The sequence below is a fragment of the Cyprinus carpio genome, chromosome A12 (assembly GCF_018340385.1).
Source record: "Cyprinus carpio isolate SPL01 chromosome A12, ASM1834038v1, whole genome shotgun sequence".
NCBI lineage: Eukaryota > Metazoa > Chordata > Actinopteri > Cypriniformes > Cyprinidae > Cyprinus > Cyprinus carpio.
The window spans coordinates 17,753,802-18,042,159 of record NC_056583.1 but is presented as its reverse complement, the minus strand read 5'-3'; the positions used below and the strand labels follow the sequence as shown (position 1 = coordinate 18,042,159).

Below are 288,358 nucleotides of genomic sequence, written 5' to 3'. Positions count from 1 at the left end.
CACAGCTGATCTGATCAGACCCCGTGCGGTCAGTCGAGTCCGGGATTTTAGATCTACAGGCTGTTAGACACTTACCATGTGGAGCTGATGTCAAAGCTGCTATCACCTGATGATCAAAACAGACGCTGAAAACGTTTCTAGGTTTCACAGTTGTATCGAAACGTCATGTGTTGGATGAGGAAGCCCGTGACGTCATGAGTCTTCCCTCCTCCTCCTTATCGCTCGAGCTGCCATTAGTACACGTAACTTACGTGCGCGCAGACAGACGAACACACACTCAGTTGGTAACCTGAGAATATTGCATACTACGTTGCTGTGGCCATTTAAATCACATATTATTTTGACTAGCAGTAAAGTTTGGAACATGATTAAGGCGGAGTCGCATGAATGCATTATTCCGAAGCAAGCTGATTATGGGCACGTGTTCTTATTTTATGGACATGTGAGAAACTAAAGCTTAGGCCATAGTACAGAGGTCTATTTAAACCAAACCAAATTATATTTAAATGATATTGTATATTGATAAATGATCGTTCTCATATGCATTATTAATTACAATCAAACAGTACGAATTTAGCATAGTCTTCAGTTTGTATTGTTGTGTAGCCTACATATAAGTACATATATTTTAAAGCCTTAACCTTACACTATTTGGGATTTTAATGGGAAACCTCTTACAGTTATTCGATAAAAAAATCCATAAAAATTAAGGGAAAAAAATACTTTTCATAGAACAAGATATCTACAATGTACAGTATTTGCAATGTATGTATTATTCCACAATATTTAAAATTATATGCCATTGCAAAATGTAAACATTTGAAACAATTCCAAAACAGCACAAAATGTTTACAAATATAGCAATTGTAGCAATAGCAATTGTTAATTAGATATACTGGGTACAGTTTTAACATTAAACAACTTGTCATTTATGGGAAAATACCTAATTATAACTTTTTGTGTCTTTTTTTTTATCCAATATATTTAGCACTTATAAGATGATATTATTTTGGAGGACAGAAAAAAATTATTTAAGAGAGAAAAAAATACTGTTAGAAAAACAAGCAATGACTTGTTATATAGTTACTGAAATACAGCTCTTATGACTTCCCGCCTCCCATGTGACAACTAGCCTCGGCGTGCCCTACATGTTGAATTTTTAATACTAACCTCTAGGTGGCAACCAATACAAATGAAGCGACTGAATCCGAGTCACAATGGTCGCATATTTAACCCTCCATCCCCGACGAACGCACAAGTCCGTTGGATTCTCAAAACAACAACAACAACACTTTAATAAATCTAAAATGCTGTAAACCAATGCTTTAGAGAAGTGACATTGGGACAGATAGTAGAGGAGGCGTGGTCGCTTATGAATATTAGCCAGAGAGGCGTGGCTTGGCTTTACCTGAGACTGCTCTGAGGAGCGTGCAGCATGCAGCGCAGTACACAATCAGATCTCTGAAGCAGAGACATCATTAGCGGCACAACAGGGGATCATATGGAAACACAGGGTGACTGATGCTCACTTTTTTCTGAAACAGCCAGGTAATGTAACTACAGAGTTTATGATATATCTTTGACATTTTGCATGTGCTTTTTATAACATCTGTGTAGTTAGGCTATTAGTAGGTAGCCTATCTTTGCGCATAATCTGTAGTAATATAAACGGAGCCTGCTGGGATCTCTACACGCAGGTGAAGGTGACTGGGAATGAGTGCCAGAAGTGTCCTTTAAAAATACCGCAGTGGTGTGCAATCTTATCTTAGACCACACGCAGGCACAACTAAAACACTTTTATCTATCTATCTATCTATCTATCTATCTATCTATCTATCTATCTATCTATCTATCTATCTATCTATCTATCTAATAGACTATATTTGTTTAAATCTGATGCTATGAGACCTGATTTGTATGAAGTGAAGGGTCCTGAGTGATTAATCAGAGATGTCAGTATAGAGCTTCTTTTTTTATAGAGTTGATCAGGGGTTGAGAAATGCATATGTAAAATTAGAAATTTGGTTCATTGTAGCATTTATAAATGTAAGACGTAATTAATACAACCCTGCTAAATTAATATTAATTATTAATACAATTTAAACTTAATAAATTGGTAGCATGTATTTTATATGTGCAGTCTTTAGTTGGATCAGAGGTTGTATTAACACTGTTCATGTCCTCGGTTTATTTCCTGTGCTGGATTAAGTTATTATTTTTAATATCTTTTCTATACAAGTAAAATTGCATCACTATGACAGAGAACGACAGATGGAGCAGGTAACATTTAGGTCTACTAATGTGACTAAAAGACGCATTTAGAAATTCAGACAGCAAATCAGTCTAGAATCATTTATTAAAAAAAAAAAAAATTCTAGTGCATTCTTGAATGGTTCAGTTCCCATTACATCAAATAAAACATTATTTATTTTACATATCTCACCCTGAATGAGAACTGGTTATAATGTATGATGGAATGGACGCATGAACTATTTTGACATGCATAATTATGAGTAGCATTTCAGGATGCAGTAATCAGTATTGAAAGTTCTCATTTCTTCAGAATCTCTCATGACTCTTTCAGCGCAGCTAAACTAGATTAAGTGCAGATGGAGAATTAGTGAGATATGCCATAAAATCTCACATTTGGGCGATTGGAGGTACTTCTTCACCATCTGCAGAAATGTCAGACTGGAAATATAGTATTTATATTGTTCAACTGACAGATGGCTATATCAGAAATGATTCCTTATTTTATAACTCTCTATGCTTAATGCTTCTGTATGTACTAAGTACAGTATATAGAGTATTATATGCAGGCTGGCAAATTTACTTTTGTAATGTGATGTGTTTAGATTGGCGTGTCTCTTGTCCGTACTACCCTGAGCAGGGTGCTTAATGTAACAGGAGAAGTGTTAATGCTTATGTGTTTATGGTACAGTATATGTCTGAATAGATGGAGTGATATGCATTAACCCAGCAGCTTTCCAGTAAGAAATTGGAGCAAAGCAAAGCCATTTATATTCACTTCAATATGATATATAGTGGCTGCATCCATTGTATCTGTATCCACTGCATCCATATCTATTTCACCATCACAAAATGCTGTTTCTAGACAACAAACACATTTAAACGATACCTCATAATATACAAAGAATTTCTGTGACACTAAGTGTTTTGAAATAAAGTTTACTCACTATAAAGTGAATCAAAAGCTACAAAATCTGCTTTTGAGGCAGTTCTCCAGAGCCAAAAATTGTGCATCCTCCACAATTGTACATCATGCCAGAAAAAGATGAAAATTTGCTGAAAATGTACTCACCCTTGGACCATCCAAGATGTAGATGAGTTTGTTTCTTTGTCAGAATAGATTTGGAGAAATTTAGCATTACATCACTTGCTCACTCTCAGAAAAAAAGGTACAAAAGCTGTCACTGGGGCGGTACCTTTTCAAAAGGTACACTTTTGTACATTTTAGGTACTATATGTAAACTTTAGGTACTAATATGTACCTTTAAGGTACCAGTATGTACTCTCCAGGTACTAAGGTAGGCCTTTTGAAAAGGTACCGCCCCAGTGACAACTTTTGTACCCTTTTTTCTGACAGTGTACAGTGAATGGGTGCCGTCAGAATGAGAGTTCAAACAGCTGATAAAAACAGAGGGTGAGTGGATTTTCAGTCATTTTTCATTTTTTGGTCGAACAGTTCATTTAAAATGACTGACTGGACTTCAGCATGACCAAGTAAAATCTTTGTATTGTTTTGTTCAAAGGTGTCCCTTCAATATGAGCCATTTATTGTCATCTTATATGCATCATGTGCTTGGAAAGTGAAGAAAATGGGTTTGTTGCTTTGAGGAAACCTCATGGAAATGTTGCAGTTGGTGCATTTTTATCCAAATTTGTAAGTATTTTATTAGTTTGTGTGTTTCCTGAGAAACAAGCACCATGATGTACCAGCTACAGGAACGTTAATTGTTTTGCACATTTTCATGCAATGTGGTTTGATAATAGCATTTGATACAGTAGACATGCATTGCACTATGAGATGTTTAGTGAATGCACTTGTGTATGACGTGTTTTCTCATCAAGCCATCTGCTCTCGATATGTGTCTCGGGAAGGCAGAGACTTACTCATTTTTTCTTGCCAATGCAGTGGGAAACCTTTGACAGAGCAAGGATGAGTTAGCAGCCCATGACTGCACTGCTGGAAGTGGGAGCTTGTTCTAGTGAATCAGCATCCATTACACAACAACATCATCTTCAGCAAAGTACTGCTGGAGGAACCTGCCTGGATCTTAGCAGAACCTCAGTATATCCTGTTGATCATGCGGCAGACCAAACAGCCCAACTTCATGCTGATGGTGTTTGGATACCTAATACCTATAATTTGGGGTTTTCCATTTGGACCAGTTCTTGATATGGATGTCACCCCCAGGACAACTGTAAATGTCAGTGGTAAGGCTCTTTACATGTAATTCAGTGTTGTGTGCTAGTCAGAACTGAATTGTAAATGCCTTTTGAAGCTCATTTCGATTCCTGAATTTGAACTGAGTTTGAATTGAGGTAACAAAGAGGTTGCAAAATTCAGATCTTAATGTTTAATTGAAATGCAAAGAATTTCATATGAATGAATGTTCGTCTTTATTGAATTAACACTTTTGAAAGACTGAAATTCATAATTTTAAACTTAAAGCTTGATGTTTTTTAGATTCTTATTACATTTGATTTTCTTGTTAAATAAGATTTGTTTAAATATTATACCTCGAATTACACATCATGCATTAACTTTGGTGTTTACGTAGTTTCCATAGTCAATAAAAGTATCAGGTGTGTCTCTCTTCATTTAAAGGGCTGTGCTGATTGTGTTTGACACTGTTTTGCCTGCAGTGCTGGAGGCTATGGCAGTTCTCTGGATATTATTAAACAGCCCTTCTCACTTGTCCTGGCCCAGTTCACGAGATTCACACAGCAGATGCTGTGAGAATATAAAGTGAGGTTAGGCCACACTCACTCCTGTGAGGTTAGCCTGGACTAACACATGGGCTCTCAGTGTGTGATGGATTTGAAACATATCCATGATAGTGTATCATGTAGTGTTTCTTTTTTTTTTTTTGAAAGAAATTAATACTTTTATTCAGCATTAAATTGATCAAAAGTGACAGTAGATATTTACAATGTTACAAAAGCATTCTATTTCACATAAATGCTCTTCTTTCATCAAAAAATCACACTAACACCATCGTTTAAGCCAGTTGTGCTGTTTCTGGCTGGTCAGGATGCTCCAACAAATAGAGCGATGTTTTGATAGCCCCATAGAGCCAGTGTTCACATTTTTAAGTGGAATCAGCCAATGAATGACGAGAATATGAGATACGAAAGCATTTTAACATCATTAAAATGATATACATCACCTTTTTACTTCATTGCATGTAAGATAATTGACATACTTGTAAAATGATTGAGAATGTTATGACATCTTCTGTACATCTTTACCCACTCAGGTGCTTAAACTTAAGTGTTGCTAAAGTTTGCTGCTGCATAATGGCTCATACAATCCATTCGTGCCGATGATTTGTGCTCAGACACTGCAGATCTTGTTCGTGTAATTTTGTCTTCATTATTGTATTTTATTCCTTGCCCTGGTTGACTCAAGTCCTTGACCTATATTTTGGCTCTCTTGAGATGAGAGGGAGAGCTAGAGCATACAGAGAGAGAAGGGAGAGTGTACAGACATGCATGTAAGAGCGTTGAATCTCTGCTAAATCACGCTTGTGTCTTACAATATGTCTATTCGGAGAGAGTGTTAAAATGTTGAATTCAAGAAAAGATCATTTTGTGGGTGTAACGAAAGGTGCTAACTTGCTTTAATACTTTGCTGTAGTGGGTTTGAGTACATGGAGTGTTTTCTTTTTATCTGCAGGTCGTTGGGTTCATGGCTGTCTGGTTTTCATAGTGCTTAGCAGACCTGAAATAATGCTGAAATGAAATATGTATACATGTGTAATTCGTCTGGGGTAGCGGGGTGAGGAGAAAAGTGCATCTGGGGTCTTAAGAGACGTCTGCATGTATCTCTTGATTTTTTCTGTGTCTGTCTATTGAATATCTAAGACCTTGAGTAATTTTAGTATTTTTATTAATTAATTAAATTATTTATTTATTCTATTACTGTTAAAATAGAAAAGTTATGTTAAATTGCAATAACTCATTGGTCAAATGGTGTGGGTAGTTTCTGTTGAACGTTTGATAAATAAAATCACAGTATGAGAGTTATCGTGTAAGGTCAGGAGACATTTCAGTCGAGGCAAACTGCTGCGGAGAAAAAGCTAGATCTATATTTACTGTTTGAGCAGAAAGGTAAGATTTCCTGAAAACACTAAGGATCACAGAAAAGACACTTAAAATGCATGCCTCACGTTCACTGTTTGTTTTAAACATGCTTTAAGAAAAATAGCTCTCCTCCGGGACTCATAAAAAGGTAGGCTTGATAAACCAAAACCACAGAATCCAGCCCTCTGATGGAGGGGGTTTTATCTGCGTGGGGGTTGCTGTTGTCTTGGTGACAGGATTTAAGTGGTGCCATCTACTTCCTTCTTTTTGTACAGAAATAACATCAATAATAAACATACATTTGTGGTTGCTTACATTGGCATCATGGTACAGATTATATTTATATTATGCAAAAAGGGTTTAGTGTGTCTGAAATTTATTTTATTGTTCTGGAATTACTTTTTTTTGTATTTTCTCTGCATAAATGCTTTTTCAAAACCAGTTTTGATTTCTTCTCCAAAAAAAAACAAAAAACAAAAAAAAAAACAACGAATTTCCCTGATGTGAAACAATTTTTAAAATGTATGACTCTTTTCAAGTTCTTTTTGTATTGTTTTACCAATTTTTGTCTTAATTTTTTTTTTTTTTTTTTTACTATTAATTAGCATGCTAATGCCAAATGTTGCACTTTTAAGACTAGCAGTGTCTGAAATCGCATATTAGTAAGTACAATTTTTGGATTGAAACTTTGTGATCGTTAAAAAATAGACGTACATCCGCCATGTTATTAATGTCACATGACATACAAGTGTCAGTTGTGTCACTTCACTGCCATTCACAAATTCTCTCGTGGCTTTATGGGATAGTAAAGTGTCCACTGAATGTGCACTAACGAATGTTAGTGGAAGTAGTGGGTCATCCAGGTGCATTTCATCTACTGTTTAGACGAAATGAATACTATGAATTCGGACATAATGCTCTTTTCACATTCTGTTTTTCACCTATAGTATAGTATGGAAGTAGGCATATTCATATGCAGCAACTGTATCAAATTAAAAAATGTCTAGCATTCTGTTAGTATTATTCATATTTATTTTTGTGTCATCTCTGAAATCTCATTCGTCTAGAATTCCAGATTACCTGTGATTAGCAGCATTTTCACTATTGTGGACAGACAAATTACTAATCATCGGGAGCTTGGTTTACACTTGATTTGGACTTTGCCACAATGTTAACGACCAGTTCACTGCCAAGAATTGGAACCAATCAATGACCATTATTGCTTTTTGGACAAGGTGTTTATCAAAAGGTGGCTGAAGCAGATCTGTAGTTAGCTCACTTTAAATTATTTGAAATGAAAAGCATATATTAAATGTCAAGTCATTTAATCAAGTATGTATAAAAAAAATCTGGGCTCATATTACTTTATTTTGGTACACAATACAATACAGAGCTCTGTTTGTGTTAGTATGTGTTGTGGTACTGTGAGATGTAAGATTATTAAGATTAAGTATATTTATGTGTAATGTTGATCACGTCTGAAGCTGACTGTTCTCACCCAGTGTCAGTATTTATTTAGTCAGTGCTTGCCCCCTAGCAAACACGATTCCGATTGGACATACGAGCAACGCGTCTGCCTGGCCAGGTTTGTTTGGACCAGGGTTGGAGTGAGTCAACAGTCAAGTCTCAAAAACACACACAGATGCTACAAAGATGCATGGGTTTGTAGCATGAGGTGAGAGCTACAATTCTTAGCCCTTGTAGTGTGTCCTTGAGCCATAACACAGCCTCCCACACACTGTCATATTTTCATATGTCATGCATTTATAGCCACATATACTGTAATATTAGAAGAATACAAGTTCATACATATAAACTGAATGCAAAATTTGTATATTACCAGCTTGGCACCAAGGTTGTGTGGTTGAAACTTGGTTCCAGTGTTCATTCTAGGGAACAGTAAACAAACCACACACTGCTAGAACACAACAGGAGGCCTTGGGCGCTGTGTTGACTCTGCTCATGGATTTGTTCCCTCACTGATGGACAGAGTCAGTCTGTTTTTATAAGCTGGTGCGGTAGGGCAGTTTGTGCACTAGCAGGCCAGAGGCTATTTTTCGTGAGACCCGAGACCCTTGTTTGCCGTTATGTTATGAATAACAGCAGTTCCGAAAGAAAGTGTTTTTTAAAAATTGTGATCATGGAGTGCTGCAAATAATTAGATGAAAACTGATTCATTGACACACAGTGTGCATGTCATACTGGTGTAATTTTGTTTTTTTAAGCCTATACACCTATGCAGAAATTCCATAGAAGAAACATTTTCTGTGAACAGTTCTTAAAAGAGGCATTTTTTAGTGTGAAGAATTTTTTAATTATCTATGTAAAGGAACTTTTGTGCAGTGGAAAGGTTCCATGGATGTCAGATGTTCTTCATGGACCCATATATGCCAGTAAAGAACCTTTATTTATAAGAGTGCAACGTAGGAACCCTCTTGTTGGTCCCCTAATTTTAAACAGAAATAAATGCAAATAGCCTAAAATAAATAACATAAATATATTCTTTATTGAAGATTTCCATGTACATTTACAGTTTAAAAAAATCATAAGTAAATTTCTTAACACAAAATAATGACAGCATTTTTAAAAACCATAACATTTTAATCTGCATATGAACATTTTCAGTGAAAGCATGCAACAGGGAGCAGTAGTATTCTATAACTGTCCTGGTATTCCTATACATTGCAAGCTGATTAACTGAAATATCTTGTATTTTCATGTTTTAATTTTTAGCTTTAAATTGGGACTAGAGCTTCTGGCCATATACATATATATATTTTTTTATAAATCAAATTTATATAGCACCTTTCATACAAGAAATGCAGCTCAAAATGCTTTCAAATAAAACAAGCACTACAATAAGAATCAATTACTTTGTATGAAAACAAGTAAAAATACCATAATTAATAAAACAATAATTAATATAATATTTATAATGATAAAAAAGGATGAAATTAGTATACATAAAATGCATTAATGTTAAATGATTGTTTAATATTGATTGTTATGAATTGTAATGCATTTTGAAAATGTGTATTGTGAAAAGCGCTATACAAATAAATTTGAATTGAATTGAATACAAAATGCTTCAGAAAAATAATTTGCTGGTTAAAGTAAAAAAAAAGTTTTTTAATCTTCTTACTATCTATTGGTAATGTGACAAAGACTGCATCCCCAATATTCTTTTAAGTGTTGCTGGAAAGTTTTTTTTTAACAGTTTTATAGTCATCATATATATATATATATATATATATATATATATATATATATATATATATATATATATATATAGTAATTAGTAACTAGTCATTTTGAGTCTCAGGATGGTGGTAATGAGATATTTTAACTTGCATTGATATGAAAAAAGTGAGACACAAATGAGACAATATAGCAGCAGCGGTATGTTGCCATAGACAGTGCCCAGATATAGAGTTTAGCAGTCATTATATGAAAATATTTGACCACTCAGTGCCATGATTGACTAATTAAAATCAAGTATTCCAGAGACAAACATGTCAGATGTTTATAATATGGGACTCTCTTATAATTTCTAGCAACGTACATCCAAATTTCTGTATTCTCCCTTTTCTTAAATCCTGATATGTGATTATAAAAAGTAATAGTGGTGTGGATGTGTGTGTATGAGTGGCTGTGTGCACACATAGTCCAAGGACACACAAGCTTTGGGCTTTTGTGTGATCTCTCAGTTTATCGTCAGCACTGAACTCATCACTGTGTGTGTGTTACAGTCCCCGTCTTTCTCTATCTACACAATGAGACACAAGGATCAACAACACAAACAGAATGTCGTCACTTTGCCTGAGGTCTTGAATCGTGTTTGCATGACTTAATATTTTCTTTCCTGTTATGAGTAATTTTAGCCCTTGGCCCTCCCACTCGCACAGCAACCCCCAGGTCTGTTGCGACCTTTCTTTGATTGACAGTTTAGATCCTCATGGCCTTGACTTTTTGGTTTATACTGTCACTCATTTTCACGCTAGCTCAAACAACACTAGACCTGCACTGCTTTGTTTTAGTGTTGATATTTGTAAAATATTACTGTCAGAGCTCATAATGTGTATCTTTATGCAATGTCATATAAATAACCAGTCTGTAACCCCTCTGAATTAAATCTCAGTAAGCTGTAAGCTGTATGTATTTGATTCTTTAAAAAGAACCAGCTCATTATAATAATTCGTTAAGGAACCAGACTGCACTTTGTATGGTTTTGTATGGTTTTGATTCACCCAAAAAATTTGGTTGCGCTGTATGCCTTAGGATTCATAAAAAAAAGCCAGAGTCATTGGTTGCACTGTAAGCTTTTGGTTCACTAAAAAGAACCGACTCACAGTCAGGATTTAGACTACACTGGTTTTACCTTATGTTTTTGACTCACCAAAAAGAACCAGCACACAAGAGTCATTAATTCAGAAATCGGACTGCTACACTGTTTTCTCTATATGCTTTTGATTCACTAAAAAGAACTGGCTCATAAGAGTCATTCGTTTTGGAATTAGACTACACTGGTTGTGCTGTATGCTTTTGGTTCACAAAAAAGAATCGGCTTATAAGAGGCATTCGTTAGGGAATAGGAAAACTCTGGTTGCTGCTCTGAATTAAAGACTTTATATATGCAATACAGACACAGTGCACTCGTATGGCGGAAAAAGTGCCACCTTACAAAAAAAAAAAAAGAGCCAATCATAGTCATGGTGTCACTGCAGCTGCAGTTAGAGACTTTGGTTGTCATAGAAACAGTCAGTGTCCTGAGATGTGCTTATGGCTGCACAAGCACATTCGCTGGACCAAACTGAAAACCAAACTGCTTTTGTAATGCTATTTGAGCATAAGAAAAAACATTTAAGGGACAATTTATGTCAGACTTTGTTGATAATTGGAAATGTGAGTGTGGCAGGCAGTTTTTGAGATTTCAGGATTTCTCCATTCAAGTAGAAGGCGTTCAGAGGTGCGGCGAATATGGCCAATAAGTGAACAGACTTTACTTGAAAGGGACTGTCTGTATGCTTTTGATTTACCAAAATGAGCTGACTAATTAGTGTTATTCATTCTGTAATTGGAATACAATGGCCATACTATTTGTTTCTCTCTCTGAGAGTATTTTAGTACACTACTCAGAAAGAGGATGGAAAATATGATCACTTTTCAATTCTGATTCCAAATCTTTTGTGTTCCAAGCTCACATACTGGATTTATTGTATATTGTTGCTGATGTAGACTTTAGCACCGTGTTTGGGGGATGGGTGTTTTGAGAGTTAGGGGAAGGGCATTTGAGGGGTACCATGGTTGATATGTGGCCTAATACTGCCAAGTCTCATCAGCATAGCCCACCCGTCTCTTAGTATGGGGCAGGCAATCTCAGCATGCAGTGTTGTAGATGGGCGAGTCCTTAACCTTCAGAATTTGCCTGGGTTTACTTTATGCCCTTAATTTGAGGAAGCAGACCACTCAAATACGTCAATATTTCAGAAAGACACTTTATCATTGTACATAAAAACAGGAAGTGTTAAATCCAGTACTTTTTTACAGCACCTCACATTTTTTTCCCTCTTTCTTTTTATTATGCCAGCCTTTGTTTTTTTACAGTGACGTTAGATCTTAGTTTGTGGTGAAGCTATGTCACATTAATGCAATTCATTCCATAACTTCTCATGCTGCTGAATGGAGCTTTGCTTTATTATTATGTTTTCATGGTCATGTTTTCTTTGTTGCCATTTGATACGGATTCAGCTCTCCATCTGTTAATCTCAGTTTAAATATTTCCAATAATAGACCAAACAGTGTAGAGCTATGAGTGGATCTCTATGTTGTTGACATGATTTAGTAATGTTTGTCTCTGTTTTTTTTTTACTGGGTCTCTCTCGCTGTTCACAGGGCTGCTGGGTTGTAATCGTTTCCATGGAGCTGCAGTGAACTATAGCTCTCTGTTACTGGAGGATGGACCAGGGTTGTTGTATGTTGGGGCCAGAGAAGCCATTTACAAACTGGACACCACTAACATCTCTGACACAGATATCTCTCTATCTGTGAGTTCTGCCTTTGTCACAATAAGGTTCAGTTTTTTTATTTCTCTACCTAATGGAGTTGGGCTGATCATAGCTGTTGTCCACATCTATATAACAGCTGGAATGGGCAGCGTCTGCTGAACAGAAGAGGCAGTGCCTGAGCAAAGGAAAGAACAATCAGGTATTGCCATTCTTGATGTGTAGGATATCCTTCCCTAAATCTTGCAGCTCAATTGAATGTCATGTCATTGATTGATAAGTTCTGGTAAAATGAATAGCCTGAATTCACTTTAAGTTGCTTTAGGTAAAAGTTTCTTTTAAATGGATCTATAAATGGAAAACCACATCTGAAGTGCTGTATAGTGCTATATATGATGTATAGACAACCGTACAGGAAACCATATATCACTTGCTCAAAAGATTCTTGTGCACAGTTGACATAAAACAAGATGAACATTGATTTTCCTGACAAAGGCAAAATTGATGGTGGTTTTGATGTAAAGAAGTGAGAGTGAGAACAAAATATAATCCATATATATATCGATTTTCTTCAGTTAACATTTATTTTATTTCAAGTAACAATTTTTTAAATGGGTTTAGTTAACAATAAGAACCTTGATTCACACTCTTAAACAATAATAAAACATTTTTGACTATTGGCAGTTGTCTCCACAGCACCCCCTAAAGTCTGCATATGGTACTGCATAATGTATCTATTTATTTTTATTTATTTTATAATATGTGTTCTAGAATAATTTCTTGCTTGTTTCATCACAGACTGAATGCTACAATCATGTGCGGTTCCTGGACAGATACAATGACACTCACCTATACACCTGCGGGACACATGCCTTCAGACCACGCTGTGCTTACATAGTGAGACGTTTACTCTCTCATTCTATACATCAAAGTGCAAAGGAATTGCAGTCATGAATGTTTTATATAGTACTATAAGATAGAGCATGGTGCTTTGAAATCTCCTTGTTTTGGTCAGGATGTGGCACGCTTTACCTTTGTGCGTTTTGAGGAGGGAAAGGAGAAATGTCCTTATGACCCTACAAAGGGCTACACTGGATTTATAATAGGTAAAGATTCATAACCTTATTTCATAACTTGCATGTTTCTTCTAGTGTGACCTATAAGATTTGCTGTTACAGATGGTGAGATGTACTCTGCCTCCCAGTATGAGTTTCGCAGCATCCCTGATATACGACGTAACTTTCCCTTCCCCAACTTGCGGACAGATGATTCCCCAACACGATGGCTTCTGGGTTAGTTGACCATTATTTGAAAAAGTAGAATGTAAATGGTGTTTTCCTGTGCAACCGTAAAGTTTGAGTATTGTAAGTAGTTTCTAGGGCATTGCTAAGGTGCTCTGACTGTTTTTTTTTTTTTGCATGTTTCTTTTTAGTTGCTATGGTATTCTGAATGGTTACTTGCTAAGGCTTAGGTCCGTCTGTTAATGTTCTATTTGTACTTGCTGTCTCATCTGCCAAACAAGAATCAAATAGTCTGATTGTTTAGAAAAGTAATAGCACAGATATAACATTAAAAGGAACAGAAGATCCCAAAAGAGTCACTATATTTTAATCGATAAACAATGTTCTTTGAAACTTCCCAGACACACATGAAGATCTGTAAGGCTCATAATTGGTCCATTGTGGTGTGGGCAGCAGTTAATGCTGATGTTCTTTCTCGTAGAGTCAGATTTTGTTGGCTCAGCGTTACTCAGAGAGAGCATCAACAGCTCCATTGGGGATGATGACAAACTCTACTTCTTCTTCACGGAGAGGAACACAGAACCAACAGCTTACTCCAGTCAGACCAAAGTGGCCAGGGTGGCCCGTGTGTGTAAGGTAAAGTTCAGGATATATCTTGAGTTGAGCACATGAAGAAAAACCGTTGTATGTTGTTCTGTGTTTTTTAAATCTGGTGTTCAAATTTACATTATCGCTCCTAAGTACAATTCAAATGAGTTAAAATTAATCCAAGCTCCATGACAGCGCCAGCCTGACCTCATGTGCCACACATTCCTGGAGGTTCAATGGTTTGCCATTGTTGCCGGGCAGATAAAGCCCCACTACCCGAACTATCACTCTCGCTCTTTTTCCTTCTCCCACACATGCTCTCCCACCTGCATTACTCTCATCTCATTTAGTGTCTTCATTGTGCTCGGATAAACCACGCAACATTTTCCCCTCACCATTATATCTTCATTTATATCAAGCCTGCATTCACTCTGCAGCTAACACTTCACAGCTCTGGGAAGCAGGTCAGGTCCCTTACTGTTTGACTTACTGAGTTAGGAGGGAAAGAAGCTCCAGTCCAAAGTAGGCCACACACATCCATGTGCCTGATTACACACATGTACACATCCACGCGTACACACTACTCTTCAAAAGGTTGGGTTGGTAAGATTTGTAATGTTTTTTGAGAGAAGCCTCTTATGCTCACCAAGAACATACCATAAAATTGCGATTTTTTTTTTTGTTTGTTTGTTTGTTTTTTGTTTTCTGTTTTAATATATTTTAAAATGTAATTTATTCCTGTGATTGCAAATCTGAATTTTCAGCAGCCATTACTGCGGCTTACAGTGTCACATCAGTGTCACATTTATTTGAAATAGCATAACATTATGGAAAGAAAGGACATGACGTACTTGGACTTTGTGTGTAAGTTAAAAACACCAGTCTTACCCCAACAAACAAGTTTTGGTGTAAGTTCAATCAGCTTCAAGAAGATGTTGAAGAACAGTTAGAAGATGTTTTAAATTAGTCCAATTTGTCTTCTAAATGTAGGCAACTCTTACTTACTATACTATAAATATCTTCTGTTGACTTGCACTGCGTTCAGTGACTGAGAAATTATTCTGACCAAGCAGGTTCACCGAGGATCACCCTAACAGTGAATAGTGCACAAAACAACAATAAAAGTTAAATAAATTGCTAATGAGTACTGCAACAAACTGTTAATACTAAGCAGTATCCCTATAAGTTACCATGTTTTAACCAAAAAAATTATAAATTAATTATCAGAAGCAAGAGATTATGGGTGTTTCATCAGCCACAAAGCACAGTATAATGCTTAGCCTAATTTCTGCTTTGCATTAGTTTAAGATTCCGTAGAAAATACACACACACACATACACACACACACACACACACACACACACACACAAAAAAAAAAAAAACTTAAAGAAAGATGTGTTGTCCACAATTAAGGTCCAAATAGCAATTTTACGTAGGGTACTCTAAAGTAAATATTGCTTTTCAGTGTTTACGCATCATAAATACATTTTATAGTAATTATGAAAATATTTCCTGTCAAAGTAAAAAAACATGCCATGCTGGGATAATGGCAATAATGAGCAGGAGGAAAATGATTATTGTATTGCCCCAGATGTCTTCATGAGCATATGTAACACTGTACATTCTCTGTAATTCTCATTTTTCCTCTCTAATCTGTTTCTCTACATTTCAACTATGATATAGTTTGCCTAACAGATTGGAAGTTTTTTCTACAGCCAAGTATACACAGTGTGCTTTTTTAGAAATAAAAAGAATGAAATTGCCATTTTCAGTGACACATATATCTGATACTTAGATCATGTGACAACATTGCTAATAACTTTTGTTATGGAGAAACTGTACAGAAGTATCTATTTCCTTTACTCTTATATTTAAACCATCCTCAGTTCTGGTCTTTCTTCTTCTTGACTGAATGTGAACTGACACCACAATTAGCCTGAAGGCCCTCATGTTACTACTAAAGTCAGAAGGAGTCTGTTTCTGAGCAGAATGCTGTTAGCACATTTAGGACAGCTTTTTGTGCCCACAACTGTGTCATCTGAAGCTGAATGTTTAATTCAGGAGAGTTTTACATACCAGTGCTTGGTGCATTTGGCTGTGAACTGCTCTCAAGGGTATATGTGAATTATGCAAAATGCCATGGGGTGGGTTGGTAGAAATTCCCACGGATAATACTTCTCAGTATACCTCTGTTTTGACAGTTGACAGGAATTTGCAGTGTGATGCAAAGCTACCTTATCATAATTTATCATTTAAACTCAATTATATCACATCCCTTTAGATTGTAAGATGGAGCGATATTGTGTTCATCATTTGTTAATATTTCTACAGCTAGTGTGACTCATGCCCCTGAGGAGACCGCTTTCAAAGAACTGCAGACTTCACATAATACATATGTATATCGTGTCGTTCCTACTGCTCTATTGAATTAATAAAAATAAGCCATATTTTTACATGTAATTTGCTTTGATTTTTATGTCAGATGCTTTTTGTTTGTCTTTCACAGGGTGACATTGGAGGGCAGAGGACTCTTCAGAGGAAGTGGACATCCTTTCTCAAGGCCAGATTGGTGTGTGCCATTCCTGATTATGAGCTTCATTTCAACGTCCTACGCAGCGTTTTTGTCGTCGAGGGAAGCAACGGACATGACAGTGCCTTTTATGGTGTTTTTGGACTTGAGTGGTGAGAAAATTCACTTGGACTGTGAACCTGGAAAAGGTTTTGTACCATTTAAAACAGAACTGGGAATGCCTTTTTAAATACCAGTTCAGTTCCTGGATTTGAATTATGGTACCAAACAGGATACAATTTAAAGTGAATTAATTTTGTCACCAATTATAATTTTTAATTTTGTCTAGGAAGGCAAGGGATGGATGGATGGATGGATGGATAGATAGATAGTAGTCAAAAAGTAGTAAAATTGGTAACTGTAGTCATGTTGTAACTGTGGCACCACACTGATTTTGCTTAAAATGTAAGGCTGCAGTTAAACCTAAGCCTTTAGTTTTAGTGGGTTGAATGTTTTACAGTGAGAGGAGTGCTGCAGTCAAATGTGATGTGAACAGAAGTAGCATTAATCTTCTAGCATGTGACCCTGTTATCTTCATTCTCTGAGTTTTTTTGACTATTTTAGCATGAAAGCTGATCTGTATATATTCCCATGTGCTTTCCTCACCATAGCAGGGACACTCACAATAGGACACAGGACACTGGCCCAGTATTTGAATTGGCAGAATAGAGAGAGAGAGAGAGAGTATGCAGAGTCATGCTACATTAAACTGCCCTTTAAATGTCTACAGACTAGTTGGGGACCAAATTCTCCTATCAAACCCATTTCCAGGTAGTAAACAGGACAGAGCATTGAGTGGCAAACCCATTTATCGGCCTGAAGGGAGTAATAACATTAGTATTTCATTTTGAGACTTCCTAGTGTTGTGTCCCACATGTGAAAAAAGTGCAATGGGTTTGTTTCTGTGCTTTATTAGCTTTGTCTTTCGCTATAAGGATACAGGTTCAGTCAGATTCACAGTCATTTGTAAGTTTAGAAAACACTCCTTAAGATATGACAGCTTGATTTCTTCTTCATCAATCACACACAAACGAATTAGTAAATAATTCACTAAATTTGCCCAACAACATGTAGACATTTGGTCTTTCAGCAATGTTTGCAATTCCACAATGGTGTCAATACCATAAAATTCTGTATTTATAACCTGGTTGAAGGAAAATCAAAAATGAATTACCCCATGATTAACTTACCCACAAGCCAGGTGTATATGACTTTCTTCTTTCAGACAAATACAATCGGAGTTATATTTAAAAACGTCCTAGCACTTCCGAGCTTTATAATGGCAGTGAATGGGTGACTCTCTCTCACACACACACACACACACACACACACACACACACTGGTTAGCAGAATCTAGATATTACGGTTTATAAAGTTTTAAATATGGATATTTTTCTTACAAAAACACATCAGTTCACTTCAGGAGGCCTTTATTAGCCCCCCGGAGCTGTGTGGAGCACTTTTTATGATGGATGGTTGCAGTTTATTGGACTTCTATTGGACTATTGAATATCATCCATTCACTGCCATTATAAAGCTTGGAAGTGCTAGGATGTTTTTAAATATAACTCTGATTGTATTCGTCTGAAAGAAGAAAGTCATATACACCTAGGATGGCTTGAGGGTGAGTAAATCATGGCGTATTTGGGTGAACTATCCCTTTAAGGAAACATTTTTATGCTTAAGTTTTATTAAATCAGGAAACTTCCTTTAATCTCTCCCCCTTTTTCATTCTCTTTCTTACTGCTAGGAGAAATGTTAAGATGTCTGCAGTGTGTCAGTATTCCCTCAGAGATGTCCAGATAGCTTTTGATGGGCCTTACATGGAGCTACAGGACACCAAATGGAGGGAGTACACTGGGAAAGTTCCAGGACCGAGGCCTGGTTCGGTGAGATGCAAAATAGTCTCATAAACTGTCACTCTCTAATATCTAATATCTGTTATAATATGACAGCTCTTTGGGACTCGTATTGGAGTCTTGCATTGTTTCTATTTTCACTCTTCTCGGGAATGTTACATAACAGTGGCCTTGTTTCTCTATAGTGTATAACTGATCAGCATCGTGCCCTGCTCATAAATTCCTCCCGGGATCTCCCTGACAACGTACTGAATTTCGCCCGGAGACATGCTTTAATGTCCAGACAGATCCAGCCAGTGGGAGGACGTCCTGTGTTGCTCCAGAGGAGCGCAAACTACACCAAGATCGCTGTAAAACAGGTTGTGGGTTTGGATGGACGTGTCTATGACATGCTCTTCATTGGAACAGGTAAAAGTCAATTTCCTTTGTTAGTTATTATTATGATATTGAGATTAAAAAGATCATTTTGATTGATTTTTGATTGTGATATTAAGATTATAACAGTTTGGTGTTAGTAAGATTTTTTTAATGTTAAGAAATAGTCTCTTATGCTCACCAAGGCTCTATTTGTTTGAATAAAAATACAATAAAAACAGTAATATTGTAAAAAATATTATTACAATGAAAATACAAATTTTCTGTTTTAATATATTGTAAAATGAAATTTATTCCTGTGATGCAAAACCTCACACCTGCCATTACACCAGTTTTCAGTGTTACATGATACTTGAGAAATCATTTTAATATGCTGACTTGCTGCTCCAGAAATATTTCTTATTATTATCAATGTTGAAAACAGTTAATATTTTTATGGAAACTGTATATTTGGGTTCATACCTTTCGTATGCCTCTCTCCAGATGAGGGGTGGTTACACAGGGCAATAAAGATCAGAGACCGTGTTCACATCATTGAGGAGCTTCAGCTGTTTAAGAAGAAACAACCAATCAATAACATGGTGATATCACATAAACAGGTACATGATACACCTAGCACCCATTAAAAACCAGCACAGAATCCAGGCATATAGTACAAATGCTTTTAGATGCGCCAAAAATCTTAGGATGTGCACTTTTGTTCAACAGAACAGTATATATGTGAGCGCTGCCACCGGAGTGGTGCAAGTACCCCTGTCATCCTGTGAGCGCTACACCTCCTGTTATGACTGTGTGTTTGCACGAGATCCGCTCTGCGGCTGGGATGGTAGAGTGTGTGCTGAAATAGCAGCTTATGCTAACAGGTAAGTGCAGGCATCTGGTGTTTTTAATAACAGTTTTCACATATGTACTGTGTATGTTACTATAGTCCAAAAGTAATTTTTGTGTCAATGAACTTTCAAAAAATTACTAGGGATGCACAATATAATATCACCATATCAGATACCAGTATTGACCTTTTATTGGCAGATATTGGATTTATGATCTCTGCTTATTTTGAGATTTTGATTCAAACAGTATATTTTTCTATAGCAGATTTTAAAAAAAAAACAATTATCTTTATTGGGTATATTTTATGCTATAATGTTGCGATGCCTAAATTAACTAGCATACAAATGTTTTATTTATGTTGTAGTTATGGTTTTAGTTATTGTTTTGCATGATTATTCTTGTGTGTAGTTCTTATTTAGTTAGTTAGAATTGTCAGAATTATAATATCTGGGAAATAAAAAAAAAAAAATGAAACTTTTTATACGATTTATATAAATATTTTTATTTTTGTAGTTTTTCATGATACAGTATATAATAAATATTTATTTTACATGAAACTGTATTTTGCATTATTTTTCAAAAAAAAAAAAAAGACAATGGATTTAGCTGTTTTTGTCTTGTATATTTGTGACCCTGGACCACAAAACTTAGATCTTAGGTGTCAATTTTTCAAAATTTAGATTTATAGAGCATATGAAAGCTGAATAAATAAACTTTCCATTGATGTGTGGTTTATTAGGATCTGACAATATTTGGCTGAGATACAACTATTTGAAAATCTGGAATCTGAGCGTGCAAAAAAATCAAAATAGTGAGAAAATCACCTTTAAGTTGTCCAAATGAATTCGTAGCAATGCATATTACTAATCAAAAATTAAGTTTTTATATATTTACGGTAGGAAATTTACTAATTATCTTCATGGAACATGATCTTTACTTAATATCCTAATGATTTTTGGCATAAAAGAAAAATTTATAATTTTGACCCATACAATGTTTTTTGGCTATTGCTACAAATATACCCCAGCGACTTAAGACTGGTTTTGTGGTCCAGGGTCACATTTATGATAAACAGTGGAGGTCATTGTGTCTCCACAATTATAAGCCTGCCTTGAATGGAAATACACAAATGAGGAATATTGAGAAATTAACAACTTTAGGCATCTTAAATAAACCTCTGATGGTAAACTTTCCAATGAGATAAAAGTTGCTAGAAGATGTGCATCAGTGAGAGTCAGATTATTGTTCTTGCAGTGTGATTTAAACCATGTAATGCCAGCTGGTGAGTAAAGTGACTCATTTTCTTGCTAAAGCCAATTTTTAGTTTCATTGGTCTCTTGTTTTTAATTTTCAGGCCCAGTGTCCGAAATACCTTCACAGTGTGTTCTGCATTCTTCGATTAATGACTTTAATAAGTGCAACTCTGTGTCTTGTAGATACAGTCTCGTCCAGGACGTCCAGATGGGAAGCAGAGGCTGTACTAATATTACAAGCGATGGTGTGTTTGCATGTGAATCATTTCTGAGCAGCCTAGTCAGGTGACTTTTAAGAGTAGACTAATAATGCCTTACATTACATCTTACAGGTTTTGTCATGCACCGGACACGTGCAGTGATGGCAGGAGATGATGTTCTGTTACAGTGTGAAATTCGTTCTAACCTGGCCACCCCTCACTGGACGCTGAACGGTCAGAAGCTGCTAGGTTATGGTGTAGACTTCGGCTACCGCACCGGCAATGATGGCCTCCTTATCATTGGAACTCAGAATCAGCAAAGTGGACACTACCGCTGTTACGCAGTAGAGAACGGTGTCTGGGTTCCCGTTCGCAGTTACTTGGTACAGGTCCAACCCGTTCCACCTCCTGCATCACATCCTTCAGGGAGCCCAACGGCTTTACCCGAAAGTTTATTCACCACCGCAACTGCGCCAACTCTGAGTCCTTCCAGCGGCCCTGTCGAGCAGCTTCTGTCGCCCCCACCGGGGCTGTTGCCTTCTGGACCGGAGCTCCAGAACTACAGACACATGGAGGCTATGTATATCTCTCTGGTGGCTGTTCTCGGTGGGCTTTGTCTGGTTCTAACGGTGGTCCTCCTGTACGTTAGCTTCTGTGCACGCAGCTCTCCCAATGCCAGAAAGTACTCCCAGCAAGCTCTGTCTGTAAACACAGCAGCCGAAAGAAAGAGGAGCTCTCACTTTGAGCTTAAAACCATCTCCAGCCACTGCAATGGCAGAACGGAGGGGTGTAGCAGAGCGATGTCAAGAGACGGAGAGTTTCTACAGATCGTTCCAGTGGACATCCAGACCACGCCTAGCAAGGAACCTCCGCCCGCGCCGCCACTTCCTATGCCGCCGCCCCTGCCCGCATCGGAGTATACCAATGGTCTGTCAGCCACGTTGCCCAGTGTGCTAAGAAAGATGAACGGGAATAGCTACGTGCTCCTGAGGCAGACGGACACGGAAATGACGTCTCCGCTTTACCACTCCTTCACCGAGGAGCTCAACAAGATTCTAGAAAAGAGGAAACACACACAGCTGGACATCCAGCCAGATGAGAGCTCAGTGTAGCATGATCTCGCACCACTACTATATCGCCCCCTTGTGGTGTGGAGGCTTACATTTTGTATAAGAGCCAAGAGAAACATGTTTTGAAGTTCTTCATGGTTTCTCGATATACAACTTCAGCCTTTGAGAATCTCGTGAAAATTTTTCTGAGTTTGGTCAAATTTACTTTGAATTTCATAGACATCAAATGTAGCTAAAGACACTTAGATTGTGGACCTTGAAGTGTAAAAATCACAAGATGATCTTCAATCAAGTACACGCAAGACATAAGAGAAGTAAGGAGGAGGAGAAGTAAGAGACTTAAGAACACTGTCCAAAGACTTTCTCAGCAAAGAAATGCACATTTGTACATAGTCAATGTGGTGTTATTGCTCAAATGCAGACGTTTACAGATTTTTTGTTTTTGCTTAATTGCACCTGATTTAAAAAACAATCATTTTATTATCAAAGTACTAATAATCAGAGCATTTTCAAAACTTCCTTGCTAGTTCATTAATAATTCAAAAAGAGTTTGGGTTTCGAGCCTATTGGCAACATTTCATGAATGTGAGGGCACAGGTTTTTGGGCTTTGGACTTTTTACACAGTTTCACACTAGATTGGAGTCAGATTGCAGGAGCAGTGAGTGTAAGCACGTGCATCAGTGACATCTATACAGATACAGAGGTGGTCATTTTCAGAGCCACTCAGCTGTAGAATTCAACGCCTCCTTCAGGGATGAGTTGTGTTTCTCTTTGGCAGTGTGTCAGGAGTGAATAGATCTCAAATTGGAAGAAACACTCTCTCTGATGCATGATTACCCTGTCGAATGAGATGCTCACAAACGGAAGTAAAAGCCCAAATGCCAGGACGTTTGAAGTTTGATGAGTTTGCATTTAGTTTATTTTTTGCATTTTGAATGCATGACAGTGCACCTGGTTAATTGACTTTTAAACCTCAGACATAAATGTATTTCTATTAGTGCTGTCAGTTTATTATTGTAATTTACTAAAATGAATTTGTTAAACTCTGATGCACTAGAGTTCAAATGTTTGGGGTTAATGGGTTAAGTTTCTTCTTATGCTCACCAAGGCTGCATTTATTTGATGTAAATACAAAAACAGCAATATTGTGAAATACTATAACCATTTTTTTTAAATGTAATTTATTCCTGTGATGGCAAAGCTGAATTGTCAGCAGTCTTCAGTGTCACATGACCCTTCAGAATTCATTCTGATATGCCAATTTGGTATTCAGGAAACATTTCTTATTTTTACCAATGTTGAAGACAGTTGTTGTTGTTTATATTATTTTTTTGGAAATCGTAATACATTTTTTGCAGGATTCTTTGATGAACAGAAAGGTCAAAATGCATTTTTTTTAAATATATATTTTTTGTAACAATATATTTACAGTCACTGATCAATTTAATGTGTCCTTGTTCAATGAAGGTATTAATTTCTTTAATTATAAAAATTAAATAAATAAAATCTTGCTGTCCCCAAACTTTTGAACAGTAGTCTATATTAATGAAAAATTTTAACACATTTAATTATGCCGTCTGATCCCAACATTGTAGTTTCAACTACAAATATTGACTAAAATTAGTTTGATTCATTAATCAGCATATTGTAATTAATTTGATTACATTTCAACTGACAGTCCTAATATCTATACAGCTGTATGTCTTATTTCTGCTTTGTGTATTGTGTCTCTGGTTTTGTTCTGGTTTGTCAACAGTGTTACGCAGAGACGTGTTGAGTCAGCTCTAGTCGTTTCTCTCTAGTGGCTTTCCCAGCTTGTGCTGCTCTGTTTGTCAGTGTTGCTGACAGGAATAGCACTGCTTAGCAAGGACTCAATCAAGATGCAGAGAGAGATGTGGAGTCTTTTCTTACTGCAGAAAGAGTAGGGAGAGACATGATGTGCTTGTTTTGGCCAGTAAGTCATGAAGCTAACACAAGTGCCGTCACACGGACTTTTTTCACCTTCTCTCACGTTTTCCTTTCATTCAGGTGTTATTTTGCATCTGTGCGCTTCAACCACTTGTCTGATCTATATAACATTTTTGATCAGTCTTCCGGGAGACTTATTTCTAATTGCATATGGGTGTCAACATACTGTATGTTGATGTTATGTCAAAAATAAAATTCTGACTTTTTGGTTCACTGATATTAATACATTATACAAGTCAACATAAGACTAATTTTATTGGGTTTTTGGGTTTTACACTGCTGTTCAAATATTTAGGGGATCAGTTTTTAAAGAAATTAATACTTTTATTCTGCATTTTTGAGTTTTTAGTTGTTTTATTATGTTTCTGTAAATGTTGATCGTTAATGTTTTTTTTTCATAAAAAAAAAAAAAACAACAACAACATGATTTTTGGCAAATTATGACAATAATATGAAATGTTTCTTGTGCACCTAATCAGCAAATCAGATTAATTTCTGAATGATCATGTGACACTTTAGCTTTGCTGTCACAGGAATAAGTTACATTTTAAAATAAATTGCAATAGAAAACATTTATTTGAAATTGTAATAATATTTCTCAATATTCCTGTTTTTACAGTATTTTTGACCAAATAATGCATCCTTGATGAGCACAAGAGGCTGAAAAGTTGATTCAGTGGTGCAGAAAGTTATTATATTGTGATGAAACTTTTTTCTTTGGAATAGTGTGCAAGGATGAATTGTTCATAATATTAACACGTATTAAGAAAGTAAACAATTTTGATTTAATGTTGACTAAGTGCTGTACGCCTATGGTGTACTTCTAGTCATAAACTGTGATTCATCACGATTTAAATATTAGCGGTTTGCTGTCATTGTGTATCCACTGCCTTCCCTATAATCACACAGAAAGTTTTGCACTTAATATTTTCCCAAAGTTTTTGCTATGCTAACATGTCAGTCATGGTGTGTATTTGTGAACATATTGTTTCACTATTTTAGAGCTTATACGTACAAAATGATATCTGATGTTTACATCCTATTAAAGTATTTATTATCATTGCTACTGTCTCTATATCTTGTGAATCCCGAAGGTTAAAGATCATTTTGCATGCAGAAACAGAAACCTCTGGCTAACCTGAACCTAATTTACTGGCACAGTGGGAGATTTTAACCAGATCCCCATCTGTATCAGGCCTGTTGGTATGTCCCCCATGTATCCGTTACTTAGCAACACAGCTCTGAATTTAGAACTTTCTTTAATCCACATAATAGGTCAAGCTAGTTTTCACTGGGGGGGATAAATTGTGATCAGAACATTAGTCTCATCTGGTTGTAATAAATGGGACATAATAAATACGTCCCTCTGATTCATTAATACATGGCTTACATTGATTAGAAGCTCAACCTCAGGTTATCTTGCTAGGTTACTACCCAGCAACCAGTTCATCTCCGTGGAAACTCAGTTGCTGTATCTTCATGTTCGAGCGACAGCCAGAAGAAAACAACTAGCTTGAAAGAAGCCATACTGTGCACTCAGTGTCATTCATAGTGGTCAGTAACATTTTGTTCACAGAGTTTAGCTTGCTGTTTTTATTATATGAAGTGCCAAAACTGTTGATACTGATTACAGCCAACATATTCTAATGTTCCCACGCCCCCAACCTGATCAAGGGCTGTGGCGTATGTGTTTATTGCTTTTTTTGCCAGTAATGTGTGGGAGTGAGAAAAGCTTTTCTCGCGTGTCCTTAAGCTTTGTGTTGCTGTCACTAGATTAAATGCACACAATGCATGTCGGTTTCTCAGCAGCTGTAATCAACAGGACAGTAACCAACATAGATATTCTCCCCTAATATTCAGATTTATACTTAGTCGAAAAGTGGTTTTTAATGGTCTATTCTCAAATTATTACATTTGGTCTCCCATAAAACTATAAATATGTGGTTACAGCCTTGCAACAATATGATTTCCTGTGCTTCCTGACCCAACATTTCTGTTCTGTGCTATAACTGCAAGTTCTCAATTGTAATGATGACCCTGCCAAATCATTCAATAAATAGATTTTTTACAAAGATTAAATACCTTCAATGTTTTTTTTTTTTTAGTATCATTGAGGTATTATTAGTTTTTTTATTTTTATCATTTTATATTTTAATAAATTTGTGTTTTTGTCTTTTCTATTTATATGTCCATGTAGTTCTTTTTCATTTTTATTTCAGTTTTAGTTGCTTTTAGTACATGAAGTAAAACTAAAATAAAATGTTGGCAACATTTGCACTGCCCTAGCTAAAATAATTTATTTAATATATAATTTTATATAATATATATTTTATATAATATATATATAATGAATTTAAAAAATCATTAAAAAATCATAAATTTAAAAAATCATTTAATATTTCATTTAATTTTTTTTATTTATTTTTTTACTGTATATCAATTAAAAATCTTGCACCACAGTCATTTTTTTCAAGAGTTTTAATTTAGTATAATAACTGTACTATAGTAACTACTATAATTCCTTGACTTTTAGTTCAAATTTATTCTGTCAAGAATAGCTTTCTGAGATATTAGGAGTTATTAGTGCAGGGGTGTTTGGGTAATAACATCAAAACAAGTGAGTGATATAAGCATACAGAGTAATATTTTCAAAACTTTATTTCTCAGAGGAAATGTTATATTTCTTAGGGGATGGGCATTATACGAGGCCAACATAAATGTGAAAAACAATGAATCTTTTTTAAGCACAATTTCATTGTTATGTAAACTTTATCAAGCCACAAATGATCTGTCATAATCAAACAGAAAAGTATCATTTTAAAAGTCTAATAACAGCTGAAAACATGTTGAATGTGTGTTGATTTTGTTCAGAGCTCCTCCAATAGGTCAGAACATCAGTCAGAGAATAAATACTATGCAAAGTCCTTATTTTGCCTGTGGGCCAACTGGATCAATGCTGGGGGGTCGATTTGTGAAGGGGTGCCACTGGCCCTGGATACTAGGACTGTCTGTGTGGAAGGGTTTACGAATGCGGATGATGTCCAGTCCTGACTGGTTGGACAGCTTGGTTATAAGTTCTGCAATTTCCTGTGATGCTTTGTTGGTGACCGTCTCCTCCTTCACATTACCATTCACTGCACAGATCAAAAAACAACAGTGAGCGCACAGGTATTTTATACATTAAAATAACTTCAAATGGTAAACATTTAGTAAATACTGCAGGAAACGACAAGCTCAGACTTACAATATTCAGCTACTATTTTTGGAATTCTGCAGGACTGAGGGGAGATGTAAACCACAGTCCCTGGGTTATTCTTGGCAAAGTCGACCACACCTTCCTCAATGAAATCCCTGGAGGAATATATATAGCATTAGAATTTCATGATTGACAACGGAACAAATAATCAAATGCTCACACTGAAACATGGTACTCAAATTACCCCACACTATTTGTAACATAAACTGCATTAAGTACCATTCAAAACTCCTGCAAAACAAAAAGGGTTGACATTTTTCTCTTTGAAAAGTAATAGTTTTAAAAATAATAAATACATAGCAATACAAATATTTTAAAAATTCTCATATTTCACTATGATATTTTTAAAAAGGATTGCGTATCATATAATCTACTATTGTTACATTATATTCAATTATATTATATCGGGCATACTAACAAAATACTAATAAGATACAACAAATAATCATTGCTGGGTCTCCATACACAGTGAATATTCTAATGTTTTTTAACACCGTTGATGTAAACCCATACCTGACTCCTAAAGAGCCCTGGCCTTTCTTTGAGAAGATCAGAGATATTCGCTTCAGCTGACAGACATAGCGACCCACTCCATTGTGAAGAACGCTCTGTAAAAAACGACTCGGTGTTCCTCGAGCAGTCATGTTCACCTCTTCAGAGACCCTACATTCAGTTCAATTCACTCTTTGCTTGCTGTCAGTACTGGTTCGAGTATTATCACGCACTTTGAATGATTAGATGTAGAGGACAGCCGTCAGAAGACATGTGTAATGTCATGTACGTTACAAATTGTCGTCCGGGTAGAAATAAAAGCTGCGCATAAGGAGTGGTTGCAAAAGAGTTTGTAACAATCAGAAAGTTACCAACAACTTTATTACAGGAAATTTGAACATGAGGCATCTTAATTATTTGAAAAGATATGATTATTGCGTGTTGACAAGAGTTTCGTGTTTCACACGGAAGTATTTTGGAGTGCGGACCTCATGTTGAGTAGGACACATGATAACAGTTTGGCGCGATTCTTACAGAACAGTGAGTTTATGTATGTGTACAATATGTAATTTCAAATGTTTACTGTATATATGTTTCTTATATATGTTTTCTGACACAGTTTCTCTTTAGTAGTTTCATTAATTTTATTGATAGATGTGCATTATGGTTGAGTAGTAATGTAAAGGGTCATGCATAGACAATATACAGTTATTTTTTTTAATAACTTACATTAATGAATCCGTATCAAGCATTATAATACATCAGTAGTTCATGTAAATTCTTAAATGAAAATATATAAATGACATTTGCAACTCTTTGATCTACTAATTAGCTGTTATACATTATATAATCTGTTAATGATTGGTGACTCTGTTAATGATAGGCAAGTAATTTCTGTTATGCAGTACAATTCCATGTCCCCATCATTAATATCTTAATATATTGTAATTTACATTTTTTAAATATTGAAATCATATGTTTTTTTTTAAACCATAATATCACGGAAAATGTAACGGGTAAATAATTTTCAGTCACATTTTTAAACTGCATATTATAATTGTGCAAATTTTCTGTGATCATTGCAGATCTGATGTCCTGAATAAACGGTTAAATGTGGAGGAGCAGGTTTCTCAGGGGGGCAGGCTGTCTCTTGCAGGGGACGGGGTGTATTCCTTGTAAACCCTCTCATCTTCCACCCTGGAGATATCTATCATTTTACCAGCCCTGCCTCCATCCAGTCCTGCTGCGTTCTTTTAGGCCACCAACTTGCTATAGTATTGAAAACCATTTAAGACCTGCTGTTGTATTATATTTCTTCAGAACATTAAGAAGAGATGCAAAGTCAATCATTGATTTCCCTGCACAGCACCTCACAGTGACTGATATCAAGCAGTATCTTCGTTCCAAAGATATCCCTTTCCATGATGGCTACAGCTGCTTACATGCACCTAGTATTTTTATGGAACCTGCACCTGAAGGGTCTGGAAAAGAGAATTACGCTCTGTTCATCGATAAAACCACGGGACAGTTTCTGTGTAAGGAGACTTTAGTGGAGGGGAGCTGGGAGGACCTCCAGGATTGCATTGAGGTGATGTTGAATGAAAGCCAGACCTCCATCAGCCCTAACGTGCTGCTGGGGTTTCCTGAGAGCATGGAGGAGCAAGAAGAAAGAGAGATGGAGATGAAGGAGGTGCGAAGAATATGGAACAGCTGTATGCCATTTACCGACCTCGTGGATGAGGATGTGCAGCTCATTAAAACCATGTTTCAGATTGGTAAACTCACCAACGCCACACTGAAGAAATTTGGTGTAAGGTTCTTCAAGCCCACCAAGAGTTTGGTGTTCCCCTGGTTTAGTGGACGTGACTCGTGTCTCCGGGGTGTTAAATTGCTTTCTGCTGCCATGAAAGGTGACGGACGTGTGGTCTACACCGAAGCAACGATTCCAAAAATCTCCAACTACCACAACCTCTTCGGCCTGCCTTTGATAGGACAGAAGGACGGTGAGGTTGTGCTCACGGGACGTGAGGTAGACAGCATGGCGGTGAGTCAGGCTACCGGTCTTCCGTCTTTGGCCTTGCCACGGGGTGTAAGCTGTCTGCCTCCGATCCTCCTGCCTTATCTGGAGCAATTCAAGAAAGTCACACTGTGGCTGGGGGGAGATATGCGCTCCTGGGAAGCCTCAAAAATATTCTCCAGGAAACTTGGACTGAAACGCTGTTCTCTTATCCGGCCAGGGGACTTTCAGCCGTGCCCCAGTGAGGCACTGGCCCAGGGCAGGAACTTGGCACGAATTGTCAAGGCTTCAATCCCTGCTGCCCACAAGTCCATTGTGTCCTTCAAGCAGCTCAGGGAGGATGTATATGGGGAACTGGTTAATGTGGAGCAGGTGGCTGGGATACAGTGGTCTCGATTCCCTGAGCTTAATCGTATACTTAAAGGTCATCGCAAAGGGGAGCTGACAGTTTTTACAGGTACAGCCAACATAGACATATATATATGCATATTATTAATTAAATATATATATATATATATATATATATATATATATATATATATATATATATATATATATATATATATATATATATATATATATATATATATATATATAATAAAAGTAATTGAATAGTATTTGTATCATGTAACAGTATGTAGTATTATGCGAAATATAATAATATTTTTGTGCAATGTGTAAAATATAGTATGTGCATAAATATTAAACTAACAATAAATAATATAATGTAATATTTGTATTTCTTCTTGTGTGTGTATTTGTATGTAGGTCCAACAGGCAGTGGAAAGACCACCTTCATCAGCGAGTTTGCCTTAGATCTGTGCATACAGGGTGTCAACACATTATGGGGCAGCTTTGAAATCAACAATGTGCGCCTGGCCAAAATTATGCTGACCCAGTTTGCCAAGCAAAGGCTTGAGGAGAACCTGGATCAATATGATGTGTGGGCTGACAAGTTTGAGGACCTGCCACTCTATTTTATGACCTTCCATGGACAGCAGAACATCAAGTAAATTATTGCCATTTCTTTTATAAAAGCTAATACATTGTTTTATTGTAAATATATATTGTTTTGCCAGTCCTATGGCAATGTGAGTTTTTTTCTGTGTGAATTTTGTTTTGTTTTTTTCTGTGAATTATGTAAGGCTTTAAAAAAAAAAATCAAATGACTTTTATATTTGCACCCTGCACAGGACTGTTTTGGATACCATGCAGCATGCCGTTTACCTGTATGACATCAGTCATGTGGTCATTGATAACCTGCAGTTTATGATGGGCCAGGAGAACCTGTCTCTGGACAAGTAAGGCAACAATTTTAATATGCTCTTTATTTAAGAGTTTCTATGGTCTTGAAAAACCTAGAAGTATTGGGGAAATTCAAAACCATGATTTCCAGGCTTGGAAAAGTATAAAATTATAAAATCTTGAATGGTCATGGAAATAGTGTAGTCAGTAATAATTTTTCTAGTAATGCTCAGTTATTATTCTTTGTGAGTGAGATTTCTATAAAAGGATTTCTTAAAGTGCCCCTATTATGCCCTTTTTTGCCTCATTTTCCAGCGATTCTCAAAATATTTGTTTGAAGCAGTTCTAAGATGCTGTCTCTCTAAACTCCTCCTTTCCGTAAACCTACTCTGCTCTGATTGGTCAGTCGGCCCAGTCTGTTGTGATTGGTCTTCCGTGTTCAGCGTGTGTTGGTGAACGATACAACCATTGTCATAGTTCTTAATTTTGAACGTCTTTAGAAAATATAACCCTCAATTATTTATCATACTTACAGGTTGTGATTCAGTGGAGCCAGCTGGTCCAAATAAACTGGGTACTGAACCATCTTTCAAGAGCAAGCGATTTGTGAATCCCGCGTTAAACTTTCCGAGATTAGAGAAGCAGTCGTCAGTAAAACACACACACACAAAAAAGATTGGGGTTGTACTGCTGTGAATTTTAACAACTGATTCTTTGCAACCTCATTTTTGGAAGTGAATTAAAACAAATGTACTTTCACAGCATTGGACACAGGGTCTTCTCGACATGATGTTAACCACACTAACAAGCTACAGTGTTTGAGTGAACCAAATATGTTTTCCCGTGACGTGTAGGAATTACAGAAGTGGGATTCAAATTACTGACAACTTGTTTAGGCTTAGACAATAACTTTATTTATTGTGCACTTTCAGCTTTATAACTTTCCAGATCGTTTACATTCACATACAACTACATTACACACTGCGTGAAAGGCAATATTTGAAATGGCATAATAGGGGCAATTTAAAAAGTGATCTTATCTATATAGAGAGAGAAAGAGAGAACTGGATAACCAAATGTCTTTTTATTCCTCAGGTTTGCAGTACAAGACCACATCATTGGAGCCTTCAGGAAGTTTGCCACAAACAGCTGCTGTCATGTGACTTTAATTATCCACCCTCGGAAAGAAGAAGATGATAAAGAACTGCAGACAGCATCCATCTTTGGCACAGCCAAGGTTGGTAGATACAGACTGACTTCCTTAGGTGCAAACTTGAGATACAAATTTTTACATGTACATGTTTAGTCTCTATCTATAAGAAAATCTAATGTATCTATCTATAAGAAGTCTAATGTATCACTTCCCCAATATCAGGCCAGTCAGGAGGCAGATAATGTGTTCATCCTTCAGGAGAAGAAGTTGGTGACGTGTCCAGGCCGTAGGTCCCTTCAGGTGGCCAAGAACCGCTTTGATGGGGACGTGGGGCTCTTTCCTTTAGAATTTAATAAAACATCGCTTACCTTCTCTGCGCCTGTGAAGGGAAAACAGAAGCTTCGTAAGGTGAAAGTGGACAAGAATAACAGCACAGAGGAAACAGAGGAGACTGAACTCAAAGAAAAAAGTGAGAAAGCTCTCAAGCCTGCCAAAGCAAAGACCGCAAAGACAATTAAGGGGTCAGCAGCATTAACAGATTCCACAGAGGGAGAATGAAATGATCAGTAGCTCAAGGAATTCATTATTTGTATGAATTCAAATAAAATGATTAATACATGAAAATGTAATGCTGCATTTTTGCTACTGAGTAAATTAATGTTTAATGTTCATGTTAAGTGTTTTCTTCTTTTGGGGAGTAGTATGCAATGTTTTGTACATCCCCTTATGTTTTATATGCACTAAAAATGCAACAAATATGAACAAGTATTTGATGATTTAAAGTAGGTTTAAATACAGGGCTTTAAAGCTGCATTTAAAGAGATGCCATACATTTCATCAATGCAAATACATTTGATGGATCGTGTCCAAAAATGACATGTGATCTGTTTCCGTTTGATTGTCATTATTACTGTTGGAGAAAAGTGTCAAAAAAGCTGTTTAAATGAGGCTGTGAAAACTGTTAATAAAATGTTTTGTAGGATTTGTATCTTCTGCTTATTTTATGTTGTGTGTATTTTGATTTCTGACAGTTGAATTTATTTAGTTTTGAAACTATTGAAATTGTTTGCTTAAATATACTTGAATGAGTGGTAATTTAATACACTTCAACCCGGATCACACAGCATGGAAATTAAGTCAACAGATTCACACAATTTATTCTAGCACTTGCGATTTACACTGGGTTTGTATTTCCAACAGGATTGTTAGATGCAATTTAGCTACCCAAAATAGTTAAAAAGTGTGTGTGTGTGTGTGTGCGTGTACAGGAAAATACAGAAAATCAATTGACTAGAACTCAATAATTATCTAACAATAAAGACTTAATGTATAAGTATAGTATTTTAAGTGTTGTATGTATAGTAAATAAGTAATTTATGAATAAAATTTAGTGACAACACAATTGCCAAAGTTTAATCTGAAAGTGTAATACAATAAAACTAAAATGAAATGTTTTATTTCTAAATGCATGTTTTGAAAACATTAAAATGAAGCTTTCCTAATATATTAATGCTTTAAAATAACGCTCTCAGACAATGTACTTTTTCAGACAATGTTTTTTAATAAAATATAACCAAAAATCTTTTCTTTCATTTTTTTTCTTCTTTTTTTTTTAGTTGTATGTCTGTGAACTTTATTCTAATTCGATATGTAAAACGAGTTTTAATCACGTTTCATTGTGATTTGCCTTTTTGATAGTTACTAGGTTTGAGCAGGACGTGGACACACTGCAGCGTGATGAGAAACGTGTCATATGACTTCTTGCACCAATCAGGAACCTTGTACATGTAGGAAGTATCTGGTTTCTGTTCCTTGACAAAAACTCCGTGGATTAAAGCCAATTTATTCAACTTTTTTTCATTGATAGCTATACATTATTTGCTCGGTAATGTAAGCTGCACGGCCTCAGCTTTCGGAAATCTGACGAACACTTAAAATTACTTTTTTTTGGTGAAGTAACTGCGCCACAATGGCCAACATTTGTCCAGTTAAAAATGTTGCAGATTTAGTGTCTGAAGCTCGTCGTGTGTACCGGGAAACATTTGACGGGGATGATGCAAATGTTGCTGTTTGCGCTCCTGGACGTGTGAATTTAATCGGAGAACACACAGATTATAATGAAGGATTTGTTCTCCCAATGGTAATGACACTTTTATGACATTATTAAATCCCATTAGTCATCAGGTGTTGGTTAAGTTAAAAAAGTATAAATGTGTTGTAAAATATGTAATATATTTTTGTGTGTGTGTGTGCATATTCGAGACTCTTTTGACGTAAAGTAGCGAACGAATCAATCTTTTGAATCGAATCTTAGAAATGAATCAGTTGAACTTGAAACGATTCACAAAACAGTTCTAAAACACTGATTTATAATAGAGAGTGGTCTGAAAAAATGAAAAAGCTGGTTTTAACAAATAGTATTTTATTGAAATATGAACATAACACTATTTTCAGTCAAGAGACTGAATTAATAAGTAAATTAATTTTAGTATTCAATAGCGTAAAGGAAAATTTTAATTATGTCATAAACGATTTTATGAATCATGAAAGCAACAAACTGAACCCCCCCCCCAAACCCCCCCCCCCCCAAAAAAAAAAAAAAAAAAACGTACTTTGGGGCCAAATGTGTCACACATGCTTTATAATATATTTTGGAACTTCTGATGGAGTTATTACGTCATGATGATGATAATAATAATAATAATAATAATAAGCTGCATTATTATTATTATTATTAATTATTATTAATGATAGGAACAAACAGATTTTCTTCTCAAATCAAAACACACTGCAATTATGCACTGACAGTCTGTGTTATAATATTTGTTTGAATGATTGCAGGCCTTGCCAATGGTGACCGTTATAGTGGGCAGCAAAACTTCTGGCCAGAAGTGCTGTGTTGTAACTCTGACTGAAGCTGCTGATGAGCCCAGGGTGGTACACTTTGATCTCCCGAATGAACTGACCCCACTTTTAAGAGGGCAGCCAAACTGGGCCAATTATGTAAAGGGAGTTGTACAGCACTACAGAGGTAATCTTTTGCTATCATTTTTGTCTATCTGGCAAAAAAGGGAAGTAATGAGGAAGTGTACACTTAGTCTCTAGCCTGAAATGTGACCCTAGGGACCCATGCTGAGAACTTGTGTTTGGACTAACTTTTTTAATGCAGTGTTTCCAATGACCTTACATGCAACACAGACAGAATAGCTCCTGAGCACATGTTCACTGTCATCTAACTCTAAAAGTAAATATAGATTGAATATATACTTTGAATGGAGTACATATTAATCTCATGCATGTATTAGCTTTCACAAATGGCCAAACCTTCTGTTTCCACAGCACGGCCCATCCCTGGCTTCAGAGCTGTAATAGTCAGTAGTGTGCCACTAGGAGGTGGACTGTCCAGCTCAGCTTCACTTGAAGTGGCTGTGTACACCTTCCTGCAGAAGTTGTGTCCAGGTAGGAGCTGCTTCTGTCTGTCACACTCATTTTAAAGGGTCTTGGTCTTTTTTTGATATCCCTATCCACCTAATTTTTTACCATAGAGCGAGCACAGCCATTTGTAACTCGAATGTGCAAGGCTTCTGGTGTCGTTGACTTCCAGCTATTTTTAGCTGTCCAAAAAACCTGTTATGCTACTTGATATTGCAAACAGGTATTTCTTATAATAATAATTGAATGTATTGTCATAATAATAAACAAAGTGGTTTGTAGTGCAAATAGTTATACTGCACTTTGTTATTCTTTTAGTTATGTACCTATACCGGTCAATTAATCTGTAGTCTCACACATTCACAGAAAATAGCTTACTTTAAAAATAAAAGTCCAAAGTAAAAGTACTAATGGAACAGCAATAAAGAGTTCTTTAAATGCATAAACAAATACTCCATTTCTTACTTATTAAGTGATCTGTAAACAGTATGTTGTATACTTTTGCAATTTTTTTTTTTTTTTTTTATAATTTTTGTATTACTGTTTGTCTAATTTTTTATGTTATTCAGTTAAGCTTGACTTAAGATTTTTGTTTTAAGTGGGCTTTTTTTTTTTTTAGTTAGAGGAAATTAATACTTTTATTGAGCAAGAATGCACTGAATCGATGAAAAATGACAGTAAAAGCATCCAAAATAAAAGTTTTTGTTTACATAATATATGTGTGAATACTGTGTATATTTATTATGAATATATAAATACACGCACATGCATGTATATATTTTGAAAATATTTACATGTTATTCAGATAATTTATATTATTTATAAATATGTTTCATATATAAATATAACATATTTGTCTTAGATATATACATGCATGTGTCCATAATAAATATACACAGTACACACACATATTCTGTAAACAAAAACTTTTATTTTGAATGTGATTAGTCACGATTAATCGTTTGACAGCACTAAAAGGCATTTATAATGTTACAAAAGATGTAAATAAATAAAAGGTACAATATTTTTTTTTAATTCTCTATTAATCAAAGAATCTTTAAAAAAAAATGTATCACAGTTTCCACAAAAATATTAGCAGCAAAACAACACATTTTTCAACATTGTTAATAATAATAAATATTTCTTGAGCACCAAATCAGGATATTTAGAATGATTTCTGAAGAATCATGTGACACTGAAGATTATTGCAATGGCTTCTGAAAATTACATTTTAAAGTATATTAAAATGGAAAACAGTTCTTTAAAATTGTAATTTCATGTATAAAGATGTGTATAGTAGTTAATAGTTTCATGGACTTCAAAAGAAAATCCAAGATCTAACCTTCTAATGTTTTCTGGCCCTCCACAGATGATGGGGATCAGGTAGCGAAGGCAGTGGCCTGTCAGCAGGCTGAACACACTCATGCTGCTGTGCCCTGTGGCATCATGGACCAGTTTGTGTCCGTTTTGGGTAAAGAGGGCCACGCTTTGCTCATTGACTGCAGGTAAGTAGATTTGCCAATTCTTCTGTCACATTAGAATTAATCGATTATACTTAGTTACTAATTTGTATGATATCAAAAAATGTATTTATAAAATTAAATGTAATCTTTTTAGATCTTTGGAGGCCACTGCTGTCCCTTTGGCTGACCCTGGACTTGTAATCCTGATCACTAATTCCAACGTTAGACATTCGCTCACAGGAAGCGAGTATCCCACCAGACGAAAACAATGTGAGGAGGCAGCAGCCCTTTTGGGCAAGAAAAGTCTAAGAGAGGCTACTTTGCAAGATTTGGAGGGTAAGAAGAAAATAACGATTTTTTTTGGGTGTATTTATTTATGTCTTTATTTAATGTAGTTTATTTCTTTATAATATACTATATTTTTTTTTATATGTGAAGGATCGATTGGATGGTGTGACATACCGTCGGGCACGTCATGTGATCGAGGAGATTGAACGCACAGCGCAAGCTGCCGAGGCACTGAAGAGAGGGGATTACAAAGAGTTTGGGAGGCTGATGGTGGAGAGCCACAATTCTCTTAGGTAAACATCTATAATCAAAGCAAGATTTTCATGTTGGAAGACTTACAGAAATCAATTCCTTTTAAACATTCCAGGATTAGAAGTGTTTTTCGGTGTCTGAAATGTTGTTTGCTTAACCCATTAATTGAATAGGTGGGGTTAACTGTCAGTTTAATGGGTTTTAATTATGCATTCTTTGCCTGGGGTTAATATTGTTTGTCTTAGGGATAATTACGAGGTCAGCTGTCCAGAATTGGATGAGCTGGTGGCAGCAGCACTGGAGGTGGATGGTGTGTTCGGGAGTCGGATGACAGGGGGAGGGTTCGGTGGATGCACCGTTACTTTGCTTCAGGCTCATGCCACAGAGCGAGCAGTCAAACACATTCAGGTTTTTACAAGTTTTACATCCTCTGTGGATCTGTGTATGGCAATTCATCCAAAGATGTGTCTGAACTGACTGAGCATTCTGGATGTTTTAGAAATATGATTATTTCTTCAGAATTTGTAACTCAGTACTGCACTTGTATTAACATATATTAGACAGGAATTCAGGCCATGATATTAATACTTTTCTGTTTCCTTACAGAAAAAATATCATGGATCTCCAACCTTCTTCATAACTACCCCATCAGAAGGAGCTCATGCTCTCAGTCTATGATTTTTTTTTTAATCAGTGCTAAACCAGTGATTTTTTTTCCCCAAATTACTTGACATTTACTGTGATCTACATTTTTTATAACTAATCAGAATATATATATCTATATCTGTGCATTCTGGACAATCTTGCATTGAAAAGCCCGATTCCCACAATGATAAACATTCTCAATAAAAAAGGTTTATGTAACAAAGGAGTTGTTTGATTTTATTGACTTAATAATGCTAATGATGTTTACATACAATAAGCATAAGTATAGCGAACGCATAGCAAGTACATATATAAATAATGTTCTTATATATTAATATTAATAATGTGAAGATGAAGAGTGTTTTGTTTTGTTTATATACAATGTACAGTAAGCATAAGTATAGCATTCGAGCAATGACGTATGTGTACTTAATATAAATAATGAAATCCCCCCCCCCAAAAAAATGAAGGCTCAAAATGTTTTGCATTGTAAAATAATAATAATAAAAATAAATTTCTTTTAATATTATTTAAACTTTTTTTTGTATTTAACTTTATTCTCAGTGGTGATTGTCATTCTACTCTCGTGAATGAAATACATTATTTTATTTACATTTTTACATTGTTTTAAATTTATTTAAATCAGCAGAATTTTAAGACCGCATAACAAGTATGATGTGTAATATAGCGCTGTCTAATGAGTTGTAGAGTGTGTGCGCCCCCTGCTGGCCGCACGCTGAACTGTCCCGGAAGGCGTTTGTTCAGGGAGGAGCCAGAGCGCAAAACAGCAGTAAGCGCAGCAGGAAACACTTCACCGATAATCCTCAACCACTGTCCATACACAGACCTCGAAAGCGAGGTAAACTCAGTTCGAGCCTGCTCTTCTTCACCGCCTGCTGTGGTTTCTCTCCTCACCTCAGGATAATTGAGCAAACCCGCTTGAATCGTGGACAGTGCCGGGACATTGGGCCGCGGTGAATCAGGTGAGTCCTGCCCGGGCCCGTCGACTGCTGCCCGGCCACAGGTGTTTCCACTCACCGGCTCTATGGAAGTGTCTCAAAACGTACCGAGATGTCTATATAGCGAGCAAACGAGTATTCATATAATACCTACAGATGCTGTCTAGCTAGGAAGCTCATGAAGTGTTGAGGCACAACCAGTGAATTCTAACTTTCTGCTCTGTATGAACTTAACATATGTTTTTGTAATGGGGTAACTTACAAGCTGTCTGTTTGCAGATGAAGCTGTGGTTCAATCTTTTCTTTTGCATTTTGAGTGTTGTCCAGCTAACTTCTGAATAACGTTCAGTCTAAAACGAAACTAACACCTAGTTCTGACCTTGTTCTGCACTGTTGCCCGCACTATCATCAAACTACACCTTTCTGAATGAGAGAACAGAGAACGTATTGTTAGTTCTCTGGTTACTCCGATCAGCTGCTGTAAAGCAGATATCTGTCCAGTACTGTGAACATACTGTCTCATACTTTAAACTTGTGTTTCAATATTTCAGTGGCATTTACCTCTTTTATTTTGTTTGTTGCACTAAAAAAACTCTTATCCCACTGAGTCCAGATGGAGACTCAGATGTCAAAGTTAATCTACTAGCACTAAATATATCAGCCATTTTTATATATATATATATATATATAATATGATAACGATATGTCAAAAGAAAATCCCAAAATTCTAAAATTCTAGATCATTTTTAATAATTTTTCTGCAAAATCTTTTAATATTTAGAATACAAATTATTTTGTGTACAAGCTAAAAATATAGTTTATATACATATTCGTGCTGTCAAGCTATTAATCGCATCCTAAATAAGTTTTTGTTTACATGGTATATGTGTATGTACTGTGTATATTTATTAAGTAAATTATGCATGTATATCTTTAAGAAAAATGTTACATTTATAGATTAAATATATTTATATATAATATAAATTTTATGAATATAAATATGTACATGTAAATATTTTCGAAATATATGCTGTGTGCGTGTATTTATATATATATAATAAATATACACAGTACACACACACATTATTGAAAGAAAAACTTTTGTTTTGGATGCAATTAATCACGATTTATTGTTTGACAGCACTAATATATATATATATATACAGTACAGACCAAAAGTTTGGAAACATTACTATTTTTAATGTTTTTGAAAGAAGTTTCTTCTGCTCATCAAGCCTGCATTTATTTGATCAAAAATACAGAAAAAAATTTAATATTATGATATATTATTACAACTTAAAATAATTGTTTTTAAATTTATTATACTTTAAATTATCATTTATTTCTGTGATGCAAAGCTGAATTTTTAGGATCATTATCACATGATCCTTTAGAAATCATTCTAATATGATGATTCATTATCAAAGTTGGAAACAGTTCTGCTGCTTAATATTTTTTTCAGAACATGTGATACTTTTTAGGATACTTTGATGAATAAAAAGTAAAAAAAAATAAAAATAAAAAAAAGAAGCTATGTTTTTAAAATATAAATATTTTGTAATAACAATATACACTACTGGTCAATAATTTGGGGTCAGTAATTTTTTTTCTCTTTCTTTTTTTTAAATAAAATCAATACTTTTATTCAGCAAGGATGTGTTAAATTGATAAAAAGTGATAGTAAAGAAAATATTTTATTAGAATATATATTATTAGAATTTTTTTTTTATTTTGAATAAATGCAGTTCTTTTTAACCTTTTATTCATCAAATATATTAGACAGCAGAACTGTTTCCAACACTCATAATAAATCAGAATATTAGAATGATTTCTAAATGATCATGTGATAGACTGTATGTTACATGTGACACTGAAGGCTGGAGTAATGATGCTGAAAATTCAGCTTTGCATCACAGGCATAAATTATTTTTTTTAAGTATATTCAAATAGAAAACTATTATTTTAAGTTGTAATAATATTTCACAATTTTACTGTTTTTTCTGTATTTTTGATCAAATAAATGCAGGCTTGATGAGCAGAAGAAACTTCTTTCAAAAACATTGAAAATAGTAATGTTTCCAAACTTTTGGTCTGTACTGTGGTATATATATATATATATATATATATATATATATATATATATATATATATATATATATATATATATATAATATTACACACACACAGTTTCTAAATGCTCAAAAGATTATTTTAATTTCTGTCTTGGGCTCTGTCTTATTGTAAAACTAAATTACTTGACCTGTAAATCAGAGGTGGAAAGTAACGAATTACATTTACTCGCGTTACTGTAATTGAGTAGCTTTTTTGTGTACTTCTACTTTTTAAAGTAATTTTTAAAATCTGTAATTTTACTTTTACTTAAGTATATTTTGTTTGAAGTATTGTACTTCGCTACGTTTTAAAACACATTAATTACTGAGTAAAAAAAAAAAAAAAAAAAAAAAAAAAAAAATTCGCTCCCTGGAAACTACGTCAGTAAATAATGGACAGGAGGGCAAACTGGCGCTAAAATCACAAGAAAGATGCAGACGGACAAAACAGGCGTTAGTGGTGCAGACCCTTGGCAGCACCGCTAAAAACGAAACCCCGTAGTATTCTGAAGTTGAACTCAAAGGAAATAAAGTGAGCCCCTGGCCATATTTATGCTTTATTAAGCAGTGTAAGCTGTGCTTGCCTAGGGAGACCAGCTAATAAAATCTCGACAAGACATCAACCCTTCGCAAGCATGTAGAGGTAAGCTAAATAACTGCATCGCTGCATTGGTGGTTAAAGTGAAGCTTTGACATTTTAGCAGGAGGTTTTGCGCAAATTAGCCAAAAAGACTGGTGCGGAGTGTGCTATATATATCGTCTGCGATAATATCATAATTGTTTTAATGATGTGCGCGCGCATTTATAGTGCGTTCTTTTCACTGTGTGATTCAGCCTGCTAAAATGCATTTAGAATGATCACAAAACTGAATGTAATAAGGGGCAGAAAATGTACATATTTATATCATTTCATATAGTAAATCAAAATCACACAAAGAATGCCGTCTTTTCCTCCAAAAAATCATCATGATTACATATATCATTATATATGTAATCATATATAATGATATATGTAACACACACACATATATATATATATATATATATATATATATATATATATATATATATATATATATATATATATATATATATATATATATATTTACAACAGGTCAGTTAACAAGTTAATTAAGAGACTTGCGTTTTAGACACCATATTGCCTGTTTTTTTTGCTATATTTCTACAACAAAAAATAATTCCAAACATAGCCACCAAAGCACAGTTTTGCGTCTCTGAGCAACATGACAGTGTTTCGTTCCTGAATGAATCAACCGTTAAAATGATTCGGTTCAATCGCAATGACTCACTTATTAACAGTGATTTGCTGACACATACTGGCCATTTTAATTTCACATTTAAAGTATCTTTTGATTTTTTTAAATAATTAATTTCTTATAATTTCAAATGAGTATTCAACATTTTATGTCTCGTATATCAAAACATTATCCATGCATTTGTAACTGCAGGTTAAATGCATTCTTGTCCTGCACCAAACAGTGTGTAAATACATTTAAATGCCACTTTCAATGAAGCTTCTGCATTTCCTCTGCATTGAAAAGATGAGTTTGTTGATACTGATTTGCCTGGTAACAGCCCAAATGTCATAATATTCTAAATAACTGATTCCTTTATTTAAAAAACAACTAGTTTGAGATTAATAGGCCTTTCCCAGGGATGTCAAACTCAGTTCCTGCAGAGTTTATTTCTAACCCTGCTCCAGCACACATATCATGTAGTTTTCAAATAAGACTAAATGATTAAATTAGCTGGATCAGGTGTGTTTAATTAGGGTTATATCTAAACTGTGCAGGACTGTGGGCCTCCAGGAACTGAGTTCGACACCCTTGGCCTGTCCCATTTTTGCCCCCTTCCCACTGTTAAAATGTAACTAAGTAACTTTTACTCTGAGTAAATTTTAAATGAGCTACTCTTTACTTTTACTTGAGTAGATTTTTAGACTGGTACTTTTACTTGTACTTAAGTAAAATTTCGTTAATGTAATGGTACTTTTACTTGAGTAGAATATTTTTGTACTCTTTCCACCTCTGCTGTATGTTATTTTTTGTTGAGTAGAATATTTTTTTATTGTGAGTAGGTTTGATAATAAAGAACCGGTTAAGTTAAAAGGTGTGGATATTTGCTAGAATACATTGGTCAGCATAATTATTTTTCTGTTTAGATCAGAGAATAGTGTTGCACCTGTCTTCGAGTGTGAAGTTAAAGTGCTTTGGTAAGGACTGGGGAATTGGTTGTCCTTGGCATAGATTGGTGGAAGGCTGTCCCACCGGTCTGACAGGTTGAGAATCGAGAATGATAAAGCCTCCGCCTTTCAGACTCTCATGTTGCTTCACACTTAGCCATGTTCCTGATGTCAGTGTTTCTCTGGTTTTTCAAAGCAACTAAAGTTGAGTCATCAGCCTTCATGGTTAATTTGTGTATTAAACATATTGTTACCAACTTTGGCTAACAGTTGTGCCATAGACAACAGCGAGATTATGAATTGTTGATGTCGTCTGTAATTAATCTTGGGTCATTTCATTTTAGTAGCTGCCTGTAATGTATGGCCGGATTGAGCTTTGCTTGTAGAGAGTGATCTCGGATAACACATTTAAAATTGTGACAAACTAGACTTGGTTTCAAACTTTCAAACCCGTCATGCTTGTGTTGACACAAGGATTGACCTGAAATACTTGTCAGAGAAGGATGTTTTTTTGTAAAACACAATGTCCAAAAAGTCCACATTTTAGTCTACCAGGATGTCTTAAAATTGTTGCCAAAAAAAAAAACACGCTTCCATTCAAAACTTTGGGGTCAGTATGATTTTTTTTTAATACAAAAAGTTTATACATTTATTGAGCAGGGATGCATCCATTACAGGAATAAATTAGTCATTTTAAATTGAAATCATTTCACAATATTACAGTTTTACTGTGTTTTTGATCAAATAAATGCAGCCTTGATGAGCACGAGGCTTCATTCAAAAACGAAAAATTAACAGAGCCTGAATTTTTGAACATTAGCAAGTGTATGAATTGCCTTGTTTGACACCTGTTTACTTCGAAGTTAATGCAGCTAGGCTGCCCTATTTAGGCCACGGTTTTATAAGAATGTTATTGTTCTTGCTCATGCGCATGTCTGTTGTTTCATATTTTATGTTTCTTATAGTCCAGGGAAATTTAACTTTTTGCCATCAGTTAATGAAGACTTGCAGATAGATGATGACTGTTTACAGAAGACGTTTGTAAGTGTGGTGGCACTCCCCCTTAGTATTTACCTTTTACCGCACTTGACACTCAAGTGGCAAATGTCCCGTATCAATTGCAACTAGTTGGTTAACAAACTGATATATCACTTTGAGATGTTCGGGTATAAATGTGGTTTTTATGCTTCACTTCATGGCCGATCTTAGAGAAGACAGGAAAGGCTTGAGTCTGGGGACTGACATCCTGTGGCAGCAGGACACACCCCATAGCCATAGACAAGATCTTATTTTTACATTTTCTCAGAGAGGAAGAGAAGGTAAACAAGCTTCTCACTTCCACAGCAACAAACGGTCAGCGTGGGTGATAGCATGTAGGGAGAGATCAGCTTTACAATGACCATTAAGAATGAGAGGAAGTTCATCCCACAGTTCCTCATCCTGTCCAGCTGTTCTCTATTTAAGCACTATGAACTTTTGTCTGCTGGATGTCTGACTGGGATGGACAGTTTTGTTCAAACAAAAATGGCTGTCGTATATGATCTTACCGTAGGTTATGGACTTTGTTATATTAAGTACCTGCAATATCTTTTATGACAGACTTGACTTAATTACAATACACAGGCCTGTCGGTCCAGAGCTGTGTACTATGCATTTCACTTAGTTGATGATATAAATTAGTTTTTATGCCTTAACTTTTTTTGTTTCCTGTCATGCATTGGTTTTTAATATTGCATCATTTTAGAACTGGTATTCTGCTGCATAAATTCCAGCTATAATTGCAAAAAAATAAAATAAAGTTTTCAATTATGTGTTTGTTTTTATATATATATATATATATATATAAAATATTTTTTTATGCGTTTTGTAAATAAATGTTAACAGTAATTATAACAATTAAAAGCAAAAATATTTTTGACACTTCAGTTTAATTTTTTTTTTTTTTTATAATTTAATACTTTTATTAAGTCATTGGATGTTACATTTTATCAAAAGTGACAGTAAAAACATCCATAATGTTACAAAATATTATTTCTCTTACAAATAAATGTTGTTCTTTTGAACTTTTTTTTAATAAAAAAAGTGTTTCCACAAAAATATTATTAAACATTGATAATACTAAGAAATGTTTTTTAAAGTTCCCATATTATGTCATTTTGAATATTGCCTTTAAAAAAAGAGGATTCCCTTCAAAAATCCTAGCAACCCAATCTTTTGAACAGTAATGTGAATTTCAAAAGGTAAAAATGTGTTTTAAATAATATTGAAAAGTGCATATTTGAAACTTCTGCAGAAAAGCGATTCTTATTGTTTAGCCCCAATGCATGAGTGTCAGTGTTTATTTAAATGTAAGAACACGCTGACTTCTGGTATCCTAAAATAAAGATCTTTTCAGTATTATACTCGCTCGATCCGTGTCGTCAGCTTGTGGCGGTTGAACTGGTTTTCATTATGTTTGCACGGTGTTTTCTCCTTTAATCAGGGTGTAGCTGATGATTATTTTAGAGATTGACCTATTTGTATTTGACTGCCTTTGTCTTGACCTCAAATATCATTTAGTGAATTCTTTAGTGCCCTTTTACCCATATTGAGTCTAAAAATTGGATGTGCAATTCCTCGATTTCCCAGAAAGACCAACATGACATATTTAACGTGCCGTATGAAACCAGGTTATGCAGCTGAGGGAGAAAGTCTGTGGTGAGTTCACTGACAGTTCCACACTCATGTCAGGGCAGGTTCTCCACTCTTGCCTTCTCTTCTGATCTTTGTTTCCTGTGGGATGCTATGCTGAGAATGTAGTGATGTCACTAGTGATGCTTTAACAGGGACAGTTCGCTGTCAAACTGACTGTGTTTAGCCAAAACACTTAATTTGATGCCATTACAATTTAAAATAACTGTTGTCTATTCCTGTGATGGAAAAGCTTTTTATTTCTCCAGTACTTCAGAAAATATTCTAATAATAGGAAACATTTCTTATTGTCATCACAGTTGTGCTGCTTAAAGATTTTTTTTTCTTTGTTGGTTGTGCTGCATTTTTTCCGGATTCTTTGATACAATAGAAAGTTCAAAATAACTTTTTTTTTTTTATAATAACAAGTCTTTACTATTAGTTTTGATCAATTTAATGCATCCTTGCTGAATGAAGTATTCATTTCTTTTAAATAAGAAGAAAAAAAATCTAACTGAACTTTTGAAAGGTAGTTTGTCTAAACATTAATTTTTATTTTTGTATTTTTTTATTTTTTAGATGTCTTCATTTCCATTTCACTGTCTTTGAGTTTTGGCTTTAGGTGCAGTTCTGTCTTTGTGAGCTCTTGTTCTCATAGGCTATTGTTTTTTTTACCAGAGGCATCTTTGAAATCAAGGGAGAAGGGGAACATGCTCTACTGAAAATGGGCATCAGAAACTGAAGCTTTAACACCTGAAATTACATCTGAATTGTTGCTTCTCTTTTTTTAACGATTGCTTTGTGCAACCAGTAATAGAAGTAGGCTATAGGAGTAGCACATATAGTTGCCTCCCATAATAACAGTTGTCGAGTTGGGTGGGACGTTTTGGTTCTGGCAGCATGGCTCAGTTTGTGTTGTGCTGTGTCATGAAATGAGAGAGTGTTGTCGGTCTCGAATTTACTGTGGGCTTGCACAGGCTGTTTTTAAACTAAAGAGCAGTTGACCTCTCCTGACCATAGGGTGCTATTTTCTGGCTGCTGTCCTGAGGGTATCAGGCCTAGTCCTGGCTAGTAACACTTCAGTGAGTTAGTTGTCAAACATGTTGATGTGTTTATGATGTCACCCCTCACCATGACCTTTAACAGAGGAATCTCTAAGCATATTGATTCTTCAGCAGTATCACAGTATTACTGCAGGGTAGGGCTGGGAGAAATGGCCAAAAAGAAAAATAGAAAATCGTCACGATAAATTTCAAATCTTTATTTCTTTAAAGTTTAAAACAGATTTTTGCTCTTAAGTGTAAATTTTAGATAACAAACAATTAATTGTGGGTTTTAAATACTCTTTATGGTCAGAGCTTGACACACACTTTACACTTTTCCAGTCATTTTTTCCTTAACAAAATTAATAAATTAATAGAAAAAATGATTTCTTAATTTCTGCATGTTCTAATGAGTGATACTGTTTCAAATCATGAATAAATTTTGTGTTGCCTGACTTTGATGACGCGTATCTTCAGCTGTTTGAAGTGTGGGCTGCAATGTTAATAATATATATTTAAAAAAATTGTCTTTTAGAAATGCACATTTGACAGTAGCTTGAGTTGGCAGTAGCAGTAGCTTGAGGATGCAGATGTAAATTTATGTTCATTATTAAAAACAGTAACATCTGTAAAATTGATTTCATTGATTCAGCGTGACTAATGTTTATTACATTATTATTATCATTATTACTATTATTTACACGACTATGGCAATATATGGTTTATCTGAGTTCTTATTATTATAATTTTCATTATAATAAAGTATATCTGTAATGCAGTGCTAATCGACATAGCCTTTATCACTGCTCAGAATACTATGAAATTTGTTGTGTGCCTTATTCTGTTTAAGAAGTGACATCATCTCACAGAATGATTTATTTCAAACACTTGGCTGATATTATGAAGTGAGTTTGGAGTAAAAACATTTTATTAAATGTTGTATTTTCATGTGCTCTCAGATGGAGCAGCATTTACTACACAGACCTGTAGTTTACTGAGAAGCTACGCAAACAGCTGTCATTATCGCAAACAATTTTTTCGATTTCATAATCTTACGGTTATATCGTCGCAATTTTTATGCATAGCTTGTCAGTGAACTACGGCTCTGTGTAGTAAATGCTGCCCCATCTGAAAGCATGTGATGGAGATTTACTACTAATCGACTTTACTGACAAGATGTGCATGACAATCGCATTCGATTAATCGTGCAGCCCTAACTATAATTATATTCCATTATTCCTTTAATACATTTAAAACATGTCTACGTTAATGATATAATAACATTCGATATGAATATCCCTATTTCTGCCATAATACCATGGTGCAGTTAGTGTTACTACAGTAAATCCATGGTAAATGATGGCGATTTGTAGATTGAAAAGCTTCATGGCTGTCTCGTTGCTCACAGTGTTTCCTGTTTGTCAGCGCTGTTTAATCTGGCTTTAATCTTGTTTAAATCACAAAGTCATTTTGTATTCTTCACTGAATTCAAGCCTTTCACACTGGATCTCACAGTGCTGTTTAGTGGTCGTGTAACTGAGACTTATCAGTGCATCTTCTCTAGTGAGCTTGCCCTGCGCTGCACTTTGAGCCAAGCGGATAAATGCTCCGTGTGATGGCGTTCAAATGAGTAGTGCTGTTTCCATTCCACTTTTGGTGTATAATCATTGTATTGAACATTTATTGAACTCTCGTTAACGTTTTGAGGGAAAATTATATTGCAGTAATTATCGTTGTTGTTTTATCGCCCAGCCGTACTGCAGGGTTTTCATAATTTCCTCTTTAAAAAAAGCCAATCATACCTAAATTTAGTAAAAAATTTAGTTCTTTGTATGGTGTGTGGATACTTAAACAAACCTGTAACCCTACGTAAAGGACTGGGCATAACTTGTCCCACACTTTTTGGGCTGTTCTAATACTGAACTTAGAAAAATACAATTTCCTACTCTGTTATTTTCACCTGACAGATGATAAAACTGGTCCTTAAATTCTCTTGCACCTGCCATTGGTGAGATTTTCCTTAAATTGGTATTTATCAGTATGCAGTAACTACTGCTTGGTTTGAAACTAACTACCTTTTGGTGAAACAATATAATGTTTCCATTTATAATAATTTTTATATAAATAATTTAATAAAACAAAAATTTATTTTAATATTATTAGCAAAATAATAATAATAAGAAAATAAATTATTAATGGGAAGGTGTGCCGTTTCGAAAATGAAAAATCTGTATGTAAAAATCTAGATTTTACTACTTGATAATCATATACTTCTGCCATAATTTGGTGTTTTGGAGTTTAATCAATACTTCCTCTGCTAATGTACCATGTCATTTTAAATTCCACTGTCATGAATCTGTCATCTGTATGGTTGAACTGATTACGCCGAGCATTTCTTTGGCAGCTGCTTAGTTCCACATACCATTTCTCCTTAAAGTCTATGAATTTCTCCACACAGGCCTCCTACCTCTAATTTAGACAAGCTACAGCCACTACTCCCACATCAATGCCCTCACATGCACCTCCGCCATAATTCCTCCCAGCAGGATTCAAAAACAAAACAGAGTTTATTTTTTCTACCTCTAATTAACTTGGGATTTAATGGATGGAGTTGTAATATTGATCTTTGAGGACAAAATTCTCTGAAGCTGCTTTACGAAAGGCTCCCAATGATCAATGTGGTGTTCAGAGAGATTGTTTTGGACCCTCTGTCCTCTTTAGTTGTGAATGAATTGTGTCTTTTTCCCGCCTTCACTCCATTCCAGCTCTCCTGCCGAGAGTTTTCCCTCATAAAGCCAAGCTCACTCTTAAGTAGAAGACCTCCCACTTTACCATTGTCCCTTAAGCTAAGCTTTACAGACTCTCTCTTTTTTGTGTTTTAGTTTGTTGACTGGTTCCTTCAAGGTCCTGTAATCCTTGGATTTCTGATCCTAAAAATAAGGAAAATGGGAGCTCTTTTCCTTCTCTGGAAGCGTTTTGTAGAGACGCATGCTTGATGACTAAAAGTTCTTGGCTAATAATGGCGATAATCACAGAAGTATGTGTCTGAGCCGAGTGGGGGCAACTGAGTCACTGGGAAGATTATGCTTGGAAGGGATTGATTTGGGGCTGGGAAAAAGTTCTCTTTTCCTGTTGATATGCTGATGTGATCCGTCTTGGGAAAGTGTTATAATTTATGAGGGCATTCTTGTCTAGACACGCTCTCAGGGCAGTTCTAATGTGATGTGACGTTAATGTTACCTGGATATGTCAATCTGAATGCAGTTCTTATTGTCATTATTCAATGTCAAAGACTATGACTGAATGTTTGTTTTCTTGTTTTGCTTGCCTGCATCCTGGGAGCCTTATTTCCTGCAAAATTTCTCTTTGTTGCTGATACTGAAGCTACATCAACACAAAGCCAGAGCTTTTCTTATCCGGTCTTTTTTCCCTCTGGTCTCAAGAAATATCTGCGTCCACACGAAATCATGAAACTGACACAAAACGATGTAGTATACATGCCAACCCAAGTATGTGGCGCTGTAATTCTGCCACAGAGATGCACTAAAAATGGAGAAGACTTGGACTATGCATATTAACCTTGTGCGCGGTATACAAATGAACATGGAACAATACATTTATTAATCTGGGTTAATGTTAGTTAATAAAAAGACAATCGTTCAGTGTTTTGTTCATGTTTTGGTTGCTGTTACGTGATGTAGCGGTGTCTGACTAGGGGCTAGACATGGGCTGATGATGTTATCGTTTCAGAAAATATATGGATTCGCTGTCCACATGAAAACGCAAGGGTGACATATTCATATTTATCCACTCTGTGACCCGATTTTCAAAAAATATCGGTTTCACTCACCCAAAACGCCGGATCCTCATGGACGAAACACCTATGCAATACAAAATTTATACATATACAGCTAAACACGTTTCTGTGTGGATGGGTTGTATGTGTGTGTGTGTGTGTGTAATGTACACACATCTGCATGTAGAACGTTATGACTTTTTCTCCTTATTAACATATACCATGGTAACCATAATATCTGTAGTTAAGGAACTATAGTTAAAAACTTAGTTTTTTTTAAAAATTCTCTTATGCTCATGAAGACTGCATTTACAATAAAAGTACAATAAAAATGTAATATTGTGAAATATAATTAAAATTTAAAATCGTTTCTTTTTCAATATATTTTAATGTAATTCATTCTTATGATGGCACAGCTGAATTTTCAGCCGATTTGGTGCTCAAGAAAAGAGTTTATTATCAATGTTGAAGACAGTTTAATGTATAAGTGGAAACTTTTTTTTTTTGGGTTTTTTTGATGAATAGAAAAAAAGCATGTATTTGAAAAGAAAAAAAATGAATGAAAAACATTATGAATATCCTTAGTATCACTTTTGAATAAAAGTATTAATTCCTTTAAAAAATTTTTTTTTAAAATACAGACCCCAAAGTTTTGAATAGTAGTGTATTGTGCCATAAAATGGTGTGGGCCGAGTTATGTGCTGAAGTTTAATAATACAGTTTTGGGTAAGGGTTAGTTTCGAACAAACATGAGTTAAAATAATTATAACGCTTGCTTTGGTTACCGTGGGAAAATAGTTTTTAAGGAGCATTAAATGGAGCAAAATAGCCAATGATGATTTGCTTCCACCCACAACAAATCCAAATAGTTTCAAGCTTCAGGTGAGAGAAACTCCCATCCATTTACAGGTTATTGTGTATTGTTATAGTCTGAGTGGTCTCCTTAATGCAAAGCAGGGTAGGGACATTGACATTTTTGTCCATTTGAAAGAGGCTCTTTCTGATTTGGCTTCCCCAGAGCAACAGGTGTTTTCATCAAGGTGCTGTTTGCTCAGATGAGGGGAGGGACTGTAATAGTGTTCAGCTCCGAACAAAAGCTGCTTCAGTCAGGACGGCAGAGATCCACAATCTCCCTGTGGGGGCTGGGCAGAAAGAGCGAAAGAGAGGAATCAGGAGTGGTGAGGGGGTGTAGTTTCAGTCAAACAGCACACAACTCCTTCCTTGGAATTCCTGATCCTATCAGATCCGTTTTTTTCCTTTTTTTTTCTTCTTTTTTTTTCTTTTTAAGTGAATTACACACATAACCCTGTGCAAAGTCTCTTTAGGTTATGCACCCTTTACAGTGCTTCAGTTTGTGTCTTTTTAAAGGCATAGTTCACCCAAAAAATAAAAATGTATTTGTTGTGCAAAAAGCAATAGAAAAGCTGGATAATCCTCTTTTTCATACAGTGAGTATGAATGGTGACCACAGCTGTAAAGAGCAGTAAATTATGGGTGAACGATCGCTTTAAGTCTTGATTATTCCGTTTTGTTGTTGTGCGCTTATACATACGTGTAATGTTTTTACATTATACAGTTTTATTTTTGTCTGAAAAACCTCTGTACCCCTCCTCTCATGTCAGGTGGCTGAGGAGAAACGGTGAGAGAGGGTAGCGTGAGGTCCCTGTTCATCCAGGGACGATGAAGAGGTTCAGGCGTCATGGGCATGAGTCTCAGAGGGACAAGCACAAACAGGATCTCTATCAGTTCAACAAGGTGATCAAGCCCACATCTTCTGTTGGAAGTTTGTTTTGCTATTACACATACACAAGACTGGTTTTGTGCTATTTTTATAGGATCTCTCTTGCAGACCTTTTTTGATTTATAATTAGTAAACAAATTTTTAATAATCATTTTCTGGCATTTAATGTATTTTATGTAGATTATAATCAACATTTTTGAACAAACTCAGAGCAGAGTTCATGTGAAGCAGCATTTACTGTAATCAGAGATGCTCGAGACACTGAAAACGCTGGATCATGAGATGTATTTATTTTGATAATTAATGTATTTACTTTAACAGTTTAAATCAAAGCCTTTTAACCATAATGCAATTTTGATGTGATTTTGATTAATCATGCAGCCTTACAATTTGGATTGATTTCCGAGCTCTTTAGAATTGAATTGCCTTTCCTGTGAAGGATGCATGACATGCTGCCCTTATATTTTGCCCAAAAATGAGGCATCTTTAAAGGGCATACCCATAGTTTTATATGTTCCATTTTGGAACAGACTTTGAAACACTTGGAACAGTGAAAAACTATGATGTCTTTAAAATGTAAGCTGCCCGTTTGGTAAGTGTTTACCAGAGCCAATGTGTATAATACATATAATATAACATTTGATACTCTCATTTCTCCCCTCTCTGCTTTAGACTGTAGAACATGGCTTTCCCCATCAGCCCAGTGCTCTGGGATTCAGCCCCAGCCTGCAGCTCCTGGCCATCGGTACCCAGATTAGGAGCAATCAAACTGTATCCTTCAACAAACGTTGACATTTCCAACATTTTGGGTTATTTTATCTGTGTGTTTTAGCGTTACTCTTGACTAGAATTATCACATTCCATTCCCCTGTCTCTGAATCCTGAGGGCAGAGTGACTACAATGTGATATGATGATGATAATGTACTGAGATTTCCTGTAGCTCGTCTCGTGGTTGTCTAATGGCTCAATGGTACACACCCATCATGCAGGTATATTGAAAGGCGGAATAGTTTATATTAGTTCATAGCGCTGAGAATGCATGTCCATGTAAAAAATATTTCCCCATACTATTGCATCATTTTCTCTGTTAGTCATACACAGAAAAGAAAATAATAGAAATTAATAACTGGTATGTGGCCATCATTATGTGTCTGGTATTTAATCGTTTTTTGTTGTTGTTGTTTTTTTAATTTAATATATTTGATGTATTTTTGTTTTATTTAAAAATGCAAGTTGAATGTTTTATTTTTTTTAAAAACTTGCCACAAAAACAAGGTGCTGTGTGAATGGTTTGCCATGTGTTTCCTTAACCAGGTTTTCAGGTACGGAACTCCAGGTGTGGAGTTCATGGACTAGGGCACGACGAGAATGCGTGGCAGTTACACAGGTGCACTTCCTGCCAAAAACAGGTACGGCTTTGAACTTCAATCCTGATCCCTTTTGATCTCACCTGGAATCATATTTTTTTTCCATTGATCTTTGGTATTCAGTTTTTAGTAAATCATCAGTGGGTTTGGGTGAGGGTTGTTAAGAGGTTGGGTGAGGTTGTCTTTATATTTTCTTTTTATTTGGAAAAAAAGATGTTGGTTTTGATTTTGTCTTTTTTTTTTTTTGTAGGTGGAGATGGTAAACATTACTGGATGACAACAGTCTGCACATGTGGACGCTTCGGGCCCATAACGGCATATCCGAGTTGCTTGAGATAGGACGTTTTCACTCTCTCTGTGTCCACCTGGGTGAGTCAGGAAAGCACACCTCAATCTAATATTATCATGCTTGAAGATGTTTTTATGAACCTGCTGGTATGCTCCATGCACACACCCAATGAATGAGACAGGAGCATTGACTCACACTGAACCAGACTGCGGACTGATGCTCACTTGTGCTCTGAATCCATACATATAGATGTACGTCATAACCGTCAGCTGACTTACATGATTCAGAGTAGCTTTTTTGCAGCCTATGATGTCATATCCTATCCTCCCATGAATTATTATTTTTCCTAATACTTTTGTTATCCAGTAACAAGTGACAGGGCATCATGATCTCTCGGGCTGCATACCAAATTGCATACTCACTGAGTAGGTACTTATAGTATGAATGTAATGCAGATGTATACTATATTCATCATTGTATGTCATTGTCACATGACCTACCAGCGTCTGTTGCGTTGCTTCACTACCATTCACAAATCCTATCCTGTGACATCATGTGATAGAAAGGTTTCTATCAGATGCACACTTCCTGCGGGAAATAGTAGGCTTTCCAGGAACGTTTTGCCTTCTTTTATATGAATACAGTGAATTTGTACATATTGCCGTTCACATACTGTTTTTTTGTGCCTACTGATATAATATGGAAGTATGCAATTTCAGATGCAGTCTTGGATTTTTGTATCTGTTTTGTTATGCTGGGTAGCCCTGACCAAAAAGAAAACATCATTAGTCTTATCACCCACTTCACATAGCAGCATATTAAACATCAGATATTTTCTGATGGAGCCACATTTCGTATGAAATTTGTAATCATGATTTTTGTACATTACATTGTCTTTGTATTTATGCCTAAAAAGAGTATAATGTATTATAAGAATATAATTATAATAAAATATTATGTGCTTCAAGTTTTAGCATCTATTGGTATTGTAATTGGTTACGATTATATTATGAAAATACAAAAAGAAAAGATGCATTTTTATTATAAAAATATCTTTACATGCCTTATAAATGCATCGGGACAAATTTGATGATGCATTATATAAAAAAAATAAAAAAATAAAATAACAATGTAGATAACCTTAAAATAAGCCAGCATACAGTTTTCATCCAGTGTCTAATCTAAGCAAAACTGGGGGAGAAAAAAAAATCACTAGCGCTTTCATTTTGACCCCCTTGTGATGCCAAATATTGACAGAGCCCCTCCCCAGTGTGACGCGGGTCACTGCTGTCCCTGGCACACTCATCGGTGAGCTGCTGCTGCTTGGGCACGGAAGGAGGACACGTGTTTGTTGTGGAAGTGCCAGGCTTCAGAGAGCTGGAGGAGAACAACATCAGCGTGGAGAATGTACAGAACAGGTCAGACATGTTGATCTGAATTAGGAATTCATTTAAAGCCCTGAACACCTGTTACAAATTCTAGCAAAATGCATGTGCCATTCTTTCATTAATATGTAATATTCTTTATGGATAACACACAGCTGGCTTTAAATATTGGGTTTGTACATATTAAAGTATTAAAGTGCATATTATATGTCTCATCATAATATAAAATGTTAGAGACTTATATCTTCTGCAAAATAAGGTTATCATACAGTAAATAAATTTTTGGTCACTTTACATATGAACACTGTACTTTAAGGCGAGAGCGTAAAACTACCATATTTAATAGACTTAACTTTGATCTGTGACCCAATGTCCCTCAGTTCTAATCTCTCAATTAATTTTGCCTATATATACAGCGTACATTCTTTAAATAGTTTCAGTGGAATGGTATTATGCAACAGTTTCACATGCTTGAGACGACTGTAACAGTTACTCTTTGTGATCGCTGATCTCTGTTCACTGCAACTTTTCCCAGAATTCCAGAGGATTATGTTGGCCGCAGAAATCTGGAGTGGGTGGAGGATCTCTGCATGAGAACCCGCTCAACCCACGGCAGGTGCTGATTGGCTACAGCCGAGGGCCTGATGGTACTGTGGGATCTGGACAGGCAGCGTCCCATCCAGCACTTTCTCGGCACACCGGTACCGCGATACTGCAGTGACTTAAGCTCTGAACCTGAAAACTCTTATTGAGGATATTGTTTTAAGAAGAAGCTTGTAATTGTCTCTCTCTGTGTCCTGTACAGCAACTAGAGAGTGTTTGGTGGAATGGAGGATGGTGTGAACATACTCAGTTCCCCATAGTGATGGGAGCTACTGCCAATGGACAGTGACCGGCGAGGATCCGCAGACGGAGCCTGAGAATCAGAGAGATTCCGTATGGTGAGACCACATTACCGGAATGACTTGTGTTTTCTGTCGCAACTGGAAACATGTTCCAAAACTGTTTCCAAAACCTACGCTGTGCCTGTTTTCAAAAGAATGTAAAAAATCTCACTGAGACCTCAAACTTTTGAATGCAGTCTTGAATTTACTGGTTTACCATGTTTAAAATAAGAATAAATAGATACAGGTCCTTGAAAGTGCCTGAATTTATTTTGTGCAAGAAGTTTTCTGGGAAAAAATCCATATTATTCTCCTCCAGTCCGCCTTAATGTGGTTATTCGCCAACACTTCGTGGCCTGATGCACATTAGTTTTGCCTTGATTTATGTTATATTTACAAGTCGTTACGTTAAGTGTTTCCAACGTGATGTGGTACTTTGTTTTTGTAACATTGCCATGGACGTTCATGTGTGCACAAATCTTATTACAGTGGTACCCTCAACGTTTCAACTCATCACACACACACACACTGTTAAAACATTGCAAAAAATAGGCTGAAACCGCTTGAAACGTGATGCCTTGGGGAAAAAAAAAAAAAAAAAAAAAATGTGGCACAAAAAAAAAAAAAAAAAAAAAAAAACAGTTTTTTTTTCAAGATATTTGGCTCACCAAAAAAGATTACAAAGAATGGCTTGCCAGAGATGAAAACTGAATGCATCTTAAAATGTAACCTTGCTCTCACTTGAAAAATTTTTGGGTGTTCCCACATTAACAGGGTGGCCATGGGTTTTAAAAAAAGTCTTAAATGTCTTAAATTCCGATTCTAGTGTCTTAAATATTTTCAGTCCCAGTGTCGCAGGAAAATTCTCCAGTCTGAGGACCCAGTGACTTTTTAATGTCATGGACAGACAGAGCCATATCAGTGGTCCACGTATGGGGTTACATACCTTTTAGCCACAGTATTGACTGTTGTTCTGTTTTCATCAACCACTAAATAGTTCCAAACAAAGATCACAGCAGAAGTATATCGTAATCGCCAAGCACACGCAGCTGTGTTTTGACTGAATATTTCATTGATCGGTTAAATGAATGATTCACTCAGAACTCACGCATTAAGTACCTTTCCGGCCCACCCTACATGTTGGCTTATAATGTTTAAAAGCATGTACCCCCCCGCCTCTCGAACATTTCCATTTTGTATATTAAAACATCAAAGGTGTGTGGGAACCCTGTATGTATATCCTCAGGTAAAATGTGTTCATGTTGAACTATCTGTAAGTTTCCTCTTTCTTGGTGAACATTATCTCCACAGGTTGCCTGCCCCTTTAAGGCTACATCCAAAATTATACAGGTGCCATCAAAAACAAGGGTGAGTATATTCATTTCTTATCCAGTACTCGTGAGTGTTCACGTCTGTTGATGCTGAGACAGTTGTGTTTGCTTGTGGTGTCCATTAAACCCAGAGTGCTTCACTATGAACTCACGACTCCCGCCTTCTGGTTAATATTTAAACCGTTCCATAGACGACCTGCTCCACGGTAAGATCCTCCAATCTGACTTTTTCTTTTTACTGGCATCTCCAGCCGATTTTATCATACTGTCCCTCTTGATTTCCTCTCTTGCTTTATATTTGAAACCACTGATTTGAAAGTTCTAAAGGAGCCATGGGAAATTTGTCATTTAGTAAATACTTCCTTATCCAAAGTAATGTCTTTTATCCTCTCATCCCCAGTCCCCATTCCTCATCTTCAGCTGAGGGATGCCGAGGGCCAGTTACGGGACAGACACTGCATCTGGCCATCCACAGCAAAACCCACGAGGCGCTTGACTTCACCTCACGATTATCGGCCTCTCTTCTGGCTATTCACAGGGAGAGAACCACAGAGTGTAAGGAGAGATGCTTCCAAAAACACTCTTTGTTCCTTTACATGCTTTCCTTTACATCTTCTTAACATTTTATCTGAGCTATGAGAAAAGCGCTTTCCCTCTAAATGGTCTTACGTGTCTGTGTCGCAGGTGAGCCGAGCGCCTCGGGTTTTGGCAGGAGGAGCTGGCTGTGGTGGGATTTGCAGAGTGAGGTGGCCCGCCATCCAGACGCCTTACCTGGTGCCATTACACTGCTCAGCCATCACCTGCCTCGCACCACGTCTCTTCCATCCCGCTCAAACTGTGGGAGAGAGTGCAAGCTGCGGGAGCCCTGCAGAATACACACTACTCAGGAAGGTAGAAACCGTATGCACCCACTAAAACAGATCACATGTTGCCCAATAAAACCATTTACCAGAAAAAGAGAGTGCTCACTTCCAGCTGCCGCCATGGGTTAAATGTTAACTGTTGCTGCCTTCAGAACACTTCAACAACTATGTCAAGTGTTAAGCTGTGGGATGATTCTGCTCAAGGTTAAGTAATGAGACAACTTTAATCACTGACCTAGATTCTATTGAGCCATTCAATTCTTGTTTTTGTCAATTGTTTTTTGTAGCCTTGGCCTATAATTGGAGGCCAGAATCTTGCCCCAGACCCTCCCCAGAGAGACCTGCTCCTGACAGGGTGAGTAGACCTGTGTAAGCTAACGCTGTCGATCTTAGTGTGATATTGCACAGCCTTGAATTCACTGGTTTCCTTTTAAAGTGTCAGCTTGCAAAATATTGGGAGCTATTCTGTACCTAATTATAAGCGTGTGAAAATGAAGAACATACCAATGGGTTATAAATAGTGTTTTTTTTTAACAGACAGTATTGTCTTCCGCTTCGGATACTGTATTTTGTATTATTTTAAAAAATATTTTTTTTAAAAAAATGCCTTTTACTTTAAAAAAAAATTTTTGTGCTCACTAAGGCTGCTTTTTTTAATAAAAAAAAACAAAACAGAAAAAAAGGGTAATTTTGTTTTTATTATCATGATTTAACAATTTTAATTAATTTTTAAATGTAATTTTTTCCTGTTATAGCAAAGTGAATTTTCAGTCCTTTACTCAATTTTTCGTGTCACTGATCCCCAGAAACTTTCAAATTCTTTTGATGCTCTGAAAAAACTATTATTATTTTTTTATAAATGTTAAAAACAGCCGGCTGTCATATATTTTTGAAAAGTTTTTTTTTTTTTTTTTTTTTTTTTTTTACCAAAACGACGAAAAAAGAAATATGAAATGAAATTTTCAGTTGGATAATAGAGTTAAAGACACACTGTTGACTTTTTTTCAGGCTGTTTTGAGTTCCACATCATTGCGAAAATTAAAAACGGGAAAAGACAATTTCTTGTTATTTTGCTTATTAAATCATTGATTTTTTTGAAATTCCTAAAAACTGAGAAATGTTTTCAAAGCTTTGTTGTAATTTGAGAAGCACTTGTTTCTTAACCCATTTAGAATATTTTGCTCAATACATCTGGGTTTTTTCCCCCTTCCCCATGAAAACATGTGAATAACCAGGAAAAATTTTCTGTTGAGATGCGTAATGGTTTTTTACGTTAAGGAATGGGGAAACGATGGTTCAATGTACGTATAACGTTTCCCTTTAAAATTTTTTGTATCCTCTTCCTTTTAAAGGCATGAAGATGGCACTGTGCTTTCTTTGGGGACCCTCGGGGGTCTGTTTTCCCCTGTACAAGCTCAGCAAGGGGATCTTCCTCCGGACGCTGCCCCAAAAATGCAACATGAACCAGGGCATGAGGGAGGTGGCCCCTTTCCCCAAAGGGGTCGGTTTACTACACCGTAATTTAACTTCTTGTTAACCATTGTTTACTGTTTCATCGACAGTGATTGGGTTTTTTATTGTTTTTAAAAATATCGGGGGCTGCTTTGCCCATATAGCCACCCACGGTTTGGGCATTCAAAGATCCACCTGTGTAAATACAGGGGATATCCACAGTGGGGGGAATGCAGGAAAATGAGTGTGCCATGGGGGTTTAAGTGAAAAAATGTACACATCTTAAAAGCAAAAATTTAAAATGGTATCTTTTGTTCAGTTGTTACTTAAACTACTCATATTCCAAAAAAGCTACATCTATGTGAAAAAATTTCATTGTAAAATTATTACAATTGTTCGTTTAAAATAATTTTTGCATGAAATTTATTCCTGTTATAAAAAGCTGAGCGCATCTTACCCCAGTCTCAGTGTAATTGATCATTTTTTAAAAAAAAATCATTGTAATATTGATTTGCTAAAGAAGCTTTAATCAATTTTAAAACAGTTGTGCTGCATACTCCTTTTTGGGGAAACGGATTCAACAAAGATTTTTTTCAAAAGATTTGCATTTATTTTAAAATTGAAATCTTTTATAACATTCAAATATTTTTCAATCACTTTTGATCAATTGAAGCACCCTTCTTTTCAAAAACTTTGATTGTCGTCAGGGAGTAGTGGGGAATTTATTCATTGGGGTTTGTGTAGACTGATCCTCTTACCCCAGTTCCAATTTTTTGTGGTGTGATAAAAGCAGTGAGAGAATTTGACGAAACCGATTTGCAAATTTTTAACAGCCCTTCACCACGCCCTTTTGGAAAGGGTTTTGGTTTTGGGTGAAAGCCATCTTAGGATCAAAACCCCAGTTCACCTCAACTACTAAAAGGAAAAATTATGCTGTTTCGGGCAGAACAGTAAAAAAGCCTTAAGCATGGTGCATGCTATATAAATTTATGTTAAGGAAAAAACAAGTGTACTCTGTTTTACAGGTCTTGGGAGAAAATTTTGTACAGAAGTGAGATATACGGTTTTTTTTTTCATCTGTTTGGGGCAAAATGTTTAATAAATGAATTTCTCTCTGTTTTCCTCCCACCAGTTCTGTTTTGGAGCTAAGAGAGGTGCTGACAGATGGGAGGCTACAGTGGGGGACCTCTGCATGGGCAAGGGCTTTCCCTGGAAAGGCCAGGCGCGTCTGATTTGGGGGGAGGACCCGGTGTTCCCTCCGGTTCCAGCCCTTCGCTCTAGGGGTTTCCAGCCCCCGCTGTGGTCAAGGGGAACCCCTTGCACTCGAGTGGAAACTGGGGGCCTTTGGACCCGCCAGGCTTTGGTTTTTATACACCCCCAGAAGATAACCAATGGTCAAGTGGAAAAAAATCACATTTTCAATTTTATTAGTTTAAAAGGTTTATCTGCGTTAAAACAAGAACTGTTAAATCACAAATTAAAATGAACTAAAGCCTTAAATAAACCAAAGACGTTTTTTTTTTTTTTTTTAAGGGTTTTTTTTTAGTTTTCACTATAGTGATTTACTTTCTGATGTGTTCTCAGAAAATCTATTAAAGAAATTTCCCTTAAAAAGGGAAGTCTTTTTTTTAGCTACAGTGGTTTCCCTAGATGACTTTTATCAGATAAATGTGGTTAGAAGTGGAAAAAAATATTATTCATTTACTAGAAGACAGGTTTTCATTCAAATAATTATATTAAAAATGTTAAATATTTTACATTTATTTTCAAATAATTTTTTCCAATTTAAAAGAAAGGTCTAAAAAAATTTAAAAAATTATGTTTTGACCAAAAATTTTTGACCAAAATTTCACACCCTCAAGGTTTGATTCAGTAAGGTTGTTTAAAGTTTTCAAAGAATCCTAAAGCTCACCAGGGACATTTCGATCAAAACATAATTTTAAATTTAATTCATAATTTAAAATAAAATTTAAAAATTTAAAACCGTTTTCTCTTTTTAAAATTATTCCCAAAGTAATTTATTCCTGTATGCAAAACTGAAAGAGAATTTTCAGCTCCCTTACCCGCTTGGTCACATTCCTTTTTGAAAATTCTGATATCTGATTGATGCCAAAAAATATTTTTATTTTATCAGTAAAAAAATTTTTGCTGCTTTTTTTTCCCAGGTTCTTTTTGAATAAAAAAAGCAAAATGCAGGATTTTTTTGAAATAATTTCTTTAAGCATTTTGTCTGTCACTTTTTTCATTTGAATGATCAAAAAAAAATCTTACTGCGACATTTTGGGGGCCAAATTGTGACCTTTTTTACGATATCCCCAATTTAAAAAAAAAAAAAGTGGGAAATTTTTCTTAATTTTTTCTGTTTTAGCTTTTTTAAAAAAATACCCAAATTTATATTGTCCATAAAGAAATTTTAAGCCTTTTGTTTCTGGCGCAAGGTTTAGATTAACGTTAGAAAGACGATGCATGCGTGATGTTTTTCTGTCCATTTGCAGGGGGACCCCAAACCCAAATGACCAAGCCATGGAGGGGGCCCCTCTCGGTGTTAATCCTAGAAGTCCCTGGCCCGTCCCTTTCCCCAGGATTCGCCGGCCGGGGGCCCCTGCGAAAAACCACACACCAAGCCCAACACACGCCTTTTTTTTTATGCTGCAGACACCCCCAGATACTAAACAAACAAACTAAACTGAGACAGACATTGTGCATGCAGTTTTTCAGCGCAGTTTTCCATTTCATCTTCAGGTTGGAAAGGGGGGACAGCTTTTAAGTATATCAGGAATTTTTGCAGCTGCAAGAAACAACGCCAGCTGGAGGCCGAAGCCACGGAGATGGGGCGGCACCTTAAAAAGAAAAACGAAGCCCCCTTTGTCTGACGACTCCCTTTACGGGCCTCCAGAACACCACCGAGATACTTTCATGGGTATGAGTACCCATGTTCTAATCAATAAATATAAGGTTATCATCATCTTTTCCCCTCAGATGGTAGTGTTTGACTAGCAGAAGACGCCCAAAAATTTTCTCTTTTTTAGGTTCTCACAGTACACCCTCACTGGGGCAGGGAAACCAAAGGTGGACTGTTTTTTTCATAGTCCCCTTCCCCTCACTGGAACGGGGCGAGGATCCGGGGTGGCTCATGGTAAAAAAAAAATGATTTAAATGCACAAAATTTTTTTTTTAAAAACCCAAAATATAGTCTACTGTTAAAATGTTTAGGGGGCAATATGTTTTTTTTTTTTTTTTTTTTTAAGATTTTTTTTTTTTTGACCTAAGATGGAATTTCGCTTTGCCATCACAGGAATAAATTTTTTTAAAATTATTTCATAAAAAAAAAATACTACTTTTCAAATTGTACAAAATATTTCTTTTTCCTTTGTTTTTGGTCAAATAAATTCAGCCTCGTGAGCATAAAATTTTTTAAAGATTAAAAAAATCTACTGAACCCAAACCTTGAGGGTCATGTAATTTTTGTCCGTACATAATGTATTATTTTTAATGACTTTTCTATTATTATACGTGGAAAATATTAATAATGTATGATTATGTATATTTGGCTTGTGTTGACTCCAAGGTTTTTAACAGTAGTGTACACAGAACCCATGATATAAAGCAGTCAAATGTTTACACAAACAGATCTTCTATAAAAAGTGCTTCTTCATCACCAGCTAAAGAGATTCAGTTGATGCATCGGTCGGCTCGGTTGTTGGTTTGTGGTCTTGGATGGCAAGGGTGCCCCTCTCCCTGAACCCCTGGAGGTGGCCCATGATTTGCGCGCAGTCCTGAAATGCACGGTTCTCACCATCTATTGGTTGTGTCCAGAGGAGCAATTTAAGGTGAGAATTTACACCACACAACTTATTTTTCCTCCATTGCCGACATAGATTGTGAGTCTCACCATATGTGTGTGTACACAGCTGTTTACACTGCCTAAAGTGAGCAGTAAGTCAAAGCTGAAGCTGACAGCGGTCGACGGCTCTCGTGTTCGACGTTGGGTGTGGCTGTGTGTTTGGCTCTCGGAGCCAGAGTGGTGGAAACCTGTTTATGAGGAGCGGCCTGGTTTGTTCCTGGTACGCTAAGTGCATGTATAGCTACGACGTCAATCTCCTGTGCCCACTCCATCGAAACATGCTGTGGTACCACAACTATCTTGATGTATCTAATCGTAACGGCTGCTATGGAGAAGAGAGAGCCGGGTTCAGTTGAAGGGATACCGCATCGTTGTGTCGTCATGCTGTCAAAGCTCGATGCCAATGTAGAAATCGGTGCAACCGTAGTCACCATTTACCACACTGGCAGTGGTTCGCTCAAGTTAAAACCGCATGGATCTTCTCTGAAACGTTTGATTCCGTGGTCGGACCTTTTAGGTTTTAACTTGGAGTCCCCATCTGCGTTTCGAACTGGTTTTTGCTCATCGCCACCGCTGGGGGTGGTGTATCCGCTCTGTCCGTTGAGGCTGCCCCTCCAGATGAGTCGTGTCTGTTGTTCAGTTTGGGCGGGCGCGTCAAGCAAGGTCCCGCCGGGAGGTGGGGGGGGCACTGGGGGGGAGGGGTGTGACCGGCAAGCCGTATGGAGTACCTACTGACCCAGTTGTTGTGTGTGGGTAGCTTTGGAACAGGTCATGACTCCGGTTAGTCCTGTCCGGTTGTCCATGATTGATAACAAAGGTGGTCTGCTTTTATGAGGTTTGTTTGGATTGGTTTCTGTTTGTTCTAGAAATTTCAGAAACAGGAGGGATGTGAAGGGATATGGGGAGAGGTCACGGGTGCTGTTTTCCAAATCTGGTGATTGTGCAAAACTAACAGCCAGTACCGAAAAATAGCAATGTCATTCTAAGTGCTTTGTGAATGACGTTCCCCATGGGTTATTCCCAGAAGGCCTCATGCAAAAGACTTACGACACAGCTACAATTCCGTTTTGATGAACGATGCCACATTATACTAAATTTTGCTAAAAGAAAAGTGTTTATTTAGAGTCATATGAAAGCACTAAAAACACATACTGATATATGTATTATGGCCTTTCAGTGCACTTAATTTTGTGACGCGTTGTGCGTGTGATTAGACAAACTGCAGCTGAACCAATCAATCTATGTATTAGAGTCGATTAAGGTGCACTGGAAGAACAGTGTTTTTTATTATATTATATTATAATAAGTTAATTTATATATGATTTGAGGCCACTTTGTTTTTAAAACAGTCTTGTGGCCAAGTGTTATTTTTATACTATAAAACTATTAAAAACTGTGTTTTTTTGTGGTGTTATTTGGAATAATTCTAAATAAATTCACAAAACGTAAACAAAAGAAGTAAAAAAAAGTTTCAGTTAGTAAATGACGGAAAATAAACACAATGGAATGATATACTATAAAAAAAGATGAAAAGCCATTTAAAAATCATATTTCAATTAAAATGAAGGGAATAACAATGAAAGCATAAATAAAAGCCAATTAAAAATATTAATGAATATTATTACAGTACGATAATACTTACATATAAAAAATAGAAATAAAAACAAATTAACTAAAAATTACTTTAAAATAAAATTTCAAATACAAAATTGAATCTCACTAAAGTACAATTACTAAAATAACTTGCACTGTTGTGGCGAAAACGCAGTTGCATCAATTCTGAATTGTATTTATTAAGCCTCCTCCTCCTCAAGCGTTTGGCAAGCTTTCGCCTGACTGTATCAAATGGTGCTTGTGTGTTTCCGAAATAGTCTGCTGCTAAACAAGTAGGAGCATGCTTTCGCTCAACGACCGCCTGAGTGAGGTACATGTAGATCAGCAGTTAGACCGAATAGTAAACCCACTGTCTTTAGTTTTAGATGCAAATCAACACTTAGAACCAGCGCCTCAGAGCAGTATCATATTGTGAGTTTGGTACTGACTCTGCTTGCTGTCGCTGATTTTTTGTGAGCATGCATGAATAATAGAAGCAAATGGGCTTAAAAAAAAAAAAATCACCAATAATCTGAAAATGCTGTATGTTTCCAGTTCCGAATCATGGCCCTGGTCTGGGTCAGTCAGTGTGCTTACGCATGATCTTTTAACATTCCACTTGGCCTGCTACAGTAATATTTTGTTATTAATACTGGGTATCTGTGGCAACCAGTTTTGATTTGTTATTTTATGAAACAAAAGAGCTAGCTTTTTGAGTTCTCTTTACATGGCATTTGCCAGTGAGGACGTGTTGTTTGCTGGAGGTAGTAGTATTTATAGTTGCTTTGGTGACCCTGGGGGCACCACAGTCTAGGTCTATATTGCTTGATTCATAGTCTTGTCTCTAAAACAGTGGAGTTGTACAGGAGCTTGCGCAGAAGTCTCTAGAAGGCGATCCAAAACGTACAGTGAGGCTTTAATTTAATGTAGGTCTTACTTACTTTCTTAATATGCATTAATGCCCATAGTGGTTTGCAATAATCTGCCAAGTGTTTGTTTTTACGGACTCTAGAGGCACCCCGCTAGAGAAGGCAATCCTGCCGGACTAAGCCAAACGGCAACCATGCTGAGGCAATGGAGGTGAGTTTTTTTTCTGTCGCTAATTAGGCATAAAGTTATTATGCATTGTAATAGTAATATTGTAAACTAGCCTGGGGGGGGGGGGTTTGTGGCAAGTATTTGATGAGAAATATGCTTTTAATGGTCACATGACGTCATAATTATTTATAACATATTTAATTGTCGGCGCAAATGGTCTAATTCAACGCATGATGTGTTTATAAAATATTATATACACTCGTTTGAGCTCCATGATTCATTCTTCTCGCTTTTTTTTGCTGTGTCACCACAGACTGAGCCTTTGATTCCGTCAGTGCCTGAATGATTCTGGATGCGCGTCTTACTTCATTCCAGAAGCTGTGCTTACGATGCTGAAACACTACTGCTGAGCATCACTACTGAGAGCTGAGAAAAGCCTTGGGGCACTGGGAGAGAAACCTCCCCCCCCGGAATAAAGCACACTTCAAAGAGGCTTCTAACACCCAGAGAGAGGAGAGAGCGAGGAACGGTCCTCACCCTCGTGCCTGCTAAGACCAAGCACTCGTCATTCTCCTAAATTGAATCCATTAACATGCTGACCAACCCGCTATTCCACCACCAGCATCTGCGTGAATGTCGATTCACTGCGCCGAACTCGGAGGGGGCAAACCATGTGCAGTGGAAAGACTGGCAATTTGAGTAGGCCCTTTGTTTGTTAACTTAATTTTCCCTGGCATGATTTGGTCTAATTTATAATCCATGATTGACGGACCTCTCAGAATTTGCGATAGAATGGTGTATCATACCTAGTAAAGACGCGCATTAGCTGTTGGTGCTGATTGATTTAGGGTAGGACAATACTAAGCACATTAGCACTAGATGCTAATATAAGCGGGTTGCAGACATACACTTCAAATCGCACATTTGCCACCCTCTTGGTCTCTACAAAAAGTCGTCTTGCCTTCCGTCCCCCCCTCCATGAGCCCGGTGGCTAGCTACCCCGGTCTTTCTAGTGTCCGTGGTGAAAAAGAGACGTAGACTGTGTAGTCCTATGCGTCGTAAGTTTCTCGGGTTGTACAGCTGTCTTGAGGGCTAGGTTGTATTTTGTTGTTGTTGTTGTTGTTTTTGTTCTGTAAAACATTTTGTTTATGCACTCATGCTGATTTCATTTAGGTTGTCATTTGAAATATTGTAGTAAATGTTTACTTGGGGTATATGCAATCCTCCTGTTGAGTAAGATGTGGGTTCTTTATGGGGGGATGTAATTTCTGCTTCGGCCATTGTGGGTACTGTCTCCTGACCGCATTTCGCGGCGCCATTTTCTTTTGGGGGGGGAGGTCTAGAATCTATTGTTGTAGTATGCTTAGTCGAGCACCTACGATATTTGCGTCACACTTCCAACTACCGTCTTCTCCGTACACACTTTTCACGCACAAAAGTACGGTATGTTCTTACATGCAGTTTGCACAGACTAATCTCATCGGTTTTCCTTTTTAAGAGTTCGAGAGGTACCTTGGTGGCCTTAGATTAGTGCAGTGAGAATAGGCAGGCCCTTTGCTCATTAGTGACCATCAACTCTTTGCGATCCCCTGAAAGACTTTGTCCACGGCCTAGTTGCCTATACATGGTTCAAAATTACACTGTCTTCTTACTGTTTTTGGCCAACTTAATCTAAATTTTGTAGACACCTCATTATACAGTTTTCCTCCCCATTGAATGCAAATGGCATTCCAGTCCACAACAAAGTTGTCTCGTATTTATTTTTTATGCAATAGTCCTGATCGACCTACTTGAATGTAAGGAGCCGCATTCTGCTTACAAGTCCTGCCCAATCTGCTGACATTGTTTTTATGTTTCCGATTGCATGGTTGGGGGTTGTAAAATAGGCCTTACAAGATTACTGGAGCATACTGTATTGGGCAATTGTTATGCCACACTTTCACGAACTATGTCAACTCTGAGTAATCATATTAATAATAAAACGTTTAATTCTTATATTTGGATGGCTTTAAGTTGGTTTAGTGTTCAGGTCCACTTCAAATTCTTTTTTTATTTTGTTAATGCAGATTCATCTCTTTCCAAGGTGTGAAGGGGCAAAAAGCATTATGCACGTGAACATCCAGTAATCGTATGCAATGGACTCTTTATCGCTTTTTTTTTAAGTGAACCCCTAGCTATGTCTGTCTAGTAGTCAGTTTATGGCTGCTGAGAAGAGGGTTGTAGTCCTTTAAACAAAAAATTGGAAAGAAAACTCCCTTTGGGTCAGATCCAGTTGTCATACACACTCAGCCAAGAGTTTTGATCATCTATTATTGAGAGATGCTTTGTTCCCTAATCGCAGTAGCTCAAATGTTTGCCTGATATTGGACACCCATCTCTTAAAGAATCCTAGAGAATAGCCGTTTCCACAAGTGTGTCACACAGCACAAGCAAGAGAATGTAAAATAAATTAATTAATTACATTAAATTAAATAATAGAGTTTGTATAATTAGCATGGGCTAGTAGTCGCTTCTAAATATGTATGAGAGATTCAATTGATTAAAAACAACTGCTAGGTAATACTTGTGTATATAGTTCTCGATTATGGCAAACAATATTAGTAAACTCACGGACCAAATTGATTTACGGACTAGCACATTTATTTATTTTTGTGGACTGATTTTTATTTTTAACATATTTTGAAAATAAAATAAATAAATAATAGAGCGACCACTGTTAAGTAATTTTACTTAATTTGAAACCTTAAATATAAAAAATGATAACTTACTATAAATAATTGCATGACTGGATCAATTTAATAACTATAACTATATATATTTTTTGTCCCTTTTTTTGAATCTCAACATTCTAATATAGACCTTTTTGGGATGGAGAAAGAATACAATAGCAGACTAGTTTCTGAAAAGTTGGGGAAGGAATGTGCTACAGGAATTTCTTTGTAAGCATGTAAGCATCTATCCGTATCTTTCTCCTACTCTCTCATTGTATCAACACACCTTTTGTCACCCCGGCAGTGCAGCCTCTCACCTTTCCACCATCTGTACCCGCCAGCTGTCAATATGAATGGGTGCATAAACTATATATGGTATCCCGTCAAATAAATTATTTGCAACGAGCTCTAGAATGTCTTTGCATGCTGTGTGTTCTGTGTGTGTGTGTGTGTAGTGTGTGTTGTTTGGTTCTGTGTGTGTGTGTGTGTGTGTGGTGTGCTGTGTGTGTGTGGGTATGTGTCAGAGTGACTGTAATAGGTGTTTGAGGTCTGGTCCCCGGATCAATCAATGGAGTGCTTAGGACTAGCACGAACTCGGCTCAAGCGCTCAAGCGCCATATGTCCTGAGACGACGGGTTGAGGCATTCGTATACACTACTGCACGCAGGCCTTATTTTTTGTCTGTTTGACTTTGTTCTGAAAAAGACATGTTGACACTGAGATGGTATTTGCGTCCTTGTGTGTATTTATGTTACCCCTCTGCTAATGGTACACTGTATGGTGCTTTGAATCTGTTATATCTACTCTGCATCTCGGATCCACCGGGCATTTTGAGAGTGATGAGCTACTGCCTGCACCACCAGTCCTCAGACTGGTACCTCTTAGGTCAGGTACCCTTGCCCTAGTGAACCGACACGCCTCGCTTCTCCACCCCTGGTGGGTTAGGTCATTGCTGCGATCTGCAAATCAGTTTTCCCTGCCCGTTGCACAAAAGTTTCCAACCATATTTTCTCGCGGACTTACGGTTCTGAATCCTATATTTTTGTTTGACGTCGTGTAATCTTTTGACAATGTCTTTCTTCTTCTTAGGATCATCAACCGCACTGTTCTGCCCTTGAGGAACGGCAACAGCACCGAGAGTATGGACCGGAGAACAAACCGAGCTGTGACGGTACTTTTGGCGTACGGGCTCCTGCTCCCGCCACATCACCTTCCGCAAGGGCTCGAGGCGGCCCAACAGCCCGCAGGGGCCCGGCACAGACAAGAATAGGGGCGCAGCAACGAGCCGCGCACGGGCCACCGGTCCCCCCTCCACCCCCGGCGCACCGCCCTGACCAGCTTCCTCCCTCCATATGCACCCTACTCAAAGGAACACGTAGAGAGTACGGACCGGAAAAGGGTGGTAAATTTGTAAATGCAGGCGGCGCTCGCTTGGGCCCGGGCCGAACCCCCCCCAGAGGCGGAGCAGCAAACTGGCCAGGGTGCCCCACCCTGGCGCACGGGTGACGAGGGAAGCGGACTCGCGCCCTGTCTAGGCAGAGAGCCCCCAGCCAGGCCCGCCCCCCAATGGAACGGGTCTTACCTGCTCCGGAGAACTGATAGGCATCCAAAGGTCGCGGGAGAGCTGGGACCGCTGTCAAATCACACCCTGACACCCACCCACGAAAAAACCCAACCCCCAGCCCCCCCCTCCCTGCAACCGTTGCGGCGCCCGCTGATGCTCCATGTAGAGCAGGCAGCGGCCGAGTCCCGCGCGCGCGGGTGACCCGCCGAGCGCTCCGTGCCCAAGCGATGATGAAAGGCAAAGGACCCGGCTGCTCCGCAGGCCGGGGTCCCGCTTCCCGTGGGCGACCCCGCTGCGCACTCTTGAATGTATTCCGTGGTGACCGAGACCCCTTTCGGCTGTTCAGGCCACCACAACCGCCGGGGGCGGCCGGGCCGACGACGCGGTCGGCCCACCCCCCGAAGGGGCCTCGAAGACGCTGTCGGCAACAACCCCATGAAGGGCGGCAGACGTGATTCGGCCCCCAAAACAGAAGGGACAGAAGGACGAAGATCTCGGCCAAAACACAGGGAGAGGGGCGGACGAAGACGAGAGAAGATCTAGGCCCAAAAAAGACAGACGGGGAGAAGAACAGAAGAGACAAAGGTTGAGAGAGATGAGAGCAGAACCAATGACGAGAAGAACCCGAGAAGTACCCTGGTTAGCAGTGCAGAAGAAGTAGACTCTGAGGGAGTATTGAGCGATACAGGGAGATAGAGCACACAGTAGAGACAGCCCGTTCGTCAAAGAAACCAGACCAGCTTAAACCTAACATTCCCCTCAATGGCAGAAAAAGATGTTAAAATCTAGATACTATAGTGTACTACAAAAAAAGAAGGGCCTTCTAGATGGAAGAGGAGCCGGGAAAGTTGATTCTGTGCCTTCAAAAGGAGTCATATTAAAGGAATGGCTCTCCTCCCAAGGTGACGCCACTAAAGGTAAGTCTCCAATTCTACAGTTGGGCAAGTAAACAAGGCAATGAGCAAGACAGAGGACGTGGCGCAACCCCAACAAAAAGGCCCCCAAAGGTTTGTTGAAACAGACAGTCTTCGTAAATGCTGTTTTTCGATGAAGGCCAAAGGAAAAGAATGAGAATCAGCAAGAACGCCAAATGATTCAACCTCGCTAAGACCACCCCAAGATGACGTGTCGAAAGAGTCAATTCAAAGAATCCATGTGTAAAATAGTTGGCAGATCACAACTGAGACTGAGCCGTGACGAATTAGAAACTCAAAGTCAACAGAGCGTTTATTGGCCCGGAAAAGAGGCATGCACGACATTGCGACGTGTCTCAGTAGGGATTCAAAAGAGCATGCCAAAGAGCTCCCATGTTCCGAAGAAAATTATCAGCGGGGTCACCCAAGCTATCTGAGAGATCATCACAATGGCTACCCTGCCTTAGGTAGTTAAGAAGAGGACTAAGCAGCACCCAGGTAAAAGAAGAGTCTTAGCCGACACAAGATGGAATTGTGAAAATGGGCAAGTGGTGGAAAAACAAAGAAGGAAGTTATTCAACCTTCAAAGGAAAGTACAGATGATGAGACACTACACTGCTGATCCCCAGGGTTACGCTTCTGATGAATCCATGGGGTTCCTTCGTCCACAAGACGTATAGAGAAAAGGCGCAACTCAGGAGATGCTAAATATGCGATTGTGTCCCAAGGATGAACAAAATCGGCAAGGGTTAATGAAGCCCCCAACCGTTCCATCTACTAGCACCATCACAGGCAATGGAGTCACAACAGAACGTAAACCACTGCAAAGCCTGGTGCTCGTCTGGTTCTTCCAGTCAAGCCAGACCTTAGCCAGCTAAAGTCCATTAAGAAAAATGCTCAGGAGAGCAAAAGTGATAGAATGGCAGCCCAAACTCTCAAGTGACTGAGGGCAAGCCTGAGGTCAAAGCAGACAAAAAAGAACCAATATCAGGCATCAAGATGGTACAAGTATACTACAAGCCGCCAAGGGAAAACTTGGGGGGATCGCAAGTAAACATCACCAAGTTGTCTATGTCTAAACCTGTGCTTAATGGTATAAGTACGGGACAGAGCAAAAAGAAGTGGGAGAGAATCTAAGGAATTCAGATGTATCAGCAGAAGCCGAGACATGGATGAATGGAGTGATGCAACCTTCCTTATGAGGAGGATGCAGACAGAGAAGTGGCAGAACTGATGGGTGAGGGTCCTTTTGCCCTCCGTTATGGAGCGAACACTGGGCTCAGACTCAACAAATGTGTGGTGATCCTCAAGACTGGCTACTTTCAGAAAAACCTCATGCCCCCATCAACGGTGGAAAAGCTTACTAAATGGACGGTGTATCAAGATGATGAACATGCCCACATCATTCCAGTCCATAATGGCAGGGGCCCATGGGAATCTGAAAGATCCGACCCAAAATATGCTAGAGGAGAGACTTTACAGCACACAGTATGACATATGCAGAATATTTTACACAATTATTGGCGTTGAACTCATCTACAGTGTTTATTGTTTGATTCGAAACAAGAAGTCCTAGATGGGAAAAAGTGTAGGTGTTATCCACATGTCTGCCCACTAGGGGTTTTCAGTGACAGCTCTGTGCTCTGTTTCCTGTTACTTTGCGTCTCAGGTAATGATGCCAAAGGAAGCAGCCAAGCTGTGGAGGTGGATGAGGTGGAAGATTTGGCACAGCTGGAGTGAGTCATCGCAGCAATCAGCTGAAGTACACTTGCTTGTGTAGACTTTCTAAGCAAGAAAAGTCACACTAGTAAAAAGTGAATTATATGAACAAAACATTAATTTGCACATCAGATAGCGTATTAGGTTTGTTTGAATTGTTTCAAAACATGAAAACTTTAACCAACTGCACATCCTATTCCAGAGAGGTGCGTGAGAGTTCTGTTCTGCGGAATTTGAAGAAGCGGTTTTCATCTCGGATTCAATTTATGTATGCATTACCTTTTCCAGAAAATCAAATGTGTTCTTCTTCACATTCAGTTGTCTTTTTTAGCTTTATTAAAATTATTTATTAAAACCAACAGACAATATATTGGTGATATGCTGCTGTCCATCAACCCCTTCAAGCCTCTCAGCATCTACACTGAGGATCTGAGACAGCAGTACCAGGGTAAAGAAAAGCACAGTAATCCACCGTGAGTGTTTTCACTTATGATGACTCAAGTAGGTGTTTGGCTGTAGATGTGTTTATTTATTTTTATTTTTTTTTCTGAGAAGAGTTTAAAAGAGTTTAATTTTTATTGTCTCTGTAGTCATATATATCGCCATAGCAGATGCGGGCCTTTTACCAATCTCAGAATACCACCCAGGAGCACTGCATCATCATAAGGTGAGGAGGATTATGGGTATGATTAATATGTATATAGATTTACATATGCACACATTCAAAAATTGTACCTTTAGGGGTACAACCGCTTGTCACTGGGGCAGTAGCCTCAAAGGGACACCTTTGAAACTTCTTTACCCCTAAAGGGTTTGTAGAATACATAGATACCTTAAGTGTACATACTGTATTACTACTCTAAAGTAATAATATGCACCCTTTAGGAGCAAGAAAATGTACAATGGTGTCCCTTTGCGGGTACTGCCCCACTGACCAGCTATTGTTACCCTTACAGGTACAAATTTTTGCTGACAGTATGCATGCACATCTACACATTTTCATATTTTATTTAGACGCTATATAACATATCATTACATATATGTATATACATATTCCTACTGTATATTATAAATTTGAATGAATGTGAATGTATTAACAGTGGACAAAGTGGATCAGGCAAGACAGAGGCTGCAAAGCTCATTGTCCATTACCTGAGTTCCATGTATCAGGGAAGAAATGATAAATTACGCAGGTACTGTAAATCAATATATCGAGATATATATGGAAAATTATGGTTTTTGCTCTATTCAACTCAAAAAGATCATCTCCTTCTCATTAGCCAATGGATTTTTTTACCAGTTCTTGAGGAGCTTTGGTAATGCAAAGACCATACTGAACAACAACTCCAGCCGCTTTGGAAAGTACCTACACATCCACATACGCAAGTAAGTGTACTGCATGCTGTCTGTTCGATTTAAGGGGCAGAGAGCTTTAAATAGCATGATATGATGCCCCCTTTATTTTTTCAGTGGTGTGGTTGTCGGGACGTCTTTGTCAAAATATCTCCTTGAAAAATCAAGAATCGTCTTCCAGGTTAGATGTTTATTCATTAACCTGCCATGCACCTTATTATACCTGCAAGGGATTGACTGAAACTGTGTTCCTTAAGGCTAAGGAGGAGAGAAACTACCATGTGTTTTATGAACTGTTGGCCGGGATGAATGAGTGGGACAAGCAGGATCTTTACCTGCAAGGAGCTGAACGTACTTCTAGTGCCTCAACCAGGTAAAAGAAGAGCCCCATTAGTTTATGATATTTGTCTAATATTTCTATATTATTATATATATCTAGATATTATATAGATAATATTTCTTTAATATTTATCTTTTAAATGCTTTTAAGGGCAGGGATTGTGAACCTACAAGGGGAAGCATGACAAGCAAGACTTCCTGGCTTTTGGTCCACTGCTTGGAGACCATTGGGGTTTACATGCTGAATCAACTGGCAACCATTTGGGCCATTCTGTCATCGATCCTGCAGCTGGGCAACATTTGCTTCAGTTCCTATGCGGGTGTGGATAGCCTGGATTTACCCCTTTTAATGACAGTTTCTTAAGTCTTTAAGCCAAACTATGTTCATTTTTGTCCCCTCAAAAATTAGAGTGAATCGTTTGAGGTTGCCCGTATTTTTAGTGAAGCCGAAGCTCGGAGAGTGGGAAACCTCTTGCAGTGTCCGCCGAGGCCCTTACAGACGGTCATCACACACCCGGGTGACTGTGAGCAACTCTTTCACACTCTCAACCCAAATCACATGTTTTTTTTTCATTTCTTCCCATGATCTCGGGAACTAAATGAATAGTTTTTGGGTTCAGTATTAACGTAAACATTGATAATAAGAAATGTTTCTGGAGGGTGCACAAATCATTTGACGGCTGAAAATTTCTTTTGGCATCACAAAAATAAAAAAAAATCTTTGGCCCTCACAAGAATAATCTTAACAGAAATACTGTTTTTTACTGTATTTTTGATTAAATAAATGCATTTTTGGTGGAGCATAAAGAGACTTCTTTCAAAAACATGAAAAACCTTACCAACCTTAAAAATTTTTGAATGGTAGTGCTTTTGTAAATTTCTGCCACAAAATCTATTCACCCCCCAAATATTACTTTTAATACAACAGAAGTATCTCCTAAGAATACAAAGAGTTATTTTTTTCCGCACAGGAAACAACTTATGATAGGATCTACTGCCCTCTATCCGTGGAAAGTGCCATTGAATCCAGGTTAGACAATGAAATGTTACTGAAATTTTTAGGGGGGATTAATTTCATGTATTATATGCATTGACCCCTGAGGTAGCTGATGAATACTGACAGATTGCTCTTGATTCAGAGATGCCATTGCCAAGATGCTGTACTCTGTGCTGTTTGACTGGATTCTTGAACGCATCAATGAGTGGTTGATCCCCACAGTTAGATGGACAGCACTGTTGGGAATTGTGGATATATACGGCTTTGAGGTATCCTGTACTCTCATTATAGGCCCTTAAAGTGACAATTTTACTGTAAAAAATCTTTGATAGTCTTTTTTTTACATTTATATCTGAATCAAATCTGCAATAGTTGCAATGAATTTTCCCACCTGTTAAACCTCTAAAAAGTCAGTGAGAGAAAACTGAACAAAAATGCATTACAGGACCTGAGTGTGAACAGTTTTTGAGCAGCTGTGCATAAACTTTGCCAACGAGCAGCTGCAACAGTTTGTGAACAAAGCTCTGGTGGCCCAAGAGCAGGTCAGTGTGTGTCCTCAGCAATCATATCTAAAATGTATTCTCACATTTTCCTCATTTTTTTTTGCCTTGGAAATAATTAATACTTTAGGGGACTTAAATAAATAAATAAATAAATAAAACAAGTGGTTGGCTGTGTGTGTTTTTCTTAGGAGGAATACAGCACAGAGCAGATCCAGTGGTATCCAATCATTCTGGAAGACTCTAATGGCTGTCTGGATCTTATCTCGGCACGGCCGTTACGGAATCCTTCGGCATCCTGGGATGACCAGACTTGCCTTCCGCAAGTCACTTCACATTTTCAGCTTTCAATCCAGATATTTAGAGATCTTAAAGTCAATATTCATTTGACTAATCGTATACTACAACAATGGATTTAGAAGTTTTCTTCTTCTACATATATGTGTCTAACATGATGTTTAAATATCATAAAACTTGAATTTTCCATCAAAATGGCCTAGTGTTGATTCAAATGCAAATTATGTATACTACAATGGATTTATGGGGCCGCTTTGTTTTTTTTTTGCCTTTCTCTTTTCTTTGGGCTCTCTCCCACTTTTTTGTCCCAGGCTACAGACCCCACTGCGTTTCTTGCAGAAATGTCACTATCACCATGGCAACAGTCCCTACTACACCAAGCCCAAAATTCCTCTGCCAGTGTTCACAATATATCACTATGCAGGGGCTGTCACATACCAGGCAAGCCTGATCTCAGCGTTCACAAAATGTTTTATTCATGCAGAATGAATGTTCTGACAGTTTTTCCAAGAATCTTTTGATTTCCATGACTAAAATACTTTTTTTGGCAAAATGTTGGCTAAGATTTTTTTTTTTTTCTGCTCCCCAGTGGCACAACTTTCTAAATAAAAATCATGACCAGTTTCGCCCAGAAGTATTAGAGCTTTTGCCAGCGCAGATTCGTTTACAGGTAAATTCATCTAAGCTGTGTTCTTGGAAGCTCACTTCACACTGTCTTCAGTGATTTGTGATGTTGTCATGATTGCAAAGAAATACAATAACGTGTCCACTATTATATATTCACGAGACTGTCAACACACCCAGACAAAACAAAAGAGTTAGGAACAACCCATATCATTTATGCAAGCTTTAGGTCTCATTAAGTTTTAAAGGACCAATGTTTGGAAACAAAAACCTGTAACAAGTAATTGGAGTGTGTGTGTGTGTGTGTGTGTGTGTGTGTGTGTGTGTGTGTGTGTGTGTTGTGTTTTCTTGTCTGTGGTAGTATGGTGTCGGGTCTCTTCCGGAAAGTTCAAGAGCGTTACGTCCAACAGAAAGAACTGGGAAGAGCAAGAGGTTACCGGAACCAGGATGTCAACTGTAGCTGCTCATTTCCAGCAGTCACTTATATAGCTCACACATCTCGTTTGGAGAGGTCGACAGATGTCACAAATATTTATCAGCTTTTATTTTGTATAAATGGATGCTATGTATTTTATACACAGGGTATTTGGGTATTGCCATTTGGCTTATGTAGTTGTCCAATGTGAGTATATGTGTAGATAATTTAACATCATATTTATTCTCTGTTTAGTTGTAAAACTACATTTATACGATGTTTTAAGGCAACGACTATGTTAAGGTAATTTCAGCTGACACTGTATGTAATTTACATCTAATCTCTCTGTTTGTGAACCATTATGTTTAGAGTAAGCAAGCACAAATGGTGGATTGGTGGACCTCAGTTTGGTGCTTTTTGTGTTGGTTTCAGCTTTCCAGGCATATTTGATGTAGACTATATAACCACAACAGCTAGGTATGGAGGGATACCTGGAGACTATTCACATACGAAAAGAGAAGGATTTCCAATTTCGCATCCCTTTCGGCTCTGTTCATGGAGAGGTAATACACTATGGCAGAATCTAGGACATTCAAATACATTATTAGTGTTTTTAACAATCATAAATTGTTATCATACTTGTGTGTGTTTGTAATTGTATTTATTCCAGTGCCTGAAATAACATTTTTTACTTGTTTTATTGTCGTATTGGTTTTTATTATATATGTATATAACTGTATAATTATTGTATAATTTATTTATTTTTTAAGGTGTAAAATCTTTAAAAATCATGGAAAATTCATGTAATTGCATTGGTCAAAATGTGTGTGAACCCTGAGTATAGGTACATCACTCAGAATTGAGTAAGAAATTACGCAACACTACACTGTCTCTTCCTCCATAAAATCTCCACTAGGTGAGTTTCAACTACATTTTCTATGTCTAATTTTCAGATATGGTGTATTATTGGCCCAGAGACCTGCACACCAGTCTTGTAAAGAGCAAGTAGTGACTTTACTGGAGACTATAGGGAGCAGAGGAAGGCCAGTACCAACTAGGACTCACTAAAGTACAGTAACATAACTCTTTAGCTGATCCCTCAGCCTGGGTTATTCTGACTCATTCATTTACTACATTAACCCTAAAGATCCCACCTCTCAAATTACTTCCTTTAATGTGAAACACAGGGTTCACATTTATTAAGGAGAGTCTGTACCAGCGGGTGGAGGAGAAATGGAGTAACACTCAAACATGGGCGGCAGTCACCATCCAGAGGAACATTCGCGGATTCATCTGCCGAAAAAACTTCCGTTTCTTTAAACAGAAGGCTATCGTCATCCAGTCCCACATCAGGGGCCACCAGGCCCGGTATTTGTGCAGCGATTTCATATTTGATAAACTCATGATAAAAAACAGGAGTGATTCTAATGTGAAGCAGTGGCGCCATTTTTCTGTTACAGGAAGTACTACAAGAAATTGAAGCAGTCCTTCACTCAGTTTTGGGCAGCGGTGATGATTACAAGAGACACCATCAAGAAACGTCATTGGAGGGTGAGAGCTTTTATTATCTCTCCTTCTATCTGTCTCTAGCTCTTTCCATCCTTCTCCCCAATGTGTCTGTGGCTTCTTTCTTGGGCTTAATGTGCACATATACAAATGCACACACTTCACTATATCATCTATTTACTGCTATGGACCATTGCTAGGCAACCAAAACTACTTTATTAAGATGTGACAGCTAATACGATTCCAGCCTCACTCCTCCCATTCTAAATAATGGATTATTATATTAATCATTAAATTAATTAATGTCATTCGGTTTTATATTTTATTATCTAATGCAATGACAGTCGAATACATTTCCAAGATAGTCATATGAGTCTCAAGAGCCACTGCTGTTTCCTTTCATTACGTGTAAGGACAGAGTTGTAAAACTTTGTTCATCATAAGTTATGAGTCTTATAATATATTTAACTCTTTGAATGGACTTTGGACCCGTTTGTGTGCTGAGTGAATTTATGGGATTGTGAAATTCGGCCATCTTTAATCGTCAGCTCTTAAGTAGAAAGACACCATAGTTCCTGGATCCTACATGAAGTTTCACCTCCGCTATCGCTTACACAGCTTGTAGGAAAAGAATTACAATTTCATTTCATATTAAATAAAAAAAAAAAAGTGTGGTGCTTTACCAATTCATTTTCTTTATTAGTAATTTCATCTGTGTAAAAACAAACACAAAAAAAAAATACCTACACATTATAAAAAAAAAAAAAAAACTCCATTATTAATAGAGTTATGTTTATTTTGCTGATTCATGTAGCATGTTTTGATTTCTAGTGCGATCCATGGGCTAATTTAAGTAATAGTGTGTACACATGTAAGAAATGTCAGAGTTAGTTGAGGTGAGCTCCACCCGCCCGCCTGCCCTTTCATCTTTGATCCTAGAGCTCTCTCTCCTCTTTTTCCTCACTTTCTTTTCTCTTCATTCCTGCAAAAGTCCCACTTAAGCACCACTTCTCTTGTGTTCCGGCGGGGATTTTAACTAATTTCATCAGTTAAAGAGCACTTTACATGGGGTAGGGACGACTGCTTTTGTTTTAACATCATCCTAGGTAGGGAGTGTTTACATATTTAGCCCCATATTTCACAGGCTAATAGCAAACTAGAAAGATTAATGATGCAGAGAGAATTCAGGGCGGAAAAATTGATCTTATGTGTTGGATCTGTACCTCTGAAAGTGAAGTTTTTTTTTTCTTCTTCATGGAAATGAAAAAATACTTAATTTTTTTATGGTTTTTTTTTTACTTATAATGCATATACTTATTCTTATATGATTGCTATTTTCAATATTGTAGAATAATAGTACAGGTTTGGAAAACTATTGAAAAAACACAATGGATATATGGGAATTAAATGTTAAAAGATATTTTGAGATTCCTCAACAATCTAGATGACAACACTGTCACACTGCTCTCTCGGCTATCATGGGATGCTTTTACAATGGTCGCCCATGTGTGCTGGACACTTTTTGGCCGCTTTTTCTCTGAGGTCCAAATCATCTGTTGATTTGAAAGAATATGACTAAAAATGTTAGTTTTGGTAAAGTCATTCAAAATTTATATTTATATAAAAAAAAACTGATTTCAAGCATTTTAAGCAATTATCATGTTCATTCAGAAACGCATAAAGTCGGGTCCAAACCTTTGACTGGTACTGAGTTATTATTTAATGATCCAATAAGTTATATTAACCTGCTACTTTCAGTTGGGTTTTTCTTGTTACCCATCATTGTTTTATTCCAGTTTGGACTCTGTCCTCCTCAGCTGTCATGTACTCCTGCTGTCAAATCACTTGGTAGTAATTGTTATTCATTTGTGGTAAGACTGGTTTGTGACGTGAACCTCAATTTAGGTGGGTTAAGCAGCGTTTGTGTATATTTTGTATGAGTTATATTTTGCTTGTCCGAATAAAAGTTCATTTATTTTAGTATAAAAATGGAACAGGCAAAAAGTATCTGTTGGCAAACACTGCAGGATACTCCCAGATTTTGTTTCTACTTCGTCTGTAAAAATCAGTGGCCTTATTTCTGCACACGCTTTCTGGCAACAGTGATACACAAAACAGAAAAGGCCAGTCAAACACAATGATAATACTAAATGTTCAGATAAAAATGGATTTGATGCTCATATTTCATGTAATTCCCTTTTGTTTGGGGAGGAGCGAGTCGAGGAGGGGTCTTCCTACAGGATATAAAACGAAGGCGAGCTGCTGACAGAATAGTTTGCCTTTACCTTTGCATACAATGCCGTGCGGACAGGTAATAGAATAAAAGAGTGGGAATAGCTTTACAATATAAATTCCCATTGTTCAGGAATTCAAGAAGGATATAAAACACTACAATATGCAAATGGACAGAGGGTGGTTAATATTAAACCTATTGTTTTTATAAGTTAAGATTGTGTTTTTGATTGTATTTGATTGACCAGGAAACATACTGATAGAACCAGAGTGAAGGAAGCAGCAAACCTACAATCTTCCTCTTCAGAGATGGTGAGGACACTCTGAATCTTTTTAATTTTATAGATTTTCTTTATTTCTTTTGTTTTGACTTGTGTGCTGCAAGGTCTTTGAGCATCTGATTTGTATGGGACTTGGACATAATTTTAATACCGGTGGTCAATTAAGAGTTTAAAAGTTCATTTTGAACAACACAAAGTTGTTTTTTTCCTGAAGGATGATGGGAATATTGGAGATCCCGGCAGAACTGTCGGCGCCGATGACGCAGTGCAGCAGGTGAGATCCTTGATACTTGTTAACCCAATAAAAAAGTACTATACTTAAATTGAAGTATAGGTATTTGTCATTTTGTTTGCTCAATCAAAAAGTGAAAGTACTGTAAAAACATTTCCATATATATATTTATATAAGTGCCTAAAAGTACAAATGTGAATTCATTAAAGTAACTTTGATTGACAATTTTCCTAAAGCACCCTATATTCAATTTTCTCAGTGGTTTGACTTGTTTAACTTTAGTTGACACTCAAGATACTGAAAGGGAAGTTTCCTGAACTTTTTTTTTTTAATTCATCAACAGCTGATTTTGAATATATCTACAGTTTAAAAAAAGTCAGTAATGCTCACCAAAGCTAGCTTTTATTTGATTAAAAATACAGTTAAAACAGGAATATTGTGAAATATTATTGCAGTTTTAAAGTCAAGTCTAGAGGATTATTTGATGAATATAGGGCAGCTGCGCTTTTTTAGATAACATTATTAATGTCCTTACTGTCAATTTGGATTAAATTAATATGCATCCTGAGTAAAAAGTCTTTCCAGTTTTAGAGCTGAGTGACCTTGTTCACACTCAAATTGAGTTGAATTTGTGCTTAAGTAGTGGATATAATTAAACTGTTATTGCTTTAGGATAAACACTGTATTGTAGTGTAGGACTGATGATTGTCCCATCAACATAAGAAAACCATCGCGCACATGCAATAATATTTATATTCACATTTTACAATGATGGCTTTCAGACAGGATCGTCCTCAGGGATCTGGAGTACCAGAAGTAGCTCTGCCACACGGGTCAAAGCAGACCACAACCTCTCACTTGCCCGCCCCACAAGAACATTGACAGACACCCTTTCCGCCTCAATATGCCACGCACAGATCCAACTAGAAGGTAGATACACTGAAAAACATACAGCAAGAGTTTGGGTGGTCTTCAATTCATATACCAATTTTCATTGGCATGTTAGAATTTGTGTAGTGCTTCGAATGCAATTTATCGTTGAATATATCAGTTATATGCTTTTTGTCCTGCCGTAGGATGGATGGTGCGCAACCGCAAGGTTTCCCGGGCTTCAGAAGCCTTTGACTTTCTCTGGACTTGATGATCGCCGCGTTATACGAGGCTCTAGAAAATCCGACAAACTTGTCAGTAGTGTGTTTAAAAAGGGGATCTTTAAAAAAACGCACAAATGAAATCAACAAATATATCACACTTTAACGCGGAATATGGAAATGGCGGAATAATTAAATGAATCGCTTACGTGTCTAGGCGGTTCTTCTTTTACTAGATTCCTGCGTTTCACAGGTGACTGGTGATCTGACTACCATGGCAGAGCAGATGCACGAGAACCTACAATCCGTGGAGAACTCACGCCAATCACGTAGCGCAGCATCAAGAGATGATGATTCTAGGCTCACTGACGCTGGTTGTACCACAGATCTTGGGACGGGGGCAATAATGAGGGAGAGTGCCCTGCTTGGTGCTGGTTGCTCTCTGGGGCCCGCTGTCTGAGTGCATCTTCCAAAACCCTCTCCTCTCAAACTGGCCCTGGAGGAAACCCTCCTGCGAAGTACGTCTTCAGTTATATGGTTTACCAAAAGAGCAAAAAGCGGTGGTCGGCTTAGGAACAAGAAGTGATTATTAGTGTAAATTGTTATTGACTGATATACACATTCGCTCACTGACAATGATTTACACAATGACACATTTCTTTAGTGATCGATAGATAATAGATAATTGCAGATCAGAGGTCAGTCTTGTCTGTACAAGCATATGTGCTTCTGATCAGCAGAATTAAAAAGTAGTAATGTTATTAGATTGTCAGGGTAGTGTCTGAACCGAGGTCGGAGGGGGAGTTACTCTCGGCTTCATCTGTGTCACACACAAAATCGCCTCACATTCCACTTCCAGCTCCCCTCGACGTACATGCAGGCAGACAACACCCTCCAAGTCAACTCGAGTGGACAGGGCGGCAATCAGAGGAAAAGGAAAGATGGTGTGTGGAGGTTAACACTTTCAATGGTAAGGACTGTCGTTTTCTTAAACAAAATGAGCTGATGAGGCTGTATCTCTGATAACGGGCAATAATTATCAGCAACTAATATTGTATTCCCATTTGGGCCACTGTTCATTTCTACTTCAAGAGAATAAATTATATGTAGAAGATATTGGAGTTATGAATGCATTGTGAAAGTATTCCAGTGATTTTAATGTTTGAACTGTTTTATTTTTCAGAGGAAAGGTTAACTGTGGAGGTGCAAAGTCTTGGACCCCACAGGGGAACAACTGGGCCTCTTGGCTTCTTAGCTACAGGTTAGTAATAGATAAAAGATGTCTGTCTCAAAAAAAAACCTACTCCAACAGCTGTACCAGGGTTACGTATTTTTCCCATAACTTTTAACATAAAAAAATTTGTCAAATATTTTTAAGCGCCCTGCAAAAATGATTGTTTGCTCATGTGTAAAATAGGTGACATCGTCGGTGTGCATGAAGAATTAGGTATTGGTTTGGCCAATGCTATATATCGAAGACACTATAATGTTGGACTCCCAGAGTGAGTTCGTATACAGTAATGTAGCATGTATGTTATTGTACTTGTAATACTGTAGGGCCACTTCAATACCAAAGTTTCTTTCTTAGGGTTTTTATTGGTGTGGGACACATTTGAAACCGAAATCTAAAGACAAAAGTGACACGAGCGAAGTTGAATTCCTAGTAATCTACCTATTTACTAGTTAATCATTGAGAGAATAATGTATTGAATATGTACTTACTGTTGCCAAGCGATTTGGCCGTATTGGGTACGGACTGCTGTTAATGTGGTTTATATAAATCATTAAGTTGAATTAAATTCTTAGGTTGTTACTGGTTAAAAATGTGTTATACTACTAAACATTAGTAAAATAAATGGGCTAATATTATTGTTAAATATTTAATATTTTAATTATGTCATATTTATATTTACAAATTTATATACAGTTTATTTTAATTGCAATGTATATATAATATATCAATATATAAACGCAGAATGATTCATAAATATGTAATTATGTAATAGGTACTAGAATAAATCTATAAGGAAAATAGTTTTTTTTATATACCAGTATGAGTATTCACAATCCTTGTTTGTAATTATTAAGGAGTTACATAAAGCAACGCAACCAGTGTTTGCTAGATGTGAGTGGTTTTTTCCTTTTTTTTTTTATTTTTTTGTCTTTATGTAGTGTTACGTCGCCTGAGAGTTTCAGAATAATGATTTAAAGTCCATGATTCTCATTTCTCAGTCTAGGGGTGTTTACTGAAGCCTACAGGGGGTACACTGGTCTGTGTTCTCTCGCAGGGCTGGGGAGGTGTCGAGGTATACACGACGACCTGGCAGGCTGTGATCTAATTGTGAATGCGATCTTCTTGTCTGGAGATGGACGGCTTCGATATGATGTTCGCGCTTTAGGGCTTGGGGATAGTTTGGGGGTGTTAGGGAACGGGGGGGCCTGGGATCACGCCATCACCACTCATTTGCATAACCGCATTACCTACTTTAGGGCAGGCGAACAAGAAGACAAGGGTATCAATTCCGAGTGGAGACGGCTCAAGTGCGGGACAGTTAATATCAAACGGAACTGTCGGTCAAAGTAGCAGTGGAATTCCTTTTTAATGGTATTAAGTGGCTCTCTTGTACAGGAGGGCACCCTACAGGACCTGACTGACTTTATAACCCTCCTGGGCTCCCGGCCTATGACAAGCCTCTGGGATCCCACCGGCCTTGTGAACGCATCCCTCATGGGACATCACATATGAACCTCTCCTCAACATCGTTCCATAAGTGATGTTGTATCAGTCCATTAGATGTACTAGGAAACAGACCGGAGTTGGGCATTTCTGGAGTCATTGTTCTGATGAGCATAGATTTTGTACATAGACGAGAACAATGAAAAGGAGATCTAAAGTAGATAAAAAGCAGATCATGTATGAGGGCTTAGGGGAGAGGTAGGAATACATAATGAACTTTTATATCGTGATGACTAGGAACAAGGAACTGACAATCTCATATCCGTTTCGTCTTTCTGAGGATGCTCGGTGATGGTGCGAAGCAGATGGATTTCTTCACCGTTGATGACCCTTTTTGATCCTGTGTTTGATGGCAGGGTCCCTGGCGGTCAGTATCACCGTTCAACATAGCAATCACCGTTATGTACAGTTTATGCAGGCAATACGCGGGCACTAGCTTTGATTAAAGAAAAAAGTTATTAATTATAAATATAATTTTATACGAAACTGAGTCAATATCTGTTGGAATTTCTCATTTAATACCTATTTAAAACTTCCTTTTAGTGAACCTATCAAACTAAAAAAAGTGTTGAGTTGTGCTGTCTTTCTTATAAATAAAAGCACTGTATGATTTTTGATATTTATATATTTTTTAATAGATTGTTTTATAGGACAATTTATAGAGTTGGAAGCAAAGTCACGAATTATTAAACTCATGTCAAAGCCAGCAAAGATTACGTAGCTTTGGCACTTTATTGAACTCTAAGTTCTACTTGTATTGCATTTTATCTTTGAGGGCTGGCCTGAAGAGGTGCTTAGGTGGCAGTTTTTTTGGTAGGACTTTGAGACGGATGGCGCATGGCAGATCGTAGTAGAGAATGAGAGGAGGAGGAGGTATGATGCCCAGCATGTAGCGCCGGGAGCAGGAGGTACACGATTGTATATCTGTTTAGTGTGTAGTCATTGATTGATGGTGATACAGATATTTAGAGAGCAGTTAGGCCAATATAATGGGCTGATAAATATGTTACCATTTAAAGGTAACACAATAAGAAAACAGACAGGATATGCTGAAAGTTAAAACACTTTTTTTTATTTTACCATACTTTGATTACATTTATCCATTTTAGCAGACCGCATTTATCCAACAGCAACTGTACAAATGAGAAACTATCAGCAAGGCAATTTGCCATATAGCGGGCAACAATACCTGATCATAGTATAACAATGGCCAGTTATAATGTAGAACAATTTATAAATAAAAATAAAAAAGACAATATGAATATATATACCTATTACTATATATATAGTAGATATATATAGATATATGGATATATATATATAATATATAATAAGTTACATAGCAGTACGTAGATATGATGTTTACAAATAACGGCATTTTAATTGAGCGACTGTCATTTTTTATTTAATATAATTATAATGTATTTTTAATATTACTAATAATTTTTTAATATTAATTGTTTTTTATATTTAGTACTAATTTTTCAGACCTGACATGAGAATTTATTTTGTAAACTGGATCTGTTTACTCCTTGTTTATCATTTGGAATGCCAATGAATCTCCTGCCATGGCTGGCTATGCTGCCACACCGCAATGATGCCAACATTATGATGCGCGCTACATATGGCCCATGATGCAACAAAATGCAAGCCCATGGCAAAGTAAGCATCCCTACTGCTGATGTTGTGCATCTCTCTGGATAGGCTATAAGTGTTAAATGCTTACTCCTCTTCCTAATGATTGTTTTGGACGTAGCTATGATGATGACCAACTGCCATGCCACAAGCCGTACCTGCTGTCAACCTTACACAGCAAATGGCTGTCGCAGCAACAGGCCTTTATCAATCAACAGGCTCTGCTTCTGGTGAGTCCACCACTCAAAACACTATTTTAGAGTAGGTGAAATCATTTTTTTATATGATATTTTTTATAATATGTAAAAAAATTGTTTTTCCCTATAGGGCTCAGCAGATCGACCATGCAGGCGATGACACTGTCACAGAAGCAGCAGCAGGAAGAGATGCGCGAAAACGGGCGAGAGGAGAAGAGAGCCAGGAAAAGCGTCACAGGAGAACGAGTCACTTCAACCCCCCCCCCAACCGTCAGCGGCGCAGCGGACTCTCCTCCACGGCTGCACCGGTTCACCTCAGTCACGCCCCTCAGACTCACCCCTACACCCAGACCCCGAAGCCGCCCACAGGGTAGAAAGAAACATCCCTTCAGACCCCACAAAAAAGCCCCATCAGAGAGACTCTTCGCAAAGCTCAGCAGCCTAGGCCAGAGGTACAAGCACAATGATTGACCAGTGCCTGTGTTTCTTAACGTCATGTTTACGCTTCAGATTTTTACAGTGCTATTAATTGTGCACTACTTAAGGCACAGCCTGAGACAGACTTCCCGGAAGAGTTCAAGGGGGGTTTACCTTCAAAAGAAGAAGGGATTTTTTTTCAAAAGATTGGTGAGTGCACACTGTCAAAGAGCGAAAACTTTAAAATGGCAAAAAGTAAAATTGCATAAAAGTGCTAGATTTTTCACTATCTTTTTATGCATCACTATGTACGTCAGAAGCACCACCCAAAGCCGCGCACCAAAGGTCTCGCTAAGCCCACTGATACGCCGCTTCCACCGGTGACACAACGCCAAATCACCTCCACCAGTAAAGACTGAAGGTCAGAATCGTTTGTCACAACACCTAGAATAAGTTTTATAGTGGATAAACTTCTTTTAATTTAAACTCAAGCAGTTTAAAATGTCTTTTTGGAGATCTATAGTGTGTTAACTATTATAAAATCATATCCAAAATAATGTTTCTTGAAGTTAGATAAACTCTTCTTCACAGGCAGTGAAACCACTCCCAACAGTTGGCTCTTATTCAGAATAACCATCCCTCACACATGCCAAACCCCCACCAACTGAACCCAGAACCAGAATCTCACTCCAGAACCAACATCTCCGAAAAACCAGAAGTTCCTAATAGTAAAATTAGAGAGATCACTCAAGCCAGTACAGAGCCGGCCTCTCTCCAGAACCCTAGAGCCTTCGAGCATGTCAGGTGGGTAAAGCATTGACCTGAATTATTTTAAAGCAAGACATCTGCTCAACCTAGAGACCCCTCTTTTCATGATCCAGTGAATTCACAATGGATAAAATCAAGCCCTTGCCATTGTTTTTCTTGTGACGTGTCCTGTTTGGCCTTTAGATATTTTGTGGGCTAACGGAGTAAAATGGGTTGCTAGCTGTGATTTCACACATGACTTAATGGCTGCAGAGATCCCCATGCTGCAAACTGAAAGCTGGTTGCATGATATTATGTTGCTTTTTTGACCTTTTAACTTGGAGGGATTTTAGAGACTGTAAGAAGAGGAATAACTGTGGAACTTTGATCATCAGCATCAGGGTTCCGGGCCAAGGCACTTTCTAAAGAAAAAATGACCCCAAAGATGAGGCTCTAGACGCGCGATCTCAAATCTGCAGGGACCTGGCTAGTCACATCAATAGAGAAGAGTAGATGATGTACCCGGACTCTGAGTGAAAAAGCCATAATAAACTTTTTGAGGTCAAAGTTCAAAGTCAAGGATGCAGAAGTTGACCACATGAATCTTTTGTGTATTATTTGTGCTGCAGAAAACAGTGGGAAGAGAGCCTCCTTCACCTCTCACAGCAGCCCCTGCTGAGTCCCATGGGCTCATAGTGCCATTCTCTTAACGATATTGAAACAGCACCAGCAGGCGTTCACTAAGTAGCTGATCCTTTGTCGGGCTGCACAGCGTTCGCAATGCTCGCTGCCTCGAGCTCGTGAGGACCATCCTCCTCCACCCTCCCAGAATCTGCCCTCCCAGACCCAGATCCAGGTCTGATGTACATCCAACATGTGGACTAGTAAGTGATGTCTCACAATAATTTTTATGAGTCATGCTTCTACCATATATGCAGTACACATAGTACATCAAATAAGTCATAATGATATTCGGGTTAAATATTAAAAATATTACAAATCATATAACTTACCCTTTTTTTTATTATACCATAATTAGGGCACAATTAACTGTTCATGGGGTTGAAATGAAATAATCACAAATTTGTAAGGTTTGAGTGGATTTTGACATTATGCTATTGCATTAAAAATGAAAGACATGGACACAGTTGTTAACGAAATATTGTCAAGTGTTTTTTTTCTTTTTTCTCATTCTCTAATCAAAATATTCCCAGATGTTGAAAACTGATCAGTTTAGGAAGGATAATGATCAAAGAAATAAATTAGATGCTTTATTTTTTCTTCTTGGTAAATCAAAATATTCTAGATGTTGAAAAATAGGTATTTTATTAAAGTATAAGTATTTTTTATTTACTTTTTCATTTGTGTTTCCTTTCAGCAAATAAAATTTAAGTGGAAATCTTTTGTCATATTTTTTTTTGTTATTTAAGGTTTTGTCATCATACATATGGATTTCATGTACTATGTATATGTTTTTGAAACTAATAACATTTTTTATTGGTTTTTTTTTAGGTTTTGGGGTTATTTTTATGTTTTGAGATAATACATTAACAATTATGAGTAATTTTTTAATATAATTAAGGGAAATGTTTCTTACTTTTTTCCATGCTGCCTTCTTAGAAAAACTGTAAAATTATTAAGTAATTTTCCAAGTGTTTTTTTTTTTTTTTTACAAAACAAATTCAAGCAACTTCTTCACCTGTTCTGTTTGGATTATTTAGATCTATCAAAATACTTTAATTTGCAGCTACAGACATATTCATCTTTAGAAATTAAAGTAGACATATGCAAATTTTGTAAGCAAGCTGTGCAGCTTTCTATCTTCTAAATTTTCAAATATAAGGTAGACAGATGCACTTGCTATATGTAACTTTCACCCTTTGCTGTGTTTCTAAAGATCAGTTCAACAGGATGGAGAGAGGAGGAGGAGTGTTGCGCTCCCAGTTGCACAGATTCTCTGCCAGTGTTTACTTTTCTCACCACCAGTATGCCTGGCAAACATCGTTCCTGCGCCGAAGGAGGTAATTAACTAAGTCAATGAGAGCTTGATGTGACTTTGCATGACCCCCTACATAAGGTTTATCACCAGTTGCCTTCTGGGCTGTAAACTTATGTACAGGCATGTACTCACTGTATTGCTGTGCTTTCTTATACGCAGCTGTTTTGATCCCGGGAAACGATTCACCCAACCCATAACAAGTTCTTAATTTACTGCTGTGTGAGCGGGTCAGTAGCAAACATTGCATGGCATTTGTTCTGTATACAATGCAAAAATGAATATATTTGTATATACACCTCAAATTGTCTACTGTTTTTGTAAATTGCAGATTCATGCGCGACACACTTACTCGCAGATTCTTGTCTGAGGATTCCAGCGTGAAGAAAGGCGTAAAAGTGAAAGACCTTTTGGGTATGACAAATGATGGTTTTTTAATAATGTGAAAACCAGTATCTGTCTATTAATAATTCAGATAAACTATTAATGGACATTTCAGCTAGTTTTTTTTTATGGATTTTTTGTATAAAATTTTGTTTTTCTCTTACCAGCAAGAGCTTCCATATCAGAACCATATCAGTGTCACTAGATGATGAAAAAAATATGCTAGGAAAAAGACTTGTCATGGGCTTAAGCAAGAGATCATACTGGTCTGGGGCAATTACTTTTCACGTCTCTTTAATGTGAAGGGGAATAACTATGGTCTTCTTTCCATAATGCACAGAAAATGCATACAGAAATTTGTTAAGCACTCAGAAATGTTTTTGCATTGTTGTGACTTCACAGGTTGGGACCGGAGGAGGAGATGCTCGCAGAGTTCTGGGAGTGTCGCAATCGCGGAATCATTACTGTCTGATGGTTGCTAGAAGGGCTTGCGAAGGCCAATAAACCAAACTACACATCTACACTTACTGCAGATCAGCGCACAGGTTACAGTAACAATCTGTTTAGTGGATAGAAATGTTGTGGTTACCAACACATCGGGGCTGAACCTGGTTTTTTTTTGTTTTTTTTTTTTTTTTTTGTGATCAATCATTTAATTTGAGTTTTAATTTCGCTATATGGCTAATGTGTAAACATAGTTCAAAACTCTGTGCATGAACTACTTATACAAACAGCATGCCATGGTAATTAGGTCTGTAATCCACATAGTATTAACAGAAAACCTACGTGTATTCTTTTTTTCTCTATATAAAAAACTCACTTCATAAGTGTAAGCGAAGAATCACTGGCGTCATGTGAAAATGTACAGCATGGATATCCATTCTTACTGACTGAGTAAGACCATGGCAAAGATTGAAAGTCATAGTGAAAGTTATAAGGTTGAAATCTAACATTTGTTGCTTGTACTCTTTGTAATAGCTGTACTCTGAAACCCCAAACATTGGAAGAGTAGTAGTTATAAAAGTCGTCTCTAGTGTTGCTGGGAGTCTATAGAACTATTTATGCGTTTTTGCTGCCTTGGCAGTTTTTCCACAAAAAAAAAAAAAGGTTTTGTCAGTAGACAGCACGCAAGAGGGGGGCTGGAAATGTAGTGATCACTTTGAGTAATGAGGAGTTCGGAATCAATCTCACAGGCAGCCATGCTCCCCCCCCCCCGCTTGCTAGTGATTGCATCATTCTCTCCTCATGGAGTGCAGATATACGGATGCTCACAGAGTTTAATATCTTGTGCATTACTAACGCGTATACTACATGTAGCATTTATTTTTTCATTTTAAAGGGCCAAGCATACTATGACTATGCATTAAACAAGTAATCACAAGGTCTAGCCAACGGGGGGGGGTTTACTTTTTAAAAAGTTTGGGTTTGTGTAACTTTCTTTTATATTATATGGGGTCACTTCATGGTCATTATTAAGGAATGGTCAGTTCAGTACATTTTATTGCATAAGGAAGCAAAAAAAGTACATTTTTTTTTTCAATTTCTCAACAGCACTATTGCGTAGGTATGGGAGACAAAAGAGTCCTTCAGCTGCTGGTAATGTGCAGAGACCTCATTTTGCATCTAATCACAAACATATCCAGAGATGAATTAAATACCGTGCATTCTCATTTGTATATATAGTATATATTAAGTTCGAAAAAGAGAGGCCTGGAGTTGTTTCAGCGAGGCTGAGGTCCAAGTTGTATTGGTATATTTTCTTTAATTTCGCTATCTCTTTCAGCTACAATTACTAGAAGTAAAATGGTTGAGGCTGTCATGTTGTACTTTAACGCATGTAGTAAAGACGTTAACACTATTGTTCTGTAATCATGATCTTCAATTTCTTTATGGCGCCTTTTAGGTTACATTTGTGGATAGCTTGATCATCCGTTCTCAGTCTTATTCCCTAAATTGAACGTGCATTTTTCATGGGTGTGCAGAAAGATGAAAATTGTCTATTGTCAGCAAGGCAGCTAGAAGTTGCCTGTTCTACATCCAAGTGTTCTCGCTGATCGTGCACGTAATTTGAAAGAACAAGCATTGTAGGGTTGGAACCATTTGCAAATCGTTACTGGTCCTCATGTAAATTAACCGCAGCTTGGCGCGGTGGAGGGAGGAGTAAAGAACATTAAATTTCTTACATTTCAGCTCAAGTATCAAGGAAATTTGCTCCAAGGGCAATGATAAATGTGCATCTTAATTTTCTTTGCCAGAAAAAGAAAATTGACTGATTCTTTATTGCAGGCAACTCAGACTATTTGATCGCTGGAAGAGCTATGTGGGCAGATGACACAAGAGCTTGGCTGACCTTACAATCTAGAGGGAAGCGACGTCATCAAAATCCCTGAACATGGATGGCCTCTCAAGGAGTGACGGTGAGATGAGAACCTTAGAAAAACGGTTTCAGATTGTTTATCTCCATGATAAACTTTAAGTTAATGATGTCGTAATCTTCTACACCCTTTAGCGACGACAGAATAGAAAAAAAAAGCTTGGTTGGTGGTTGAGCCAATAATTTACATGTCTGACCATTAAAAACAGGCTTTCTAATTTGTTAATGCACTAAGGATATGTATTAGATTTTCATTTATTAGGCGCACAAGTGTTATTTCCCCTGGAACTCGTATTTTGTTAGTAAGGGAACATTTTAATCGCAACCGATATTGAGAAAAAAAAATCAATAGAAATAAGGGGTGAGCTTTTTATAACATTTAATACATCTTTTCAATATAAAACCGGATAAAGATGTTTACTATTGTGTTTTTATGCTTTTGTGGCGGATGATGATTGGTTCCCTAGGGCGGCCGTTCTGGACTCTCTTCACGTGGTGGTAGGACGTCATGTCAGCCTTAGTGGCCGCCACACGTTATCCAGAACTGACCACACAGGGCAGCACTCATGGAGCGGGCCAAGTGCTGTGAGCGGAAAAAGAGTATGAGAACTTCAGCCTGGACTGCGCTTCCGCAATGAATGTAGCCCACTGCCACTTGGTACACGTCAGCCATAGCACTAAAGACCTATGGCTCTGTCAATCGAGCCCTGGGGCCAGCATACCTGGCTAATGGCGATCCGTTTCGCAACACGCAGTCCTGTTTCCCGCTCAAAAAAAGTGTCTCTGGCAGGTGAATAAGTGTGGAATCAAGTGGGTCCATCAGCAGAGATCATGAATCGCAGAACGTGGCGAGAAGTATTTGATCATGGTTACTGGAGTTCAACGCGCAAGAATTTCTTCAGTCGGTATAGGCTATCAGCAGGTGTAAATCTTCGGGAAAGACAGATGAGTTTGACAACTTTCATACTTCACAAACGCCAACTAATGAGCAATATGATTTATTTCTCGTCGTTTTTATTGCAGAAACGAAACTAAAGACACAAAGTTCTCTCAATAGAGACTGGTGGAATATACTCCAGTATGTATGCATCTCTTTAGTCTCCCAGGCTCGATGGCACGTGCTGGGGCTTTATACGTTTATATTAACTCTAGTGTTTGTGTTGGCTGTTTTCTCTTTATTAAGGAAATCCCAATTCAGGAAATCACTTGATCATTTTCTCAGACGAATGATCTCAATCGTCTGGGTGTGCTGTGCAAAACTTCATGTGTAACAGTGAAACTAATAAAAACTAACAATATACATCACATGTAAACTCATTTCCTTATTATATACAACAGCATTAGCATTTTGGGTTATCGGGGCTTGCGATTAGTAGTAACCAGTCCAGTGGGACTCATGTGACAAATAAACATCAGGACCCCAAAATGACGAAGGCAAAGAAAGTTTGCAAAAATGAGAGAATAACTCTTCGGTCATTATCCCACTATGACATATACCGTAAATGCACAATTTACTCAACATTGATAAATACACATTAAATATATACGACAATAGTAAACTAGAAAATACATTTATATGTAAATTAAAAAACTGAGATTATGATTTGACTTTGTAATTCTAATAGAGCTTGAGTAATAGAAAAAAGCAGGAATAAAAAAGAGCGTTATAAGGTGATACTTCCCATTCCACGAATGACCTGCACTATATTGTCATTAAACACTTACCCCCCATGTCCGTTCACATGTACTCCTATTTTTACTTCCGTTAAAAGGCTGCTGTTTGTACTACTCGCGGAACGCAATAGTTAAGATATTTTGGATGAAAACACGCGGGACGGTGCCTGTGTCTGTTCCCATATTACTGCGCGGCAGTACAATACACAGTCAAGGTCTAGGTCCATAAAAGGTATGAAAGTCGTCATCGGAATCTCCATCTGCCATCAGATTACGTGCAATCTGGGTATATATGAAGCGAGCGGGGCAACACAGCTTTTGTAAGCGAAGAAACTAAACATAATGACTGTTATTTCAAATAAAGTCATGAGGTTGTCAACAGTCTCCTCTGTGTCTTCATTATCACTCTTATTTATTAATTGTGAATTGCTATTCTGTGTATCATCCTATTCTCGTCATCCATAGCAATCATGGATGCCTGTTTTATTTTTAAATGCATATGCTAAATAGCATCTTATGATAGAACACAGTAACAATATTCAAGCCTCCAAGTTTTCATATTCATCGCCAAATATCTTAATTGTGTTCACAGAATTGACAAAACGGCACGCACTTTAACGGGTTTGGAAACGAGAATGGGTAGGTGTAAGTGATCTAATGACAATAATCTTTTCATTTTTTGATGGATGGGACGATATCCCTTTAAAAAGAAGGGCAGTGCTATGGTACTTATACATAAAATTGGTTGGGCTGTGGGAAATAGTGGTCATTATATTCAGGCTTATATACCAACAATATTTGATCACAAGATGACCAATGAGAGAAGCAAGTATTTGACACAACATAGATCTCTTTGTAGTTTTGATGGGCAGTTTATGTTGGATGGGCAGGAGTCCGGCCTACTGAAGAAAAAATGCAGGGACAGTAGAGTGACTGTATTAACTCTCAAGTTTTGCAGGTAAGTGGTCAAGACCCCAATCCAAATCCCTACAGTTGTATGTGTTTTAAAGGTAATTATGAATTTATGAGTATACATACGGGCTGTAAGCATGACAACTTGATGTTTGGTTGCAACGATAGTGACTGGGAAAAGAGAAGGGAGTTCCTGCAAGTGGATGAGATTCTAGCTATCAACCTGTCAGCTCATCAAGCAGACTACAGCACAGAAAACCCCAGTCAAAGTGAGTAAATAATATGTTGTACACTAGCCATTCCAGAATAGATTTTTTTTTTTAGTAGTATACTTTGCAAAGGTACACATTGTAAATGGATAAAACCGCGAGACTGTAAAGAGTGGGGTGGTTACAGGGGGGGCGAAACAAATTGTTTTTTTTTTAAACAATGTTACAATTTTAATTTCCATCTCTTTTGAAGGCTTTGTAGTCATTAATGATTCATGAAATTTGACAGACTGACGGACGCGTAAACTTTTTGAAGGGTAGCATCATTGTTTGCGTGATTTTTCTAGGGAGGTTAATTGTAGGCGGTGCGCTGGGCTGCTCTTGTTTCAGTATCTGCGTGGATCTAGGATTCTCTCCGTTGTTCGCAAGGCACTCTCCTTGCCATATTGCGAGGCACGTCACCTTGGAGGCCATCTTTCAGGATGGCTAAAGCAACGACATCCCTCTTGCAAGGTACAGTATTCCCCTGATAGTCTTCTTATACTAGTGAATTTGTTAGTACAGCATAGCCTTGATCTCAATGACGACGCCACGACTCAATATGAGCCATAGATCTACAATCAGTATATTTGTTTTTTGTGTTGGCATAGGGTTTTGTGAATATAATGTTTGCGATATAGAACTGGCATAGTGTGTGCATGAAGGTAATCTCAAACCGGACACTCGTTTTTGGAGGACGCAGGTACCATTTGCCCGGAGTCACACTCAGAGATGGAGGCCATTTTGGTAAGTGAAGGATGCATTGATGAGAAAAAGAAAAATAGGTGAACAGAGAAAGATGAAAGCATGTGAATAGTTTTCTTTGCCTTGATACATCTGAAGCACATTGCAGGCTGGGAGGAACTCTCGGCGGCATGCCCATCATGCTGCCCTGGTGGGAAACCAATGTTTCTGCAAGATTCGCAGCTTTAGTGTAAGTTGAGGGCTGTTCCTTTCTATTTCATTCTATTTAGAAATGTGTGCTTACATGAAATGCTTTTCTCGTAGGTTGCATATTTGAAGGTGGTTACAAGACTTTTGCAAACTGAGATGGGCATCATAAATCCAGCAGAAGTGAAGGAATTTTCCATCCATGCCACTAAGAAAGGATTGGTGGTAAGATAGATTTAGTCACTCTTATGCTCAGAGAGAACCACATTGAATCACGTCAATCAGTTGCCTTTCATGACTGTTTGGTGTTTTTTTTGACCCACACTCTCTTTTAGGGGATGTGTGACCAACGTGCGACAATTCACTCTGGATTGGAGTATAGGTTTGAACTGCCTGCCCGGATGATGGCTCACACACATCCCCTCTCCTTTCATCGAATAATCTGGTGAACAGCCACGTCCAGTTTAACCCAATGAGCTTTATATGGAGTTCCACTACCCACGCTGGTACAACACAAAACACAGTCAACTTTGAATTCCATTTAGTCATAACACAAACTCTTGTTTTACATTAATTGACATATCAAGAGTTTCAAGATCTATTTCTGGAAATGTATACACTACTATTCAGAAAAGTTTGGTGTCTGTAAATTTTATAATGCTACAAAAGATGTTTAAAACACCCATTTAAATAAATGACCACTATTTATTCATCAGGTAATCCTGAAAAAAAATTGCATAGTTTCCAATTCCAACGAAAACAGCTATTAACTGTTTTCAGCATTGATAATAGTGAGCAAATGTTTTGACTGAGCACACAAATCAGCATATTACAAATGAGTCACTTGCCACTGAAGACGGGGAAAACAAAGGCTGGCAGAAAGAATTTCAGTTTGTTTCCATCAGAAAAAATAATTACATTTTTAAATATTTTAAAAATAAAAAAAGATATTTTAAATTGTAATAATATTTCACAATTATTATGGATCAAATAAATGCTGCCTTGGTGAGCATAAGAAACTTCTTTTCAAAAAAAATTGAAAAAATTATGTTTTATATATATCCTTTTATGTGATGGTATGCTGGATGCCATCTCTATGTTTTTTTTAGCTTGTGGCTCAATTATCTGAAAGAAACAGGGAAGCTGTTGCTGCCCGAACAGCAATACAAGCTACAAGCAGGTGGCATCTGTTGACCGCCTCTTCACCACCTTGCCCTTGGCGGGACTGCTTTACCCTACCAAAGTAATTTATATAAAGCCTATCTCAAACATTGTGTTTCGCCATCTCCCTAAACCTTCAAGTGAAACTTTGAATTGATATTCAAAGTCTTGCATGGTTTAAATATGACACTATGTACAACCATAATTTAAATATAGTAGTTTAGATTAATTTGTAATCAATTTTTTTTATCTTCAGCGCTGAGGTAAAAAGCAGTACCTCCCCGAAAGGAGGATCGGCTCAGTGATGAAAGACTTCTTGATACTATACGGGCACAGTTTTCTACCTTAGGCCCCTTGGGCCATCTTGATGCAAAGCTCGCTTTATCCAGTGAGTGAACAAACCTGTCTTAATGTTTCCAGACAGCTGTAAAACCATTTTCAGTAATTGCTTTCACATCCTTATGCATATAAACAAACTCTTCAACTTTCCAGGAGCTGTCAGTTGCTTGCCTTTCTTTGGATTTGATGTATTCACCTGCTCAGAAAGTAAGTAATCGCAAGCTAGCCCCTCTCCCTCCCTGGTCGCAGTCAACTATGAAGTGAAATCAAAATCTTGAGCCCAAATCACGAGGTATGACATCTTGTCAGTTACCATGATGTTTTGATCTTAATTTGTGTTTTTAAAACCATACCCGACCACAACTAAAGAATCACGAACTTTGCAGAAAGCATGTTTGACGAATGTCTCTGGAGGACGGCAGTCCTTGCTCTCAATCCGTCCCAAGAAAGACAAGCTGCCATCAGTTGAGATCAGCTTTAGTGGCCAAACTCAACCCAGACTGATTCAGCTTCAGTCTAAAGCAGGTTCGTATGGAGATTAATACAATCAGTATTCAAGAGCCGGGCTTAGTAATATTTTTGGTTTAATTAATGAGATTGCTCTATATGATTGGATCTGTTTGTGTACTCCGGCGACAAGAGCTGTGCCACGCCCATGCTGTGATTATGGAAGAGGTGGTGTGAAACCCCCCCTACAGCCAATTTGTCCAGTCGGGCCGGAACCCCACATTAAACAAACCAACATATGCAAAGCGCCTCACATAATAACCCATGACTTTACTCTAAAGTCAAGATGGCTCATGCCATGAAATATTAAGACGTTATATAAAAAAACAAAAAAAAAAAAAAGAAAGCTGTACAAAGAACGTTGATGTAAGATACAGGTACTGACTAAACCACAATGTTTATATTCATTATAGCCAGGGTTTCTTCAGGGGCATTAAAGATACTACGGACGAAGAGATGTATCAGGTACGATTTTCTATAAAAAACTATCATGACATTTCTGAACTGTTTGCGGGATGAACCTTAGTGATTTATTAAGCATTAATTGAATTAATCATTTTTTTTTTAAAAACAAATATAATCGGTGTGTTTGATTTTAGTAGCTTATGAATTTCTACACTAAATGGGGTGATTTGATTATATTTATTATAAGGCTGCATCTATTTGTATATGTGTTATAATTGTTTAATTATTTGCCTCCAAATAAAAAAAACTGATTAGTTTGTGTAGATGTTAAAATATTAAAGTGTTAAAGTATTAAAGTATAAATGTCTTCTGAAGTGTATTTTTCATTATTTTTCGATAAAAATCACTAGTAGCCTATCTCTCGTCCTTTCTCTGTCTGTTTTTGCATTTTGCGTGGGCAGCTACAATATTTAAAGAAGACGATATTTAAAATATTGCATTTATTATAAACCCATATGACATCAAAGGTTTCATTTGAGTGTTCGGGTAAAATACGCCTAAAACCATGAGCCAGACAACAGCAAGCTGAATACCCCTCCCTGTAGTACTGACAATCACAAACAGAAAACAAGGCAAATCCCGCCTTCGATATTCACTGAAACAATCAGATTCCACTACATCGTCCCCTAACACACAACACACCAAGCCCTTATCTTCACTAACATGAGGCCGTCATATACGAAGGGAGTCCAAGGATTTGGAGTACCAATATTACTTTGATTCTGCTTAAAACCGCTCTTGATGATGACCGATTGCCACTTGCGGGTTCGCGTAATGGTTGCAGCTCTATAACGTAAATGTACGTCGATTTAATGTTGATCTGAACAAAGCTTCCCCGTAGACAGTATCATTTAAACCCGGGCCACATCTGGTAACATGAACCCGCTGTGTTACATGTGTTTCTAGAATGGTGGTTTGTAATTACTATTTGTCTATTAAAATGATTGTAAACTTTGACAGCTTCATTTTCAACAAGTGGAGATACAGCAGGGGGTTTCTGATTTCAGGTTCGCAAGCTTTGATCAAAACGATAAACATGCCCAACAGGGGGAGCTGCCTTTCACGTTAACATAGGTGTAATAATAATCGGAAAACCTCTGGGATATTATATTTCATTAGGATGGGCTTAAATACATCTAAATGAAAAGCTGTTGCTGTAAATTGCCACCTGCTGATGTGATTGTTCCGATGCATCCTGCCTTGTCATTTCACTCTCTGTAGGGTTAAATATTAAAGTCGCCTCAGGAAATACGGTAAAAAAGTACTTATGTATGCTGTGGAATACTGTCAGCCCCTGATTCTCTGCTGAATATTCTGGATTCATGAGATAATGTAAGTGATGGTTCAGTCGCTGGTTAATGACAGTTACAGTGAGCCAGTTTTGATCTTCGGCTGAGTGCGGAGTAAGTTTCCTGGTGAGGTGTTGCTGGTCCTTCTCAAATAATAAGCCAAACTCTTAGTGATGTGTTGGCAAATGTCAGCCTCTTACCTAGAAGCCCACAGATTAATGATTAAATTGTCCTATGCATTTGTTTGAAGGTTGTAGTGCAAAAGCTGTTTTTGCAGATTGCTGGCACTCTTATCTTATTTCGCTTGTCTAATTTTAAGACTGTCATTGTCTCATTGATCTCCGTTTGGTACACAGTTTTTGTTTTTATCCAGCTGTGTTTACTCAGTGCAACTTATAACATCCCAAGTGAAAATACACACCACGATTTTCAGAAAAAAAAAAAAGCAGAATCACTGAGGTGGAAAAAGGATCAGCTGCTTGTGTTAGTATTTTGTTGAACCACCTTGTGCTTTAATGCCTTTAGTGTGTGGGATATGTCCTCTACTAAATTTTGCACATCTAGACTTTGCGATATTTGCCCGCTCTTCTTTGCAGAACTGCACAAGTTTAGTTAAATTTGATTGCTGAGCGTTAGTGGACTGCAGTCTTCAAGTCATTCCACAGATTTTCACTGGGGTTTAAGTCTGGGCTCCTGATTTGAGTTTACAAGTCATTTTTAGGTGGGGGAATTAGCCTTTTTTTTCACAGTCAGTGATTCTGTTTTATAATTTCAATTTTTATTTTCTGAGATGTTTGTGTTTAGGGCTGTGCGATCTGGACCAAAAAAAAAAAAAACCTACCACGATTTTTTTTAATCAATTTTGCGATCGATTTTAATCACGATTTTTGACACACACAGACATGCTTTTACCAGTCATAAATGCCTTCAGTATAAATTTGAAAATCATCTTTCCAAAAGAAAACCCAATGAGAGCTTTATCAAAAACTTGTAACATGCCTCTAGAACAGACATAAGTCAAAATAATCACTAAGTAAAAGATGTCAAACAAAATGTCTAGACCTACGCAATTCCAGGCTGCAAATTCCAGGTTGCAAAATCCCGTGTCCAGGGCTTTTTTTTTTTTTTGCCATGCATTGGTCATAGAGCTCATTGTAGCGGTGCCTCAGGTGCTGAAATATATTTATTGCCCAAGGTTCACACGTACTCCGTCTGCAGTGCGGATACAGTATGTGTATGCGGTGCAGAAGCTGCAGCGAGAGCGCGTTATTGTAACGCGAAAGCACATTAAAATAAGCGCGAGCAAGAATCTCTCCACTCGCACGAGATTTCTTTACTTTGTCACAAAACCAGACACACGTGCTCAGATACACGCTGCTCTCATCCGAGAGAGTGCGCACACTTAAAAACATGTCTCCTCTCACTCACTCACAACTCTCTCTATGCTCATGCGCTAGATATTTATTCTGTTTTCGCACCTTTCATTGTCTAACCTTTTCGGTTCACAGATCTTTTACCGCGTGCAGTTTGAACGTTTAATCCATTAACATGGGCTCGGATCACAGACAGTGTGTTGAACCTGGATATGCCCAGTCTTTCTCTGTTCTCGCGCTCCACTTAGGTGCGCTGTATTCTGATTGGATCGGATCGCATACTGCGGAAGGTCGGGCCCGCGGAAAATCCGTGCTATAAAGCGATTTAGAAATCGCGCACCCGGGGGCCTCAAATCGTGATTTTATTACGATTTCGATTAATCGCACAGCCCTATTGGTGTTATCTCTTTCACTTGGATGTTATAAGTTGGATAAATACAGCTGGATAAAAAAAAAAACTGTGTCCATTGTAGTATTTCAGGCTGCAAATCAACTAAATTTGATTATTGTAAAGGAGGGTGGGGGGGTGATTCTTTTCTATACCCACTGTATGTGCTTATTTTATAAAATAAGGTTTAATGAATTATTATAATTTTCCATCTTAGTGTTTTAACCCCACATTTGTTGCTTATTCTTTTCTAATTATATACATGCAGGTTTTTTAACCGTAGTTAATTGAGGGATATTTGTACTTTTGTCATACTGTTGGACCATTAAACTTTGCCATAACTTAACCTAAAATTAAAAAAAGAAACGTTGTGTGCCAACTACCCTTATTTACAGACATGCGCTTGCTCTTTATTGCACTCTTGTGTGCTGTGTGTCAGTGAAATTGAGGAAGTAGGCAAAAAGGCCAGTCTGATCATCGTCTGATACAGTCAAATAGTGGGAACATTGTTGTATTTATTTTGAATCCTGATTTACCATTTTGAATTCTGAATGATTTTGAATACTGCTACCATGAGTACATAAATTTTCCAATAACTACAGCATGTAAAACCTGACTTGGATAATGAATTGTTAATTGTAGTCATTGATTATATGTAATAACTCATTTTGTAACTCTCCTTCTGGCCTGATCAGATCCCTTTGAATGTAAGAAGAGAGAAGCTACACCCTCTTATTGATTCCAGTCCTGGGCTTCGACGACAGCCCCGACCATCCGTCCCTCAGACTGGCAGTGGCCGCAGGTGCGGTTGTCTTGGAGCTGGGGGCCACAGTTGCCTTCCTCTGCCAGAAGGGCTGGATCGAGACAAGTGTGGCCCGTAAATACCAGCTCTGGGTATCTCGACAGAGTAGGTGAGAGACAGCATCTGCAATGGAGCTACAGGATAAGAAACATGTAAAAGTCTCATGATCACACTAGTCTCATAATAATGTTTAATAAATAAATATTCTTACTGTTTTGTATGGGAGAATTTATTAATAATTCGTTATGGTCACATTTTTGAAACAACCATCCAGCCGCATGCATTAATTACTCTCATGTAACTCAAACTCATTGACCCTGGGCTTCAGCAATGCTGAGTCTGCATATTTATTATTTTTATCATCAATTGAAAACTCATGCAAACAACCTTGTGCATGGCCTTGAATGTCTAAATTTGCCTTTGTCTGAATTTATTTTTTAACATTGCTTGTGTTTGACAGCATCATTAAAGTCATTATATGTAATTGGCAGTGATGATGTTGCTGTGTTCCGGCTCTTAGTTCTTGGACTTACCTGTATGAGTTTGCTGAGTTGGGGAAGTGTGCTGGGATGGTTGTTTCTGTGGTCAGGAACAGGGGGGATCTGACTCAGACCCTGCAATCTGGAGTGCATTGCAAGGTCGTGAGGTTCAGTGAGGATGTGAAGTTTTGTTTAGGGTAATGAGTAATGATTCAAATGAAAGTACAGCTAATAGCATGACTAGTTTCGGGGGGTAAAGTGATATTTTGGGTGCTATGCTGCATTTCCAGAAGTTGAATATATTTTACTTTACAACACCATATATAAAACATTGAAAAACAGAATTATCTGTCAGGTACTCAAGGCAGTAGTATATTATATGTTTTACATAAAACAGTTTTATATCATATACGTTTTTTAAAAAAAGGTGATTTATTTATATTTTAATTTATGTATAATATACTACTTAATATAGGCTACTTATCATTTAGTGTGGATTAGATTACATTTGGAATATGGTAAAAAAAGAAATAGAAATTATATTTGTGCATAATATAAACCACATACACATCTTATATTTTTATGCTCAATTTTGTATATATATATATATATATATATATTTTAAATTTTTTTTTATATCACATCAATGTAGTATTTTATTTTTATAATTTTTGAGTATTTAATTAGATTTTATTTTTTTGCATAAAAAAATATTTGAAACAGACATTGTTCATTATCATTGCTGATCATTTTTGATCCATACTTTAGTAAGGTTGTGAAGTTCATTGAGGATGCTTTTCGTCCTGCTGTGCCCCATCACTGCTAGGATTGTAAATTGCTGTGTCAGCTGGAATGGATGAATGCCGGACCTGGACAGGGCGGCGAGGGGCACAACCATGCTTTTGCTTGTCTGTCAAGCCCCTCTCCCTCACCTTCATACTCCACTTCTTTCTCTCAAAAGCTCCTCAACCCTGATACATCCGCTCAGGCCCCTGTCAGTTTTTCAATTGTCATTTTACACCCTTTTTGCCTGTTTCTCTTCAGGCGTTGTGTCGCAGCTGCTTCTGCAGAGCTCTCAGCTTAATTAACACTACAATTCACAAAATCGCCTTTATTTTCTATTCATTCTTCTTAAGCTTAACTGTTTTCAGGAGACCTACACACTGTTATTGGTTGAAAAGAACGGTTGTGTGTTCATCTTTCTCTGGTCAGTTGTACTGGTTTTAGTTTTGCAAAGCTTTTTTAGCTGCGCAGACTACACCAGTGTGGCTGGGATGTGTCCTGAACGCGCAGAGGAAGAGGGACTGTGATGTCCAGTCTGTGCGATGGTGCTGAAACAGCAGCACTTACATTATCTCGTAGCACACCTTGGCACATCGTGTCCAACCCACACACACACACACCAGTCGTACATTAGTCTGTCTGCAGCAGAGGGAATATTCATAGCCATGATCCTGAAAAATGGGGCTGGTTCTGGACGATTAAAGTGAGTGGATTTGTGCACACTTATGGTAACAAACCCAGTTGTTTTGTGATCTGTCTGAATCCGACTGTCTGACATACAGTGTTTTCGGTCTCGTGTGTGAAAGGCTAACCATCTTGTTGTTTGTTTGTGTGTGATTAATCTTGAGTACTGCTGTGTGAACAGGTGAGAGTGCCATGGCCAGGTGCATGTGCACTCTTCTTTGCGTCTCTGTGGGTGTAAAATGTTCCATGACCATTTTTCAAGGGCTTGAGTGGTTTATCCGTAATGTGTCCATGTGCTACCTAGTAAATCCCTGCTTTTTCATGTGTGAGAGATGCTCGTGCAGGGATTTAGTGCCTCTCTGGCTGTGGGAACGTGGAGTGTTTATTTATAGCGCTTGAGGCCTTCACTTTTGCTACTACAGGACCCCGGCCGTCCCAGAAGTCTACTGGTAGGGATAGCAAAGAATTCATCAGTGAGAGAGACTTTTCTTTTGTGACCATACTAGGCACTGTTGAACGATGGAAAGTTTCTGCCTAAATAAATAGGTTTGTGTAACTGCGTCTGCTTTCCCTCAATGTTTTGGTCAGTAGTTGAACAACTGGTGAATAAAGCTAATAAAAAAACAACAACTGGTGGTTATTTACTAACAATGTCATGATGAAACGTTACAGATTAAAGGGATACTCCGCGCAAAATGGAAATTTTGTCATAATCACCCATGTCGTTCCAAACACGTAAAAGCTTTGTTCGTCTTCGAAAAACACAATTTAAGTTATTTTGGATGTAAAACCGGTAGGCTTGAGACTGTCCCATAGACTGCCCAAGTAAATAACAGTGTCAAGGTCCAGGAAAGTATAAAAAGCATCGTCAGAATACTCCATCTGCCTCAGTGATTCAACTGTAATGTTATGAAGCGACGAGAATACTTTTTGTACAAAGAGGAGAAAACAAAAATAACGACTTTATTCAACAATTCCTCTCCTCTGTGTCTCTCTAAAACTCAGGGTAATGCCATTTGGGCAAATTCTGAGCAGTACGCAGGTGGCATACACTCTTAGATTTAAAGGATCTTTTAAAGAGTTGTATATACAAAATTGTTTACTCTTTTTAATTCTAAGTTGAATTTTATAAAATACTATTATATTGTTTGAATGTTTGAATAGCCTGTGAAGCTGATACGGCAATAAATTTAAATACAACCAACCCAACAGTGCACAAAAAATATATATTTTTACAGTTATATGTATATGTTATAATTGTTAGAAATGCTATGACAATACAAGTGTCACATTTCTGCTTTTTAAACTCTCTTACACTTGTAAGGGCATTAGTAAAACACGATTTGTGTGTGTTTTGTTTTATAATCTGTAGTAAAGGAGCTATTGTCTATAACAGGACGGCACTCTTAAGTTATGGTCACAGTAGTAAATTTTGGCCAAATTTCATTGGCAAAACAAGTCCGTTGTCTATAGAAAATAATGTAGCGATGTATGAAGCACACCTCTTCACTTTCAAGCAAAGCAGAGTTCTGTCGGTCATCGCCGACAATTTGTGTGGCCAACTTGAACTTACTGTGACATCCGGTTGTGCTGTAGGAGGAGGAGGCGACTCCACTGGGACTGAAGTCCAAGGCTCAGGCTTCTCTGCACCCTACGGGACAATGAGCTGTCCAACTTATGGGGGCAACACCAGAAATCCAGCAGGCGTAAATCTACCATACAGGTCTGTTCCTGAATGCAATGTTATCAACATAGTTATGGTATATTACTTTTGTCCTGATTTTTGTTTTCCCTCTTTGTTTTACAGGAGCAATGGGCTAAGAGCTTCCTTCACCATGAACAACCGGCATTCATGCTTCCATTGGCCGGGAGCTGTTCTCACTCTGGTTGTGGTTGTTGGGTTTGTGTGCTGTCATGGCAGCCAGCCGGTGGGCAGGTGGGCCTTAGTGCAAAAAACATCACATAGTCGAGTTTAGCTATCAGATATTTTTTATGTAAGTCTCTTTCTTTTGTTGTCTCAGTCAAGGCATAGAGTTAGTGAATGCGGGTGCAATTTTCCTCCTTCTGCTGTTGAAACCTCTTCTCATTGGGCGGCAGCAGAGGTTACGGATGAGTGAGATGGTGCGGAGGCTCAAGTCCATCATTTCACAGCTGAATGGTGAGAGAACAGCGAGTGTATGAACGTCTAAAGGAATTAGTCATGCTTCAGGAAATAATAATGATGGTCATGCTGTGGTTTATCCATTCGTTTGCATTATATTTCCATGCAATGCTAAATACACTTTGATATAACTGGAATTATGATAAAGTTCACCGGAAAAATTAAAATTCTGTCATTATTCACTCTTATGTCGTTCCATGTTGCTAGACTTGTTGCTCCAAGTCTAAAAAGTAAATGTTCACTTGTTAACTCTCACGTTTGTTTGCCAGATTATTTGGAGAGAAGTGCAGGACATCCAATCAGATGGGCCCCCTCTCTGTGTCCTGACCGCTACACCCCCACTTCCCCTTCCTGGTCACTGCACTGGACATTCAGAGACGAGCAGCTGGTTAATTTACCTGTCAGTCTCCTGGTGGAAGGTGATGTCATCGCTCTTAGACCAGGCCAGGAAGCCTTTGCATCTCTCAGAGGCATCAAGGTAATGTCAGATTTAAGTTTCTTTTTTGTGTCAGATATAGATATTTTACAATATACATAACAATTAGCATGTTAACAATATTATTTTAGTATTTTCTGTAATAAAAAAAAAAAAAATAATTACAGCATTTGTTAATATTTAAAAAAAAAAAAAGGTATATTTTCAGTTCAGTTTTCATTTTAGTTGTTCTTTTGTCATTTTTATTAGTTTGTGGTGTCTTGCTTAATTTTTTTTTAGTTTTAGTAATTTTAGTACTTAAGCTTATTTCAGTTAGTTGCCAACATTTTAATTCTTTAAAGTTTTTAAGTTTAAGTTTTTCATCTAATAAAATTTTAAAATGTTAAAAATTTTAGTTAACAATAACAATACTGCATGGTAACTAAAGTAACAGTGACTACTGTACATATATGGTTACTACTTTAGTGGTGTGACCCAAACACAGCCAATCAGGAAGTATTTGATATTTAATGTGCAATTCTATTAAAGGAATGAGATTTTGAACCAATTAGCTTTCAGTGGGTTTTCAGTGGGCTACATAGCGATGCCTTAGAAATAAAAACAAAGCATAACACAATATCCTCTCACTCATCGTGGCTGATTAGGAAATGGTTTTACACTTTTTAATAGAGATCCACTATCAAGTTACTGTGATTTTCCTGAACTACATACTGGCATTCTGTGCTAGAATCTGAAACAGTACAAAAGAAAACCTTGGAGAACTCGTGCTGTTTTTTAATGAGTGTTCCTCTCACCGTGTTTTTTTTTTAATCACTGTATGTTCTGTTACCAGGACGACGAACACATCGTGCTGGAGCCAGGAGATCTTTTTCCGCCGTTCTCTTCCCCTCCTCCTTCCCCCCGCGGGAATGAGCGGAGGGGCCCCCACAGTCCTCAGCAGTACCGCCTCTTCAGGGTGGTGCGCACACCTATACTCGACAGTGTCAGGTTAATACCTCCGAGCCAAACAAACTTGCTATGAAAGCTGAAATATTTTTGGTTTGATTAATTTAAGGAAATGATAACTATAAATTTTTTCATTCCGTTTTATCTTTGTGATATGTGACCATTTTTGTGTTCTCACAGCAGCTAATAGTAACTAAGCACCTTTTTCTGGCTAATAGGAACAGTCTTGACCTGGCTCTCCTCCCGTCCAATCACAGCCCTTGATAATGAACGGTTCACAGCGCGTCCATCATTGCCAAATTTGCCTGTCCAGCTGTATTGGTATGACAAAACTGAACGCATACACACTTTAAGTTTTTCAAAATGGTTTGTTTCACACATATTGCGCCTGCAAACAACATCCTTTTTGACACCCACATTAACAGTTTTGCTGTATTCGTACGGCATAGTATGTACTGTATGTAGATTCTTATTATTGAGCCCGCTGAACTCAGCAGAGCTGTCGGTGTGAAAGCTGTCATGATGCTCACATGCCCCAGATGCAACATGTGTGATAACAGTTAAAAAAAATTTGTGTGAAAATGTGTGTCTATTTACTGATGATGATCTTTGGTCAAATTTTCGTTTATAGGTGGCCTTTTTCTCTATTAACACGATCCGGTACTTTTGTGACACTCCCGGTCTCACCCCTGGACCCTTCAACTTCCTTCAGTTGCAGGTTAATAATACTTAATCACAAGTCAAAATTTTCTTTCAGTTTTCAGTTTTTTTAAATTTAGAGCTGCTTTCACACTCTGAGAATAGTAAGTATTAGGGTTAAAGTCATCATAGCATTTTTCTTTTTCATTTAATAGTTTTTTTTTTATTTAGATTATTAACCATTAGAGTGATTAGGCAAGTTTCAAATCACATTGTTGCACCCTTGCAAGGGAAGTGCAGGAATGGAACGATACTTTCATAATCGTTCCAAATAAAAGCAAGCAGCTAAATTTCTGATATGGGGGACTTTCCTCAAAACTGTTTGTGAAATCTACATACAATGGTCACTGTAATGAAGCAGTTTTTGTTGTAATGAATCTGAGATCCTGGGTAGCCGTGTCCTTGCAATATGCTAGGAAACCTGAGATTATTTATTTAATGTTTTTTTTAAAAGCCATCACTATAACACAGTGGTTCTCAATCAGGGGAGCTCAGCAAAATTCCAAGAGGGTGACAAGGTGACTTAAAATGATTTGAAATAAGCCAAAAACAAGCATTCAAATGAACTAAAAGTCAAGTTATATCTCCACTTCTCCCATATCAGGTGTGATTTAAAATATGAGATGATTTATACATCTGGAAAAGAGATGAAAAGACTGGGCATTTTTATAATATACAGATTTCTAGTTATGCCAATTTTTTTAATTGTGTTAAAAATCCTTGTTAAACTTTATATACAGTAAATCACGAAAAACTGTAGAAGTCATGGAATGAAAAAGTTTGAGAGCCAGTGTTGTAATGCTTTAAATGACTACTATTGGCAAACATTATTTCAATATTTACATGTTTGTTTTTATTAAACCTGCACTGAGATACAAAATAAATTTGAATTAGAGACACAAAGAGGTGCAAACATTTTATTTGCCCCAACAATGCTGCTATTTAATGTGTGTCCTTTTCCCTCTCTTGCTGCTGTCTCTGATGAATAGATGATGGGGTGGTGTATTGCCGATTTTACCTCTACTGTTTCCTGTGATGTGGATTCTGGTCAATGCGTACGGAGAGGCCCGCGTGTTAGCCGAGTCCAGCCGTAACTCTCACCACTGGCCTGGTAAGACAAACAGAACACAGCACATTCATGTACTTGTTCGTGAATTGTTCGTTAACAATTCACACTCGTACATATGCAGACGCAAAACATGCACAACTCGCAGAACTTCCCAAATCCCACACCAGCGGATATTGCTGCTAAATTGTAAACTCGCTCTGTCTGAGATTACTGTGTGTATTAACTTTGATTTGCAGCCTTAACACTGCATGAGGAAGTAAAGCTCATTGGCCCAGCTCACACTAGTAGTAGAGAGGCTTAGGGAGGGATTGCAGAGCCGAGGTGAAGCGATAAGGCTAGAGTTGAAACGGAGGGCTGACCAGGTGTTTAATCAGACTTTTCTCTCATCCCAGCTTGCTAAGTTCTCTGAGGACACTCTAAGCAGCTACACGGAAGTGGTGTCCTCCCAGGTATATCCTCTGTATTCCTCCTCCTCCTCTCCCACCCGTTCACCACACGCTTCTTGTGATCCTTCTCCCTTGCTCTGGGCCCTTCCACAACCGTCATCTTTTTCTTCATCTTTTTGTTCTGATAATTACTCATTTCAACTTCTTTATCAGAGGATCACTATGAAAAGAGCCTGTTTTTTTATTGCGTCACTTTTTTTTTTTTTGCAGATTTTTCTCATTTTTTTCTTTTAAAAAAACACGTCACTTCATCTCACTTGTTCGATCAAGTTTGCAAAATCAGCCAATACACCCGTGGTCTTTTTTATTTATTTACACCTTTTTGGCTTCTTGTGCTGCCGGTTAGTTTGGCACCGCACACGCTGACCTGTGACCCCTCGGCCTTTGCCTGCCCACCTTCTGTCTGCCTGAGGTTTGCATGATAGAGTATACACTCTTTCTATAGTGGTGGTGCGTGTCTAAACTACATTTATCTGAGTTAATGTACATTTTGAGAACTACTGCATGATCGAGCCTCTGTTTTTTCCTTTTAAAATTTTCCAAAGTGTGGTAAGTATTTGTCTGCATGGATAGATCAGATACATGAACAGGCTGAAAGTGTTCTACTGTGTGTTCTGCTCTTTAAGGTTTTATTTTTAAAGACTTTGTAATACAAAAAAAGAAAGGTTTTAATATGATCTTCATAAACTTTCTCAGGGGTTTATTTAACATTTGTGCACAGTTAAAGTCTGAGTGTGTGTGTGTGTGTGTGTTTGTTTTCGATGATGTGTCTTTAAAGACCCAGTGAAATCAAAATGAGACTTTTGTGGCTTTTTGTCGAGTTTCCATGTCTGTTAGATTCAAGGCCGCCTATATCCTAGTATAGTCCTAACAGTTGACTTTTAAAAGATATATTTAAAGAGATAATTTATAAATGCACTAAGGTTAAAAAGTTTGGGATCAGTGACTTTTTTTAATGTTTCTTAAAAAAGTGCTTACAAAATTTATAAAAACAGTAAAATTGTGAAATACTATTATCATTTTAAAATAACTGTTTATTATATTGTTGTTATGTTGTGAATTATTATTTTGATGTAAATTATTATTTTATTGTTAGTAGTTTTATTGTGATTTATTATTAGGAATAATATGCTGAAAGTCAATTGATAGGCAGAATAAGTCATTATGCTTTGAACGGCAACCAGTTTTTCTTTACATGTACTGATAAATCATTCACAATGGGAACAGGAACATGTATTAAGAAAGTAAATTAGTTCAGTTTTGATCTCGTCTTGACTTTGACATCTGATGTGTGTCAGATAGATTCACCTGCAACTAACAGCTTTCAGTTCTTCAGTTCAGTGCTGCTCTCCTGTAGCTGCTGCCTCAAGCTTTCAGTTGTTTGCTTAAGTTTGAAATCTTCTGTCATTCACGTCAATTCAATTTCTCTCCTTTTTTCCTGCTGCATTTATCGTTTTATGAAACAATCCTAAAATCTCTGAATGCACCAGGACAAAACCCAAGACTGGACATGCTACTGCTGCTTTTCTTCCTGCCTAACTCTCCCAGGCTTTGTCTTACAGAGATTCTCTTTAAGTGTGTGTGTGTGTGTGTGTGTGTGTGTTTTGTCTGAGGATGACATCCAGAACTAGGTTTCAGGTTTTCATAAATCCTGACACTTTTGCAGAGCCATTCACAACCTAGAGGTGCTGATGCATGGTTTTGAGTTTCAGTCAGGGGAGAAGATGACACTCACTCCATATTTGTTTGCGTGTGTGTGTACGTGCTTGTGTGTAGGAGATGCTACGCGTGTGTGTGGCGACACCTGGTCAGTGTGTTGAAGGGAGAGTCCCAGACCCTCTGTTATACCTCCAGTCTGCTCCACTCCTTGGGTTCAGTCACTGTAAGTGCTCCCCCTGCTGTCATATTGGAAATGTTACACTTGCTTGCAATTTTGAAAAAATGTTGAGTTTAAAAATGAATACAAATTAAAGGAGCGTTCTGGGTTATTTTTCAACCTAATTATCAATTACAGCAGGGCTGTACCTGATATAGACATTCAGGAGACATTCTGCTCAAATATTTAAATTAGTGCTTCATTAATATGTCTCTTTAATAGCAGAACCATTCTAAGAACTTGATCCTGTCCACATTCTTTAATGTTTGTTTACATCCTTGGGACATACTGCATCTGTATCATGCTGGTAATTACCACAAACAATAATTACAACACATCCCTCAGTATGTAAAAACAAATTTGCATTATTTGGTGAAAACAATAGACATTTGCTTGAAAATGATTCCATTAGTATTGCTTTAAATTCAGAGAATCTTAAGCTTTATTGTGTTAACATATTTCCTGACCCGCTCGTAGGTGCTGTGCTGTGTGGATAAGCAAGGTATTCTATCCTGGCCCAACCCTAGTCCCGAGACTGTGCTGTTCTTCAGCGGACGAGTGGAACCTCCTCATGACAGCCAGGATGACCTCAGAGATGACCTGTTATGGTGGTTTAGTTCAACTCCCTCTGCAGGACAGAGGGCGAGGAGGAACGAGACGAGGTACTGCTGATAGCTAGACTGGAGTATCATACAATTTCTTTTAATCATGATGATTTGAATAAGGTTTCTGCAAAAATACAGCATGTGTTTGTACCTGATTAAGGCTGGACTTGAGGAAGTTGTTATTTTAGCCAGTGTTTTGTCTCACTTCAGTCTGTGTGTGTTTTCCTGTGTTTAGCCTCAGGAAGGCGAAGCACTGCTGTGTTTACCAGTGTTTGAACCCTCCCTTCACATGGCTGAGCAGGAACCCAGCGAGACATCACATGACACCGCCCGCTCCTCAGACACCCAGCGTCAGCATCGAGGACCCCAAACCACCCGTTCCAAACACCCTTCAGGATCCAATGTCAGTTTCAGCCATGACACTGAGGGTGGTGAAGATGGGATTGCTCAGGTAGGACTACATCTTTTTGTTGCTGCTGAAGCTGGCTCAGGTTATAACTATGCAGATGGTTTATGTATTTGTATGTCTTTCTATTTCCAGCAATGCGGTATGGGTGATGATCTGTGCGAAGCAGAAGATTTTGTGTGCGACTATCATGTGGAGATGTTAAGTCTGTCCCAGGATCAGGCAGAACCCTGTCAGCATCCAGGTTTGATGATTCGTGGCACCGGTTGGCAGAATCACCTGCCCTCTTTGAAGCCTCTTGGATTGAACATCCTGTTGAACCTGTGGAATGCCACCGTCACCCAGCAGCTCTGCAGATTCTCAGACCACTTGTCAAACCTGGCGCTGCAGGAATGCCACGGGGCGGTTCTACCCGTTCATGTTCCCTGGGGCCTCTGTGAACTATCTCGCCTTATAGGTAAACGAGAGAAGCATGTTACCAAACTTATATTTTTCAGGATTATAGTATTGCACAATAATCTTTCATTAATGTTGGACTCCTGTAGCTTCTATGGGCTTCCCATCACGAGAATACAGGGCTATACAAACACAAAGACTTATTTTTTTATCGTTATTCTACAAATTTAATCTGTATTAGTGTTGTCGACAGATATTTAAAAAACATGAAAAATCTAAAAACTCACAAAAAAACTCTTTAGCGAAACATAAAGTAATTTTTTTTTCATGCTTTGTATTATTTTGTAAGGCCTATATTCATTTGTAGCAATTAAAATGACAATTTTTTAGTTTATAGAAGCGGTTTCCCTAGTGTGCAGACATTCCTTTTTTTCTTTCTTTATTTTTTAATTTTTGTCAACAGAAATAATGTTGAATTTTCATATCAGGCAGAATATTAATATTGGTACAAGCCTCAACCCATAATGATAAATGAAAAAAAATCTCTAATATTGGCCAGTATGGATGCGCAATATATATTGGATATTGTGCAACCCTAATTATTAACTTCTACTCTGGCTGTACTTCTAGTGACGTTAAACTCATTTTAGTATCTTCACATTCTTTCTTAAGATTACGGGTTGTTCTTTCCTGTTCTGTTGTATGTCAGGTTTCACTCCCGGAGCGAGGGAACTGTTTAAGCATGAGAATCATCTGTCTCTGTACCAGCTTCCTTCCGGAGAGAAGACCAAAGAATCTGTCCCCCGGCGTCTCCATCACTTCACCAAACGCCAGCCTCCCATCAGTCACCTCATCAGTCTGTTCGTCAGGGACAGCACCACCAGTACGGCCCTTTTTTTTCCTATCCCACTTCCTGTTTGTCCTTGGTGGTTTTGTTTAGTCATTGACCTTTGCCCTTTGAACTCCGTTAAGATAATGTACAGATGCTCTCCCACGGCTCGGCCGACCTCATCCTGGAAGCCTGCACAGATTTCTGGGACGGGGTGGACATCTATCCACTGTCTGGCTCGGATAGGTCAGGGACACTAATTAAAAAAAACTTACACTAGTCATTTAGTTTTCTTAATATGCAGAGTGGAGTTTGTATGTGTACTAAAAGTACTGGTATTATGCCCCATAGGAAAAAGGTTTTAGATTTCTACCAACGTGCCTGTCTGTCAGGATATTGTTCTGCATTCGCCTATAAGCCTATGCAGGTGGCATTGTCTGGACAGCTCAATGGAAAATGTGTGGAGCTGGCTCCAGGCCCCTCGCTTTTTTGTGGGGTGGACCTTCCTAGTACCACCCCCATCAAACATGGCAGCCGCAGGAACAGCTGGAGTTCTGATGGTAAGAGACATTGTCTGCTCAGCTCCCAGTCTGGACACTGAAGCTAAAAATATATATCTTGATATGTTTGTCTGACGATCAGCCGATCTCATAGATGCAAAATGATATAGATGTTTAAGTAGCTGGATAGATACGTAGATGGATAGCTACATAAATATATATAAATGGATAGACAGATAGCTGGATGGATAGATACATCAAGGGATAGATAGATACGTAGCTGATAGATAGCTGAATGGATGGATGGATAAAGGATACGTGGAAGGATAATCAGATAGATAAATACCTGAATAGATAACAAGATGGATTGATGGATAGATACATAGATGGATAGACAGCTAGATATGTAGCTGGATAGATACATAGCTCAGTGGATAGATGGATAGACAGATGGATACATGAATGAATGGATTTTTTCCATTTGTAGATACTAGGATGAATAGATATGTATCTAGATAGACAGAGAGATGGATGGATGGATAGATTAGTAGATTGATCCATTTTTTTGATTTGTAGTGGATGGTTTATGAATCAAAACTTACCAACTCTTAATATGTTTTGTTTACTGTACATGTTTCAGAGGGTATTGGAGAAGGTTTGGAGAAGGAGGACTGTGTGCAGGCTCTGAGTGGCCAGATCTTCATGGGAATGGTGTCGTCCCAGTTCCAGGCCCGACTGGACACTGTACGGCTCATTGAGAACCTGGTGGTAGCCTGTATCCGCTTCGTGTACTTCTCCATGGAGGACGAGCTGCGTAGCAAAGTATGACACTGATGAGAAAACACGCTCAGTAAAAAAAACAAGATGCATTTGCTGTGTCATATTTTATCACCTCTTAATGTTGGCTTTGCTTGTAGGGTTGTTTGCAGAGAAGATGGGTTTGGAGACGGGGTGGAACTGTCACATCTCTCTGACCCCAAACGGAGATGGTCACTACGATGGTGCTCCGTCCAGCCCTAGCCAAGCAGGATCTCTACATGATGACCTTCTGCATGGTAAGTGTGTCTTTCTGCCTGCCGGTACACACAGTTTACATACACTACATTTTTTCCTCATTTGGAAATTATTTAAATGATACAAAACCTCTCTGTGTTCTTAGATTCTCGTGATGACGCAGAGGGCCCACTACTGCCTGAGGACCAATCAGATCTCGCCAGCTTCCAGCCTACTGACAGTGATGTGCCCAGTTTTCTTAGAAGACTGCAACAGAGTAAGCAGTCTACTCCATTGGCACTTAAATGCCACTTTAGAAGTGCCTCCGTGCCACCTTTGCAGTGTGAGTTTGGTAGTTTGAAATGTTTTTGCAGTTGTTGAAATACTGATTGATGCTCTTTCCTCTCTGTTGTTTTATAGGCCAAACTGCCTCGTGGCATTCATCAGGTTCGTCCTCATTTGAAGAACATAGACAATGTGCTGCCTCTACTGGTGCCCCTGTTCACAGACTGCACCCCTGAAAGTGAGTCAGCCTCAAACACCTGCTTCAAATGTCAGCATTAAGCAAAAGTTGTGATCATCTTTTCTCTTCTGTTATGACGTACAGTATATCTCGGTTGAAAAACAAATGTAGGGTGGGACTTGATTTTTGTCAGTTTCTAAATTTTGATTTCATGGTGACCCCTTAAAGACGCCTTAAGTTCCCGTTTGTGTTATATGCTAGTGTTCTTGAGTTGAACCCTTTAAATGTTTGTTTTCACAGCAATGTGTGAAATGATGAAAATCATGCAGGAGAACAGAGAGGTGACATGCTGTTTGGGGAGCTCCGCAAACTTCCGTAACAGCTGCCTTTTTCTGCAGAGTGACATCAGGTGGGTAACACACACGTCTCTATACTCTTCTGTACACCAGAATCAAATATGCCCTAGAATCTTATGCAAAGCTGCAAATCTAAAGAATGGCTATTTTCAAGAAAGAAACTAGAAAGATAGCTTTGATCATTTGTTTATTGCATAATTCTAAATATGTGAGATGATAAAATATAGTGTACATCAAAAATTATGTTTTCTTTTAGAGTACTCCATGGGCTTATTTGAATATAAAGTGAATGTGGGATTCGGAAGCCTTCTCTCTGTGTGTTTTAGTATCTCCCTGGATCCTCCTATACCCATCTCGGTGCTCATGGGAGACATTTGGGTATGCTGCGGGCTGCGGTGCGGGCTGAATGGAGACTGTGATGAGCTGTCTCCAATGGGGCTTAGTGTGCTAGTCTCACCAGCCTCGCCTGCTCCATGTCCTTCCATCAGGGCGAGAGTGTCAGCATGGTCAAACTCACTCTAGAGCAGGTATACATACATGCATGCATACATACCACATAATAACATTACAGCTGGCATGCTGAAGGGTTTGATGAGGCTGTTCATTCACATGGGGAGCAAGAAGATACAAGCTCATGCAGTGAATTTACTATTAGTTTAGTCTGTGCAGTTTTTGAAATAAGTCTCTAATTATCAAGTCTGCAGTTATTCGTGATGGTAAAGCTGAATATTCAGTAGTTATTACTCCAGTCTTCAATGTTTGAAGTGTCCCTCTTTAGTATTTCTGTGTAAACCATGATCGTCTTTTTTTGATGAATTGAAAGCCAAAGAACAGAATTTATTTGAGATAGAACTCTTTTGTAACAATATACATGTATTTACTTTCATTTTTGAGTAATTTAATGCATTCTTGCTGAATAAAAGTATTAATTTCTTTAAAAAAAAAAATCTTACTGACCCCAGATTTTGAACAGTAGATGCTACAACCGAAAAGAAAAACATGGGGGGTTATTTTTGGCTGCTTATTATATGTAGACAGTTTATCGTAATAAAAAAAAAAAATGATTAGAAAAGAAAAAATGATTAAGTACATGAATATAAGTCATGCAGGTTTGGAGTCTTGCTTGCAAAACCAGTCCCAATCCCAATTCCCTCATCATAATTTTCTTGTCAGTTTTACTATCTCTAATAAAAACAATCTTTCAAAAAAAAAAAAGAAGTTTGAATCTGAGTGCTGTCTGTTGATGTATCTTCAGGCGAGACACACCACCTATGGCATCCGCAAGTGCTTCCTCTTCCTGCTGCAGTGTCAACTGACACTGGTCATCATTCAAGTGAGAAAAAAAAAAACAGACCTGCATGTTATTTACAGGACAATAAAAATTACAGAAACTCATATTCATACTCTTGATATCTTGGTTTTATAGTTGCCTGGCCTGCCTTATTCAGCTACCTCCTCCCATGAACATCACAGGTAAATACTCTGGCTTTCCTGCTTCTCTTACCCACTGCTAAGGTAATAAGGAAAAAATTTGCATTTTAGTAAATCTTGGTCACTATGTCATACCAGCGATCTTTATATGTAAAACAAAATGTTGGCATTCACAGCGTGGTCCTTTCTGGGAAAAGCGCCAGACAGTTCAGTGATGACAGTCGCTACTGGAAAGAATCTGGACTCCATACCACGCAAGGTCAGTCATGAGACCACACAATGCACTCGATTTAAACCGCAAAACTGTTTAAACACACTTGATGTAACTCACGTGTGCATTCATGTTATTTTTGACTCCATCCCTCAGACCCAGCACTACTTCCTAGGCTGGTTCCTGTTGAAGTTCGGTCTGACGATGTTGGCCTACTTAGTCGGCTTCGGGTTTTCTCTACAGGAAGTTTGTGTTTATAGCAGCTAACATCACCAAAAGCTGATAACAGCACCATTACCTGCTCTCACATACTCACATCTAGGTAGACAAACACTGAATGTTATTTTCTCTGTGATTTAGATGCCATGAATTAGTATGAGTACTAATCAATGATTCATGCATACAGCTCACAGGATGGCCCGAAGTGGTTTAGTGAAGTGTCCAATGGGTGCTTTTGATTCAGAAGATCATGGCAGGGGTTTTCTGGCTTTGCACACAGGTGACTTTAATCAAATACATCGTCTCATTTGAATATTTATCTAGATGTATACCGAGGTGAAAAAAAAAAACATATTATCTATCGTCCTTCCTCTCTTTTAGTGGTCATTTCTCTGAGCTATGTGCCACCGTTCACAACCCCTGTGGGAGGAAGAAACCATTCAGTAACACATGGTGGTGTCTCACGGTGCCTGTGGTGTGAGTGTTTCTTGTAGAGAATGGTTATTTTTATTAGCAAAAGTCACATGCTTAAAAGTAGTTTCTGAAGAACTATTGTCACTTCCAAGGGATCATTTACAGTAAATGCACTTTGCCATGGTTTTTTCTTGCAGACTGCTTGGGAAAGGTGGTGCAGGCATGTGGATAGTAGATATATCAGTTGTTGGCAGGCACAGGAGTAGCAGAGGTGGTGTACTTCACACTACGTCACCCATCCCCCTGTGGGTCTGGCTAGTTGGTCTCTCTGTCCATACGTTATTGGTGGGGCTACATTCTAAGAAATAGTAGTGTAAAACTGCCAGGAGTGCAAAATCAGGTTACGAGGATAATCGCTTTAATGTAAGCGAGGAAGTACGAGAATAAAAAATTCCTGTTCATCACGTTTACTCCACCATGGCCTTCATGTCATTACCCAACCCTGCAGAGACATTGTCTTTTTTTTCTCTGATTACAATCTAGCATATTTAAAACAATAAATATCAAATTCGCCATGCAAAAAGGCGGGACCATATGATACAACTCATTTAACGTAGTCACAGTCATTCTGGGCAACTAGACTGCATATAGATTTTACTGTGAGAAGAATATGGCCCACAATGTATACTTGTTGTTTCAGTTTAAGGTAATTAAAAATATCTAAGGCATGATACTTTGGTATTTCAGTAAGGACACGTTACTTTACATATAATCAAAAGTGACCATTAAAGTCATTTAAAAAATGTTTCAAGTCTGGTTTTTTTAACTTTCATGTGTATAAAACCAAATTTATTTGTCATGACTGTTGATTCACAAACAATAGTTTTTTAGGAAGTAATCCTTTAAAACTGTTTTTCACAACCATTGATAACTAAGAAAAATCAGCATCATTAAAAAAAAAAAGGAAAATGATTTCTAAAGAACGTTTAACGAAAAAAAAACACGATCAGTAATGACACGGCTGCTGAAAATTACAGCTTTGCATCCATCTACAGGAAATAAATGACATTTTAAACCATATTAATAATTAGCAACACATGTTATTTTGAAATTTCACTATATTGCACAGAATGTAACTATTTCATTCGCTACGTTTGATCCTTCCAATTCATTAAATTAGGTCCAATCCTAGCTCCTAAAATATGCCATTTTATCATTTAATCCAGTTAACCCACAGCTTATGATATCAATATGGCCTCTTGATTGCAGGATACGAAGTCGTGCGTTACCAGAATAGAGGCAAAGCTTCAGTTGAGGACTAAGCTGGGGAATGTAACTCTCCCTTCTGTACCTGAGCCGTAAAAGAGACCAGCATGGTTCGTACACCGGTCAAGCATCTGTTCAATTGTCAGTGGGTGGAAGAAAAAAAAAGTAGATGAAGAAAGCATTGTGATGTTCCCAAACCGAGCTCTCTCTGAAACAAAGACCTCTGAAGGGCTGAATGCGTTTTAAATCCGTCTCGGTAGAACCTGAAATATCTTTGATGTAGGCTTGTATCTCACAAGTAAAGAATTGCCTTTCTTGTGTGGTATTGAGGGATGGGTTTACCGCGTGCTAGCTTTTGGTTGGAAGGGAACATTACATGGAGGGACATTATTTTTTAAACGATGATGGGGCACATTCCGTTACACCCTCAAAACCTGAAACTGTGTGTTAAGAAGACGCTTATAGAGAGAATACCATAAAATTTACACCGGAGGGTACAGCCTAAATGTAGCGCAGCTGATTTTCTTCTTCGTTAAATTTTATTTTTGTAAAGATGTTGTGGAAATGGGGGAGTGTGGTAACCTGTGATTTCCTTGGATTCAAACCATGAGGGGACAGGTGAGGTCTACACGCAAATGACATTGAGAGCAAACTGACGAAGGCTTTGACTGTATGGTTCTGCACTGGGTGTTCGTATTTTGCCTGCTATGGTTCGTTTTAGTCACAATGCTGAGCACGGTTTCGATGCAGAGTCTATGTATGTACGGTCATAAAGAGCTCGATGAACTGCCCTGTTTTGTTGATCAGAGTTATAATCGTGAAATGTCAGCGCCGCTCAATTACCTCCTAGTTAGAGGGGAAAAGATTACGTTCTGTTTTCTTTTGTTGCTCATATGTACAACCCCGCCAAGTGAATTCTACTTCAGGACGAATTTATCGCCGCTTCGAGCTACTACGTTCTCCAAACCATTATCTAAATGCAGTCAGGTGTGAGACTGTGTGCAAACTCATTTCCTAGCTTACATAGAATCAGTTTCAGGCTTTTAAATTTTCTCTTGACTCTCGACAGATCAGAATATCAGATGAAATGCACCAACATCTAGAATCATAAGCGAATAGTCGTCCTTTAGAAGTATCTTTGTTGCAGAGTGCCAAAAAGTTCACAACAGAACAGCTTTTTTTTATTTCACCAAGGAGGTAAAGCGAAGGGCGATGTCTGGTTAGAGTGAAAGGAAAACGACGAAGAGAAATGGTGCCAACGATTGAATTTTGTTGCTCTCGATCCGGAGAAGTGAAAAAGTGTTACACGTTCATGGTTGAAGGGTGTGTGTGATCGTCAAGCCCAGCAGAAATGAACCGGATTTTTTATTTTTTGTCGGTTACATTTTGCATGCAAGACACAAAAATAACTTGCCTGTTTTCACTCAGCGCACGTTTTTTTTCGTGATCTGTATGTATTGTTTCCGATGTTCGTAATGATATATATTACAACTCGGGATGGACTGTTAGGCTTATTCTTAAATAAAATGATTATTTCAACCCCCAATCAAGAGAAATGCAGTGTTGACTGGTAAAGAGGGATATTGAACTTTGTACTGTTTTCTAGCTTCTAGCGAATGGCGAATACTCAAATCTAGGCGACTGGTCATGATTTTTAATCGGTTTTGATTAGTATTTTAAATTGATTCAGTTGGGGCGTTGGCAGCTAGTAGTACAGCGGAAAGGTCGCCTTAAGGGTCAATAAGGTGTGCTTATTTAATGAAATACATGGACATGCAAAAGGTAGTATGGCTCTGAACAGGTAGTGACCATGCTAGATCCCTCAATAAACCAAGCACTTTTTCCCAATACTAGAAGGTAATTCCAACTAACATGTAGACCTGAAACCTTGCTGACGTGAGCCCTAGAGCCATCAAATAGGAGAAATTTTAATTTAAAGGAATAGTACAACAAAAAATGTAACTTGTCATTATTACCCACAAACTTCATGTTGTTCCAAACCTGTTTTAGGTTTCGTCTTCTGAGAACATAAAAGGAATATATTTTGTATAATGGGTTTCCATCATTGTATCTCATACAGTGCAGGTCCTTCAGCTTGGAATTATCAAAAATTTTCTTTTATTTTGGAGATGGAATTTTCATTTTTAGGTGTAAAACTGTCCCTTTCATTTGCTGATGGTTAGCGCTGTTAAAAGTGGTACTTTTTAAATGTGATTCATGTGTGAAGGCCTCTAGACCAGGTTATATACCTCATGACCCAGTGGTAGTATTTTTACTAAAGAACGCGATGGCCGACTTTACCCAAAGGAGCCACAGGTTCATTGTACACCCTTGACTAGGTAAGGAATTAAGACTGCGAAGAGTGTCTGAATTTAATGTGCAAATCACAAACCTTTCCTGCTTTTTGCATACTGTCTTAGTGACCAGAACCTTAAGTCGTAAAAAACAAATGGATACTGTTTCGTCAATCTGAATGTTGAGAATTATTTAAATCCTAACACAGGCCTTTTCCATAAGATAAAATTTTGGCAACCTAGAGGGCCTAGCGAGATGCGGAAACATGTTCATAGGCACTAATGTTTTTTGGTTGTTTTGTTTTTTTTCTCTTCTAATTTTTTGCTGTTGATTCAACAGAAGGGCATAGGGAGTTGACGAAGTGTTGAGGAGGTTCTAAGCCCCCATTACCTAAGTGTAGCTATGGTTTCTATGTTTTTCTGTTTCAGCACCACTCGTGTGTAACTAATGAAAGCCCCCCTTAGTGTTGTTCCAGACATTATCGGAGAAATCAAAACTATAGTTTAAGTAGGAAATTTTAACTGGATCGCTCGAATTAGGAGATCTGAACACCAAATTTACAAATTACGGACCATTGGGCACTAAGCTATAGTAGGTTCTAGCGGAATTTGTGGTAATACGCACTGATCTTCAGGTTTGTACAAATCGGTTAGTCACAAGTAACAGGGGAATAAACATGTTGGGATTATGAGTTGATGAGCGAGCATTTGTTGTAGCATTAAAATTGTTGGTAATTATCTCAAATTTTTTCTCTTTTATTCTCCAGTATTTCCTGATGTATGCATGATAAAGACCAGAAGTGGCAAGGTTTTCTGATTTACTCATTTGACTGCATTATTTAATCATCGTTGAGTCGCAGTCTATGCATTGATTAAAACATGTTTGCTGATGTGTTTCCTCAGTCGCACAGAAAATTTGTAATCTTTAAACCAGGAGTTATGAATTCAGGCCAATTTTAGAGGGCTGTAGCAAAACTCTCTGCCAACATTACATGCCTGGTCTACAACCTCCAACACCTATTGAGACCCGATATATTTGCTATTTATGAATGTGTAATAAGATTATAGAATGTTGTACAAGTTTGTATTTTTTAAGATGATCTTTAACATTGAATTTCTCCACTTCCCCAGAGATTATTTTGGGACCCAAGTTGCTCATAGGAAGGTGGTCATTTCTACAACAAGGGCGTTGCACTTTAATAAGGAACATCTCTCAATGATATTTGTGATAAAATTCAATAACGGTCACCGGAGTCTTGTGTCCACCCTACAGAACATCTTGCAATTTACATGTTACCAAAGAAAAAACCAAGAACAAAAAAAAAGCTTTTTGGCAGGGATTAATAATACTCAAGCTCTTAAAACATTCGGTCAGAAGGAATTTGTTGCTTACTTGGATTCAGACATTTTGAGATATTACCGCTTACAATCAATTGGCGCAATCAATGGATCCTCTGGAGTGAATGGGTTGACCAGTCGAATAAGAGTTCGAACAGCTGATCAAACCCTCACAATAATTTTCATAAGCAATCCCAAATGATCCAGATCATCAGTGAATGTCGTTAGTGAAGTGAAAAGCGGCATGGTTGTACTGAAAACATAATGTCTATTATAAGGGCATTGTAACACTAACGCCCAAGGACTTCATTCTGGCTCAACACCTCGGAATCCCTAGTTAATCCATAATAGAAACTGGCTTCTTCCAGAGCATGTGGGCTAGAAACAATAAAGTGCTTTAGTAATATTTCGGGGATGTTTCATACTTTACACATGCTGCTACGGATACAGAACATGGAACCATAAAGAAGCGTTTTGTGGATGAGTAATAACGCGAATGAAATATAGTTACAGAAGAGGTGTCAGGCACACTCTCTAATAGGTCATGAATTTTAAAGACTTCGGCATTTTAAGAGGTTATTGTTATATTTGTGTAGTAACGACTTCTTTTCAAGGTTTGTATAATAACTAATTAAACTAAATCTCCAGGATTGTTACTTTAACAAAAACGTACGGCACTATTATGCCTCAACGCAAACCACAGTACAAGGTGTTAGGGAAAATTAGGTTTGCGCCCACTGTGTGTTGCTGGTAATTGAACACGCAGGGGGGCAGTTGTCCAGGTGCCACAACATCCCGAGGCGTGATTGGATCTAATGTGTTTGACAAACGCCCCCGGAGTGGGCCAGAATCATGTTGAAAGGATAACTGAGTACTGCGTACTACAGAATGAAGCACGCAGCGCACGGTGAGAAGCAGAGCACGCTGAAGGGTGTTATAAGATCATTTGAAGGATTCGCTACGTGGGTTTCTTCACATTTTATACCCGTTTAGAGTAATATGTCGGAACGTCTGTTTTTGTGCTTTGTTTGGTTCTGATGTTTGTGCATTAGGCTTCCGAGGAAGATGCCATTTGAAAACACAAACGACCTCCTGTATATGTTGCAAAGGCATGACCCAGCCAACAAACCTGTGTCAGAGATAGGGTTTTTAAAACATTTAGGGCTATACAACGCGGGAAAGAAGTTGAAAACGCACCGCACCCTGTGTGACATGACATCCATCACGCGCTAACAGACGATGCATCAACAATTGCACACGCGTAACTTATTCCAGTGCATGGTCTTAATGCACAACAGGTCCAGTTTTATGTGTATATATCTGATAACAATGCAGTCACACAAGCTACAGAATTACGGAGCAAAAGAAAACCCAGTAAAGGTAGTGTTACTGATGCACGTGAATGCCGCCTTGTTTATTTTTGCACTTGCTAAAATCTTAGTGAGGTTTGCAAAAAGAATGCATTTTAAAGAGAAGCAGACCTAATGCAGTGACCATACTGACTCCAGCCAAATCTGATTTGCATATTTGCTCATATAAATCTAATTTATAGATTTTAAAGGGTGGGTAAAATTATTTTGTGAACCACTTGACAAAAATTTTATGTTTGGGGATAACAATAACAGATAGTGCATGAAGTTTTTAAAATGTTATTTTTTAATATGACTATCAACACTGTTGGTTTTTCTCCCACATCTGCTGATCTTTATGAGGCAGTGGCATTTTTTTAAATGCAAAATAATCCCAAAGGGGAAATGCATTCACATTATTTTCTCATACGTGTTATTTTAGTATTTTTTATATAATAATTTTGGTATTTATTTTTTAAATTTAAATTTTTTTAACCTTTATTTTATGTTTTTAGTTTGCGTTTTAGTTTATATTATTAAATATGTTTCCATATAGTTGGAATTTTTTTTTTCCATGTTTTAGTTTTTTTTGTACTTAAACTTTTTTTAAAGTTATTTGCCAGGTTCTTCTAATATATTTATAGTTTTATTTATTTCTGCTTATTTCAGTTACTACAAATCGTTTTTTAATGCTTTTAGTTTTCATTAACAATAACAACACTGGTTGCATGCAATTTTTTAATCTCTAAATTTTAAAAGTATCGTTAATCACTGGATTCTGGAAATAGGGTTATTTCAGGGGCTTCGTAAACAGCAATATTAAACTGAACATTAATTTGGCTTCAAATTAAATTTAAAATGACCATCAATGTTATTTGCTGTTTTAAAAATAAAAACAAGTGGTTTTGCATGCTGCAGGTGCTTTTTAAAAGGAAATTTATTAGGTACCCCAAATGGTGCCTTCAGCGGTCTTTATATATTTCACTCTTTTGCTGTTCCTCCTGTTAAAGAGGGGCGGAACAGGAGTTTTGGGGGTCCAAGATGGACTGGACATCCCTAAACCCCGTGTGTTTCTGACTACAGCCCCCACAGCCCTGTTTTCACAGTGAGAATCGTTCTGCATGGTGTTGCTCCTTTATGTGTCTTGCAAGATGGACGTCCACCGCTTATGCATCAATACTGCGCTGAAGCTCTGCATTATCCTTCAGCTGATCCAGTTGTTGTAGAAATACCTCATGCAAAGGGATTGAAATGGGGTTTTCATGGGGTCAGGGAGATTAGAATTTTGCCTTTACTGCAAGAAGACAAAATATATTACTGCAGCTTTGTCCAGTCCACTGCTTTGCTGTGTGCTTGACTTTAAAATCGATTTTAATAAAACAAAGACCGTTTGTTAAGTGTTGTGTTTGAAAGGTCTATATGTTTCCAGAAAAGATTTCCACAGCCTTTAAGTCCTAAATCCAATTATAGAGTCTCAGTGTTTGTTAAATGGGATCTTTGTTCTCGTTATTGAGCCAATTGGGTAACAAAATTTGGCTACTAATCTCATAAATGAGTGCTAAATAATCAACTTTTTGATTAGAGTTCTGCAGATTTTGTCTGGGATTTAAAGACAACCTGAAGACCATCTTGCCGTTGTCATCAACCATTAATTCGTGCTGCATGGCGCTACTGAGAAAGGCCCATGTAAGGTGGTACATGGTTGCGGGGTAAAGTTCAGGTGTCACATGTTCATGGACCTTACAGCTTGTCTGCGTCTCTAGGTGGGGGTATACCGGTTGGTCCGACCCAAGTGATGGCCGCAGTGAATGATGGACCGTGGAAGGCCTGAGCTCTGGGAAAAAGTAGCTTTGGCTGCTGGCCTTTCTGTGGGGGCCCCCGGGGGATCCTTGTTTACCGTCACATTCGAAGCAGCACTGGTAAGTTGTGAACTCTAGCAAACTTTTTCCATACCCTGAACAATTGACAAGCTTTCACCACTGATGATCAAGATGATTTGGATTGGAAGTATAAAATGATAGTATATGTTGATTTTTTTCATTCCATTATTTGATTTCTGTAGTGCAATGCCAAAGCAAAGGGAGTCCAGAATATCCGTTCCTCTTGAAAGTGTACCGATCTATCGCAAGATATCAGAGCACCTTCTAGACATAGTGAGTGTTTGTTCTGTCTTTATTGTATGGCACCAGAACTATACAGTATATGCAAAATACCGTTTAAAAGTTTGGGGGCTTGTAAGATTTTTAAAATATTTTTGAAAGAATCTCTTATGCTTTCCAATGTGCATTTATTTCATCAATAGTAATATTGTGAATTTATTAGAGCTTAAAATAGCGTTCCTTTTTAAATATATTAAAAAAAGGAATTTAATGTGATGGTAAAGCGAATTCGCAGCAGCCATCCTAATCATTCTAATATACTGAGTGGGGTATGGTTTTTGTAATTTTTTATTTAATAAATTTTTTGAAAACTGATTTTTTTTTTTTTTCAGGAAAATAGAAAGTCAAAAGAAAAATATTTTGTTACAATGAATGTCTTTCTGTCACTTTAATTTTAATTTTAATGCGCTTTCGCTCAATAAAATGAATAATTCTTTAGGAGAAAAATGTATTGACCCAAACTTTTGAACAGTGGTGTCATACTATGCGCATTGTTTTGGCTCTGTGATGAATATTAATGTTTTTCATTTGTAAGTTGCTTTGGATAAAAGTGTCTACTATAAAATTTTAAAATTTTAAGGATTTCCAGGGCTGTAACAACATGTGGGGGAAAAGCTCAAAAAGTACTTAGTACTATAAAGAAAATTTTTTTTTTAAAGGTTTCTATAAAAATCTGATTTTAAAAAAAACCCTTATTCAAAAATGATATTTGGGGGGACAAAAATATAGAAAAACTTAAAAAACATTTTTGGGTGAAAAAAGGTTTAGATTTGTTCATGCGGCTCTGACCTCACGTTGGAGGTGAATCAGAAGCGGGTGCCCAGAAAATGTGTGCCGAACCAAGAGAAAGGGCTGGTAAACTTTTAATCCGGGCTCACCGGAGCAGTTTTGGGGCCAGTGTGCTGGGGAAAAAAGGCCCCGACTGGGGGTTAACAGAGGTTATGAGTGCCCCCGGGGGATTTGGACGAATTTAAGGTTTGGGACAGTTTAATTAAAGTATCGTCCCCTATTGTTGGGTTTAGAGTCTGGCTTCGACATTCTGAAAAATTTAATCTCTTTGTAATTGTCTGAAATTTGTTTGTTCAGGCGTGGTGGTGAATTTAAAGTTCAAAAAACAGGTCTCGGGGGCCAAGGAAAGCTCAAAGCCGTGGGGGACTTAGATGAAAAGGGAAAGATCACATTTGGCACGCGCAATGAGGTTCAAATGCAAAGGGAGTTTTAGAAAAAAGGTGGGGGTTTAAAAAAATTTTCGCATGCCACATGTAGTGGTAAAGACCCATGTTGATTTTTTTTTTTTTTTTTTTTTCCTCCAGGAGATGTCAGGGAGAAGGCATGAGAAAAAAAATGTCAAAAGGAAATAAGCGGGTTCTCCCCGCGCAAAGGGAAACGCTGGAAAGGATATTTTAAAAGGCTAAAGGGCCCGAAAGAATTATAAAGTTAAGGGGAAAAGTTTTACCTTCCGTGACTGATTTAAACAAGGGGGAGCGTGACGGTAAAAGGGCTTTACAGACAACAGTGATACAGCCGAAAATCCCTTAACGGGGGGAGGAGATTCTGTCTCCGTGCGCCTTTGGAGATCCCCAAAAATTTGAAATATGATCAAACCCCCTTCACAAGGCCAAAATTAATTGGAATTAAAATACATTAGGTCATTTCTCCCATTCATCATTCAAAACCAGTGAATTTTAGTATCGAATACTAGTAGATTTATTGTATTTATGTTGGTTTTTATTTTGTGTTTTTTTTTAATTTTTGAGAAATAATTTTAGTAATTTTTGGTGAATTTTCCCTTAAAAAAAAAAAAAACATGTTTTTTGCTTACAAGGAATAATGTGTAAAAAATATAGTAAATTATTTAACAGTAAAATTTTATTACTATTTGCTACGTTAGGGTTATAAAATTTTAGATTTACTTTTAAATTTAAAATTGGAACACTTTCAAAAGGGTTCAGTTATTAAAATGTTTTTACTGTTTTAACAAACGTAAAAAACAATGAGAAAATATTTTTTACAGTTTTTATTAAGCTTTGTTAATGTTTTTTTTAATGAAAAAAAAAGTTTCTTGTTATTTTTAATTCCATGCAAACAACTTAACAACCCAAAAAATTTTTTGATTTTAATAATGCTTTATAAATTTGAAATTACTTAATAAATTTTTTAAAAAAAATCTGTAGAAGCATCGTTAATCTTAATTCATAATGAATTTGAAAAGGTTCCAATTTTTTCTTTTTATAGCATATTTTTTGTTAATATTTTTTTTTAAAAAAAAGAGTATAATAATAATAATATGACAAAAATGTCATGATATAAATCACAAAGATTTTTGGGGGGCCAAAATTTGTGCACCCCTCCCGACCTTTTTTTAAAAAATAATATTTTAACTGCAAATAAAATTGCAATTTTATTTTTTCCCCCCCAAAACTGTTCCCCCCACCCTAAAATCTTTTCCGACCCCATAGAAGACCCAATAACGAAAATTAGTCTTTTCTAAACCCCCTTCCTGTCCCGACCAGCTTCCAGCCCCCAGCATTGGGGGGTGTATTGTCTGCGTCTGAGAATCCTCAACCTTTGGGTCCAGATCCGGGGGTCCGATCCTCAACTGGGGTAAAAACAGCGAAATGAGCCGTTTTTTACACAGCGATACCTCCCAAAAATGTTGTTGACCCCATTGCTTAGGTCCCTGACCCTAAAAGATGATAAACAATTTTTTTATATTATTAGGAAATAATTTTTTCTTCTCTACCCGGAGCACGAGTGGGGACCCTTATTGTTTTGGGGACATAGTGGCTGCTCTATACGGGACCCGGCCGGGAAAACGTGCCCGAGTTTGGGAATCTGGGCTTGGTGGTGGTTTTTTTTGTGGGTTTTGGGGCAAGGGGGGTTCCACGGGAAATTTCGAAAATGGGAAATAAGAGATGAGAAAGCAGAAACAGCTATTTATAGCTTATTGGGCTCTTTTTATTGTGTTTTACCTTTTAGAACAAAAGCAGATGCATTTTGGGAGGGTGGTTAAAACTCATTTGTGGGTTTATTTTGTGGGTTTTGAAGTGACTTCCCGGCCTGCCCCCCAGGCCATTAGTGCAGCCTAGCTGGGGTCCCTCTGCAGGGAAACGGGGGTTTAGGTGTTTACAGGAAAAATGAATTTTAAAAAAAAAAAAGTCAAAATGTGTTTTTGTTTTAGGGGAAAGGGTTTGGGCTGAGGGACCCTGGATGATTTGAACGCATGACATAGTGCTGAATGGAAACCTTTATGGCCCAAATTTTACAGCATTTCATTCTAGATTCATCCTGGCCCCCCTGTGAAACTCTATGAAAACAGCCCGGGAAAGGTTGGGTCAAAAATCACAATCACTTTTTAATTTTTCTTTTTTATAAATTTTTACCTGTTTACAGGGACTTCAGTTGGAAATTTTTTCATATTTCATTTAACTTTTTGCACTTAGTTCACTTTTTTCCAAAATACTTAAAATTTTCATTTTAAATTTTTTTAATTAGTTTTTATTATTTGCCATTTTATTTTTTAAAAAAAACAAAAAGATATTTTTGTATAAACTTTCATTTCATACTTTATTTTAAATTATTTCATATTTATAAATTTTTTTTATTTAAATTTTAATATTTTTTTTTTTGAAATAGATTCATAATAAAAATAAAAATGTTTTATAAAACGTTTTAGCTCTTTAGCAGAATGCTCCCACCCGCAATGAGTAACAACCGCGTCTCTAATTCTGACCCATCCAAATCACCCCAAAATATAGGAGCACGACGTTTTGGGGGGCGAAGGGTTTCTTGGGGAGGACCCAATCCGTTTTCCCTTTTAAAGTGTAAAAGTTTTTTGTTTTTTAAACCTCTATGGTCTGTCATCGGGCTCAGGCCTTGGGGTCTCGGTAAAAAAGTGCTTGGTTCCAAAGCTGTGAGGGAGGAGAAAGGGGCTGGCTGAGGGGAGATGGGGAATGGGTCTTGTTTAATTTTTTTACAGGAACATGGAAGCAACAAGGGGAATCATTGGTTTATTTTTTCAGGAGCAGGGGGCCCTCGAAATAAAAAATTTTAAATTGGACCCTTTTCCAGGGGGTTCCTTTTTAAGAAATTTAAAAATTTTAAAATTGGACACAAACTTGCATTTTCCCCTCCTGTTTCCCGGGGTTTTAATTTTTTTTTTTTAAAATTTTTAAAAATTTAAAAAACAATAAGGGAAAAAAAAGCCTTATTTTTAAAAAGTGCACCAAATCATCATATTAGAATGATTGAAACTTGTCAATGGAGTGGAGTAATGGTTGCTGAAAATTGAGCATTGCTATAAAAATAAATTATATTTCACATATAATAAAATAGAAGACAATTATTTAAATTGTAATAATATTTCACAATATAATTGTTTTACTGTGTATTTTGGGTTTATATTTTTTTTTGTTTATTATATGAAAAATGTCGTGACCTCAACCCCAAAATTTATAACCTAGTATATTCAGTCAGCAGCGTTTAACCAGTCTCGGGAGGGCTATTGCCGGTACAGATCTCCATGGAAAGCAGCGGCTGGAATGGAACTTTCATCTCTCAATGTGTGTGTGGAGATGGAGCGAGCAGCCGTGCCAGACTGGTTTTGGCCTCATTGTCTTCCTCTTCTAATCTCCACTTCTCTTCATCCAGAACCTGACAGTGATCTGTCACGACCAAATCCTTGAGTGTCTTCCTCCTGTGTCGAGACCCACCCTAACAATTTATCACAATCAACAATACAACCCTTGCTTCCGTGAGGAAGTTCATCTTTAGTCGTCCTTATTTACATCTTGTGTGGAGGTTGTGAACATCAGCGGCTGGTTTGCCTCACTCTTCGTGATGACATTTTCCTTGGGAGAACTGTTACAGCAGAGAAGAATAAGATGGACCTGTCTCTGTCATCCTAGCGAGAGCTGAGGTGTCTGGGATCCTTGGTTCTGGTGGATAGTTATATTTTTTTGTTGTGAAAATAACGAGAGCAGCAACAGCAGTGGATGTCATCAGCGGAGTTTATGGTATTACCTCAACTTCCTCTAGGGCCGCGTCTGGAAGCGTCTCAGAGCACCCATCCATGCCTCACGTCGGCGACTACATTCATCAGCTTACGACCGATGAACAGAATCTTGTTGACGATAACCTACTGGTTCCTCTGGTTTAAGCTTCATCCCAGCAGTGTGAATGGTGCCTTGCAAATGCCACTCAGCAACAGTAATCAATCCCCCGGGCTCATTCACTCCATCCGATCCATGATGTCATCAACCCTGAGTGACCGTATCAAGCTGTGGAGTGACCTAATTTAAACACGTCTGAAGCGTGTAAAGCATTATAATCTTTTACAGAAGACAAATTAGATGACCAAAACCCCACTAAAAAGTAAACTGTGACCAAATGCCAGATAGTCAAGCTTGTGTGCATGAAAATGCTACCTAATTAAGCATGCAGTGCAACTGAAGAGAGAGGAACAAAAGTTTCAGGAACTAAATACCATGGATTTCAAAATGATGTAAAAGGCAACAGTGGTGCAGGCTATTCAAGGAGGGTCGTTTGATTTAATGTTTGTTTCTGTTTTAGATTTTTCTATTTGTTCAGTCCATATGAGTCATACAACCTGGATGACATTGGATCTCTGTGATGTGATGTGTGTTTGCACCGAAGCGGTCCCAGTCACACTCCACCTTGGTCCCCACAACTTACACTTCACGTGGGTTTAAGCTCAGTGGGAGAGATTTGCTACCTTTTTACTGCCTGGCGCTCATTTTAAGGTGAAGGGTGTTCAAAAAACGCTAACTCTAATATTTAAGTTTAAATGTCATTATGGCCCAAATTCTGGAAACTTTTAACTATTTAAATTAGTCACGTGCTTATAATCATTTTATTTATTTTTTCTTATGGATTATGGTATACACATAAAAATGTATTAGTAGTGTTAGCAGTGTTGCTCTTATATTAAATATTGTATTAATTATGATATAAACATATTAATATTTTAAATTAACTTACTTTTTATATTTTGGCGTTTGCTGATTTGTTTGTGCTTTGTAATTTTTTATATCTATATATATAGTTTTGAATTCTTTAGTTATTTGAGTTGTTTAGTATTTAATGTGGTTTTTTTATATTATGTTTTATATAATATTTTCATCTTAAATTGTATTCTATTAGTCAATTTGCCTAGAGCAATTCTTTTCTACATATTTTGTATATTTGGTTCTAGTAGTTTATTTTATTTTAGCCTTATTTTAATTTACGAAAAAAGATGTAGTTTTAAGCCAAAAATTATCATTAGGCAGCAGGTTATATTAAATTTGTTTCCTTGATTTAAATTTTTTCATGCAAAGGCCTATTTTTAAGGGGTCTGTTTACAGGTCAGGCCACCTTAACATGCCTTGAAAAGCGTCTAGCACACCCTTTAAATTTGGGGTAAAATGTTCTTCGTTTGTGTTCCTTTTATAGGATGTGGTATATATATCAGTTTTGGGACCGTGGAAACGTCCCTTTTCTGTTTTAAGAAGTTGGCCTCGATTTCTGTTCTGGAAGTGTGGATGACCACTATTGATTTTCGTGAGGAATTTAACGACAGACAAAAAGACCCAAAGACATTGTATGCCTTGATACTGGTACAGCTAACACTCAGTATAATCTCAATTGCAATATTATAGTTTGGATGCTCCTGTTATTATAAGCTTATTCCATTCAACGACCAGAATGATTGAATTTTAATGATGTCCACTCTCACTGTATTCTCCTCCGCCCTCCCCAGCAGACCATGGTGTTACCTCATTTAGCATCCTCACCACATACGTCCCGTCTCTGGAAAAGAGCCGCTTACTTGACGACGCCACACTGCTCAGACGTGCGCTGTATTTACTGCATAAGTCTCTCATTTAAGGAATTATATTCACAGTTTGTATCTTGTCTGATACTTTTCTGGCGACATCTGGAAGACATTTGATGGTGTTATTTTTACCGGTTTACTGTTCTCATTTGTTGTGCATCTCATTTTACATATATAATGGGTTAGGGCAGTCATACTTGTGCATTGCATTTGATCGTTCCTGAAGAACAGATGTAAAGACAGTTAGTGAGCAGAAATCAGGGAACTCATGATTGAGGATTAGTTGGGAACCTCAAGTATTGTTGCAGTTGTAGCCAACCACAATGTGCCTTTGGGTTTGTGTTTATCAGAGATATGATGGTACAGAGTTATGTTGAGTCGGGTCTTGTGTTGTTTTTTTTTTTATGTACGTTTTGTATTCTGTTCTTCTCATTTCTTTTCAGAAATTATTTGTTGTGAATTGAATGTTATTACATTGAATGCTACAGTATATATGTGTGTGTGTACAATAAAATAAAGACCTACCCGCCCCGATATTATACCCCTATGATTTATATTGACCGTTTTTTTTTTGTAGCCAGTGGAGTGGACACCGTCCCTTCAATTGTTTTTTGGCATCTTGTTCTGTGATAAAATGAACCTGAAACGCTGTTTTTAATAATAATAGAATAAGTCAAAGGGTTGTTTATAAGATATATAAGATGTTATGTGAAAATGGCTGTGCATCTCATATGGTTACCTATAAATAAGTTGTAAATCTATTGATTGTAACTCTATTCTTAAAAATGTACAATAACCATATTTACGTGAATTTCGTTCAATATTAAGAGGCACTTTTTTTTCCTTTCTCAATAAATTGATATACAAAAAAGGATTATGCTTAAACCTTCATAAAAAGTTATTCATTCGTCAACCTTAAGGTCCGAAATCCAAATCGGATTTTACAATTTTATAGCAATAAAATTATATTAACATATAGGTGATTTCAATTTTTGCTAAATGTAAATTAAACTCCCCCCTTTACTACATTTAAATCATATTTCGGCCACAAATGTGTTATACCACAAATACATGACTCAAACGTAACTAAATGTGTAGATGGGAAATTTTTAATCCTTTTTGATAAACACAACATGGGTGGGTTGAAAAAGTATAAAAAACGGAACAAAAGAATATTCTTTTTGTTGTTGTTATTTTTTTAATCAATAGGAGACAACAGCACACCTCACTGGAACTATTGCACTATCCTATTTGCTACATGCGGGCCACACAGCCCCCCCCAAACATTTATCACCCCATCTATCAGTTCATCCTGTCATTTTCGAGTACCATGTTTGAAGTTTAACCGTGGTGACACATTATATTCTACTAGTTATAGTCAATAAATACTGCTATTGCCCCACAAAATCGGTATTTATTGTTGATCTGTAATAATTCACCTAAACATTTCCTATACCTCTGTATTGGTGTAAAAGGTGCAGCCCAGGTAAACCTGATTGGCTAATATCCACGTCAATCATATCTGATCCACGCGCACAGCGCACTTGAAGCCCAGGACAAGTTGTTGGATAATCACAAACTGGAGTTATTTTTTTTCCTTTAGACGTAAAATAATTTTCAACCCAAGCCCCTTTCCCCAAAGGGGGCTTTGGACTATACCACAACGAACATAAAACTAACAGACTTGCATGAAGGGCTAATGGAAAACCCAAGGGATATGGTAAGAAAGAGTTTATTTGAGCCCGCTTCCTGATTTAGCGCAGTTAGCCGCTAACGGTGTTAGCCGTCCTCTTTGTTTTGGTTGTCAGAAACAGATCCTGTTCGTCACACAAACTACAAACTTTACCTCATTCAAATCACTCAGTAATACGCTATATGTTATGTAACAGCTTATTGTCAAACTAGCTGTCCCATTACAAACAGATTGCAAATACAAACTGATAATGTATATGATTTTGTGTAGGTGAAATATACCCCGCAGTCCCATGTATGTGTAAATTGTTGTTTACGATTTGCGGTTCTCAAAACATAGTTGTAGACAGTATTTATAGGGATCTTTATAACGGCGTTAAGCACGTTTTTCTGGAAAAAACGTTCTAGGTAGAAAGCCTCTATGTTTTCAGGCACAGCATATAGGGTACGTTTATGTTGTGATGGACCTAAAAATCTACTTTAATGGTTGCGTTCTAGGGATATCAAATGGTGTAGATTTTTAGTAAAATGGTTATTTTAGGCAGGTGGGTAATGGAAACTGACATGCTTCAGATGAAAGAAAGGGGTCTGAAATTCACTTCTGAAATCAGGTACGAGTGGCTTGGACAAATCCGTGCTGTGATCCACCAGTCTTCATGCTTCAATACTGAAAAATATAAATATGTAGAACTGAAAACACAGCAGATGTTCATTGGAAATTTAAATGAGATTCCTTTTGCTTTGGCGGTCTCTGTCGTTGAAATGTACTGTGGGATTTGGGGTGCGTGATGATATTGACCCTTTTAAACACGAATATTTGCATTTTTTTTGCTGTGACCATGAGAACATTCAATTTTATTCATGCGATATAGTCTGCTTCCTAATGTCCCAGGCTCATTAAAGCATTGATGAACTAATATAAAGATTATGGTTATCACTGACTGTAATATTAATCAGGCTGTATTATGTCAGAGGTAATCATTTATTGAAGTATTAGTGGGATATAAGTGAGTCTTAATCCTTGTCTTTCTTTGACTCTTCCATTAAGTTAACGTTGATTCTTCTTTCGTTTTTTAATTTCTCCACATTTTTCATTCCTAGGCTGAGTCACACTCCCGCTCAGAGCGGAAGAGGAGAGATTCGTTTGGGAGTTGTGGTTTGACGGTTGACGGACAGCTGCAGTGAAGACAGCAGTAGCAGCTCCAGCTCAGAGGACAGTGAGGATGAAGTCCCTAGCATCCCCCGCCAGCCTGCCAATCATCAAAAACAACGGCCAAGTGTACACCTATCCTGATGGAAAAGCAGGAAGGAAGGGTTAGTAATTTTCATGTATAATGGGGTCCAAAAGTCTGAGTACACACAACAAATAAAAAGTTTTTATTTTTCTGGAAATAACGAAAGTTATTATTGAGCAGCTAATCTCCTACCTAACCAAAAAAAGTATCATTATGGTTTGCATTTCATCTAGTATAATTTGTTCAATATAATGATGCACTGAAATAAAATTCTGGGCTGAAGCTGAAATTCAGGATGCACTTGGTCAGTTCACGTGCCACTTGAACCTGAGGTGGCTACAGTAATCTGTTACACCACATTAAGACAGATACAATAAACAGATGTGTACTGTTGTAGTTTTATCCACCTTGTTTGCACAAATAATAGACTCCGAAAACACTGTAATTGGAAAAGCGTAAATTAAACGTCACTATTTCCAGACAAGTAATTTTCCAAGTATTTTAGCCCTCCAAAAATTGCTGGGTTCAGTCATGAAAATGTTTGCCAAAATTTCAGTAAATCACTAATTCAGTCGTGTGAATATATGATTAATGATTGTGTTTTTTCATGCAGCAACCTGTGAGATGTGTGGTATGGTTGGTGTACGAGATGCTTTCTACTCTAAAACAAAGAGATTCGGCAGTGTATCCCTGCTCTAGAAGCTATTCCTCCAATTCTAAAAAGGCCGTATACTTGGCAAGACTTCAGGTAATACTCATGGACTTAAGAAGCACTCCTAATCAAAACACAACCTTATTGTTGTTAAATGTATGTATCCTATCAAGGGTAAAACCACTACGAAAAAGGCAAAAAGTCTTACAGACAGAAACCGCCATTAATGGCAAAGTTGGCAGCTGTATGCACAGTATCAAGCAAATCAGCCAGAACCAAGCTAAATCAAAAATCAGGTAAATATCCAGGTTAAAGTGTCATTATGTAATTATATTTCCTAATTGCTTAATAATCTGTTGTCACTCACTTTAACGGAAGCATCATCATTTGTTCTTTGCTCATTTATGGTACCTGTTGAAGGCTTTTGACTGGGGCCAGTACCATTTGTAGCAATAATCTTGTTGGGGCACCAGTCAGAGCTGTTTTTCAAACATGGAGTACAGGCAGAGGTTGACGGAACATTACTTTTTTGTATCTAATATTTTGACTTTTTTATCTATATATATGGTATATATATATTATATATATACGGTTTGTAACTTGATCACTCTCCAGGTGCCCATGGGTAATGTGCTGGGTGACATAGCAGAGGGTGTGAGGGGGAGGTCCTCAATTTCTGACACAAAACCTCTCCACAAAAGTTTACTGGGTAGCAGGGATTGTCAAACTGGCAGGTATGGTTGTAGTTTAATGACTGCCTAAAGGTTTTTCTGTTAAGGTGAATCTTTCAATATTTACAACTGCCAAAATGTATGACTATTTTATTTATTTTCATCATTTCTCAGGTTTAAAGCTCTTCTGCGCTATGAGGGTTTTGATAACGACTCAAGCAAAGACTTCTGGGTAAAATCTGTGTATCCCAGAAAATCCACCCTCTGTTGGATGGTGTGCTTCTAGTGGAAAGCCACTGGTGCCTCCGAAATGTCATGTGAAACATTTAAGCCAATCAAATGGAAGTTGCTGGTTTCTTTACTGTTCCAAGTATGTGTGAAGTTGCCTTTGCTGAATGGAACAGTAAATATAAATTATAAATTTTTTTTATAAATAATTTTTTTATTACATAGATAATTTGTTTTTCATAGCCATCCATCCATAAGTATTCTAACTGGAAAGCATTTCTTGTGAAACTACTCACTGGTAGCCAAAACACCTCACCAGATTTCGCCACAAAGGTAAGACACTATCCCAGCAGTGATCATGAAACGGTTTGCACTAGAGAGATGCTCTAGAAAAACCAGTTTTAGAGCAAGATTTCCTGATATGAAGATCACAGGTTGTTGTGGTGCAGGTGTCAGACTGCCTGTATTATAACACAGGAAGCAGACTTCATTGACCTGTTTACTGCATGTCATGCCTGTCACTGTGATAAAGTGCAATAAAAAAAATGTAAGTGAACGTTTTGTTAAGTTCTTTAAATTTTGTGTGGTTTTTGTTTTTCTTCGTCTTTCGGTTTTTTTTCTCTGTTGTTTGACTTTTTGAAAGTAGCATGCAGTTACTTTTATTTGTATATAAAATATAATGAATTATGTAATTAATATCGATTTCAATTCTTTGTTCAAAAGAAATTAATTCTCCTTGGTTAAGCAGGGACACATTAAATTGACCAATATTTACCATTAACCACATTTTATAATTTTACAAAAGGTTTTTATTTTTAAATAAATGCTGTTTTTTTTTAATTGAATTTTTAAAAATATATCCGTTTCTACAAAATATTAAACTTCTACAAAAAAAAGTGTCCAAAATATATGATGATGATGATGATAATAATAAAAGTTTCTTGAGCACCAAATTGGCATATTGGAATGATTTCTGAAGGATTATGTGACACTGAAGACTAGTGATTCAGAATGCCTTCACAGGAATAAATTTATTTTATTAAAATCTAATGATTTAAATTAAACAATATTCCACAATATTACTGTTTTTCATATAAGTTTTGATCAATAAAATGCAGCCTTGGTGAGTATAAGAAGCTTCTGTCAAAAAACATTAAAAATGTTACAAAACCCCAACCTTTGACAGTAATCTCTATTTGTGAGCAGAACTATTTGTTTAAATTGTTTAACTAAAAAAAAGGTTCAGGAAAACATGCAGTACCCGTTTAAGAAACTGATGCGTGTGGAAGTTGTGGATAAGACCCACCTGTGTCGAACCCGCGTTGGCTCCTGGTGGAGAGCAGGTGATCGGCGGGCGTTTGCGCCTGGTGTATGACCGGAGAGCCAGGACGGCACCGATGACTTCTGGTGTCACATGTACAGCCCTCTCATCCACTCCATTGGCTGGTCACGTAGCATTGGACACCGTTTCAAAAGATCTGGTCAGTGTGGGAGTCTGATTGACCTTTTCAAAATTGGTTCAACAAAAAAATTACATTTGATGAAGGTGTTGTGGCTCATGGATCTAAGTGTGTCTAATGTTGCCCTCTGTAGAGGTGACAAAGCAAATGGGAGGGTCAGATGGATGCTTCCGTCACAGTTGTTTTCTTAAGGTATATTTGTAATAGCTGAATAAACACACACAAAAAAAACGTTTGTTTACAGTCACATTCATGTGTGTCATCTTTTGAACCCACAGGTAAGGATGTTGGATCAGAGTGGAGATTGGTTTAAAGATGGTAATGAAGTTAGAGGCAATAGACCCTCTAAATCTCTCTGCTATATGTGTTCTACTGTAAGAAAGGTAAAATGCCATTTTGTCATTTTTCTCTGTTAGACTTAAATGTTGATTTGGGCAAAAAAAAAAAAATCACAACACTACGGTACTACAAATACAAAGTAGAGATTTGTAATTCAGAAAAAAAAAATAGATTAGAAATTGTGAAATACAGGAAGATTTTTTTTTTTGTAAAGTAATAATCTTATATGGGCATCTATACATACAATTTTCATTTAGATAACTATACAAATACCCCATCACCTGTACATATACAGTGTGAACAAGTACCTATATTCAAAAGATTAACGAAAATTGCTAATATATACAGATTAATTACCCATCCGCCCTCCCCACCCACCTCTCTCCATCTGCTTGATACACACATGGGGTAAAACAGCTAAACAAAAATCAGGTATTAGTGAAATGGTTCAGGAAGAAGTATTTTAACTTGAAATTGATTTATCTCTCTCAGGTGTTGGCAGAACGGGTACCTAATGATCCGGGATTTGATGGTTCCTGAGGCTGCTGAGGGGTCAGACTGGTTCTGCTACCACTCCGCCTCTCCCTCCATCTTCCCAGTCGGCTTCTGTGAAATCAACAGCATTGATGCTCACACCCAAGAGAGGGCTTTTCATACTCGTTTCTGCAGTGTGATCTGATCTGAACTGCATCAACTGAATGAAATTTTGCCATTTTTGTTAATGAATCTGAAACTTGCTCCCACAGGGTACCAACCAAACTCCCTTTCAAATGGTTTGACTACCTCAGAGAAAGGGTTCAATTGCAGCCCCTGTGAAGCTCTAACAAAGTACGTTTTTTAAATTTATGTTAAGAAATAATATCATTGTGTTTTGTCTTCACTTTACACACTGGATGTATGCCTTCTTCTTGCTATTCAGGAAGTACCGAATCACGGCTTCCGTGTGTAGGTATGAAGCTGGAGGCATGTGGACCCGATGGGAGCCACGTCTGGTGTGTGTTGCCACAGTGACCAGGATCGTCCACAGGACTCCCTGCGCATTCATTTTCGATGGCTGGGGAGGATGAGTATGATCAGTGGGTGGACTGTGAGTCTGCAGACTGTACCCCGTAGGCTGGTGCCAACTGACTGGCTATCAGCTGCAGCCGCCTGCCACGCAGAGTGAGTGAAACAGCCCAGAAGATTCTGATTCTAGAAGCTTCAAACTTGTTTCATAGCAAGACTGGTTGTTCTCACATTAGTCTTCTAAACTTTATTTTTTTTCCAAAACTGTTTTCTACTCTCTGCCATGAGCCCCTTAGATTTCAAGCAGTTATGTGAAATCTATAGTGCTAAATGTACCTTCTATCGATTAAACAGACATGTCAGAGTTACTGAATACTGAGTAAACACTGATATGTAAACTTAGGCCATCATTTTCTCGTAACGTTTTGACAGATTAATCAATCAAGTTCCTTTAACAGAGCACAATAAAGGTATAGCATGCGTCACATGGACTTATGTACTGTGCATAGAATAACAGCTTGTCTGTTTGCGTCTTCAGCCACAAGAGAAGCACCACTAAATGTTCTCCAAACAGAAAAAGCAGACTGCACAGGTATAAAGGAACAAAAGAAAAAGTGTTCGTCCAGTATCCCTTTTCAGTCTGTACATAATTTCTCTCTCCTCTCAACGAACACTGATTTTGGGTGCAAAATTGTCGTCCCAGGATCCATTTCTTCTGGGTTTCCCTCAGCTTTGGGTCTGGTCTGGTTCTGCTTGATAGTCGGTAGCAGTTGTCACGATTTAGTGGGGTCACGGATAATTACAGACAACTGTAACCATCATCCTCGTACTCGGATGACAAGAGTGGCACCCTCCCTCAGGGTGACAGAATCAGAGCAAATGTTGGGTAGGGGTAAGATTTTTACAATTATCATGTTGGGTTCCCCACCATGCCTTTTTGCTGCCTCAGGGCTTCACAATCACCCTTCTGACAGTAGAAATCAAATAAGGTTCAGATCTGAGTTGAAATTTGGGCTCAGCCGGAGGATGCCGGCCCAGCAGTGTTGTGGAGCTGAGCTCGATAGCCTGGGTAACCTCAGTAACTTCGGTAACCTCAGTGGTGGCTTGGGTTGCTTTAGAGAGGAAGATTCCAGTTGGGAGGAGGACGATCGGTTTGGGTGGGCGCTCTGAGGAGGAGGAGCTTCTCGGGGCTGATTGACGAGCAGACTCCGCCCCATACCTGTCCCACTTCTCTGGGTCCGGGCGACCTCCCACCTCAGGTGTAGAGCATGATCGCTCTCTCAACTCAGGTAACTCAATTCTCCATCCCTCAGGGAGATGGCACCAGAGCTCATTCCTGTAGAACTTTTCAGGTCGGCCAAGCTGAAGAGTTTTGCACGTCCTCAGGTGTCTGAGTCATTTGTGCTGAATACACCCATTAACAACAGTTGCATGATAAAAAAAGGATGGTTTTACGTGTGACTGCCCTCAGAAGATTGTTGAATTGTGTGCATGGTCAGTTTTACCTTTTTATTCACTTTCTGTGGTGTGAATTAATAGTATTTGGATGTTAAAGGAATAGGTGACCAAAAATACTATCAATTCTGTCACTTGCCCTCATGATCTTTAAAACCTGTATGACTTTCTTTGGAACACAAAAAGAGAATTTTTAAAAAAGAGAATTTTTTCTTCAAATAATGGTACTGGTTCTGTCAAGCTCTAAAATGACCATTCAAAAACTTTATCTCATATGACTTGTGAGCAATATTCTAAGTGTTTATATATGTGACCCTGGACCGCAAAACCAGTCATAAGTGTCAATTTTACGAAATTGAGATTTATACATCATCTGAAAGCTGAATAAATAAGCATAGGATGATGTTTGGCCGAGATACAACAACTTGAAAATCTGGAATCTGAGGGTGCAAAAAAATAAATCTAAAACTACTGAGAAAGTTGCCTTTTGAGTTGTCCAAAATGAAGTTTCTTAGCAATGCATATTACTAATCAAAAATGAGGTTTTGATATATTTATGGTAGGAAATTTACAAAATATCTTCATGGAACATGATCTTTAATTAATATCCTAATGATTTTTGGCATAAAGAAAAAAATCTACAATTTTGACCCATACAATGTTTTTTTGGCTATTGCTACAAATATACCCCAGTGACTTAAGACTGGTTTTGTGGTCCAGGGTCACATATTTTGTTACACAAGCAAAACATGTACAGTGACCAACAAGCATTATTTCTACAATAAAACAAGAACATTCTTATTAATATGGTAACAGTATTTTAACAGGTATGTGCTCCAACACCGCAGGTATTTACCGTTCAATAAAAATCGTAATTGTATGGGTTTTCTTTTTGATGTTTTCTGTCCAAAGTAAAAATTCAAATTAAAAATAAACATTCTGCTATATGAAAGAAAATCAAACAAACAAAAAAAAGATCCTTCCATAACAAAAAAGAACCCTTCCATAACACACACACACACACACACATACATATATATATATATATAGAATAGCTAGCTACCCATTCTTCAGCTGTAGGTCGCTCTGGCCATTTTCTATATTCCAAGCCATATGGGATGAAATAAGTAAATGACAAAATTTTCATTTTTGAGTGAACTGTCCTTCTAAATACTACAGGTAAGTTCATGAGCCTACTTAATTACTTACTGCCTGGTTGAATTCATTATGTGAATTCTACAGTATGCTTAAATTTGAAAACGTAAAAATGGAAAAGGTTGGTTTCTGTTGGTTACTGCAAATGTTTCTTTTGTTGTGAGATTTTTTTTTTTTTTCAAGTGGATTGATACTTCTCCTTTCCGCACACACTTCTGTAGATCTGAGTGTAAAAAATGCTAGTCCTTAGGTGTTCTCACAGCCAATTTTTCCAGTTACTGTTGCATTTAGTTGTCCTCTTTTACCAGTGTGTTTCATTTTATGGATTGGTATTCTTGTCTCTCGTTTTTGTTTTCCAGAGGTCTCGCTGCAGTTGAAAGAAGAGACTCCTGAGATGGACGAGTTCACCTTCTCGCAGGGCATCTCAGACCAGGAGGAAAGCAACGGCTCAGGCAGTTACTACATCAGACAGGAGCCCTGAGCAGCATCAGCCATCACAGAGCCTCACCTCACTGCCAACAGCACTGGAAAAATCCCTCTCAGAGCGATGCACACGAGGCCTGGAAGAAGACACAGTGACTTCCCCTCACACCAGGTCTCTCTCTTTTCGTATTTTTGTTCCTTTACAGGTTTGAAAAGCTTGAAGAACGGACTTCTCAGTCATTGATCCGTGAGAGAAGGATGTGTATAAGAGGGGATTTGGTTTGAAATGGGGATAGTGTTTTTTTTTTTTTTTTTTTTGTCCTGACTTTTCGTTGAAGCTATTTGCCCGATGGACTTTTTCTCCTCAGTGTTCATTGTACTTGAAGTTTTCTTCACTTTTTTTTCTGTCTTTATTTCCCCTTTTGGTGAGGGAAGCAAAAAATACCTCATAATACATTAGCCTCAAAAAATAAAAAACTTGGGGTAAGATTTCAGTACCTTGTGTGTTTCTTGCGCTGTTTCATTTGTTTTGGATGGGTGTGCATTTGGTAAGAGTAGTAGAAATCTATATTGAGACAGTATATTCATATATGTATGACATTATTATTAAACACACACATATATAAATATTTAAACGTATAAATATAGTAGTGGAATGAGGGATGATGGTATTAAATTAAACCTTACTGGTATGAAGAGTAGACTAATGGAATACACTCACAATTTGCACTACAGGGATAAAAATATATGTATTGGCTTGTAAAATGATAGTAAAATCTGCAGCTTCATTGTATTATGTAATTAGCAAACATAATTATAGAAGTGGGATGTGCTCAAGTCAAAGTGAATATTGTGATATGCAAAAAAAAAAAAAAAATTATTTGACATTTTACACCAATGTTTATGGTTTTGATTTCTTTCTAAAGAGCCATTTTTATACGGGCGGTCAAAGTATTTTGTGAGCCGTAGAATAAAACGTAAGCAATCACTGCTACCTGAAACACTACCTTCCTGTCATCTTTGATGTTGACAGCACAGCAGAGGATTCTTCTGGTAGACTTCCTCGTAGTATTGCGAGTCTCTGAACAAAACAGCGCCAGCTTGTTTGTTTACCAGCCTCCTTGTTCGTGCATCAGCGAGGAATCCCATCCCATGCATTTTCCTTTACTCACAGCATTCATTCCAGAATAAAACCATTTTTACTACCTCTAAAAGAAAACATGATTTTAAAATACACAGGTTGAGGATTCATGCGGTTCCTCAGCCTCGCTAAGGTTGCAATAGGGTAGTTTTCATGCTCCATTTGAAAGGGTATATTCATTATATTTTATGCAAATGGCAAATATCCACACTTGGACACACGGCTTATTTCACTTTAAAAGTCCACACATCATTTATATTTGTATCATAGCATGTTATCCACAGAGTTCTTGAAATGGAAAAGAATGTTATGCAATAATAATGTCTGTTGTTTTATGATGTCTTACTCTGGAAACAAAAATCACACAGCTCATAAGTATATAGACTAGATACATTCTATAGACTTCAAATAAAATATTCTTACAATATATTGCAAAACTGTGACAATTTTCTACTAGCTAGACTTGAGCTTTCCCTGTTACAGATCAGTCTGAGTGTAAATAACCTTTATAACATCATATAGAATCAACCAATTTACATTTGCATAGTGGTTCATCTTAGTATAATTATAAGCTCTATTCAATACCAGTAAGGTTGTTGGTGAACTCTCAGGAAACGTATCTCATTGACTTCTGCTTTATTTGAAGGGTCGCGGCTAAGTGCTTCTAAGATCATCCAATTCTACTTATGATACCGCTGTTTTGTTTGTTTCCAATATTTGAAGCTCCTGACAAATGTGACCATGTCGTAGTTTCCCTTCTTTCCCTCTGGTTCATCTTTGCTTGCATTCATCAAATGCTGATTAAATTTTGTAAATGGTCACCCACATGTTGTTGTTAGATCCATGTTAAATTATGGTTTGTTGTATAAAGATCCAATGTATTTTTTTAACAAGTGGTGTTGTTTTTTTTTTTTCTCTCTCTCTCTCTCTCTCTTTTGTAATTTACTTTTTTCCTTCATGGGTTTTAGCAGATGTTTGTACTGAATCATTATGAATTGGTTTATTTTGTTGTTGTTTTTTTGTCATTTTTGGGTTTCTTCAGTAGCTGTTGTGTTGTATGCATGTGTAGTTTTCCAAATGAAAGGCACTGTTGTGTATTTACTTTGTAAAATTCAAGCTGGGACTTTATGGCTACTTTTTACATCAGCAACTAGATCAATATCGTCACATTCATACTTTTAATGCTTATTGTTTATGCAAATGTTGCTTTATTTTCAATGTCAGAATTTTTTTTTTTTTTTTTTTTTTTTTCATAAACCCCATCCATCAGGATCAGGATTTAGGTACACACTGGTTATTATCATGCTTGTCAACTATTTTTTTATTTTTATAATAAGACCAAAATCTCAATCATTTGCAACTAAAATATGACTGTTGAGGCAAATTTAGCTGCTACCCTCAAAAGAATTTAAGCCCTAACGCACAACTTCACCTTTAAGTAAACACTCTCTTATCAGCAGAACTGATGCCTTATCCTCTGTTATGTTTTTTCTCTACATAAGTAAAGTTATTGAGTCAAACATAGAGAAGCGGATTACAAAATATAAAGAAAAATATGTTGTCCAGTAGAGTGATTATCAGTGCATGCAGCAATGTGAGAATCTTATGAGGGCCAGTGTTGTTCTGGTCTCGATACTAACACGGGTTTTTGTGATGTTCCCTCTGTCCTCAGTAATCACATCATGGTGCTATATATATATATTTGATAACTCATTCATTAGGTCTATTAAAAGAATTAAGTCTGTAATTATGAGTTGGAGAGCTGGTGATTATAACTTCAGATCTGTATTTTGGATACAAGTAGCCGAAATCATTTGTTATAACGATGAAAAAAATAAAGAACTAACATTGACCCTCATAGTACATAGAGGTGAGGGTGGTGGGTTTGTAACTTTTTTGATAGAGTCTGTATCTAGTCTTTGCTTTATTTCTGATGATGATGATGCGTGCTGTGATATGGGGTTTGATAGCTTATATGTATATAGTTCAACTGTGGGGGAAGCTTTTGTTGGTTGGATTTTGTTAATTTGTTTACAAGCATTTCAAACTGTTTCCGCATGGCTGTGAAAATGTATCTGTTGAATTTGAAAAAAAAAGAAGAAATTTTTACACTGAATTAAAAAGGATACTAAACATTTATCTGCTGAAGTTGTTTTCCCTTCTTAGTACTTTAAGGCATATTTATTTTTTTTAAATGTCTAAAAATAAGGACAAAAATGCACATTACAAACAACAGGAAAAATACAATATAAGAAACAAATTAAATAAACAGTGCTTTAATATTTTTCAGGTACAGAATATTTAACAGTAGCAATCATGTAAGAAATACTACAGAAATTGGATAACCAAACGTAAAAAAAAAAAACACTGAATAGTCTTCTCTGTATGAATTAAATACGCAAGCTACTAAAGTTATTCAGTCAAGAGTGCGTGATTTTCTCATTTTGTGTTGTTGTTTGATTAACATCAGCGACATAGAGAGCAGCAGGTTTATTAGGCTGCTGTCACTTTAAGACCTAATGCACAGATCCAAGATGCCAAATACTTTGAAGAGACACAATTTAGGAAATACAACTCTTATTAAAATGCTGTCAAGGAATAGTACCGTTTTTAACAGCAGGGTATTACAATGCTTTTCTGGCATCGGTATATATTGTGCAACACGTGTATAAATATAGTCATAACAGACTGGCTATTTTTAAAAATGTTAATTGTTTTTGGTGTAGAACAAAGAGACATGGTTCTTTAAAAGTTATTTAAAGCAGGTACATTTCATTACTATAAAAATTTACCTACTAAAGTCATATGGAGTGAAGCAAGCGTTTGCTATGGAAATAAAATACTGTGCAAGATTTACAAGTAAACGTACGCTTAAACATTCAGTGCTCACTCCCACTATTACCAAGTGCTGTATAAAAAGCACAGTACATCCACTAAACAAGCACTTTAAATAAAACCTTTAATTAGAAGGTTTATCAGCCAACAGCGTCAGTTCAGTCAAACGCTTTCATCTCAGTGGTTAATGGGTCCCAAACCATGAACAGCTCACATTTACAAAATTAAAAGGCTGCAGTTTCTACACTTCATGTTATGAACTGATCATAACCACACACACACACACACACACACACACGAAACAGGAAAGTCAATGGATTGTTGCTGCTCTAAAAGTTATTTCAAAACTCCATGGTTAAGACTAGTCCTAAAGCAACTCATCAGATACTATACAGCGCTTTCAAAGGGCCATCGATACTGCAGCAATATTACTGTAAGCAAAGCAAGAGAATATACAGATATGTTTCAGATATCATTTAAGCTTTCTTCTTTAAAAAAAAAATTATATTCTAGACTTACATTATACAGTAATGTTAAATCATATATTTCATCTTACATCGGCGATATAGATCATGATCAAACATTAAAAACCAACAGATTTAGAAATCACAGGCGAAATAACACTGGTTTAAAAATATACATGTGAAAGGGTTTCTAAATGTGTACAAGTGTACTGAAAAAGAGAACAAAGGAACAGAGAGGCATGATGGGACGGACGATTGTAGAGGAAGTAAAGAAAATGGGTGAGAGGAAGAGGGGAGGCTCAGAGGTTGCTGAAGAGCTCATTTCTTTTGCTCCAGTCCATCTGCGGGGCTCTCTTGTTAGAGCGTTTCTGGTGAGCGCGTTCCTTGGCCTGCTGCAGCGATATGTCCAGAGATAGTCCTGGGTCATCACTTGGAGCCTTCTCTTTTGGTTTGTCCTGCAAACATTCCATCATTAAAATGAAGATGTTATGTTAATATTCCATGTACTCAAGACTGTGTGCATGGACACAAACCTCTGGTTCTGAGGTGCTGGCTGGAGCTGCAGAAGTGGAGGTGTTGGAGGAGGTGCTGGAGGTCGACAGGCTCATAGCTACTTTAGGTTTTTCCTCCTGAGTTGCTTTTCCATTCACCTTCAACAAAGTATTGCCATTAATATAAAAACAACGTCAAACAATTAAAAGCGTAGTCCACTAAAAAAATGGAAATTCTGTCATCATTTACTAACACTCATGTCATTCCAACCCTGTCTGCATTTCTTTCTCCTGTAGAACACAAAAGTATATATTTTGAAGAATGTTGATAACCAAACACTTTCTATCTCTGCTGACTTCCACTGTATTTTTTGTCCATACAGTGCTACCAACATTCTTCAAAATATCTTGTCTTTCACAGAAGATAGTAAGTTCGGAAGGATGTGGGGTGAATAAATGATGACAAAATTAAGTGGGTTTTCCCTTTAAGTGCAGTACCAAAAACAAACCCCTAGATGGACCCTGAGGTTTCAGTTCACAGTCTGATTATGGGGCCTGTCCCAACAGCCACACATGAGGTAGGTCTTGGCCAAGTGCATGTGACAGGAAGGGACACACACAAGACTGTCCCAAGTAGGATAAATGCCAAAGCTAAATCCACACTATCTCTAATAGTGCTTTGGTGCATTTTTTGAGGCTAAGAGTATCCAATAACACATCATGTGCATGAACTCGTGTGATTTTGAAGAAAACTTTACAGTGTAAGCTAAATTAATTTGATGTTACGTACATATATAAGTGTTGCACATATTGTTGACTATGCATATTTTGTAAAACATTTAGAAGGGCTTTTTTATTTTCCAAGCATCACAATTAAATTGTTTTGTCTCTTACACAGGGACTACTGAACAGACATTTACAAGTTTATTTTAAAGTGCATAGTACTGGAAACTGAAGCTCTTTAATAACTTCACTTGCATTTATACAAAACTGTTTTATAAGTGCGTCCCATCTGGTAATCAAATGTTCTACATACACTTGTGGTCTTCACGTTCTCGCCGTCTTGAGTTGAATACAGGAAGCATGTCATGTAAGCGCACAAATGGTCAAGTGCAGAGACAGTGAGTGTTGGGTGTTGGGACAGGCCCTGTGCTTAGAAGAAACTACTCATTACATCTGTAAGTGGACGCTATTAAGAAATTAGCAAGAGCTACAGTCATCTTTTTTTCTCTATTTGAACAAATTGCAAAGAATAATTAGTGAGTTGGAAGGGACTCAGATAGCCATGAACTGAAAGAAAGTGTTACGAAATACTAGATCCTCAAACCAGGTTTCTACAAGTTTTTATACCATCACAAACAACTTTGATCAACAGGCATGGGGAACCTGATGTAATGCAGATGAAATGAGACATTTCTCCACAACACAGACTAAACTGAACAAATCTCAAGCTCCATCTAGGGCTTTGAAACTCTTGAAAGTTGTTTGTAAAGTTTAAAAGTCATTTTATACAGACTGAACAGATTGAGCAATTTCTAGCCAATGAAATATTTCAGTGCAGAGCCTAACTAAAGAGATTTATATTTGCTATAGAATTTCTGATGGATTAGATGAAGCAAATGAAAATTTGCTTGTTTTGCTTGTACTGTATGTAGCCAAAATGTTCTGTCTCGTGCTCACAAGTCTCCATTTATTTGATTAAAATACAATAGAAATAGTAATATTATGAAATATTATTATAAATTAAAATTAATTCAAAATGTTATTTATTCCTGTGAAGGCAAAGCAGAATTATCTGCAGCCATTACTCCAGCCTTCAGTGTCAAATGATCCTTAAGAAATTATTTTAATATGCTGATTTGGTGCTTATTATTTTTTATTATTAATGCTGAAAACAGCTGTGCTGCTTAACATTTTTGTGGATATTGATTCTTTTTTTCAGCATTCTTTGGAGAATAAAAAGTTAGAAAGTAAATCTTGACTGTCACTTTTGTTGCATTAAATAATTAAATATTTATTATTTTAATATTATAATATAATATATTCATAATATTAATATTATATTTTATTTATAATTAATATTTATTAAATAAAATTAATATATATATTTTTTTAACTGTATATATGTATATCAAGTATGTTGTAGAAACTTTAAATCCAAAAATATTTTTAAAATAGAATTGCTTTATAGCTCCCATTCTAGAACAACTGATGTAAACCACATGATCCACAAATCTCTAAAGTAATATTGGTATTCCAGTACTCTCAAACTCTCTGTGATGTCTCCAGCTGAGCAAGAGCCAGACAAACATCTGAAGGTGAAAGAGGATCTGAGAAACGCCAGCGGTACCAGTTTTAGAGTTTGATAAAGCTACAGATGTTTGTGCTGTGTGAAGAAATAGAGCAAAAACTCTCTCGCACACGCTTGAGATGTTTTATCTACTAGCAGATAACTGGACATGTGGAGCTTCCATTAAGTCAGAGGAAGCAGTGATGATCTGCTCCAGGTTATCATTCTCTCAGCGCGTCTAATCTAGCAGTGGGAAAACTGACAGAGAAGAGCTGCTAGAGAGGAACCAGGACACTGCATTAAAAGAGGCCTGAAATCTGGTTATCAGCCTCCGCAGATTTACCCTCGTCCTAATGCTGCCTGTCTAATCCCATCACTGATGCTCGGACACTACTACACTTTATCAGCCAATCAAATGTGATCATGCAAATTTAGCATGTGCAACTAAACGAAGCACATCACACGCCCACTTTGCGAGATGTGTAATAGGTAACACACATATTTGCTTGACACTTATGAAGATAAGTGGTCCACTTAAGTCTGAATACATTTAGGCTGATGATACACAGGGCATCTTTTTGAGCAATTTAGCCGGGCAACTGTTTTTGAGCAATGTTGCTTGGGCACTTTCCCATTGAGAAAGAGTAACACATTTCTATGTGGATACTTCAGCTAGGCCGTGGCCGTGGGCCTTGTGTCTCACCTGGCTGCCCGTTGACAGCAACACTGCTTAAAAAGTCCCGTGTATCATCAGCCTTATAGATGTCACTCACCTGATCTTCTGCATCAGGGCTGGAAACAGACTCCGGAAGAGGACCTGAGAACAAAGAGGGAAGGGAAAAGATCAATTCATAGCTTTCTGCAGATGCATTTTAAAGACTTATGATCAGATATATTGGTCTCAGTTCAAATGCAAATGTGTGTGTGTGGGGGGGTTAGCAGATTCATGATTACTGGCCATCACTATTATTAACCAAAATGCCATTGGCACAGTAGAGTCATAGTACAATGGTTGAACAGTAAGTTTCCTTCCAAGAAAAAAAAAACAAAAAACGGAAATGGGCAAAAAGCCTTTACGGAATTGATTGAGATTTGGGAAACATGGCTGTTGTGGTTGAAATAATGAATAAAAGATGTGTGTGGATGCAGCTGTCAACATTCTTTCAGTGAGAAATGGAAAAAGTCCAACAACCCAGAGGCAAGCTCATCATAGTTTCGCCAATAATTTTCTTATACATTTTTTTTATTTATTTAATTAACTTTTTCTTATTTCACCTGTTGCTCTATTGCCCTCAAAAAGCCTTCAATGAAGTGACCTATATGTCATATATCATGTTATGCCACTTCGTGTCATAGTGGGGTGGCTGGAACACAAACAGGAGTCGTTTGCCTGTCTGGCACATTTAGGTTGGGGGTGACTGACTTCCCCTATTTCTCATACTTCTGCCATGGTCCTGATCACCATGACAACATGCCGGCAGTGCGCTGTTGACTTTGGCTAATTCTCTCATGTACAGACAGTGCCACCGCAGGCCTCGAGTTGATGTTTAACCAGCAGTCTGTTACTATGTGAGTGTGTGTGTGGTAACATCATCTGAAATGTTTGACAAAGTGAACAAAGTTGTTCTTGATCAGCAAAACCACACTTAAGGTCGAGTGTGAGATGGACAGAAACCCACTTTGCACATGAAAAAACACGCAATAGCTGGTTAATTTGTAACGCTGGTACCTGTGAGATGTTTCTCAGTCGGAAGGACACCACAGCTGCTGAAGAAAGCGTCTGTCTCAGGATCCACCACCAGCAGTCTGGTCTCATCTCCTCCTGTCTTGATGGCCGCCACCACTTCTGAATGCTGCATTGTGTGCACAGCAATGCCATTCACCTGCAGGAACAACAGACAATAAATCATGGATTTTGAAGCAAAGATAGAGACTTCAAATATAAGGAAGAGTTGTGGGAACATTGCAGGAATGCAGGAAGTCTCCATTCATTCTGATATATCTGGATATTTAAATGAACAATTGTTTCCCTGGATCATTCAAAGCATGTGCATGAGGTGGTCAGCGTCTGTGGTTCAGTAGTGATCTTCAGGGGACATTTCATGGAAAGTTTTATTTTTTAATAATTTACTTATTACAAAAGCAAGAACACCTATGAAAAATAATGTATAGAATATATTTTATACTTCAAAATGACAAAGTCTGTTAATTAGTAATTTCCTGGTCAATTTAATTAATAGCTTTACGGTAATTTAATCTAAACGGTAAATCTACGGTAATTTCATTTAAATGTAAAAACATAATTGCATTAAAAATGGTTACAAATTAAAAATTAATTATCTCATATAACATTATTTTTTTTTATTATTGTTGATTAGTAATTACTTTTTTCCTAAATGTAATTTTCTTGCGTTAAGGTAATTTAATTTTAATGTAATATATTTGAAATAGAGTTCAATTTAAATGTAAAAATATAAATACATTACATAAAATAAAATTACAAATTAAGAATTAAAATAAAAATTAATTATTGTATGTTATTCTCCTTTATTCAATTTGTAGCAATTTAATTTTTAGTTTTAAAGTAATGTTTTTTTAATATAACAATTTAAATATAATGTAACTTAAATGTAAAAATATAATTAAATTTAAAGTCATAATTATATTTTAAAAATAATTAAAATAAAAATTATGATTTTTCTTGTAAATATTACTATTCTGATATATCTGCACTATTGTTTCTTTATGTCACTATTACTTAATTTGCACTATTCACACCAATGCAGCTAGACTAAAATTTTGGCAATGCAAATGTGTAACAAGTGAGTTTTTGTCTATACATACTATAATATATACCAGCCAGACAAAGCACATCTCCTTTCTCTGACGCTCTGTTCATTTGAAGTACTTATGGGTCAACAGAGAGTCTAATCCCATGACCATGACTTGCTCTCAGAGAGGAGACACCTGGGAAAAGACTGAGGTTCTGCCGATCTATCCCATAATGCCAGAGGCTAAGGAATCTGCGTGGGAGATTCAGGGCAGGAGTGGGCTCTTAGGAATGCAGACCCCACTCTCTCGTTCTGCAGGCAATTAAAAAACAGCAGAGAAACAACAGCCCCCTTATGTGTCCTTTAAACACAGCCATATTAGATACACACACACACATAACAAGAGGCCACACTCACAGAAAGGAGAATTAATCTGAGTAAGCATTAGACACACTTGGGTTTGTGAACAGGCATAGCATAGCAAGTCTTTATCGTCATGTTCAGGTAAAGCCATGTGACTCCACACGATGCCTGACATTTAAATGTCTCAGCTCTCTGGAATCTGAAATGAGACGTGGCAAATGGGAGTGAAACTAAGAACAGGGAGACTGAGAGTGTGAAAACACTCAGAGCTTTCAAGCACGGCCGCTGCATGAAGTCAGCGTTCAAAGAAAAGGGTTCGGTGGCATTCTAAAGGAAATGAGACGAGGCTTTAAAATGAAAAGTCTTCTCAGTCAGGCCAGGATTTGTGCTCAGGGTGAACAACTACGTCAACCAGTCACACGACCAGTCTTCAGGCAGTGAAAGGGCATGATTTTTTTAAATGTGTGAAATTAAAACTGTGAAACACACATAACCACAGACTGAACTACAAATCAGCCAAAACCATTTCACCATGACCCTCAGAACATTTACATACTTTTACTGAAGTCACGTACATACACTTCACAGGCTTTGGGAGTGACAACCTTATTTAAATCCAAGAGTGATTCCCCTGTAGTCACTCAAATTGATGATGACTGACATAATGATATCTATATCAACATAACACAACACTTGATTGGAAAAGAGTGACGCATCTCAGATACGGTTTTAATGACATCATTAGGAACTAGCTGCTAATCTGTTATCTGTTTGTACACAATACACTGTTGTCATTACCTGAATTTTGCAGGAATTAATTCAAGTAAAGAACAGATTTCACACTAGTAAATAACCAAACTGTGTACAGATTAGGATTAAACACTGAGAGAAATTGGTATTTTATTTATATTTATTTATCTAACCTTATTTTCTTCATATCTTTGACCTTATTTACACCAGGTAGTAACACACATTTTAAATAGGACAATGATAAATACGTAGATTTTTTTATACATAAAAATAACATAAACAGGGTATTTTTCTTCCTACCAGTCTGAACTTTCTTAGGGGTGTCTTTGGGACCTCTATCACTTAGCCGTAGTAAGTGGATTGAGCCTGGTTTTATATCAGTGGTTTGATAAAGATATGTGGCTCTGATCTCTCCTCAGGAGTTCAGTAATCCCAGCACTCCCAAAGAGACAGTAATTACATTGGCCACTCCTTTACTGACGGATAATGAGATTAATGCTCTGGAAACACAGTCCAAACTGCTCAGGCATTTATAGTTAACGCTCTCTGTGCAAGTATAAAATGTTTAAAATAGCACTCTAGCTCGAAAGATTAATCCTTTATATATATATATATATTTTTTTATATATGTATATATATATATATATATATATATATATATATATAATTTTTTTTTCTGATGTCAGCCATAAACAACCTATGGTTAGGCTAATGAAATACTTTATAAGGTGGGAGAATTTTAATTGAAATTATTACTAACAATGTTTTTTTAATGAATGATGTCAATGGCTGTATCTAGAAAGCAGAATGGCTTCTGGCTGATATAATGTCACTATATACATAATAGATAAAACAATTATAGAAACTGAGATGTACAAAAAATGACAGAAATTGATAGAAAAATTATGTTAAAAAAATAATTAATAATAAAAAAAAAGTAAAAAAGTAATTTATAATATATATGTACCCAACTGTTCAAAAATATGGGTCAGTAAGATTTTTTAATGTTTTTGAAAGAAGTGTCTTATGCTCATCATGGCTGCATTTATTTACAATTTAAAATAGTAGTTTTCAAATTTAAAATAAAATTTATGGGTGACGGGAAAGCTGAATTTTCAGTTCTTTGACATTTCTTCTTATTAGCAATGTTGAAAACCGTTTTCTACTTGATTTTGCGGAAACCATGACTATTTTTTTTTGATTTATCAATTCTTTGATGAATATAAAGTTCAAAAGAACAGCATTTATTTAAAATTTATTTAAACTTTAACTTTTGATCGAATTAAAGCGTTCTTGCTAGATACAATTATTCATTTCTTTCAAATCAAAATCATACTGACTTTTAAGGAGAGGCATTGAATTACAGTGATATATACAGAGAAAGAGAGAGAGAGGCACTCTCTGAACATCAACACAAAACTTTATTACCATACATTCCTGAAGCACACACACACAAAGTTGTTTGGTGTATGGTGTATTATACCTGCACTATTTTATCTTGAGGCCGAAGTCCAGATTTCTCTGCTGGGGAGTCCTCATCCACCGCCCTGATGTATTGGCCGGGTTTTGACTTCTCTGTGTGCAGGTTAAAGCCATATCCAGTGGCACCCTTCTTCATGTGACAGAGACGTGGACGCAGCTCGTTCTTTGATTCCTAAAAAGAGACAATAAACAAGGAAGGAAATTATGATAAACGCTGATATACTGATATATCTTAAACACACAAAGCAAAATGTATAAATTAGGAGAACATTTCAAGATATCAAATACATATCAATTCCTTATCAATCATAATAAGATATATCTTTCAAATGTAAACTACAGCTAAGAATATTGTTGTGAGAAGATTATTAAAGTCAGCAACAATCCTAATTCCCTTCGCAAAAATGTTGGAATCAAACCTTCACTACACACCAGAAATAAATTCAGAATAAATTCTTTCACGTTACAAATGTGCATGTGAAAATCCTAAAGTACAACAGAAAGAACTTCCCAAGTGAAGCCACCGACCCCAATCGATACATGAACAAGTCACCTGCTTCCTGAAACATTTAAGCTTCCACAATATTCTGAGCAACACTTTCTAAATAAAACCTACAAAGAAATCTATTAAATGAGAGAAATAACTTGTATACCATTTTAAAGAGGACTCAGTACGTCAACATCCCGAGATGAAGCACAGAAAAGTAGAAGTAACTATACTGACCAGTCATCTGTGTACTTCCTTCTTTAGCAAACCAGTCTATAATATATGGCTGAAATTATAAAAACAGATAACAAACCAAACATCTACATGCTGTAGTGTACACATGCACATATTGATTTATGGATGAGTCAAACTAAACCTACAGGAACTGGAAAGTATGAAAACAAATACGGAAGGAAATTTGTTCAAGTTTATTATAAAATTATATTAAAATTATTATATAATATAGTTTTGTTTATAGAGTCCAGTGTTTTGTCTCATGTCCAATCAATAAAAAAACCCCTTCATCAACAAAAACAAAACATGCTACAGTAAAACAAACACCAATAATATTATTATTCTTATTAATAATAAAAACAATAACAATAATAATAAGCTACTACTGCTTATTATTATTATTAATAACAACAACATATATAGCTGATTTAGGCCAATGTTTATTCTTATACATCCTCACAGCTCCATCAATAAAGTTTGAGTATAATAATAATAATAATAACAACAACAATAACAATATATTCATTATTTGTTTATAATTAATATAATTATAAATAATTAAATAAAACCACTAAACATGATTCACTAAAACAAACAAAAAAACAACAATGATAACAATAATAAAAATAAATGCTGTTGCTGCTGTTGATGTTATATTAATTATATACAATAACATATTTACATAATATATTAATTTATATATTATAATAATTATATATTATATTAGAGTTGATATAAACTGATATTTTGTCTTATGCATCTCCACAGTCCCATTAATAATACTTAAGTATAATAATAATAATAATATATAAATTATTTATTTAAAATTAATACCAAAAACAGTAAACAAGATACACCATTTATGAGATTAATCATGATAAGTTATTATAATCTTTACATTGACCAGTTTTATGCTTAAAAAAAGCTAACTCAAAATCATTACAAGTACCCCAATCACTGAACAGACCAACAGCAAACCTGTTCACCACACAGGTAAAGTGTGTCCACGGTGCTCATGATAGCCTAACCCTGCCAATACTAAAGACAGCAAAGCTGCAGTGTACAGGCTACATACTTCCTGGGAGGTCTGCTCTTCTGGGAAACCGGATAGCAGTGAGGAGAAGGTGTTTAGACTAGGGTCACTGAATGTGCTCGACACGATTAACAATACCTGCTCTACAGAAAACACTAGCTGGGGGCTAACCACAGGTCGCAGATACAGCTGACAATAGCAAACATATCTTCATTACTGTCCCCTAAAGAAAAATGTGCCTGACTGTAGCCATTAATGAAAGAAAGAACTCTTCTAACAGGTGACTATGCAAAGGCAAGACCTATCTAAGCTCTGATTAGCACAGGCTTAGCCAGCAGAGGCCATATGTTACGCTAAGAGTTTAAGCTCTCCTGCTGAACACAAGGGTGCCACTGAAGAGTTCTGTTTGAGGATGGTTTGTGGACAGTGTGTGGTTAAAGCACAGGCCTGGTAATCAGAGCCATGAGCTATTACTAAGTGTACCCTTGATCAAAGCACTTAACCCCAGACTGCCCAGAAAGACTGTCCCTGTAATAAGTGTACTATATGTCACTTTGGATGAAAGCGTCAGCTAAAAGACTAACTGCTCACTATAGAGCAATATGGTATCTAAATATAAAAATATGTATGGCAGAAGGCCACGTGACAGAAAAAAATACTGTATTTTTGTTAGTTGTATTTACTAAGTATTAAGTATTTACTAAAAACAAAAAATGTGCATAATAATTAAAATGCTTTTTCGTGAGCATGCCTCAAAGTTAACCAGTCATTTCAAAGCTGCCTTTCCCTGCCATCTATTCAAAGTAGGATGTGCACACCACATTCACTTAAGCAGGTGACTGATCAAGAGGATGCGAAAATGAAATGCAAAAAAAAAAAAAGCACACTGTCATTAATGCTTCCAAATAATTTAATGAATTGCAACATTTTTTAATTATTTGTAAAAAATATTTGGGAGCAAAAATAGAAGTGTCTCAATCTTTTGTATTTCCTTGCCATCTACCAATAATTCTCCCAGTGATAACATTGTTTATTATTAAATGCTCAATACAATACTAAATGGGGATAAAAAAAATGTCTTGTTACAAATCTGGTTTTTTTTGAAAAGTCAAGAGTCATATATGTACTGTATGACAGATAAAAATAATTGTATTAATCTATTTTTCTGCTCACTGTGTTTCTGCTGCTGTTGTTAAAATAACCACAGCATCTGAAGCTCTTGTAGCACTTTACATCTTTAAATGCTTTAGTTCTTAAAGAAGCAACGGAACGGAATGGGCTTAAACGACCCTGAGTGCTTGTGGTGTGTACTGCTTTGTTGTTTTGACACGCTGCTCACTTTAAACTATAGAAACACCTTTCTTCACGACTATTTAAGGTATTGTTCTAGCACAAACATGCTGGATGATTTAGCAAACATGTTCTTGGCTTTAAGCACTGACCAAACTGGCAAGAGACTAACATTAGGTCTTATTTCACCCTGCGAAATGGTAACTTTCCTGCCAAAGTGCTGTAGCCAAGTTCAACAATGTTTGACGGAAGGTTCACAATGTCCTGAGAGGACTGGACATACAGTCAGGGATATTATACAATGTTATCCGCTCTCTGGCTGGGTTTTTCGTCAAACACGTGTGACTGTCACAATGTTTTTAAATGCGTGTGATACTATGCGCACAAGCAGACAGAAGATCACTCAGCGTGTACTAAAAGATACACCCCCGCTGTGATACCGCTGTGAAGATATACAAAGCTGTCTGATAAAGCCATAGACTTATCGCTGTATTGGTTTTTCTTGTGTCTTCATTACCAATTACATGTAACTACTGCAAACTCTTCCAACCAAGGCAACACTTTTCATAAGCAAATTTGGGTTGGAAATTATGAACTGAACAGATGAATGATATAGTACGATATGGAAATCATACTTGATGCATTGCCACTGTATGAGAAGCAAAAGATATGTATGCAGCGGGTGAGGTGAGCTGATGGCTCCGGCATATCTCTGTTTGGTCGTGTCGGGTGTGAGTAAGGGGAGAATTGTGGGAAAGGACTCGGGTGTGGTCTGCTATCTCTGAGAAGGGTTTGGCAGGGGCCCACTCATTCACAATGCAAAGATGACATCATCAGCTTCGATAAGATCCCTGGAACACTGCAGTATGATTTTATGAAAGAAATCGTAGCAAATCCACATGAAGAGAAGACACTCTAAAGAAAAATATTTTACATATGATCTAAGACAAAAGGAGGTGAAAGTCACAAACTCTGTCGAGAACACTTATTTCACCCCCAAATCCCATGAAAAGTAAAAAAAGATATTGTATTTGCATAAAGAATTAAGCTTATTTTTAGAACTACGATTTTCTTTGGCATTGTGATATTATTTTTATGACAATAATAATTCTAATTATATTCATAAAAAAATTCTCAATACTTTGAAAAAACAGTTCTACATGTTGTACTACATTTAATGTATATAGTAACACAATGCACAATGCAAAAACTCTTTCTTAATTTTGCCTTCATATGTAAAATATTTTTAAAGTTGTAGTTAATGGGTATGTTTCTGTTAAATAGCTTGTTAATCATTTGTACATTCTTATTTAGCACAAAATGGTTTATTCCACAAATGTACAAACTACTGTTTATCAAACCCATGTTTACTTTAGATTAGAAAAAAAAGAAAGAGATACTTCTACACTTGGTTTGTGCTTATTATAGATCTGTGTCTGATTACTCACACGAGCAGGAGTTTTCATTTAAGAGGATCAGTTTTGCGAGCAGGGCAGAACAACCTCAACAAAACAAACGGAAATGAGATGAGAGGAAATAAGTTTCTAACAATAAACTAGCATTAAACTATGACATGCCATAATGCAGAAAGCCTGTGATCTTTTGTTGTTATGCAAGAAACAAAGTTCCTTTTCATGTAGAGTTCATTTTGCTGACTAGATAGTCCCCCTCTGGGCCTCCTTTGGCCCTTAGGTTATTTCAATATAGGAAGCTGAAGTCAGCAGAGGAAATAATTTCCCCCTGTCCACAGTAGATGTGGGGAAGAGTCATTTTACAACTACAGTGTCTGACAAAGACCTTCATTCATGCTAATCCTCCTGAAAGTCTGTGTGACATAACAATACCCTGTAGCTCCTGTGGCCTTCAAAGTGACTATCGGCAAAGAGGTCAATAACTAATTACACAGAAAAAAATAAAATGTAGCGATAACTATTAGGCTTAAAAGACTCTCTTCTTGACTTTTCACATACTGTAAAACAGAGAAGTGTTCATGTTGATTTTAAGCAAATTTTTTAAATATATTGCACTGCTTAGTATTTTTCAGCTATTTAAAAAGAATGGGGACTGAAGTTTCCAGCCTCAAAAAGGATGCAACGTTGTCATTGCATAATGTTTTCATCAACTTGTGCATTCTTTTCTAGATCGCCTAAATATGATAGGTTTGTCCGAGGAACACAATGAATATTAGTGCATCATAGCATCAGATCATTAAGACATGTATCACATTATGCAAACTCATCATGATATTTCCCCAACTGTTTATTACCACAACGGGGACAAACTCACCCCACAGTCAAGCAGCATTCATAATTCATCACTTTTAAAATCTGTGCTCATTTTTACATGTGGAAAATAAACACGGTCAAACCACAATCCACAAACAGCATGTGTGTATAGATATGCTTTCAGATTAATGACGTTTACTCAAAAAAATTAACATTATGTCAACATTTACACATCCTCACATCATTCCAAACCTATAACCTTTCTTTCATCTGTGGAACACACACAAAAAAAGGTATTTTGAAGAAAAATGTAAGTTTTTTTCCATAGAGTTGACAGTACAATGTCAGTAGGGTTCAAAATAACACTTTACATTATGTGACATTAAAAAAAAAAACATTCAGACAATTTTCTTTTGTGTTCCATTGAAGAATGAAAGTCATACAGGTTTGGAATGTTTTATTTTTGGGAGCTGTCGCATACCATTAAGTAAGTGAGGAGAAAGGCCCTAACCTAACCCATCTCCAGCTTAAGGCAGGCCTCAGTAAATCCTCCACCAGCCCTATAAAGATACTACAGTTCAATAATACAAAGGTTAATGACTTTATAGCTCACTTTAGTAACTTATAATCTTGTCCTTGGTTTGCTCAACTCTTGAAGGACTGAGGTAAGGTTGGTGAAACATGAACTGATGATTGAAAACAATAATTATCCTTAAACATAACCTGGGTTTTCCAAGTAAACAAGCTTTATTTAAAACCTTCCTATTATGTCATGTGGTATACTGCCATATTGGTTCACCAAAAGCAATAAAGGAACATTTTTAATAGTATGAGGCAATATTGATTATATGAATGTGAAGATGGGCAGAGCTGGCAAAGGAACCATAAATATATTTACAGGCCTGAGGCTTTGGATCCAAGATGTGCACTTGCAAAACTCAACAGCCAATAATTAACCTATAGAGATTTGAAAACTGCCAACCCACAGCAAAATGCATAGACAGGTACCAAGAGAAGTGAGGTGAGGACTGATACGATTGGTGTAACTGCTCATGTCATCTAAAATGCAGCAGACCACAGCAGGAAAACAGTGATCTTGTAACCAAGGAAGTGGTTTATACAAATGTGTTAACATCCCTCCCTCGCTCGCAAAGTTACACGTTCAGCTTGAGAGTTTAATTTTGCAATATTTAGTGGTGATCATCTAGAGAATATTGTATTGTGTCTGCTGAAATGAAAATGGAAATAAAATGAAATGAAACATTTACTGAATAAAATTTACATTTGTGCTTTGCCCATAAAAAGTTTCCTTCAATGATAATAGAGAGTTAGAAGTGGTTTCCAAGGTACTTCTATGCGGTTGCTAGGGTATTCAAAAGGTTTTTGGTGTGTTGCTATGCCGCTGCTAGGGTCAAGTGATGTTGCTAGAACGCAAATTGAACGCAAGGTAGTTGCTTAACAGCCCAATTTAAAAAAAAAAGTTCATCATATGATATTTTGGCACCTATATATGGTTCCTCAATGATTTAGGTTTATGGGAAAAGTAAAAGTTTGTGGGAATGTCTGTCTATTTAATTGTTCACCAGGCAAAAATCATGTTAACTTAGAAATGATCAGGAAACCTCTTGTTAATAAGCTATACAATTTGAGGAAACATTAGAACAAAACATAAACAAATAGAAAACAGAAAAAATAATTTTAATTCCCTAACCCTAAATAGAAAGTGAGAAAATTAGCTGGTAGAATATCAAGATAAAAATACATTTATTATAGATTATAGCAGGGCTCGCAAAATTGATACATGATACTGATTTTATGATACGAGTTTCTTCACAATTCTTTTAACAAAATGAGATTTAAGGCAAATTATAAATGAAAAGGTGTCCTTATATTATTTCTTAGACAAAATTCTGAACATTTCTTTGTGAAACTGAAATGTCAAGTAATAAAAACTATAACTTAACATTTTTAAACAAATCCCAAATAAATAAATAATACAAATAAAACAAATATCTTAATATAAACAAACTAAGGCTTTGCTTTTGCTCTTTCTATTTAAAATTAGAGGCAACCACTGTATTTTAATCACAATCCAAAGAAAGATGCTAAACACATGTTATCAAGACTGTAAAAAGCAAAAACAGAATGGTCTGACTTTAGCTTTGTGAAACTATACTACATAAAAAAATCTGAACAAAACCAAAACAGCAGACAGGGTGAATGAGACGTGAATGTCACTCTCTGACAGCAGGTGGCGCTTATGGAACAGCAGGTATTTATAGGCTGCTTCCCCTTTACAGGGAATCCCGGGTATTAAGACTTGTATGGCTAAATATAGTCTCAGCCTCAGACATCACGCCCACAGACCGTTGGCTAAACGTCTGATGCATACAGGACACAAAAGTGGAAACACTTCAGGAGTGTCGAAGTCGTCATCGGATTGGTTGAATTCTACAGGATTTCAGCGAGACGTGTGTGTCGCGTTCTTAAACGTTCCACCTGGAAACAAAGATACCGTAGCGCCAAACCCCTTCAAGAAAGAAGAAAGCGGCCGTGTTTACAACTGTGATGACAAGCGCTTATCAGAATCAGCTAAACGCTGGATTTTCAAAAGTATGTGAAATATTTAATGTTTGCAGCATAGAATCTTTAAAATACGTCTGACAGTTTTAAACACCGGTCTGTTATTGTGGTGACATTTCCGCGCCTGACGATGAATGAAGCAAACTGTGATTGGTTGTTTGACATGTCGGTCAAACGGCCTCATAGGCGGGCCTTGGCCAATGAAAGCTGCCCTGAAGGTCTGGCTACGCGAGACTAGGCTTAATATAGCGTAAATGATGTCTTTTACTCAAATATGTAGTAGAAAACCCATTAAAGACTTACGTTATTTTAAAAATCCACATCGTTTTATACATATTTTGGACTATGGGGGGCGCCATTATTTCAATGACATCAAATGATTGAGCTACTGGCGCTATCCGTTTTTAATTTTACCACTTGGAATACTGATACGATGCCACATTGTGCGGCTTTTGGTTGTAGTAGTTCACCGAGTGCAACCAGTTGACATCATTGAAATAATGGCACCCCCCATGGTCCAAAATACGTATAAAACGATGTGTATTTTTTAAATAAGTAAATCTTTCATGGGTTTTCTATTACATATTTCAGTAAGAGACATCATTTACGTTATTTTAAGCCAAACAAGTCTTAATACTCAGGGTTCCCTTTAAAACCGAATGTACGTAATGACGCACAGGCGATTTCTTTCTACATTGTTTATGTTAAAGGCACAATATGTTACTTTTCGCCGCTAGAAGTCACATTTTCAAAACAATAGGCTTGTTTGAGATGCATCGGCGCTGCACAGACCAATCGGTGCATGACACCAAAGTACCGCAAGAGCAGTTCAAAAGCTTAAAAAGACGTCTGCTCTCTAATCACACTCACAGTACTTTGATGTCATACGCCGATCGGTCTGCACAGCGCCGATGCATCTCGAACGAGCCTGATGACGCTATGAAGTAGAGTGGAGCGATCATGGGAGATGTCATTTTCACCATCCAGATGTCCGAATCATGTTCACGGATGTAATGAATTCATTTTTGTGTTACCTGTACCTTCCAAAGTTATGCACACATTGAATAAATTATACAGAGAAAGCGAGGAAAGAACATTTACATTGTCAAGGAACAGTATATGGCTGACTTAAGTCTAGCGCAAAAAAAACCTCCCTGTCTATACACTGTTTGATGAATGAATATCCTACTTACATCATAAGTACATCTGCACTTTGTTGTTTATGATGAGATAATTTGCGAGAGAGCAGAAATCAGTCAGCGAGAGCGCAATATTAACTACAATCCATTTCCAAGCGAGTGAACAACATGAATCAAGGAAGGAATTTTATATCATTATTCAAGATAGCCTGTCGGGCAGAGCATTGATACATTTTGGTAGCCCAAGTGGAAAACTCAACAGCCCCAGGACGTCGGGCTAGCGATTTTGCAAGCCCTGTACAGTGATTACGACCACTTTTACCAGTCTATACCAGTAACATTTGGTGAAGTTAAGAAGTAGGTCACTTCCATCTTTTCATCGTCCACTTAAAATGATGCTAACCTGATTAATAAATAAAACACCGAATGAACAGCACAGTTCCTTTACTGCAAACACACAGAATGACAACGCACACAATGCAGTGATTGACATATCAACATCACATGCCACTTATAAATAGAATCAAAGCAAACTATTAAGGATAGTTCCAAAGAAACACACCCTCTCTTTCCTCCCAACACACCTGCATTTCTGAAGAACTATGTGAAGGAATCATTATCAGAGAATGATTCAAATATCTGTAATGTCAGGAAATTTTTCAGACTCAGACACTGATCTAATTTTCATAAATCATCCGTTCTGCCTCTTTTCCATCATTTATTGCTAAACACAATGCGAGCAAGCTGTCTAAATGTTATCTGCTATGAAAACTCATCTCAGAAAGTAAACAGCATCCCACAGGGAACTGTCATCAAGAACAAAGCTTAGTCTGGGTTTAACTGACAGCCGATCCAAGGAACCTCCAGCGGCATTTTACTTCTGAATGATCACAGAGAGGAAGGATGGAACACAGGAGGGTGAGAGGAGAACGACACAACAGAAGGGCCATTCATGGGTGACTTAGGACTTCAAAAACACACTGATAATTGCTGGAAAGAAATGTGATTACAATCCATATTGTTCCGGAGACTCTAAATAACTGTAATTGAGCAGAGACCTTCTCTGGTCCACCAGGTTTATGATGATTAACGTTATTTCTGGCTCATGCCACATAATCAGAAAAGGGACTGACAAACACTGGCCTGTATGTCTTTATGTGCAGTAAAAGAATAACCAGCATCAAAACTGCACACTTGATGTTTGCTTTTGCTGTGCTGGCACTTTCGAAAACTTAATTGCCTTCTATGGTAACTTGTAACTAGATTTTCTAAAGAAAATGTAAGTGGAGCTTGCCTGTGCAGAAACTCAGTCACTATGGTATTCTGGGTGGTTGCTAGGGAACTGTGTCACTCCCAAATGTCTATGATAATCTCAAAATAATCCATATTATTTGAGCAATCATTCAAATAATAGAGTTGCTTTCTTTATTAGGATTGATCTTCTGTAACTTCTCCAAGCCTGATGGCACATCCTAATCTATTACATAGGATGAAAAGATCTCAATCCTACTCTGTGGGCTTCTTTCTCTCTAATCTTGCTTCTGCACCCAAACAAAGAGTAACTTTCCACAATAACCCCCTTCACTGCTCAAGGATCTCCAAGGCAAGGGATTGAAACTTTATTGGGGTCAGCTTAGTCTGCTGGCTTTTGTCCTCATCTCGAACAATTACAACTCAAGAAAACCATGAACTATATTTAGTACAATGTTTTATTTACCGTCTAACTGATAGAGCTCCATTGAAACTCAATGAAAAAAAAAAAAAGAAATCAATAAATTGTCTCCAATGACTTTGATTGACTGAATGAGAATTAAATGAATGTGGATAATAGGGCATCCTCTTAAAGGGATCTTTCCTCATTTTCTCATCCTCATGTTGTTTCAAAACATAAAAGAATATATAATTTAAGATTAGGTTAGATTATTTTTTATTTCATGTCTGTACAATGACAATCAGTAGGGTCCAAAGTGGTTTGGTTCCTCAAGTTATTTAAATTATCTTCTTTTGTGTTCTGCAGAAGAAAGTCAAACAGGCTTGGAACAACACGAGGGTGAGTAAATGATGATGACAGAATTTTCATTTTTGGGTGTATTTGTGTCATGAAAGAGAATGCTGCCCACTGCAATGCCTTCAAATTTACATCACTGGAATAAAGATAAAGCTTTTAATATACTTATTGCGCTATTGGTGCAAATCACTTGGAAGACCTTGTACTGTTACATACAAATTTCATATCACTTGAAACTGCACTTGTTCATTTCCTCACCAAACACTGTGTTGTTTGGGCACATATCCACAACAAGTGGCCTGGTCATCAAACAATGTGCAATGGATGAAACTTGCCGTAAGAAAATGTGGAAATTAGCTTTTCTGTAGACAAGCTGGCTGCTGGGAATATAATATTGGTAACTAGTATAATATTCAAAGATTTTTGTCTAAATCGTTAAAGTTATAAAAAAATGTACTCTATGAAATGCAATACCTACCTGCAAAAATTAACTTGAATACACATCTACTATGATGAACATGTTTTTAATTGTTGAATTAAAAGTCATTTTGATAGCTTTTGCTTGGATTAAAGTCAAAAATCAAAAAGTCAAAAGTGGTAGCTATAACTTTCCAGCCAGAGTCTAGTCAAAAGGATGAATTCCTGAAAACGATTAATTTCTGTAAACTCAAGTGTATTTAATGTCCAGTTAAAGTATTTTAGTTTAATGGTTACACCACTTAACATTTTGAGAGTTACTAAATCAGAATATATGTGGAAAAAAGTGTTAGGCCTACAAACATTCTTTCAAAAATATGTAACCAACATGAATGTGTAGATACAAATTATTTATATTTTAAATTAGATTGCTGAGAGATTTATAATTTTTAATGATCTCGTACATCCTTATTTGACATTAACCTACATATACACATATTAACTAGGCCTGTGTCATGTTATGAATTATATAGGCTACCCAAAGTGTACGGGGACACTCGTTGAACTTGACGCACGTGCAGAAGACTCAACTTCTCTCGCATCTTGTTCGCAGCATCCGCAAGATCCAAAATAATCTTCATTTAAGTGATGTAAATTTACTCTTATTTTTTTAAGCTGTTCGTTTAGTTGAACTGAATATTTAAGCTGTTCGTTTAGTTGAACTCACCTTGGAGCTCACGCTCAGTCTATCCATGCGTATGTCCCCGTTTGTTTCCGGGACGGGGGTGGACTCCCTTGGTGTCCCGTTCTTCACTTCGTCTTCATGGTCCGATCCAGCACTGCTCGCTATCGGTATGCCATCAGTCACATACTCTTTCTGGCACTTCAAGTTGTGCTTCTGCAGCAGTTCTGCGGTCTCTGCATCCATCACGATAAGCTCTAGTTGCTGCCTCGTATGCGGGGCACCACCTGTTGATGCTTCTCGTCCTCCACATTCTCCCCGTTCACGAACACCAGTTTGTCCCCGGCCTTCAGACCCGCGGCGGCGGCCGGAGAGTCGGGCTCCACTTGCCGAATGAACTGGCCTAGCTTGTTCTTTTCGCCGTGGAGATGAAAACCGTAGCCGTTGTCCCCTTTTTCTAAGACGCACAGCCTTGGCCTGAGGTCCTGAGGTCGCTGGACATTTTGAAACTTTAAGACTTACAGATACAGTAGCAGTCCGGCTAGACTTAAAGTTTGGTGTCAACAACGAAAAGTAGTTATGTCAAGAGAAAACTCCCACTCCGCGTCTTCACTGTGTTGCAACACTGCAAGTCAAATCGCAGTTTCTTTGAAGTGTAGACAGTCAGCGCTTCACGGACCCGCCTCCGTCTATTTTACTCTCACTGATTGGAACTTTCACCTGTCAATCAGAAGAACGTCATTGCGCGAGCTCTCTGGCACAGTAAAAAGGCACAACCCACAAACTATCTGCATCTTTTTGGCATTGTGTTCATACAAGAAAACTTTGGCAAGACATTTGCCAGTTCATTGTTAACTTCATAAGTAATGACACTGATGTTTTGTTTGGATCTTTCACTTTTGGGAAGCAAATATAAAAAAGGTTGCAAAATATTTTATTCACAAATGCAAGATTATGAAAGTTAACCCCCCTTTTCCTCTTACTTTCAAGAAGATATTAAGATCTACATTAAATCCTTGTCTACCTCCTGTAACAAAAATGCAACTAAAACTTTGAATGCATGCTCACTTTTTAGTTTTTGTATAATTTTGTTTGTAGGAAACATTATGTTTATTTGTTATGTGATCTGTTTAATTTTTTTCCATTTATTTATTTATTTTTAATGTAATTGTTTTTTTGTGTTATTTTATTTTTATTAGCTATTTCTCTCCCTCTTCTGAATTTTAAGTGCTATGTATTGTTTGGCCTTCTTTTCCCCTGCTCTTTCCTTGGAATTGTTTTTAAAGTGTGTTAATAAAATAAATAAATAAATAAAAAAATAATAAAGGGGCTATACAAGCAAAAAGTAGCTTGGTTGCTATGTTGTTGTTGTTGTGATATATTCTGAAAAGTCTTAAACAGTTTCTCTATAATATCCAATACTCCAAAAAAGTATCTTTAAAATAGTTTGAATTTGTGATGAATTCATGATTGTATCAGGGCATAGTTGGAATTACATGGTATGCTTCTGTATTACAAGGTCGAAATAAAATGGTAACATATTTGCCATATAAATTCCTAGGGACACCTCTGTTATGTGTAGATTAACAGTCATTCATATCAATAAGCAACATCTCACTATATAATCTGATTTTTGAATGTACAAGCTTTTGAAATTTGATGATAAATATCTAAACCACACCAAAAGCTTACCCATTTAAGTAATTTCTCCTCACATTATAATCAAATCTGCGTTAACTGTGGAAACCTTTTTGCTTTCTTCCATGCAATAATAATAATCATAATAAATAAAGATTGCTTGCAGAGATTATCTGCCTGTCGACATACCTGAAGCAAAGTTATGAGAATCACCCTAAATTTTGTTACCCGTTTAATCACAAATGGATTTACTCTTAAATGTCAAACTTAAATACGCTTAAAGTTCAAAGAAAATCTCTGTAGCATTGTGTGATCATGTGCTTTTTAAGTTCTTGTGTGAATAGCAAGAGACTCAACTAAATAAAGTCATTACTTACCTTGCGCCCTGCTCCAGTTGTAACCGCTGGGTAAAGAGGTTATGGCAGCAGTTGATACATACTGGGCACAGTGTGAGGGATTTGAGGGCCCCAACTGCCATCCCACATCCCTATGTAGTGATGTATTCTGCCATCTAGTGTCTCATTAGAAAACCCAATAACTGGCCACTTAATGCAAACAAAAAAGTTTGTTTTCATGTCAATATAAGACATTTATAAACACATAATAAGTTATAACCAGACCCAGATGGAATCTGTTGCACAAATAAGATGTTACTCTGGCTGTATACTACTTTTTAGTAGGTGAAAGCATAATTAAATTGGTCATATATATCTATATATATATATATATATATATATATATATATATATGTGAATGAAAGTAATTAAGGTTTAATTAATGGTTGGTATTCTTTAATTAATGACTTGCACCATATGTATTAGTTTTGGACTTTTTACAGTTGTTTCGTAGTTATAGTCATACACAAAATGCCATCAATATTTCTTTCAGTGCAGGGTTCAGTCATTAATAGCAATAATACTCAGGGCTTTTTTGCCTTGTATTATGCTACTGTCCTTTTAATAACAAGGCTGGTTGTCCCACCATGCATGACATCATTTAGGTGTAACAAACTAGTTACCGAATGCAAATCTTCTCATTAGTAAAGCAGAGTCTGATTCACTGCATAGAACAGGAAGCCTATTTGGTCCTCTATTCAATTTATTTTTTTTACTGCAGACACATTGCAGTCCATGTGAGCCCAAGATGGCATCAAACAGTCAGTCTTGATTGGTGCTTTTAATGCCAAGCTTGGTTCCAGATATGTGGGAATACAGTGATGATTTCCAATCACCACTGCATATCAGAATTTGGTATATGAGAGGGCGGCTGCGAGTGGTTCTTGTACTGAGTGTGGAGGCATTGCTGCACATGTAGGGAGTCGTGGCCGTCCAGCCAGTCCTGGTAGAGGCGCTCTGGACCTCTGGGGTTGGCTTCACAGGCCAGTCGGACAGGTAAGCTGCTAATAGTGTTCTTTTCCATTTGCTGGACCAAAGGCCGGTCAGGACGACCTCCCTCTCCCTCAGCTTGTCTCGTCCACTTTAAACAGCCTGAAAGTCCAGAAAGAAGGTGAGATAAGGAAGGAAACAGCAAGGAATGCACAAATAATTAATCATGCAATATCAACATATGTATTTATATCTGATATTTTATGATGGCATATGAGACTTCTTTCAAAAAACATGAGAAACGTTGACCCCCTATATTTCCGTAAACTTTTCTAGGCCTTTTAAGTTTTCCATGCAAACCCTATATGTTCAGCTTATTTTTTATAATGACAGCACCTATTAAGTTAGCTAAAAACCCAAAATAAATTTGATTTAATATTTGAAATATGTTTGTTTTTTATAGGTATTGCATACCTCCGGGGCAGGAAAGCACCTCTACTAGCTGGTAGGGCACTTTGCCTTTCCTCATTCTGTGCACTAAAGTCTGAATGTTCCGGAAGCCATAAACTGCAGCAAACTGCAGGAGAGTCTCTCCATCACGCTCTAGCGCCACCTCCCGGAAGTCTCGATTCCTAGCAGGAAATAAAACAGTGTTTACATGAAGGATACAATAAGGAGTTATTAGTTAGTAATGAATTTCTGAATAATAAAGATGATCCATTTACAGTCATCGAACGTCTGACTGGTCCATGTCTCACCTGAGTGTCTTGTACACAATCTCTTGGACGTCCAATGCCAAACAGCCTCTTGGCTGCATGTTTTGAAAATGTGCTCCAGGAAGCCTCTTCAGATCCACGAGCCTTCATGTCCTGGTCCACACCTAGGTCACTGGTCTCACCAAATCTATAACAAACACACACATTTCAGGATTATTATCCAGCCACATTCTTACCCCTCTTGTGTGCCTGATTACTTTCAACACACTTCAGCAAGACTCAGATTGCCTTTGCTTTAATAGGATAAATGTAAAGAACTAGTGGGATTGTTTATTCTGGTGCTAATTTTACTTACACATGATCCACAAGGAGCAGAGTCCACTTCCTCTACAGTAACTTTGCTTTGTTGGCCGATTAAGTGGAGAATCTCTCCTAAACAAAAAGAGTAATTTAGTGACATTTCAGGAGTCCAAGAGATCACAAAAACATCCCTCCACTGTGCAAACTACAATAAACCTTGCTGTCATTTCCTTCCAAGAAGGAAAGATAGACAGGGAAATATATATTAGGAGAAATAAATCTATAGCATTTGGTCTAAAGCAGTTTGCTTGTTATAATTGATCAGAAAAGGTAACAGGAGAATGAGCGCAGTATCTGCTCACAGTCGTACCTGACGTCAGCACACAGTCGACATCTCTGGTCTCTAGGATGCTGTTTGTAGAATTTCCTCTCTCACAGCTTCAAGCTTCTTATCAAAGCAGGGAGGAGCCACCACCACATGGAAAATCTGATCTGGGGTCAGCTTCTACAGAGATAACACAGATTTGGTGCCTCATACAGTCACCACTAATAAGCAAATGGACAGTTTTTTACATGTCAATGATACAGGTGACACAGTAAATACAAAGGTCCACATTTTTAACAAATACATTTCAATGACTTTTCCATGAGTTTTGGGAAATTATTTGATTTCTTTTTTAATAATCACAATTTCTTCTCTGCTGATATTGGAATATATTTAAAATATTACACTCAAAGCTAAATATTACAAGCAAAGCAAAACAGGTTTTCCAGTGAGCCATAGAAACCTCTCACCTGTTGTCTTGCAAAAAAGTCTTTGACCATGGAGCCCATGATCTGTTTGAGGTGAATCTTGCGGTGCAGATGTGTGGTGTGACCAGGCTACCAAAGAACAACGCCTCTGCATAGCGAATCCATCCTGCGCAAAACACACACACAACTTGCACATTTTAATAACCGAATGATGAAGCATATATTTACATTTATATACCTCTGTTATTCTTTAGATGTTTCCTACATACAGTAACTAGTGCCAACAGTAAGCAATACCTGAATACTTTTAGTCTGACAATACTGCTTTGGATAGTCTCATACCAAAAATAATGTGTAGTTAAAATTTTTTACATTACTATCTTGAGGAAAATTGAAAGTGAACCACCATTCAGTGCTATGAGAAGGTGAAACATAATATGACATTTATTTATATTTGACCAAAATGCAAGCTCTGACAATAATTCAATAACTATACACGAAACAATCATGACAAAATTTACGGTATCTTGAACTCATATACGGTACTACAGTTAAAAAAATGTTTGTGTTTTATATATATAGATAATATATATATTCTAATAGATTATATATAGATATATATAGAGGTATACACACCATATATACATACATACCATACACACACATATATATATAAACTGACATGGAACTAAATATACGGTAACGTTCACACTGACTGAATAAACACATCAGTTAGTGAGTTAATAATCCTCCATATTGAAAATGAAATATGAGAGCTGAGAGCAACTGAGAGCGAGGGAGAAATTGTGAAAAGTTGCAGGAAGGGGTGTGTGAGGCAGCTTTCACTCATCTATCTCACAGCTGCAGAATGCTTCGTGGCTATCTAAGACAGTCCCACCCATTCACACACAACAACCCACACTTACGATGGGCCCACATTTGGCGTTTTATCTACATTTACAGACAAAATGTTTGAGAAACAAAACTTGAGGTTCACACAAAGGTGCTTAATTAATTTGTGTTGCAGGAAGATGGTCAGTTGGCAACCACTTCACCTATAATTTTCAGCAGGAGTTTTCCAATGATATATGAAGATCAAACTGACAGCATAATCAATGAGCCTAATATTAATTTTATAAATGAACATGCTAATGCTGTGAAAATCTGTAGAATTCTATGTGGACCTGCTTTCACATTGCCATTTTATAGCTTTATATAGCATAAGCTCTTTCTGGTGAAATAGAACCTTACAATATGGGTTAGATGAGCTGTAAGTGGTTATCACGATGGTCTTACCTGGACATAGAGGATGTGACATTGGCATCATGGCATAGAATCGTGAAGTTTACGACGGGAAACGCTGAACAAATTCTCTCTGGCTTTCTAAAAATGCTAAAACTTTGCAGCTACTGTAGGGTCAAAGACATAATGAAACCCCTAAGGAGACAGATGGAAAGACGGCCTTTAAACACAGTATGAAAGAATGTGAACATTTTGATTCAGGAGGTCGGCAAAGTGACAGTGACTTTCAAGGCAAATATGGGGTCCAGACGTACCCACACTCTTTAGGAAGCCACAGAGTTTCTTTGCAGCCGCTGGAACATCCTCTGAAATTTAATCGCAAAAAATGGCAGCGACTGGGGACACACGGACACCATGAGAATTTTGTGTGCTATCGAAGTGTCACATTCTTTCGTGCCAAAGACATAAAAAAATAACATGAAGATACGTCACACAGATCATCCTTTTCAGAGTCTGACATTTCCCGGCATACCACTACCTTATTGAGGGCACAAGCCGTGGTTGAGCTCATCCAGAATTTTGCTGAGAAATTCTCTGGCCTTCATTCTCCCGATACGCAGCCGTCAAGGCCAGACACGCACTTCAACAACCCTGCTGAACTGATGGTAGACTCTGCCACCTGAGAAAAACCATGAATCAGATTATTAACATCCACACACTCCAAAACAACATCCTCCCCCAAACAAAACAAAACAGATGCAAACCACAGCTTATCAGATGAGTACAACTCGATGAGTGTTGTCTGAACACATATTATATAATATACACAGTACAGGTCAAAGTTTGGGAAACATTATTATTTTTAATGTTTTTGAAAGAGTTTCTTCTGCTCGATTCAAGCCTGCATTTATTGGATCAAAAATACAGAAAAAACAGTAATATTGTGAAATAATAGTATAATAAAATATAAAATAATAGTTTTCTATTTGAATATACTTAAAAAAAAATAATTATGCCTGTGAGGCAAAGCTGAATTTTCAGCATCATTACTCCAGCCTTCAGTGTCAACATGTAACATCCAGTCTCCAAAATCACATGATCAGTTAGAAATCATCTCTAATATTCTGATTTATTATGAGTGTTGGAAACGTTCTGCTGTCCTAATATATTTGATGAGTAAAAGGTTTTTAAAAAGAACTGCCATTTATTCAATAAAAAATAAAAAAAATTCTAATATAATATTCTAATAATATATTTTTCTTTACTATCACCTTTTATCAATTGAACACACATCCTTGCTGAAATAAAAGTATTGAATTTTATTTAAAAAAAAAAAAAAAAGAAGAAAAAAATTACTGACCCCAAAATTACTGACCAGTAGTGTAGATTGTTATTACCAAATATTTATATTTTAAAAAACATAGCCTTTTTTTTTTTTTCTTTTTTTTGTTTTACTTTTTATTCATCAAAGTATCCTAAAAAAGTATCACATGTTCTGAAAAAATTAGGGCTGTCAAGATGATTAATCACGATTAATCACATCCAAAATAACATTTTTTGTTTACATAATATATGTGTGTATACTGTGTATATTTATTATGTATCTATAAATAGCACACACATTGCATGTATATATTTTAAGAAGAATATGTTATGTTATATATTAAAATATTTATATATAATATAAAAATATAGAATATAAATATATAAATGTAGATACATTTAAATATTTTCTAAAATATACTTTATAATTTTGTGTGATGTATTTATATAATAACCAAATTAATAAAATATACCCTGTACACATACATATATTATGTAAACAAAACTTTTATTTTTTGGATGTGATTAATCGTGATTAATCATTTTGACAGCCCTAGAAAAAATATTAAATCAGCAGAACTGTTTCCCACTTTGATAATGAATCAGCATATTAGAATGATTTCTAAAGGATCCATGTGATAATGATCCTAAAAAACAAATTCAGCTTTGCATCACCAGAAAATAAATGATAATTTAAAGTATAATAAATTTAAAAACAATTATTTTAAATTGCTAATAATATATCACAATATTCACATTTTTTCTGTATTTTTGATCAAATAAATGCAGGCTTGATGACAGAAGAAAACTTCTTTCAAAACATTAAAAATAGTAATGTTGTCCAAACTTTTGGTCTGTATACTATATATATCTATATTATAAAAATGAGAAATACCTCTCCAGTGGCAACACCTTTCTCTTGCAGTGAGTTTATTCCCTTCATCACTCTCTTTTCTTGTTGCACTAAGAGGTGGAATTGAGGAGAAATAGACCAGTGATTATTGACTAAACAATACATGGGTGACATAAAATAAAGAATGAGAACATCCTCGGATTCAGACCGTAAACCCAAACAACGATACACAAGTTTCAAAGGATTTATTACCTGTTTTAGTGCAGTTCTCACACTTTTCTTTTTCCGTCCTATACTGACTTCAGACATTGTATAAGGACTCCTGAATATGTTCAGTGCCATAAATTACTCCCTGTACAAGCTAATAAAACCATCTCTCTCTGCTCTCTGCAGCTTTCTGTATTTATAGGAGCCTCTGGATGCTATATGAACACGTTTAACTTGAAAGACGGGGATTAAGAGTTTAAACAGAGCTACAAAAACCCCGTTATTAACCTCAAAGCAATTCACCTAAGCACCAATTTAAGGGAAATGTGGTAATTTTAGGTTCGCCATGATGAGCTCTATTCGTTTCAACCTGATTACTGTTTTTGGAGGAGCTTCTCATGCTTTTTTCACAAATCACAGGTTAAGCGGTTGGATTAAATCATTTTTCTCAGTCACATGTAATAAGGTAATAAGTAATTCTGAGGACTCCTGTAGATAACCCGTGAACATTTACTGAACAACCTGTCCTATAACCTAACGTTATCGAACCGTCTGAAGTACATAACTAACCTAACTAAATGACTAAATACCAAACCCTAACATACAACAAACACAAACAGGCCACACAACTCACATAAAAAAATCACATGAAGCCCTTACTTGTTCAGGGTGAAGCCCAGGAGACGAAACATTCAGTACGTTAAGGTCTTTACAGGCAGGAACTTCGTCTCCTATTGACATACTTGAAAGCGCGCAGCTGGTCCATCAGAAAAACAGCGCACTGCTGGCATATAACACTGATGTTCCTCCGGGTCATATGATCCGTTTCACAGCTCCGGCTAATCCTAACTGACACCATTCGAGGTTGAAGGATCCGCGGCTCGAACTTGACTCCGGCGCATCCGACCTCCATTGTTCCTTTAGCGGTGGTCCGATTCGTGAAGGAACCGTCCTTTTGAGTTCGGATCTTTTTAATGAATCGTTGAGGCCGAGTGCAAACCCGACTACTCATGAACCAATCCAGGTCCCGATTTCGTAAGGTTTTTCCCCTCTTAACCGTCGTTTCTTTTCGGAACATATCTGGATTCAGGATTAAACGACATTGGGTCGGACGTTCGAACTATCGCTAAAAAAAATAAAATTTTAGTATTGTTTAAAATTGCAAATTCTAGTTATCGAAATTACTTTTATTACGAGTCGAATCAGGCTGTAACACAACGAACCCGGGGGACTTGATACGTTACAATAGGCATCCCTTTTCCACAGTAACACTAAGAACATGTGCCTACAGTCATGCCACACACGCGAGAGGTCAGTTGACCTACTGTGATGGACATAAAAGAACCTCTGACCTGTTTCTTTGTTTCTTTGAACCAGTTTTCATGGAATCGACTGTTTGAAATAGCAATCCGCGAGAATGAATCCTTGGCCACGCATTCGTGAATAAGCACTCTGTGATGTCAGTGCCCTCCTGAGCCGCTCAAACATGGCGTGACCTTCACTGTAAATAAGAATGTCAGTCGTCATCTTTTGGGATCGTTACGCCATAATAGGACTTTTAATAAGTTCAAGTTGCATCAGTTTACTAAAACATGTTGGGATACGACATTCAGTTAACTAGTAGATGCAGTCTTAAAACTGCACATCACGATGTGTTAGGCTTTTCATACATATATTTTGCGAGATTATTCCCGAATCACACGATACCTACTCAAGCTCCTCGTTGGAGTTCAAGAATGATGTACACTCGTGCAAGAAGGAGAGTGTCCCTGTCCTGTATAGGGCGGCCTCCTTTAATAGACTGTTATTCCAATCATAACTGTAACGCTTGAGCGGAAATCGACGGCGTCATTTGGAAGAAGGCGGGTTACGCGTGATATGCAAAGTCTACACATTTTATTTCCTAAACTAGTTTTGGCACCAGTTTTCTATTGCAAATGTCCACCTTTAGATTTAATATATTTGTGAAAATATTAAGATTTATTTGTCTGAAAGAGATCGCGACTTTATTAAGGTAAGTAGATGTCAGTTAATGGCATGGAATATCACTGATAACATTAATGAGGATGTTGTCAAACGTAAGTAAACGATCGGATTTATTATGATTTATATATATATATAGTATCTGTTCATAAAACAGTATCACAGACGAGTCTTCCGTTGTGGCAAAGCTGCTGCCAGTATTCTGGCATGTTATGATTATTGCAGTGAGGATATCTCCACACTAGATCCTTTAGGTGTATTTTTATGCTCTAAAACATTAAAATGGTTTTTTTTTTTTTTTTTCACAGATGGGGGTATATGGTCGTGGAGAAACCACATCTGATCTTCTCCATCTGAAGAGGTCCTCCTGGGATTAGATCATGGTCCCCTCCTTGTTGGTAGAAGATCAATTTTTTAAAGGGAATTTGTGAACTTGAAGTGTGTAGATCTAACATGTGTAAAGTATCTATAATGTCTTCACACTTCCTCTTTTTTGCAGGAATTGCTTCTGTTGGACTAGCACAGCCTATTACAGCGCTGGTGAGAAGGGTGTCCTGAATGTCTAATAACCCTGGAAGGGTATAAAACAAGGAATGGAAGGGTCTCTGTGATCTGTGTTTGCTGCTTTAGCTTTCCCGGCCCCCCCCCTCCCTCCTTCGTTGTAGACAGCATGCTTATGAAGATGTTCTACGTGACTGGCTGTTTTTTTTTGTAGCCCTACAGAATATGGAGGAATGGGGAGTGGGAGATGTTTTACACGCCGCTACAAACAGGTTCCCTCTTTAAAGGGATGTATTCAGCTGTCCTGACTAACAATCTGTTTTGTTTTGTTCCCTTGAAGGGAGGCAGTATTTGACAAATCTAAGAGTGAGATATTAAAGACGTTTAGGTCTCTATACCATGATATTGACTATGTGGAACAGAGGACATGAGAAGGGTGAGTTTTGTGTTAACTGTTGATATTTGTTTGGGGCACTACATGACTGGGTCAAGTTAAATGTTGTTTTTGTTCTCCCCCCCACTTTCTCCGGGTCAGTGGTGTTAGATCTGCGGCACCTGCGGGACGTGAGTGTTTCATGAGGAGAGGGTGAGGTATTTGGGGAAGGGTTCCTGTTGGTGAGTAGGCGTCTAGCGACAGGGCGTAGCTCTCACCCTCTTACCAAACACAGAGTGCCACGCTGGGCTCACGGAGAGTAATTAAAGCTATATATACACAGTATATATATTCTGTTTTTAGATTTTTTTTTTTTAAATGATTATATTCCTGAAGTCCCTTCAGTGTCACATCATCCTTCAGAAATCATAACTAAATACTGTGTGTTTGGTTGCTGCGTCAAGAAACATTTCATCATCAATGTCGAAAAAAAAAGGTTGTTCTGCTAAGGTTTTTTTTTTTTTGTGCATACGGTTATTCACTACCACTCAAAATTGTTTAGACTAATTAAGATAAAAAAAAAAAAAAACATTTATTATGATATAAAAGATTTTCCATTTCAAAGGACAAATGTCTTTTGCAATTTTCCATTCAAAGGATCCTGAAAAAATATCAACATTAATTTAGCAGCAGTTATCGTCGTAATAGAACCATTATTAAGTTATCTGACCACCAAATCAGAGCATTAGAAATGATTTCCGATTGATCATGTGACACTGACGACTGGAATAATGGCTGCTGAATATGCAGCATTATTTTTAAAAAATATATTAAAATAGATAATAGTGTTTTTGATATTTTAAACAATATATAGCAATATAACAAGTACACATTCCTATTAAAAACATCCTATTTTTTATACTTAAATAGTACTTTTCAGGGTACTCAAAGAAGCTTTACCACAAGATAAAAACAGCAAAGAAGTGCATTAATACCAGTTTTTTTTTTTCTTACATTCAGTGATGTGGAGGCACTTGCTGCACTTCTGAAGCGCTTCTTTGGGGTCTTGAAGAGTTACAAGCAACTTTTGGCAGAAGATGACGACGACATTGAAGATTTGGGATTGGGCGATAGCAGTGATTCAAAAGATGAAGATGAACTTTAAAAACCTCATTTGGAAGACACTGTATCAAGCCTTACATGAAACAACCAAACATTCCAGTGCTTCCGAACATCCGGATGACAATCTCAAAGCATTAATTGTTATTGTGGCTTTTTTTTTTCCTACTTGCCATCTTCAAGAGGCATTACCAGATGACATTCAGTACTTCTGCAAGATCCTTTCTCTGTATACTTTGCCTGCGTGCAATAACTTATTTTGAACAGTTGAAAGAATTTCCTGTTCTTTGGTCTACAGATCAGGTGGTCATGTGCTCTGACCCAAGCCATTCATGCCCACCTCAGATCACACTGTGCCTTTAAACAATGCTTTGAATGTTAAGCCCTTAGTAGGTTTGTGATTTTAATTTTCTGTTTGTAAATGTTAAATATTTAATTTTTGTTTCTAATCGCTTTTATTTTTTAAGACTCTCAAGCAAGAAAAAAATATTAAACACATGGCAGCTGCTTATAAATCAGTTTTATTCATTTCAGTAGATGGTGGTTTTTAAATCAGAATGTGGCTGCTACTTTTTTATTAGATAACGAGTATACTTTGTTACACATTTCACTTTTTTAAATAATAAAATCATTTGATAATATTGGTTTAAACTGGATTATCATACTGTTTAGCTTAGCTTGGTTGCATAATCATTAAATCTATAGGACCGGAATATATCCAATGGTGGTTGGGAAAAAACCAAACCAGTCCCCCCAGAGACCTCTGGATGTGTTATGGTTAGTAATACAGTAGGCTTTTTTATTTGGACTAGTACAATAATACTGGAAAAATTACAGCAAAAGAAAAAAAATATTTCAATAATAGCAAAAACAACACTATAGCTCGCAGCCAGCTCTGCTCTAAACATAGAAAGAAATCACAATTCGTCACCGACTTGGAATGCTTAGTCTCAGAAATGTGTAGTGATTTGCTTTCTAACAGGAGACCTTTCTCTGCTGTGACAGAAAGATAAATTCATTCATCCCCAGTTTCACTCCTACACCAAATAACCCTTGATGTCTGACCATATTTTAAGACTAAAATATGATTTTGCACTATATGAACTGATTTTTGTGTTTAATGTGGACCTGGGCCACAAAAATCTACTACAGCTAACACCTTAAGTATTAAAGGAGCAGTCAATTAATTACAGATCGTTTTGGGAGAACATATACATCTGAGAGACACTCTGGAACAAGTCCTCAAAAAAGAGGATTAGACACGTCAATACAATATTTAATACTCCAGTTATTGGTCTACAATTAAGCAGTGAAGCATCATTTCAGTACAAGCCGAGATAATTCACTCTGGGACTGCCAAGCATTTCAAATCAGTGTCATATTTGAATTTTTTTTTTTTTAGCTTGTGCCACAGTGAGACAATATCTATTTTTTTAAGTAACAAATATTCCATTATTAACTTCTAACTTCAACGTAAACATTAATAATAAATCAATTAACCAGATCTCTCAATGGTTACTCTCATCCAGGAATGTTCTTTTCATACATATCTTCCCTTTTAAATACACAATTATTGCAGCATAATTTTAGATGTTCAGCAATAACAAGAGAAACAGCAAATATCAAACAATGCTACAGTAACATAGGCGATTTTAACTAGTACTTTCTAAGCATCAGTACCCACTCACCGATTGGTAAACAACGATCTCAGCTATGTGTGCAACTAGATTCGCGATGTCGAAAATATGTTGATTTGAGTACAGCGAGGCCTTGACTTGCAGTCCGCATCATTAGTGTTAGATATAGAAATGCATATGAACATGAATGCAGTTTTTTTGACAGAACCTTGTAGCAGACTTATGCGTTTATGCAGTGATCACTACATATTGGCACTTAACTATGCTCCCATGCTAGAAATTAGTGATATTTTAGTTTTCACAGTAACGTATGACGATTTATAGAAGACAATGAACAGCTGATTGAATCTTAAACAAAGCAGTAACAGAACATGCTCTTTTGTTTCTCAGCGTGGAATATAAATTTTTAAGTGAGAAGAAAGGGTGATAAGCAACTAAGATATCAAGAGAATTAGAAAGAGGAGAAGGAAAAGGCTGTCATGTGGGTGAGAGGTACGAAGAGATCATAAACGTGCATGCTTTAATACACCGTGACACAGTTTTGGTTTATCAGGTGAAACAACAGAGAAAGGGTGAAAAAGAAGTAAAAGATGTTTGCCAGAAAGGTTCAGCCCTCTCTGTGCTGACTCTTGGGTTCATCCCAGTGAGCGTGTGGATGATGCCTGAGATGGACTCCACACTCCTCTCCCTCTAGGAAGGTCCGATGGTCTCCCTATCACATGAACTGACACCTTCCCATCACACACCTGCAGACACAACACAATCCAATTATTAACACTGCAGGGAGACATTATAGCAAAAAAGAAAGCAGCGAGCTTAAAGGGGTCATGTGATGCGATTTCAAAATTCTTTATGAAAGTTAAGACTCGTCCATGCCCTCCTAAAACGCTTAAACACGCCCCCCACATGTCTACATCACAATTTGTGAGGTTTTGGTCAAATATTAGTTTCTGTTGCATTCACTAGTGAGTCTCTAAACTCATCAGCACCTCACAAAAAACTAATAGTACATATGAAGACGCTGTGTGTTTCGTTGCGAAAGCGAAAATACTTTGTTTGGCCTTTCAAAAGAGGACACAACTAGAAATCAGTGGTTTCTGTTCCAGAACAGTTCAACCCAAATATTCAGATGTGTGCAGCGGATTTTATGGAGGACTGTTTCCTGATCCTGGGAGAGAAGACGACAATGCCGGCTGTTCTGACTCACACTCTGTAGATATGTTTACATATTTAAAGGATTTGCCACTGATTTTTCAAACTCTAGTTTTGAGCAGTGTAGAGTAGCGCTTGTTGTTTGTTGATTCTCTGATCACAAATGCAGACATGGTTTTGTTTACGTGGCGCGATGCAACGCCAACTCGTAAAAAGACAGTATAAATCATTATAATCTGTAAATATGTCCCCACTGGATGCAACAAATGTCTCGTTTATTGTGGGTTTTAATGTTTTTGTCTCGTCGCACCGGGCCTGACAGTATGGTAAGGGGCATAACATTTCCATCACAAGCTTGAGGTATTCAGCCAATCACAATGCACTGGATAGCTGGCCATCAGAGCACACCTCGCTTTTCAGAACGATGAGCTTTGTAAAAATCGACGGGCGCTTCAAAAAGGCGGGGCATAGAGGAGAAACAATAATGTATAGTATGTGGAAAATAATGTGTTTTTTGAACCTTAAACCACATAAACATTTCATTACACCAAAAACACAACATAAATGTTCTTTTGAGCAACATCATATGACCCCTTTAAAGTCTTTCTCTCAGCTTGACCTCCTCCTCAGATTCAGAAGAACTTTCTTGTGCAGTTATCTTAACAATGCTTCCTACACAAAGACCAGGATGAGAGCTAGATGTCAAAGGTGATCACAGTATGAAATGTCTTCAAATTTAGCTTTTTTTTCTCACTTGGTCTAAATCTACTACTGGTGCTAATAGTCTTTTATCATTGTTCTGTTAAAGATTTTATTATGATTGTATTTTCAAAATTTAAATAGTTTGACTTTTCAATGTATAAAATGTATGTATCTTTTTTTTTCATTAAGTGTACCTAGTAAACTCGATTTTAACTTGAACTTGATTTACCAAAAACAAAAAACAAAACAACACAGATTTAACCATTTTCACATAATTATAAAGTAGGTTTGTTCCAAAAAAAAAAAAAAAAAGTATTCCTGATAGCTTGAAAAACTAGAACCACGTAAAAGGTAAAAAAATATTCAGAAATGCTAAAAGTAACATTTAAAAAAAAAAAAAAAAAAAAAAATTATATATAGTTCAAATAAATGCTGTATCCACAAAAATATAAATTTTATATAAATCTACTGTGAAAATAAGAAAACCTATGCACCAAATCAGCATATAAGAATGATCTCTGAAGGAGTATTATATTTTGTGGTCCATATCTTACCCCTGCGTGCAGTTTGTAGTCCAGATCCTAAACCATCACACCGTACTCACTGCTGGCCTTGGCTCTCACAGGGTGACATTGCCCGTGATACTTAGAAAGTTGGAACATAACGGGTCTGCAGGCCTTCATTTGTGGTAAAATGTAGAAGCAGCAAAATGGAGCATATCTTGGCTGACCTTCTATGGGCTGGGTGTGATCAGATGATTAACAGCCTTGTCACACGAGCCTCCAGGTCTGACAGAGGTAACAATGTCTCCACCAGCTGTGTGAACGATTAAGGATCAGAGACAGCATTAGCTGTAGTCACTGAATTAATGTGACTGAACTATAGTTTAAGATACAGTTTAACTGACTATAGTTAAGACCATTTTAAGTAAATTAAAAGGTTAAAGGGTCAAAAATCTTTTAAAGACTGAACCATAAAGTGACAGTTGTTCAAGTACCTTGTTGTACTCAATCCCAGTGAACTGCTGGATAAAAGCACACAGAGCTTCAGTCTCAGCCTCGGACTCTTTTCCAGGGGTCAGTTTGGCTCTGTAACTCTGTCAAAGAAAAAACAAAAATGATGACCATGTGACCTGGCGCACCAAATATTTCTGTTTTGTGTGCTTTGTGAGCTCTTTTATGGCACCTGTGTATAAGCTGCCACGTAAGAGTGCGAGCCGTCAAACAGGAAGAGGTATTCCACTGGGCATTTGGCTGCCTGCAGCTGTGAGCACATCTCAAAAGCCACACATGCACCGAACGAGTAACCAGCGATGCGATACGGCCCCTCTGGCTGCACCTGCCTCACGCACTCCACGTAATAAGCGGCAAGACTCTGGATACTGTCTAGAGGAGCGGCTGCAGATGGAAAAAACACATAAAACAGGAAAAAAAAAGAAACAGGACTGAATTTTAGCAAATAAAATAAATAAAATAATCATTAAACAATCGCATTTCAAACAAATATTACTGATAAAGTATTTAAAACCATATAAATGGCAAAAACTTCAGTAATATCACATATAGTAATTTTTAATTAGATATTTAGAAAGTATATATATATATATATATATATCTATATATATATATATATATATATATATATATATATATATATATATATATATATATATATATATATACACACACACATATACGCACACAGTATAAATTTCCACCTAACCACTCTGAAAATAAAATGAAGTTAAATTTAAATCAAATAAGTCATGTTGAGTGAGTAAACTGCTTTTCACCCAAGTGTAACAGTGAAAAGTGATCCTTGATCTTGTGTTTGTACCTTTGGTGCACTGCAGGCCGTAGCATGGCACACTAAGCTTGCTTGTGAGAGTGCGGAAGGCAGCAATAGAGCCCTCAATGGGGTGAACAAGGAATAAGGGCCTTTCGGCACTCTGGACCTCATTCAGTGGGGCCACCGTGGGGGTCATCTGGGTTCACCAGCATCCGGCTCAGATCTGACTCCAGCAGAACTTGAGCACCAGATCGCTTTGCAGGAGCAGCTCGGGACTCTGAGAGAAACAGAATAAGAGAGATTTAATATACTGTATTAATGCATTATTCTCCAAATAATGCAGTGTTTCTTACAAAAAACATGAAATTAGACCTCCTGAATTTATTTTCTGAATTTCTTTTAGCAACTTCCCATAGCTTATTCAAGATACTGTGAATAACAAAATATGTTTATGGAAAAAAAAAAACATAAGGGTATCGATACTGGCATTGACACGATTCACATGCTCACCCTCTTTTCCTCCTGATTGGCTGGAAAGCTCCCGTAGCTTATTAATGGTTAGCTGTCGGATTTCCCTCATTGCCATGACAATGTCGTAGTCCCTCTCCAGTGTCTGCCTAACCTCAACACCCATCAGCGAATCGAGACCCAGATCAGCCAATGAGGCATCGGCATTCAGACTGTTCACATCACGCACACCTGAACAGAAGAGGTGACACGGTAACTTCAAAAAGCATGAAAAAAAGTATAGCTTATCAGTCGCTTGAATATTTCAAGTCTGAGCTTTTCCCCCAGAATATGAGCCACAGCCTCCACCAGGTCCCTCTGTCCACTTCCTTCTCCTTTAGCGACCACCACTTTCTCCGCCAACACAAAGCTGGACATTACAGGCCTCCGCTGGCACAGGAACCTATCCAGGACTTCCAAACAGGAAGACATGCGTTGGGGCAACGTACCACCAATCACTGCATCATTGCCACCCATGGTCTCCAAGACAACACCCACATCTCCAATGGCACCCCACTGGATGGCCAGGCCCGGCAGGCTGTCATGGCGGCGCTGCTCACACACTCGCTCCATGGTGGAGTTGGCGAAGCCGTAGTTGCTCTGGCCAGCGTTACCACGGCCACAGCTGACCGATGAGAACACCACAAAGTGCTGAAGTTCTGGGCACTTCTGCCTAGTCACACTGTGGAAAAGGAGTCATTTATCAAAATTCGTGAACGGCTGAAGAAAGAAGATATTCAATCAAACCATTCCCTACCTGTCAAGATGAATGGTTCCATCGTATTTGGGTCTGTTGACATCAATGAAGTGCTGTGGGGTCAGATTCTCCAGCATGCCGTCTTTAAGGACCTAGATGATAGAGAGAAATATCAGTTATGTATTTGTTCTTCCTTTGACTACAAAGGAAAATGAACTGAAAGCAACAACTGAACATTACCATGGCAAGGTGGAAGATGCCACCAACTGGACCCAAGCGGCAGGCCTCGGTGATGAGACGCTCCGTCCCTGCCATGGAGCTGACATCACTAGTGGACACAAGAACCTGAATGCCCATGGCCTGCCACTCTCGAATACGCTTGGCTTGATAACCTGTCGAGACACCAAACGTTTTAGTGTGTTGCCCTGACCAACATCAGTGTTATTTTAGTATTATTTATATACTATTTTAGTATTTATTAATATTTTTGAATTAGAACATAACCTGATGTGTCATAGGCTTCTGCATTTTTATATATTTCAATTTTATTTCTATTTTAGTTTTACTCATTTTAGTATTTCAACTTAAACTTATTTTATTTCAATTAGTTGCCATGGGAACAGTTGTAATATTAATTTAATTTAATTTAAATAAGTTATTTAAATTTTTAATCTAATATTTATATTTTATTTGATTTCATATTTAATGTAAATTTAATATTTTTATTTTATTTTATTATTTTATTTTTTACTTTTCTATTTAGCTTTAATTTTAGCTACTTTTCTATTTAGCTATTATTTCTTATATATTTAAGTTTAGTCATTTTAGTACTTCAACTTATATTATTTGAGTTAATTGCAAAGACAATGTTTTACATTTTCAAAATGTTCAAGTATAAGTTTTTCTATCTAATTTTTATATTTTATTTCAGTTTTATTTCAATTAATGAAAATGAAAATTAATTTTTAACAGCATTTGTTTTAGTAATTTATGTGCTTTTGTAATTTTTATACATTTTTTGATGTTTTAATATTTATATTTTAGCTTTATTTTAAACTTATTACTGCTTAGGAAACTAACTGAAATAAATCAAATATAAATATTACATAAATAAGATTTAAATATAACTTCCGTTTTATTTAAATTAGTTTTGTTTTAGTTAAAAACAACACTTGACATGAAAACTGATCAAAATCTAGCGCATATTTACCGTTGCGGATGCCAGAACGTGACGTCAGCACCAGCTTATGAGCACCTCTCTCAGTAAGCCACTGGGCCAACTCCAACCCGAAACCACCCAAGCCTCCAGTGATGATGTACGAGAGAGAGGCAGGGAAGAAGGTACGGCAGATAGCGGGAATAGAAAGAGAAGACACTGTAGGAACAGTGGTGCTTTTCTCCTCTGAACGTACCTGAGAGGTGAAAGGAGAGACAAGCAATTTGTAAAGTATAAGAAATTGGTGATCTAAGAACATTTTTAGACAGGTTTATTAAAATTAACTACCTAGGTTCTTACCTGCAGCAGGACTTTGCCGATGTGTTTGCCCTGAGCCATGTAACGGAAGGCGTCCTCCACCTGGTTCCTCTCAAAGACAGTGGTACGTAATGGCTGAACTACACCACCAGCGATTCCCTTCTTCAGAAGCTCAGATACCTCCTCCCATTCCCTGTTCCCCTCCTCAAACAAAGCATCCAGCAGGATGCCGTGGAAGGCCACGTTCTTCAGGAACAGAGCCATACCTGAATCAAGAACGATTGGACAATTACATTTAATACGTGAAAGTGTAAAAGTAGAGAATAATAGATCTAAGATGATTGTTGATGGATTCAGGAATTGCTGTACATCTGGGACGCACCTAGTGGTGTGTTGTTGGAAAGGTCATATTTGCCGATCTCCAGGAAACGACCATGTCTGGCCAAACAACGCAAGCTGGCCTGCAGCTTCTCTTCAGCAAGGGAGTTTAATACCAAATCAACTCCTGAAAAAACACGCATACATATGGTGGTTTAATACACCAATCCACAGCAATATTAGATGCAATGTTGCCATCTATTCAGAGTCACTGCAATATACTCTATTCACCTTTGCCGTGAGTTTGGAGCATTACATGCTGTTCAAATGAGGCGTCTCTAGAATTAGCAAAAGATTCTGCCGTAAGCTGAGGAAATCTTTCTTGCAGGTACGCCTTCTTCTCTCCAGAGCCTGTATCAAAACAAGATACACGTCAGTAGTGTTCACAGTTGCTTTAGTCATAGCTTTTTTCTTTTGACAAATAGTAAGGTTTTTAATCAACTAGTCGCCTCTTGATATTTCAGGCTACCCTGGCATCATTTGTGGTCACAGTAAAGTGTGTCCACACTGCTTGCAAGTTTACCTTATCTATGTAGCATGCACAAAAAAAAGACAGTGACAGTCAAATCGTGTCATTGGACAATTACTGATTAAATGTCACTGTTTCAGTCAATAATTTTGGCCTTTCAAAAATATTTCAATTGAAACAGAAAATTTATGATTTCTGCTGTTCGGCCTTTAGCAATATCACACATTAAAGGAATGGTAAAAAAAAAAAAAAAAAAAAAAATAAAAAAAAAAAGTATAAGAGCTGCATTGTAAGAAAAAAAAAAAAAAAAAAGTGTGTGTCACTTACCCACAGTTGTGAAGACTCTGCAGCGCATACTAAGTGCAATAGCAATAGCGGCCTGTCCAACCCCTCCAGAGCCTGAATGGATCAGCACACTTTCACCAGGCCTCAGCCGCCCTCGCACCACTAGGGAATAATAGGCGGTGGCGTACACCACAGGAATAGAGGCAGCCTGCTCCAGTGTCCTGCACATAAACACAGCTTCGCTTAGCACTGAGAGTTTTGGAGGAAGACGTCTCATTCAGATTCAGAGGTGCTGAGGTTCTCACCAGCTAGATGGAACATCCCAAAGGAAACGCTTGTCTGCATCCACACATGTGGCCAGACCTTTAGCTGGCAGCAAACCCATTACACGTCGCCCACTGGGGTCTCGCCCTGAAAACTCCATTCCCAGCATGCACTGCTGCAGCGCTATGTCTCCTGCATGGACAAAACGAGAAGTCTTTTTATAGGATAAGCTAGCATGCAAGATTTCACTTACAGTCAAAAACAGGCTGGGGTACAAACCAGGGATGGCATCTGGAGGCAGTTTGCCGGTGGCCAGCATGATGTCTCTGAAGTTGAGGGAGGAGTAGTAAACACGGCAGAGCTGCACGTTGGGATTGGAAGGGACAAAATGACACAGCGGGGAAGCAATCCATCGCAGCGATGAGAGATCACCGCGAGTCAGTACATTCACGTACGCCTGCTCTGTCAACTCCTCACTAAGATCTAAACATGAATGCACAGAACAGAAGATGATCACAACATGCTCAAAAGACTCTAATCAGAGTTATAATCTGAAGATGTATTCACATTGACAACCATTAAATCAAATTCGCCAAGTTAGTGTACAGTTGCTAATATGCTACTACTATACCAATGGATCATGTGAGCTTCACTGTCTGCAATCCCACTAGTTGCTGTACATTTGCGTAAAGTTGACTGCTCAGTGTTGTTGCAATTATTATTATGAAATAATCAATACTTTAACCTTTAATAATCTTTTTACATCACATCAATGATATGCCACTGAAAGTCTTAAATGACTTTCTATTTCACCTTGTGTTAACAACTGGTGTCTAAAAATCCCCCACTGTCCATCACGGTACACGTTCATGACCAGATCCTTCTTTAGTAATGTCTTCATCTCTTTTTGGGTAGGAACAAGGGAGGGGACTTCAGCACCCTTACTTAGATTAGAAACAAATGCACACCTATTGGGGAGGAGAAAAACACAATGTGCATGAATATTACATTTACATCTATACTAAAAAACAGTCAATATCTAACAACTGCATAATTGTAACATCAAAAATATAATGACATAACAGTACAGTAGCATATATGTGGAACACTATTGCACAGGAATTGGACGGACCGTATACGATTGCCTCCAGGCTCCTGCCTGAGGCAGTTCACCATTCCCACCACTCCATTATGACCGTTAGTGGCAATGAGCCAGACTGGGATATCAGATGACTCGGCTAAAGTGCTCTAACAAGAAAAAAGAAGACAGAAAGGGTTATGCATTAGGATTCATTTAACGAGTCTGCTGTTTGGTTTAAGCATGTTGCTACAGATTTGCCAAGTGTTATTTGTGGCCTTGGCAACACCATTAATGAGTTTGTATAATTAAAAGTCAGATGAAACTGAATTAATGACAGACATTTTTCCTGTATTTTGATATAAATCCAAGTGTAACTTAAGCAAATCTATTGGTTGTTGATTGGATTTTGAGATGTGGGTGTTTTGCACAAAATGAACGCAAGCTTGCAGTCAATAGTGGAGGCGCAGGGTTTAAGAGGACTAAATGATTGGAGAAGTTTTGCATATGTTACCAGAGAGAAGGCTTTCATTTTCACCAGAAGAACAAGTTGCAACATTTTTACATGATTAAACATTATGAGCTCACATTTAAAGAAAAAAAAAAAGGGTTCATGCTGACTTTAATAATCACCTTTAGATTCTCCACCCATTTGTAGTCAGTAGGATCTACAAAAATAAGGATAGGTTGATCCTGAGGGGACTGTCGGTGCCGGTGGCAGAGGAAGAGAGCAGAGCCGTAGTAGGACTTTCTCAGCATGACCACATTTAAAGAGGCCTTTTGGAGGAGCTCCTCCCATTCAGTCTGAAATCAAAAAACAATTCTGTTTAGGACCCAACACATTGCAATGGGCCAGACAAAACAAAATTAAAGAACAGACAAAACAATGCCAACTTATTTAAATACAACATTGTCACTTTCATGTATGTTGTGGATCTGACAGATTTAGCACTTTGAGTTTTTAAGCACACACCTGTGTCAACAAACCCTCCTGGTTGTTTTGAGATGTGAGGAAGGCTACCGTCTCTCCCAGAGTGTCTCCTCTCAGAAGGGTGTGGATCAAAACAAAACCGCCTTCTCTCGCAGCTGAAGTCAGGTTCTCTATCAGAAGTGCAGGGTTGGCCATGTGCCCTGTTGCACAGTTACACACAACCAGGTCAGCCCCATCCAGACCACCTGTTGCTGGGCCCTGAAGAGGGTCCCACTGAGCAGATGAGATGCCCTGCTCTTCCAAGGAGCTCTGGTGTGCAGAAAGCTTTTCAATGGAGACGTCTGAAACAGTGTAGTCGAGACGCAACATCGGCTGGATATTGAGGAGACCAACAGTTCGAGAAAACACACGACCGTCGGCGGCTAGAGCCTGAAGAAGAAGAATACATGTTGAGAATTTCAACCAGGTCATCCACTTCTGCCTATATTCATCCTAAATAATCAATTAACCATACCTCCACAACTTTGAGTTTTCCAGGAGTGCTGTTCTCAAGGGCCGTGTCCAAGCAGTGACGTAGCGCCTGGGAGTCAAGCAGGCCATTGAGCAGAGGGTCCTGCAGCAGACAGTCTCTCTCCTTCTCTACCGTCTGTTCCAGCTCAGAGCGCAGGTTTCCGTTCAGTTCCAGTCCGCACAGCACAGAGAGCAACCGCAACAGGCCTTTCTCTGCCTCCGCTCCAATCAGCTGGCCCTCAGCCGCACCTTCTAACCCAGGGATGGAGATCTTCACTCCCTGATTGGCCAACTTCCTCTGCAGACGCTGTACTAGACCTGGACATAAAACATGGGAACCAAACATTTTAGGTCCATCTAATTATAATAATACTATAAATGTAAAATTGATCAAGTGACAATTTTTTTCGTAATATATAAATAACAAATGCTGTTCATTTGAACTCTACATTTATCAAAAATCATGAAAAAAAAAAAAATGTATCAAGAACTGTTTTCAACAATGATAATAATAAGAAATGTTTCTAGCAGCATATTAGAATGATTTCTGAAGGATCATGCGACACTGAAGACTGGAGTAATGGCTGCCGAAAGAATAAATTACATTCCACAATATGTTAAAACAGAAAACTGTTCTTTTAAATTGTAATATTTTACAAACTGATCAAATAAAAGCAGCCTTGGTGTGTATAAGAGACGTCTTTCAAAAGCACAAAAAAAAATAAAATAACTAATGCTGCAATTCTAAATAAAGTAAAAATCAGAACGTGCCTTTGCAATGTCTCAGTTGGTCTCCAAGTTTTTCATTGGTTCTCAGGCAATCTGAGTCCACATAGGGAACAAAGACAAACTCCTCCAAAGTGGGCGGAGTCTGCTGCTGTTGGCGACGGGGTGCTACAGTGGCATGAAGCCCACAGATCTGAACTCCTCCAGCTGTTATGTTGTCAAGGCAACGGTTGACATGAACGTCCACAGCTGAAGAGAAGAAATTTTGGTCAGATACGTTTCAAATTTGGTCAGGTTACATCAGACTTCAGCTAGTTGGTGTCTAATACCTTTCTGGCCATCTGCATACTCGTTTACCCTCTCCTCATGAAGTTTGGGGTCCACATACACAGAGCGTATGCGAGTGGGCAGTCTCAAGCTGCGACCAGGCAGTCCCACTACGATCATTTGCAGCATGGTGTCTAGAAACGTCACCCAGTTACCTGTCCAGTGAAGCTTTCCACAGTCACCTGAAAGAACCACAATACAAAGAGCTCAGGATTGGAGAAATCATGTTTTTGACCACAACAATCCGTATTAGCCAATATTATTTCCACAATTTAAGTTTAAGATGCATTTGATGGGAATTACCAGCATTGTTAGACTCCAGGATTCCCTGGAAAGTCTTGCCGTAGTCATATCCACGCAGACGCAGCTCTTTGTAGATGTCCCCGGCTTTCAAAAGCAGTTTAGAATCTTCCTTGTCTACAGCCATTGGTTTATTCAGCTCAGCATGGAAAGCATCAAGTCCAGCATCCTCCAAGACACTCACCTTACCTGAGACCACCAAGGATATCAGAGTGCGATCATGAGTCTCAAATATGATATTTGTCAATTTACAAATGTCCTGTTTTACTCAAAAATGTCTAAGTGCAAGCTGTTGACGATGATGTTACATATTGACTGGAAACTCACCACTGACGGCCAGATTTCCATTCTCTGACACCTCAAAACGGTTAGTGGCGGGCATGTGTCGCACCTCCAGCTGGACAGACCCTATGATGGCATGCACAAAACATTTGGTTAGCACTCAACCACATGCAATTACAAGAGTCATCACTGTGAGATACAATGTGACAACTGCAAGAAAATACTGAAGAATTCCAATCTTACAGTACAAAGAAAACAAATCTTTTACCTGTCTTGGGTAGGATGGTGGCTCTATGGATAGTGACGTCTTCAAATGTAACAGGTGTGTGCTCCATGACTGCACCAAGAGATCTCATCAGAGTCCTCCAGGCCAGAACCAGGTATCCTGTGGCTGGGTACAGCACCCGACCATCAATGCAGTGGCCAATCATGTAGTAATCAGGAGACTCTGGATTCATGTCTGCACAAAACATTCAAAAATAAGCATGATATGACAACAAAGATGGGAAAAACACTAATTTCAACTTCACAATTACCCACCGATATTGTACACAATGGCTGAGGTGGATCCCCCTGAGCCAGCAGGGAAGTCCTCCACCTTGGGCACGTCCCAGACCTGGGAATGATCCCACTGAATGTGAGGGGAGATGAGAGGGGTCCCCGTCGGAACAGGGTATTCAACAGCTGGATACAATTTATTACTGTCCACGTTAATTCTGCAAATGCAAGAGAGTGTGCATCAATTATTTAACACTGCAAATGCTGACAATTTCAGGTCGAAACAGCTAGGAAGTGAAGAGTATAAAAACCAACCCATTCATGTAGATCTTGCCCACATGAGAAAGGAAGAACTCCAGATTGTTGGCATGTCCTCTTTTCATTAGGGGAAGGATGGAGCAGGTAGGTTTCAGGCTCCGTTTCAGGATGGCCTGAAGATGATACAAGGGTACTTTAATAATAGAAATGGATCTACATGTGAATCTTCAAGATATGTATACGGGGTTTCGACTTTGATAAGTTGATTTATGTAATGCAAAATAATTTAAACAAATTAATAATAAAAAAAATTATAATAATAATTCCCTGTTACCTGCAGCAAAGCATGTGGAGCAATTTCTACAGCCACAGCATTATCTGGCACAAAGCTTAGTCCCTCCTGAAAGAGCACAGGGCTGACCAAGTTATTGACATGGTACTCTGCAGATGAGTAGAGTGCCAGTGGGCTCTCCCAGTCTGCCTGCGGGATGGACGTGCTGATCCAACGTGATGAACGAGGCCTTGGGTTCTTTATTACCTACAAGAACATGTACAGGAAGTCAGTGTCTGAGGTTTTGAGGTGCTAATGGCCACCAGAGGGCACTGTGGCACTGCAATGCCTCACTAAAACTCACCTTCTGCAGTGCAGACAGAAGGGCTGGAGCAATAGAGGCCATGTAATAGGAGTGGAAAGCCACACCGGCACTGCGCACTTCTTTGGCAAACACACCGCTCTCTTTCAGCTGGGCAACAAACTTGCTGACAGAGTCCTGCATAACCAAAAACTTACTGTTAGATACTAGTATGCATGCTTTAATTGTTTCAAAAATCCTATACATTTTCCATAACTGAATAAAAAAAAAAAAATGCAACTCATTCATTTAAATAAGTAATTTCCACAAAATATTTGGCAGCAACTAAATCAGCATATTAGATTGATTTCTGAAGGATCATGTGAAACTGAAGATGCTGAAAATGTAACTTTGCTATCATCAGAAAAAATTGCATTTTAAAATATATTAAAATTAATTAATTTTATTTCACAAGATTACTCTTTGTACTGTATTTTTAATTAAATAAATGTAGCCTTGATGAGCATGAGAGGCTTATTTCAAAAACATACACACACACTTTTATTGTTATTGTAGTTTTTTTTTAATACTGAAATTAAGGTGATTTTATTTCTTAGCGTGTATATACCTGAGGGCCTGAGATGGTCACTGTGTCCTCAGCATTGTGGCAAGCAGGAACGACACCCTGTGGACACTGTGCTTTGCATTCTTCCCACGTTAAGCCTGAGGGGGAAGATGATGGGAGGGTTGGTCAAAGGAACCTGTGGCAAGCTTGCTAAAAAATTTATAGCATTCATGGCTGAACAAAAGATTAGGCAAATCCCCCATGGTGGGGCGCTTTGCACTTTGCGTCTGATTAATGAAGTAAAACCTATGAAGGCATCTGCTGCTACACTAACCCACTGCAGCCATGCCACCCGGGGGCAGGTTGGCCTCTTTAATACAGCGTCCTCTCCAGTAAGCAGCTAGAATGGTCTCACTGTGGCTCAGGGAGCCGTCGGCATAACCACACGCTAGCTCTCCCACAGAGTGGCCCACGATCCCATCAGGCTGAAGACCCATCCTCTGCAACATGTCAATCTGGGCGACCTGGAAAATTGACAGGAGTGCATTCGGGAAGGTGAAAGAGAGCTAGCCATGGAAATATCTACTATCAAACATTCAGTTATTTTGTCTCATAACTGATTGTGATGTGACAAGTTTGAATATGCAAGTGTTCCAGTTTCACAGGAAAAAGCGGTTTGTTTGAGCAGAAAGTCAGTCTCACAGGTCTGAACATGCAGGTTAGGTACATATCGACAGAACTGTCATTTTTGGATCTCTTTATGAGACAGACGGAGCAACTGTTGAAATCATGACTGCGTGCCACTGTATTGCAACATTTGGCAGGCCTACTGTATATCAGCTCCAAAGTTGACAGGGGTCATTTTTTCATTGAGAAACTATGCTGATCTCAATCCTGCTCCAGTCACACTGGCACTGTACATTGTAACCTGAGGGAGACTGACCTGGATGGCTGCAAGTCCAACAAATGCGTGCACAGTGTCTTCAAAAGTGCTCTCATCAGCATCCATGAGCAAACGAGACACACACAACCCAGTGTGCTTTAGAGCCACATCGGAGCGCAGGATCGACTCCCGGAATTCTGGCAGCTGCATCAGGGTACGGCCCATTCCAGCCCACTGTGTGCCCATACCTGTCAGGAGACAGATACGAACAAAGACAGGAGACAGAAATAAAAATCCAGCCAATGTCATCATGTGTAGAGACTTTCCATTATGGTGACTGACATGCTCTGAATCACAACCTTAAAATAGGGATATATCAGTTAATTTCCTGTATTGTTTATTTAATAAAAAAAATTAACATGTATATATTTTGCATACAATAACATATACATTGTATACAATAAGTTTCCACAAAAATATAAAAAATATTAAGCATCAACACTGTTAATAAGAAGAAATGTTATTTGTGCACCAAATTAGCATATTAGAATGATTTCTGAAGGATCATGTTGACACTGAAGACTGGAGCAATGGCTACTGAAAATTCAGCTTTGTCATCACAGAAATACATTTTAAAATGTATTAAAATAGAAAACGGTTATTGTAAATATAATATTGCACAATATTATCCTTTTACTGTAATTTTGCAGCCTTTAAGAGCATAACATATTTCTGACCTGAATGGTAGTGTATATATAATATCCAATATTTTTATTAATATAAAAATGTAATTAATTGTGATTTTTTTTTTTAAAAACCTACCATTACCATAATCTGTTTATTTTTGCTGCAGTGCCTTTAATAAATGCTCCTATTGCATGTAAAATGAGCAATAAAATGCTTTGATCCGCTTACAAGCATTCCCTCATTTTACTTTTATTGTTCTTTTTGCATTTAGGACTAATAGTATCTAATAGTACCAGCTTTCTTGTTTTTATTTCACCATGACAGCATCAGAAAACAGTTTTTCAGCTGGGTTTCAATAAAAGTATGTATTTTATGGTACACCAAGCTCTTTTAGCATAAAAGGTTGAGGGAAATAAGATTTGTTCACCATGAAAAATAAATGCCCCCTCACCTGAACAAATGTACCAGAGCGGTCTGGGTGTGGGCTGGGCTTGCTGAACCTCTGTAAGCTCTCCCTGTGCTCCGATCAGTGCATAGCCCCTGTACGGCATGCCTGCCGTTGGAACTCCAGACACATCATTCAGAAGAGACAGGTAGCTTGGGTTATCCTTATGCTGCTGGGCGTTGTTGAGGAGGGCAGTGACCGCCTCCTCGGTGCGACCAGAGGCCTGCAGAAGTCTGGGGACTGAAGGTTGTACAGACTGAGCCAGTGTTTTTTTATCATGTGGACGTAGGATAATATGGACATTTGAGCCTCCGAAGCCAAATGAGTTGATGCCCACGATGCCACCACGGACAGGTATGGGCTCCGACACCACACGCACCCGGCCGTCTGTCAGAGCAGGAATGTCAGGGTTTGGATCGTGGAAATGGATGTTGGGAGCCCAGACGCCATGTTCCAGAGACAAAACCACCTGGTCGCATGCAATATAAGTTACTTGAGTTACTTCACATTTTTGATGTGGGATTTATCATTCAGATTTTTAAAGAAAATCAGTTTATCTACCTTGGCAAGAGCTGCCAATCCAGAGGCAGGCTCTGGGTGTCCCATGTTGGATTTGGTTGAGCCAATCAGAAGAGGATCCCTCTGTGCCTGACAGAATACACTCACAATGCCATTCACTTCCTGAGGATCCCCAACCTGTAAAAGCAGAGTTATTTTCAATATACACATAACAAGCCGAAAAACTTTTGCTCAATCACTGCATTCACATACACAAGGATATGATGTATATTTAAGTTATATTTAATGTTTTACATTAAAAAAAAAAAAAAAAATGAAATTTAAAACTTTTTTTTTAACCACCATTCCCACCAATTGATTTTTGGGGTTGCAAACCTTTAAGAAATGTCCCATTTGCACGTGAAAGGCACTAATTTTGCTTTTTTATTATTATTTAGTATTTTACTGTTTATTGTATTATTGTAGTATTTTTTAATTATTCGATATTTAATATTAATTTCATTATTTATTTATTGTAATACAGACCTTAATTGGAAAATGTTGTGCATGTAATCATGGCCATTATAAATCCGACACATATCAAACCCATTCTTATTTCCAAAGCAAATCTCTTTTTTTTATGTATGCATGTGTGTTTTGTATGTAATTTCACAGAGACTGACCTTAGTACCGGTGCCGTGGGCCTCGATGTACTCCACCTGCCCAGGTGATATGTTGGCCTCCTGGTAAAGGGAACGGACCAGGCGCTGCTGCATCTCACCTGATGGGAATGTCACCCCTGAGAAAAGAGGAGAAATACCACATTCCAGAATATGTGTAGATTTACACGTAGCAGTTCTAAAATATGCCTTTCTGGAATGCACATGTGAGCTACACCATGGATTCTTCTGTACTCAATGTAGCAGCACAGGACGCACAACAGGAACTATAGGGGTCTGATATCAAACGTATGCCAGAGATTTTAAAAACCTTCAACCCTCACAATCAGCCAAGTGTCATGTTTAAAAACACTGGCGTGTAAAGTGTGGCAGGAGGCACTGGGGGAAAGGCCAGCATCTACGACACGTATAACGCCAGCATTCACAGTAATGCCAGGCTTCCAGCAAGTAAGCAGGTATTAACTGAGCTGATGTCACTCATGCTGGAGGATTTGAGACAGATTTGATGTTTGTGGGTGGGAGGGATGGGTTTACCTTGCTCTTTGTATCCGTCTGTGTTATTGCCTGTGTTGAGAACAGTGGCGTAGATTCTCTTGGCCATTGACTTCTTGGTCAAGAGTACTGCGACGGCAGCCTCTGAGCGACAATAGCCATTTCCTAGAGGGTAAAACAATAAAACTTTGTGCAGTACAAAATTCTTTCCCAATTTATGGAATACTACTTGAGTACAGTATTTAGCAAATCGCATAGCGTTGGGTATTATATCAAAAATGCAATGTGCTCAACTCAGGGTTATTATAGTTAACTAAAACTAAAATTAAAACCAAAAAAAAAAAAACCTTTTTGTTATTTTAGTTAACATTCCTTATTTCAACTTGATGAAATAACTAAAATAAAAAAAATGTTTATATATATATATATATACTAAAACTAAACTAAAAATTGACAAATACATCAAAATTACCAAAACTTTAACTACAGTTAAAGTTAAATATGTTATTAGTGGACAGCACTTGCTAAATTGACCATGCAATTAGCATACTATGCTGCTTAAAATACTATTTATTCAGTATAAACACTTGGATGGCCATATTCTTAAAAATATTATGCAATGATTGATGCTAATAGAACCAGATTCCTTTAATGTCTTTCTGAGAAAAGCTGTAGACGTAACAGTGATATACGTCATCTCACCTGAGGCATCAAATGACTTGCATGCTCCTTCAGGACTGAGCATGCCCAGTTTCATAAACTGCACTGAGGTGTTGGGCTTGAGCAGCAGGTTGACTCCGCCCACAAGTGCTGCATCACATTGGCCGTGGCGAATAGCATTGAAGGCATTCTCCAGAGCCAGTAGACTAGATGAGCATGCTGTGTCAATGGCTGTACTCGGACCTGAATGTTCATTGTACATCAAACGCAACAGTAAGTGGCTGAACACATTAACAATTCTTGCATAAAGGGATTTAAATAATCCATCTCAACTGGTTGCATCAGTCTAATGTGATAGTACGAGTCAAGTTACACCAGTGGAAGACGTGACTGTGTAATGAGTCACTTATTCAAATCACCTCAGACGACACATCACATCATACAGAAAGAATGAGGAACACAGTCTTTCAAAACAAAGGTTTTGACAACTCAATTCTGTCCTACAACGTGCATGAGCAGTGAGTCAGTAATTAAACTTGTAATGTTTGCATACCATTGAAATCAAAGAAGTAAGACAAGCGGTTGGCAAACATGGCCCGCTGGCATCCTGTCATGCTGTATCCCAGCAGCTCTTCTGGGTCTTTACTGAAGGCCTCTCCTGCCTCTGAGCCACTTACTCCAATATAAACGCCAGTCTTGCTGCCACGCATAGACACCGGGTTTATGCCTAAAGGGGAAAAAAAAAATCAAAAGGTTTTATTTTCACAAAGTAAAAAAAAAAAAAACTAGGTTTAAAAAATGAAATAAAAAAGAAAATTCTGTTAACAAAATAGATTTGCTCAAGAAACAATTCTTATTATTATCAATGTTGAAAACAGTTGTGCTGCTTAATATTTTTGCGGACACTATGATTGACATTTTTCAAGATTTTTTGATGATTAGAAAGTTCAAAAGAACAGCATTTAAGAGAAATCTTTAACATTATAAATGTCTTACTCTCACTTCAATGCATCCTTACTGAATAAAATATAATAAAATAAAATGTTTTACATTGTTTTAGTGCATACCATGTAATACCACAAGACATCAACTACATTTCATATAGCAGCGCATGCCTGAAAATAACATTTACATTAATCCATTTGGTGGATGCATTTATCCAATATTTTTCAAGGGCATTAACTACCACAAAATACCTTATATTAATACCTATTATCTAAAAGGGGAGCTGAGACTAACCTCCATCGACGATGGCCTCGTACGATATCTCTAGCATGAGCCTCAGCTGTGGGTCCATGGTGTGGGCCTGTTTGGGATGCACACCAAAGAAGGCTGCATCAAATCTGTCGATTTCTTTTAGTTTTCCATTTCTTCGGGGAAGGCCATACAGACCTAGAATTTTAAAAAAGGAGGGAAAAAAAGGAATCAAAAGCGCACTCTACTCATCGCCCTAAGCCTGCTTGTGCTTTAGCACATGAATGAGAGTATTAGCTTGGTGCCAACAGAGAGAAGAGAGACGGGCCCTTCATAAGACCCAAAGCCAGACGGACAAGGAAAGGCACAGAACAGCAGCCAGGTAGGCAAGGAGACCAGCAGACGGAAGACACTACAAACCCCAGGGTGGTCTTACGGAAAGCATTATGATAAAAACCATATTATTTAAGTCTAACTGTTACTTAAAAGTTATTTAAAATGATATAAAAATTATTCAAAGTGATAAAGACATTCAAATATTATTAGTATACCTGGTTTCCACCGCCTGTCATCTTCTGTGACCATGTCCACTCCATTGAAAAGGTTCTGCCAAAATTCTTCCAAATTGTTTGACTCGGGAAGACGACCTGAAATTCCTGCTATAACAATATCCTCCATGTCTGGTTAGATTTTCTTTGATTCTAAGGGGGAAAAAAATAAAAGAAAGAAGCAGTCAGTGAACAGAAAACTTTGTGAAAACAGAGGGATTCTGTCAGCTTGATCTACACTGGCATTATCAAGAACTGTGTGAATGTGAGTGTGTCATTCATTTTAAATCAGCAATCTGTGAATTGTCAGATCTCGGGTCACCGAGTTGGTGCAAAACTGCGGATAGGCGGGAGAGTGTGCTGGGGGGGAATGGTTTGGAAAGCCTGACACTTTTGTTCCCCGTTTCAGGGTCAGAGCACTCAAAGCGACAGCATGGATGGGATTCCTGTTCATTCAATGCAACCAAGAAGCGCTGACAAATACAAAGTGTCCCTCTGTTCCACTTTCCTCAAAACACAAAGGAGGGTTCATTTTAATTTGGTGGACCAAAGAAACTTCATTAAATATGCCAAGAGAGAAATCAACTCATCTGACTGTACAGCATGCAATGTAGCAAAGCCATCTGATATCTTTATATCTTTACAAAGCAAACACAGTAACTAAAAATGAACCTCAACAAGTAAGAAAATTAACTTGAACAAGTTCATTTAATTTGTACAGAATAATTTACAGATGAAAAATTCTGAAAATATTACTATGCAGATAATCTGTTCAGCAGTCGTAATGTTTTTTTTTTTTTTTTTGTAATTTATGTGAAAAATATGATAGAGGGTAGCATGTAAAACAAGAAAACATGCTTCTATCGTAAATGTGCAATGAACAGCAAAAGCAGGATTTTCAAAGAGTAATAAATTTATTTATTTATATATATATATATTTTTTTTTAATTTAAAGGGGTCATATGATGCGATTTCAAGTTTTTCTTCTCTTTGGAGTGTTACAAGCTGTTTGTGAATAGATAAGATACCTAAAGTTGCAAAGACTAAAGTCTCAAACCCAAAGAGATATTCTTTATAAAAGTTCAGACTTTTCCACGCCCTCCTAAAACACCCCCACATGTGTACGTCACGATGTTGGAAGATTTGCATAATGTCGCCCAAATGTTCATGCAAAGAAAGAAGGTGTAACTAGAAGCCACCACCACCATGTCGTGGAGATGCTGTGTGTTTCGTTGTGAAATCGAAACTACTTTGTTTGGCCTTCCAAAAGAGGACACAACTAGAAATCAGTGGTTAAGCTGTATTTACATTTACAAATAGTAGAGTGTGTGTAGCGCACTTTATGGTGGACTGTTTCCTGAACCTACAATGTCGGCTGTTTTAACTCACAGTCTGTAAGTACGTTTTCATATTTAAAGAATTCGCCACTGACGATTCAAATGAGTTTGTTGTTTGTCGTTTCTCCGATCACAAATGCTGACATGGTTTTGTTTACGCGTCGTGATACGCAACGCAACGCATAAAAAGACAGTATAAGTCATTATAATCAGTAATTATGTCCCCACTGGATGCAACAAATGCCTCATATGGCATCACAGTATGGTAAGGGGCGTAAAATTTCTGTCATATGCTTGAGGTATTTGACCAATCACAACGCACTGAATAGCTTGCCAATCAGCGTACACTTCGCTTTTCAGAACGATGAGTTTTGTAAAAATCCATGCGTTTCAGAAAGGCAGAGCATAGAGGAGAAAAAATAATGCACAGTATGCGGAAAATAATGTGTTTTTTGAACCTTAAACCACATAAAAACATTTCATTACACCAAATACACAAAGTAATGTTCTTTTTTAGCAACGTCATATGACCCCTTTCATTTTTGTTTCTCAATCAAAGCTATCACATAAATATAATGCACATTGTATGGTTTACTTTCATGTGTATATATATATATATATATATATATATATATATATATATATATATATATATTAGGAATTAGGCTCTCTGTTGCCATAGTGACAACCGGAAGGAGTCCGGAAGAAGTCTTTGCCGGGAAGGTGCTCATATGCACCAGCTTGTCTGTGAACGTGCATGCGTATTAGTCAATTAAAGTATCATTTAATGCAACAGTACAATATAGACATGTCAAAAAGCAATCAATGAACTGAACACAACATAATGAAGCAGCTATACAGTAGATAGAACTACTGGCACCACAAAACAGCTAAATAGATTTTAGTGAACCAGACTACACCATCCTGGTTAGGATTACATTAGTACTAGGAGAAATTACTTTTCTGATTGCTTTACATTTAACTACAAATACAACAACATTATGCTTGGCAGAAGCAGATTGAGAAAATAAAGAGATTTCCGAATGGACTAATCTACCTGACCCAAATCCCAAGCAGCAGTTGAGTTAGTGATGTAGCGGACCGCTCCGATAAACAACTTCCCATGATGCAGTGCTATCATTAGCTGATGACACTATTATAGTCGTAAAGTCCTTAAAACATCAGCCACACTCTTGCTGCTTAGACCATAAATAAATACAATGAATTTGCAAAAATTCTTTGATAGATTAATGAAGATCATTTCTGCATTCTGAGTTTTATTAAATAAGAGAGAATATACGTTATGTGTGTTTTTTTTAACCTGTGTAAAACACACACCATTAGGAGCCCATATAAGAACACAATACAGTAAACTGAACATAATGGTTAATTAAATATATATTAAACACACACACACATATATACATAGATGACTAGGCTGCAACCCTGACAAGACAATGATGATGTACACTGTAATTGAAACTAGACTACAGGTCCTATGGATAGGCTGAAAAAAAACCCTGCCCTAAAAGCATCTCCAATTTGCTCATTTGTTATATCGACTGGTTACGTGCCAAACCTCGAGGAGGTTTCACAGAGTGACAAATTCCGCATTGACCTTACAATTCGTCCTGATACTTTTCCACATCTTAGCATATCACATTATTGTTAGGTGTAATATCTATTCCCTTCCTTTTCTGTGTATACACAAAAAGATTCAAAGCATAATACTCATAATACTACAAAAATGCCTCGTAGTGTAATCACACAGAAATAGCGCGAGATGCTGTCATCCCATGCTGCCTTTGCAGCCGCCATTCTGCCAACTAAACGTAACCAGCACTCTTGAACTAATGTGAGTGAACATTAGGTCAAGAGTGCTGGTTACGTTTATTCAGAAATGTGCAGTATTCTTCGGTTGAAAGCTACAGTCTATGGTTGAAATTAGTGATGGGAAGTTCGACTCATTTGGCGAATCGGTTCTTTTGAACAGGTCCAAAAAAGTGATTCTGCAATTCTTTTACGTCATGGCGTAATTACCCAACATCCTTATTCCATGCACCACGTTACAAACTAAATTCATTTACTTATCTTTGATTAAAAAAAAAAAAAAATGTTTTGCGTGTTTTAATAAAATGCTATATGCAGAGTTTTCCCCCTGCTGTCCAGCTATTAAAATACATTTTGCCTCATCAATAATATCCTCGATTCACTCTGAATGCTTTTGACTCTCAGTTCAAAGAGTCGGTGATTCACCTAAGATTCGTAGCTGTTTCGTGATTCACTGAAAAGACATGACTCACAAGAATAATTAATTTCTTTTGTATTATTATTTCCCCCCCCCCCGTGTCTCGATGTTGTATGTTATGCCTGAGATTCCACCTTTACTACGCCAGTCTACATCTGGTTAAACTAGAGATCCAGAACTGACACGATTAATAATACATGCACGCTTACCTGGATGTGGGTACAGTTTAACGCGGTGTTACACGCAGATCCTTTGGGATAGAGTTGACTTCTTTATTCCTCTAAATCTTTGTCGGCTCCCGGTACAGAATGGAGAGTTTCGTGTTCCCCCCCTTTGGCCAAGCCCTAGAAATTACTCTCGCCTTTCTGAGTCCTTGTGTCTGTTTCATTTAAATGTCTGAAATCCTCGATGGCCACGCCACATGGGCTGACAGTTTGGCTGTGAGGTGCAGTCCAATGAGAGAGGAGGCTGGGCTGTAGACGCAGCCAGTGATGGGCTGATTTCCTGCCGCCGCAGAGAAAAAAACTCCTATAAAGACCGGGTTACTAGAGTTCATCCCGGCATGATCACATGCACAGCAGCACACATTTCTGCTTTTACGGGTCTGTGCGAGCAAGTTCAAGTTCAAGTTGATCCGGGTCGTATGTCTGCGGTTTGGAAACAATGTGAAATTGGGTCAATTTAGCACGCAACACTGGATTTCTATTGAAACTCAGCACCGATATTTTATCTGTCATACTTGTTCATTACCTATATACAATTGAGTTGCTAGTGTTCCCTAAAGAAATCTTAATTAAATAGATTTCATCATCTCTTTTTAAAAGAATTTCAAAAAAATTTCAACGTCTAAATGGATTACCTTATACATTATATTCATAACAGAAAGGTATTCAAGTCATTTCTAATATAAATGAATACAATTTTTAATAAGCAGAGAGAATCAGTGTGTGTGTTTTTTTTTTTTTTGCATAACACAGAAGATAAATATTAATGCGCCATTTGGCTTTTTTATGCCAAAGGGTCCAATCTAAATAGAGCAGTCAAATATGCACACTATAAATTTGGGGTGGAAAAATACTGAGAACATTGTTTAAATTGATGTTCGTTTGATACACATTGTATTGATGTAACTTGGTTAGATGCAGAAGTAACAGCGCATGAAGGCAGCACACAGATTGTGTTGTAGCAGGTGTCTATTGGCGGCGCTGTGGAGCTCTGGAGACACGTGAGAGACACAGTGCATGAAAGTTTGACGGTTTCCAGTGGAAAGAGATTCACCAATCAGTGAGCGGAGGTGTGTAGAACCACCCAATCAGAATGAATGCAAGGGTGTTGCTAGGAGATAGGGTGATGTCAAGACAATGTTGTGGGAGGAGTGGAATCCTACACCTGCTGAGGCTGTGATGTCATCATGAGGGAGGGGCTGGACAGCGCAGGGTTACTGCGGTTTAATTTACAAGAGGCACATTACACAGAATGCTAAGTGTCATTGTATCAATCCTATTCTAAAAATATTAATGCACGCATATTTTGTATGAATTCTGTAAAGGGAAAATTGAATAAATAAATAATAAAAATAATTGATTAAAATAAATGATTTGAATACACCTTTTGTATAATAAGCAATGACTTTAAATTCAAAATTGTTGATTTCCTAATTAAATGTTCTATTTTGGTGGTGCTTAAAGTAAAAAAAGTGGCATAACTTTCTAAGAAAAGGCAAGGCAGGTTTGAAAACATTTCAGTACATTTAATGATTAAACAAACAGAGAAATTTTTGTAGTGTGTAAATCAATCAATAAAAGACCAATACAAAGATAACATTCCTAAGAATTTGTGTTTTACATGTATGTGTTTAAAATAAAATTTCTCCTTCATCTCGTATTTGTCATTGACCCAAATAGAGGTCAACGGCACTTGTAATCAGATACTAGCATCTTTAATCTTTCTGACAGAGGTGCAAAAATCAAAACTCTTTACTTGTGCATGTGACTGATGCTGAAATGCTCTCTAAGTAAACATAATTTGATATTTGGACTAAATGATGTACTATGAATAAACACTGACACTGAACCTTTGGTTGCATGATCGCAGAGCTGACATTGCAAGAACCCGTTTCAGTGCCAAGGTTTTCAAATGATGCAATTTTTAGTCAACTGGACTTTGTTTTCAATTTATTGAAGACATTTTGCCACTCCTCTAAATGGCTTCATCACCTGTCTGATGAAACTGATGTACCATCACGACGTGACACAGCTATTAAAGAGCCACAATTCAAGGAAAGTTACTGTAAGAAATACAAAGTCCAAAGAGAACTATACATTTTACAAAATATGCCTATATGGACTATTCTCATTCAAAATCAACAAGTCAGAATGGATCTTTATTTCATGCCAGTATAAGACAATGTCTATTGAAGAGACAAGAGTAAAATTCGGCTTGACTGGTTAAAAAAATCAAATGGCTCTATGGTCTAATCAGTATTATGACAATAGATTGGGCCAATTTAATTTGGCCTTGAGTCCAATCATGCGCCTCTGTCATGAATCCCCACCTAATTTACAAAGCAATACCAATTCAGATTGGTTCTGCGGAGGAGTGTTTTCTTTACTGCCCACAGACTTGAGGAAGGAACAGAGAAAAGGAACTCAAACAATGAAACAACAAAAGACTCACAATGATTATAACCAATGTTCAAAAATGTGGGATAAGTAAGATTTTCTTATTTTTAAGTATCTTATGCTCACCAAGGCTGCATTTATTTAATCATAAATACACTGAAAAGAATGAAAAAGAATGAAAAAGAAAAGAACGAAAAGAAAGGTCCTAGAATGAGAATCAAAATTAATGTATTTAAATTTCATGTTAGTGTGACCATAATTAACCATGTATTTTCATACATCTGACAAGGGAGTGATCGCTGACCTTTGCCATGCTTCAGTGGCCTTGACAAAGAATAGCATTGCATAAAAGCTATGTCTAAAATATCACATCAGTACATATACAGAGGCCAAACTGATTAGTATGATGAAATATATTCTCAGTATCAATACAGAGAGCATGCTTTGATTGAACAAAGTCTCTCTCATGCAGGAGTCACCTGAGAGGTTAGCTTGTACTGTAGCTGTTCCAGGGTAAATAAGCAGCTCTTTGAGTGCACCCCATGCTCACATTAAGAGGGGTCTTTTTCCACCAGACTGTGCTCTGGATCAGTCGGTTTGAGAATGATCTTTGAGTGCCGTGAAACTAAGAAAAACTAAATTTGGTGTAGGAAAAAATTTTCATTCAGAAATTGCTAGTTCATTTCATAATTAATTACAAAGAAACAACAATAAAGAAATTGAAATTCTTGTAAAACATACTTGAATAATTTTGTTTTATTTACAACTTATTTAAAAGCTTTAGAGGGCACATGAAAAAAGTAAATTTCACATAAAGGTGATTGTTTGCATCCCTTTTGTCCACTTTAGTCAATTTCCATAACTTCAATTCCAATTTTGTCTGTAATTGAACAGGATAAAACAAACTGAGGATGTAGCAAGTAAAAATATTTGAATGTGTTGATATTCAGCAATGATTTGCCAGTGAATGACTTCTCAATGAGTTGTATAACCAATCTGAATCAAGACAAAACACACAAAGCATGGAGAATTTCCGGGACAAATAAGCTTTGGGGTCTCTCTATTGAGAATCAAACTAAGGCTTCTTTAATCCCTTGGTAAAAACGTGGATCAGCCCATTGTGATGGGGCAACAGCATAACAATGAGTGGTGAATTATGGTTGTTAACCCCATGTGCCCTTTCACAAAATAACAGAATATAGTTCTTTATATCCCTCTTGAGCCAGGGATAATTCCTTATATAATTTAAAACATTTGGAAATGGAACATTGCCAGTTCCTTCTGGATGAAAATACAACTGAAACCAATTATTATGCTTCAAAAGCAATACTAACCCTCCAGTTCTGCTTCTATCAGCTGTGCGCGGAGCCTGTTGCCCATTTCAATGAGTTGCCGTTTGTCCTGACTGAGGCTGGAGATCAATAGTGCAGCCTGTTTGAGCTTTGACTGAAGCGAAGCAACATCACCCACAGTGCCTCCTCTGATGAAACTCTGCAGCAGCAGCAGCTGTTGTCTCGGGGACAAGTTCTCCTCCTGAAGCTGCTTTACCATCTCACTCTTGAAAACCGGACATACATTCTTGTTTAGGCAATCATAAAACATACTTCTGATAAGACACAATTCATGTCAGTAAAATGTAAGCGGCATAAGAAATGACATATAATACACATTATTAGCTTTGCTCATAATTATTATTAGGTACCTGATTTTTTTGTACCTGATTAAGGACAATGGGCTCTCTCCTGCTTGCAAGGTCAACCTTCAGTGCTGAAACCTGGCCACATATATATATATATATATATATATATATATATAGTAGTTAAATAAAGAAAGGAAATTATATTAATCAATGTCTCTTTAAGGCAGAAAGATCATGCCTTTATTTGCATTTACTACAAAGTATTGGTTAAAGTTAAATTCTATATACTTAAAACTTGCCTGGTTGCCAAGTGTAACACTCTCTAGGTTGTGGAGCAAACTGCCTTTTTGGTACTCTTCAGCCTCCCGTCTCACTTCATTCAACTCCAGCTCAGCAGCTGCCACTCTTTGCTTCAGCCTTGCTTCTTCAGCTGCTGCTGCCCTCTTGTGATTTTCCAGCTCCAGACATAAGCTCTCATTCTCCATGTGTTTTGAGTGACACTGGAGAAATATAATCACATATACAGTATGTATTCAACTTTCCCTCTAACTCATCATGAAATGCCACAGAAGAGCATACTTATTAGAAAAAAAAGCAACTAGGGACTGCACATCATGTATACTTGCTCTCCGCTAACTGGTGTGTGTGTGTGTGTGTGTGTGTTAGCTGTTAATTTTTTTCCATCTAAACATGAATTACATCATATTATGGTTTTTTAATTATAAGACGCCTGGGCAATGGACTAAAATTATTACTTGCTGGGTAAACTGTTCCACAGAAGACTCCAAATGAGCCAACCTCACTTCCTGTTTCTTTAGAGCAGCGGCACAGGCTACTTTCTCCACTCACAGCCCACCTGCAAATACTCTTCTTTAGAACACTGTCCTCCTACCAAAATCTTATCTCACCTCATCTTTTCGCCAGTGGGGCGCAGAAAACAATCTAATGTTTTAGACAGTTTTTAGTTTTTAATAAACTATGGTCTCATTAAGTGATCTAATGTGGTTTTGAAGTTATGCATTGTCAGAGGAAACAGGGAATGCAAGGGCAGGAATGCTGTCAGTATTGACTGTCTTGAAAGACTTCTCTAACCGCTCCTCAAAATCACAACATTTGGCCTTAAGCTCCAGGATCTCTTTCTCCAGAGTCTGACTGTAGCCTGTAGTCCCTGAAATAGACAAATCACTGTCTTACAACAGGGTGGAGGTTAAATTTCCTGAGCCTTCTTTTTGTAAGTGCATTATTGTCCTGCGATTTATGTTTTCTTTTACAAAGTATATAGTTTATAGTATATTACCCAGAATATTCTTTTAAAATGGCACATGGGGATCATTATTTCCCAACAAGTAGGGTAAAAATTTAGAAATTTCTGAAAGTGTTGAAAATATGTCACAGAAATAATAAAATATTCTTTTAAGTTTCTTTCAAGACTCTCGTGTACCTGCAGTGCTGGGCTCTGGATTTACGGTCTGACTCTGAGCTATAGGCATCTGCTGGCTCACGGTTCTCCATCTCTTTCCTCATTTAAGCCACCACTGCTCTAAGAGTGCTGTTCTGGTGCTGGAGTCTCCTGATCTCTTCTGATGGGAAACTACTGCTGTCTACTGCAGATACCTGCAGATGCAGTTCACACAGTTTTATGTTATGTAAGAAAGTAATGAAACAATAAAATTATGTTATAAGCCAATTAGCAACCACTAGGTGGAGGCAAGAGATTGTGGCATGCTGACACACTTTTAAAGATCTGAATTTTCAATCAGTTAACAAGCTATTACAGGACTGAGCACACACCACAAACATAATAATGGTGTGTGCTATTAAGATATGTATTACTTTACGGTCAGACTCGAAAAAATGCAGGCTGGCAATTTAAAGTGCTGATACATAAGCTAATTTATACTATGCTGAATATATGGATACCTGGCATTATGGGATAGAACCACTGATCTAAATATGACTGTTCTATATATATATATATATGTTCTCTATTATATATCAGTGGATAGAACCTTTCCTTGGACATAATGTCCAGGGAGATTGTGAACTTTCACAGCAACATTCTATGAGGGTCAAGCATCTTCTGCTGATATGCTATTTAAAGTCTCGTAAATGTTTCATACTAAATTACCTACCAAACAGCTGACAAGGCTGATCTGAACAGCTAAATGTGACATATAACTTCAGAATAGCTGTAATAGCATTGCACCTAGTGGATTTCATCTATAGTTCTATTTAATGAATGAAAGAGCAGGTCTTACATGAAATAAATGATGTGGATGTTGATAATGTCTGCTGTTTTTTATTTAAATAGTAACTTAAGCTACATTTTCTAAGCAACTAGACAGACAATCCTCCAGGGGCAAGTTAGGGTCAGATGATTCGCTTCATATGCTGTGTGACTCCTTCTATTCAGACACTTTGGCATGAAAGCCAGAGAACTGTTGGATGAGATGCCACCAGATCTTTAGATGTCATCATACCACATGTGTTTGTTTTACTAAAGTACATTCTAAATGGTAATGTGTTCCTTCACAGTATTAAATATCAGTCTGAATGGTGTAACAGAGAAAGCTGTGTGTGGTCTAACCCTGAATTCCTGTTAGTGCTAATTTGGTTCCACGTAATGCCTGATCTCGCTCTACAGTGACACTTTTCAGCAGTGTCACCATCTCCTGTAACTCTCGTTCTTAGGGCACATACCAAAATATAAATCATTACATCCTTCTACAGAACAAACCTTATGAATAAGATAAAGTCCAGAAGCTTGTGGGAAACACTAACTGATTAGAAAATATAGGTCACAAATATATGTCATAAAATACATTTTTGTTAAATATGAACTACAGGTTATGTTTACATTTTCTTTCTTCATGAAATTATTTTATTTTTAATATTTAAGAGAATATGTTTGTATTTTACGGTGTCTGTGCGCATCAGCTCACCTGGTCTCTGGCCTGTGTACGGCTTTGGGTGAGCTCCTCGCTCCTCAGGTAGTGCTCAGAACGCACCTCCTCACAACGCTGGAAAGATCATCTTTAAGAGCTGAACACACACACAAAAGGCATTACAAAGTCACAATTATGAGTGGGAAACTCAGAACGTTCTTTAAGCCCAGAATTTCCTAGTTGGGGGCGTGTCAGTGAATAAACATGTTGGATGCAATGGATGCAGCACCTACACTGACAACAATAAATTTGTTGAAATTAATGATTTTATTTTATTTTTTTTATAAAACTATCTAATTTGCATGTACAAATAAGGCAGTATTGTATAATTAGGATGGAATATATAGTGATTTAATCTACAGCACTTTAATAAATAAAGTTAATCTTTAAAAACACTGATTACTTTACACTGTTAAATGTAATCTTAGATTTTTATAATTATATACATTTTATAGTGTACATTATAATTACAATGTGTTTTAGTATTTATTAATTTATTTTGAACAAAGTAGTATAGAATTTTATATCAGACACTCATTGGCTATTATTGACTTTTATTGGTCATAACAAAAAAAAAAAAAATTTGTATCAGCCAGAATTTTAATATTGATGCTTCCGTACTCTTACTTTTATTTCTCACAGTACAATTGCAGTTAAACAATTTAAATGTTGTATAAAAGGTATGCAATTATTATTATCCTGTGACCCCTCACCTTTCTATATCCTCTTTACAACCTTTTCAGCTCTGCTCTCCCTTTGGCTTCTCTCTCCCCGGCAGAAAGCAGCTCTGTATCCTTGGCAACATTTTCTTTTGAGATCTGCGTGATGCAAGTATCCCAGCCAGATCGAGTTGTTTCCAGCTGCACTCTGAGCCTTCATTATCAAATAAGACAGGGGTTCTCAAACCTCTCCATGAAGTACCCCCAGCACTGCACGTTTTGTATATCCACTTCAGGTCTTGCAGTCTCCACTAATGAGCTGATGAGTTGAATCGGGTATGATAATTCAGCGAGCCATACAATATGTGCAGGGCAGGGGGTACTCCAGGACAGGTTTGAGAACCACTGCAATAAGAGATTCAAATCTAAAGCGGATCTGGTTGCAGCTGTGGTAACAAACACAAGTTAAGTCTCTCAACTGAGTACAGATAAGGCCATGTTGTCTGTCTTAACCTATGCATCTTACATCGTTAAATTATAAGCACAGAAACATTAGGAGCACTTGTTACCTTGAGGCCTTGAATTTTAAACATGTTATGTAATCCTAGTGCTCAGACACCCACACATTTCCTCTCAATTTATTTACACTAATTTAGTCATCAGCAGGAGTCGCATAATGCATCTCCCTTCTATATACACAAATGGACCATTTCAAATTTCATGAAAAATTTAAATCTGTATGCAATAATATGTACTCCAAACAGCTGAAGTATTTCTTGCCAAGTAAAAATGAACCACTGAACATTTCTGTGAATAGTAATTTCGATATTGTGTGTCTTACTCAAGTATCTGCTGGTCTCGGTGATGAAGATCATCCATATAGCTCTTTTCTCTCCTCTCCTGTTCCACAATCATCATGTCCAGTTGGGCTTGCAATTCTGAGATCTCTTGGAGCTCCCTGGCATTAGCCTCTCTTATGAGACCCAACGCGTCCTCTTTCACCCGAGACCTTCGTTCCAGCTCTGCATGTCTGCACATATCAAATTTCAAAACATCAAGAGCAAGACATGCTGACCTACCCAGCGTAATCTGAGCTATGCATAATAATCATCCAAAGAAAGGTTCATGACCTCAAATGTTTTTCATTGGTCATTAGGATCTAAAAACGTTCATGTCATTTGCATTTACTGTATCTTTATGTGTAATAACTGGATTTGATCAGGGGTAGTACTTGCTTCCTGCTGTAGGCTTCTTGCTCTTTTTTTTTTTATAATTGTTTTAGTTTGTCTTCAAACTCTTTTATCATGTAGAACAGTAATCATGATTGATCTTCTTATATTCAACATTCAAAAAGAAATGCTTTTTAGCACACAGTTTACCAGTTTACCTGGAGTCTTTCATTGTTGTGGTGTTCTCTTTAAGTCCTTGTCTCTGCACTGGATCTCTTTTTGAGCCTGCTGGTAAAGTTCTTCAGAGGCCTGTGAATTTTGGCGTGGACCTCCAGCTTTTTGCTCAATAGCTTTTCCTGGACAATTTAATATTATTACTTAACTCAAAATTATCCTTGCAGAAGATCACTCATGCCAGAATTATACGATGGCCAAAAGTATACCTGAACACTACATCTAAAATATGTTCTCTAACAGCTTCTACTGTTCTAGAAATGTTTTCCAAACTAGGTTGGAACCTGGCTGTGGGAATATGCCACGTTTCAGATGTACTGTATGAGTTCAGGCACTGACATTTAGGTAATGGTGCCTAGGTCCTGTTTGGCGTTTCAATTTATCAACATACAGTAGTTTTGATCATGTAGTGTCTAAAGCAATGGTTCGTAACCAGGAGACCTCAGCAAGGCCTTAGATTCAAAGTTGACATCCACTGGTCTAAATGGGCCTGACTTCCAATATAAAGTTTATAATAGGTTTGATGTGATATGGGTCTTACTTTGAGCTCATGTGAAAGAACCACACTGTTCATTTCATCCAGCTTCAGATGGAATTCATGCACCCGCTTCCTCATCTCACTGTCAAAATCTGCCATCATTTCCTGTTGTGGATTGCAATTTACAAGATTCACCGTATTTAATTGATATTGTTTAAACTAATAATGCAGGCAAAAAGAGATTTACAAAAACACATATATGTCTGTGCTTATAAAACACTCAAATGTCAAAAGTCAAGCGACAACAACAACACTGAGGACTGAGCAATAATCTATTTTTGAAATGACCTACACCCTAAATAGCTTTAGTTCACCGACATTATCTGTGATCCTTCACGGCCTTATCATTTTACTTTACAGACTGAGTGAGGTGAGGATTGCTTTAGCGATTAGTTGACATAGCTCAACAACTAAGAACTCCTGCCAGCTGGAACCCCTTTAGGTCAGTGGTTTTACTTTAAATAACACACAATGTCCTGGCATTAATCCCAGGACATCCACTTTGTGGACTAATTTTTAGACCAGAAACAGCATCATAACTGAAAATATGCAAGACAAATAAGATATTACAGCTTTAGATCTTGTAACTTCAATTTAGGAATGGGCCATAATAGATGTCTAGTCAGTTAATCAAGTCAATTTTTTTTATTTTTTATTCTGTGGCTGTGTTTTCAGTGTGTTACAGCCACCTGTGTGCAGACAGATATCTTTTGGCCATTACAGTACATCTTGCAGTGTTTTTGAATGTCCTCTGCGCAGGCATTGTAACGTGTCTAGTTAAATATAGTCCAGGGCTTTTTTTTAAACATACGACCCCCTGTGTTTTTGAACACAATAAAATGTTGCGTAATCTTGCGGGTTGCGCCATACCTGTTTCTGCAGTGCCAGCTCACCATCGGACTCTCTAATTCCCTGCCGAAGATCCCGTTTCAATGTTTCATTCTCCTCCTGAAGTTTCTGAATCTCATATTCCATCATGCTAAAAAGCCAGAACAAATTTCATCAAAATTCCACAAAAAGCAAATTTAGAAATCAGTGTGGATGACCAAATATAGATGATCCTGAGAAACAAGGCCATACCTCTGGACTCTTTCAAAGTTGACTCTATGCTCGATTCCCCTCCTCTGACATTGCATTTCTATATCCTCCTTTACCCTTTACTGCTCCTCCAGGGCATCCTGAAGTTTTGCTGTCTCAATCCTCAGCTCACTGATATCTTCCCGCCTTACACTCCCTTACGTCTGAGCGCGGGCTGCCAAGGCACCATAACGCTCCAGCTCTTTGTCCCTCTCCTCCAACACACATAGTTTATACTTGAAGTCATCCCTCAAGCAGAGGAAACCTCTCTCGGGGTGGACAGCTCTGATGTGGCTTCATTTAGAGCAGTCTCCAGTTGTCGAATCCACAAAGCCTTAAGTTCTTTCCATTCTCTTTCTTTACAAGCCAGCTGGGCCTCCAGTTCAACAGCTTCCTGCATGGTTACGAAGCAAATGTTGAACAGGTGGGCACTGAAACACTTGACATCCTGTTAAGCAAATCTGTAGACACAAGAAGTGATTACAAAGTGCTCCTCAGAACAAGTTTATAAGTAAACATGTTAAATGAAACCCTACACATCATATAAAGCCATAAATTGGTTAAAAGGGCATCTGATAATGGCATGTATTTTAAGTTGTATCCGAAAAGAATAAAAACAACTGACGTAAAAGTTCAGCTACAAGGAGAACATAAGTCCTTACCGCCAAAATACTGAACCGTCACAAAAACAAGCTATTTTAAACAATTTCAACAGAATTAGAACTACTTCATTCAATAAAATTGTTACTCACTTTCACGCGTATATCAGCCCAAGAATAAATGAAGAGCCTAGTATTTACTTCGGTTAGCTTGCACTGCGAATATTGTTTTATTTTATGCTCTTGTCATAAGTTCAGATGACCGGAACTGTGTAAAAGTCAAAATACACATCAGCTGCTCCCGAAGGAATATGTCTAAAATAGTTTGCATTTAACGTTTAGGTTAGCTAAGCTAACAAGCTAAGGCTTAGCAGGAGTTCTAGCTCGGTGCCACCCACAGTCTATGGTGCCACCACAACTCCATATTGCTATGGCAACAATGGGCGTCTGCAGCAACATCCGTTTCTATGGTTTCCCAGATGAATGAGTTCCCTTTTTTATGTTACAACTGAGCGTCATTTGCTTACTTTGAAAGTCGGAAATTGTTGTGAGTTCCACTTCTGATTAAGCTCTATTTATGACATGACTATCATTTCCCGCTATAAAAGGTATGCTAATTATCGTTTCCGATACGTTTGTTTGAAAATAAATATTAAATAAATAAATAATTAAAGGTTCATAAATAAGAAATAGAAAATTCTGTTATTTTGAATTGTATTTTTGGTTAAGTTACGTAACGTTATACTACTAAACGTTTCTGACAATGTTCTACAAAGGACGTTTTACGTTACAGACTCCGGCACGTCTGTCAGGCTTAAGTACATTGTGTACCTCCCCGCCAGAGGTATAAGACAAGTTGAAACTAAGTTTTCACAAAGTGTAAACCTGTGATACAACTTTTCCTGCGGCTTACAAAACTGTACAAAAGCGACTGACGCAAAGGGGAAATAAGACACCTTCACGTGCTTTCTACCTGCCTGCTGTCACGTTCTAACTTGTACCTGTACTTAGTGTATAAATGATTAATTTTCTATCATTTATTGATAAGAATGTAGCATGTAAATAATTTCTTAGTCTTATTAAGATGGATGCTTCCTCCTTTCAGTTTTTGTAATATCTGCCTGTATGTTTTACACTCATTCACCAATCTCTACAAAACCAACAGCTGTCATACTGTAGCGTTCTCAGACAAGGACGAGGCGTTTTAATGTACCATGATTATTTGGGCTGTTGTCGGCCACAAACCACGCCATACACACCACGACTTCTAAGAGAACCGCACTTCTCTGTCCCATCCTTCTCTCTGTTTCTCCTCACACACACACACACGGGCGGAGCATCTTTTCACATCCAACTCGAACATTCAGTAACAGTTCACAACACAAAAATGAATAAAGTGCAACATTAACATTAAGCACAACAACAATTAGAACATGCTACAATACATAATATAACCACAAACACTGTATCTAAAGACGGTTTTTGAGTTGTTGATAAATAACTGAAATGCAAGGAAGTGTCATCACCCTGTTTTGCAACTCTTCAGTTTTACCTGAGTCACTATGATGTGGGGAGGAAATGCGAAGTATATATATATTTGTTCAGCACCCAGCTAAGCTAATGAGAGAAACAAAATTGATGCTTCATATATATGAGGGAAGGTCCATAAATCCCACGAGCACATGGTTTGAATAGGAACAAGAGAGAAGAGAGCGGTGGGGAAGCGCACGTACTGCCCGAGCTCACACAGACAGCCGCATCATTGGCTGCACGTCAGTGTGGCACAAGTGTGTCATCGGTGATAGAACAAGCTACAGCCAGATCAGCGCCACAGTCAGCTGAGCGGATCTCATTCAATGCCTCTTCAAAAGATGTGTGCCGTGCGAACGTGATGGTCCTGGTCCCAGAAGGGCATCATCAGTGAAAAACCTTAATCACAGAGCATCGTTAAGGTATGTATATAAGACCGATGCGTTTAAATATGTCAACATCTGTTCTAAGATAACGATTGGGTGATTTTGCGCATGCTACGTATGCATGCGTGCGTCGTCGGAATGGGGATGCTGAATGCCGGTTGCATGCTGTGGAGACTGACTGATGACTGGTTTTGGTTCAGAAACACAAAGAATATTCTTTTGTCAATTTATCGTTGAGAAATATACACCGTGTTACAGAATAGAAACATTTCTAATTAAGTGTAACCACATACCGATACAATTGTCATATTTGATACTAGTCTGATATAGTGTGATCATCGAGTAGTTGTGGCTATTATAGTGCTACAATTGTTTAAATGAGAACATTTGTACTTGAGGATGGCATATATATGGCAGTGCCGGTGTATTGGTGAAGGAGAGAGAGTATAAAAGTCACGTTTAGCACGTAGACCAGAAAGCGCCGTGCATCAGGTGATCTTGATGCAAATATTAAAACAGAGAATTACATAATAATTAATGTAAACATGAAGTGTACGAATTTTACATGCAGTAACTTACAGGGGAGTTGATTTTATAAAGGTATTTCGACAGGAAATTTTGTCTTTAGAACAGTTAACCTCTGTGACGTATTTAAATCTATGACGTTGTCGGCGTACTATCCTGAAATGAACCAAAATACTCAATCAGCCTACTGTTTCTGTGGTTACCAGCTCAAGTATATATAATCAGGTGTGAAATCATTTGTGTTATATTAAGAACTGACCTGTGTAGATTATTGTGTGGGGAGGCGGTATATATAATGAAGGTATGTGTAATGTGTATATAATCTGCCTTAATTCCCTTCTCAGACTTAACTTTATCACTATATCCAGGGTGCGATTTGCCGGGGGGGAAATCCCCCCCTCCCCCCTCTGGTCTATGCATCCCTGCCTCTGCTGAATAACTTTTATCCCCAGTGGGGATAAAAACATCACGCAAACCCGCTCTGAAGTCCCGATCTGAATAAAATGATTCGCGATACGCGCTTTGAAGTCCCGATCTGAATCAAATGATTCGCGATACGCGATCCGATTGGATCGCTTCGAAACAGTGAATCATTTTGCGACGCAGTGAGCAAACGTTTAACTGATTCGGAGTTTCAAAAAGCTCCGTTGTGTTCTTTGCTCGCTTTCTCTATGTAATTTGTTGTTTGAATAACCGTGGACATTAAATCATTACAATTAATATGCCTACCGTAGGCTTACAATGTTTTTTATTAAACTGAGATCACACTAAATACAATTTCCGGTCGTATGAAAAACATTTCATAAAAATTTTCAAAAGCACCCCCCCCTCTGTTTTTTTCACAAATCGCAGCCTGACTATATCCAATACCATTCAGAACTATAATCATAAAAAACAATGACAAAATTAGCAGATTTATATATAGGATATACATTGAGTAGATGTTTGAAAATCCAAAATAAATAAATAAATCCATAATCTTCTTGTCATTGCATTGCGACTGACAGATTGAAATAAGCCGTTTCACTAATTAGTATGGACCTGACAAGAAGCATCCATAATTAACAACCAGCCCAGTGCCAGCTGTGACCTGTTTCAGAGAAACAATTCAATGGCCTTTCTAAAATGAATCCTAACCCTGCATAGCACACATAATTTGAATCCCAACTCCATATTCTGTTTAAAAATCCCATGGAGAAATGCCAGGGTCTTAATTTAGGCTGGTAGGTAGAGGTGTGCCCCTCAACTCACACCCCTTGCTTGCCCCTAGCGGTAGATATGTGGGAAGGTTTAGAACAGTGAGAGACAAATCAGTTTTCACGGACCTTAAGCAAGTTAGGTCGAACATGCATCGGTTGCATGACCTTTTCTTATAATGTAGCTCTTCTACATCACAGTTCTTAATCAACTTATTTCCACTGTGTAACATGTTGAACAAATCCTTTTCCTATTTTCATTGTATGCCACTAATAGTAAGTTTTTTAAGATTTAAAAGTTTTGAATGCATCTGAACACACTTTTACCACACCACTTCTAAAGATGGCTTAAATTGTCTTATGCTATTTTAGTGGTAATAGTTAAGTGGTTTAACTTACTATTTTAAAAACATTTTAAAAACATTTTTTGTTTATTATATGTATATAGTACACAATGCCATATAGTTGTTCTTGGTATGCAGATGAATAGTTTCAGAGTTCACATATTGATTAAAGTACTGTGTCTACAGTGGACCAGGTGTCCGTTAGCTTGTTTTAAATGAGTATGTATTCGCATACATTGACCAGTTGCTTTAGTTTTAATGAGTCACGGAGCAGTCTTGCCCTTTAAATAGGTCAATATAGGAAGGCTGAGCATTCTGTCATGGCTTTTTATAGCAGCATGTGATGAATGTCACATTATCTTCACGTTGTTCAAATCAAGTTGTGGTGCATCTGTGGTTTTATTTATTTTTTGCTAAATGGGTAGAAATGAGAAAAACAAACTCTCAAGCAAGATGTCAGATGTCTTCAGGAAGTTGGGTAGCCATCAAGTGCTGTCTGGCAGCTCCTCCTGTTGAGAGACATTTGAAAGGGCACAACAGTTCAGTCATTGCATAGTAGGTTACAGAAGTGTTTGCTAATTCTGGTCTTGGAGCGCCCCCACATTACACATTTTGGATTCCTTCCCCATTTATTGCCCATGATTCAACTCCTCAGGTCGTTAGTTGAGTGCTCATGAACTGAATTAGGTGTGTAAAATAAGGGACACAGAAAGTACAGAGCTGGCAGTGTCCCAGGATCAGGATTGGGAAACTCTGGGTTAGAAGCCACATAATTATCTGTGATCTAAAATAAAAACTGCCTGTGATGCCAGGTTTCTTACAAGTTGTTACTTGGTGGTGAGTTTTACTGTGTGCCAGGCAAACAGTACAAATGTACAGGGATACTTCGTAAACGAGTACTATTATCCATAAACATTAGTGGGTTTTTTTTAGTCATGTTGTGACCAATCAGTATTCTAACTTTCCTGTTGAAATAAACAGTAGCACCATCAATGACACATTTTATGAGACTGTTTCTTGTCTTTTTGTTGCAGTTGCGATCTGACAAAGCATCATGGGAGGAGCGGTTGTAGACACTGGTGACAGTGGGGTCAAGGCACCTGATGGAGGATGGGGTTGGGCTGTCCTCTTTGGCTGCTTCGTTATTACAGGCTTCTCCTACGCCTTTCCCAAAGCGGTCAGCGTCTTTTTCAAAGAACTTATCCGGGAGTTTGGAGTGGGCTACAGTGACACTGCTTGGATCTCCTCCATACTTCTTGCAATGCTTTATGGCTCAGGTACAGAAGTCCACTGGCAGCAGGGATGGATGAGAATGTTTTGTAGCTAAGTGGGTTTTCAAACTGCAGGTCCACAAGAGGGTTCTAGGTGGTCTGTGGAACACTGACATTTTGGAAGGACAAAAGTATTTTCATCCTAATCTGTCTGGGAATTTATGATTCTGCATGCTAATAGTAGTTTGCTTGTTGCAGGGCCCATATGCAGCATCCTAGTAAACCGGTTGGGTGGGTGTCGCCCTGTGATGATGGTCGGGGGCCTTTTTGCCTCGCTGGGCATGATTTTAGCATCCTTTGCAACCAACATCATCCACATCTATATCTGCACAGGAGTCATAACAGGTGAGTAAAGTTTTGTGATTGCTTATGAAATTCTGATGTACTTCAATGTATAACATTTTCAAATATGATGTACTCCAGGTTTGGGTCTTGCTCTGAACTTTCAGCCATCCCTCATCATGCTGAACAGATATTTCAGTGAGAAAAGGCCCTTGGCCAATGGGTTAGCTGCAGCTGGAAGTCCCGTGGCTCTGTGCTGTTTGTCTCCTCTTGGTCAGGTTCTTCAATACAAGTATGGTTGGCGTGGAGGCTTCCTCATCCTTGGAGGGATTCTACTTAATTGCTGTGCATGTGGGGCCCTCATGAGACCCTTGATAGCACCGAAAACAAGCGAGGTGGATGAAAAGGAAACCAAACCCAAACCAAAGCCCAAGCTTCTTGACTTTACCGTCTTTAGAGATCGTGGCTTTTTGATTTACACTGTGGCTGCGGCCATCATGGTGTTAGGTCTGTTTTTGTGCCTCCTGTGTTTGTGGTAAGCTATGCCAAGGAACTGGGGGTAATGAGGACACCAAGTCTGCCTTGCTGCTCACCATACTAGGGTTCATTGATATCTTCGCCAGGCCAACATGTGGTATCATCGCTGGGCTCAAGTGGGTTCGGCCACGATGTGTTTATCTCTTCAGTTTCGCTATGATATTTAATGGAATCACTGATCTCATCGGCTCCATGGCCAAAGACTATCCATCTCTCGTGGTGTTCTGCATCTTCTTCGGTATCTCCTATGGCATGGTTGGAGCCTTACAGTTTTGAAGTGTTGATGGCCATTGTGGGGACAGAGAAGTTCTCCAGTGCCATCGGCTTGGTGCTGTTGGTTGAAGCCTTTGCTGTGTTGGTGGGACCACCTGGAGCAGGTCAGTGCTGCAGTTAATTTTTTATGTTCTGTAGTTTCTGTGCTGTTAAAAAAGTCATAAGATACGCAGTGAATCAAGTAGTAAGTTGTCCCAACAATAACCGTTGCAGCTCATACGTCATTGATATGTTTGCCCTGGTGACCTGTCAGGACCGCACACCACCAACTGGCTGATCCATGTGGGACGTTTTTGTCATAGTTCTCTTGTTTCATTTCACAGGTCGTCTTCTGGATGCCACAAATAACTACATGTTCGTCTTCCTGCTGGCGGGGTGTGAGGTGGTTCTCTCGGCCCTTGTGCTCGCAATCTGTAACATGCTCTTCATCAAAAGGAAGCCCGAACAGCCTGACCCTCCAGCCAAGATGGAGATGGCCATTATCGACACTGAGATGGACGAGCTCAACAAAGCACCAAAGAACGACCAAGACAATGGAGGTGGTGAAAATGGGAAGAAGCAAGCCGTTGAACAGGAAGCAATGACAAAATCTGATGATAAAAGGGTTGAAGAGCCTGAAAGCATAGGGACGGACTCAATAGAGGTGGAGACGGATTCCAAAAACGTGACTGAACCAAACGGTGTGGTTGTAGAACCTGAATCCTCTCTGTGAAGATACTAGAACAATAGACATGACAGAGCTTCCCTTGTAGGACTCCTGGACATGCGTTTGATGTTGTAGTGTATGCTTTATGTATCGCACTTCAAATGTGGTTGCAAAGGACTGCTTTTCAGACCTGCTCTCCAGTTCAGGATTCAGCCATTTTTAAGCAGATCACCACCTTGTATGTTAGCAGATTATGTCAGGATGTGTTCTCAAACTTGCATTCAAAAAATATTTTATTTATACTGTGGCACCAGGATTTTAGGCCAGTAAACACTCCACATCAGAGCAGGTCACTAGCATTATACTGAATATTACCAGCTTGCTTCTTTGTGGCATTCAGTGTTTGCTAATGTGGGTTGTTGGTTCATAGTACCTTTTATCGTCCACTGTAACATTTTAAACTGGTCCTGGGAGAGCACAGGATTGTATTAAACTCCTGCATTTCAGACAAATGGAACAAGATTAACCTGTACGACACGCAAATGGAGATCCTAGATAGTCTTTTTAAATTGGAAACATTCTTGAGTGTAGAGTTCAGACATGGTTTTTTTTTTTTTTTTTGTGTAATGGTCCAATGTATATATAACTATTGGAGGACAAAGCTGTTACATTTTTAGTGGTATTTTATTTTTTGCTCTTCTGTTCATTTCGACCTTCTTGTTTAGATTCAGTATTTATATAAAAGTGTCATATTTGTATTTTATTCATCTAAATGTCCAGACCAACTGCATCTATAAGAAGAGGACCACAGCTTGTACTTGTGACATGTTGGTAATGGAACATTTTCATTAATTCAATCACTCAGAAGGTGTTTTTTTTTTTTTTTTTTTTTTTTGAAAACCAAATAGTACTACAGGATTTATGAAAAATGGTGGTATGGATAAAACCCTGTTTAAACATTACCTTATTTCTTTCACCAACAGTTTGAGTAGGGACCCTCTATGTTGTTAAGACACTTGAGCTATTTTTGGTTGTGCCTTTTTTGTAGCCGTACAGAATTTGTGAATCATTTTTAGAAATAAATACATCCTTCACTCTCCACTGAACCTTGACTCATTTTTATGGTGTTGCAGTGGTTTAACAGTATGTATTTTTTTTTTTTTTTTTTTTTTTTTTTTTAATCTGAACAGTGATTCTAGTATCTTTTTGAACTCAAACCCAACATGACTCAATCAGCTACTTCACTGGTGTTCGATACAAAATTATGTATTAAATTACTTCGTGAACTGTATGGTTTGAAATCATGGTAGCTAGTAATCGTAATAGAAAGGTAAGTCAGTGAAAACTGACCACACCGTTTACTCAAACACCATTCAGATCCTATTAGCACAGGATTTGTGTAGTATTTTCAGTCCAGATGGTGTCCATCTGTAACTGCATCTAAACTAGCATGTTCATCGGTCCTGAACATCTGAAGTTCAGATCTAAACTTGCTTTAACAATCAAGTGAACATAATGTTAAGCTAAAGTAAGCTGACACAAATTCGCTATTGCATTGTTAATGAAGAGTAGCTAAAGTACTTTTTTCAGACTCAAATAAGCGGAGCAAGATATTGCACATTGTTTTCTATGCTGACAGTCAAAGCAATTTTGGATGTTTCAGTGCAACTATGCAATCAGATGCATACAAGACAAAAAATAGATTACAGATGCATGCGAAGAGAAGAGCAGGAAAAATAGAAAGACAAAAGGCAGTAGGATAGTGGGTTAAAGGAAAGACAGATGTAGCTCCATGGCTCCTTGAGAATTAAATCCATCATGAGAAATTCACAGTGACAGAAAATAGTGGGGTTCTCTACTGCCCGAGGTATCAATGGCAGTAACTGTGATACTGGCATGAACTACACAGCCCAATGCTTTCTAGAAAACAGGACAAGTTTTTTTTTTTTTTTTTAAACCTTAATGGTGAATAACCAAAACCAACTACATTTGTCTATACCCTATGCACAGAATTTTTAAATTCAAGTAAAATTACATTTGCAAATGACAGCAGAACAAAGCAACTTGCCCCAATAATAATTTTCACATTTAATATTTAAAAGAAAAAGACAACCACAAGCAAATACAAGTAATTAATTTATTTACACTGTTTAAAATACACAAATACGGGGGTAATACAAATTCTTACAGAACTGACAAATTGGCATGACTTCCACAAAAGTATGTGGAGCCCAAAATAGCCACAGGCTTCAAAAATGGGGGCGAATCAGATGAAAAATTTCACCCAGGAAGTTGCCAATGTCCCCTTACAGATGACAGGGGATCAAGATGACCAGACCAGCTTTCAAGGTGCATTAGAGAAGCCACATCAGTGCTGGAATATTTCGTAAATGAAAAAAAGAAAAAAGAAAAAAAAAAAAATCACTAAACATTAGAGCAAGACTTTGATTCATTTTCATTCTTTCAACCTTTGCAGACACAAGCGATATCTCTAACGAATGATTTTTCACTTCTAAAACACCATCTGAACCATCAGAACAAAAACTTGCAGTAAAGCACAGCCAACCTTTTCAAAAGACACATCATATAGAATTTCTAAGCATGATCTCCGTTTATGAGTCAAAACAACATCCTCAAGAGTCAAAGTTCATGCTCAGAATGCATGAAAACCCCCAAAGTCTGGCACTTCATTGTTGTGGCTTTATGAAAGATTTCATAAAAATAACTGGTGATAACTTTCAGACTCAACCATCTGCAGTCAATTCATAGTCTTATCCTGAAGAATCGCATGGATACATTTACACGATTATTTTACAGTTATTTCACAGCTTAGAAACAGAAGACAATAATGGGGGCGGCAGTATTGTACAGTTAAAGAGATCAATATAGCAGACAAACAGGTGAAGTTCACAGGGTCCCACTGTGAGGACGTGTACGAGTGAAAACCACGCTGTGGATTCATTTTACCATGAGCGATGTATGTATGCTGGGATTTTTGGCCCCTTTGTGGTCCATCCACTCTATACCACCAGCTTCACCATGGAAAGGAACCTCACCAGCTACAGAGGGCTATTAAAATGTATATTAAAAAATAAATACAGTGAGTAAATAATTTTTTTTAAAGTGAACCCACAAGGCCACCAGACTGACTTGTCTGCTGCCCAGGTTAAAATACAAAAGAGAATTCAGTACACCGAAACAAAAAGACCCATTTAAACCACACAGACGATACATTAGCCTCAATCACGAGGAGCCTGAACCAGAGAAAGTTGTGCAGCAGAATGTGTATGAGTGGAACTGTGAAGGAAGCAGGAAATGACAATGGTGTGGCTGGCTGATCCAGTCTCTGATTGGTCAACCAACTGGTGTGAATTCGCACCAGGCTGCAGCTCTCATGTCCACGAGAACATTTAAAGAGTGTGGGAGAGAAAATATGAGAACATGAGAGAGAAGAAGAGGAGAGAGAGCCTGTGAGCGAAGAGGTCAGGTTGGTTCTACACCATTTTTGGTTTGGTCAATAGAAGAGAGACTCTGTCGCCTGGTCTATTAGCTGATGGTGGAGAGCTGTCAATCAGCCGTGTGTAGTTAGGTTGCCCATCCTGCTCCATACTGCAAAGTGGAGGCTTCTGGGACAATGGAGACAATCTGTAAACAGCAACAAGATACAGAGACACTCAATAAACAATTGCCACAAACCAAGTCTTTTTTAAAAGGTTCTTTATGAACGAATGCATTTTATATCAGCAAGATGAATCTCACAAAAATGCAAGGGTCATATTTTAAGCCAAAATTATATAAAAGGTTTAAAGGGGTCATATGATGCTGCTAAAAATAACATTATTTTGCGTATTTGGTGTAATGAAATGTGTTTATGTGGTTTAGGGTAAAAAAAAAAAAAAAAAAAAAAAAAAAAAAACCTTTTTCCAGATACTGTACATTGTTTTCTCCTGTATATGCCCCCCCGATTTCACAAACGATTGTGTTTATGGAATTCTACACCATGGCACATTTATTTGTCCAACTACAAATATTTTAGTAAAATGAACATTTTAGTCAGAATTATTGCGCTCCTATTTTTATTATGCTCTGTCTGTTTAGCTCACAAGCGCATGGTGGCGCCTATTCACTGAAGATTGTGAAGTTTAGTGGGAGAATCGCATGCAGAAGGCTCATGCACTCCTGAACAGCAAAATGGAAATATTTCCATAACTTTCTATCATTTACAGATGAAGGATACACCTGTGAAATGCACTGAGGAAAACACCACATCTCAAATGCATTAAACGTGCAAGTATCTGACAGCAAATGTATCCTTCCTCCGCTATTTTTTAGATGAGCTCATATCAAACTACTGTATATCGATATAAACAGCAGTGCCTCATACCATATTGTTTGTTTCTACTATGCAAGCTACTATGTTTGTCATTCAGCCAGTCTGTGTTCTTTCATGAGCTGCTTGCGTGGCATGGATCTCAACTACATTGTTTGCAATTGTGGAAGCTGAATAAATGCACTTTCCCCACTGCTGTTGTTTTAATAGAGAAACACTGCAATTTGGAATTACTGGAACTGCTATTAGGAATTTCACTGTTATAATATTTTTTGTTTGTCTTACCTGTATTCATAATGTAGAGAGAGAAAGTGTATATTTAAGTCTTTGATATAATTTTTTTTTTTTTTTATAAAAACCTGAGTATGATTATGGCTTCGACGTTCTATTGATTTGTGCTTATTGGTGAAAGTGCAATACTTCTAATGAAATGTAAAAATAGATTTCTCAAATGACAACAATCATTGTGATAATAATTTTGAGATTTTTCTTTTTAAAGTTTATGGCCATTGACAAGTTTCACCCAGTTGGTAGAAAACACAAAGCAGTGTACAGCTAACACAAGCTAATCAAACTCACCTGGTGCACCTGCCTTCACACAAGGATGTGACGATCAACTACTTGCCGTGGTGTTCGAAGGGAATGCTATTCTGGGGTGAAGAGAGAGAACATTACAGCCTTCCACCCCCACAACACACTACTCACACAAACACAAAATCATACCATGCCTACTGTCCATCATACTGAAATAATACATGCTGCTGAATGACTATTCCCAGAAATACAAACGTTAGGTCAACAGCTTCCTAGAAAAGGCTTTTCAGGGCGCTCAAAATGTGTCACCATGTCAGAAACTCTAATAGAGATCGATGAGAATCAAAAGGTCAAATTACGGCAAACAATAAAGATGTACTAACATTTCATCGGGTATTTATTTTTGTGAACATTTTTTATGTGTAAAAAATAAGAAATTCCTAGTGTAACCATTCAAAGTAAAATGTCTTTAATCAGTAAGCAAACATCAATCAAAAACAGATCATTCAGGATAGCGACTGGCTACTTTTGTAATATGGTTTATTATTGCTCTGCTGAAGGCTTGGATGAGCAGGATCTGCCTTATACCTGTGATGTGGACATGCGGGAATGTCTGTCGCCTCCCCGTCAGGTCTGAGGACGACATTCACGTTCACTGGGGCGCCCACGATGAAGCCGGCATGCTGACCTTACGTTTCGCGCTCCATGCCAGTGAGCCGGTCTCGGTACGGTGAGTGATGTGTTCGCTGTGAGATGAGATGACTCCCTTACAGTGTTTCAAGTACTTGGGAAAGTGGCCAGAGGCAAGTGAAAGACTGTTTAGGGTTAGTGTGAGAGGTGGGTGTGAGGGGGGTGGGAGGAGCTCCGTCCTGTGTGGGGCGGGGTCTTCTGCCTGAGGACTGCTGGGATCCCTCGAGCTGGCAGGATTCCTGTGCCTCAATTCTGTGCAATCATCCCGCTCATCTCACACCCGATCACTCTCTCCCCTCACCTCTCTCCTTCTGTGTCTGGCCCTTTCAGAGGCAGTGTACGGTTGGCACCCTGAGAGAGGGTAAATGCAACATTAGACCACAAAGCACAGACCAGCAAATAGTGCACAAAAAAAAATGAATATTAGAAGTGCACATGGAGACTTTTAAAAAAGTCAAAAAAAAAAAAAAAAAAAAAAACCAAAAAAAAAAAAACAAAACCAAAAAAGTCAAAAAAACCAACAAAAATCAACAAAATTGAATAATTTCCAATACTCAAAAAAAAAACAAAAAAAAAAAGAAAAAGAGGGAAAGGAAGAAAAGAGGAAGTAAATTTTACAGTCCCCATCCAAAACACACACACAAAAAACACTCTACATACCTAACAAATACACCACAAAAAATCAAATATTATCCAATCCCACTGAATTACGTATACAAACATTCACAAATTTTAGGGGTCAAAAATTTTACAGCAAGATTTGTTTAAAGAAAGTAAAGTATAGATTTATTCAGCACAAGGACGCATGAAAATGATCAAAAGTGACGTAAAGATGCGTTTTATAAATGTACAGCATTTATTGTTTGAAATAAAAAAATATTATTTTATTCAAAAGAAAAAAAAAAAAACATTACCACATAAAAAAGTTAAGCTTAAAATATTGTTTTTCAACACTGATATGAAAAATTACTACTTCAGAACCAGCAAAACAGCATATTAGATTGTGGAAAATCTTGTGAATCTGCACTCTATTGCTAGCCTGGTTTGGGTGAAGGCTACAGTTTGTCCGGGCACAACAATTGATGATGTCTTATTTACCCAAACCTGGACTAGCAATAGACAAGTGCAGATTTCACAAGATTTTGGTATTTCGAGCTGGATGACGGGTGACTGGAAGAGTCCATGTATCGTAAGGAGGGACACTTTCTACAGAATACATTATGAAAGATCACGCAACCCTGAATACTGACTAAAATATGTCATAAAATGTCATTTTAAAATATATTTAAATAGAAAAATCATGTTTAGATTGCAATTGAGATTAGATGAAAGTCACGATTACTGCAAGTCTAGGGCTGAGAGACAAAACGGTATCTGTATTTATCAACAGTAAATTGATAATGTAAGTGTTGTTGCATTTTCATGTTTTTTGTAAAGACTATCCAGTGGAACCCATAAGATGCGCCTGTGCCTGCTGCATTTTTCATTCAAAATATTACAGAAATATAGAAGTTCAATGCGGAGAAGATAGTTGGTCAGGTTAAAACCGAAACCAAGCCATTCACAAACACAGAACGCATATTCAAGAGCATTTTTTGAGATGCACAACTAGGTCTCACATCTGGCACAAAACATGAATAAAAAGCCATGTAAAGTTAAAAGAATTTGTGGAGGTTATATTCCATTCCACTGCGTCTCATTTGTTTTTAAATGCAATTGTGTGATCGGTGCTTTGGCTATTTGTATTAAGCTATACTTAAAATACATGATGCCATTTTGTTCATAATTGTTTATGCAATTTACGAGATTATACTTGATTAATAAATATTAGTTTTAGATGGTATGCACTTTTTTTATAGACAGCCGTCATTTCAATGCATTGAATAGACAATTTATGAGGTGCATTATTTTTGCTCATTGTGCCCTCCAGTGGCCTCAGGAGACAGGCCAAATTTTTCCTTAACACTTAATCTGCATATGAAAAATATAAAAAAGGAGATATTTGCTCCACTTTTATTTTGTGTTTGACTATTAATACTAAAATAAGTTTGTTTGTTTGTTTCATTAAATTGGGTAATGAGGTAAATGAAAAATACCGTGGTTAAATTTAACCCTTTTTGTCTACTGCTCTTTAAGAAACTTTGTAAAAACACCGAATGATGTAAAACATTATATCGTGATACTTTTTTTTTTTAGCTATACCCTACTGCAGTCAATGTAAACTATTAAGTAAGTAATGTGAATACTAGCAAGATAGAGATTAATGATTTAAAAAAGTATGGCATATATTGAAGATTTTGTTATTTGAACTTCGCTTACCATATTTCAATTATTGTAAGCAAACACTTCCAATCCTACAAAGCATTACTAAAGTATTTTTATAATGTAGTGTACTATTTAAAAACTCAGAAATCCAACCACCATCTACACACAAATGTGTAACCCATACACAATGAAACATACATAACCAATGAATAACAATGCAGTCTGATATACATTAATAATGAACAATTGAAACTTGCATTTCTTGTTATATTTGATCACACTCTAAAGACCATCCAGACATGTACTTACAAATTTGAGCATGTTCCAATCAAACACGTAGTCATAGGAAAAGCCCTGTCTGTGGAACAGATTCCTGAAGAGTTGCCTCAAGTACGAGTAGTCTGGCTTGTCATCAAATCGCAGTGATCGGCAAAAGTTGAGGTACGTAGCAAATTCAGCTGTGGGACAGAAAACAAGCAGCCATATTACAGTCCAGGATTTTAGGCATCATTTCAAAGACAAAGTCTGATTAACATTCAGAAAATGTTAGAAATTACACAAGCCTTTGAACATACATGGGTAGCCCTTGCAGAGAACTTCAATGGGGGGGACATCTTCTTTTTCACTGATACGCTCATACTTCTGTCCTTTTGGTGGCGGCTTTCAGTCCTGCCAAGGGAGCGAGCCCAAGTTGAAGTACATCATACATAACCGAGAGACTCCAGGTCATCCCGCCGAGACTGCTCTGTAGAGATACGCACACAAAATTATAGGCGCTTGCATAGAGCATGAAAGGATGACTACTTCTGCATGATTCATGAATATGCATTCATATTGCTGCAAACACACGTACACAAATCAGTCTCTTCTGGGAAATGCTAAAAATACACATGCATCCACTTGAGCATGAGCACACAGTGATGTCATAAAGAGCCAGCAGAGAAATAGGGAAGAAAAATTCATCTGGAAATGTTGTCAAATGATCAGTAACCACAGCCAATGCTAGGGCTGGATGATTATCGTATTTTATGTGATCGTGAGTAATGCTTCTCTTGATTAATTAAGAATAATTATCTGTGATATTTGGTCACTTTTATATATCCTGAAAGGTTTTTGGGCAGTTTTGACATTTTGTATTCTTACATTGTTAACAAGCCTCCACCTGCTTTCATGGCCTTTTGTTTAAATGAACATTTTCTGTCCAGTGTAATACTTAATGTATGCACTTATGATCTAAAAAACACCAGAAAACATGTATGTAGGAGTTTAGTGATCTCCATTGAGATATTCTGCTGAAATGGAAGTGTAATACAACCAGTCTGTGTTCCTTCACATGGCCATTTGTGCTGTTTGTTGCAACTAAATCCATCAAACCATCTCAGTGATGAACAAAAAATCGAAACATTAATTGAAGTTGGAATTAATATTAGGAATTTCACAGGTTTAGCTTTTCAGAGAAGCTTCTTGTTTTACCAGGTTTTATAGCATAGAGAAAGTGTTAATATATAAGATAGGCTAGATATAATAAATCAGGAAACAAGATGAGGTAAATGCATGCAACCATGCATACGAGTTGATGTTCACCTGCTTTGTGCTTATGTGAAAGTTCAATAATATTACTTAAATGCAAAAACAATAACCGTGATTACAAGTTGAGAAAAATAATCATTATGATCAGTTTTACCATTATCGTGATGTTAGATTTCTATGGCAGGAAATCTGGGTCACACACACACAAATATACGTGTCACAGTCAAATTTACAAGCTAACTGGTATGAGTCTGTGTTTTTACCAATGCCAAGATGTGTGTTGATGGATGCGTAACGTGCAGTGCCCGTCAGGTTCTTGTTCTCTCGATAGGGTATGTGCTGGTGTGTTCGTGCATCACGGTATTTCTTGGCCAGGCCAAAGTCAATGATGTAGACCAGGTTGCCTTTCTTTCCCAAGCCCATCAGAAAGTTATCAGGCTTCACGTCTCTGTGAATGAAGTTCTTGGAGTGGATGTACTCGATGCGGCTAATCTAATGAATGCAAGGTATAAAAAAAAAACATTTTAAAATAAGTTATATTTCTGCATAAAACTACTTTTTTTTTATTGCCAACATAATTTTGTATCATACCATCTGATCAGCCAACAGCAGGACAGTCTTCAGGCTGAACTTCCTGGAGCAGAAGTTGAAGAGATCCTCCAGACTGGGGCCGAGCAACTCCATCACCATCACGTTATAATCTCCTTCTGCACACCACACACCACTTTATAGTAGGAATACCAACTGCAAAAGCAGCACATAAAACACCTAAATACACAGCATGAAACCCAATAGATGCTCGTTGGCAAGTATGGATCATTTCATTGATTACATTGATTTACTGAGCCCCTAACCCCTTTTTTACACATCAATCAAACCCTTTTCTTATTACCTCCACCCTGCATCATCTTGTAAATCTTGCTCTCGATGTGGAGTTGTGGGGCTTCGTCTTCACACATTCCAGTTTTGATGGCCACTTCCTCTCCAACTGAAATGTCTGTGCCTGGGGCAGAGTGAGAAACAGAGAAGGAACAGAGCCATTAAAACCATGAATGGGGTCAGAACACAGCCTGAATCTCCCACAAGCTGACATGACTGTAGATCATAATTAATTTACATTTATAGTTTGTGCATACACTACTGTTCAACAGTTTGATCAATTTAATGCGCCCCTGCTGAATAAAAATATTTCTTTTAGCAAATTCAGTCATTATTCAACCAACCTTAATAGCCCGTTCACACCAAGAATGATAACTATATTAGCGTCCACATCAGCAGATGATATCGTCTTGTTTATTCTAAGTGCACACTCATTTGCAGATTTAAATTCTTGAGGTTCTTATAGCAGGATTGATTTTGATTGGCTGTCATGTTTTTAAATCATCAGCTGGAAAAAAATCGTTCTGAAATTGATTCCACCAATATTGTTTCTCTGTTCCTTTATCGTCATAACTGTTGTGTGGACTAGAGCCTGACCGATATATCATTTAGCCGATATTATCAGCTGATATGAGCCTGCCGCCGATATGAACAGCCGATGCCTTGGAAAGCAGCCAGGAACGATAGCCGATATAAAGACTTATATATATATAAGAAATTTGAAATCATTTGACAATGGATTAAAAATAAATGTGTAAAATAAACAAATATTTAATAAAATTATAATTAAAAAGGAAGTAAACACTGTAACCGACAGGGCACTCAGTATTCTGGGAAGTTTGTGTGCATTGGGAATCATATTTTTCAAATAAAGCCAGGGTAACCCTTTTACATACAGAATACAGAATGCATGAAGCGCAGCATAATTTGTAAGCATGAGTTTGAAGTATTAAATTCACACTGACCGTCCCCCAGAGAACACGTGATCATGCTGGATACATGCACACTTCACAAGATCTCACAGCTGGATTTGACTAAGTTTGCAAGGTCTGTGTGAAATTAAATGTTCATTGGCCATTCAAAGATTTGTTTTAAAATGATATCAATGCGTATCTGCTTAATGCTGCCGGCGCAAAATTATATTATAATGGGTATTATAATGTTTGCCTTTCTATTACTTTTAATACACAAGCAATCATTATAATATTTTTTGTATACATTAATTCATTTGTTTAACCGTAAACCCTATTTGGACGGGACTAGTTTTCTAAACTACGTTTGAGTTTTGATTCTTACCACCTGATGTCGGAGATTTTCATGTACCAATTCGGATGGGACTAACATCTCCATGTTTATTACAGAGGTGGGAGGGTCTGTTATCTGGGCGTCACAGAGATCACACACTCTGTAAGCGTGCATTGCATATAGTCATTCGGATTGATTACCATTGGTATTATCACACAAATACCATGGTGAAGCTAAATGGCTATAGCAAAACCATGTTAATGTGTGGTTACTTTAGTTTAACTTTTTTTTTGTAGTAAACCTATGTTTAAGGTAGGCTTCATCTGTAATTAAATCATTATGTAACTGAGTGCATAAATAAATGTGAGAATCTTACCTGACGCTGATATTACAACAGCCAGTCTTAACATTTTACGTGATCTGGCTCTTGATTTTATTATTTTTATTGTTTCTTTGCCGGGAAGCAAATATATCAAACATCCGTGCGGTAAGAGCATCTACGGTAATTCACGCTGGCCAAAACACACAAGGAAATGCATTGTGAAATAAAATATCGCCGACAAACACAGACATTTGCATTCGGATGGGATTAGTTTTCTCAGAGGATCACTGAGTTTGGACCCCTTTAAAGCCTGTGTTACGGCCACCGGAGTTTATCGCGGCCATTCAGTTAATGCTGGTGTTTATACCGGCCACGCTGCGGCCCAGAACTCATGATTATTCGGTCACAATCACATTGTACGACAAAATACAATAGAATTCTATTGTATTTTGTCACACCGTGCCGCTCTCGTCCGGTGTAAATAGAACCCATTATAGTCAGTGATGTTGTTTACACTAGATGAAGTAAACTGATGCCTCGTTCTATTTATGACGTGCTGACAAAGTTCAACAGTCGCTTTGGTTGCGTCCTGTTGCGGCACAGACACGGTGTCAGCATAATTTGTCAGTACAGTCAGTAACATAGAAGTTGTCACCTAGTTGGAGAGACTCAATGCTAAGTAAATAAACAACAATGTCCACATCTTTTACTCACACAATGAGCTTATCATATTCGTTTGCTACATTAGTAGGGCCCTATGATTTCCGCGATGCAGAAAACATGGACGGAATCCAGTCATAAAAAATGGAATTTACTGTTTAACAGAGAATTTCATGGAATTTGTCTTATTTTTGATGTGAATTTTAAAATGCAAAAAGACAATTTAAATATGAATGTTTTGCATGTTCATTTGATTACCAGAAAATACACAACACAAAGTTTATGAAAGAAAAAAAAAAATTCATTCTATTATGTAGATTACATTTGGAAAAGCTGTGCTTCCTGCATAACCCTGCCCCTGTTGGTTTGGCAGTAGCTTGCTTGTCCTACATAGTTACCTTGTTTAATTTCTTAATTCAAGTAATAAATATTTTGTTCTATTTGTGTTAAGTTAATTATAATAAGTGAAGTGAAGTTTACTGTTAAGTGCACTGATGTCAGTGATCATTTTGAATAATAAAGTTTTTTGTTAAATTGTTAAATACCCTGCCTCCACTACATAGACCTATGTTTGTAACATCATTATAAGTGTTTGATCACCACATTTGAGTTACCATTGCAAAAATGTGTTTATCATGGGATTGGCTGATATTCTGCGTGATCGGCCAATCAGTCTCACGTCTTTCCGATTTTGAGCCGATCTGTCTACATGCGGCTGTGAGCCCGAGCGAGAGTTTCAGCCGCGCAAATGTCAATATAAACACTTGTTAACAATGTCACATAATGTCATATTTACCTCAGAAACAAACATATTCGGTGACCATAAAACTCATTGGTCAGAGAGAAAAATAAACTGTAGAGAGGGGTATTTTGCTAAATGCACCATATAAAATATTCATTGTAATTTTTACTGTTCTTATGTTTAATTTATGTTTGAATAAATCCATAAATTTTTTTGAACGCCACTATTTAAATTTTTATATTTAAAAAATACTAATTGAAGAAGAAATACAATTATGCAATTGTAACTTTATTATTTTAAAAACTTCACTGTGCAATTTTAACAGTTGTATGCTATAACTGATAAATCAGTTTTAACCTTCAATATTATAATAATGTAGTATCAAATGACTCATGTATATTTTACAGCATTAGTTGGACTTTTTTTTCCTTGAGAAAATTTTGGCAAGTACTGTACCTGATATATATCCAAAATAATCGATATTGAATCAAATCTGTATCTAATCCAATCTAATCGAAAGCTTGTGAATGAGAATCAAAACGAATCATGAAATTTGTGTTTCAAACCCAGCCCTAATGCAAACATGTCGTTGGCGTGGAAGTTTTTTACTGTGAGTGAAGAAGACACTAAGTTTGCTATTTGTGAAACTTCTAAGGCTAAAATAAACCACGGGGGAACCACTTGCCATTAATGCTCAAGTAGCATTTTGCCTATACACATGGTGGCAACATTTATTACCCACTTACTGCACTATTATTATTATTTGGAAGAGTATTGTACACTTCAGTTGTTCATTCATAGGATCTTTTGACTTTTTTCTAAGACAAGTTAAAAAAGAGAAAAAGGTAAATTTATAAAGTTGTTTTGTTTTATAAAGCAACTCATTTTCAGTTAATTGTTATTTCTAATTCTTTCCTGTCACAAAGCATTTTAATTTTTTTGAGCGTTGTTTGTTTAAGTGAGAGAAGATCCTGTAACTTGGGAAATTGTAATGTTTAATAATTTATTTTAGCATGAAAAAATTTTGCTTTGAAGAAAAATACATTTTTGTTTGTATATGCTCTCAATTATAGCACTTAGAAAGAAAATCGGAATCGGCAAAAATCGGTATCGGTTTATGTATTTTATATATATATTATATATATATATATATATATATATATATATATATATATACACACTGTTTATGTAGGCTATATACTGTATTCTATATACAGTACCAGTCAAACGTTTGGACACACACGAATGGGTGTACGAATTGACTATACTGTACTGTAATAATAGCTCACACATAAAGAATATCAGCCGATATATTGGTATTGCTTATTTTTTTTTTTACTCCCTAATATCGGTATCGGCCCCAATAAAAAAAAAAAAAACCCATATCGGTCGAGGCTCTAGTCAGTCCCACATGATTACATTTAGATCAAACAAGAAAAACATTCAAATGGAGAGCAGGTCCAAGCCCATCTCTGCCAATGAAACAATGTAAACAACATGGTTATCCAAGAGCTCACCAAAAAAAAAAAACAAGTGTCAATTCAACAGCTGACTCTTAATGGGGCCATATTGGGGACAAACGTGAAAACTCAATGCGCTCGAAAACTCACATGAAAAAGATGTTAAAAAACTGCTGATAAGGTGTTCAATGCAAACTGCAGCCTGATAGCTAAATGAGATCTCCATTTTTGGCTTTGAAAATATGAAAGAAAGTTACAGGTGTTGCTTCCAGTCCAGACCTACAACACATCATCACATCATTAATCCAAACACTCTGAGGTTACATAAAGCTGATGGAAATGAACCCAGAATTGTAAAAGAGTGGGACAGTCCTGGGTGATTCACACACCTGAGGCTTCCCATGATGCCATTTGTGATGCAAACATTACAGAATCCTGAGAAAAAGGGAGAGGTGCTGCATTTACGCTGACTGTTGGATGATTTGTACAGCCAGTAACCAGTGTAGCATGATATAACTAGTCCAATCAGGTTGGGTTTGATCTTCTGAGCCTCTAATGCCAATGAATATAGCAGATGATTTGAATGCAATTCACACAAAAGTAATGTACTGTAGATCTTTCAGTAGCACTGCCTCTGATCACACCTGACATTTATGCATTAATCAACTTAGCCTAATTATGTTGACGTACCAAAGAGTGGGTGCAGTTATGAAACCACAACTGAGCAGATGGAGTTTACCAATCTCAACACACCCCACAAACCCTTTTCTCTCACACAGACAGACTGAAAACAATCCCATCTTAGCCAGAAAGCTTCAGGATAAAGGTCTCCCCACACTTTAAACACCATGATGAGCCAAAGTCCCCTTCCAAAAAGTGCTTCTCTATCAAAATAAAAGTAAGCTGATTGCATTTGAGCCCTGATGTTTGGAGGAGCTTTGATTAAGTTAAACATTTTGTTGACCAAGTTTCAACCCATGATGTGAGAGGAACCCTGTTAATGAGGAGACCACAGCAAGAGAATTAAGGCCAGCAGCAGCAAAAATGTCCTTTAATGCCTCCTGAATAAGAGATGAACGTCACATCTTGTTCTACAAAAGTATATTTAATCACAGGCTTGAGTCGAAAATGAAATGCTAAGGTGGTTAAGAGTACTGAAAGTAGACTGAACTAATTAAAAAGCCTGTTATCAACTTGCTATGCCTGTTAAGAGTGTATGAGTCGAAAATGAAATGCTAAGGTGGTTAAGAGTACTGAAAGTAGACTGGGTTGTGAGTTCGAGCTCTCGGGCCGGCAGGAATTGTGGGTGGGGGGAGGGGGAGTGAATGTACAGCGCTCTCTCCACCCTCAATACCATGACTTAGGTGCCCTTGAGCAAGGCACTGAACCCCCAACTGCTCCCCGGGCGCCGCAGCATATGGCTGCCCACTGCTCCGGGGTGTGTGTTCACAGTGTGTGTGTGTGTTGACTGCTCTGTGTGTGTGCACTTCGGATGGGTTAAATGCAGAGCACGAATTCTGAGTATGGGCACCATACTTGGCTGTGTCACGTCACTTTCACTTTTTTGTCACTTTTAAAAGAAAAACAATGACCTACTTTGGTGCTCTGTATTGCAGCACAAACCAATAGCTCTCTAGATACTCATCAATGCAATTTCTAAATGTCTACCATAGATACTCAAATGAACAACAACATCCTGGTGTGATACTGATGCTCTCAACCATGAAGCCACCTAGCATGAAAATAAAGAGGTCCTTTGGCTCCTGACTGTGTTGCTTCACGACAGCATCATCAATCAAAATTGTTTCCCCAAATGCACAGGCAACCTGTGATCGGGAAACTGAGACTGCAATGAATCATGAGCCCTAATAGTATGATTGACTTTTAATAGACCTGCAAAAGCATCAGCCAGGCTTGGTTGGATGTCCGTCATGTGTCAGGCTTGGCCTTTTGGGTGGTTCAGTTAAACCTGTATGGACAGGTAAAATTAATTCAGAGTTATGCACAAGGAAGGACCTGTTTGGAAACTCATGTTCACAGCTTCAGTGAAATTACACCTCAATATACAGCAAGTGGTGTATTATATTTGGAGTCACTGACATCTGTATCTAATGTCAAAGCACTCATCTTTTTATGGTCTTGATGACATCCTGGAGTGTTTAAACCACTAACCTATATGAGCTTATTCGAAACGGGACGTAAAGTCTATTACTCTGCAACATCAATAAACCACTTGTAGTCTGAAATACGTTGGTTGTCATGGTTATAAAACACGGGTTTTCATATAAATAAATGCCCAAAGGACTGAGAAACGGACCTCAAAACAGACTATAACGAGTCAATCTTTGGACACAAAACGCCACTGACAGCTTGTTTAGTTGACAGATACATGGAACAAAACCGCTTGTTAGCCTGGTCATAGTTATTGACAGCTTTATGGCAAGAGTGTATACGTGTGTGTTTAAGTTTAGACTTACCCAGATAAATGTCCCTCCAAATGATCCACTTTCCAATTTTTCTACCAAGTCTGTATCTGTTTCCAACTCGTAGCTCCATCGCTGTGTTTATGGTTTCTCTCGAACGAGTCACTCGATTGTATTTCAGCTAATTTCTATTAAACCAGATTCCGTCGGCCTTTAAATCTGGGGTTACGCTAATATTTTTACGCGTTATTTAACCGCTACGATCCTATTTATCTTTAAGCGACCCCAACCCCCCCGAATCCTGAGGAGAATTCGGATTCTTCCGACGGAGAGTTCACTTTTCACCATTCCTTTTCTAATATATAAAAGTCCGAAAATGTCACAATATTGTGATCAGGCGAAAGCTTAGAGTCTGTAGATTATGCTCTTATCGGTTTGGTCACCATTTTCCCCAAGTATAAAGAAGATGGAGGTGGATTTTAAGAGCGGACCACCGTCGCAGAAGCTTGTCACAGGCCTCGTATCTCCTGTGGTGAACGCAAACGTAGCGCCGTGACGTCACTTACCCTTGGCAACGCCTCGCTCGCCACAGTCACGTGGGAGAAACGCTGGATGGGTTTCTTTAGGTCAGCCTCATTTAACCGTCTCGAACACCAATTAATTTATTTTATGGACATCTTTACATTCGTCCCAGTTAGATCTTATTCAGTGATCTGCATTTATATTCTTCCAATTTTTCTGTTTTTTTCGTTCAGGTTACGTTAAATTTTTAATGTTACAAAAGTTATAGGTACCAATCACTATTAGACTATTGATTTTAAATAATAATAATAAAACAAAATATTAGTAACATAACTATAAATAGAAATAAAAGAAGAAACAAACATAAAAAAACACAGAACACCCACATTTGGCTTCGGTTCAACAACAAATCTACCAATTTAAAATCGTAAATGCTTTTGGAAAAACACTCGGCTTAAAATCTTAAGACAATGCGTCATCTCTGTAAGACGTGCTCCATCTGTTTTGCTCTTATGGCTGCCCAGCTGACTGCAAATACTTCCTAATAATCAAGGCAGTGGGACGGTAGTGGAACAGTAACATCTTGTACCCCCTTCTCAAGAGTTCGCCGGGTCCTGGGTCCCGCCCCGACCGCTCGCTGATTGGGCGGACGCTCTTTCGCCTGGTCACACAGATCCAATCAGGGCACAGTCACATGGCTGTAATATTTTTCCAGTAGATTGCGTAACAGTCTTGCACGTGTTGTTCAATGCTCATCTCGGAGTAACTCAAAGACTCGTTCAGGAAATATAACATAAATATGAAACATAATTATATAAAAATATTAATAACACTATACAGATTAATTTATCACAATTCCAATGTAATAAAAGCCATCTTTTTTCTTTATTATTACAGTTTCACACATTATGGGTGTAAATGGCTGTATGGACATTATGTAGTGACCAGAAATAATAAACAAGTAAAAACAATCTAATATAGCAACTCTACAGATCATTATTTAATGATCATGGACAGAAATGTTTTTGTTTGCAATACGATTTATTTGTTAATGAGGACATCTAGTGGTCTTTGATATGAACAGCAGAAAACAAACGGAGCAGCGGAAAAAACTTTTTTATTTATTTATTTATTTTTTTTTTTTACATATTTTGCAAGCTTGATATTTCTGTGTGATGTTTAAATATGAGAATACATTTAGGACAATATCTAGATCCACAGTGCTAAGAAAAATCCTCCAAATTATGACCTTTAAGTTCAAAGTCTTATGTGCTCATGTACTAACAGATCCCATTTGCTTAGACTTTCGTATACAATTTGGAAGTCAGCTATTTCCTCAGTCATGTTTACCATTGTACCGTTTAGCATGTTCATGAACTTAAACATCAGGTCTTTTCTTAGTAACAGTAACCTCATGTCATGATGAATCAGGTGACTGGGAGGAAAAGCACTTCGCAGAGATTATAAACATGGGAAGCAAGAGTCTGGATCTGATTATCAACAATGTTTGAACAACATCCTTTTTTCCCTTGACTGAAAGTTGCTCAGTATAAAGGTAGTTGATAAATAGCATTGACACCTACTCCTTTTTTAAACCAACATTAAAAATTATACACAACTAGATAAAAGTTAGATAAATACTACTGCTGACAAATGTGTCCCTTAATGTTGAAAAACTTTTCTAAAGGTCCAAAGGTTGGGTCTTAAATACTTAGACATAGACAAACCTAAAGACTAAAAAAAAAAAAAAGGTCTATATATATATATTTTTTATTTTTTTTTTTTACAAATAAAATTTACATTAGATAAGGCAACACACACACACACACACACACACACACACACACACACACACACACACACACACACACACACACACACACACAAATGTTTTCCCTTCACAGCACAGTGGCAAAACATCCAGTCTGGCTAAATTATGGAGATGGTCATATTATGACTGAGGATTTTGTGTTTTCCTGTATAACTGAATGCCTTGAAACAATGTTCTTTTCCATGTGGTAAAGATAACGGCTCACTTTAGCCACAAAAAGGCCGATTTTTAGTCCAAAATTAAGCCAAATGATCCTATAATGAAATTATGTAATCTCTGCATTCACATTTTTTTTTATTTTATTTGATTATTTATACAATATGTAGTAAATACTGACCTACAGTGTATAACCACTTATAGTTCAACTTTAACTGGTGATACAGGCATTCTAGACTCGATTCTTGGTTAAAAAAATTATATTACATATAATCTTCAATGTATTTCAGTTTGCTGTCAATATAGCAGGTCTACAATGCTTCTAAGGTTTACTATTTTTACAGTTCTATAATCTTATCTGAAATGATTGTGTTATTAAAATGCTAATCCGGTTCTCTGGAACTGTCAGCAGCAACTTAACATTTGTCTGAAAATTCTGGGAACAAGGTGGAACACAATGCTTTACTTTTATCTGGCACTGCTCTATTCTCTCTTTCTTCTATTCTTTCCACAGTTTTGTGCACTTTCCTCTATCCACTTGGTCCATTCTGACCCATTTTTTTTTTAGCAGGTTTCTTTTCTTTTCACTTTGTCCTTTTTGTTGTTTTCATTTCACCCCACCCTCTTAGATGCATCCATGCTCCTCCTTTCGTGCATTTTTTTTCCCTGGCTCCTCATGGCATGCTGAGTTTGGGAGTGCAGGAGGGAGATGCCTTAAAAACGCTGACAGGCTATAACACTCTCGGAGAGGCCCAGTCAACACAAGCATCCTCAGTGCAGCCCAGCAGAGCTTCTGTGGACCCTCATGTTTGGACCCGCCAAGATAAAGGTAGGAGACACATCAGGATGTTTTGGGTTAGAAATTTACACTAGTACTGAATGCCATTTACTTTTTTTGTAAATGGAAGCAGCTCATCTTTGAAAAACAAATTACATGATTACACATAGTGGCAAGTGCAATGATGTGAAAACTTTTCAAGATGCCAAGGAAACTGAAGCCTAGTGCAAAACAACATGTTTGCTTGGACAATAACAGCCAGATTTATGTGTTTTTCACATATTTTTTTGTCTTGACTTATTAAATTATTTCACTTTATCTGTTGTTGGTTGCTCACTCACTGAAATGTTTAGGGACATAGGTGTTTTATTTTTTAGGTTTGGCAGCATTGTCAAGATTGTAAAGTCAACAATACATTTTAATAGCAGGTGCAAGGATGAAAACAAAAAGACACAGCTGGGTTGAATGTTATTGAAATGAAACAACACACTCTGGTGTTCACTGTGGTTTTAATATTGCAAAGTAATTCATTCAATGTAGGACCATGGTAGATTTCATGGAGACAAAAGAATTTTTTTTTATTATCTATGGAAAGAGTAGCACTGCCACAGGGTGTAGGAACCAAATCTAGGACAGGAATTCTTGAGGCATGCCATCACAAAGCCAAGTTCACATTGCCTCGCATCTCCTGCAAGTGGGACAGAGTCGAAATATGACACGATCAAGAGCAGTGCTACACCAGATTGCTTTTAACCATACCAAATTTTCCAGACTATATAACAGAAGTTGTGTAACAGATTTCTCTTGCATAATTTAAAGTATACGGCCCCTCCTAAAATATTAATGGCAGCGGGCAGTGGTTTATCAGGGAATGGTTCACTCTAGTCAGTGACCAGTAGATAAAAATTCGACAATATCTTTTTTTTTTCACTTTCAAATATGTTGCATTGTGGAAGTAAAACAGATTGCAAAAGGTAAGTTGAAGATGAATGTTTTTTTCCTCAGTTCAACTAAACCGTGGAGGATGTTTAAGTTCAGACAAAGTGCCTTTTATGGGTCAAGGGTGAATCGGGCCTCAGTGTTAAGCCACACAGGCTTCAAAGTGACCGCACTTACTGTTTGAGCTTTGATGTCAGCACCAAACCCAGTGGTGTCTATTGCTAGTTTAAAGGAAAATGAATGGCATTTCTAAACAATGTTAAGCCCTCCAGAAATTACAATGTAGTGTAGGATTCTGTGCCTGAATTGTTTGGGAAACTGTTCCTTACAGACACATGGGAAATGTCCCACAAGGACTCACAAACTTAAGTTCAGAAAGCACACTAACATAATACTCTTACCGTTTCAGCAGTATACAGTATGTATAATGTGAAGTCATGTGATAATGTATCATACTACTGTTTAGAAAATTTTGTTGTTGCATAATGCATACTGTTTCAAATACTATTTTAATAAAATAGTGTGCATTATACAATGTATACTAAGTATTCAGTAAGTGGCAAGTTAGTGTTCCATTCCAAACACAGTTAATTACATTCAGCTTGGTATTTGATGGTATATTTTTATTGTGTTGGACAGCAGCCCAAGATTGTACTTATAAATTCAAAGCAATAAGACATTGAAACCATTTGTCACTTTATTTTGAAAATTCAAATCCTGAACTCTCCTTCATCTTCTTCTTCTTTCAAACATCACCTAGCTAAATGCTCAAGACCGAACAATCAAAAGGTAGGATCTAGTCTTTGTACATCCCCTTCCCATATAAGACAAGGGGTAGGACTTGTTGGTACAGGTATGTGATGTTATTCAATACTTTGTTTGCAAACCGACAACATCGTTGAAGTCCACCCCCAGCAGTTGTCTTTATTTCAAAATAAGGAGAGGGGGAAAATAACTCAATGGGACTGGGAAGACTGCTGGAGGCTTTCCACAAGGTTAAAATGAGCTTGATTTTCTCTCTCACTCTCTCTCTCTCTCTCTCTCTCTCAAAAAAAAAAAAAACTTTCACTCTTTACACTCAAATTACTTGAGACCAGCTGTGTTTCAAGTGCTTGTCCTTTCTGATAACACTAGCATCCGAATGAACTTGAGGAACTAACTGTAAGTTCACAAGTCAAAGAAGATTACTGCTATAATAAGATGTAAGTTTACTTTGTTAATACACCATGTCAAGTTCACTTTCATTCCCTGAGGTTCATTCAACTTCCTCTGAAGAATTTATATTACAAAACAGATGCAAAGAATTAGGAAGACTATAAATGTGAGAACAGCAGCAATGCTCAGGAGGAAAGGGTACGTGGTAGATTGAACCTGGCCTATGGGAGCTTCCACTGTACATGACTAGTGACAGAAGCACAGAGTATTCAGTATGTGGTTGAAAGTAGGTCACTGGGGTACGTCACACACCCAAACCCACAAATGGAGACAGTACCTCATTTCTGTAGCCAAAGAGTCCTTATTTACCCCAGTGTTTATCTTCAGCTGGAGAATTTAGAAAAGCGTTACAGTGCACCTGGTGGGCCTCACCTTAAATATGATCCAGAACCAACAAAGTAAAAGGACAAAGAACTGGCCGACTTTTATTGAAGCTAGATTCAGCAGGGTCATTGACCCAAGACCACACACACTTGTTTTCCACTGAGAAAATCCACCAAATCACCAACTTATAGATCATGTCACTGCACGCTAGCAAAATGGTGTAGGGACGACAAAAAGCATAGTGCATATTAGTAAGTAGTTATTATGATTTGTCATGATAACACAATGGCTAAATGTTATGACACTTTAAGTGGCTGTTTGAGGTTTAGGAATGTGGGAAGATGGAAAACCCTACATTATTTCCTTTAATGGTGTTTACGAAGTAGTTGATTATCATGATTATTAAAAAAGGGGAAGGGTGTAATTTCTGGATCACTAGTGGCACCAAATGGAATTGGAATCTTTTTGATGTAAATACCCTGTTTTGTTTTTTCAAACAGTAAAATGCAAGTTATTACATTTTGTTTAAAGTTTGAGGAGTCAAGTAAAATGCTTCAATTAAACATTCAAAATACTACAGTACCAGCAATGTACGTTTATAAAGTAAATAGGGCCAACTGTGATTTCATGTGACTGGGGTTACTTCATTTTGGTACCAAAAATGGCTTCAATGGCCAAATCTGGTTATGGTATATGACTAAAGAAAGCAGTCAAATGTTTATGCATTTGACTCTTGGCTCGCCGTTCATAGTTTCAGCCCTACAGAGGGTTCAGGGACTGAAAAATAGCAGTTGGATGCTTATGATTTGGAGCATGGTGTTCCCTGTAGAAGAAGGGAGAAAAAAAAAAACACTCTTCGCTTATGTAATGCTTTAAAAAGGTCAGGGGTACTTGTTGATTGAGCCAAGAAGACTGGGTCTGAACTAAAGAAGTACTCAGTGATGTGCTGAACATGTAAACATGACCTCAAGATCCCAGCATCGGCAAGAAGGAGAACGATTCTCATGCCAGGATGTCAGATGTGGGACTGTAAACATGGCTAAGCATGAAAATAAGGATAAAAAGGGAAATACTGTAATATAAAGGAGTCCTTTTGAACGGATTGACTACCGATTATTTGAAGCCTAAAATACAGGAACCAGTCTATGAAAAAGAAATGTGAAGAAATGGTTTTGAAGGTATTGAATAAAGATTATTTTAAGTTTAAGGTGTTGGAACCAGTCTATGAAAAAGAACATAAAAGCATTACACACTGGGTTGCAAATAGCATATGCCACATTTTACACTAGAAAAAAAGGATGGTCAGATGATACCCAGGTGAACACATCATAAGCTTATGGAGGATTACAAGTGCACAACCTCAAAGCGCTGCCCTAAAACTGCTTTGAACTTCAGACTGCAGTGAGTGATCTGACCTCTTCTTACATTACATAGATACACACAGAACAGAGGCTTCATCTGAGAGAGTTTATTAAATAGTAGGACGCAGCACGTCATTCCTCAACCTCATGATTAGAAAGGGGTCACTGCAGTGTGGTGAGCACATGATGATTTTATTCGTGTCAGTGTTGTGTGGAGTCTATAGTTTTAAATACTTTATGGGATGTTTGGATTGTGCATAGTCAACATACTACATACTGGATAATCATGTGAGTGACCATATCAAAATATGTAGCACTCGGCTCAAAAACACTAAAATATAAAAAATGAAACATGTTTACACTAATAATAACTGGATTACCCATGCTATCTACATAGACCAAACACTCTGCAAAACATTATTAAACAATATCAATGATCACAGACCATGAAACCACAAGTCACTTCACATGCTACTGTGTGATCTACTGTGCAATTATTTTGTGCGTGTCATTTCCTGTGCTGCACTGCACAGCTGGACACTACAAAACTAATATGATGACAGCTTGTAATCTAAAGTTGTTCTTTCTTTGTTACATTGCACATTTTGTACACGTATCAATATGCTTCTACCCCATAAAACAATCATTATTTATTTTGTTTATTGTTGATCTTACCATAATTATTCCACACTAAGTAATTGAGTCAGTGTGTCAAAAAAACAGAATGGAACATCATTTAGTTTATTTCCAAGTTTAAATAAGATTTTACATTTTCAGCATGGCTTAAGACTGTTGGGCCTCACATATACAGTATACACACATTTTATCCTGAAATCTTCATGGTGGAAAAAAGACAACTAGTCAGGCCATGGTATAGGGATAGCTGTTTATGATCGTTATTACACTCCATATGGACTAACTGTTTTTATAGAAGAATGTTGATGGTAACAGTATTTGTAATCTGTTATAAGTAGATGTGTTTTGACTCTCCACAATAAGCTTTTGGAACACATGCTGGCCTTGACTGGTGCTTGTATGGGTTGTTAAGTATTCTGGATAGCCTAGCATTTAGCTGCAGCTACCTCACAAAATATGTGGGCTCTTTTTCCACTGGGCTCTTTTTCAACTTTTTTTTAGTATGTTCTCAAGCACATAAATTTGAAAAAGGCATACAAATTTGCCTGTAAGTAATTTTGATTGCTGAAGCAGTTGATCAGATCAGATCAGATCAGATCAGTTTCTACTCATATACTGTAGCTAATCATTTAAAAGTAGTTAGCTACTACTTGCTGTAAGTGTAGGATAAAACTATCACAGCGACAAGAGTGACAGCCTTAAAGGGATACTCCACCCCAAAATGAAAATTTTGTCATTAATCACTTACCCCAGGATGAAAACCAGGAGGCTTGTGACTGTCCCATAGACTGCCAAGTAAGTTACACTGTCAAGGTCCAGAAAAGTATGAAAAGACATCGTAGTAATCATTTTTTTGACATCAGTGGTTCAACCGTAACTTTATGAAGTGACGAGAATACTTTTTTTATGCGAAGAAAACAAAAATAACGACTTTATTCAACAATTCCTTTGTCAACAGTCTCCTCTGTGTCTCTCTCCATATCACCGTATGCTCGTATGCTGCGTATGCTCTTCTGTATCAGCCGCGCCACAAGGGTGCGCTGTTTCTATGTGTATTTAGCTTTGATTTTAAAGAAAACAGCACATCCTTGTGGGGGTGTGCGTAAGTGATTAATGACAAAATTTTCATTTTAGGGTGGAGTATCCCTTTAAACTTGAAGAGATTAACTAATTAAACCAGCAAAAATCCTACCTTATTTAACTGACTCAAAAACATAGTTATGAACAGCAGCATTTAACTAAATATTTCAATGTGACAATAAAACTGTTAATGCCCCTGCAAAGATTTAAATGAACTAGCTGAACAAAACCTGAAAAAGAATTTAAATCACTTACCAGTGCTACATATGAAAAAAGAATTGTAGGTTGAAGCATTCAATCTATTCTGCTACTTTTTATAAAAAGTATCTTGTTACTGGAAAAGCTACCCATACCAACAGGCAGAACTGGCCTTATAAGACTTGCTATTTAGTTTAAGTGAATTTTTGGCTCAAGTCTTGCTTCATTAAGTGTAATACTTTCTGATAATGATTGATCATTAGATGCCTTTCTGCCTCATGGTTTACAAACCCAATTTCAAATGGGCTGAGCCGTGGTGTCATGTGAAGGAAAAAAGATGAAATAGTGGTTTAGTGTGATTGCCAATTTAAAACAGGACAATAAATTCCAAGATATCTTTGTCATTGGTTTCATAACTTTTCAGGCCATGTTTTCATGTTTTCTTATAACACAGAGAATTTCAGTTCACACAAAATGTTGTGGGTACCTTTCATTAGCTTTCACTACTTGATTGTTGGTTATGAAAATCCACAATAATGGATGGATTTCTACCTAGCTTTGACCCGAAAACAATTTTATTGTTGCTATCATAAGCCGAACACAAGAGGCTGAATAACAAAGCTGGTCATTTGCTGAAACATAACATCAAGAATAATACTGTCATGTTGTAACACAGTGCTCCCATTATGACCCTTACCATCCAGCACAAGGCCTAAAGATTTATTTATGTGACATTTGACGCTCAAAGTAATTTAAAATTAAGTGCTTGCATACTATTTTCTGTAATACACTTATATAAGTAATATTTTTTTTTAGTTTCCTTGATGTTAAAGTGTTGATGATTTTCCTGTTCAGTTAACATATTATCTTTATTCATATTAATTTATTATAATTGATTTTATTGTTATTGAAATCTAGATACTGTATATACACTACTGTTCAAAAGATTAGGGACAGAAAGATTTTTTATGTTTTTGAATTCTCTTATGCTCTCTAAGGCTGCAATTTTTTGAAATACAGTAAAAACAATAATATTTTGAAATATTATTACATTTTAAAATAACTCTTTTCTATTTCGAAATGTAATTTATTCCTGTGATGGCAAATCTGAATTCTCAGCAACATTACTTGAGTCTTCAGTGTTCTTCAATCATTCTATGCTGACATTTCTTATTATTGACAAACATTTTTTATTATTATCACCATTTGATTATTATGCTAGTTTTCAAAACTTTTATCCAAATAATGAGTTAATTCTCATCTCAGATGCTGGTGTCGAGCCTGGTACTACTGATGGTGGTGTTTGTCAAATGGGCTGAGCCGTACATTGCACAATACCGGGATGCAGACCAAGACACATATGAGCCCAGAGAAAACGAGATCCCCAGAATACTACAGAGATGGCAGGTATCTATCTATCTATCTATCTATCTATCTATCTATCTATCTATCTATCTATCTATCTATCTATCTATCTATCTATCTATCTATCTATCTATCTATCTATCTATCTATCTATCTATCTATCTATCTATCTAATCTATCTATCTATCTATCTATCTATCTATCTATCTATCTATCTAATATATCCTCTTGTGAATCTAGTGGAACTGAGTGCAGGCGGTGCTGTGACCCTGCAGAGGAGGCCCCACAGTATGCCAGTCCATACCCCCACTACAATATTGTGCCACAGATAAACATCACCATCCTAAAAGGTACAAAATATGTCAAAATCTACTTCAAAAATTTTCAGGCTTTGAAAATATGCAACTCATCAGGTAAACTTCTTCCATTTTAAGGGTAACTGTGGTACAAAAGTTTACATTTACAGAACAACTAACATAATCTGTTGACTCACTTTGACTGTATACAGTTGTTTGGGTCAATGTTAGTCTTAGCTAAATATATCACTGTCTGTGAATGATATAGGCCTGGTTAATCACAGGCTGCTTCTGTGGGCAGGGAAAAGGACAAACCACCACAGAAAGTGACTTTATGGGCCAAACTGTCAAAAACAACAGAAGAAAAATGACTGTGAGATTGGCGCCATATTCTATACAGCACTCCAATCTTAACTTCACACACACAAGACCATTAGAGAATCATAATTTTTTTAATTATTTGATGTTTAATTATACACACTCCAAAGCTTGACCAGCACATGAAGTTTCAGGAAGCAAGACATGATAAATCAGAGATTAAGAATGTAATGTCCTTTTTAATGATCATAGTAAAAACTTTAAACCAAATTGAACTTTTCACCATTCGTTACTGCATTCCTTCCCTTACAGGGGAGAAGGGAGACACTGGTGAGCGAGGACTTTATGGGAAAACAGGCAAGTCTGGGCAAACCGGACCCCGAGGGCCCCATGGTGTGAAGGGAAACAAGGGCAGCATTGGTGCTCCTGGAGAACCCTGTAAATCCTACTACGCTGCCTTCTCTGTGGGCCGCAAGAAGGCCCTACACAGTAACGATTACTACCAGACCATGATCTTTGACACAGAGTTTGTCAACTTGTATGGCCACTTCAACATGTTCACGGGCAAGTTCTTTTGCTATGTCCCCGGCATCTATTTCTTCAGCCTGAATGCGCACACTTGGAACCAAAAGGAAACGTACCTGCACATGATGAAGAACGAACAGGAGATGGCCATCTTGTACACTCAGCCCAGCGATCGCTCCATCATGCAGAGCCAGAGCCTCATGCTGGAGCTGGAGAGGGACGACCAGGTGTGGATTCGGCTCTATAAGGGCGAAAGAGAGAATGCTGTGTTTAGCGATGACTTTGACACCTACATCACCTTTAGTGGTTACCTTGTTAAGGCAAAGTCAGAAGGTTAAGCAGAGCCAATTTATGGACAGCAGGGATTTATGTAACAGTGTCTATTAAATGAGATGCAATTTCTTGTTACTCTTTTTTGTAATATATTTTTAACAGTTTTACATGGTACTTCAGGAGGAACCTTGGTTTATCTTTATGATCCAAAACTGTAGTGTCCTGTGTGTCTGACCATCTTTAACTTTGTTACAGAGGCTGGTGCTACTTGACAAATGTGGTAAAGGTTATTGCGCTAGTAACATTTAAAACAATACAAATCTGTATCTACAATCAAAAAATTATTTTTAAGACATTATCATATATATACATATAAAGACAACAGTATCATCATTTTAAAAGAGATTTTGCACAATGTTTATGGATGCCTTTTTCATGTGTAGATAGATACATTAGCCATCATTTAACAGATTACTTGAAATGATCATATTATATCTATTATATTATAATATATATAAATCAGTATTAAATTGGTTCTAGAAAATGGAACGCGGTGCTATAATTATAATTTAGGATTAATTCAAGAAATAATGCAAATTCAGTTAAACAATAAAATCATTAAATCAGAAGATGATGAAGTACTATCTTTTCAGAAAAGTTTAATTAATACCAAATAATTTATTACATAAAGAAAAAAAACAAACAAACAAGTAAACTGAAACAGTGATGTATGACAAATATTTTGGTAAATAAATATTTTTATCATTTAAAGTATTGTAGAATGAGAAAATAGGCTACTTAGTCTGTGCTGCAGACAGCTAGAGTAACTATGATAAATGATGATACACCTTGATCTCTAAAAGTACTGTATTATAAATGTTAAATTTGTATAAATGGATGCACCGGTAAGACTTCATGGTCATATCAGCGAATAAACAACTATATTGTGGATCTGATGACAGTTAGACAAATTGATGCTTTGAAACAGAGGTAATTATAAGACTTTACCTTAATAAAAATATGTTCTAGTTTTGCATAAGGTCTCTATAAAATAACTGGAACTATTAGCACTTAACAAAATCTCTTTATTTTAAAAGCTTCTGAAAGAACCATGGTCAACCGCAAGTTTCTATAAAAAGACTAACAGGGGCTTCAGCAGGAAGCACATTTATTATTACTGTTAATGTGTAAAATACAAAAAATTGTCAATTTTGTCAGCCAGTTGAAATCAGTGACCTAGAGGTCATAGTTCATTAATGTTAAAAAGCTGCAATGAATGAGAGCTGCTGTAAAACGTTCACTTATTTTAAGAAATAATCTTTTTAGACTAGGTGCTATTGCTTGCTATGTCATCATTATTGCAATTTTTTCTGTTTGTGTTTTACCTTTCTGATTGTTATTTATGCATCAAATACATTAATAATAAAAAAAGCAATTCAGTCAGTCCGAATGTTATTGAGTTTTAATTTTTAATTTACAATATTTTGATAATTATTATCATTAGTAGTAGTAGTTGTAGTGGTAGTAGTAGTAGTAGTATTCTGTCTGTAATGTGCATTAAATTCACACCGTGGATGTCTAAATCTTTACAAGAACACAGACAAACACACACAGCACTGTCCCTAAATCCAACAAAGCAGTATTAAAGATTAAATGAATTTAGTGAATAATAGACACATATTCAAGTAGTAACAGATTTCGGTCACCTTCAATGAACTGTAGCTGTTCATATCAGTTCAAAATATAGAAGACAGAAGTTTAGACATAACACTGAAGCCATAGAGAGAGATAACAGAGTTTGCTAACCTGTTATGCTGCATTGACAGATTAGGTGACCTTGCTTTATTTCAGCAGCTGTTCAGATCGGAGCATAATGCTTTTAAGAATATCAAAACAGAAAAAGATTAGACATCACCAGAATGAATTTTGGTAACATGAAAGCCATTCTGTGTGAAATAAAGGGTGGTAACAGATTTCAGTAACCTGTTATGCTGCATTGTTGAAATTCAGTCACCGTGCTGTATTTCTGAAATTGTTCACACCTGTGCAAAATGAATTCAAGGATATAAAACAGAGGAGGTTTGACATCACCAGGGTATCACCAGGGTTAATTTGGGTAACATTAAATGTGTAGTTGTTCACACCTGTGCAAATTTGTTTTTAGTATATTAAACCCATGTCGTTCCAAACCTGTAAAAGCTCCGTTCGACTTCGGAACACAATTTAGGATATTTTGGCGCAGATGATGCAGAAGAGCATAAACAGCATACGGGGATTTGGAGAGACACAGAGGAGAATGTTGACAAAGGAATTGTTGAATAAAGTCATTATTTTTGTTTTCTTCGCTAACAAAAAGTGTTCCATTGCACATCTGATGGCAGATGGAGTATTCTGACGACGACTTTCATACCTTTTATGGACCTTGACACTGTTATTTACTTGGCAGTCTATGGGACAGTTTCAAGCCTCCCGGTTTTCCAAAATATCTTAAATTGTGTTCCGAAGATGAACGAAGCTTTTATGGGTTTGGAACGACATGGGTGTAAGTGATTAATGATAAAATTTTTCATTTTGGGGTGGAGTATCCCTTTAAAGCCATTCCATGTGAAATAGAGAGGGGGAACAGATTTCTGTAACCTTTTCATTATGCCTTGTCGGATTCAGTGACCCTGCTGTATGTCTGTGTCTGTTCACATCAGAGAAAAATGATTTCTAAAATATAAAACAGGAAGTTAGACATGCATCATGAGAAAATGTAGGTAACATTAAAAGAAATGTAAAAATCTTTCCACAGTAATTATTTATTAGTAAATAAAAATACTTTTATTTTGCATATTCTTGTACATGGTTTGTAATACTTACCATACAATCACCAAAATATGAAATAAAATATTTGTAATTCTGACAGCCAATTAGAAGATTTAGAGAACAGAAGAACAGAGATTAGAAGAACAGAGAATATGACACAATGACATATGATACTGTTTTTTTATGATACTTTCCTGGCCTTTTTGGAATTGTCAGCATAAATCACCATCCACTTTCCTTGTATATTAAACAGAAGCTTGAAAATCCTGCTAAAAATGTGCTTTTTTTTTTTTTGGTTTATAGAAGACAGAAAATATGGGGGTTGGAATGAAACTGGGCATTAGTAAACGATGACAAAATGTTCATTTTGGGGCAATATATTTCTAAACATTCAGCAGCAGCAACTCCTAGCCTGTCTGCAGAAACAGTTTTGCAGTTTTGTCTCCATCTTGTGATTAAACTTGACCAGTGTCGCAGTTTTTGTTTGTTTTATGTTTTATGTATTATGTATTGATTTATGATTTAATGATAGATTTGTGAGTTATCTAGTATCTCGCTCCCCCTGGAAACCTTTTACTTTTACTGTCTAACTTGCTGATGGTGAAGCAGTTTACATAATTAATTACAGTTTATAGTATACACAACAGTTTGATTCTTTCTCTGATACAATTTTGTGAGTAAATAAGTTTCCAGGACATTTTCAATTGCTGTCCTTATGGGAATTTATGTGGTCATTCAAACTGAATAGAATTAATTTGAGATAATGATCTGAATACGCTACAGAAAAATGACTGTATCAAGAGTCAGCAGTCAACCAAGAAAGACTCACTAGAGATCATTTTAAATTCAATTTCCAATCTAGCCAATAGCAGGGCTATTTTGTCTACAAAAACTACAGTCATCAGGATCTAGTCTGATTGCAGCTATAAAATGCATCGACAGGCAATGGATTCAGAGTTTGTCCTGCCCATTAAAGAGCACAGAGGTAAAATGCTGATGATGTGTGCTGCTCTTGTAATGGCTCTTTATCTGGATGGGCCATCAGATGCTGCTAGGGAGGCAGGGGGTGTTTACTCAGCAGGCGCACGCTCTTTCTGTGCACTCGACTGAACAGCCCACTTTCTTTGGCTTTTAAAGTGCTTTTAAGGTGTCATTCGAGAGTGCTTTTCTTTTAAGCCAGTTAAGCTAACACTAAGTCATCGTGTCACAAGCCACAGTTTCACTGTGACAATGTGTGTGAGAGAAACTGCAAACGTATACGTGAGAATATGTGATCTGATGCTAGACTTAAGGCAGTTATTACTATTATTGACACACCTTGTTTGATTTCTCATTTTTATCCTTTTTAATAAACATGCCACCTTCATTTTTTGCTGATTGCTAACTTCTGATTATATTTTGTAATTCTATTTTATTTCACAAAAGTATTTTATTTGTTATATTATTAGTTTACTCTAACTGTGCTGTAGTTTTCATTTTAATTTACCTATTGGCAATATAAATGTGAAGAGAATTGAGCCATTGCTTCCTTTCAGAATTTCTTATTTGTTTTAATAGCATTCATCTCATTTTGTTTTCAATATATGAATAAAATAAGGTCTGTAGTTGAAAGTCAAGATGTTATTTAACTTCTTATTGACTTATGGTACAAATGCAAGTTTGTGTGCAATATATGTTGTACAACAAAATATGAAAGTCTTATCAAGTAATGTGAAGATTTTATTTTATTCATAAATTGAAAACTGCAACTCTAAAAACCCATTAGAAATTCCCAAAGCAACCCTTGGTGATTTAGCCATTCCAAGTTGACCAAAAACACGTTGACATCATGACTGAACAGCAATATTAAGCACTAAAATGTAAAATAAAAAACTTGAGATAGACAGAAACAAAAAATATGTTAAAAGGAGAATAAATAAATAAATGAAAAAAAAGAAAAGAAAATGAAACCTGATGGGAAAGAAGGAGAGAAATAAAGATAAATAGAACAAGGAAGAGTATCAGAGGAAAGAGACAGACAGTATAAAGAGAGAAGAGCTGGAGATGTAGAGGGATTGGTCATGAGATGTGGAGCAGTGATAGTGGAGAGCTCATGCTCATCCAGCACTATGCTCCAGCAGATTTATGTTTGGCTCCTGGACTTGGCTCTGTACTAGCCTCTCAAATTAGATTTTCAGCGTAAGCCCTGGAGCTCTGCCACCAAACCACTAGCAGGAATGAGGAGCAAATGTTACATAAGGAAGAAAAAAAATTACAAGATTTTTGTCTACTTTTCTAATTCTGCCTTTTGCTGCCTTGATGAAGATATGCAAAATTTATAAATAATAAATGTATAAAGCTTTTATCAGCAAGCCAAGACCACAGAAGGATAAATAAGCCATAAAAAAGGATTACAAAGCTCCGAGTAATTAACACAGGCTAGGAGGAAAGCTCTGAGCCAAGCAGAATCCAAAATCAGAAAGAAATGCCCAGGAAAAGAAGTGTGTGTTGGCTGGAGTGAGTATGAGATTCAGCAGCCAGATATCACTGGCTCAGGCCGAGATTCTAAATCCACTGTGCATTTGTGGCCATGTGGGCTCCTTATCTCTGTGCCATGCCAGGTCATCATTGTTAATAAGAGTTGTTTCCTAATTAATTAGGCATTTGGAATGGAGGTTAAATACTATAGATAAACTGAAAGGCAGATGTAGTGTCCACTGATTCTGTATCTGACATTTAGCAGATGCTTTTAACCAAAATGACTTCACAGGAAAAATCACTTGGCACAACCTGTGGTTGAAATGATAATTCCCCTTAAAATGACAATTTAAAGTCATCATTTACTCACCCACATGTCGTCCCAATCTTGTATGGCTTGCTTTCTTCTGTGGAACACAAAAGATTCATATTCATTCTGCGTATTTCCATTAAAGCTCCAAAAAGAACAGCAATCGCTATAAAAGCTCAATAGATCATATGGCTCATGTACTATATTCTCAGTATACTGAAGGTCATGTGATAGTTGTCTGTGAGGAAGAGACCATCATTAAAATAGTTATTTAGTAAAAAAATGTATTTGCTTAAGCTTTTAAATCTCATTCATATTCAAGCACACTGGATTAACTGTTTATGACGAATCAACTTTGAATATGTGGCTGCGTGAATGACTTCACAAACCATATCATATGGCAGAATATCATAGCAATTTAAACTGGCATATATACTCACAACCATTCAAAAGATTGCAGTCAGTGAGTTTTTTAAATGTATCTGAAAGATGTTTCTTAGGATTGATAAGGCTGCATTTGTTTTAACTAAAATACAGTCAAAACAGTGATATTGTGAAATTGTTTCTGTTTTTTTATGACAAAGCTAAAATTTTAGCAGCCATTACTTCAGTCTTCAGTGTCACAATCCATCAGAAATCATTCTAATGCTGATTTGGTACTCATGAAACATTGCTATAATCAATGTTGCTTAGACTCTTTGTGGAAAGCACAAGCATTCATTTGAAATAAAAATCTGAACAGAATCTTTTGTAATATTATAAATGTCTTTACAACCACTTTTGATCATTTTAACACATCCATAAAAGTATTAATTTCTTTGAACAATGGTGTGTTGTGTGTTTGCCAATTACCAATATCTATGGTGAAAACAAGTTAAGTTGCAATTTGGATTGGGTCAACTATCCCATTAACTATCTACACACGAACAGCAAAAGTATATCTTGCTTTTTTAATAATTGTTTTTATGGTCAGTAAAATAATCAGTTCTTGCTGCAGTGAAAGTCTAATACAAGCCAAGGGTTTGGCTATACAAGACAACTAACTTAAGCATTGGTAGCTCTACAGACACACTCAATTTTCAAAAAAATATGTATCTTTAGGTGAAGCGGATCCATAAATAAATCCCAAAGTTCTTTCTCTTTTCAATTCCAAAGACACATAAACATAAACTTTCGGAAAGCTTAAACAATTTATATGTATTTGATCCAAACTTTCACAGGCAATACCCACTGGCCCCACTCTGATGCAACTGTTTGCTCAATCAGAACAGTTGTTAAAACAAAAAAAAAAAAATTGTGCTCTATTCTGTGTATTTGTTTGGTGTATGTGTTGTTGTTTGCTGATTTCCCTCCAGTCATCTGAGATCACCCAACTTCTCTTGTCTCGACTCTCGCTAGTTCTCTGACACAGGGGTCCACTTTTCCGTTAGTCCCCTATCCTCTTTGTGCTCTTTTTGACAGGTTGTGTTATCTGTAACTGACCGCTTTTGCCTCTGGACTTCATTGCCAAACTTGTTTTATGAAACTCTCCATCTCTCTCTCAGGGTTGACGGCTGCCATGAAGAGAGAGGGGGGAAAGGAATAAGAAAATAGTAGGAGAGAGAGCTAAAAGCTAGCAAAAAGGTAGCAAAATGGTCTGGCTGTACCCTTTTCCCATCATTCTCCAGCTATATAACAGCCATTACCCTTCCCAAGCCTCTTTTGGAGACAAGCTAAGGACTTTTTCAGAAGAGAGAGAGGACAATTTGTGCTTGCTGTAGTGGCTCACCTGTCTACAGCTAGTCCTTTAAGTCCTTCACTTGTGTGCTACCATCTGTTTGCAGAGTCTGGTGAATGTGGTCAATTCCCAGTTTGTGCTGAGAAAATGCAACTGAGACCACTTGAGCTGCGTAAGAAGGTCTGTTGTCTTGTTGTGGTGTGCTCCGATTCACCGTCCTGAGAAAGTTTTAATGAAGTGAGCAATTATGGGAAAAGGATCAAATGCAGCCAACTTTAGGGAGTGATTAAACTTATCACATGCATTAATTAAAACCAATGTACTGACAGTAATGAGTCTGTAGTGAATTGCATCATGAGGCTGATATCATCTCACTCCGGTGAGTAATACAATTTCCTGTCTGGATGGTTACAGAAGAAAATAGAGACATAAATGAATTGAAAACAGAGCAACACGATCTGTCTACATAAGCAGTTTTCTATTTCAAAATGCACTAACCTCTGATTTCAGGTACCTTCTCATGAGTATATGTCTATAAGACTGTGTTGCCACTTTAATGCCAGATGATGGCAGTCTTGTCTGCACAAGTCTTTGCAACCACCGGTGCATCACTTTCAAACTGCTCAGAGTCATGTCTTCAAATGTCTGCTTAATATTTTTCCTCTCAGATACCTGATATGCACTTTTGTCCCCTGAGCTTTCCAGAAAGCCTGAAACAGTCCATATCAATACATGGTCATGTGGTAAAATACACTGAAGCCTATTTTCTCCATGGACTGTATGTGTACATTCGCAGCACACTATACCTTTGCTCTCAGTTTATTCTCTGCTCAATATCAAAAACAGTGAAGTCTCAGTGCTGTCAAACCCAGTCAGAATCAAACCCTCATGAAGATAGATGAGATGGTATTTGATCCTAGACCGTATGTGGTTCAGACATGCACATACTCTGCCAATCTCAGGAGACACAATAAACATGAGCTTCCAATGTAGGTATATCTTGAAGCTTTGTGTGGGATTAATAGCAGTTGACAACTGTGTAAGCTCTTCTTGCATGTCGCACAATTATCTCAAATTCCTTTAATATGAAAAATGCATGCAATTTCTACAACAGTTGATACATAACAGTGCATTTAAGGTAACCAGTGAATCTAAATGCAGTAAGTGAAAGGTTCAATCAGGTTGAATTCCCCTCTGTATGTCTTCAGGTCTGGCTGAAACCCCTCGGGAAAGAGCGCCTATGAATATGAAAAACGGATTAGTAGTTTGTTGTGTATTTTGGGTCTGAGAGCAATATACATTTTTAATCTGAGGCACACTTTGAATATGTTGAGGCGTATTTATTAGCATATGCCAATATATAATAAATAATCCACTCTGAAGCCTGCTGGTAACATGCATTTTTAATTGAGAATGTACCTAAACATACTGCTGCATTTTAAAACAAATCCTTATGAGATTAATTTTTATATCAGGTGATTAGACATCAAAGGCTGAACCCCTATGTGCCTTTTTCTCCCCAGGATGGGATGAGAAAAATCTTTTCTCCACACTGCATAATGACACCTAATGAAAATAGTCGACATCTCTGCTGTTAGTGTGTGAAACTATCAAAGCTGCAGATAAAATGCTTTCCTTCTGAGGGCTGTGCCATTCGTTTGTTTGTTAAGTGCAGAAATCTTTTACAAGGCATGTAGGTGGTCAGGATAAGATGCTCTATTTATTTACTCTACCCACTGGTTTTTCATTTCAGTTAATCAGGTCTATTTGTAATGCTAATTTGTTTTTTTGAGAGGGACTTGACGGCTGGGGACAGGACTGGGTGGGTAGAAGTAGGCAAGAAAGACTAATAATAAATAAGGAGTGACTGTGGACCGAAGTGACCTTTGACCTCTCTTGTGGATTTTTCCTGGATACTGACTCTGAAAACCAAACATAGAGATGTGCTCCCTCTTCTCAGCACAAATAAACATTAACAGCAGTTCCTCGGAGTGGACTTCTACAGAGAGAAAAGTTTTTCGGCATGGGAAATAATTACATTTGGCAAAAGAAAGAGCTCCTCCGGTACCCTCAATCAGATTTTAACATTCCACAGCCCTGTTGCTGAAGTCAACAAATATTTACATTAAAAAACCATTAGAGGTCCCTTCTGTCTCTTGACAAGATCTCTCCGAGGTGCATTTGGCCATTTTTCTTCCCGCATGATTCCCTTTTAAGTGTGGACGATTAGAGTACGGGGACTTTGGGGAGCGTGGGGCAACCGTCCTATGACTGTAGGACAATTAAAACTTTATTGGACGCTTTTGCTCCATGGTCATGCCCATGTGCGGAGGGATGGCTAGTACACAACGGGGAAGTGTTAAAGAGGGCCTCCCTTTTTTTAATGCACCTTTTATGGGTGTTCAAACAGCAGAATAGGCTTTTGTAATGTGCTTCCCACCCAGATGCCAGCGCTTTGTCCTGTCCCACCGGCCCCTCCCCACCTTACATACTTCATTAATTGGTCCACTACAGACTTTTCACGTCGTTTCTGTTCCTCTCGGTTGTGAAAAGTAGCCCCCTCGTCTCAGATTCGGAGGCTTGTCCACCCCTCTTTTTCTTTGTCCTGCAGCAGATGCCACTGTTCTGCCTTACTGGTGAAGGCTTCCAACTTAATTAACACTAAATAATGAAGTGGATAAACACGCCATGCGAGCACATGCATTCAGCACTCAATCCTGTGTGGCGGCTCTGCACATTACCTGACGCCCACGCTCTACAGGAAGATATCAATGACTGTACCAGTCCAATGAGTCACCAACCTGAAACCACTCAAGCAATTTCATTAATTAACAAGAGAGTGACTGAGTCAGCTTGCTGAGTGGATTACTCAAGCCCCCTCTCTTTTAGACCGTACGGCTGCTGGATTCTGAAAGTTTTGGCTGATGTGTGATACTTGCTGTTAGTGTGGCAAAAATAATAAAATAATAATAATACTTGATACGGGTGAATAGCACAATTTCATAGGTCACATTTCTCCCTCAAATCAAAAGAAGAACAATAGTTTTAAGAAATCAAACTTTTAGAAAATAATGTAGGTAATTTTTTAAGTATACAAATAACAAAAAAATGCAAAAAAGTGGCATATTCATGCCGAAGTACTGTAATAAAAAAATTACATTATCATAAATTATGAAGTGTTTTAGCATAATGCTAGCATTTGTTGTGCTCGCTTCAGTTTAAGCCCATTTAAATAAAGTTTATTGCAGTAATATGAATCACCAATGAGAATAATGGGAATTACATAAATAAATAACAGATAAATAAATCCAAATGCAATATGAAAATGAGAAATGGGCATTACTGTGAAAATGATCTAAAATTATCTGAAATGTACAAAATACAATTCTAAAAAAAAATTCTTTGTTTGTTTATTAAACAATTTTTTTTTTGGTGTAATGTGTTATGTGCTCTTTTAAATATAGGTGGTTCAAGATTCAATATGAGAATAGGAGAATTTTTTTTTATGGGGTTTTATAAAGAACCTTTAACATCTCCCTTCCCAGTAGTCCTGCTTGTGCACGGTTAATTGATGGAGCCACACTCCTGTCATTTCACATCAAACAACCAGGGCAAGCTGATTCAAGGGCTGCTACGTGTGCTTAAAGGACAGAAATCTCGGTCAATGGTCTCGGTCTTGGACAGACAATCACATCTCAATGCACATTCAGTTAAAAGGGCATCAGGACGAGTTTTTTATTTTCTTTGGAGGTTTTTTATGAGGAGGGGGTGTGTATTTTGGATGTGAGGATATATAGATGTGGAGATATAAATATATGTCGTTATTAAAATAATAAAATAAAAAAATATTATAATTTTGAGGTGTGGGTTTGTGTTTTATGTGTTTTTCATTTTTAAAATTTATCATTGTTCTTTGTGATATCTTAAAGATTATGGAATATGTTTTAGATTTGTGAAGGATAGGGCAGGCGAGAGGATTCGGCTGACTGCACTGTGAATCTTTTTCCCCCCTGCCTTTCATGTTCAAAGCCAGTCTGCTTATTGGCCTGAATAGGTTAAACTGGTGGAAATGACTGGACTAATTAGAAAGTAGTAACTAGTATGTGAATACATCTTTTAGTAACACTTTTAGTCAAATTGAAATCAATTTGAATTATGTTGTGTTGATGATCTGATTGTTAGCAAACACTGAGCAATTTGCTTTGCAATGTATTCTTATAATTTTGAAGCAATGCAATTTTGATTTTAATAAAAGTATGTTAAAACAAGCACAATAAATACAGTATTGATTACAGTATGGTAGCTTTGATTGATTTATTTATAGTGAGTGTATTTACATTTATAAAAACCTTGTAACACACACACACACACACACACACACACACACAGAACAAATGCATTTATATGACATTTACACTATACCGTTCAAAAGTTTGGTGTTGTTAAGATTATATTGTCTTTAATGCTCAACTACGGTGCATTTATTTCACCAATATACAGTAAAACACTAATACTGTAAAATAAAATTGCAATTTTAATATATCAATAATATATTAATAAATAATTATAATATGCTGATTTGGTGCTCAAGAAACATTTCTTACTATTATCAGTGTTGAAAACAGCTGTGCTGCTTAAGACTTTTGTGAAACCGATATTTTTTTCTGTAAATAGAAAGTTCAAAGTTACAGCATTTACTTTTGTCATTACTGTTATTACAACATTTATCATTACTTTTTTTTTAAACAAAATAAAAGTGTCAATTTAATATATCATTGCTGAATAAAAGCAGTAATTGAGCTTTGCTTAAACCATTTATGATCATTATCCAATAAAATAATAAATTTTAAGATGTTTAAATTCTCACGATATTAAGCATAAAATAAATGGTGCTTCATTTGTCTCTTATCCAAAAACAGTGAGAACATCAAATGGAACTGGAGCATGAATTTACATTTGACAAAAAAAAAAAAAAAAAAAAAACCTAACAAAGGGTTTGCTTCCTCATTTCAGATGTCCAGCAACCACTCAAGACCACCCAGACCACTCAAGGCAGAAGAAGCATTGAGCTCCTGAGCCTGAGTGATTTCAACATATAAACTTGACAACGGTCATGATAAACTCCCATAATAAAGCTAGAGGAAGGGTATCACTGGGCTGCTCGTCACCATAGTTACAATATTCCAGCACTATTACAGCTCCCCCTGCATCTCTCCCTCTATTTTATGTGATCTCTTTAAACAGCAGTAAGGAAGAGAAAAACCCTCCATGGACCTCCAGGCATTTGAAAAAAGAAAAAAAAGAAAAGAAAAATCGATTGGAAGAAAGAAGGAGAGAACGAAAGGACTAGAGATAGAGGAGGAGGGGTGGTGGAGTAATTATTCATTCATTTATTATTTTTTTTTTTTTAATAATGCATTTTATTCAGCAAATATGTAAATGTGTGCAATTAATGTCTAATTGTCTTTTCATCATTCACTTCATGATTCTGTTAAACATGACTGGTACTTCATGACCTGGGTAAGCGTTCTTCAACTGAACTGAATTGAGAGGGTGAGCAAAAGAGAGCAAGAGAAAAAGGGAAATAATAAAGTGAGAGAGAAAGAAAGGCCAGTAAAGAGAGAATAACAATAATGTAACAAACCCAGCCTGGAATTACTATGATTGTAGGCTTCCATTTTAAATAGGTGGTGCCGTAAGCCAGCTGTAGCTAGATTGAGTGTGACTCAGACAGATGAGCTTCCTTAAACAGGACTATTCCTCACAAGCAGGAGTAAACACAACTAATACTTCCAGTTCCTGACAACGAAAAGACAAATCCTTACTGCTTCAAGGGATAGTTCTCCCATAAATGAAAAGTCTATCATCATTAACTCACCTTCATGTCATTCCAAACCTGTATGGCATTCTTTCTTCTATAAAACACAAAAGGAGACTTTATGAATTATATGTTGGCTGCGCTTTTTCATGCAATTACAATGAATGGTGTTGACAACGCTTCAAAAAAAGATGCAAAAGCACTATAAAAGTGGTCTTGTTCTATATTCCAAGTCTTCTATGTAATATGTTACAGTATTTGTGGGACTGAAATTTAAAGGGATAGTCTACCTAAAAAATGAAAAAAGTTTTGGTTCCCATTTACTTTCATTGTATTTTTTTGTTCATGCAATAAAGGTCAATGGAAAATTAACTGGTTTGGCTACCAACAATTTTTTAAATATATATATTTTTTTTGAATTCAGAGAAGGAGAAAAAAAAACATACAGGTTTTTAACAATTTAGTTCACGAAACCAGTCTGAATGATTCTGAATGACACTGACTGAATAACAGCATAAATAAATAGAAAAATAATTATATATATATTCTTGAATTGTATCTATATTCCATTCCAAATACATTGTGATGCTAATTTATGGTGCTAATATATACATTTCCTCTACAAAAACATCACCATGGCTGACCTCTCCAATCAAAAACACATGTTTGCAATGTATGTACATGTATACACAGTAGATACACTGGGACTTTCCTGAGGAGAAATGTTTTGCTCGGTTCAAGCCATTTCTCATTAAGCAGCCTGAATGTATCTAAGGGGAAGAATTCACATGAGGGTTAAAGTGAAATGAAAGCAGGCAATATTACTCCTCTGTCACTCTCTTTTTCCTGGTCTGTGCTGAAAGCTAGCAGTAGATCAGCAGTGTTGCTGTGGTTTGTTTGCGGTGGGATTTGGAGACCTGTAGACAGAGCACACACTGGGGCACAAGCGTGTGTTTGCTCTTGTGTCTGGAAATCTGTGTGTGTGTGTGTAATGCTAGACAATGCAGTTGTGATGGCAGATTAGTGAAGTTTGAGCCCAGAGGTGGGTAGACAAAAGCTGACCTGCGTTTAATGAGATCTTCCAGCAACAGAGCAAGTGCTGGACAGAAAGTGTGTGTGTATCTGTGTTTGTGCTTGTTTATTTGATGACTGAATGCTCCCTCTTGCTCTCGTCGAGCCCTTAGTAAATATTTACTCTCATTTGAGTCTGTAATCTCAGCCGTGTCCGAGTAGAGTCTACTTCCTCTCGTTCTCCTGATGCACTCGCTCCATCTCTATTATTCTCCCTTGATATTTCTTTATTTCTGTGGTTTTGCTTTGCCAGACCTCATTATGACTGCTATTTCTTGGTTCTTGTCAAACTGCCAGGTAAAAGTAAAAATGAAAATCATGTGTGTATTTTCTCAAGATTCAACAGTGATGACAAAAGCTGAAATGGTGGAGGATATTTTGAACTGGTCATTTATGTGGTCAAATTAAAATGTTTACTGCACTGAATATTTAATAATATCAGCCAAAAATGAAAATTCTGTCATGTTGTTCCAAACTTGTATGACAAACCAAAATTTACAACACAATCACGGATAATCTTCCTCCCCAGTGATGGGAATTTATTTTTATTTATTTAGCTGATACTTACAAGAAAAAACCAACAGAATCCAAAGTTAAAAGTTACTATGAGACATTAAAATCTGACTTAGAAAGTTTTAATTCCTACAGTATGTACTTTCTGTGTTGCAAAAGCAGAACAAATATGAAATTTACTTCCTGTCATTTACTGAACCTGGTGATGCTTCAAACCAAAATGGTGTTTTCATGTGAAACACACATAAACGCAAAAAATTCAGTGACACAGAATGAAAATAATTCTGGCTCCTTTGACAAAAAATTCTTCCGTCCAAAAGTTGTTTTTAAAATTGTTCATAATTGTTCATAAATGTTTCTTTTAAAATTCTTCATAAATGTTACTCAGTAAATTATATAATTTGTAAAGTTTAATGATAGTATTTTACACAATTGCTCCTTTTGCCATCACATTGAAAGAAACAATGACCCACTTATTTTTGGAAGTGTTTTCTAATTTTGTAAAAAGAAAAATGAACACCCAAATTTTTATACTAGCCAAAAATGTGTTTTGTGAAAATGGATGGATTTCATAGTAAGCCAACAATTATTTTATTTCTATTCCTTGAAAAATGTTACTTTCATAAATGTATATATATATTTTTAAAACGTCTTTATTTTCCAATGATGTTTATATATATTTGAATCCTTAAAATAATTCAAAAAATTCAATTACTTGTAAAACTCTTAACTGCTCAATTTAAAATGAGAAATGGGTGAACACCTCGTCTGCTGGGTCTCATTATAACCCTGCCTTGTGACAGACACCACATTACCGCATCGAAAGAGACCCTTTAAAAAGGGGGGATTTATTTTGTGGAATGAATTACCAAGTATAATTAAAGCTTTAATCTCCTTTTTCCCCTCAACAAAACAATTTTGTACGAACCCAGAGAAGCAATCCAAAATTAATTTACCGCACCAATGATTAGTATTAATGCTCTGCCATTTTTTCTCTCTTCCGTTGCTTGGCTCTCTCTTGCGCCAAGCTCAGATGAAAGGATATAGCCTGTTGTTACATGCGATATTCATGTGTAATTAACACAAGTCTTGCAGAGCAGAGGGGGCAAGCTAGCATGTACTCTTAATAGCTTTCATCCTGGGAATAGTGGCTTTTGTCTCCCGCTGGCAGGTTAGGGTAGTGTCTGAAACTTTGCTTGTCATGACTGTCAGTCACAATGTAAGGCCAGAGTGAACCAACTCTTCAACCAGGCCATGAATGGATGATTTCTACATAGGCAAAGGTGACAGTGGGATTTAGATGACTGGATGCAAAATTCTTTGTGGAGCTGTTTTTATTTGGTTTTCTTGCGCAGGAAGGGATGGAGAAATGCCAAGATGCTTGAACTGCCCCTCTGTTCTTAATTCTGCTATTTGTTTAAAACATTTTGACGTGAAAAAACTTGTATTTGTGAAGGTGTGTGCTTAAGTGTGACTGGATTTTTTCCTTTAAATGGTACATTTTCCTTTCTTTCCTGTTCCATATTGCCGAAGCTGGATCATGCAGGTTTGCATTTCAAATCAGATAAGAGTTTGACTTCTTTCTTTGATAAATAAAAATACTGTCATTTGAAAGAGACAAAGAGATAAAACTAAAGCTTTGTGCCTCTTTCTATTGTTCTTCCAGAACAATCTTCTTATTTGTTCCTTTTCCAAGAGGTTCCTCTGGTGACCTCCAGACAAGGTGTAAAGTCTTTTTTGATTGGACGAGTCCTTTCATAGCCTATGTAATAAGGGGATGACAAAGTACTGAACCATGGGATCAATGCTGGAGGTGGAAAGCTGTTCGTTAGCGTAGGTATGTGAACATCTTTGTGCTGTTTTGTAGGGTGCGAGTAGGATCGATGGTGCGTTTGCTTTGTGTAGGTAAATGATCATTGTGGAGATGGACAGGACCACTTTGTCTTGTGGCCCTAAGGGAACAAAGACAAATTGGCCTAGAACTCCCATCATCCCTTTCACTCTCAATTCTACAACTAAACACTGGCAGTGATACATACCAGAGGACCTACAACGACAAATCGGGTCGAATATTTTTCAGCAGCTCTTTTGGAAGGTCAAATGTTACTTTTTAAATGGCATTTATTTCCAGTCAGTCATTGTTAATATTTAATTTGCTGTATTTAAGAACCAACACCTTTAGTGGCAAATGTCTGAAAAAAGAGAGAAAGGACATAATAGAACTTAAAGACATACCCTCTTGAGATTTGAACAAAAAGTATCTAATTTATGTTGTTCTACATTATCCCTGTTGTTGTTCCTACTCAGTTTGTGTATTAATAATGGGATTTTTTCAGCGACTCTTTCTGCAGGTTATATAAGCACAACAATGGGTGATGACAAATGACTGTCTTTACGAGTGAGTCATTTGAATCATACATTCATCTGATTCTTTCAAACAAATTGATTCATTCAGGATGAAACATTTCACCATCTTTATGAGTGAGTCATTTAATAATTTATTCAACGGATTCATTAAAAACACTCATCCATTCAGGACCTTAATGAGTGAGGCATTGACTCATTTACTTTTTTAAAATACCAATTAAATCCAAAACAAAACAAGTAGCTGTCTTAATGAGTGCATAAGTTTGTCTTTATCTTAGCATTATACTTCAATAACAATTAACTAATCAAAGTTGGTACAATCCCTTCAATGAGCTAGTTTTGTATTAATCAACATGAGTTTATAGAATGTACTTTGTCTGTCTTTGACTATGATAAGTTATGAAAACAATGAGTGAGCTCCGATAAACAGTGTATATTCTACTACGTTATATAAAGTATGTTTAGTGTACATGTAGAGTAAATGCCCTCATAATTCAGAAGCCAAGCTCAGAGATTTGAGTCTCTGTTATTGAAGAAAGAAATATTTATTTATAACCATATTAATCATGATAGTAATAATAATAATCATAATCATAATAATATAATGATTTCATTAATAAACAGTACTGGTTGTTTGAAGCACACTGGATGCATACAGAAAGGAAACTGAAATTTAGAGTACAGATCCAGGACAGCAGAAGTTTCGTCATTTCATTTTAAATAGAATACTTTATATTGGTTTCTTTTTTTTTTCTTTATTGTTTTTTTTTTACGCTTATGTATTTGTAACAACTTCAAAATTTGAAAAAGAATGAGAGAAAATGAAAACAAAAGAAAAACCCAAATGATAGATTTGTTGTTGTGTAGAGCTTGTGTTGCACATGAAGAGAACCTTTAATATAATACATTTTATATTGAGATGACAGAGGAAGTAGCTTTTGTATATTTTCAGTAGAAAACAATGGGGCTGGAAGCACACACATGTACATGCATGCACACACACTCACACTCACACTCACACACACACACACACACACACACACACACACACACACACACACACACACACACACACACACACACACACACACACACACACACACACACACTCTCTACATGGAGTGTAACTATCACTGAGACAACTAACATGACTTCCATTCAAACTCTTGTGCTTCAGGGATCTGGCAATGACGATGAGAAAATTCATGATGGCAGGAGTTCGTTTTTTTCCTTTTTTTAGTTGGGAAAAGCAATTGCCAAGATAAGTTTGTTGTTTCCATTGGCTTGACTGTGTTTGAATGAAGTTCAAGGGAACTGTGCAGACACAGGTGAGCTGCATAGCTGGTCTTACACCTGCCCTAATATCTAGAGCAGACGACCAGTGTAGATTTGAAGGATGTTTCGGCTGGAGGAACAAATGGCAGATACATGCGCTTGAGTTTCCTTGTTCTGACAATAGACTATAAGCAGACTACAGTTTGCATTGGTTCTCTGCTTTGGGTTGAGGAAGACGGTGAATGACTTTGGTGCTCAGGTTAATGGGCTGTTTGAGAGGAAACAGAGAGTAGAGGGAAGACAACAAGCCAAAGAATACAGTGCAAAAGCTGATATATACCTCACAGCAAGGTCAAAAAAACCAGGACATGTAAACAAGTAATGTCTCATACGGACTAAAGCAAAGAAATAAACCCAGAGGTCTCAGATCTCTGTAGAATTGACATCTTTTTGTTAAGTTGTTCAGTCACAATCTCTTCCAGAGCAGAATCTGTCACTTGGATTTTAGAGTCCCTGAAACAACACGTCTTCACTGAAGTTCCCGTCGCTATCTGACCCACCAAACTGTTTTCCATGATCCTTCGGGTAACAAAGTAGTACAGTCACTGAGATAGGAGTCACCAGTTTTGTAGAAAATAAAGTTTTGTTCTGAGAGGAAAAATGCAGCAAGAAAGAGTAACATCATTACCTATGGAAGGGAACACATCAGTTCTGTCATGTAACACCTGAGTCCGAGGAAGCGCATGATTTTGCAAAGCTTGGGAATGCTGTCTGTAGAGGTGGGCTATCTATTAAATGTACCATTCCTTCTCACTGAGCCAAAATACACACTGTAAAAAGCAGGAAAACGTGCAGTTGTTATTTTATAGACACATTTCTTCCTGGTCTGACCCACTTGCTTTCATTGGAGTAACCTAATGTAGTCAGGTTGATTCAGTCCTGTTAAATACAAAAATGTTGACCTGAATAAAACCAGTAAATTTAGATGCTAACAAACGAAGCACATTTTTAGGCAACTCAACAACATTTTTTTTTTACAGTGCATTTCTTTCCCAGGATAACATACTGCTGTTCATCATCGATTATAGAGTGACACCTCTTTTGAATGTGGGTCAACTGTTCACCATTTGCATAAAGAGAAAAAACAACAAAGGAAAGTGGATGTCAATAAAAACCAAAGAGCATAATTCTGCTCTGTCTCATCCAATCGTTTTATGTCTTTTCTGCCATAATCCTGCAGGGTCATGATAATGTCCGTCGGCCAGCTGGAGTGCTCCTGTTATAAAAGAGAGGTGTCAGCTGGACCGTACAATATCTCCGTCAGGTCCGGCTTCTGAACAAAGACTTGGTTTACCATGTCCACATTTACAAAGTACTGCTTAAAAAACAAAGACGTACATAAAAAGTTGAATTACATTCAATAGCTGAACCAAAGATACAGATGAACAGAAACAACGCCACACAAGTGAAAATCACTCAGTACTTGCATAAATCGCCGCCGAAAATAAACCTGGACCACCACCATCAAAAAAAAAAAAAAAAAAAAATACAATCCTTTTTGAAGGGTCGCAAAGTCACAAATAGATATATCCATATATAAATGTTTTTCATAGTGGTAATACAATAATACAACATTAGTAAATGGCTACAATCGACGTTGACCACGCTGAGCAGCATGTAATTAGTACAACGTTTAAATATATAAGGATGTGTCACTGAAATGGAGCTCATTAGAAGTATAAAGGTAATCGATCTTTAATAAAACTTTGCTCGCAACCATATGACTAAACTGGCACGTTGTTTTCCACCTTGCAGTGGGCAGGAACCCATTTTCAAGATGGATAGTGAAACTCCCGTGACAATACCGAGAAGACTGCTCCAATTTTCTTAATTTGTAGCCTCATGACACCACATACAAAAGTGTTTACTACACAGCACGGCCACCTCCACAACACTACAATGAAATGCTTTTTGGTAGCCCTGGGCTCTGGGGTCGCCGCGACCCAACACGACTCTATAAAGCCCCCTTCCGCCCGTAACCACTCGCACACAAGAACGCACACACGCACACGCACACATCCCAGTAAAACCTTTCGTATTGTGCTACAAACAACAGCGGGATGACAGTGCATTCCCTACTTCAGACAGACTGGGCTCTGATGGTTTATTTACAGTGTCTTCTCTTGCCCCGTTCCATGCGACACCTGAATAGCAACCTGATGTACTGTAAGACTGAAATTTGGAGTCCCATGCAAGTTTGTCTGCTTACATCTAAACGGGATGAATAACAGCTCCCTATGTTAGCGACTAAAGGCCTTTTTCCCCAAGTAAGCAATGCAGTTCTACCCATGACATAAACCTACTAATGGAAGACCCAGCTGTGCCATATATTCAAGGGCATTGGATGAAGAGGGGCCACATGGAATCGTGTCTGGTGGGTCTTTAGCCTCTCCCGGCACCCTTGACCCTCCTAGCGAAAGGCCGGACAAGGAGGTCTGCGGTGGGAGGGGGGTGGGTGGTACACCCCCATCCCCCTCCTACAGCACTAATTCATCACTCTGTTACTAGTTTTGTACTATTTTTTTCGCTTCTTTTTTTGTAACATATTTATACATACATATATATCGCTATATAGATATATACACTCATCTTTTTGAAACCATAAACTTAAAAAAGTTTAGAAAAATAAAAAGTTTTATGATGACCTCTCCTCTTCTCCTCCACCCCGAAAGGCTGTCCCAGGTGAAAGCTAAGCCCCTCTTTTCATCCACAGCTTGACTGCGTCAGTCTCACATCCCCACAGAGATATATAATGCCTTCTCCTAACAGCCTCGGTGGAAGGATTTCCTCTTAACTTCTTTTTGTGTTTTTTTTTCATTGACACTTTTCTTCCTTTGTCCTTTTTGTTCCTTTTTAGCTGATGCTCTTCTCCATTGTCTTCTTTCTTTATATTTACTAGAAATGCAAAAGAAATAGAGAAAACATGAGTTAATTTGCATTGTATACTGTTGAGGTGCATGTCTTTAACATGCACATACAGTGGGGCCCAAAAGTCTGAGACCATTAGTGAAAATGCTTCTTTTTGCATTTTAATAAATTAATACATTTCCATTCAACGTTTTAAGGATGAAAATTTGAAGAAAAAAAATCAACTGAATGATTCATATTAAACAATGTTAATATTAATAATAATAACAACATTTATTCATGATTTATTTTTTTTTAATTTTCCATTACAAATTTTCAACTTCAAATTATATTATCAGCATAACGATTAGAAGGAAAAATTCAACAGAAAAAAATTTATATACAGTATATATATATATATATATATATATATATATATATATATATATATATATATATATATATATATATATATATATATGCATATTCCATTCCATTACAATTATACTAAGCAAATTTTGAAGGAAAAATTCCTATGTATGTATGTATTTGAAACTTTACATTACAAATTATAAGCACATTCAGCTAAAATCTAAAATAATATGTACAGAGGTCACATGATCAGTGTCACAATAAATACTGCAGAATCTGAAATATTGATTTTACATCACTGAAACTTTTCCAGGTTTAAATTAGATTCTGAATCCTAGATCTTCACTGTGATCTCAGACTTTTGGACTTGCATGATCTAAAATAAACTAATTACACAATAAAAATGCAAATCATGTAGAAGGAAAATATATTCTGATTACATTATCTTCCATGCACCGGCTCAATATCAGAAACAATCCTTGGGTGTAACGCTAAACACACATTGTGGAATTATCCCCCCAAATCCCGGATTAGAGTAACTGGAGTGAAAATAGGGCTCAGCAGGGAGAGCTTCTACTAAATTTTTAGCATAATGAGTGAACTGGATTGATCAGAAGCTTGGAGATATCGTTGAAGTCTGAGGAGGCTGTTCGACACTGAGCTGAAAAGACGTCCACTGGACAGGAAGAGAAAAGCAGAAAGAGAGGAAGAGGAGGAGGAGATTCCGGAATGTCCTGGGGGCTCTCATCCTGACAGAAGCTCTCTAATTCAGGGAGATGTGGTGCCACATGGAGGAGCCCCAGAAGAGGGAGCGGGTTGGCTTTAATTTTAAGATGACTTTGTAGTTCTTCACCCATCCCTGGAGGGGCACACAGATGTGCTCCGGCATACTGATCATGCCCAACGATGGGCCTCTGTTATCTGCTCGGGGCGTAATATCTCTGGAATAGACATGGGAGGCTCCAAGTTTTTGCTTGACAAACATGAACAAAAATCGACTGAGGGAGACGTAAAACTGTTGGTGGTCAGCCATGTCGATGGAAGCCAAAGACACTTGTAACATGATACATGCTAAGTCTCCTTTTCGACATCCAAGTGCTATCTACTATGTAAGTGACAAAACTGACAGCTACTGCAGCAAAATATTTTATACTATATATATATATATATATATATATATATATATATATATATATATATATATATATATATATATATATATATATATATATATATATATATAAACATTTAAAATATATAACATTACAATTAAAAAATAAATATTACTGAATATACATCCATAAGTATAAAGTCTAGCAAAACAGAGAACACTAAACACAGATAGTCATAATTTTCCTTTTATTTAGACACAAAAATGGCTAAGTATTACTTTTTTATGTACATACTGTAGCTTTAACTACTGAATCTTGAAGTCCACAGACTAATGTCTATGCGAGAGCAGAATGTATCAGTTGGATTTTAACAGATGAGGCGATTCATATAAGCTGCAAATTTCACAATGTAAGCCTACATGAAATGGACAGCAAGTACACATTTAATACTAGGTTATACATATAAAAATGACTGCGATATTTGCTCACATATATTAATATAGAGTATTATGTACAAAGAGTACAGTTTTTGCTTATTTTTTTTTATTATTTTTTAAAAATCCCCTGACAGAAGAAAATTGCACAATGAGACAGCTAATGGAACAGACACAATTTTAAATGACAGAAAGTTAATGAGGTAACAGCAGATATAATATTAAATTGCATTATTGTCCGGTGTGACCCAGTTTGAGTCTATTATTGACATAATTCTATGCTAGTTACGCATTTGCATTAAGCACGTAAAATAAACAATTGTATTACATTATTAACTTCAATGTAACGTTTCATTAAATAAATAAATAAATAAATGAATAGATAAATGCAAAACAAAATAGTTTTTTAGCTTATACTCCATTCTGTTAGCACCCTAAAACAGACCTCTCAGTAAATTAACATTTGTGCCATCAAATTGAGAGAGATGAAAATCTGCTGCTATGTGGACTGGCCCTTGGCCCAGGGTGCCATCTTCTAAATCACTGCATTAACAGAGCTAATTAAACAGGCAATCTTTTAATGGCCCACTGCGGCGTCCATGCAAGACAGAGACTTCCATCTTGTCAATCTGCAAGCTCACACATTCGTTTAGATGACTACAAACTGTCTCCTCAGCAGTCATTTCATGCTCAGCACGGTGTTTTCTCTCTCTGCCTAAATGCTGGAATTAAATAAATGGGTGATTGAGTCCTAATATAGTTGCTTGATTAGTTTAATTGTCTGAAATAGAGATGGAAATGCCTTAGTCAAGAATATGATAGTCTTTTGCATGAATTAACTCAATCAGATTAATTTATAGTTCTGCATAGATATTTAACAAGACAAAGCTTGGTTTATACGGTCAAACTAAACGTGTTTTAGAACTAACTTAATGTGTGGCTGGAAGCACTGAACCCAATGCATATTTTATTTCAAAAAGGCTCATAAATCACCACTAGGTAAAACTGCTTCAGAAAATGTGAATGCAACTCAGTCAATTAAAATTGTGTCTCCCACATAAATGAAACTGAGGTCAGAGGGCAGCGTAAATATCCTCCCGATGTATGGAAAAAGGACAAATTTAAACAGCTCAACAACACACAGCACAGAGTTATTGACTCACATCTGGACATAATATGCTCTCTCTTCTCTCCTCAGAAAAGGTATAAACAATTTTGATTTAAAGCTTATTATATTCTATTATATAAAAATGTCACCACATAATATTATTAAGGGTGTATAGTAAGTTTATAAAAGAAAGGACTTTGTACTTTGTATGTTTAACACACAGTGGTAATGTTTTCATGTCACACCTGTCTTGTTTTTCATTTTCAAATTGATACACACCAACAACACATTGTTCAAAGTCAGACATAATAAAAATGTAAAGAAAAATAAACTTGAATAGAGAAAACAAAATCAAAATGTTATTTACAGTGCATGAATAACACTGGTATTCCATTCCCACAGAGGAGATTTTAGCTTTTGCATTTTGGTTTCTGGTAAACATTAGTTTGGATGTTTCAAGAAAACCATAATAAACCATATCATTTACTCAAGTTGTTCCAAACCTGTTTGAATTTCTTTCTTGTTTGACACAAAAGAAGACATTGACTGTTGGTAGCCAAAGAGTTGCCGGTAGCCATTGACTTCCATAGTAAGAAAAAATGCTATGGAAGACAATGGCTACCGGAAATTGTTTGTTTACCACCTTTCTTCAAAATATCTTCTTTTTTGTTCAGCAGAAGAAAGAAATTTATATTATTTTCATTTTTGGCTGAAATACGTCTTTAAACTCCTGTTTGCTCTGGCACCTGCCCAGATTTTGCCGTTGTACAGCTCCCTAAACAATTTTTTGTTTTGCCATTTTCTTAGATCCAAGTGAACCGCATGCTGCACAGGGGAGCAAGGACACATTTGTTTAGGTGAAATATTATGTTGCGCTGTAGATTTCTCCCTACAAAGGTAGAAAAAAGCAATGCATCTAATCTATGTTTTACAATAGGCTGCTGTGATTTCACACTCACAGGAGAACAGTGTGTCTAGAGAGGCAGCCACAACAGCTATGGTAATAGACTGAGCAGAACGGCTGTGCCACGCGCCTGGCTGGCCTAGTGTATCTCCAAATGAGATCAGTGGTTATTGACTCAATGCTGTTATCTTTAATCTGTGGAGTAAATTACTTTGGATGCTGCCTCTCTACCCTGGTTTCTTTCCCCTTCTTCTATAACTCCACCCTTACAATTCCATTTGAGGGGTGCAGGCTGCTATTTACTGGGCCGTGTGTGTGTGTGTGTGAGACACGAGGACATGATCAACGCCCTGAGGAACTAGGAAACGAGGTAGGCCCTATTTCACTGGGAGGATTACTGCCACCTCCAACTCTTTCTCTCTCATTCTTCCTCTCACTCTTTTCTAAAGGCCTGGCATGTCTTATCACAGGCCCTGTATAAAGTGCTGGGCCTCGGGAATGTCACCTTGGGGGAAAATCTCTCATCTTAGAGCAAAAGTGCTTCTCCATTGAGAAAAGAATGTTAAGGAGCATATGCCTGGATCTTTATAAAAACAGATATGATATATCTAGATTGAGAGCTTTCAACATTTTACATTTTTACATTTTCCAAAAAGATCAAATACAGGCCATTTTTTTTAAACTTAATTAAAGTCCGGGTGAATTTATTTGTATTATAGTAGATTTTATTTTAAATTAATATTTTCTTTTCAGCAAGGACGCATTCAACTGATCAAAGGTGACAGTTAATACATTTAGAAATTAGAACAAATTCTATTTCAAATAAATTCTGTTCTTTTGAACTTAATATTCACCAAATGATCATGAAATATGTCACAGTTTCCACAAAAATATTAAGTAGAACAACTGTTTTCAACACTGATAATAAGAAATGTTACTTGTTAATGTTATCAGCATATTAGAACGATTTCTGAAGGATCATGTGACACTGAAGACGGAAGTGGTGGTTGCTGAAAATTCTGCTTTTAAAAATGACTTTTTAAAGTATATTAAAATAGAAAACAACTGGAATGATATTTCACAATATTACTATTTTAATGTATTTTTATTATATAAACACTTGGTGCACAGTAGAAACTTCTTTCAAAAACTCCTTACCAACCCCCAAACTTTTGAATAGTTTGAATACACATATTTATTATATTTCTGTGAGAATATATTTATAATTGAATATATTTATTCTTACTTGATTCATTAGATACATTTGTCTCTTTCTTAATCGTTTCCCTACACTTTAACATTAATCTTCCCCCAACTATTAGGAATTCTTAGGCTGGCCTCCTCTCTACATACATTTTGGACTTGACCAATAATGTGCTGAAGATCTATGGCTATAACACTTAACTCAAAAGAAAAATTAATGCTGGACCATGAACATCATAACTGGTACATTTTCCCAAGGGATGTGGAATGTTTTATTTTTTATTTTCAATTTATAAATACATATAGCCTGTAATATCTCTGTATCTTTTGTTAGCTAAAATTATATTAAAAGTTATTTTTAAGCGGACTGTGTCTTCCAAGTGTGATGGAGATTTCAGCAATGAGCGGTAATTGCTTCCCCTATCATCTCTGTTGTTGCAGTGGGATTCTGGACATCTCATCAGCTAGAGGGTGCAATAGACCGTGTAGTGGGGAAGTGTTCTCTCTTTCCACATTACCACACTATGTTTATTTACAGAATGCTTTCTGAGCAGCAGAAGCGGCCTTGATTAAGTGTATGCTCTTGTGTGACATCTAACAGATTAAAACTGAAGGAAACCTTGCTGGAGGCCTTCCTTCATGAATATGTGCTTTGATACAGGCAGATGTGTTTGCATACAAGTTTTGTATAAAATAGGAATTAAAAAGATATGTTAACATAATAAAATACATGTACTATACTGTAAGATTATGTTATTGTTAGATATGTTATTGTTATCTCTGCCTGTAAATAATCAAATTAGATTTGCGTATGAGGAAACTGTAACCGGATTTGCTCATTTTATTGCTTTGTAAAAAAAATCTTAAATTATTATTATTGTAATTATTATTATTATTATTTCTGCTTTAAAAATTAATAATAGATTATTTTCTATTTTTTATTTTTAAATGTTTTACTTTATACATAATAATAATAATAATAATAATAATAATAATAATAATAATAATAATAATTTATTCTATTTAAAAAAATAATAATTTATTATTACATATATATTAAAATAACATTAAGTGTATCTTTTTTAAATCTGTTGAAATGTATTTTTTTTTTATATTTTTAAATTGAATATTTTTGTTGAAATATAACTTGACATAATAATTAAAATTTTAAATTGAATTGCAATCATACAGACAATAAATGTTCATTGAGTTATATAACAGTATGTCAAAGTTAAAGAGGGTGTGAGTGACAGAGAATTACTTGAAATGCTTCATGAAGGGTCCATGTAGCTAACTATAATTTTTAACACCACTACAATATATTTTTGGTAAACATTCAAAGACGGAGCTTTTCAAATTAATGTTTATATCCATATTTTCCTTTGATATTTACTGGAGAAAAAAATAGTAAGGCTATATTAGTAGATTACAGATAGCATTTGCAAACCTTAGAGGTTTTTCTTTTCATATTTTCATAAATAGCAGTCACTTCAAATAAGTGGGTGTTCAGTGGGGCCTTTAATGCAAAGACTGCAAATATACGTATGCGAGTCTAGCGCTGATGTTGTTTTGCTCAAGTTGCTCATTGCTGTGCCACTTCCTGGCCCACTCCCTGTCCACATAAATCAGCTGAGCTCATGCCCATAAATCTACAGCGGGACTAAATGAGAAAACTCATTGGACAGCACCCCTCTGGCCCCACTCCTCTCTGTCACTCAGCCCCTCCCCTACCGGACCACACATTTCAATACAAACAAAACAGATTCAAAATCCATAGCCAAGCAACAGAAATGCTGGATAACTGCAGGTTGATAAGAAGAGCTTTAGCCCAAATGTGACTGTTCGGGGAAGGTTCGCTAATGACCCGGAGATGTTTTGCTCTATCAAATGTAGAGGCATTTGGGTTGTTTGTTTGTTTGTTTGTTTGTTTGGATTGATTCTCTCTCTAGTAGGGTGTGAAGCGACTGTAACCTCCTCTGTAAAGGCTAGCCTGCAACATCAAAGATGAAAAACAAAAAGGACCCAATCAGTGTTAAATAGATTCTTTGGGGTGAACAGTGGTTGAAATTTTCTTCCCTTTTGTCTCACTTTGCTTATCGTTTCAAATTTGGAATGAAATTAAAATGTGAATTTTAACTCAGGTGGGTGTCAGAGTTCAGAGCTTCATGGATCAACCGGGTAACGACTAAAACAGCCCAGTGTATTTCATCAGTCGCTTTGTATCGAACCTCTCCATCATGGCCGTCTGGCCCTCAGGTTGATCTGATTGGAGACATCTAACACGCACACACTATTTTCTCAGACCTCTCCTTAACCGGAGTGCAGTAATGCCCTACTCTGCTCTTGCCAAATACAAAAAACTTCAAAGGCTCTATGGGCCGTTCTACTCAGCTAAGACCCTGTGCAAAATACACACGCCTTAAACGTGGCATGAATTCTGTTCTAACAGAGAGCAAAGCAAACTAACTTTTTTTCCCCTCTAACCCTCTGAGGGGCTCATTATTAAATACTTTTTACTTGTGATCTACTGGTCAAATATGATTTAATGATATTCATTTCATTCTCAGCAGGCTCAGTGCAAGTACTGAGAAGAGTTCTGCTCATTTGAGTCGCAACCGGTTCGGTCCTGGCATCACTGAGAACTCTGAGTGCCCACTTCGGCCCCCCTGCGGCCCTCGTTTGACCGGAGGAGTGCCGAAGGATATTTGCTATTCCTTAACGTGGTAAATTGAAGTCTTGAGAAAGGGAGGAAAATTTTGGAAAAAAAAGAAAAGGAGGCAAAAAAGCAACACAGGCCACAGTTTTAATTAAGTAAATGAAGAGGAAAAAAATGGTCTTAATTAATGAAAGCTTTTTAGCTAGCAGCTGCACCGGGGAATAGTACGGTTTTGAGAATCACACGGATGTCGACTTGGTAAATTCCAGTCATTTGTCTTAGGCAGAGTGTTTGTCCAATAAGCCTCATGGGCAGGGGGAGGTGGGTGTGATGGAATCTTTTTTTTTTTCTCTTTGCTTTTTCCCCGTCGTTCTTCCTCTATCTCTCGCCTTTTCTTTAATCTCCCTCGGCACGCTGCAGCACGCGCTTGATAGTCGTTAATCTTGAGAAAAGTCCCGACCAACAGCCGCAAAAAAAACAAATCATAAAGCGCTTTCTCTTTTTGTGTTCAGATAGGAGTTTTAGAATTTTTCATCTTTGATGTTAGCTGCAAAAGCTAGCTAAAAACAAACATTAACGGGGATGACGATCCCCACATTTGCTGATATGCAAAGGACAGCGTCTCATTTGGAAGGTCTAATCAAGTGTCAGTATCCTGGATTACCCCAATGCATTTAATGAGATACAAAGTGCCCAGGAACCATCAACACAAACTGTCACATACACATATATCAGCTGCTGATTCTCTGAATATATTAACATATATCTATACTCCTGACATTAATAATACAAATGTGAACAGGGTCCAAAATTAACACTTTCCAAGCACCAAATTCAAGCATAAATTGGCTTTGGTAAGAAAATAAAACACTTCGCCAGTTGGCCACTAGACATCTGTAAGAATGGTTCCTGATGTAGCTGAAGAAACAATAGGTACTATCAAAAAGGTACTGCCATCTACCAATAAATAAATAAACCAAAAATTGTTGTCACTTGCGTTATATTGATACTGTTTTTTGTCGTCAGATATTAATCTGGGATATGTTTTTGGTCTTCACAACTATATATATATATATATATATTACATATAATGTATGTATAAATAAATCAAATTTATGGCTGGTTATTTTGGACCCTGAATATGAATATTATCATGTAGAATATCAAAGACATTAGCCACCCCAACTAAATATCTTCAGCTCATAGCACATGCTTCATTAAGTATTATAATACTAACAATTATTCTATTCATAATTCAGTTACATTTAACAGATGGTACAGTGATATCTTTGAGCCTCATTATGGTTGCACTGGGCTCTGTCTTGCATGTTGTTGGGGTGCTTGAGTCTGTGTGATGTTAGGGCATGGATGAATGTTTCATGCATCATGTTTCTAGACTCACCATAGTGCCCACGCTGTACGTGGCTGCAGGTCCAATCGTGTGGTGATAAGGGTCTGCTGTTGCATAGACTCTGCCATAGCTACAGGGAAAGGAAGAAACGGAGAGGGCATTGAAGCTTCGAGAAGACGGTATGCTCCAGCGAACGCTGTTCATCTGAACTAGATCCATTATCACTACACCCTTTCTCTCTCTCCCTTGCCCTCTCTTTCTTTCTGTCTGATAAAAATGCAATCACTGGCCTGCCATAAATATACGGTATAAAGGTAAGTGTGTTAAGAGTGATAGGTGCTCTGTTATTGTTTTGGAGTAAAAGTATTTTATCTTATGAGCATGTGGTTAAAGTTATATTGGTCATAGAGGGACAAGAGAACTCAGCAGTGTAGAAAAGAGAAGAAAATGGGAAACAGAAATGAAGAACCAACAGCAGCATTGCAGGCTCATTTCCACCATGCAGTACACTCTTATTTCTCTATCATACTGGATAAATTATTAAACTCACAATTTTAAAAGATATAAATTATGTTAGTATTCTTTTATCACAAAATCACAATTAAGTGAACATTTGGGTGAATCTAAAACAATGTTATTAACTTTGTTTGAGTGTATGTTGCCATTTTTTAAATAAATCTTTAATTTTTTATTTTTTATTTTTTTTATTATAATTTTTCATTCATCTAATCAAAATGTTGTTGTGTAATTGTTTTTCTTATGTTCTCAACATCACTTTCCATGTCATAATTTATATAATTTATTTTCCATGTTATAATCCCTTTAAACTATCAAAAGCAACTTCCTTACTGACATCATCCTCCAGGAATTACACAATTTTGGTGAAAAAAGCAGTAGCACAAAAATCAATAATTCCTAGCAATGGATCTGATAAATTCTGTGATGGTTTATGCTATCCATTAACATTCTTATTTGAAAAATCATTACTGAAATATATATCATAAAGTTCATACATAAAAAATACAAAAATATATGAATTCAGTTAGTTTTCATGCATGTGTAAGCAAGTAAATAATTAAAAGTTTAAATAATTAAATAAAAACATTTTCTATAAATACTTCCTTAAATGACAACATTAGCAAATTCAAACTTTTAAAGTTACAAAGTCCTAAATGTAATGCAGAACAGAAAGGATCCAGCAAGGAAAGAGATGTAGGGATGCTTTGGATTTTGTGTTGTTGTGCGTGTGCATTAAAAAAGCGAGTGAAGGAGGCAGGGAGTTTATGTTCACAGCTCTCTTTATCCTTTTCATGCTCCTTTGCCCTCTCTTGTTTACCCAGGCTGCACTGTAAAGCGGCACAGGGCTGGTGGCTGCGGAGGCGTTCTCTGGCTCTTTTCATTGGTACCAATTTGGAACTAATTCCTCCAAGATGGGCCTTACTTCTTCCTTTATTTATTTATTAACCCCCAACACTTCCCTTCTTCATTTGTTGACTTTCCCTACAAACACACGCTTGCAAATGAGGGCCTGTAGGGAGCAGATAAGGCAGGCTGAGTCGGATGCCTAGGGCACAGACTGAGAGCGTAGAGAAAAGAGGAAAGAGGGGGGAAATCCTGGGCCCAGACATACTATTACATATGGAAATACTATCGGATCTGACCAGGTTTTTGTCGGCCGGGATTATTACAACATCAAAGGTCAGGCCAGCTCAGTGGAGTGAGAGAGCTGAGCGGAGGGGATTTTAACTGCTTGTGACAGACAGTGCAGACGAGGATGGCTGGGAATCCCCGTAACACCCCAGCTGGGCCGGGCTACTTAACCTGCAGCTTAACCGGGCCGCGGGAATGACCCACTCCAAAGTAAACCTGGATAGCTAGTTCCAGCTGGACTAAACAATAATGATTTTTCTGCTTTAAAATGGTTTCCGTTAGATAATTAAGGGATAGTTCCCTAAAAATGAAAATTCTGTCATCCTCACTTTTCAAAATATCTTCCTTTATGTTCCACAGAAAAAAATGTTTACAGGTTTGGAAGAACAAGAGATGAAACTCAAAATGATTCATTTTTGTGTTAACTATCCCTTTGAGCAATATTTTTTTTTAGAGGACAGCTATGCGCTTCTGTCATCATTCTCTTGCTCCAATCCCA

At 37.3% G+C, this 288,358-nt stretch overlaps 9 protein-coding genes, 2 long non-coding RNA genes and 7 pseudogenes across 19 annotated transcripts in view; 9 read left to right on the top strand and 9 right to left on the bottom strand.

The window, feature by feature from the left end:
- The window catches only part of LOC109084698 (transmembrane protein 180-like), a 9,666-nt gene extending 9,427 nt beyond the window's left edge, over positions 1-239 (bottom strand). Inside the window, exon 1 of the mRNA XM_042767938.1 lies at positions 76-239. The gene's annotated coding sequence lies outside the window, so the exon portion shown is untranslated. The remainder of the gene's footprint in view (positions 1-75) is intronic.
- A 953-nt stretch (positions 240-1,192) lies between these two features.
- On the top strand, positions 1,193-23,501 carry LOC109084723 (semaphorin-4G-like). Of its 3 annotated transcripts, XM_042767936.1 has the most exons (17): positions 1,193-1,548; positions 3,608-3,664; positions 3,774-3,904; positions 4,157-4,458; positions 12,223-12,374; positions 12,472-12,534; positions 13,131-13,229; positions 13,348-13,438; positions 13,511-13,624; positions 14,055-14,209; positions 16,668-16,843; positions 18,481-18,619; positions 18,775-18,997; positions 19,448-19,563; positions 19,673-19,827; positions 21,232-21,293; positions 21,381-23,501. In XM_042767936.1, exons 4-17 carry the CDS (start codon positions 4,329-4,331, stop codon positions 22,358-22,360), a joined length of 2,655 nt encoding a protein of 884 aa, XP_042623870.1. In that variant the 5' UTR covers positions 1,193-1,548; positions 3,608-3,664; positions 3,774-3,904; positions 4,157-4,328; the 3' UTR covers positions 22,361-23,501. The 3 variants fall into 3 exon arrangements, with proteins under 3 accessions (XP_042623870.1, XP_042623871.1, XP_042623869.1); XM_042767937.1 differs by lacking the exon at positions 3,608-3,664; XM_042767935.1 differs by lacking the exons at positions 3,608-3,664; positions 3,774-3,904.
- A 3,428-nt stretch (positions 23,502-26,929) lies between these two features.
- Positions 26,930-28,332, bottom strand: LOC109084720 (39S ribosomal protein L43, mitochondrial-like). The gene is made up of 3 exons (XM_019099402.2): positions 28,057-28,332; positions 27,532-27,638; positions 26,930-27,421 (listed from the first exon to the last, which is right to left on the bottom strand). Exons 1-3 carry the CDS (start codon positions 28,185-28,187, stop codon positions 27,213-27,215), a joined length of 447 nt encoding a protein of 148 aa, XP_018954947.1. The 5' UTR covers positions 28,188-28,332; the 3' UTR covers positions 26,930-27,212.
- Positions 28,333-28,367: 35 nt separating this feature from the next.
- LOC109084722 (twinkle protein, mitochondrial-like) lies at positions 28,368-33,438 on the top strand. Of its 2 annotated transcripts, none has more exons than XM_042767934.1 (6): positions 28,368-28,575; positions 29,121-30,509; positions 30,821-31,061; positions 31,246-31,353; positions 32,393-32,534; positions 32,673-33,438. In XM_042767934.1, the coding sequence occupies exons 2-6, from the start codon at positions 29,147-29,149 to the stop codon at positions 33,006-33,008; spliced, it is 2,190 nt and encodes a 729-aa protein (XP_042623868.1). In that variant the 5' UTR covers positions 28,368-28,575; positions 29,121-29,146; the 3' UTR covers positions 33,009-33,438. The 2 variants fall into 2 exon arrangements, with proteins under 2 accessions (XP_042623868.1, XP_042623867.1); XM_042767933.1 differs by having other exon boundaries at positions 28,393-28,585.
- A 773-nt stretch (positions 33,439-34,211) lies between these two features.
- Positions 34,212-38,753, top strand: LOC109084671 (galactokinase). The gene is made up of 8 exons (XM_042767932.1): positions 34,212-34,590; positions 35,292-35,481; positions 35,790-35,909; positions 37,252-37,387; positions 37,500-37,681; positions 37,776-37,926; positions 38,131-38,293; positions 38,492-38,753. The coding sequence occupies exons 1-8, from the start codon at positions 34,420-34,422 to the stop codon at positions 38,561-38,563; spliced, it is 1,185 nt and encodes a 394-aa protein (XP_042623866.1). The 5' UTR covers positions 34,212-34,419; the 3' UTR covers positions 38,564-38,753.
- Positions 38,754-39,285: 532 nt separating this feature from the next.
- Positions 39,286-53,803, top strand: LOC122147036. Its single transcript, XR_006161382.1, has 3 exons — positions 39,286-39,513; positions 52,935-53,067; positions 53,726-53,803. It is a non-coding gene; the product is annotated as an uncharacterized LOC122147036 (long non-coding RNA).
- Positions 53,804-89,507: 35,704 nt separating this feature from the next.
- On the top strand, positions 89,508-129,166 carry LOC109086320 (annotated as a pseudogene).
- An 8,586-nt stretch (positions 129,167-137,752) lies between these two features.
- Positions 137,753-146,810, top strand: LOC109084716 (annotated as a pseudogene).
- Positions 146,811-149,769: 2,959 nt separating this feature from the next.
- Positions 149,770-171,311, bottom strand: LOC109084715 (Na(+)/H(+) exchange regulatory cofactor NHE-RF1-like). The gene is made up of 6 exons (XM_042767931.1): positions 171,099-171,311; positions 158,957-159,127; positions 155,319-155,472; positions 154,363-154,406; positions 151,342-151,458; positions 149,770-151,263 (listed from the first exon to the last, which is right to left on the bottom strand). Exons 1-6 carry the CDS (start codon positions 171,297-171,299, stop codon positions 151,108-151,110), a joined length of 843 nt encoding a protein of 280 aa, XP_042623865.1. The 5' UTR covers positions 171,300-171,311; the 3' UTR covers positions 149,770-151,107.
- A 2,460-nt stretch (positions 171,312-173,771) lies between these two features.
- Positions 173,772-179,512, bottom strand: LOC122147111 (annotated as a pseudogene).
- A 1,177-nt stretch (positions 179,513-180,689) lies between these two features.
- On the top strand, positions 180,690-183,484 carry LOC122147060 (annotated as a pseudogene).
- A 4,652-nt stretch (positions 183,485-188,136) lies between these two features.
- Positions 188,137-209,017, bottom strand: LOC109084667 (fatty acid synthase-like). Its single transcript, XM_042767930.1, has 39 exons — positions 208,668-209,017; positions 204,877-205,026; positions 204,371-204,523; positions 203,685-203,858; positions 203,174-203,374; positions 202,514-202,636; positions 201,983-202,098; positions 201,363-201,497; positions 200,808-201,270; positions 199,730-199,917; positions 199,121-199,310; positions 198,850-198,944; positions 198,285-198,419; positions 197,984-198,187; positions 197,707-197,822; positions 197,434-197,609; positions 197,162-197,353; positions 196,939-197,019; positions 196,615-196,800; positions 196,314-196,493; positions 196,030-196,233; positions 195,263-195,576; positions 194,791-195,177; positions 194,451-194,621; positions 193,872-193,987; positions 193,553-193,707; positions 193,019-193,222; positions 192,781-192,931; positions 192,518-192,696; positions 191,953-192,072; positions 191,726-191,848; positions 191,386-191,609; positions 191,080-191,281; positions 190,110-190,261; positions 189,930-190,021; positions 189,457-189,854; positions 189,176-189,364; positions 188,714-188,942; positions 188,137-188,274 (listed from the first exon to the last, which is right to left on the bottom strand). The coding sequence occupies exons 2-38, from the start codon at positions 205,001-205,003 to the stop codon at positions 188,833-188,835; spliced, it is 6,726 nt and encodes a 2,241-aa protein (XP_042623864.1). The 5' UTR covers positions 205,004-205,026; positions 208,668-209,017; the 3' UTR covers positions 188,137-188,274; positions 188,714-188,832.
- Positions 209,018-210,187: 1,170 nt separating this feature from the next.
- Positions 210,188-219,757, bottom strand: LOC122134653 (annotated as a pseudogene).
- Positions 219,758-223,354: 3,597 nt separating this feature from the next.
- On the top strand, positions 223,355-228,035 carry LOC122134044 (annotated as a pseudogene).
- Positions 228,036-229,709: 1,674 nt separating this feature from the next.
- On the bottom strand, positions 229,710-232,404 carry LOC122147034. Its single transcript, XR_006161381.1, has 3 exons — positions 232,382-232,404; positions 231,839-231,909; positions 229,710-230,574 (listed from the first exon to the last, which is right to left on the bottom strand). It is a non-coding gene; the product is annotated as an uncharacterized LOC122147034 (long non-coding RNA).
- Positions 232,405-232,780: 376 nt separating this feature from the next.
- On the bottom strand, positions 232,781-237,252 carry LOC122147059 (annotated as a pseudogene).
- A 9,940-nt stretch (positions 237,253-247,192) lies between these two features.
- Positions 247,193-257,012, top strand: c1qtnf1 (C1q and TNF related 1). Its single transcript, XM_042767929.1, is given in 5 exon segments — positions 247,193-247,347; positions 254,316-254,425; positions 254,427-254,456; positions 254,655-254,764; positions 255,341-257,012. Coding segments are annotated over 5 exon segments (825 nt in total). The 5' UTR covers positions 247,193-247,323; the 3' UTR covers positions 255,892-257,012.
- A 16,395-nt stretch (positions 257,013-273,407) lies between these two features.
- Positions 273,408-288,358, bottom strand: part of LOC109084704 (RNA binding protein fox-1 homolog 3-like) — a 200,661-nt gene continuing 185,710 nt past the window's right edge. For 5 of the 6 annotated variants that reach the window (XM_042767928.1, XM_042767926.1, XM_042767927.1 and 2 more), the window contains 2 exons: positions 286,261-286,339; positions 284,114-284,192 (listed from right to left, as the gene is read on the bottom strand). In XM_042767928.1, coding sequence (XP_042623862.1) covers positions 284,148-284,192; positions 286,261-286,339 — 124 coding nt within the window. In that variant the 3' untranslated portion in view covers positions 284,114-284,147. Of the gene's footprint in view, positions 277,118-284,113; positions 284,193-286,260; positions 286,340-288,358 lie in introns of those variants that run through there. The other variant, XM_042767925.1, reaches the window with a different exon arrangement.

Bases quoted from the DNA above. Each gene is read 5' to 3' on its own strand.
- LOC109084723 (XM_042767935.1), top strand. From the start codon at position 4,329: ATGCGGCAGACCAAACAGCCCAACTTCATGCTGATGGTGTTTGGATAC. The intron at 13,230-13,347 runs GTGAGACGTTTA...TGTTTTGGTCAG, and splicing joins GACCACGCTGTGCTTACATA to GATGTGGCACGCTTTACCTT. The intron at 19,828-21,231 runs GTAAGTGCAGGC...TGTGTCTTGTAG, and splicing joins ATAGCAGCTTATGCTAACAG to ATACAGTCTCGTCCAGGACG.
- LOC109084720 (XM_019099402.2), bottom strand. From the start codon at position 28,187: ATGACTGCTCGAGGAACACCGAGTCGTTTTTTACAGAGCGTTCTTCAC. The intron at 27,639-28,056 runs GTATGGGTTTAC...ATATTCCTCCAG, and splicing joins CAGGGCTCTTTAGGAGTCAG to GGATTTCATTGAGGAAGGTG. The intron at 27,422-27,531 runs GTAAGTCTGAGC...TGATCTGTGCAG, and splicing joins AAAAATAGTAGCTGAATATT to TGAATGGTAATGTGAAGGAG.
- LOC109084722 (XM_042767934.1), top strand. From the start codon at position 29,147: ATGTGGAGGAGCAGGTTTCTCAGGGGGGCAGGCTGTCTCTTGCAGGGG. The intron at 30,510-30,820 runs GTACAGCCAACA...ATTTGTATGTAG, and splicing joins GGAGCTGACAGTTTTTACAG to GTCCAACAGGCAGTGGAAAG. The intron at 31,062-31,245 runs GTAAATTATTGC...CACCCTGCACAG, and splicing joins CATGGACAGCAGAACATCAA to GACTGTTTTGGATACCATGC.
- LOC109084671 (XM_042767932.1), top strand. From the start codon at position 34,420: ATGGCCAACATTTGTCCAGTTAAAAATGTTGCAGATTTAGTGTCTGAA. The intron at 35,910-37,251 runs GTAGGAGCTGCT...GGCCCTCCACAG, and splicing joins CCTGCAGAAGTTGTGTCCAG to ATGATGGGGATCAGGTAGCG. The intron at 38,294-38,491 runs GTTTTTACAAGT...GTTTCCTTACAG, and splicing joins GAGCAGTCAAACACATTCAG to AAAAAATATCATGGATCTCC.
- LOC109084715 (XM_042767931.1), bottom strand. From the start codon at position 171,299: ATGGATGCAGAGACCGCAGAACTGCTGCAGAAGCACAACTTGAAGTGC. The intron at 159,128-171,098 runs GTGAGTTCAACT...GTCTCTTTTTAG, and splicing joins GACTGAGCGTGAGCTCCAAG to GAATCAAAGAACGAGCTGCG. The intron at 154,407-155,318 runs GTACCAGCGTTA...CTTTGTTCTCAG, and splicing joins GACTGAGAAACATCTCACAG to GTCCTCTTCCGGAGTCTGTT.
- LOC109084667 (XM_042767930.1), bottom strand. From the start codon at position 205,003: ATGGAGGATATTGTTATAGCAGGAATTTCAGGTCGTCTTCCCGAGTCA. The intron at 201,271-201,362 runs GTAGATAAACTG...GCATGCGACCAG, and splicing joins GATTGGCAGCTCTTGCCAAG to GTGGTTTTGTCTCTGGAACA. The intron at 195,178-195,262 runs GTATGGTTAATT...CTTCTTCTTCAG, and splicing joins GAAAACTCAAAGTTGTGGAG to GCTCTAGCCGCCGACGGTCG.